The sequence below is a fragment of the Sitophilus oryzae genome, unplaced genomic scaffold, assembly GCF_002938485.1.
Source record: "Sitophilus oryzae breed Bouriz unplaced genomic scaffold, Soryzae_2.0 scaffold_1126_pilon_pilon, whole genome shotgun sequence".
NCBI lineage: Eukaryota > Metazoa > Arthropoda > Insecta > Coleoptera > Curculionidae > Sitophilus > Sitophilus oryzae.
This window is the reverse complement of record NW_022145756.1, coordinates 417,537-705,894: the sequence shown is the minus strand read 5'-3', so window position 1 is coordinate 705,894 and position 288,358 is coordinate 417,537. Positions and strand designations below refer to the sequence as shown.

Below are 288,358 nucleotides of genomic sequence, written 5' to 3'. Positions count from 1 at the left end.
TTGATTCTTTCTTTAGATTTTGGCATTTCTTTTCTCTCAGAACAGAAATGATTCACTTTGTATTTTGAATTAACAAATCTGAAAAATATATAATGCTGGTGCATTTAAATTGATTTCAAAAAATTCCGACCGCGGTGCTGTATACGGCAGAAATCAGAAATTTTCTATATGTATTTCACGCCGTTCAGGTTACAGTTCATGTCGATCGCATTAAAATAATATTGAAATAGTGACTTTGTATATTTAGGAATTTTAGTTTTTTGTTAGTGCAGTTATTGGGACTATAAAACACTCAAATACAAGGTTTGTGATGTAACGCTGTTTCGGGTAATAAAAAAATAAGTGAAAAAGAATTCGAACTAGGCGTTCTGTTGTGTTGTGACAATTTCAAATGTTAATAAAATTGCCGAAAAAATGTTCAGGAGAGCATAATTAGGGCGTTGTTGAATGCAATAACATTCAATAACTCAAGTTTCCCGGATATTTAACTGTTCCAAAACAACATTTTATAGCTTCATAGTTTCTGACACCGATTTGATAAAAAGCAAAAATGGATTCAAGCAGTTCGACTAAACAAGTGAATAAACAAAGTGCTCGTTACACAATCAAAAAATTAAATATATATGTATATAGGGTGGTGACAATTTTGATGCTCAACATTGGCATCTCAGAAACTACGAGAGATACGAAGTCGGTAAATAAAAAAAAAAAAAAAAAAGTTTTAAAATAAACAAAACAAATATTGTGCAGTTACTTGAAAATACGGAATATGTTGGGCCTTGTCAGTATTATGATGTCATGTATGACATCATAATATTGCCAAGGCCCGTGAGATGTGAGAAAGCATATCTATATTTCATATATATAAGCATTACGCTATCAAGACGTTATTATTACTGGGTGTTGATTGATAAGTGTTTATATAATCATTCTGTAGAATTGAGGTAACGGATGACTTCTGTTGTGCCCTTTGCGGTAGCATCTTCAATATTTACAAAGCTGTAGCCACCGAGAAAACGATTCCAGATCCTATACAAAGCCGGAGAGCGGCATAGTAAATGCAATATCGTTTCTTCTTCTTTTTTTTTCTAATCTTTGTAGATTCCTTAAGAATAACAACCCTTTTAGTTAGTGTGCAAAACTGCTGGTTAGTTTTAAAATTATTTACTAGTAGTAGCGTTACGTATAACATAGTTATACTATAGTATCCTAAAGATACAATTGATTGTATTAGTCAAATTAACTGCATCAATAAATTCTGCATATATCCAAGCAGGCATCACCACACACAATTGAACTAAATATAAAACTAGACACATAAGAAGTAGAGATGGTTTAACTCGACAGCCTGGCTACGATAGAGAGCATTATTAACTTTTAAAGGTAAAAATATATTTAAATTAAAATTATAAAGTTAGCGAAGCAGTACAATTTGGAAAAATAAAATAGGCTAAACTAGTTTTCTACTTTAAATTCTGTAGTGTACAGAATAAATATATTAAAAAATCCGATATACCTATCTTAAAACTAAATTATTATTCTAAATATACCTCCTTATTCTTTACTAAAAAAATCTGACGGTATTCTTTTTCGACTTCGAATTCCATTCGGTTGTTTAGTTCTTGCTTCCCCTTATTTTGTAATCCCGAGATGACTCGGCGAAAGTAAAAACATGAAAATAGGTAAGATATTTTTCTTAAAACGGATTTCATTAACATATTTTTGAATTCCATATTCCGACGATAAAACAGACCGTTTCCTTTGAGTACTATGTATATCGAATGTATAATGATGCACATTCAAATCGTCAAAAATATGAATTACAAATGCCGTTAAACGAAATACAAAAAGAAAGAAAAATATTATATAATGAATGTTTTTCAAAAGTGGCTCACCACTATAACTGTTATTTTTTCTGATCAAAAAAAAACAAGATTTGGTATGTCAGTATGTTGTGTTGTGCTGTAGTTCAAACTCTTCAGTTATATGTGTTGCGTGCAGTTCAATGAAAACAAATACTTTACTACCTCTACTTTGTAATTAAATAAAAAGCAAAATAAAACACTTGATCACCAATACACCAAAACACGTTACTTTTAACACCATAACCATATTCGGATCATATCAGATGAATAAAACCTAGTTCTTTTAACCATCTGAAAAAACTCCATCTATAAAAGCCCAATCTATAAATGGCGAAGATATTTTACTTCTCTTGATATTTTTGATAGCGATATCGATTATTATATTTATATCTTTCCATCAATTATCTGCGTTAGAGTAAAAAGGTAATAATAGTTGTATGAAGTCCTTAACCACAAACAACAGAAATATTAATTTTAGAACCTAAAATTTTGTATTTTAGAAATCGCGAATAAGTTTGAATTCTCAAAAAGGGTTAAGATAAGTTTCGAGGCACTAAACTAAATTATGCAAAACTACGACAAAAATTCTTATCCTTTTTGTGCGTCAAGGAAAGAAAAAACTTTGGTGCAACCTTAACTAAATTTTTGTTCTGAAGTTTAAAAAATACTTCTCCGTTAAATTTTAAAATATACGGCTTTTTCCACCAACTGACAAGTTAATGTAAGTTCTAAAAACTTGAAACTTTTTAAGGTGGAGTTGAAGAACTAATACATTTATCAAATATTTAATTGCATCTACAGTATGTCCCCGGATTGCCTCTACAAGAGGAAAAACTTTTTATTATTGACATTTTGAGAAAAACGCATTCCTCATAAACATTTTTGTCCTAAAATTGGCTAATCTCCTTTATACTTTTTCAAATTTCCATACCCTTTTAGAGAAAATTAAAAAAAAAACATAAAAATATAATTGAATGACTGACATTCTAAAAATCATAGGCGTTTCTATGGTGATATAATCTCGTTTTCATTCTTTGATAGATTGTTATTGATAGAATTTTAATTCACGTCATAGTTTTGCTGTTTTAAAATGTTAAATAGCACAAAAGTTATTTAGTAAAATGCTAGACAAAGGGTAATAATAGATACCGGAAAATTTGATATTTTAACAATAGCAAAAATATGACGTTAATCAAAATTAATAAAAATCTAAATAATATTACCATAGAAAAACCTTTTGATTTTTAAAACTTTCCTCTTCGACAAAGTTTCCAAGAAGCGCCGGTATTTGATTTTCTTTGTTTAACGTATGTGCAAAATGGACGCGTGGAGGCACACCTTCCTTTCTCCCGTGCAAAATAGTTGACAGGTTGTATGACACCCACCGCCCTAGAAAACATTTACAAGGTTGCAGGTTTTACAAGTTCCGACTTACGCAGAAAAGCCTATGAAGATACTGAGAAGTTAAAACATAAAACGATAAATGATGTGCGTCACTAAAATTTTGGCAAAGAGTGTCGTCCAAGTAGACTTAAATGCAAATCCCGTTTACTAGGCCAGCCACGCCCTGGATGAACATTCCCCCCACTACCCGCTTAGAGAGGACTACCTATATGGTGTTTCTAGCGACCGTAAAACCTAGAGAATGATAAACCGTATGAGAACTGTGGTGGCCCCAGTAAAATCTATTCTAATCAAATGGGGTTTGCTTGACAAAAATGGCGACAAATGCGACAGTGGCGCCTTTCAGGACATGGTTCAATGTTCTGTCTGCCCACAGATACGTACCCTCGATGACCCATGGCTGGCTAAACGGGAAGAGTTGGACGTAGTCCATTACTTGGCTAACGAACTGTAATCCGGATACGAAAAAGTAGAGTAAGACATCTTAAAAGTACATAATTTTTACCACTCGAAATTCCTTTTTATATTTCTTTTGCTTATATATATATATGTAATATAGATATGTTTTCTCACATCTCACGGACCTTGTCAGTATTATGATGTCATACATGACATCATTAACTTACATTAACTTGTCAGTTGGTGGAAAAAGCCGTATATTTTAAAATTTAACGGAGAAGTATTTTTTAAACTTCAGAACAAAAATTTAGTTAGGGTTGCACCAATGTTTTTTCTTTCCTTGACGCACAAAAAGAATAAGAATTTTTGTTGTAGTTTTGCATAATTTAGTTTAGTGCCTCGAAATTTATCTTAACCCTTTTTTAGAATTCAAACTCATTCGCGACGTCTAAAATACAAAATTTTAGGTTCTAAAAATAATATTTCCGTTGTTTGTGGTTAAGGATTTCATAAAACTATTATTACCTTTTTACTCTAACGCAGATAATTGATGGAAAGATATCAATATAATAAAAGATATCGCTGTCAGCCGCATGCAAAAATGTCAAGAGAAGTAAAATATCTTCGCCATTTATAGATTGGGCTTATATAGATGGAGTTTTTTGAGATGGTTAAAAAACTAGGTTTTATTCATCTGATAATGATCCGAATATGGTTATGGTGTTAAAAGTAACGTGTTTAAATACAAAGTTGGGGTAGTAAAGTATATTTGTTTTCATTGAACTGCACGCAACACATATAACTGAAGAGTTTGAACTACAGCACAACACAACATACTGACATACCAAATCTTGTTTTTTTTTATCAGAAAAAAATAACAGTTATAGTGGTGAGCCACTTTTGAAAAACACCCATTATATAATATTTTTCTTTCTTTTTCTATTTCGTTTAACGGCATTTGTAATTCATATTTTTGACGATTTGAATGTGCATCATTATACATTCGATATACATAGTACTCAAAGGAAACGGTCTGTTTTATCGTCGGAATATGGAATTCAAAAATATGTTAACGAAATCGGTTTTAAGAAAAATATCTTACCTATTTTCATGTTTTTACTTCCGCCGAGTCATCTCGGAATTACAAAATAAGGGGAAACAAAAACTAAACAACCGAATGGAATTCGAAGTCGAAAGAAAAAGAATACCGTCAGATTTTTTTAGTAAAGAAAATTGTATATTTTAGAAGTACAGAATAAGGAGGCATATTTAGAATAATAATTTAGTTTTAAGATAGGTATATCGGATTTTTTAATATATTTATTCTGTACACTACAGAGTTTAAAGTAGAAAACTAGTTTGGCCTATTTTATTTTCCCAAATTGTATTGCTTCCCTAACTTTATTTTTTTTTATTTAAATATATTTTTACCTTTAAAAGTTAATAATGCTACCTATCATAGCCAGGCTGTCGAGTTAAACCATCTCTACTTCTTATGTGTCTAGTTTTATATTTAGTTCAATTGTGGTGACGCCTGCTTGGATATATGCAGAATTTCTTAAAGCACAGCTAATTTGACTAATATAATCAGTGATATCTTTAGGATACTATAGTATAACTATATAAATACCGTATGATCGAGAAAAAACGGCGTCCAGTTGGCTGGGAAATGAAGATCGCTGTCATTTTATATGTAAATTTATATGGGAAATGTCATCGATCGTCATTTCCCAGCCAACTGAACGCCATTTTTTTTCGATCATACGGTATTATAAGTAACTTGTATACTTAATAAATAGTTTTAAAGCTAACCAGCAGTTTTGCAAACTAACTAAAAGGGTTGTTGTTCTTAAGGAATCCGCTCATTCTTGCAAAAAAGGTGGGTCATCATTAACTAGTTTAATCATTAGAATTATACATCAGAAGATTATACTTCCCTCACTAGTACCATAAAAAATACATTTATCTCTACTTTCTGTCTTATGTCTAATATTTAAGCACCTGCAGAATGCCAGGAAAGCTTGACCTAAATACGACCTTAGTAAATCGGGAAAGGTCATAACTAAGTCGCGTAAGGAATATCGCCAGACTAGCGGCGGTATATACTAGGCACTATACAGGGTTGTTCACCACATACGACACGGAGTATTGTAGCTAAACGATTAGATTTTTACAAATTGTAAGTTTTGGGTTCGTTGAAGGACTATTAGAGCTACAATTTAAAAATATTTTTACAAGATACAGAGTGTCCCAAATAAGTAAAAAATATTATACTTGTATTTTTTTTAAATGGAACACCCTGTATATTATTCTATTTTTGGATTCTACGATTGAAATAAAGGTAAATTTGATTAAGGTTTATCACTCTTAAACCTTACCGTTTTTGAAATATTTTCAATTTTATGAAATTGCTGAAGAAATTTTAAGGCTTCATTTCTCCAAAGGTATCAAAGATTTTAATACTAAATATTTACTGAAGATTATTTATTGGTCATATATTGTGTTGGAATAATAAAAATTTTACCACCTTATATAGAGTGTCCAAAAATTTATATTAAATAATTACTAGCTTTAAACAGCAATAACTTGTTTAATTTAAATGGAATGCCCTATATATTTTTCGTGAATCAGATGCACAATGTAACTGTCTATCAAATTGTATTATACTATTTTTTACCCATCTCTTCAAGTGTTCGTAGAAAATGCATTTTCTTTTAATTTAGACCTCATTTATCACTATACCCATGGAATATTGACATTTCAGATTTTTTTAAAGCAACATATATATGTACAAAATGTATTGCAAGCCCATTGGTATATAAAAAAAAACTATTTAAATCTTTGTGAAAGAGTACACCTATTAAATTAAATAAATTTATTAACTCATTAATTAAAAATACCTACCACCATTATTTCCGACCAAAAATTAGTCAATTACATACTTTTAAATTGTTTTAATTAACAAAGTATTCTAAATAAATGTGAATTTGGCTCAGAAATCAATATAATAATAAGTTATGAAACTGAACGTCTCTGTTTTTATAACCAAGCATTCGTAAAAAAATGAAAAAAATCATATATCTTTATAAAGTGTTACTTTTTACCACACTGTCTAATACACACACACAAAATTCAGTTTTTTACTATTTGGAGTATTTATTATTAATCAATGTAAACAGTCAATTAATGTAGTTTGAATACTGGGATCATATTAATTGGTCCTTTTTAACAAACAATATTTGAACAGTTTTTTTTTATTTTTTAATGAAATAAGCGAACTATATCGACAATAGTAGTTGTAATCTGTACTCTTTGAAAATTTGTTACATCTTTAAAAATAAACTAAAATATCAATATTTCATGGGTATAGTGATAAATAAGGTCTAAATTATAAGAAAATGCATTTTCTACGAAAACTTGAAGAAATGGGTAAAAAATGGTTTAATACAATTTGATAGACAATTATATTGTGCATCTGATTCACGTAAAATATATGGGGTGTTCCATTTAAATTAAACAAGTTATTGCCGTTTAAAGCTAGTAATTATTTAATATAAATTTTTGGACACTCTGTATAAGGTAGTAAACTTTTTATTATTGCAACACAATATCTGATCAATAAATAATCTCCAGTAAATATTTAGTATTAAAAACTCTGATACTCTTGGAGAAATGAAGCCTTAAAATTTTTACTGCAATTTCATAAAATTGAAAATATTTCAAAAACGGTAAGGTTTAGGTGTGATAAACCTTAATCAAATTTACCTTTATTTCAATCGTAGAATCTAAAAATAGAATAATATACAGGGTGTTCCATTTAAAAAACTACAACTATAATATTTTTAACTTATTTGGGACACTCTGTATCTTGTAAAAATATTTTTAAATTGTAGCTCTAATAGTCCTTCAAGGAACCCAGAACTTACAATTTGTAAAAATCTAATCGTTTTGCTACAATACTTCGTGTCGTATGTGGTGAACATGAGGCGAGATTGGGCATTCCTTTTAATGAAGTTAATGAAATACGGCGAATCTACAAGGATTAGAAAAAAGAGGAAACGATATTGTATTTACTATGCCGCTGTTCGGCTTTGTATAGGACCTGGAATCGTTTTCTCGGTGGCTACAGCTTTGTAAATCTTGAAGATGCAACCGCAAAGAGCATAATAGAAGTCGCCCGTTACCTCAATTCTACCGATTGATTATAAACACTTAGCAATCAAATTTTTCATAGCTAATAACGTCTTAGAGTAAGTTGCAACAAAACGGCATTCTGCTAATAATAAAACACAATTTGATGTTCGACAAGCGCCACTTCAAGCAATCAACCGACCAACTAATTTGAATAAGTTTGTGATTAAAACGTTAATCAAAGACATATTGAAAACAGTTACTGTCAACTTATTTATATTATTTACCTTCTTTTCAACCATTATGTTATGTTATTTACAGTACGAATTTGTGCAGTTCTCCAGTTTTTTTGAAACTACTCATACTTATACAAATTTACTTCCTCTCCCACATATAAATTCTCTCAAGTTGATGCTTCTTTTAAAATACTTTTCACTTTCTGGTTAGTATGCAAACTAACTAGCTATTTAGCTAGTTAGTTTTTGAACTAGCCAAGTATCCATTTCAGCCGTTAACGTATAAAAAGCAATAGCTCACTTGCCCACTACTCAATCATTGCTAAATCCCTAGCGAGTGAAATGCAATCAGTGGCAAACTTAAAATTCCATACAACACGTATGTTTACAAAAAAAAACAGAAAAAAAAACTTTATGAATATTTATTCTCCCGTCGGTTCCCGGTTGATCAAACCGCATCCATTTTTTCCTGTTGCCGTCACGTTTATATTTCATCGCTTCGCCAAGTCCGAACAATTTGTATTCTGATAACGGGGCGCAAACAATTATGAGCGAGACTTATCTATAATTTACATACCAATTAGTGCAGTGCGCATCGACCTTATTCCCGTGTAGCGTCGGCGGAATTTAATGCCGTTCGGGTTGTGTTTTCAAATTGAGTGTTAAATATGAATGGTCGTACGGTATAAAGTTGCTTGTAAACTAAAACGTACCCGAATTATTAGTTTAATAATGGATAGATGCTATACATAGGCTGCTTAAGGTCCTAAAACGCTTTATATCTAGATATTCATTTCTAGACGAATATTACTCAGTTTTATTGCGAAAAATTGCAGCCCATTTTATGGAAAGTTTGTATTAGTGTCGGTTTTATTTGCTTTATTCGATAATACTTTTATATTTTTTGAAATGAAGAGAAATTCGTTCTTCTGCACTGGATCCCAAAATAATTCAACAATATTATTGTAGTTGTTTCGCAGGTCTTAAGATCAATATTAAAAAAACTAAATCCATGAGAGTCTGTACGGAAAATGTCGCTAACTTTATCATTGGAAATTATGCCTATGGAAGAGGTAAATAATTTTATATACTTAGGTAATATAGTCTCAACCAACGGAGGCACAGAGCGATAAATAGAATAAACAAGGCCAGAATAACATTTGGAATGTTCAAAAATATTTAGAGGTCTAAACAGTACTCTCAACTTACCAAACATAACATTTTCATTTCGAATATCAAGTCAGTATTGCTGTATAGTGCAGACACCTGCAAAATTACATCGCCATTAATTAACAAACTCCAAGTTTTCATAAAACGCTGTCTGTGAGAAATTGTTGGAATATTCTGGCCAAATACTATCAGAAATGAGGATTTATGGAACTTGACCAACTTGAGGGAGGTGTATCGAAATCAAATTTGGAAAATGGAGGTGGATTGGTCACACGTTAAAGCCAAGCGGCAACAACACCGCTGGCAGAGCTATTGAGTGAAGTTCACAAGGCAGTAGAAGCACTGGTCGTCCAAGACATACATGGGAAAGGAGAATTTAAAAGGAGATCGAAGCAGTAAATCGATCCTGACGAGATTTCAAATCAATTGTCAACAACCGAAACCGCTGGAGAGTGTTTATTGTAGCCCTATACTTCACGTAGGAGTAAAGTAAAAATGAATGAATTGTAGTTGTTTTACAGAATTACAGATAATTTTGCTTTCCATCACGTTATTTTAATAAACTGCATTGAAAATGAGCATTCTGCAGCTTTTATAAAACACACTGTCAATTAGAGTTATAGATATTTTTAAGCAATTGTGCATTAATTTGTTAGAATGTTATTAATTCGTTAGAAATTTAAATAATGCACTTTTTTATCTTGTTTATGAAAATAAGCATAGAGTATATTATATTTTTAGAAATCTCATGACTAGACACAAAAAGCAATAATATTTTGAAATTTGCTTTGTATTTCAATAACTAAGAGGTCTAGGACAATTCTGTGTAGCATTTAGTTTCATAAAGAAGTAGCAAAGTGATATGAACACCGCAACTTTGTATCACTACCCATAAACGAGAAACCCCATAATACACATTGAAATGGAGTCCAATTTTGCTTAAAATCATCTCTGTTATTAGTAAAGCTAGGCTGTTCGCACAAACCAGTTCCACTTTTTTCTCAAATGAAAGATGCTGTACACAACATTTTCATAGCCTTTTTCGTTTCTGAGCTACAAGTACGATAGCTTCCAAGATTTAGAAATAGCGGTAGAGAATTAAGTTTCCCTAATATAAAGAGAATTTATTAGTGGCTCTCAAAATAAAACAAGAGATAGATAGTAGTAGTATACTTTTAATAATTTTTTAGTTTCTTTTATTATATCAATCATGGCCTACTAATAAATATAATCTTTTAATAAAAAAGATTCTGTATTGCAGTAAATAGAAAAAGTAAATATAGAGTAGGGTGGTGACAATTTTGATGCTCAACATTGGCATCTCAGAAACTAAAAGAGATACGAATTCGGTTAAATGGGACAAAAGTTGCGTAATTAGAAGTTTGACAAACACCTATGAAGAAAACTCCGGTCATTAGAAAAAATGAAAGTAATACATTTATTTTAAATGACAATATCTTCAGAACTATTGTATCTGTTGCAACGTACGTTGATAGTTTTATATTTTTGACTTCGGCCAATTAAATGCCGTTTTCAGAAATTTAAGCCTTCTAGATTTCGCACAACAGTCAAGTTTATGTTTTCTTATGGCCGCCATTTTGAATATTTATACTATTTGATAGAGCACAAAATAATCTATACGTTGGTATCTAACTTTTGTTCATTATCATATAAATTGAATAAACAAAAAATATATAGCTAACATATAAAATGTCAAATGGATTTCCGGGGCATACTTGACCTTAGACGAATTTTTAAAAAATCTATTTTTTAATGAATTTACACAATAATTAATAAAAATTAGATACCTCTGTATAGCCTTTTTTTCGCTCTATCTAATATTATAAAAATTCAAAATGGCGGTCATAAGAAAACAAAAACTTGACTGTTGTTGTGCGAAATCTAGAAGGCTTAGAAATTTTCTGGAAACGGCATTTAATTGGTCGAGGTCAAAAATATAAAACTACCAACTTACGTTGCAGTAGGTACAAGAGTTCTGAAGATATTGTAATTTAAAATAAACGTACCATTTTCATTTTTTTGACATAAATCCGAAACTAATCAAGATACCGGGATTTTCTTCAAAGGTGTTTGTCAAACTTCTAATTACTCAACTCTTGTCCCATTTAACCGAATTCGCATCTCTCGTAGATTCTGAGATGCCAATGTTGAGCATCAAAATTCTCACCGCCCTGTATATGTTTTTGAGAAGCTTATGGCAAGCCATAAGCAAAAAAAGGTAAAACTAAAAATCCATTTAGTTTTATCTCCCCAGTTGTTATTGATCATATTATATGTTCCCTGTAAGAAAACATAAATTTAGTTTATATCTTTAAAAATATTCTTTTCGTAGAATAACAGACTACGCCACTGTATTCTACGTAAAAAGTTCTCCAATAAACAGTTTTCACCTTCACGATACCTTTAACAACAACAGAGATACATGGGGTGTCTCAAATTGCCAAATTTTCAAAAAGAGCCTCTGTAGCTCAGAAACGAAGGGGGCTGTGAAAATTTTGTTTACGACATCTTCCATATGAGACAACAAAAAAGTGAGACAGGTTTGTGCAAACCGCATCCTCCTATCTTTACTAATAACGGAGATACCGTATGATTTCAACCAAAGTGGGACACCTTGTACAAGACGGAAAGTATGCACTATGTCTCCTTATTTCCTTTATGCTTTATATTTAAAAATTGCATGCTATCAACTGTCGTCTAAAAATGCATGTTATCGCGACCCTCACAAATGGGCATTATCAAAATAGGACCTCTAAACATATGTATAGAGCGACAATCCGCATTTTGCCCGTTCAAAGACGAAATTTCTTACATCGTTAACTTGCGTCTTTATTGTTCGTAAAGGGAACTTAGGAGCAATAAAACAAGCACGTTTCGCAGAAATGTTTTAAGAAGCACAAAAGTTTATCTCGTCGGCCATCTGCTTTGCATATTACCATAATGCCGACGTTTTATGTAGGTCTTGCTTGCTTGCCTCTGCTTCTGCGGTTATCTAGATATTATTGCATCAGAGGCAGTAACTAGATGCCCCGTTAAAAAGAGGATATAATATTTAGTATACATAAATCTATTTAATTGTGAAACTTGACTGTTAGTTTTATTTGTCTATTCAGAAATTATCTCTCCATAATTAATATTTAAAACAATTTAGTATGTAACAAGGCTTTGAATTGTAAAAAGATAATCTATCTTCTTTCTTTTCTAGTTCTATAGGTAAAACTGGAGTATTTCAATTCTAAAAATTCAAGAAAATAAATTAAACGGTTAGTTTTGAAGAAAACCTTCTCTTCTCCCTATTTACATCCTTGTCTTTTAGTTTAATTTAGTGAAGCTATTCATTTACAATCTGACAAATGGATCTGAAACAACGGAGCAGAGGAACGCAGTTTTCTACATAGCCGATTTCGTTCATAAAATATACAGAGGCTTGTGGTGTTTTTATCAGGAATTTCTATAATATTTTCCAGTAATTCTTATCATGTTATTTTACTTTAAATGTATCTACATTTTGTTTGGTGATTTTCTAAATATAGTAATATTTGTTAAAAGACATGTTCTAATTGAAGAGTGGAAATACCAAAGTAGGTAAGTGCAAAATTTTTCAATATTAAGTTATTGCATTAGAAACGTAATAAATACCATGCTGCATGTCCTAACGAAAGTTACAAGTGCCAAGCGAAACCGTCTATCTTTTATGTATATTATATGCATTTTAAAAGATATTTTAAAAAATTATTATTTTCAGTTCTACTGTGTTTTTCTCGTTTATCTTAAAAAAAAATATTTTTTGCCACTTACCCCCTTTCGTATTTCCACTCTTCAATTAGAATATGCACAAATCAAATTAAAGGTATAAAATACAATATAATAACACCCCAACTTTAATTTCATATTTATCAATATTTTTACTATTTCGGAGTACAAATGACCCGTAGGAAAACGCTTAAGCATGGCCGCCGCGTGGCAAAGAAACGTGGGAGAAACGCCACCAATAGAGTTGGTTGAATCCGGGACGCCATAATGATTTTTGAGGCACAGAAAGTAATTTTTATTACGAATAGAACATGTTTTTTTTTTTCAAACGCCACAAATTAGTTTTTAAACAATTTCAAACCTTCCAAATAATATAAAAATACTTAAAAGTAATACCTTGTAAATAATTATACTCTGGCAAAGGCTTCGAGATTTCCGTATGTAAGGAGAGTACAGTAACGTACTGAACAAAGAGAGTACAGTTAAAATGTTGCCAAATGTATGAAATAAACCAAGTAGGTGAGAGCGCCCAACAAATTGACGTAGCATCTCACGTGGCACGTAATCTGGAAAGTAACATGCATCTAGCAAGTTACGTCGAATTGAACAAACGATAATAAGTTTGTCAGCGCACACTGAAGTAGCGCTGTCAGAAACGTGTCATATATCATTGTATCATGCCATGCCACTGCTTCAAGAATAGATCTTGTTCTACTTTTCGCCACGTGCTATTAACACGTTACTCGAATTTAGTAAAAATCAAGGATGATTTGGACTTCAATATACGTTTTGTATTATTGATTGGCGCTTATCTAATCAGCACATCAAAGGTTTCTTTTTTCATTCTATAAAATGCTTGAAATCTTTCTGGATATATATTCAATTCCTTAAAAATACTAAATCCACTATTCCTTTGTGCTTTTTTCCTAAAGGGGTGTTTCCAATAGCGACGCTTTGGATAATTTTGATTCAAATTGGATTAGGTTTACAACTGCTAACAAATTTTTATCCTCTTAGAACGACATGTTTACGCCACTGCCACATCACTTATATGTGCGCTTCCTGAAAAAAATATGCAACGCTATTGCCATATCATTGCCATGTATGTGCAAAGTCATATGCTACGTCACTTTGGTGGGCGCTTTCCCTAACTGTGCACATTGGCAGATTCGTCGCGGCCGAATGCATAAATTGATAAATTTTATAAATTGAAATCCAGTACCATCCAGTACTTAGAATTCTATGTAAGGATGTACATCATGGCGTTCAGCTTTACAGTTTAATTACGTCTCGTTATACTTTATTTGTTTATTTATTAATTATTGAATCGAATCGTTTTGGTATTTCCTTATAGCTTGTAAATTTTTAAATACAAGTTAAGTAAACAACGACTCTAAAATTCTTAGACGTTTACCACTTTTGGTAAAAATAAATTAAACTGCGTTGGTGGTAGACAGTGATCGCGCTTTTAGAATTCACAAATCAATATCTCAAAATCCATTAGAAATAACTGATTGTAGTTATTTTTAAAAAACTTTCTTAACGTTTCTGCTATATGTTCTTCGCAGACAGTATGCGAAAATCTTTAAAAATAAAAAAGTTACACGATTGCTGAAAATTGCTATGCACTAAAATAAATAGACGCGTTTTTAAAATCTTTTAAATGGAAAAGAAACAAACCTGTCGAATTTTTCGCATTTAAACATCTTGTTAAAGGTACGAATTTCGAAATAAAAAAAAGAAAGTTTTAATATCCAAAGTAGTTTTTCAGTTATCGCGTGTTATATGTTAAGAAGTTCAGTTTCCAAATTACCACGATTACTGACGTTTTTTCATTATAAAAGGAATGGTCACCCTAACGATATTATATAACTCGATTTCAGATGTCCAGAATCATATCTAATGATTTTGTGTAGTTATCTTTCCGGAAAAAAGAATTAAAATAAGAGCCTTTCGTCCGTGCTTCTACTACATTAGCCAACTAGTGGCAACGCTGCAACAACACACCGTCGCATTTTTCTTACTCAGACTTAATAAGATCCTTAAACGATTCACTTCCACACATCTAAATATCGACCCAAAAGTAAAATTTGCCAGCACGGTATATCGAGAAACTATGGTTACGCTCGTTGAATTTGACACTTTATGTCAGTTTAATCAGAAGTTTAATAATATATTTTCGTATTTTTATGCTTAGGCGTAAAAGTGCTTTAATTTTATGCCTAGATGTTAAAATTACTTTTTTTGTATTGTCAATGACGTCCCAAAAACTAATACTTTTGTGACTTTTGAAAAAAAAAAATATATTATGTAAAGGCAACATTGATCCATCTTGCTTTTGTATAGTTAAACTTAGCAACATCGATTTTTTTTTGTCCGCATTTCTCTTGCTGTTTCAGATCCATTTTTCAGATAATAGTAGACAAATGTCCGGTTAGTATACCTGTTGCGGGTCAAATACTGCTTTATGGAAATCGCCAAAATGCCACTGTTGCATTCTTACTCTTCACACCTTCTTCTCATCGAAAATATTTCAAATGAAAGATTATTGACGACAAAAATAAACTAAAGATACTGAAAAAAGGTGGTAACGCGCAGATATAAATAAAGAAAAATCATTATCGCTGAATGACCTAGCTCTCTCCCTCTTGAGATATTTTTTTCCAGGTGGTCTAATGGATCTGCTTTTAGGTGAATAAATATTTAAATGGATTTAGTGTAGGGTAGTATTACATATCATTAGTCAAGTTAGTCAACCTCTCTCTGCTCAATGGCAGGGGGCGGTGAACGCTAAAAGGGAAAAGTAGATATGAGGAAAATAAATTTTGTATAAGGAAATTTTGCGAAAAGTGGGAGAAAGTGCGTGGGCTGTTGTGAACAGCGACCTATCATTACGAGTATTTGAAATTTTCAAGGGACTAGGGGAACCTTGAGAATTTTTAAGACACTTTTCGTATTCAATGATAAGTAATTTGTATTCAGCGTGTCAGACAATATATTATGTGTATCATAAAACGCTGTAGACAGAATTTTTACTCCAAGAAATAAATATGTAAAATTATAATATATCTGCTAAAACTTTTAATGTTATATCAATAAATACAAAGAATGTTAAATGTGTCAATTAATTCCCCCAAAAAACCTAGACATTTTGTCACTGAAACAGATACCTAAATAATTACAGTACGTCTATTCGGTCTGTAGCTACATCCGTAAAAGGAGAAAGAGAATTCCCTATCAGCGAGCAATTCACGGGAGTCTTATAAATATTTTAAATATCATTACTTGTTTATACAAAAATTTCAAAAAATACCAAGTTGGTTATAGTTTTTTCAACGTTTTTCCACGTAAATGAAACATTATCTTTATAAAAATTAAAAAGAAAAATAATAACAGATTAATAAAATCACGTAACTATTTTACCGACAGCGACTGCACTGTTCTCCAAGCTCGCTCTGCTACCGTTTAATCGATCTTCCTCGCAAAAAAATAGACGATGCATCCCGTTAATAAAAAATCAACAAATTTTCAAGTAGACAATGTAATGAGTGGGCGGAGTGTTTCTCGTGGAATCTCTGCCGTGTATATACCGGGTGCGTCTCAAAAGTAGCTCACTCCTATAACTTTTTTATTTTTTCAGATAAAAGAACGAGATTTGGTATGTTAATGTATGACATTAATTAGGATTGATTGACGTGCTCAATTGTTTTTGGCCACTTTCTGTTTCACCGGAAATTACAACAACTTTTGATTTTTAAATAGCACCCTCGGTTTTTTCTACTTTATTCGATAGAAAATAACATTCTGAATAGAATAGCCATAAATATTATATGTCAACTTTTGACATTCTCGCTTAATAAAAAGTTGTATTTTAAAATTCAATCTAGAGTGCTATGGCTATGTTAAAAACATTAATTCTTAATCAAGGAGCCTTGGAAAAATAGATTTGCTCGTCTAATGTTTTTAGTGTCTTGTCCTGGCCAGTTAGAAAATGCTCAAATCGTATTTTTAATCATATCTCAATTTTTTCAAATGGAACGATGGTGGCTCATTAGCATATTTAGAAAAAGATTTTTTTTACGATTTTTATGATTATACCACACATATTTGATATTTCGAGTCAAATTTTCGTTACGAACCGCAAGTTATAATTTCAATTAAACCATATGAGAAAATGTCAAAAATTGACATATGATATGGCATTCTATTCAGAGTGTTATTTTCTATCAAATAAAGTAAAAAAATAGGGTGCTATTTAAAAATCAAAGGTTGTAGTCATTTCCGGTGAAACAAGAAGTAACCGAAAACAATTGAATACGTCAATCAATCCTAATTTATGTCATATGCTAACATACCAAATCTCGTTTTTTTATCTAAAAAAATAAAAAAGTTATAGGGGTGAGCCACTTTTGAGACACACCCGGTATAGGTAGCGATCTATAAAATATATTTATATTTATTTAAATATGTTTTGTAGTATATTTTTCATAATCCAATATTGTGTCTGCAGTCTTGAAATTTCTTTCATAGACACTAATACAGCAGACGTACTTTATAAAGTATTTATTTTGAATGCTACTGGCAATTTATGCTGGAAGCACTGCCAACTGTTGTGTTATATCTTCCCCCTATTTATATCAGCACCATGTCGCTTGCAATTATATGCTCTACTTTTTCAGGATTCTTATGCAGCTCGAGCTAGTACAGGTGGAATAACTAGATTATCTCCTGTCAAGAGACCCATTGTAGTCTGCAGTTTAGTCCTGGTGGGCAGTAGTCCGTTTGGGGTTTAATGCCAATGAGGTAGGATCCAAATGGAAATCAGCTACTCAGCGACCATTCACTTTTTTTTTAGCAAATTTGAGAAATCTAAGTAGTTTGGCCATTTAAAAAATCTGAGCATATACGTTTGAGTTTTGTTTTAGTAATATTAAAAAAAAATTAACTGATTATTATATATTATATAATAATCGGAATATTTTTTTAAATATTAACCATAACACGGTAAAAGCTAAAACGTAAAACTAAAAATCCATTTAGTTTTACCTCCCCAGTTGTTATTGATCAATTCTGAATTTGTTTGATGCATTGTTTAACTTAAGCATCAGCTCATTTCGGTAGGATACAATGTACACTGACGTTGTAACCTAATTGTTGCTCATTGTCCGCGTTATTTGTTGCTATATGTCTCTTATCCGAGGAAACAAGTAATTGTTAAGCGATACTCTAGCTTTTATCTAGTCGAATTCGGTAATTGGAATAATTTCACCATTAGTTGTAGGATCTACCATACTCTCGTAATAATATAGCTTCCTACACACAGAGGCATACACGGACGTTGTGGAAGGTATTGTTATTTACTGTAACATATTCAAGTTTGATCATCAACTAAGTCAAGCCGTGTATTTAATTTAAGTAGAATTAGCAGTGTTCTAATACCCAATTTAGCATGCATCAATGAGTAATCTATTATATCAAAGGTTTTGGATACACATATTCGAGTATTCGTATCATTTAAAACATAATCATACAAAATATCATAGCTATACTATATAAGTTATAACTAATTTTATATAGTATAATTCAAAAAGTAAATCATTTTAATGTATTTTCGGAGTATTTTTACACTTATGTCTTATATTTGTTTTGTTTTAGTACTAGAAATACTACTGAGATCAATTTTATGTAAAATTAGCTGTCGCAACCTCGACATGGCAAATCGACACCGAAACAGCAATAGCTCTTGAAGTACCTAACTTAATACCTTATAATAAGACTTATCTTAGTAGAGAGTGGTTCGCATAATATACAAGATTAATTTGTTTTTTATTCATAATGTTTTGCAAATTAATAATTTTATTGGATGATTAATAATTTGTGTATATTCTAATTGTTTGGCACTTAAATAATAATTTTAATAATTTGTGTATATTTTAATTATTTGGCAGTCCTTACTAATATTATAAACGCCAAAATTTGTTTGAATATATGGATGTATAGGTCACTGTTACTCTTTCACACGAAAACTAATGAATGGATCTTAATGAAACTTTACAATAATATAACTTATACATCAGAATAACACATAAGCTATAAATTAGGGGTAGTTCGGTACTTCGGTAATTTGGTAGTTCGGTAGTTTAGTAAATTTATACTTCGGTAGTTCGTTATTTCGGTTGTTCGATAGATCGGTATATCGGTAGTTCGTAGTTTGGTGGATCGTAGTTTGATAGTTAGATTAATTCGTGTATATTCTTAATATTTGCCCAATGAATAATTTTGTTGCATGATTAATAATTTGTGTATATTCTAATTGTTTGGCAATTAATTAATGTTTTTAATAATTTGTGTGTCAATTAAATAATGTTTTTATAATTATTTGCCAATCTTCACTAATATTATAAACGCGAAAGTTTGTTTGGATATATGGATGTATAGCTGGATGTATAGATCTTTGTTACTCTTTCACGCAAAAGCTACTAAATAGATTTTAATGAAAGTTTAGAATAATATAGCTTATACATAAGGGTGGCCGGCCGTAGCGCAGGCAGTTAGTGTGTCAATCTGCGGTGGGAGAGATGGGATGCTACTGGGTTCGATCCTCAGCTAGTATGGTCGCTTTATTTATTTAAATAAAAATATTGATTAGAATAACTAAAACTGGCTCTAGTACTATAGACTATGTCGTGTCGTCGTTGTCGGAATTCGTTGACTGTAGAGTCCTTCACTCAGGTTTCTCTGATCATAAGGCAGTATTGACAACGTTTTTGCCACAATCCAAATGCAAAAATACCTCGCGCAAATTGGGCCGTATTTTTTCGGATAAAAATTTTCTAAATTTTTACCACCTATGTCTAACAACTGGTTGTCGTCTCGGCTGACGTCGACTCCGAATTTCCTAGATTTATAAATACCTTGTCTAATCTGGCGTGCAAGGCGTTTCTTCTTAGGCCTATCAAAATTAAGCAAGGTATGCCCTGGTCTACAACAGGCTTGCGTATATCTGCAAAGAACATGCTCTCATTATCGCATTTAAAAAAATTCACAGACAGCGTTTTCTTTCATAATTACGTTAAACTTTATAAAAGGGTTTATAGTAAGACTATAAAAGCTGCCAAGGACATTTATTATAATGGGAGGCTAGCCAAATCCGGTAATGTTGCTACGGAGACTTGGGCTATTCTAAATGATCTAAGGAATAAGACTTCTTCATCTGGCACAGTCTTTAATTCCACCTGAAGATTTAAACACTTACTTTGTCAATGTGGCCAAAAATTTAGTGAAACAATAAACTAACTCCTTCTCATGATTCACTTTCATATCTCCCTAACGCAAATGAGAATTTACACAGTTTCTTCTTCACGCCCGTAGGAGCTCCGTAGTACAATTAAAAGTATTAAAAAATAAATCCTCTTCTGGGACTCTCAAAATGTTCTCTGAACTTCCGGAATGCACGTTAATCTATCTTACTACTTTAATTAACGAATCATTCCAAAAAGAAGTTTTTCCAAACTGCCCGATGGTCGCATCTTCGTTATGCCCTTCCATTCTGGGGTACTTGCTGCGCGACAAAATTTGATCGTATTTTCAAACTTCAAAAGAGAGCAGTTCGATACTTATTGGAACTGAACAGTAGAACTCACTGCCAGAATTTCTTTAAAAATTTCAACATACTGACTCTTCCTTTCTTATTCGTTTTTGTGAATCCGTTTACCTAATCCGCAAGCACATATCTGCTATTCCGGAAAGGCCTTCTCACAACTATCCACTTAGGAATTCGGAGCACGATATTTATCTGCCAACCCCGAACTCAGAACTAGTTAAAGGCTCAATACTGTACAATGCCAAGAAAATGAACAATCATTTGCCTTTGAATATCAAGTCACTTTCATTCTTTCCCGCATTTCGCAAAGCTCTGAAATTATACTTACTGGAGAGAGCCCTATATGCGGTAAACGACTTTTTTGTTGATGTTTAATCATGAACAATTTTGAATTTTAAAATTTTGATCATCTCACACACTGGTTAAAGGTCTAGTATTTAATATTTAATATTTTATAACTCTTGATTTTATGATATATAACATGATATTATCCATTTTCAATTTTCCTTTCGTAAAATTTTCTACAATGTCCATGTATGTTTTATCTGTAATTTTAATGACGTAAATGTTTTTGAATTGATTTGTATTTTATGACATTTTTCTATTATTTGTATATTTGTTTTTGTGCTTTTTTGTTTTGTAAAAGCTTTGTCGATGAAGCTATTTTGGCTTTTTGTACAATAAAGCGTTGTTTATTATAATAGAATTAATGCAAATTTCTATATATAAGAGCTTTGATATAAGTAGGTACCAAAATAATCAAAAATCCCATCAAAAATAAAATTAGAAATTTGTTATTGCAGATTGCGATTATTTTTAAATTAATCCTTAGCATTCTTCATTCTCATGATATTGTAATCTTCTTCTTTCTTCTTGTCATTTATTAATGGATTCAATATTTTGTATTTTATTTGTTAATTTTCTTTCATTTTTAATTTTAGTTTTTTTTTTCATAAATATATAAATTACACATTAATTATTATATATATATATATATATATATATATATATATATATATATATATATATATATATATATATATATATATATATATATATATATATATATATATATATATATATATATATATATATATATATATATATATATATATATATATATATATATATATATATATATATATATATATATATTTATTATTACATATAATAAATTACACATTAAATTGCACATAACATAAATATTTTCTTAGGTAAATTATATCTTTATTAGATATTTTAACTATTTAACCAGTCTAAAACCATTCTTTGTGTAATGCTCACCACCAAAATTAATTAAGTAAATTGGAACGACGCACGTCATTGGTTTACTTCCTTAAACCTAATGGCATAATCGTATTGACGCAATACGTAAATATCAATTATTTCCCCTGGTAGCACCTCCGCCTTTAGAAGACCGAATAATTTCGTGCACACAATTTTCCTGTCACGTTTGACGTGGAAAACATACAATTTCTATAATGGCAAACACGAAGCTTCGTAGCTTTGTAAGTCGGGCCTGATGAACAGCGGCATATTATTCCGGTAATGCGCCTTTTATATTCAAAAAGTTTTGACTAATACATCACGGCAATAACAATATAATTTCTCTACTTTATTGTACAAAAAGTTTCAAATATAGATTTCTTAATCCCAGAGTAATACTTTTTGTAAGATGAAAAGTTATTCAACAATATTCTATCTCTAAACAAACACAATATTCCCTAAGAATTCTCCAAACAAAATTATTAAAGAATTTACCATAAGACATTCAGAAGGAATAATAACGAATTTAGAAATTAATGTCGAAATAAAACGGAAGTTTTGACAATAAAAACCATATAATATTAATAATATTTCTTTACCGATAATCGAAAATTAGAAGTAATAATAAAGTCTACTGAATAAATAATATTCTGTAAACTTAGGTAAAAAGAAGATTCAAAAAGAATCATATGATTTACCTACGTATAACTACGTATAAATAGGCCAAATTCAACCATTTAAAATAATAATTTAAATACTTTCTAGGTGGAATTTGTTATTTATATATTTTAGTCAAAAATGTATTAGTAATAGTAATGGGTATAACGATTCTTTTTAGTGAATCGAAACACACGATTCAATTTCTCATATTGAAACGACTCCTACGATTCGTTCATTTGAACGAACTACATGCACAATTTATATAAAAACACTGAATCGTAACTCGCACTACCGGCAATAATTTAGTTGGACACTGACTTAATGGACCAGAAAATGAAGTACAGTCCTTTCATTTCTTTTTTCAACACTTTTTAGGCACTGGCGTTATTGGATTGATTATTTTACCAATACTATCAAATTATCAATAAAGACTTATTAAGATCAATTTAATATTTTTAGAGCATATTTTAATTCCCATTTAATAAACATAAATATAATAAATAGTATAAAATACCCCATGATCGAAAAAAAACATCGTTGAGTTGGGATTGGAAATGAACATTGATTACATTCTCCATCTCATTTTACATATAAAATGACAGCAATCTTCATTTCACAACCATCGCTGACGCCGTTTTTATCATATTAAGCAGTAACCAACAATATTTATTTGGAGTTGCATAAAAGCATATTTTCGTCTTTTAGTCCATTTAGTAACATTTAATGGTTTATAGTCAGTAAATATTATTTTAACAAAAATATTAACGTTAAAATTAAATGCATTACAGATACTCACGTACTAAACATAGTATAAAGTTTTTTCTTGTAAATAACTTTCTTATTGTTTGCATTTTATGTCCATGATGTTTGTTTAGGGCTTTTATTCAAGCAAATATTGGTGCCCGACTCTATGCTTATATCACCGCCGCGCCGTAGAAACGAACTAAGTCTCATTGTGAACCGATTCAATTCTTACGACTCTTCTTTACGGCTCAGTGTTCAAATTTTATAGATTCGTGCTGCCCACGATTCAATTGAACGAACCGTATTGTAAGCAACGAATTAATTCTCGCGATTATTTGAACGAACGAGCCGTAGATACGAACGATCGCATTATGATCCGATTCAATTCATACGACTCTTTTTTACAGCTCATCGTTCAAATTTTACTCTCACGACTTTTTGAACGAGCGAACCGTTGAAACTAACGATCGCATTGTGATCCGATTCAATTCTCACAACTTCTTTTTACGACTAGTTAGTTCAAATTTTATGTATCCAAGGGTAGATAACCAGACAATTCGGTAGGTATGGCTGGCTGCATTATGCGTATATGTCGTGACAACGATAATAATCTGTAGTTGTAGTTTTTGTTTATAGTGTGCCTGCTTTTTGAATAAAAGTTTACTAAGTTTTGTGTTTACTCCTGGTCTATTCTCAAGCCTAGTCTCTGAAAAATAATACAACACCGTGCTGGCCACGATTCAATTGAACGAATCGTATTCTAAGCAGAGAATCAAATCACACAATTCATTTTTAATAATCGTTCAAATGAACGACTCTTTCAATCTTTGCCTGCATCTAATTAGTAATCATAAATGGTTAAATTTTACCCCACACTTGTAAGAGGCCCGTGTAAACTTGCATTTGTATTGATTTAAATAAAATTTATTCATATAAAGTTAATACTAATTTAAAAAGTTTCTTCATTATCTGTTTAGTTTTATTCAACATACGTATATCCAGTAATAGCAGATTAAGTAATGAATTGAAGTTATAAATTGAAACCTTATTATTCTTGTTCAAATTTAGCCTCTTGTCGTGTTTATTCGATGTGTGCATGTAGAACTGCCGATCACGTAAACAAGGTAATATTTGAGTTGCGTATCACGAAAGCTGTTTAAACTTACCTATGCAATCAATGGTAGACCTATAGGGAATTAAAATTTCTTATTTCTAATGTTAGAATGTTAGCATATGGAGAAATTAATATTTTTGAGGTTTTATGATAATTGTTTTCATTTTGTCATTGCATTTTATTGAGCCTACTCAGGATCTACTATACTTATTGCTTCTGGATTGTAATGCTTGTATAATTTTATTGATTATGATAACAATTCATCAAATAAACTACGCGGTTTTTATAAACACGTCGAAAAATATTATTCAGCCGGATATGTGTTTCTAAGAAAATTGATATTTAATTAAATGGTAATTGATGTGCTTACATTGTTATTTTCCAACATATAGTTTATAACAACCACACAAGCCAAACAAATATAGATGTAGGTATAGATTATGTATGATATTTATAAATAGCTATGGTAATAAATACCTAAAATGGTTCTGCATTTTAATGGCACTTATTTTTTAATAGCTTCAATATATGTAGTTATTGAAGCTATTAAAAATGTTTAATACCTTCTAAACCTTTAACACAGGGTGATCCGAATTATTATATTCCGCAAAACTTTATTATATATTCGGCAACATATTTTGCAGATAAAACTATAAAAGTACTTATAAACTAATGTTCTAAAATGCTTCATTTCGGAGATAAAGGGTGTAGAATTTTCATTGTTTACTTTGATTTATTCCATATAATTTCTAGACTAACGTATATATTTGGATAAAAATTGGTATCAACAAATTTGATTTTGATGTCAATATGACTCCTACTTTTAGGGGTAGTTTCTTATATATTTTTTACTAGTTCGAAGAGTAACAACTTTCAAACGTTTACAAACCATACAGGTACGTCAAAAAGACATACCTGTATTTAACTACTGAGTGAAAAAATATACATTTCCGCAATTTTACTAAAAAATATATCTTGGTAAAAATCATTACGAGCAACCGTTCTCATGATATTAGAAATGAAAATTATTATCAATACATGTCTTTATTGACAAAAAATAAACATGTTGACTAGACATCTACTTGACTGAAATGATAAATTTGGGAATTTTTTGTTTGTTTAAATCAATCATAAAGTTTTCTACAAAAAATTATGATAAAACAGTTTCCGTTGAACTTTAGACATAAAAACATTTCCAGATTTATTATTTCAATCTATACAAGGTGAGTCTTAAATTTAGGTATAGTATATTTTAACCCCAGGAACACGTTTATGGCGTTTTTTTCGCGATTTTTTTAAATATGGAATATTTTGAAGAAAATATTGGAAACTATTTTAATTTTTAATTAAAAAACATACCTAATATCTTTATAATATGGAAACATAGGTAATATTAATTCACAATCGCGCTCTAAAGTTTTTGAGCTGCACGTTTCTTGTTCTGTATATTCAAAGTTTTCAAGAATTTTAAACAATTTTGTGACAAATTTCAACTTACAATATGTAATTTTTACAAGTTTGATTGGGCTATACTTTGCATCTACTAACTGAAATAGAGATATCTTTAAAAATATATAAAAAAATATTCTAAAATTACTAGAAGGAAGTGTCTAAAGTTGAATTTCAGTAATTAATAATTTCTTTAAACGGAAACCCCAGCTCGTTTATTCCGAAACTATCTTCAGCCTTAATTACCATCCTAATGTACCGCAAAAAGTCTACTTGAATTTATTTAAGGCAAATTAACGGTACCCAAGCACTTAAAAAGAAAATCGCAAAATAAAAACGGGAGCGGAGCAATCTGTCCCGGCCCGAAAACCACGACACGGCATATAGCAATTACTTTAAAATTCCGCTTAAATCCGCTGTTTTTACTTATTCCTACCTAAATTAGAGAGGAGAAACATTTAAAAGGATTATCGTTGAAAATAAAACGCGGAGGCATTCGCCGATAAGAAGGTGATGAGAAGAGTGGCGAGCAATTACCCGCATTCCTTTGTTTCTTCGCTTATTTGCTTTTATTAAACATCTTGAAAAGGTAGGGTGGAATCGTGGATTAGGACGCCCTTTACTGTTTTGCTTCGGACGTGATAGTCTTTTTCTAAAGTTTGGTTTACACTATAATATTTCTATTAGATTGAATACAACCTCTGAGTATTTATCATCGACGTCGATTAAGAATGAAAATTCAAAACAAGGAGTATAATTAGCAACAAAACAGGTATGACCACGAAGGATTTTTTTAATATGGCTGGTTTAAATTCTTGTCTATCAGTGAAGTTCTATTAGTACCCAATTATATAATTATATGTATATCTATTAGGGTGTTTCAAAATTAAAATAAATATTTTTTTTCTTATGGCGTTGAAAAGTTGAAATTGTTGTTATTTTTGATCGCCGATATATTTGAGACAGTTGATTTGAGGAACTTTGACCTTCAGACATTTTTTGTAGAGCGTGAAATTTCCTATACATCTTCTCATGAGGATGTTGCGAAAACAAACCATTCCGAAGTTATTAAAATTCAAAAATAAAAATTCAAAATTTCCGTATTATTTAAAGGAAAAAAAAACAAATAAATTCAGGCTCACTTTAATATTAATGTTAAGGGTTCTACTAGGCGGCAAAATTTTTGTTTTTAAATGTACTGTCAACTTTCCAACACCATTAGAATAAAAAAAATTGTTTTTATTTTGAAACACCCTAATATGTATACAGGGTGTCCCAGAAATAAGTGCAAGTATTTTAACTAGTAGTTTAGTTCAACCCCAGAAACACGCCATGAGGTTTTTTTCGCGAAAAAAAAATTTGAAGATTCGAAATTTTTTGGATTTTTTTTTAGTTTTTTTGTTAAAAATATAATTACTTGATAATATGGCAACATAGGTATTAGATTAAATTTAAAGTAAGAAAATCCAGAAAAGATCCAGTGGTTCTCAAAATTTTGGGAAAAAATCATTTTTTTTTGGAAATTTTCAAAGTAAAACAACTCCTTTATTTTGGATTTATTTAAAAAACGATAAAGAGAAAATATGTTTCTTTTATCGAGATCTACCAGCCCTTAAAATACTTGCACTTATTTCTGGGACACCTTGTATAACACAATTATTTAATTTTTTTTATTATATTGAGACAATGCATGTTATAATATATTAAAAGTATTAAAAAGATAATTCTGATAGCAATATACCGTGTGGTGCATCGGAACACGGGAGATAGGAAATCACAACATGTAAATTTTGAAAGGATCTAATATTATCCCCCCAGATAATTTTTTGCAAAGTTCTATTAGACTTTGTTGAAGAGGCGTTAAAGTTGTACCTGTGTGTGGAATTTGGTTTCATTGGGAATAGCCATTTAAAAAATATTTGCAAAAATCTGCCTTTAAATTAGTAAAATTTTTAATTCGGCCCAGAGAAAACTACAATTAAAATACCAGCTATAGTTAGGTTGCTTCGGCATCTTGTACACCGCGCACTAAAAGTGGTTCTAAAAAGAACAATATTCGATTGCAAGGCCACCTAGTAAACAGTTTTAAGCTCAAAGTATCAGACCACAATTGACTTAAACCAAAAACTCGTAGTACATACGTAAAGAGTCAAAATGTAAGGGAATAAATAAATATATTTGGCAATTTGATATTTTTTACCGCAGAGCTATCACCTGAATCGCCAGCGGGAAATTTGTGTCAGCCCGGCGCACAGTAGAACGATCGTATGTTTGATGCTGGACATAACACTTAAAATCGTATTTAAACTTTTAATACAAATTTCTTCAAATACATATTTAGAAGGCCATAATTTAATCAACTAAAATCGAATTTTATTGAAAAATTCACCCAAAGCTATATATTATGGTATACAATATATGCGTTTCTTGTTAAAAATATTTAATATGTGAGAAGTTTATGAAACAAATTATGGATTAAATAAATGACTTAATTCATGTGCCCCATACAAAAGTTTTAGCCCATATTTTATCGAATAATTTAAAAAAAGTTTTGAAACATTTGGGTGTTTATTTAACTCTATTCCCCGTGAAAATATACATTTTTCAGCGAAATTTATTATAGTTTGCATCTTTCTTTTGTAATTATCAAAAAGTCCCACCGAGTCCCGATTAATTGTTGGTGGGTACGACTTCTCTATTTTATGCTTAACTTATAAATACAAAGTTTTATTGCAGCCGCTTGCAGCAAAGATGGCTATGGAAAATTTTGTTTAAAATTTAATTTTTTGTGATACACTATACAATAATTAAGGAATTATTGTTATTTAATAAATGTTGGTATTAAAGAACTGGACAAATCGCAAGGTCATAATTCATATAGAATAAAAATATAATAAAAAGTTCATTAAGTTTTGGAATAAATATGAAATTATGCAGTTTAATTTGTAATAGTCAATTTAATACGGAAATTCAAATAAAATATATATTCTGGAAAAACACCCCTGCACTATTCAGTAAGTTATCTATAATAAAGTTATGATTATTTTTAACAAATCTGAAGATTTTAGAACACATTTATTCAAAAAAATGTCTTAAGTTAGAAATTTTGCATAATTGCTGAATGTCCAGCAAATTGCATTGCGTCGATCCACTGTGCGGCGCCGAATAGTCCATGGCTGAAAAAAAATACCCGGCATCGATGACTTAACTAATGTTTATTTGGTATCGCTCATAAATGTGTTGCGAATTATCAATATATTATGTTTTTTGACTAAAAATTAAAAAAAACAATTTTGTTTAAATTCCAAATTTTCAAAATTTTGTTCGCTTTTTGTCTCGCAAAAAAACTCATAGTTGTGTATGTGGGGTCGAATTATAATACTCCCAAAAATATTTGCACTTATTTAGGACTCATCCTGTATAACTACTTACTTAGTTAAAAGTTAGTCTATTACTTTTCATGTTTTTCATGTTTCAGGGTAAAATCGCAACTGTATTTCTAACTTCCAAGATTCACTATAATCTCACTATATAAAAATCCTGACACAATTTCTTTTCATATATATTTTGCATCATATTAGTTATAAAATTAACTAAAAATAATGTAAAATAAATTTAGAAAAGTAAAAAAAGTCCTCAAAAATTTAAATCACATTTACATGGCGTTGCTTCCTAAGGCATCAATCTTAGGTAATATAAAAATAGTATTATGTAAACATAAATATATAATAAAAAAAACAAAGAATTATAAAAAAAATTATTGGATGCACAGGAATATATTTAACAATATTTGTATTATGTCTTCAAAACATGTTTAATGGTATTTATATTAGATTCTCTATTTCACTCTATTTACCATTTACTGCTACAGATAGTATTAAATTATTTAATACCCCAAATAAGCGCAGATCTATTTTAATCCGACCGCATTATTATAAATAGAAAATCAGTTCCTTGCCGAGGATTTATCCCTCTAAAGAACCTATCGCAAACGTAATGTAAATGAAATATGCCCCCATTAGAGGCTCCCTAAAGCTTAGGAGTAGAATCGTTAAGCTTTCTCAACTAATCGTGAGGCACGAGCCGTAATATGCCGAAAGCTTAGAGGAACGCAGGATTTGAGCGAGATTCCCTGCGGAACTTATTATTTTTTTATTGTAAATTAAGGATTTCTTTTTGTTTTCGGGGAGTTATTTAAATAGGGTCATTAAGATTTTTCGCTTTGAAGACAAAAGAATGAGTGAATATCATATACAGACTAATTATGTAAAAAAATACAAGAACTTGAAATGGCAATTCCTAATTATTATAAAATACCGTATGCTCGAAAAAAAACAGTGTTAATGGCGGCTGATCAATGACAATTGATAATAATTTTAGCGAGGTCAATCTTAAGAGGTCATATACTACAAATTGGCATAAAAGTCAAACATTAACACTAATTATAGAAAGATTAAAAAAGAATATAACGTTTCCAGACGCACAAATCCATTTCCTACAAAAAATATATTCTCAAAATAAACTACACATTTAAAAATCATTTTTACTCTATATAAAAACAAATTACAACCTTCTTGAGCTCAACTGGCAGTAAACGACATCAAGAGATAAAGAAGAGTACGGGCCAAGTAAAGAGCTTCGTCTAGAGCCAACACCTCGATAAAATGATCATCGATTATTATTCCCCAGCCGATTTTTTTTCGATCGTATGGTACAATTATTACACAAAAATAAATTGAAAATATATTTAAGATTGGTTGAATGCCTGATTTTTATTGTTTAACTATATCGTGATAACATGTTTACATAGATAGTTAGCAAACTTCATATAAACAGGAATTTTTATAAATTTTGAATTAAGTTTGGTAAATATGTTACAGTAAGTATCAAAAGAAAACATTACTTTATCACAATACACCAAATCACTTCACTTTAAAACATTTCGCTAATAATTGGTTACGATCACCAGCAGATGATTACATCTCAAATTAGCAAGTATCAACATATCACAACTTTTTTGCTACAAAGAAAAAAAGGAAATTGTAAAAACAGCAATAAATTTCAAATCAGACCCCTTTCCAATCCATCTTCCCAACAGGAATAACACATTACACTGCAGAAGATATAACTACAAAGACGAGACGTATTCAACCAATTCTATACGACTACACGACTTCGTCGCGAATCAGTCTAATCTAGATGACGATACTATTTTTTTTGTGTGGTGTTGAGGTCCATATGACATACAGAAAAAAAGAGAATTTTACCACGAAGTATCGGTTTCTTACCAATTAAAAAACCCTTTCAGCAGCTATCACTATCTACAACGGAATCCGTTCTCGCATTACTTCATTATAGTGGCGTTCTTAGACATTGTTAAGGAAACTTAATATTTTATATAAAATTATTTTCTTTTATGTAATTTCTTAGATTAAGATTAATTATTTTAATTTCTTTAAATTTTAAATGTCTCTGTGCGGTTTCTCCCATCTATTAACGTAATTTTCATTGATAAAATAAGACCAGTCAAACTAAAATTTAAAATTAATACAGTCCACAACATTTCTGCACAGACATTATGTCTCACGTTCAGAAACTTTTGTCATTTTGATATATTTCATAAGTCCCAATGCATTTTGCCACTCTTGTTCACTTCCTACTAGACATTTTACCACTGCCTAACAAAATTTTATTTCCCGTCCTATTATAGAAGTCCTCTCTTGGTTTCTGCTATCTACAACAATAATTTAAAAGGGTGTGTTTGGATTGGTCTTCAACTTGACAGTAATCGCAGTCCGGAGTGTCGATTTTTGTTCTAATGTATACACATATTTTAAATAACCGTGTCCCGATAATATGTGGTTGGTTAGGTTAGGTTATCGACCTCACCATAAGATGGCGTTATCCATTTTTGCAGATTCGGAATGAGTGTAAATGTTCACCTTCCATGCCTTCCGCCTGTCCATTTTTCCATGAGTTGTGCTCTGGCTTCGTTTTTAGTCGATGCATTGTAGACTGCATACCTCTCTTGTGTCAGAAGGTCAATCGGAGGAATTTCGACAATAACACCAGAATTATACCCTGAGACACGGCCTACTTTAACAGATTTACAAAAGACATTCCTGAGTTCAATTACCACATATTTCTCTAAGTTAAGTTTGGCAATATGCGTTATTCCAGAAATGATTACAAAGTGGTGTAAATTAGACCTAAGTACTGGAATCCTTTATGATAGCCCTTCCTTATCAGAGCAGTTTTTGAATAAGGAAGTAATGTAGTTGAGTACCTAGGTCGCCTCAACCTTAAATCGTTACATGGGATTCACACTCCTGAGGTAATAATAGGCGGTTGAAGCGTAATGCTAGCTACATTACCTTCCTTGCTCACCGACCGGCTGTAGTATGGTAAACTGTACCTCACTACTCCCAGGGGGTAAACTCTATACCGGGTGGGTCTCAAAAGTGCCTCACCCCTATAACTTTTTTATTTTTTTAGTTAAAAAACGAGATTTGGTATGTTAGTATATGACATAAATTAGGATTGATTAACGTATTCAATTGTTTTTGGTCACGTCCTGTTTCACCGGAAATGACTACAACTATTGATTTTTAAATGGTACCCTCGGTATTTTTTTACTATATTCGATAGAAAATAACTCTCTGAATAGAATGGCATATCATATGTCAACTTCTGACATTTTCGCATATGGTTTATTTGAAATTATAACTTGCGGTTCGTAACGAAAATTTGACTCGAAATACCAAGTATGTGGTATGAAATTATTCGTAAAAAATGCTTTTTCCAAATATGCTAATGAGCCACCCTCGTTCCATTTGAAAAAATGGAGATATGATTAAAAATACGATTCGAGCATTTTCCAACTGGTCATGACAACACACTAAAATCAGTAGACAATCAAATCTATTTTTCCAAGGCTTCTTAATTAAGAATTAGTATTTTTAACATAGCCATGGCACTCTAGATTGAATTTTAAAATACAATTTTTTATTAAGGGAGAATGTCAAAAGTGACATATGATATGTCATGCTATTCAGAATGTCATTTTCTATCGAATAAAGTAAAAAATACCGAGGGTGCTGTTTAAAAACCAAAAGTAGTAGTCATTTCCGGTGAAACAGGAAGTGACAATTGAATACGCCAATCAATCCTAATTTATGTCATATACTAACATACCAAATCTCGTTTTTTTTATCTGTAAAAATAAAAAAGTTATAGGGGGTGAGCCACTTTTGAGACGCACCCAGTATACGGGAGCTATTATTATTGAAATTATCTTAGATAATTATTGAATAACGTACAGTTTTTATACGTTTTTGTGGGTTCGGTGGGTACTTAACCTAAAACACGGGATCAAATACTTAAACTAATTTATTACACGTCTATAATTATAATAAACAACTCAATTATAAAACACTAATGACTACAGCTATGGTCACTATTCAATCAACAATACGAAAATTGTTCAAACTTCAAATTTTAAAACTAACTGACACCGCTCTCTTCCCGTTTCAAATACCTTATCAGATAATATTTTACAGTTAAGTCCCTTAACTTCTATTGAGAACTAGAAAATTCCTTTGATTATATTCCAATTTCACACATTGTCCAAGAGATGGTGTACCTTTCGAATTTATCTGCTAGAAGGTGGCGCTTCAGTAACTTTCTCATTTCATCAAAAAATGTCGCTACGCTCTTTGACAATATCTTCGTAATTTTATTTGGGGATTTATTTGAATTTCCATTAGAATAAAAAACTATATTAGAAAATTAAATTCACTATAAGGTTTTGAATTAACACATACCTTGTCGATTCAATTGTCTTCATTTCATCACACTCTCACAGTCTCCTCTCAATAACTGTATTCCGCTTTCCATACACCGTAAAGGTTTTAAACTAAAATTTACATATTAACCAATTTCGGAGCGTATATATTCAGATCGGTAGTCTAGTTATTGTCGACCCGGGCGGCCTATTTACAAGCCTTTTAAATATTTAAATTGTTTGGGATTGCATTTTAGTTTTAGTTTTATTTGCGACATGTACACGGCCTCGTCTCTTAACTTAATTAAGTTGTCGCTAGGGCTCGCAATTCACCACCCTAATAGCTGGTGTATATCGGTTTTAGATAAATATTGATTCTGCTCATTGATTAGTTTATGCTGCGCAAATACGTTGTTCGCTGCTATAATATTATATAGTTCTCTCCAGTTTGATTAAATATCCACGTAATACTGATACTTCACAAAATACGACAGCATAAGTAAACATAAATATTCAGATCGTAAGAACCATATTTGACTTTTCAACAATACTCAATCCTCAAGTGTTCAATTTAAACAATTTTTATTATTAATTAATGCTTTGTCAAAATTATTATATTGTGGCCATATACCGTGTGTTTCTCACTCCCTATAACTTTTTTTATTTTTTCAGATAAAAGAACCATGATTGGTATGCTAGTATATGAGATAAATTAGGATTGACGTATTCAATAATTGTTTTCGGTCATTTCCTGTTTCACCGGAAATGACTACAACTTTTTATTTTTAAATGACACCCTTGGTATTATTTTACGTCATTTGATAGAGATATATTCTGAATGGAATGACATATATGTCAGTTTTTGATATTTTCAATTAAAAAAATAGCATTTTAAATTTCAGTCTAGAGTGCCATGACCATAAATGTAACTTTTACTCAGGAATGACAATTTGACTCAAAATACCAAGTAAATGTACAGTTACCTGAGAATGCCAAAAGTTGACATATAATGTTGTTCTATTCTGAATTTCATTTTCTATTTATAAAGAAAACACACATCGGGATTGTCATTTAAAAATCAAAAGTTGTAGTCATTTCCTGTGAAACAGGAAGTGACCGGAAACAATAATTGAATACCACAATCAATCCTGATTTATGCCATATAGTAACGTACCAAATATCGTTAATTTATCTGAAAAAAATAAAAAGTTATAGGGGTGGGCCACTTTTGAGAACCACCCGGTATATGTACAGGATGACTCAAAATTTAAGATAATTATTACTATTTTTTAGACGATGAATCTCTAGGGCGTTAATCTCAATGATTGCACAAAAATACAGTAAAAGGGGTTTATTTGGCGTAAATCGAGAACAAAATACAAAACAGCTGTTTATGCCAGGCGCACGCGGAACAAGTGAATGATCGGCTGCTGACAGGCTTCAGCGAGCATTGTGCGTCGACCGTGGCGCCCTCCCACCGATCGTCGCTGGTCACTTGCCGAACTACGGCCAATACTCGCGATCCCTATTATGCGAGCGACCAGGAGCGCGAGTGTTGACTGGTGATGCTAACACTATTTATTTCAAATATTAATATTAATTTAGAATTTAAATATTTAAAAGAGCTTTTATAATTTTTTAATATCAAATTAATTATGGCAACAAAATTAAGAGTTAATAAAAAAATTGCTTTCGCTGCATATTTCACTGAATGCCTTGACGTTGATTGCTATAACTCTATATTGAAATTTGAATCAACTCTATACTTCTAATTTAAATAAAAATACCAATTTCGTCTGGTATTTTACGAATGAATGCCTTATGTAATATATACCGCAAATAACTCCGAAATCTTTAAATCTTAGGAACAATTTAAATACAAAGAATGCATATTTTATGGCCTAAAAAATACCCTATGTAATATAATGTGAAGAATTTCCGTTAACAGAATTATCCTGTAATCCTTAGTCTTTAGAAACTTATAGTTAAGTATTAACAAAGTTAAATTCACTTTTAACATTGAAAATGTTTCTGTTATCCTATATAAGGGAGCCCAAATCGAATTAAAATGCTACATTTGCCACACCATGACGTCATATATACAAGGGTATAGGAAATCTCGGCGCAGCGGCGGCAGTCGGCCAGCGCGCGCAAAAACCATTACATCGCTAATTGTTTATTGATATATCTTATTAGTTTAAAAGCAAAAAATATGGGGTTTGCTTTGATACCTTGTCAAGACATGAGCGAAACTTTTAAATTGTTTCTTTTTTTCATTTAGGCCTTCGTTTTTCGTTAAATGAAAGTTATATTAAAAAAAAATCTCTATTTTTAAACCAAATTTTCGCATGATTGAAATGATTATTCATGTTTAAAGTTTTTTTTTGGTCATAAGCGCTAATGGAAATGTTTTTTTGTAAATAATTATAAAAAATTACTCCCTACGAAGACTTTATTCTGTACTGGATCAAAAAATAAGTATTTGTTTTCTCTATACGGTGGTATTAATATATCGATTTTTGATGATAGTGCCTTTTTACCCTGTTTAATTTTGTACTACTTTCGGAATAAGGGTCCCCATATCATGTACTGTGATGTACTGTACTTCCATCCCTGAAAAATTCAGCTTGTGACACCGAAGTGAGAGGTAACGTCAAAATAAGCTTTAATCTACCTACATCATCATAGGTAGGTGTAGGTACTCTAGGTAAATTCTACCTAGACAGTAGCTGAACTAGCTGACAGTAGTAATTAATTTGTTATCCGATAAGTAGTTGTCATTATATAAGTTTAATCGTCTTATACCTCCTATAACGGTAGGTTTTGGATTTTTCCTGATTGGTTTGTTAAACAAAAATATACTGGGCATATAAATGTCTGTTACAGGTTAATTCGTTAAAGAAATATGTTACACACATATTATTTTAATAATAATAGTATAATAGTAATGGCTATATTATGTTATAACACATTATTGAATTAACAATTGAAAACAGTATTGAATGTACTTATTTTAACCAATGCATTGTTTTGTTTTTTTAATCTCACAAATAAGAAATATTTTATAGTTTTTATTATAAAAAACAGTGATTATACAATTTATTTACACCCCTTACACTGTTTTCTGTAAGGGGTGTAACCAGGAGTATATTTCGTAACCTTTTACGATATAAGAGGGCACAAAGTGTTTTATTACTTAATGCTTAAAATTTAATAATATATTTGTACATAAAATAAAATAGACTAGAAAGTCAATTAATTAATATTGACGTAATTACTAAATAAGTACAAGATTTTTTTTCTAATTATTTTAGTGTATTTTTAGTCACCGAATTATAAAGGAGAGATATCCAACCATTGCATTATTTTACTCACAAATAAATGTTTTATGGTTTTTATTATAAAACAACGATTAATTTATTATACACCCCTTAACCCAAACACTCCAAGGAGGATATTTCGTGACCCCGTATTTAAAGTGGACAAGGTTTATTAGTCAATGTTTTAATTACCCAGCGTCTTTAATAAAAATCTAATGTAATTTTTCATAGAAATGATCTGACATGAAAAGCAAATTTTATCAAAAAACTTTTTGATTATCTACAAGGAGTAAACCGCTGACAAATGTCTGTATACTAATGCCAAAGTAATGCCAAAAATACAAATTAAATACCAAAATTTCTCATATAATGCCCCACTAATGCCAAGCTGATTCCAATATAATACCACTAATACCACGAATAATATGTAACACATTTGTTTCACGAATTAACCTGTAACAATACTGGTAGGTACGTGCACAGATTTTTTCCTAGGTAACTTAAAAGTCGTTAAAAAGTCTAATTATATTTAAAGAAGATATAATTCCAACAAATTACATTATAAGGCCAATAATGCACAAGTAATACCATTAAAATTTTAGCGTTTTTAACTTGTGTAACATATTTCTTTAACGAATTAACCTGTAACAATAGTGGTAGGTACGCGCACAGATTTTTTCGCTAGGTAACTTATTAAGTCGTTAAACAGGCCTATAAAAGCTATAACAACATAGGTAACTAATATTTATAATTTAATTCGAGTTTTAATCTCAAATAATAAATGTTTTTACTGGTGTATTTCTGAAGTGTTCATTATTAAAAGTAGATATTCTTCAAGTTATGCGAAGTAATAAGTAATGTTTCCGGTGAGACCGCGTATATGTCACCGGATTCTGGTTAGTATAAAGACTTTTTCTATAGAAAGAGTTTTTTCTATATTTTCCTTTCAAAATAAGACTAATTTCTTCTTATTCTTTTAAATATTACAGTGTTTCTTTTTCCTAAAATGTTATACTTAATTTTCGCTTAAAATTAAAAAATCACAAATGGAGGAAAATATACGTTATTGAATAAAGTTTATACAAATCACTTTACCATAACAAAAAAGTAAAAACATGTCATGGCGGAAGATATTCAGGTGGCATTTCACACATTTATCTATTAAAATCGAGATTAAAATAATAAACTTGCGAACATGTTATACACGAGATAGAAAATTTCAGAATCGATTAATACGCAATACGCTACGCAGTCAACTTATTCCTATGCGCGGATGAGCGTCTTCAAGACTCTTCCTTCGGCCAGGGTCACGACGCCGTCGAAGAGGAATCGGCCTACGTTTGGCTAAACAGGCTGGACACGGAGTACGATATTGGCGAGTCTGACTATTTATAAAAATTTGCAAAGTAAAATATGTTGGAAAAATAATTAATCCATACATATATAAAAGCTCAAAGGGTTTTTTTGTTGCATCCATCCCGCCGAAACCGCTTTACCAATCTTGATGATTCTTTTTTTAAATGAAAAGTATATATGTGTAGATTTGTTATGAAGTATTTTTATAGTGCTTAATGGCTATTTCTTTGTATAAAACGACTAAATACTAAAACATACCTGAAAAACACCTACACACAATACCTCCAGAAATAAATTATTTGTCATTGTCAGTGGTGTGTCAGTTAGATTATATATAACGTTTTTAGATATTTTAGAGTGAGTTCATGCCGCCAGCTTTACATACATAAATATTAGCACAAAGGTTCGTTTAAACGACATTAGTGAATTAGCTACACAAAGCGATTTTAGGAAATTCATCCTCTTAGAGAGTAAAATTATCTCGGAACAGTTTATTGTATGAAAATTCCTTACTATTTGGTCTAGAAGAATGAAATCCTACAAAAAGAATTAGAAGAAATTTCTGAAATTCATCAACCAAATGGGTAAAGTTAGTAAAAATTTATATAAAACTTGGTGACCTCTGGATTATACACATAAAAATTGGCACAAAGGTAAAGCGAATTTATGAAATTTATACCCTTAGGGAGTAGAATAGGGAATGAAAGTTTGCTGTACGAAAATGCAATACTATAACATTATAAACCAGACAGTATAAAATTTTATACAAGGGTTTATTTAGTGACATCATAACGAAATATATCGTCCTCAATTATCCTTCAAAGAATAAAAAATAACCTATAAATAGAGTATTAGTGCTCTTAATAAATAAAAAAAAGATGAAAAATAAAAAACATCTATGCTCACTAGCTTTCTACAGGGTCCGGCAATAGTGCGTCGGTCATCTGTAGCTCCTAGAATAAAAAACTTGGGAATTTTGTTTAAGTGCAAACCTAAAGTATGTACTAGGATGTATTTCAGGAAAATATTTTAACTTCTATAGAATGGCCCAAAAAAGTGTGAGTGGATTGGGATTATTTTTTTTTAATGGAACACCCTGTATATTATTGCATTTTTGACTTCCTTTCAGACCACTTTACATAATCCTAGGATATGAGTAATAATATTTTGATAGTTTCAGAGATATTAATAAATAAATAAAAAATGTATGTTTTTCAGCCTTTCTTAAAAAACAATATTAAAAATACAAGAACTGCCCTGAAATCAAAACTTCATTAAGTATTTAGTTTAGATAGTCCGTACTTACTTTGCTATAAATATGGTACTTGTAAATCATACAGGACGTTCAAAATTCTACGCCAAACTTTCTAAAATATAAAATAATTTTTCTTCGTTATTTTAAATGGAACACCCTGTATATTATTTTTTCAATAGATTGAGAATTAAGAAATGAACATTTTTTGTATTTAGAGTACTTCAAAATTTTTAATGGTTTCGTAGATATTTGCGGTTTTATATTTCATATGGCATTTTCTACAGTAAATGTTTATCAAAGCCACCCAATAATTTTTCTCTCGTATTTTTACCATTGAGAGAGCCATATGAAATAATACTGCGTGTATCTGGGAAACCATTAAAAATTTTGAAATACTTTAAATACAAAAAATGTTCATTTTTTAATTCTCCATCTACTAAAAAAATAATATACAGGGCGTCCCATTTAAAAAAACAAAGAAAAATTATTTTATATTTTAGAAAGTTTGGCGTAGAATTTTGAACATTCTGTATGATTTAAGATTGCGATATTTATAGCAAAGTAAGTTTAGACCATCTAAAGGAAATACCTAATATAGTTTTGATTTCAGGACAGTTCTTGTATTTTTAGTAATTTTTTTAAAAAAGGTTGAAAAATATATATTTTTTATTTATTTATTAATATCTCTGAAACTATCAAAAAATATTTACTCATATCTTAGGACTATGTAAAGTGACCTGAAAGGAAGCTAAAAATGCAATAATATACAGGGTGTCCCATTTAAAAAAAATCATTCCGATCTAGTCACACTTTTTTGAGCCACCCTATAGAAGTTAAAATATTTTCCTGAAATACATCCTCGTACATACTTTAGGTTTACACTTAAACAAAATTTCCAAGTGTTTTATTATAGGAGCCACAGATGCCCGACGCACTATTGCCGGACCCTGTATAAAGAAGTAAAAAATCATTTAAATCAATGCATGAACGATTCGAGGTGTAACGCGAACGTAGTCGCGAGAAAAAGCTAGTAATTTATTAAATTATTTTATTTAACTCATTAATTTTCATTGAAAAGGAATTTTTGTAATTCGCCACTATATTAGTTAAAAACTAAGAAACTCATATCAAATTTAAGTTTTGCCATTTTGACTTATACTTTTTACAAAATCTGAACACATTTTAAAAGAAAAAAAGTTTTTGATATTTGTGTAGATTGACTACAAGTTGTATAACATAAATTTCTACGACCGGTCTACCTAGTGGTCTGCAGCATCGCCTTGTGGTGCAAACGTGGGCCTATTAATCTGTGACGTGACGCACAACAGCCAAGAAAAACAGAAGCGTGGCTAAGAATTTAGTAATTTAAAAAAAAGTCTTAGATACAGTAGTAGGTATTAAAAAGTTTTGTGTTTAAATGGGGTTTGCCTTTAACAGTTAAAAAATTATATCGTAAAGTGTAACTTTCCGTAAGAATTATTTATCTGCATTGATCATGATCTGTCATCATGTTAACCTGATGTTTTGTATGTTATTTTGTTTTTTTCGAGGTTTTTTTGCTTGCTTGTTTTACGGATAGGTGCGATCACATAATTATTATTGATAATGTTTTATTTAATGTTAACACTACTACTTTTTCAGTGAATCTTTAAATCTGTTGTTTTTTGTTAAGTTCGTTATTTAAACATACGTATTTAATTCACTCATATTAACACTAATCATATTTTTACGTTTTTATTCATCATTTTCAATGCCCGGTTGCATCTTTGTAAAAGACTGTGAATTTTTTTCAGCTATAACAACAAAGTGTCGGTAAATAAAAATAGCAGAAGGCATGTCAATCTGTAATAGCAGAATAGCATGGTTATACTGTAGCATTTTTTACAAAACATTACCACTGCGAACGGCAGCTTTTCATCGGAGAGCAGTCATGGATAAGGTATTTCACTAGAGAGAAAACTAATCAATAACAATAAAAAAAAATATAGATATTGGGCGCCAGGCATGTACAGAGAAAGAAAACACAGTTGTATATTACTTAAAACTAATGACTATATTTATTCAAGATGGACTGTGATGGTAAATAGCATTGTACAATTTTAATAATTATTATAGTGGTTATATGTCAACGAAAGTGGTATTAAGAATTGTACTAAATATCTATGAAAACAAGTATGATAAAATACAAGACATGTAAAGTTTAAGAGAATATATGAAATGTAGCATTACTTTAATTAATTTGATATGTTTTATATGATGTTAATGCAATAATAATATCTATAAAAAAGTAATACTATTACAAGGCGTAATGTAATGAAACCTAAAATATATTGTAACTACTAAATCATATTGTAACTACTAAATCGACATAAATATTCTTAATAATCTAACCACTAAATATAGTCTGTACGATATTATTTAAAATGTACGTTATTAAGTTAAGACTGAAAATCGACTGAAAACCAAAACCTAATTCTACACTTAGCTGTTCTTGAGGCAATCCTGTTTCGAAGAGTAGCAGCATGAGGTAGGCTCATATCTCTGCACTGTCTGTCGGCGATCCTGTTGGCCAAAACAACAAAAGAGGCCAGAATGAGGACACCATGAATCAATACAGCCGTAGCTACTGATTAGGCTTAGAAATGGGAGCGAAGCAGCATGGGGCTTACGCTGTATCCATACTGTGACAATATGGGGACACTACCCGTACCTTGGAACACTACTAGGACCTTGGAAAATGTCCGTAACTTGGACCATAACCTTGGACACAGTCCGTCCATAAGATAACGGTACAGGGGAACACTACCCGTACCTTGGATACTACTAGGAACTTGGATAATGCCCGTACCTTGTAAATAGTCGGTCCATAAGACAATGTACATCCATAAGATAATGTACGTCCATAAGACCCTAAAAATACGAAACTCTTGTTTAAAATCAAACAAGATCTAATAAGCAAAATAAACCTACCTCGAATCACTTCCGAGGGCTCAATAATAACCAAAAGAACTGTCCTTTCTTCCATGTAACATTCTGGAGGACAAAAGAAAAGGGACGCCAACGTGCCAGCAAAATATAAATACAGGTTAAGTTGGGACATCCAAAACTCTACCCTAAAAATATTCAATAATAATATCGAATCAAAAAAGATAATATCTCATTTTTACCTGTAGCTTTGAAATAGCAGCTGATTCAAATTATACAGCAAGATTAAAATAATTGCAATTTCTCCAAGCAGGGCTCTGAAGGTGACAGTCTGTCCCGAGGCCAGACAAAAAGTGAAGTTAAACGCGGGGAGGCGCCTTGAAACGATGTTGACAGCGCTCCACAGAACAGTGAAACGATAACAGGGTTGCTGACCAGAGAACGTAAAAATTACGCCAAGCGCGTCAAATAAATTATCAGGCCTGAACGATACGGAATCCGGTGATGATAGCCCAGACATCATATATTATATATATAAAAAAGACATGTAACGAACTAAAAACGTTACAATACTGCATAGTGTTTGCAAATAAAAATTGCTTACTATATGCAGAACATTACGCGGAATCCAGTTCTGTACAAAAAAAATGGAAATTAAAATTTAAAAAAATACTAAAAATGTTATCATTACATTTTCTAGAATACCCTGTATTCAATATTTGTTTTAAGAAATAAACCATGCGGCATTTACATGAAACTCTTTTGCATATCCTCGTCAACAACGACAACTTGGGCTAATGAGCTATTTGTACAAAGTTTTATATAAATTTCCTCATTTATGCCGAAAGTAGCATTAAATAATTCTTTCCAAATAAAAAAAGAGGTGAGTGATGAAGTAAATCTAAAACTAAAATTTCAAATTTACCCAACAAAATGCAGTGAAACAGTGGCATCTGTAATGATTTCGATATTACACATAAAAATAAATTTCTCCTTAATAATAAATAAATTGAATATATTTTCAAATTGATGGCTATAATATCAGTTATATTATCAGTATACTGGTGGTTATATAGTATTGGTGGCCTTCATTGATTATTTTATCTTTGTTAACTGATAAAATATTAGATGTTCCCTCAAACATTTTGATTAAATGTCAAATATTAAACCTTGAAGATACAAAATTATAAGTAAATATTAATAATCAGGACGTTTCTTGTTAGTCATCGCTTTGTTCCATGCAAATATTGATGTTGGAAAGTTTGAAGAATTAAATGAATAGTAACCAAATTTAGAAGCAAAAATATATTCCTTCAAATATTGGTTTTAATTTAAGTAAATTTTTGATTTTTCCTCTACTCTGGAAACTGTTTAATTGTACTGTTTTACACCAAATTACTGGCACATACCGCCCAGATAGATATATTTAAATTGCTTGATAAGATAGTGTAGTACTTAAAGCAGTGCTGATAATATAATTGAAAGTATTTATTTCTTTCCTTGAGATATTTACCGACATTTAGTTTTGATATAATATATACTAAAAAGAATAGGGGCATATTATTTTTTAAGGTAACGAAAATTATTCATCTGTTTTAGGGTTAAATTGATTGGCAGTGTTAGAGCTTTAGAAACATTAGTATACATCGATACACCTTTAAATAAAATTTGTGACAAAATTAACGTTAAAAATCAGTATCGATATTTATGTCAGGCTTCAAAATATATTAAAGAAAAAGAGGGTCTGCAGTACATTATTTAACTTCATAATGTCGTAAAATTCATTTTTAATCAGAAACCTACTCTGCATCGATTAATAATTGACAAGGTAAACAAATAAATCGAAGCGTTGACTAAACCAACTAAAAGGGTAAAGCAAAAATAAGCCACGACAGATGTTTACTTTCCATTAAAACATGTTGATACTGTATATATCAGGAATATCCCCATCCTAGGAACTTTAAACCGATACCATAAGTTTTATAGAAACTAAACGTAAGCATAGTACATATTTAAATTTGACAGATTTGATAATTCTTAAATAATTTACCCGAAAAATTACAAAATGGCGGAGAATATTAAAAACAAACAGGAACAAAATGGAAATCAATAATTTATACAGGGTGTCCCAGAAATATGTGCAAGTATTTTAACTGGTAGTATATATATAATTTCAACCCCAGAAACACGCCTAATTTAAATTTTTTCTTGACATTTTCCGGGAAATTTAAAAAAACTTTTTAGTGCCACTTGTTTATTCACCTGAGATTTCTCTACGGTGTATCTAAATCTTGCAATGTTGCAACCTTCTATGTTATTCACATTCTACATAGTTCTATATTTATTAATTGATAGACAAATTTCTACCCAAAAAATTAGGAATGTTAAATTTAATCTTTTATCAGTGCTCATTATTTATAATTATAAAAAAACAAATTAATTATTTTTAGTACTTACCCTTTCAATGAAAACTTAACAAAAACCACCGAAAATTAACAAAAACATTACGTTTATGACCTTTACGAAAATCTTTGTTATGCTGCAAAATAACTTTATTTTGGAATAAATTTAATAAAATGATTCATCATATTATTCACAATCAGGTCACAAAAGAGAAATTCCTAAAATGTTTATCGTAATTCAGAATTCAATTTATCGAAAACAGCCCAACGAATAATCGATTCATTTTTATTTTGTTTGTTTCCTTTCATGGTTCTCTGTTTTATTTTTGAAATTTAATACGAATTTGATTGCTTCGAGTGTCTTGAATTTGAAATTGTTGAAACTACGGCAAACTCGCTTAATATCGTCGCATGACGCAAGCTCGACATAGCACCTCAAAGAACAAAGGAGAAAGGAGCAGTTACCAGTTGACATGCGGCACTTTTGGTGAACTATTGACTGTCGATGGTATTGTCGAAGTACATCGAAAAGGTAGCGAAAAAACAAAATAGATATTTAATTCTTAATTGTTGAGTAATTTTTTTTTAATTGTTGAGTGAAACATGTATTTTCTTAGATTAAAAGTAATTCGTGAAGTAGCGATAAGAGACAATAATTCTCAACATTTATTTATTCAGAAAGGTATTCAAAGTAATGTGCGCTTTTGAGTGTGTTTTGTAAATCAGTGGTTCAAATTGTGATGAAGCCTATATGAAAATACTGTGTTAAAAATAAGGACTGTTATTTTAGACGTATAAAAAAATTATAAATATTATTTATAAAATTATAATAGCATGTACAAGTACAGTGAAGTGTATTTTAGTTAAGTTTGTATCGAAAAAGAGAACTGTCACAATTACATCGATCTGTTATAAGTATCTTTTTTTAATGTTGGGTAAGTTTTTTAATGCAATCTTAAAAATGTAATGCATCTCTGCATTCTCTGCCAAACTCCTCATTTGGTGTGATTTTATGACTTATTTTTAAGCATAGACTTTCTTGTTCATATGGCAACACAGGGCGGCGAATTACCTGAGATCCGGGCTTGATCCAGGTAATTGGATGTAGTTGGCGATATCTGCCGACCGGCGGTTCTCAAAATGTTGCTATTAATTTTTAAAATTTTCAAAATTAAATAACTCGGCTATTTTTAATTTATTTTAAAAATGGTAAAGAGAAAATATATTTCTTTTGGCCAGATCTCCACTCCTTAAAATACTTGCACTTTATATATAACGCACAAACAATAATTTATATATTATCAAACAAATCCTAATATTAAGACACTTAAAAAAATTGTGACCGCACGTTAGGAGGTGACCTTCCGTTAGGAGGTGACTAAAACTTGAACTATTTTACCTCACCTAATACCAGATTCTACACGTCCGCTCCCATTCTAAGTTGTAACAAGATTGGACGCCGTATTGTTATTCCGATATTATTGACAACACTAACCCTCCCAACGGTTCTAGGATATGCTAATTGCTCTCGTTAGCTCTCCCATTCCCTGGTGCTCTGGTTTGAATTGCAGAGAACTAAACCGAGACTAGCACATTATTAAAACGACCCACTCGGTGTGTACTGGGTGATTTCTGCGACTTCAACTATTATTTCCTTTAACATCCAGTAATTTTCTTTTCTACCTCTGCTTTAGTTACACTGCTCTTATGTTGTATAATAGTATATCTCCAAATTGATGTAAAACAGCTTCCATTTTTTTCTAAAAACGTAACAAAGAATTACAATTAAGCAGCTAACTAATATCAACTTTACCTACTCTTTCTATTTATGTAAGTATATTTTTATTGCTCAGTTATTCGTGGTCTATTTTTGAATCGTGTGTTTTAAATTAAATTGCGTTATATCTCACTTTATAAAATTAAATACTTAACAACTCTGTCATATGTCACTGACCGTTATCAAACGTAAACTGGTCAAAACATGATAACGATAATTTTTAAAAAAATATATATAATATCAGTCCAAAAATATTTTTATTTCAAATTCATCATTATCTAGAACTCTAAAACAAATATTTTAGCGAAAAATATTACCAAGTACTTATTATAATTTTATCTCTATAACTATTTGTTTGTGAATTATTTACGTATATTTAAGTCTGAGTATTTAATCGGAGTTAAAGTAAAATTGGCTACTATACAATACCACATATTACCTTGTAATATGATATTTAGCAATAAAGAATTATATTTTTTTATATTTAATACGGTATTATATTTGGAAATAAGTCCCTATATAACTTTACAAATGCAGTTTGTCTTTTATTAATGTATTTGACGTATTTTGCAAATATTATAAGTATTATATGCACGTTAAACTTTTATTTAAATAAAAGATATACGTAGCTAATGTACTAAATTGAAGATACTTTTTCTTTATTTTTTTCTACGATTTAGGGTGGCTGCAACGACGCCGACGCGCAACGTAACATAATCCTGCTGTTAAAACATAACAATTGGTTTTTACATATAAACACCAGCTGTTATGTTTTAACACCAGGATTACGGTATGTCGTTGCAGCCACTGCTACTGGTATATTTTAAGGTAAGAAATTAAATATATTTTTGATATTACTGAAGAAATAAAAACTTGTTTAAAAAGATCTTTAGAATTTATAGGTTATAATTTAAGAATAAAAAAATAATGTAATAATTACGCAACTCGCTAAATAATTTTTATATAAAAATATTAGTTATAAACGGTTAATCATAGATGCAAATATTGTGAAAAAATGCATCCAAAAAAACTTTTTAATAATTAATAGAACATTTAGCTATATAAAAAATTAAATTATTTGGAACATTTATTGACATTAGTTAATTATTTCGGTTCTATGTTGCTAGTTTACATATGTTGAAATTTATATAGAAGTTAAATATTAATATACGTTCAATATATATTATATAGAAAGTATACATAAATTATATAAGAAGTTTTTTATTAAAATATTTTGACACTTATGGGAAACATGTTTATTTTAATTTTCTCACTGTTTTTCTAGGAGTAAGTTTTAAAAATAATGTTAAGTTCACTTAGTAGTAAAGTCGTCAAATTCATTTTATCTTATAATTAATTAATACAAGATATTTAATATGAAACGTAGATGTCATAATTATAGTGTTAGCCACCAACTAAAAATATTTATTCAACTACTTGCTACTTATAATTTAGTAATTTTTTTCTAAATAAAGGTGGAATAAAAATTCTTATAAACGATCTTGCACAACAGTAGTTCAAAGTATTAGCCCAAAAAAAGTAAAAGTGAAAGTGAGTAATAATTTATACTTAAGTTTTCAATTTTTGTGCAAAATAACATGGAGTTTATTGATTTCCATTTCAAAATGTATTAAAACTTATAATAAATTTTACTAGTTATTATAACAAGAACGAAACCAATTTTGTTTGATTCCTAGAAACCTAACTTAAAAATCCTTAAATCATTGCCGTATTCCAGAAACACTAAATTACCACTCATTTTACTCTTGAGACCCATAACGAAACTTAACTGTATTAAGGACAATCATTTTTTGCCCCTTCTTTTCTACCTAAATTCCAACGTGGAAGTTTTAAATGTTTTATATTAAATTAGAGCTACCTTTTCTCGGAGCCTTGAGGAGGTTATGATTATGAAGTTTTAGCCCTTTATAACGTTATCTTGAGAACCATTTTATTAATAAAGCTCTCTTATATAGAAACATTATCTCTTGCAAATTTCCCCAATAAAGCCCCTCTTGTAAATATACGCACAATATCACTACTTTAATGTTAATTAGAATGATGGAGATGGAAACCGAACGATTTTATAATTTTTTTATATAATGACATTTCTAGAGTATTTACAGAGGGCACTTCTATACATAGAAAACCAACACACAGGACAGTATTTAAGTTTTCATTCAAAATATTACAAAAGAACTAAGAAAGGAATCTTTTTTTTTTCTTTTCCATCGAGTGAACATTGTATGCAGTGACCAAGCGTCACTTGTTGCTGAACTAATTAATATTAACACAGCTTTACTTCAGAACGCTTACTTTGGGAAGTCCACGGAAAAAATGTAGAAAAAGTATCTATTGATACTTGTCTCTCCACTATCCGATAGCGATTAAAATTTCTATTGAATAGTTTTGCTTTTCGTATTCTCTCATTGAGAATGAACGGTATGGCTGAAATACTAATTTGTTCATATTGACACCAATACGGTATACTTATACCGTATGATCGAATAAAAGTGGCGTCAGCGATGGCTATGAAATAGCGATCGATGACATTTCCCATATAATTTTACATATAAAATGACAGCGATCTTCATTTCATAGCCATCGCTGACGCCGTTTTTATTCTATCATACGGTATCTGACTTGTGGCGGGGCAATTACGGCTAATCATGTAATCGTGACCTGTGTGTGTTACCAGATATTATTTTTGCTGGTCGCTACTAGAGCTGGCGAAAGTTCCCAAAATGAAATAAGTCACCAAATTTTTCATCATAGTAAAATTCAGTCCAAAAAAGTAGAAAGAAAGCTTTATCTGTTAGTCTTCTCGGTTAAATCGATTTAAGATGTAAAGAAATTCAAATTTCAAATCGAAACAAATTGTAACAGACAGAAAGGGACAAACGTGTGTGCAATTCAAATGGATATCGTCAATTCAATCGATTAATGTAATTGCCGTTTTCGCCTTTTTGGGAAGAGATACTAAATAAGAAATTTTTACGCTAATATTAGCAATGCATTGATCCAATGGTGTCAGAAATTTCGTGACCCAAATTCCCAAATGGCAACTTACGATTTTTTTAAAATTGAAGTCACCTGCGCAATCTCAAAATCGCCCAATTTGTGATAAATTGTTCACTCTGGCAGCACTGTAATCTGGTGATATATACCAAGGTAATTAATTTAATAACCTTGACTCACCAGCTACATATACCGTGCTGGCAACTGTTACTTTTGGGTCGGTATTTACATGCGTGGAAGTAAATCGCATAGGGATCTTATTAAGTGGGAGTGAGAGAAATGCGACGGTGTGCTGTTGCGGCTAGTATGAAATAAAGCAAAATCACGACTGCAAACCGCTCACGACTTTTTTCGAAAAGATAACTAGATAAAATCATTAGATATGTTTCTGAGCATCTGAAATGAAATTATAAGGATATAGTTGGGGTGTTCATATTTTTTATAACGAGAAAACGTCTGTAATCGCGATAATGTAAAAATTCATCTTTTTAACACATAACACATAATAACTCAAGAACCACTTTAGATATTGAAACTTTTTTTATTTTGAATTTCGGATCTTTTACAAGATGTTTAAATAAGAAAAATTCAGTAGGTTTGTTTTTTTTTCATTTAAAAATTTAAAAAACCCGTCCATTTACTTTTAGTGCATAGCAATTTTCAGCAATCGTGTAACTTTCTTATTTGTAAAAACTTTCACATACTGTCTGCGAAGAAAATATAGCAGAAATATTAAGAAAGTTTTTGAAAAAAACTACAATCAATTATTTCTAGTGAATTTCAAGATATTGATTTTTAAATTCAGAGTTTTAATAGCGCGACCACTGTCGAACACCAACTTAATTCCACTTAATTCTACCAAAAGTGCAAGTGTTTCTAACTTAATTTTCAAGGTATAGTGAAAATTACAACGACTAGTTAATAAATAAAGTATCACGAGACGTAATTAAATCGTAAAGCTGAACGCATGATATACACCCTTCTCTACAATTTTAGTTAGTATTGACACAAATTAACTACAACAGATGCAAAAGAACACCGAATTACGCGTTCAGGTTTCTGTGACCTTCAGAAAGAGTTTATAGACAATCCGCATCATTGTATAGTTTGGGTTATTATTTGTCTGGGTGAAAATAATCTGCAAAAATATGTTATCGAGGCATACAAAAAGGTCCACAGACTTCGAGGCATACGAAAAATCAAGTCCATTTAGCGTGTATCGCAATTTTCTCACCTTAAAAAATTAGTTTTTCATAGCTATAGCAACTGCAGCGACTATGAAAAAAGCTGTGTGATTTTCATAGAAAATAAGGGCACCTGTAATTCATTTGAGAATGTTATAAATCGCTAAAAGAGGTTTCAAATCTCTTTGATTTCTATTAATATTAAATAAATTTTTTTAATTAAATTTATTAAATTTATTTTTATTATAAATAAAATTAACTAAAATTGTTAGTATCATTAAAAACAATTCAAATTAAAAAATTGTATCAGTCAAATTCCCTCATTTAAGGTGAATATTAAAGTAAATATAAATACAGCTCATTCTAAGCTCTACTTATCTTTAAGAAAAATTTAAATCATTGTTGCATTTGGGCCTTAATGCCATTTCGAATGAACAATAGTATTAATAATGTACATTATAATAATAATAAATTTTATATCATAGTGTGTATTAAAACTACTAAAACACTTTTAAATTGGTATTATATCAACAACTAGTTTTTTAATCCAAAAAAAAAGTTACCAATTTTCTCAATTAAAATATTTGTGGTCCTGAAAAGGACCTTCGTTTTCCCATGTTCGCCAAGGTAGGTAATGGGTAAACGGTAAAAAAACAGGATAATGAAATTTAAAAAATTACAAAAATTGTTCAAAAGTGCCTCCCTCTTGCATTAAACAATAACCCAAACGATCATAAAATCCCCTCCTCACATTGGATAACATATCAGGGGTGACAGTATCAAAGGCATTAAATATTTTCTGCCTTAACTGCTCCAAGTTTTGAATTTCTTCATGGCCGTAAATTTTAGATTTTATGTACCCCATAAAAAGAAATCATTCACCGAGAAGTCAGGTGAAATTAAACGTCAGTCTAAACAAAACTGTCATTTTTGAAAACTTGTCAAAATTTGGACACACGCTAAATGGACTTGATTTTCCTATGTCTCGAAGTCTGTGGACTTTTCTGTATAATCTCACAGTAATTTAATAGATTGCTCGTCACATATTATATCAGCTCGTAGGAGATTAGGAAAAAAAAGATATTTATAGTATAAAAAATTAATTTATTTAACAAAATTTAATTAAAGATGTGACAAAATAGTTACATTTCTATTGGTTCTATCGGACTTTTTTGGACTATATAAATCTTTATTTTTTGTAAACTTTAATGCATAAAATATTTTCAATCTAATAAATAATTTAATGATGTAAATAAGAGGAAATTTCTCACATGGGTGGTCAAATTCTATAGTTTTCATTATATCAAAGAGCCTCTGAATGTTTTCTTCAGTGCAAAACTCATCAAAATTTAATATAAATAATTTTCCAGCCTGTAAATAAAATGAACAAATTTTTCCACTTTCATGATCAAAGGCTTTTAAATGGGTAAATAATTTCGAGTTATCCAGAGATTCGGATTCTTTTGCAAATTTTAGACAAATATCACATTGATGTATTTGAAGACTCTTTTTAATGATGTAGTCAAACATAATTAAAGGCATTTTGAGTTGAAAACATTTCTCAGAGGCTGTTTGATATAATGAAAACTATAAAATTTGACCACCCATGTGAGAAATTTCCTCTTATTTACATCATTTAATGATTTATTAGATTGAAATATTTGATGTATTAAAGTTTACAAATAAAGATTTATATAGTCGAAAAAAGTCCGATAGAACCAATAGAAAGGTAACTATTTTGTCACATTTTTAATTAAATTTTGTTAAATAAATTAATTTTTTATACTATAAATATCTTTTTCTTCCTTATAAATAAACACATTTGCATCCCATTTTAAATAAGATATACAAATTACCAAAACTTAGAAATAACAGTTCAAAAGTTCAACAAAAATCCTACACGCGTTTTTAAAAAGAAACATATAACCACGCACTATGTCATTCCAGCAAGCGAATACGACACAGCATAGGTTTCCGGACTAAACGACTGGTGTATTTACACCACTCAATAGGCGTGTCGGGTTTACCGAGCGGTTTCCGATGCAGTCGCTTTCTTTCGCATCTGTTATAGGTAATTTGTGGTATTGAGGTATACTGATTGGGTCAACCGCGACGAATCTGCTGTATCCTCTTCAACGTATTTTAGCAATGTGCACAGATTCTCGGTTTATTTCATATGTTTGGCAACGTTTTCACTGTTCTGTCTTTGTTCAGTACATTATAAACGCATTGTACTCTTCTTACATACGGAAATCTCGACCCAAAACTATCCTTTGCCAGCCCTTAGTATTTATCATACTACGTATGCTTCCTGCTAATAGCCAATTTTGATACTTCAACAATTGAGCACTCGGTAACGAATACAAATATGGGATACTAGTATTAAAAATATTTAATAGGTACTAGTGTTGCAAAGTATCGGTATTCGACGTCACTAGTTACAACTGACCAAAAATGTTGTGGAATGTTACCTAAAATTAAATATTAAGAAAATTAAATAAAGCAATGAAAGTTTTAGTATCAATACTTTCTTTGTTGTTTCGTTTCTTAAACTTTCTTAAAGATTTATTATAAAATGACACAATAACTTGAAAAACTGGTTATATCTCTAAAGTAGCGCACTATATATATGGTTTGATACATTGTAAAGTATGATCGTAAGTATTTTTAGCACATTTATTTCTTTTCAAAACATCCAATTAAAATTCAAGGCCAAGAAGTATTGTGAGAGTTAGTCGAACGGCACGTGAAAAAAGTTACATGCAACAACTTCCATATACATCAGGTGGAACCTTTTAGAAAGTTGAGTGATTGCCTTAAGTAACGATAATGGCGGACGCGGTTTTACTTTAAAAATTACCCACCTGGCCGTAGTACGTTTTGTGTAAAGTGGTCCCGGGCCGCTGGGAATGCCGTTTATGCAATATCCATTTTGTTAAGAATCAGCTAATGGTATACAATTCCGTGAGGGTCGGTCGGCTTCACCATCATGCGATAAAGAGCTTTTTAATATTTCTTTGATCATGCGACGTGTTTTTCACTGGCGGGTGGCGTTGTTTGCCCTTTTGATGGATATTGCGGCTGAGAGTTTATTAAACTTTTCTCACGGAGCGTTTAAATATAATTTTTGGTTTAATACATATAAACCGGATATGATTCGACTTTTGTCCGCTAAAACATCGTAAAGTTTAATAACTTAAAACTTAGTCCTGTCATAATGATATGCCTGGGGGATATATACGTAATGCTGTCACTTCTGCCATGCTTCTATATATTTTTTTAATTTTTTTATTTGACGATTTGACTTTATCTTATCTCAGTCTACCAAAACATTAGCAATTAATTACGTCTTTATACAGTGTAATACTTAAATCAGTGCAAATATTTTTGGGGTATTATATTTTGACCACAGAAAACACATCTATGAGATTTTATTTCCAAAAAAATTGAAAAATTGTGAATTTTTTGAAAAAAAGTTTTGTATTTTTTTTTAGTTAAAAATCATAATACCTTGATTATATGGCAACATAGATTATAGATTAAACTTATAAGAAAGAAAACCCAGAAAAGATCCAGCGGTTCTTAAAATTTTAGCAAAAAATTGATTTTTTTAAATTCATAAAGTAAAATAACTCGGTTATTTTGGACTTTTATGAAAAACGGTAAAGAAAAAATAGTTTCTTTTATCGAGACCTGCCAATCCTGAAAATATTAGCACTTATTTCTGCCTCATCCTTTATATACGGTTAGTGTTATTTATTTTTTTATATTTTGGATTTACATATGGTTGTTTTCTGTATAACTATAAAAGAATAACTTGCTAATTGAAATTACCATCAGTTGCTCCAAATATTTTAAAATTTTAAAAAAATGTATAACCATTTTTTAAACTGTATTAGGTCATAATTTCGGAATTTTTGATTTCCAAGTTCTTGGCATTTAAATTTCATCTATGAATTACAAATAGAACAACAAATATATGATAGAAACAAACAAAAACAACAATTTTTATTTCATGAAGAAATTCTAAATAAATCGAAAAATAAAAAAGGTATTTTTTTGTAAACACTAAACTATTTTCTAAAAATAAACGCGTTACAAAAGAAAAGACACTATTTACGTTTTTATTAATGTCACATTTTAAAATAATAAGATGTAATGATATACGTAGTTTATTTATTAAAGGACAATGGCCCAGATACATCAAAACACTGGTGCATAGATTAACGAAGCTAAGCAACGTTGGACGATGCCAGTGGATGGATGGGTCACCATCGGGAAACTCTGTCATGCTGTTGTTCCATGGCAAGAGTGTAAAATCTATTGCACATACATTGTTCATTGATGCCGGTTAGAGGCCGGATGAGATCGGATATCTCGTGGGTAAGAGTCGAACTAGACTGTCGTCAACACAATGATATGTCCGAGGGGCTCGGTTCATATTCCGCGTAACCAAAATGGGCTCCGTTAGATTACTATTTGGAGCAAAAAGGAGGCACTAACTTAAAATACTTTTTGCTTCTTTATTAAACTTATTTTCTTTATCATAGCAAAACCTTTGAAGGCGGGTAAAAGGACAATAACTCACAATCTTTAAGTTGTTTAATTTAAATTTATATATAAATATATATAAATTTAAATTAAACAACATTATAATAATATAAATATATAAATGCTTAAAAAAGCAAGGGGGCGACATGTTTCGGGAATTTAAACTATTTCCATCATCAGGCCCAGAGCTAGAACAATTACAGAGGTCAAATTTATAAAATACAATCACAACCAGTTAAAAAGTCAATGCCATACCTCAATGCACAATGCAAAGAAATTTACTTAAGCATTTGTTAAATTTATTTTGAGAGATATATATTTTTAAATATTTTATTAATTGAATTTAATTAATTCTCAACTTACATTACTAATTATTATTAATTATCAAAAATAAAGAAATATATAAAAAAATATATCTCTCAAAATAAATTTAACAAATGCTTAAGTAAATTTCTTTGAATTGTGCATTGAGGTATGATTTGCTTATTGCCTTGTTTTTTCTTTCAATTTATCTAATTATAGTTGATTATACGGCTCCCCTCACCTTATGACTGTAGTCTAGTTGTTTTTAATTTTTCAAATTTAGCATACCATATTGTTATCTGTGATTGAACAATTTTTGTGATAGATATAATTTTTTGACTTTGTAAAAAAAATTGATTTTTTAACTTGTTGTGATTGTATTTTATAAATTTGACCTCTGTAATTGTTTTAGCTTTGGGCCTGATGATGGGAATAGTTTAAATTCCCGAAACATGTCACCCCCTTGTTTTTTTAAGCATTAAAATTTAAATTAAACAACTTAAAGATTGTGAGTTATTGTCCTTTTACACCGGCCTTCAAAAGTTTTGCTTTGATAATATGTACTTACACTAGGTTAGAGAACGTTTAGTTTTATTTTCTTTACTTATAAAATTTACATTAAAACAGAGTTGGGGATAATTTACTAATATTTATTAGGATGTATCATAAAAAATAAAAGTTTAATGGTTTATAGGTCTTTAAATTAAGTAGTCCTTACATATATTGCATGTCATAACATATATTAAAGTAAACTCGTTTAGTTTTAGGTCTGTCATTTCATAATATTGTCTATAATAAATAAGTAATTTTATAAGAATCTTAATTCTAAGGGATATTTGAATTTTAATTTTGTTTGGGATGCCGAGAAAATAGGAGAGATAACGAGCGAATTTAACGTATTCTACGGCCATTGCTAGGGTTAGTATTATCAATGATATTTAAATAACAATATGGCTACCAACTTTGGGGAAACACTGAATTAGAGAGGAGGTGCTGAATCTCAGATTAGACGGGCACTGGATCGCTTAAACTTTAGGGTCAGGTCTCTGGGGAGATGTCATCTAATTTCACGTATAGTTGTAGAATATATATGAACACGACTTGATGATTGGTTAAATTCGAACGGTATGGATAGATGTAAAGATAAAAAATAATAAAAAAAACTTAAAATAATATTTTATGTTATGACTAGGGCGCGAACAACAAGTGAATCTATTACCTAAGCTTATTTTTACTTTTTTGTATAAATAATAACCACAATACACCAAAACACTTGTATTTTTGCACTGAACGCGCGTTGCTCTAACCACCTGCTAATGATGCTAACTTGGTTAGCGAAACGCGCGTCCTATGCAAAAATTAAATGTGTGGTGAATTAGTGTTTTATTTTGCTGTTGTGACACCAGAGGTTAGGTTAGTCATTTTTATTTTGAAGAAGAATAGACATTTATAGACAGTAGTTTATTTAAACAAAATATAGATTTTTATATTAGTAAAAAAATCGTATGGAAATTACGGGAAATTGACTAACTGAAATACTAAATAAAATCCCTAAATTATCTTGAAGAAAAATACAATATGTGGAGTGTCTTTGCAAGAGGAAATACTTTTTTATTATTGGAATGTTGAGAAAAATGCATTCTTCATAAAAAAAAAACTGCTTCTTCTAAAATGGTTAATACCGTTTATACTTTTCCAAATTTCGATACCGTTTCAGAGAAAATTAAGAAAAACATGAAAATATTTTGGTTGAATTTCTTTTAAGGCCTAAAAATCAAAAGGCGTTTCTATGGTAATATCAATTCGATTTCATTCTTTGATAGATGGTTATTATTAATTTTGATTAAACTCATATTCTTTGCTTTGTTGTTGTTAAAGTATCATATTTTCCGATACTTATTATCACCCTTTCCGTAGCATTGAACTAAATAAACTTTGTGCTTCTTTAACATTCTAAAACAACAAAGAATATAACGTTAATTAAAATTCTATGAACAACAATCTATCAAAGAGAGAAAACGAAGTTATATTACCATAGAAACGCGTTTTGATTTTCAGGACTTCATGTTTTTCTTAATTTTCTTTAAACGATATGGATATTTGGAAAAGTATAAACGGGATTAACCATTTTAGAACAGGCAAAATTTTTTATGAAGAATGCATTTTTCTCAAAATGTAAATAATAAAAAAAATCCTCTTGTAAAGACAATCCGGGGACTCACTGTATTTTCTTTTATTAGTTACATTCACATTTGAAAATGTATTATTCATCAACAGATAAGCATTACCTGAGAAGTTAAAAAATCAAAATGACATAAAGTAAATTTATTAACGTATACACACAGCTTTAGTATAGCGTATAAGCAAGAGTTTGCTATTAGTTAGTTTTTAACAATTTTCTTGTTTAACCACACTACTGAGAGCAAATAAAAATGCTTTATTTGTAACATTTATAATTATCATATTTTGGAAAATAATTGTATAAATATAACGATTGTTGATTAATATATGTATTTCTTCGTAGTCCAGTAGTTCAAAGTAATATCCAAAAATAAAAGGAAAAAAAAAACAAATCATTAAAAGATAAAACGCCCATCCATATTAATAAATCCACAATAGCATGGCGTGTGAAAACTGTATATGTTTTCGGTACATTTTTCATCATAATTGGTCTTTTGACTGGCGGGTATATTTACTAAAATGTAATATCAGAGTGAAACCCGGTTTTGAATTTTTCCGTGTATCATTTGATAAATGGCTCAAATGAACCTTTCAAAATAAAAAGCTATCTGTATATTATAAAAGCGATTTAAAAAGCCATAGGTGAACAAACGGATGCATGCTGAATTAATTATTGTTCGCTTTTATAAATAAACTAAGTGTGATTTATTTGATGTAGCTTCATAAATTTTAATTTGAAAGGCTATTTATGGTAACTGGGAATAGTTGCCGAGAATTCGATGGGGTTCTTATAAATTTGAAGAAGAATTTCAAGCAGGAATTTTCCAATAGTGTAAGTTTATCTGGAAAGTAATCTAAAGTAATCTAGTAGAAGTCTAGTAAATTAATCCAGTAATAAAGTAATTTAGTAAAATTTAAAACTTTATGTTTAGTCCAGTAAGAATCTAGTAAATGCATATATAAGTACTAATGAAGTAAAGTAGTAAACTTATTTACAAAACTACTTTATTTTCAAATGCGGATGTATGCAACTATGTGCGCATATTTGAAGTGAAACAGTATTAGTGAAATAATATTAGCTATTAAATCGAAGTACATGTTTGAAAAACTATAGTTTGAAATGTTGAAAAAGTAATAAATTAAAAAGATTTTTTTACGCACAAAAAATAGTTTTTGACGTGTAACAAATAGGATTTCATATGTAACAAATAGTTTTTACACGGAAAAAATAGTTTCTTAAGTGGAATAGATTTTTATGCGTAACAAATAGTTTATTACGCGTAAAAATAGTTTTTTAGGTGCAACAAACAGTTTTATAAGAGTAAAAAATTGTTTTTTACGTGTAACCAAGGTTTATAATATTTTTACTATACATACGTATAATATTAAATCACATTTTCTTTTTTTTTATTTAATTGTTTGTTTCTAAAGCATAGTTGGATTTCTCTTATAATTGTTAGCACTGCTCGTATATTATTTAACGAAATTGTTTATAAATGTGCCAGAATATCAGTAATTTATTAATACTGTTCAATGATAATATAAATAGTTTGTTTTTATTTTATTTTAAACATATTCAGTGTTCATACCCATTTTTAATTTTATCAGCCTACCTCTAACCTTGTACAGGGTGAGCGGAACTCGATGTCTTACCTGTATTATGAGAAAACGAAAAATAATAAAAAAATCTGAAAAGAGGTTTTTAAAGGGGACTAAATAAAGTGTATTTTAAACCAAATTTGCATATTTCTTTATATTTGGAAATTGATATAATGACGTTATCGATTTTTATTTTCCCAGAAACATACCTATATTTTGGAATATTTAAATAGAGCTGATTTTTCTGAACAAATTTTATAAACAACAGAATTTGCTATCTCATTTCGTTAAAAAAATACAAGTAAATTTGTAAAAAAAATAAAATTTTAAAATTCGCTGTCGTCACGATTTGAAGTAGCCTTTAAAAAAATAGAAAAGTCGCATCTGTCAATAATTAAGCATTTTTAATTTGTGCTATTTAGTAATTTTACCTTACAAAACACAACTGTCATAAAACAAAATATATTATAACTATTACAACAGAAACAACGTATTGTACAGGGTGGGTCAAATTCGACGCTTTTAAATGGAAACACCCTTTTCTATAGGAGATAGACGAAAACAAATATCTGGAACTCAATTTTCATCAAACAGTGTCTGGAACTCAATTTTCATCAAAAATATGATGGTAAAAACCGCACAACAATATCTGTTACCGTTTCGGAGTTACGGGGTGTTTTTCAAAAATGTGCATTTTTAACAAATCGCTGTAACTTTTTTACTATGGAAAATTTTGTATTTCTATGAAAACATTTCCAAAGCATCTTTTTACGTAGAATTTAATGGTTTAAGTATAATTTTTTTAAAACTAATAATTTAAGAGTTATCATCATAAAAATTGATTTTTTATTTGGGACACCCTCTATATTTTTAATTAACTGAAAAGAATTTAAAATTACTTTTCCAAAAATATAGCACACTTGATACTTTGTTATAATCCCCTTCGAAATACAGAATTTTTTAAAGTTCGCCACTTTTAACTAGTAGGCTTTGGATCCCTTATTGATGATATGCCCTTAATGGAACTGGAAAACATATTTTTCCAGCAAGACGACGCACCGCCTCTGAACGCTGAAGTTATCAGAAAGTTTTTGCAGCCAATTTCAAGAAAAATTGAAATTGAATAGCTAACCAAGATCCTAGCCGTTGGCCGTCGAGGCCGCCTTGACTTAGTGCCCATGGATCTAATCCTATGGATATATTTGCGGAAAAATAAAGGTTCCTTATTCTTCCATATAATCTAGACACGAATTAGAAATACTTAGCAGTTATGAGAGGGAATCTTTCACCCCTACTGAGTTAATGAATTCCGCGAGAAATGTTCAAAAACTGCCCCGTCTGTCCATAACAGAAGACGGTCGATATGTCGAACACCTGTAGCAAAATCTCATGTCTTGATTTGCTATTTATTTTTATTGTTATTAGATATACGATAGTTTAAATGTGTTGATGTTGGTTAAATATATTTTAAATTGTTATAAAATTCTGCATCTCTCATAGCAAATATTATTTTCGTTTTAATTGATTCTCACAGCTAGAATTTTTTTTGCATTACAGCCGGTGCCGTTCAAAGCCTACTTATTTAAAGCGGGCGAATTTTTATATACTCTATATCTCCAAGAGGAATCGAGCAAAATATCAAGTGTGTTATTATTTTTGGAAAGGTAATTTTAAATTCTTTTCAATAAATTAAAAATATACAGGGTGTTCCATATAAAAAATCAAATTTTCTGTTGATAATTCTTAACTTATTAATTTAAAAATAATATACTTAAACCATTAAATTCTACGTAAAAAGGTGCTTCGGAAATGTTTTCATAAAAATACAAAATTCTCTATAGCAAAAAAGTTACAGCGCTTTGTTAAAAATGCATATTTTTGAAAAACACCCCGTAACTCCGAAACGGTGACAGATATCGATATGCGGTTTTCACAGTCATGTTTTTGACAAAAATTGAACTCCAGACACCGATATTAGTTTTTGTCTATCTCCTATAGAAAAGGGTGTTTCCATTTAAAAGCGTCGAATTTGACCCACCCTGTTTAGGCAATCACTACATCAAATTTTCAAAATGCCCACCTCCTACTTCTAAACACTTATCCAATCTACGCCTTACTTCTCTCACTAAGAAGTTACCTTCATAAGCATTTCCCTAGATAATTCGTCGCAAGCATTTCTATTTTTTTCTTTTAAATGTTCCAAATTAATAAATGGTGTTTTGTAAACTTTATTTTTTTAGAATTCCCCACAAGAAGAAGTCTAGTGGAGTTAAGTCCGGTGATTTAGGAGCCTACTGCGTCGGTCCATTTATACCTATCCAATTTTCTCCATAAGTTTCATTTAAATATTGTTGGACAATTTCTGATATATGCGGTGGCGCTCCGTCATGCTGGAAACACATGTTTGCTCGCAACCATAATGGCACATTTTCAAGAAGCACAGGAAGTTGTTATTGAAGAAATTGTAAATATCGCTCTTTGTTCAAATTTCCCTCGTAAAAATATGGACCAATCAAATGCCCATAATTAATACCACACCAAACGTTGATTCCGAAATGTCCTTGATTGAGATGACCTTGATCAATCGGGTTGACAAAATGTGGATTTTCAGTAGCCCAAAAATCTTCATTTTTTTATTGGGCTTACCATTGCTCACATAACGGCTTTCATCCATTCATAAGGCATGTTCAAGCAACCGATTGTCATTATCTAAGTTTACCATCATTTGGGCGATATAATTAATTCTTCAGTGTTAATGTTGATGACAAGTGAAGTGACGTCTGACAACTGAAGTGACAAGTTGTGAAATTTATAATCATGATAACCGTTTTTTTTTATTTTTTTTTCGCACAGAACTGTATCAAATTCAACTCACGACAGGCTTTCCGAATCGAGTTCCGTGGATGGTCTTCAAAATACTGCAGAGTGGTCGCAACGGTATTGTCAGAATTGACCCTTTTAACAATTTGTTTTCCCTTTCTAGAAGAAAATGCCTCGTTATTTGCACGTAAATTGCGTTACAATCGTGCAAACATTTTTAAGCTTGGAATAACAAGTTCCGGATATCTTCGTGCGTATAACTGAACTGCTCTTCTAGGATTCTTCTGAGATTCGCCATAAACTAATAACATGTCAACCTTTTCGTTGTGCGTGAACATTTTTACAAGGCAAATGACAATAAAAATTGTTTGACTGCTTGTTAATAATTAGTTTAATTGACAGATGCGACTTTTCTATGTTTTTTCAAAGGCTACTTGTTTAAATCGTAATGATTGCGAATTTTAAAATATTATTTTTACAAATTTGCTTGAAATTTTTTAACGGAATGAGATAGCAAATTATGTTGTTTATAAAATTTGTTCAGAAAAATCAGCTCTATTTAAATATGCCAAAATATAGGTATGTTTCTGGGAAAATAGAAATCCATAACGTCATTATATCAATTTCCAAATATGGAGAAATATGCAAATTTGACTTAAAATACATTTTATTTAGTCAGATTTAAAAACCTTTTTTCAGATTTTTTTTTATTATTTTTCGTTTTCTCAAAAAAGAGGTGAGACATCGAGTTCCGCTCACCCTCCTGTACATTTAATATTCTACAAGTTAATTTAAGATTTTTGTTCTTTGGACATTTTATTCGATTCAACCTAACTTATTACATAGTAAACTTACATAATATAAATCCAATAACGGAAATATCGCTAAAAACATTATACGCCTTCCTATGGAAAGAATTTCTCGTTTGGCATCGCTTTCTCGGGTTTGATTGAAATATTTCGCATTCCTTTATACGCAACGATCGATGTTTTATATCGTGTCGTATTTCTTTTTTTTTTCTTACTGAATAAAAATTCCATCGGCTGTAATAGGATTAATCAGAAGTTAATTTACAAAATAAATTATTAGTGAAATTATTCAGATTCTTTTCCTCAAAGAAAAATGTCGCATTTTATACTTCTGGATATTTATTAACTTCCCGGATATTTCTTATATTAAAGAAATATATCTTTACATAGAAACGCTTTCTTTAATTTTCAGAAAATTATAAGAGTTCGAAAAAAGAATGTCAAGTAAATAAGATATTTATGTCCATTTAATTTGATTTAAGGCTTTTCTTATTTAAAGTATAGAGACGTTGTTCGTTTTTTCATTATGATTTTTGCATTTTAAAAGTCTACCCTGTGTCCAGTATACCATGCATGAAGGTTGACAAATCTTACATTTGCAAAGTTTTCCTTCTTTAAATAACCTTTAAGTTCCTTAATTCGTTCATTTAAACATCTACATACATACTGCCATTACCCGCTGAGGAGTATTCGACACGTATCAAAAGATGGTCACGCAAAGCGTTTTCTTTCATGAGCTTTTCTGTGACTGAAAAGCCCGATACGTGATGTTATATGCCTACCGCACTCCGAACATTCAAAAATCTCATTGCTTTGTTGCCTCATTACTTTTTGGTTGTTGCTGTTAACTGAGTTTACAATTCTTCTCCATTGAGTTCTATTGTGAACTGCTTCTTCCCAATGATTCTGCAGTTAATACCCTTTAAGTTTTCGTGGAAAATGTACCTTTTGAGTTATCCACCCGGCCTCCTCTTACTGTCTATAAGCTCACCGTAAAGCAGAGATTTCGGAATACGGTTTTCTTGCATTCTGCATACGTGACCAGCCCATCTTAAGCGGGATTATGTAACATCTAAAACTATTACCAATATCAAATTTCTCATACTCAGATGTTTAGTGCAGGTAGATTTGTTTATTATTCAGTGTTTATTGGTTCAGTGTGGTCAATATGGATCTTATGGATCAAATTTAAACCAATTAAGTTAATTAAAAAGCTAATTCTAATCAAGGTGTCAATGGTATTAGGATGGGTTAGGAATGGGCATTAGATACAGATACAGATTAGATTAAAAGACTGAGGACAAAAACACGTACAAAATTCATCACAGAACTTCAAATACGCTAATGACTGCGCTCTAGTTGCAAAAATGTTACGGCAGTTACAAGAAATGTTGAACACATATACCCGGGCACACGAGGCTTTGGGTTTTAAGCTGAACATCGACAAAACTAAAATCATGCGCACTCCCCTGGAAAATCACAACTATGCTATAAAAATTGGAGAAGAACTATTGTAATATGTAGCGGAATTCAATTACCTTGGTAGTTTGATTTCGGAATAGGCCAATATCGACTCTGAAATTCAGCACAGGATTAGCCACGCCTCAAGAGCATTCTGGAAATTAAAAGTCAGGGTTTTCTTCAATCTTTTGACTTGAGCACTAAAACGAAACTTGCAGTATACCGAGCAATAATAATCCCGACCATGTTATACGGAAGCGAAACCTGGGTGCCGTACCGCCGACACATCAATACTTTAAACTAGTTGAAAGAGAGATACCTTAGACAACTCTTAAGAATCAAATGATTCCACCATGTCTCAAACGTATCGGTCCTAGAAAAAGGTAACTGCGAGAGCGTTGAAGTCATGATTACAAATTCCCGCTTAAGATGGGCTGGTCACGTATGCAGAATGCAAGAAAACCGCATACCAAAATCTCTGCTTTTGGTGAGCTTGTAGACGGTAAGAGGAAACCGGGTGGTCAACTCAAAAGATACAACGTTTTTTCCACGAAAACTCAAAGGGGATAAACAAGCAGAATGAGTGCGAAGAAACAGCGCACAATAGAACGCAGTGGAGAAGAATTCTAAACTCAATTAACAGCGATAACCAAAGAGTAAAGAGGCAACAAAGCAATGAGATTTTTGAATGTCCGGAGTGCCGAAGAGTGATAACATCACGTAACGGACTTTTTAGTCACGGAAAAGCTCATGAAAGAAAAAGCCTTGCGTAACCATCTTCTGATTCGTGTCTAATACTCGTCAGCGAGTAATGGCAGTAGTATGTACAGGATGGCGCCTCTCATACGCCGCGGAAAGTCCAAGGCAGGGGCGGCTCGTAGCACTGGAAGATGGTGAAGCACATTAGAAGAGAATTTTTATTAGTATGTATATAGGGTGGCCATTAGTACGAGGAAGTCCAATATCGTCGTAGTTGACAAATATATGAAAAAAAAGTTGTATATAAAAAAGTGCATATCCTAAAAAAATATTTCTTCTCCAAAAAAAATTCAGCATACATCACACTATTGATTTGTTTGAAGCACTATATATGCGGGATTTCCTTGATAATTCATATTTGAAAAATTTCATTTTTTGGAAAGTGGTAAAAACCTGGTGTGAATTTAACTTATTGATATATTATTGCTTAAGTATGTACTATATAGCGAGGTATGTAGGACAAAAGAAGAAATCCGAGAATTATTTTATACAGGGATTTTTTTATGGCGCGGTCAACATTGCAATATTATAATGCTATATCTCAATTTGTTTAAATGCAATACACACTGTATATTATTTTTAGTATTTTAGATACCTACAGACTTAAAAAGCGCACATTTTTTTATTTAAAATATTTCTAAATTTTTAGCAGTTGCGGAAATAGCCTTATGTAATATAATTCGCAGTATTATACCTATTAGATAGGGCTATTGCAACTAAATTTTTATCAAAGCGACCTCAGGATATTTTGTCTTATATGTTAATCTGTATGGTAAAATTTTGTTTTTCTACCCATCCTATAAAAATAAAACAAAATGAAATCTGTAACAGGTTGCTTTACTTTTTGACTATACACAATTTATGTAGAAATGAATCGAAAAACTTTACCTGGGGGGGTCCTCTGATGATGCATAGTCCCTCTAAATCATCATATCAATCAACAAGTCACGGCCCACTTTTTAGGTATTTACTTATTAATACGTAATACCTAATCAGTAAGACGAGTAATTAAACATGCAATTCACATTAAAAAACGTATATATTAATCAATTAAGAGACAAAACAGTGCAATAACCGGCAGAGTTAATTCAAACTCTGATTCAAACTAATCCAAATTACCAAATAATGCAATTCCGCATTTTCAGTCTGTCGCCTAAAATCTCTCGGGCTGATAGGGAACTGATCGGGAAGTGATACATATTTTTAACGAACGGCTTTAAAGGTTTAAATTTACATTTGAGGCAATGAGGCTCGCCTCAATACGGTCCTTTTACGCGCTGCTACTCCATACATATATCTCTCTTCAACTAAACGGTTTGCCTATGCTTTTTTTTTCATTTTATAGATTTAAGATTCCAGTGAACGCTGTCGCTCCGTCATGCGTCAGTGCGATATACCACAATACGTTAGACAAGGAAAGGCAAAGAAGAGGCAAACCTCTGCACATATACTTCTTAAAGAACAAATGAGATGGGTATACATCGTCGAGTACGTCGAGTTTGTCGCATATGGGAAAGGAAGCGCGTTTAAAGGAATACCATCGACGTAATTTATTGTAGAATGACGGATAAAAAATACAGTTATTATTGATGCAAATAGGGAAAAAAATATAAAATTGTGATTAAAGATGGTATCGATTAATACGTGTAATTTTTCAAATGTATTGGTGAGGCACTGCCTCATCTGCCTCATAGGACAAGCCGCCCCTGGTCCAAGGAGAACGGTAGTTTATATCGAAATGAAATCTTGGCAGCATATGTAGGTTAACTGAAAGCATTTTATAACAATATATAAATTACATTTACAGGGTGTCCCCAAAAAAAGTTACATATCAAAGTTGTGTTTTTTTCTAATAGTTCTAGTTTCCCTATATATTAATTGATTTTCGGATTCTAGGAAATAGAGGTGAGTTTTATTAAAGAAGCTTATATCCAAAATCTAAGAATTTTGACATATTTCTCGTTTTGTGAAAATGAAGATTAAATTTTGGTAACAGCTACCTAAATTTTAGTTGATCTTGTATAGACTGATGTTTAATTACAGTAACCATTGTATGTTAAACCAAATTGTATGTTTAACCAAATTTTTCTGGTGTTCAATGGGGAATTTATGTATCTTCAAAGTATTATTAAGGTTGTCTACCCCTCAGACAAAGATTTTCCTAGATATTTTAATTTTTATGATTTTGCGTCAGTAGATCTTATTATTTAAAAAAATCTAGGGGGGGTGGCTGTGTGATATACCTTTTTTTTAAATTGTTTTAACAAACTTTTTTTTTAACAAAAATTAAAGAATGTAGAGTAAAATACTCAACGGTATTAAAAAGATACACGTTTAAAACATATTTTAATTATTACAGAATTAAAACTAGATATAAAGCTATAATTATGTGACGAAAATTAGCTAAATGAAATCAAATACTCAAAATGCTTCCTTTCCTGTTAACTGCATAAAATGATTGGATCTTTTTATTTTAAAAGGCATAAGTGGAGTTCTACCTCGAAAAGCAGCTACAATAGTTTCTCTCATGTTGTCGAGAATAGTTGGTCGAGTTTTGCCTACCCCTAACTGTCTTTAACATATCCGCATAAAAAACAGACTAGTTAAAATCAGGAGCATTTAAGTATTCTATTAATTGGTAAATGCACACTGCATTCACTAACTAACAGAATCATATCAGTTCTCCCTGATGTAGGTTAAGTTTGCATTTTTGGCAAATATCTGAGAAGAGAATTTTTTGGCAAATATCTTTTTTTTTGTGTTTTAGCTGACACAAAATGATAACTAGTTGTTAAAGTTGGACTAATTAGACAGCTATGTTGAAGTAACGTCAGACATATCAGAGCCACGTAGATTTTATCAAATAATAAAGATCTACTCAAATTAAGTCCTGTAAATAAAAATATCTAGGAAAATTTTTGTTTGAGAGGTAGGCAAACTTAATAGTATTTTGAAGAGACATGAATTCTTTATTGAATATCGGAATAATACACTTGGTGTTCCATTTAAAATAAAAGAGTAACATGCTTTTAAAGGTGATGTAAAATTGTAATTTTGTCTCACCCTGTATAAATTTTTGGATCAAGTTTTAATTTGATTTAAAGTACAATACTTAATTTAACTATATATTAGGCTATACCGGGTAAATTCCAGTTTAGGTATGTAGGTTTTATTGTAATTTAAACATTGTTCTTTATTTCTATAAAATGTTAAATATGTCACCTTTATTTTTCTCCCAGAATCCGAAAATCCATTAATATATAGGGTGTTCCATTACAAAAAAAACACAACTTTGATTTGTAACTTTTTTTGCGGACACCCCGTAGAACTCTCTATATTTTTAAAAAGTGCTCTGAATTAACCTACATGTGCTCACAAAATTTCATTTTAATATAAGCTACCGTGCTCCTTGGAGCCTCCGCGGCGTATGAGAGGCGCCACCCTGTATGTGTGTAGGTATATACGATAATATTTATTATATATAGAATACAACTTTCCTATGTGCTGACTCCAGCATTTAAGCAACCAATAGCAAAAGAAAACGTTTAGAGACGTCCGCTCCGTAAATAAATCTATCCATTACAAACCGGACCCTTAAGCCGAAAGATGACTGACTCTAGATCCGGCCTGGCGACGTCCTCTAAACCGAGAAGGCCGATCCGGTCCATTACCGAATGCTGTAAGATCTTCCGCTCGAGTTCGACTTATTGTTATTTTATACAATGGCAAAAATACAAGTACGAAATGTCGAGCGCATCGTGAATTGGTGCGCGGACGAAAAACGTGGATTTGAGGGAAAATGGCGAAGAATAAATCCGGTCCCCAAATTCCATTTTGAGGTCGGAATTAGGAAATGTGAAGACCGCAAAAGAAAATACTGTAGAATTCTGATTATTCGTGCCACGGATTTTTCATTATTGAAATTGCATTTTTAAAGTTTTATTGAAATGGCAGAAGATGGGTCAGAAGATGAAAAATATCGAAGAATTTTAACACAGAACACAGACCAAAGTAACTGACTTTTAAGGCTTTTTAGGCTTCGTAACATCCAATAACAAGTTGGCCGCGAGCATACATACTTGGACGTTACAAAGCCTTCCAACTCTACTTGAATAAAATAGTGTTTATTATGTGAGACGCGTGCGGCATTATTTTAAGTGCTGACAGCATTCAAGTGTACTTGGTTGAGAAACACAAAATAGTTTTATTTCCATACCATTTGAGTGAAATTGTACTAAATATTAGTGTAATTATTTTTTTATTGATTTTCATTTCAAAATGTATTATAACTTATAATTGATTTTACTAGTTATTATAACAAGAACGAAACCAATTTTAATTGATTCCAAGAAACTTAATTTCTTAAAACCATGATGTATTCCAGAAATACTAAAGCTATTAGTTTACTCTTGAGAACTAAAACGAAACCTAACTGTAGAACACTTGTATTTGAACACTTATAAATGTCAGCGTGAAAGTTTAAATGTTTTATATTAAATTAGAGCTACCTTTACTATGAGCCTCGAGGCGGTTATGATTATGAAGTTCTTAACCCTTTATAATGTTTTCTTGAGAACCCTTTTATTAATAAAGCTTAGAGGCATTAACTCTTGCAAATTTCCTCATTAAGCTGTCTCATTAAGCCTCTCTTGTAAATATACGCAAAGTATTACTACTTTAATGTTAATTAGAATGATGGAGATGGAAACCGAACGACTTTATAATTTCCTTATTTAATAACATTTCTAAAGTATTTGCGGGGAGAATATATTGGCACATCTGTATATAGAAAACCGACAGACACAAAACAGTATTTAAGTTTTTAGTCAAACCATTTGTAAGCAACTAAGAAAGAAATAGTTTTTTTTGTCATCGAACAAACACCATAATATGCAATTATCAAGTATCACTTATTGCTGAAAGTAATATTAACACGGGGATCAGCAGAAGATGCAATATCCTTGCTCTCATAAACTATTTACAAAAGCCTGGATGAGACTCAACCTGCTCTTGTAGTTTTCTTAGACCTAGCAAAGGCTTTTGATATCGTCAACAACAAATATCTTTTAGATGCACCAGAAGCAGTTGGAAGTACAGGTACAACATTAAAATTATTTCCAAGCTACCTTAATGATAGAATACAATGTGTCGAAATAGGCGATTTTATAAGTAATAACAGAACAATTCATTATGGTATTCCGCAAGGCACAGTACTCAGACCAGTTCTTGTCTTACTTCTCATAAAAGAATTATTAATCCTCCGTTACACGCGCTATGAGGGAATCCCTCACAACATTGGTTTTTGTACGAGGAAATTGTTGTAGTTAATACAATAACCTTGAGCGTCCAGGTATGCCTTCGGCATCGTTTTTAAGTAAGGAGGAATGACGTTGCAGAATATTTAGAGCGATCAGTATGGTACCCCATCTGATCGAAGTGATAGTGTACTTGATGTGAGCGTTTTCCTCACTGCGCGTGCAATCACGTTCGTCTGTAATTTCACGTACAATTTTGGTTTTTGTTCAAATATTTTGGTAAGTTTGTGATGTTTTACTAAAATATGATTATTAATTACCTAATAATCATATTAATATATGATATATAATATGATTATATTTTGAAAAGACTGGGTATTGAAATGGCACGACGTAAATATTTAAAAAACTTAGCCTTCGAGCTCTTCGAGCTGATTAAGCCTCATCAAATGTTATGAGCATATATCAGAATACTCTCCGTATTGTTGAGAATGCAAATTAGGGACCATTTGGAGATTGAAGATAAAGCTGCGCCGCTGGAAGTGCATCGTGAGTCTAATAAATGTGCCTACTGTCCTAAGAGAAAAAAACCGAAAGACTCAGACAAAGTTCTGTAAGATGTACGTATATGTGTAAACTGTGGGCGATTTGCAAGAAGCATACAAAAACTTTGTATACTTCCTATTGAAAAATAGAGAGAAGAATCTGAGTAGATGTATTCGTTATCTATGAAACTTTTCACGCAGGTTTGTATTATCATTTAGGTATTCACTTTGTTTTGATAAATAAATATAATTAGTATGGATTATGAGACTTTCTTTTATTTGTACATATAAGATTATGTAATTTTGTGCATACTGATATTCATTCGCCCATTATACTATTTAAATTTATGTATGTGAGGGAAACGCTCACACGCGTGCAACGACGTTACAGTAAGAGACGCGTGTAACGGCGGGTTAACGACTAATCTTTCTTAACACTGCAATTGTATTTCATGCTGATACTTGGGCAGAGTTAAAAAACAAATTTTAGACAGATATTAGAGCAGTTGATCAAGCTCTTGACCATACATTTCAAAAAACACACATTTCTTCTATTCGCATAGATCACACGAGTATCTAGTATAATAAGGCGCACATGTAGACTGGTAGACCAACATTTACGATGGAATGTTTATATTTTAAACAATACAAAAACTTTCGGAATGATAATTAGTGAAATTAAATATTTAGAAAAAATATTAGATATAAAATAACTGAATATAATGTATTATTCTTTGGTGGAATCAAAGTTACGATATAGTTCTTCGTTTGGGGCATTGCTGTCGGAATCCACTTAAGACAAAGCTCGAAGATGTAAAACAGCACCTCCTAAAAAGTATGTATAATAAAAATTACAGATATTCCTCGGGCCAACTTTATGGAGAAATTTATGACCGAGACGCGCCGTGATTGCTGTTTGTTTTTTTATTGTAATCCATGTTGTCAATAATATTTCTTAATCAATCACGAAATTAACAAGCTAATTAGTATACTAATCAATAAATCTCTCGAGTAAACAAAGTGTTTATTTTATGGATTAAATTGTGTACATAGGTCTCAAATAATATTTATATATAAAACAATATTAGTTTCAGTACAATTAACGCTTATTATTTATTGAAACAAAAACCTATCCCAATTATTTTACATTTATTTATTATACATATTAATTCTTATAATAAGACCTCATTAATGTGTTTGCCAAAACCGAAAAATGATGTTTCTGAAATCAACATTATTAATACAAAAGGCCACACTTCAAACAGAATTTTCTAATACAGACACTCCAGCAATACTCCACTAAAACAACAATTATTTTCTAACTTTTTATACTAACTAACCTGCGTTTAACCGCTGTTGGTAACTGTTTCCCTAGAAAAACAGGGTATCTTTTCTAATGCCAGCTAAAAAAATTAAAAACCTGTTGGGTTAGTGAAGGGTTTCTCATACTCATTTCAGGGTTTGGAGTGTCTAGATCAAAAGTGTCTGAGTCTTTATCAACTATCGTCATTGTCATTAGGACAATGTAAAAATACTACAGGAACTAAAGCTGGAACACAAATATTTTGATATGTTTATTTGTTAGTTAGTAGTTTTACTTATTAAAATATTTATTTTTATTTCAATTACTAATTGATTAAATTTGCATTAAATTACAGTGTATAACTCTAAAACTTCTTTTACCTACTTACTTTTACTTTACCTATTAAACTTTTATCTACCTACCCTACCAAGTATCGAATATATCCGTCAATGGTGAACATTGAGATGAAATCTCATTTTTTTTGTTTCTCTCCCCCCTCCCCCACACATATAAATAGCGGTCATTTATGCTAGTTTTCAATATTTTATTTTAGATGAGTTTTTCAACTAAAAAAATTCTTCTTGCGACCAGTTCTCGTTTTTTCAAAAAAATCGAATATGGACATAGAATATCGCGGTTTTAATCTCTACATAAATAATAATTTAATCTTATATATAACAGTATCACAGCACCAGTTTGGGCGCTCATCTTTGATGGAGAAAAATTAAAAATATTGAATAAAAAAGTGATTTTAAGACTGTGTTGAAAACTATGGTCTAAGCTTTTATTAATAAATACAACGAAGAAGATTTTTTTTTTAAAAAGTAGATTAATAGCAACTACGAGTACAGTTTTGTAATGAATATCTACAATCTAACTATCTTATTTTTTCAGAGTTGGTGTGGCTTTTTGGCGTGAATTTTGTGTGAGTATATATTAATCGTAATCGCTTGATTAAAATGAAATAAATTTTTAACCTTTTTTAACTTTGTTTGTAAGTGTATTTTATAACATGACTTTTTTGTATGGCTCTCTCAAAGTGCTTGTCTATTTTGACTGTGATTTCGATTATTTTAGCTTTTTGAGCCTGACGATGGGAAGTAACTGATTCCCGAAACACGTTGCCCCATTTTTAAACAAAATTATTTTTTGAAATAAACATTTGAAAAGATTGTGCGGTTTGGAGTCCCCTACCACTCGTTAGAGGTTTTGCAATTACTACCTTTTAGTAATATTAATTCATTAATTATAAGATAAGTCATATTAATTAATTTTACAGCAATTAAATTTTACTTAATAATGAAAGTGAAATAAACTATTGCTTATAACATTTTAATATTTTTAGCTTTTAAAAGCGTGTCGGGCTCGCCCACCCAAGGATTTGTAAAATAAAAACTATATTTTTTATAACTTAATATAAAACGGTATTACTTGCCAAATTTCATAGTTCTAGATCAACGGATATAAATTTTGATTCCCTTGAGGGTGTTAAAATATGTTTTTACGGCATTTTTTGTACGTTAACTTAGAAGTTTGAATTTTTCACAGCTCCAAGGGACTGTAGACCGGAGTATATGGTTTGCAGATAAAAGGGTCTTAATAGATAGACGGACAAAGTGATCCTATAAGGGTTACGTTTTACAGAAATATTAATTTTATACAAAACCCGTTGTCGGCTCTCTATGAAAAAAATAATTTGTGGCTTGGTAGTTATGTACCATTTAGTTTTCTTTTTTAATTCGGAAAAAAACATGTCAAAATGATTCAATAGTTTCCAATTAATTATTTTGAGTTTGAAATTTTTTCTGTTTTATTTAGATATGAATAAACCTCCTTGTCTATCTTAAACTATTTAAATTTAGATATTTTACGTCTTATTACAAAAACATTGTTCTTCTGTCTCCAATATTTTGTAATGATGATATAGTAATAATATATAGAATAAAAATATGCAAACGTACTGAAGCTATATGACCGATCAAATATATTTCTTTACAAAAACCAAAATCTGCCGAAGTAAATCTACATAATTATATCAGTTACTTACCGTATATAAAAATAAAGAGCCAATACGAGTCCAGTTAATAAACTGTCACTTAGCGGCGTTAGAAATCGAGTCAGTATTTCTCAATTCTCAGCAAACTAACTTTTTCACTTAAAACTATCCAGTTCAAGATCACGAGATTACGCCACAAAATCCTGACTAGACAATTAAAACTGTCCGCAACTTCTTTCTTCCGTCAACGGAAAAACTTCTAAACTTTTCGGCGTGTTTTCTTTCTGGCCTGGACTCGACAAGACAGTCGTCGTTCGTCGGAAAACCCCGCGCGCCGAACTGCGGAACACAGGAAAGAATTTCCACGGCTTCTGGAAATGGAACGGGGTACGCGTGCGTGGAAGAATGTTTTCGCGCGTATACCCGTTAAGGTAATCTACTCGGAATTTTGTTTTGTTTTTAACATAAGGGGGGCATGTGCCTAAGAAAACGTAGACATAGATATTATGAAGCTAACCAAACCAAACCAAACCGATTTTGCTAGCCTAGACATAACTGGGGCTATTTCGGTTATAACGTTTTTTTAAGTACATAATTATAATTTTAGAAGATATTCATAAAAAACTAAATACTAGTTGATTAAAAAACAAGTATACTATTATTATTGCAAATTATAATTTATCTTCTCATGGGTATATGCCTATTTAATTTTCTGATTATGTAATGGGCTATGGGAGTTACTCACTTGTTTCGTCGAGCTGCTTGAATACCATTTTTGTTTCGATCAAATAGATGTGAAAAGTTGTAAAGCTAAAATTGTTGTTTCGGGAGAGTTGAATATCCAGGAAAATTGAATTATTGAATGTCATTGCACCCAACAACGCTCTAATTACGCTCTCCTTTAACATTTTTTTTGAAATTTTATTAACATTTGAATGTCATCCTGTTCAAAACAGTTTTCCGTCTCCAGCTCCTCTATGCCCAGGTGTATGAGAGAGTTTCTGACAATCAAATCAACAGACTCATACATTACTAGAGCGCACTGGTATTTACACAACTCCGACATCCGCACCGACTTCCGCATCGACTACATCCCTAAATATATTAGAGATCGTGCCTTGAAGTTCTACCGTTGGTTCTAGGAGAAGAAAATTGGTACCATCTCTACATCCTGTTAGAAAATCATAAACTACACCGTTCTACACCATAAAACTCTTAAATTACAATTCCAAGGACTATAAAAACTTCAAATATCCCCATGCATCTGAAAACTATTCTTCTGAACAATTAACTTTGTCTCCCCCCTCCTTCCTTTAAAATAGTCTTCCCAAAAACCCTATAAATAACCCCTTTTTTTCTCCCCAATATTAGTAGGAATAATAGCTGATCATACTTCGGCAGCTGTTTCCTCGGAGATGGAATATTTTTAGTGATTAACAATCCGAGTCGCACAACGTCTAGGGTTCGTCTTTATGATCTCCCACGAGATGGTGGTGGGAACGTTCACTATTCGCCTATAAAAGGTTCTTAAAAAAAACGTTTAAACCACCCCCTTAACAAAAAAAGTGTACAATATTTGTGTATTATTACAATGTATTGATTTAAACCATAGAAAAACTAAAACAAATATTATATAATAAATAATATTATATAAATATAATATTATTTATTTACTATAGATTTTTCTATGACTTAAATTAACTCAAAGCAAACAGCGGCAGTATTTTACCGCACCGTATATTAATTACATTTACACCATCAAAGCGGCTGTACTATTGGTTGGTGAAAACGCTCGCAAAAATATACGCTTTGTAGGAATCCGATATTTAAGTGGTTATGTAATAAATATTTTTTTTCAGCATTTTCTTTCCCCGCCGTCCGAAATCGCCATAGAAGCAATCCACTCTAGAAAGCAATCCACTAGACACATTTAAATTCCTAATAATTAAAAATGTACCTATCTAATATAATAGACTGTCTATGAAAACCAAGAACCAAATAACAAATGAATCCGTTTTTTATTCAGTCAATTATTATAAAAACTTAAATAAATCATAAACAGATAAAAAGGTACATCAATGTTAAACAATTGAAAATGTATTTCAGCTCCTCAAATTCTATTTTAGACAAAATTGAAAATATATCATAAGCAATTAAACTTAAATATAAAACATTATAAACAAAATCTATGCAGAATTTCAAAAATGATAAAATATACACTTCTCCAGCTCGCAGTTGATGGCATACCAAGAATTTACAACTTTGAGAAACACCTCACTGTAGTATTGAGTAATAAAAAGGATTGGAAGAAAGAAACTATGATGAGGAAGGAACTATGGAAGGAAGGAAGTATGAGGAACGAAAGATGCTCAGCATGTAAAATACCATACCATAACGTGGTATACTGATGTTTCCAAAACCAAAGCAGGGAATCTCTCCGAATCAGTGAGCACCAACCCTAGCATCCTTCTGGCAGAAATATACGCTATCGAAAGATGCGTACAATTTATCTTAGATAAGAACTATCGAAAATAGGAAATAGACATCTTATCCGATAGTCAAGCAACACTAAACGCGGTAAACTCAGTAAACATCAATTCGAAGTTGTTTAAAGAATGCCTAGAGAAGCTCAACAAATTAGGCAAAGAAAATAAAGTCCTCTTACTCTGGATGCCTACTAACCAAGGGATAGAAGGCAATGAAAACCCAATGATGTAGCTAGACAAGGAGCGAACACTCCACTAACTGGATCAGAACTGTTTTCCAAGCGGGATTTTTCTTTGGATTGTCACGGGGTTTCTAACAGGACACTGTCTCATCAACGAATACCTCAGTAGGCAGAAGCTGAGAAGCAACGGCGATTGCAGATTCTGTGGGAAAAATGGGGAAACACTAGAACACCTTATCACTCTCTCCTTAAGCGACCTGGAGGACACTATCCACTAAACATCACCACCTCGCTCCTGCCACGTCTACCTGGACCCGCTGGACGCATCTCCTCAAGTAGACGCCGGACTGTTCCTTTTTGTTTCATTACCCTTGCTCTTCGCTGTGTTTTGCCTCTAGTATATTTTGGGCCAGTTTTGAGATGGCTTCAAAGTTTTCTCTTCTTTCTGTTACCGATTTTAAGAAGGTATCTGCGGAGATGTTGCCACTAATCGTCATGCGTGCTTCACATCTTTCCTATTCCCATCTTGGACAAGCAAACATTGTGTGTTCTGGACTATCATTGGGTTCAGCACAGTATCGGCATTTCGCGACTTCCCTCTTTCCAATTTTACACAGGTAACTCCCAAAATTTCCGTGGCCACCTTTTTGTGATACTTCCCATTCTGCCTGCCACTGCTGCACTGTGCGGTTTCTCTCCATCTCTCTGCCTGCTCTGGTTTGTACTTCACCCTTGAGAAAGAGTCGTTCTCTTTCTCTTGAGAGAAGATGCAAGGGCACCAGATCCGATATCACCAAGGCTGTCTCAGTTGAAGTTGTCCGATACGCCGAGCAGACCCTCAAAGCCATGACTCTCTGTGCACCTTCAAGTCTTTTTTTATTTACGTGCATATTGGTTGCTTCGTTCCACACAGGTGCTCCATACATAATAATATTCTGGTACGCATATGCTAACACTCTTCTCTTTGCTGATGTTGGGCCCCGAACGTTTGGCAGTATTGCGGACAACGCTTTAGCAGTTCGTTGTGATTTCAGACACACCTCCTTGATGTGCAGGCCCATCGTGAGTGCACGTCTATGTGGAATCCAAGATAGTTGACTTGCTTTACTGGATTTATTATTATATCCTTAAAATTAAACCTTATATGGTCAACTTTTCTCTTGCGGCTCAGTAAAATCGCCTCTGTTTTTTCCACAGCTATTTCGAGTCTGTGCTCACTCATCCATCTGGCTATGATCTTTAGTGTATCATCCACAGTCTGCATTAGGTCGAGGTCGTTTATTTTTTTGTTTCTTTTAGTTTTTTTTGTTATTATCACAGCAAGATCATCGGCATAACAGATCAACTCTGTCCCACCTGGTACAGTAAGCTCCATGACACTGTCGTATAATATGTTCCACAGAGTTGGCCCCAGCACCGAGCCCTGTGGGACGCCACCGAATACCTCTCTTTCATCTTCTCTATTGAGAACTATAGATCTATTATCAAGATAGCTTCTTATTATGTTCACCAAATAGCCACTTATGCCCCATCTTCTAAGTTCTTTAATAATTATTTCCCATGACGCGCAATTAAATGCATTTTTAACGTCGACTAAAATCAAAGCATTATGCCAAGTGGCTTTTCTTTTCACGATATCCGATATTTTCTTCATTGCATGTGTGGTTGATTTCCCCTTTACAAATCCATACTGGTTTAGATGCATACCATTTCGTTTCTTCCTAATTTCTTCCAAGAGTCGCGTATTGATGAGTTTCTCATAGACTTTCCCGATTACATCAATGAGGCAAATCGGACGATATTTTGGTGGATCATTTAGGTGCTTCCGGGGTTTCTCTATTAGGGTTAATTTGGATCTCTTCCATTCTTTAGGGAATTCATTTCTCTGAAGAAAGTTATTGAAAAATGTTCTAAAATATTCTACATTGTCCAATATTAGCGTTTTTATCACATTTGGTGGCAAATTATCATAGCCCGTAGATTTGTTAATTTTTATATCTTTGGCAGCATTTATTATATCTGAATCACAAAAAATATCACATTCTCTTATCACAGTTTGTATATTATTTGGTTGAGTCCAGGTTTGTCTCTCATATACAAATAGAGCGTTAAACTGTTTGATTTTTTCTTCTGGGTCCATTTGAACTCTGGGTGGCATTTTTTTCATCTGGGATGTTATTATCTTGTATGCTTGACTGTAAACATTTTCTTGTAAGTCATCGCAAAGTTTTTCCCATGAACTTATTTTTGCAATTCTGATCTTTTGAGATAGATCCTGCTTTGCTTCTTTGTAGGTACGTTTATAGAGCTCGCGAAGATCATCGTTTCTTGTTTATCGTTGAAACCTTCTTCTCTTGTTTTTTACTTCTAAAATGTTTGTTTGGATATCTTCGTTCCACCAGTACGGCATCTGGAAGTCTTCATCACAACGGACAGTCGGAGTACTTTTATGGCATGCTGCGCGAATTATTTTTGCCATTTTGTAAGCTGACATAGTTGGTGACTTGCCCAGTATGCTATATTTGAATGCTTCACTAAGCTTAACCTTATTAATTTCTCCGTATTTATACCTGAATTTTTTTCCTTGCGAGTTATCTGATGGTATTTCGGTAAAAATAAACTTGTGCTCTGTTACATCCGGATCTTCAAGGACTTGCCATATGGGTTTCATCTGCAGTAATCCATCGCATACTATTGACAGATCAATATACGATGTGCCAGATGTTCTGACAAAGGTTGGGTAAATTCCGTCATTTAGTACGGTTAGGTTATTGATCTCGCACCATTCCAGTACTTCCCTGTCTCTTCTTTCAGTGCAATTTCGTCCCCAAACTTCATTTTTGGTGTTAAAGTCTTCAGTGATCAGTAATTTTGTACGAGGATGTTTCTGTTTCAGCTCTAAGGTGGCCTCTTGCAGTTCAAGCATTAATGCGCAGAAGCTGTCAAAAGTTATGTTTGGGCTCAGGTACGCTGATATTATACAAATCTCTAATCACTGCGAGTGTGCCAAGACGACGACCATCCGTGCCATGAACTTTGATACGGCTGATGTCGAGGATGGAGAGCTGGCCTCTGTGGCGCCGTCTCAGATATTGGCTTTTGTTAAAGCCCCGAGACTGTATGGTGAGTTGTAACTCAAGAAAGGGGAATACACAATATATCTGTAAGGTCCCGGTGATTAACTCCCCTCCTAAATATTCTACATTCCCTCCTCAAATTCCATTTTAGACAAAATTGAAAATATGTCAAAAGCAATTAAAGTTGTATATAAAATATTACACACAAAATTTATGTAGAATTTCAAAATTGATAAAATGTAGGTCAGAGTTAATTCTGCATAGTTAAACCGTTAATGACAAAATGTTAAATATATTTAAACCAAAGAAAGCAAATATTAAGACGTAAAATAAATTGTAAAAACAATTTAATGTCCATAGCTAATCCTTTACCTTATTTTTTACCTTTTTTAAAACTAAATTTTTATCTTTAAATTTACTTTTTTACAATCAAGACATTGTTCGTCATTGTAGTTTTTACGGTCTTTAAAAGGGAACTAACTTTTTATCGTCACTGGTCTCATTTCCTTTCTCAAGATATCCGCAAAGTTTTATGACAAATTTTATATCTGCGTCTAAAGCAATAAGTAGTAATATTCAAAAAAGGCTATAACAGGAAAACTAATATGTATAATGTAAACATACTGGTATGAAAATTATCTACACATTAAGTATTATTTACATTTATGAAATTTGTGTAGCTAAAATACTTCAATAAAACCAATACAAGTGCGAAATTAAACTTTTTAAACAAACTGAAGTTAATTATAAAAATATTTTTGAGTATATAGGTTTTGAGTAGGTTTTTCTTCTTTTTCTATTTCTTTCAACTAGGCGTATATATAATAACCGTAAAGTAAGGTAGTTGATAAATTGTAGAATGTTTAGGAGGGCTATTGTGCGTTCCCCTTTCTGGAGTTATAACGGGTTATAACTCATCATACAGTGCTTGTATAGATCAGTCTCAGTGCTTGCTGAAAGCCAGTATCTGAGAGGGATCCACAGAGGCCAGCTCTCCACCTTCAATATCAGCCGTACCAAAGTTTATGGCACGAACGGTTATCGTCTCGGCGCACTCAGTGATAAGGTGTTTTGGTGTTTCCCCATTTTCCCCACAGAATCTGCATTTGCGTTGTTTCTCAGCTTCAATCTACTGAGGTGTTCGTTGAGGAGACAGTGCGCTGTTAGAAACCCCGTGACAATCCAAAGACTGTTCTTACTTAAACAAGGAAAATATTCGATTTTTCTCGGTCGTAAGTTCTGAGAAACTTTTTCGAGTGTCTTAGACCGTTGGGGGATTCACATTCCCAGGTTACGGATGGAGTCCCGCAGGTTCTTCAATTCCATTTATGCTGGTTTCCGCTTGGAAAGCAGAACGGTTCTAGTCCAGTTAGTGGAGTTTTCGCTCATTTTCTAGCTAGATCGATTACTTTTTCATTGTCTTCTATCCCTTGATGAGCGGACACTCAGAGTAGGAGGACTTTATTTTCTTTCTCTAGTTTGTTTAGCTTTGCTAGGCATTATTTAACTAACTTCGAATTGATGGTTACTAAGTTGATCGCTTTTAGTGCTTCTTGACTATAGGACAATAATGGCTATTTCCTGTTTTCGATAGTTCCTATCTAAGATAAATTGTACGCATCGTTTGATAGCGTAGATTTCTGCCCGAACGATGCTGGGGTTATTGGATCTATGGTTCTGGGCCTATTGGTTCGGAGAATTTAGTTCTCGACCCCAATTACTCCTATGCTTTGGTTTTGGAAGCGTCGAATTACTAAGTCTCGTTATACTTGATAAGTTATCTACCGGATGCGTCTCAAAAGTGACACACCCCTATAACTTTTTTATCTTTTCACATAAAACAACAGGATTTGCTATGTTAGTATATGACATAAATTGGGATTGATTGACGTATTCAATTGTTTTTGGTCACTTCAGGTTTGACCGGAAATGGCTACAACTTTTGATTTTTAAATGGCACCCTCGGTGTTTTTTTACTTTATTCGATAGAAAATGACACTCTGAATCGAATGACATATCATATGTCAATTTTTTACTGAGTCACTCAAAAACAAATTGTATTTTAAATATCAATCCGAGTACCATGGCTGTGTTAAAAGCACTAATTTATAATCAAGGAGCCTTGGAAAAATATATTTGATCGTCTATCTATCTAAATGGAACGAGGGTGGCTCATTAGCATATTTAGAAAAATCATTTTTTTACGAATAATTTGATACCACACACTTGGTATTTTGAGTCAAATTGTCATTATGAACCGCATGTTACAATTTCAAATAAACCATATGCGAAAATGTCAAAAGTTGACATATGATATGTCCTTCGATTCAGAGTATCATTTTCTATCGAATAAAGTAAAAAAAAATACCGAGAGTGCCATTTAAAAATCAAAAGTTGTAGTCATTTCCGGTGAAACCGGAAGTTACCGAAAACAATTGAATACGTCAATCAATCCCAATTTATGTCATATACTAACATACCAAATATCGCTGTTTTATGTGAAAAAATAAAAGTTATAGAGGTGAGCCACTTTTGAGACGCACCCGGTATAACCTAATTTTACGTTCAATTTAACTTAATTGTGGGCAAATTAATGTACAGAGATAGACTTTATACTGAAGAAGCAATAGTGCTACAAATTACAAACATATCACAAACGTATCATATTGTGCCTTGAGAACTAACAAAAATGCTGTTTTCTTTGTTTGTTGTCAGAATTACATTTCCAGTGATTTATTTTTTTATTTTGTATTTTCGGTGATTAAGATGCCACATCTAAGCGTGTTACTTTCTGTTAAAATTGTTACTTTATCCAGTCAGTGTTGCAGATTAGAAGAGTTTGCGCGGAGACTACATATCCATCAATGAACTGTTTCTCATATAGTAAAAAGATACAATGAGACTGTAGAATACAAACGGCGATCTGGTCAAGGACATAAAAGATGTACAACACCAAAAGATGACTGATATTTAAGAATATAGTCTTGCGAAATCGGTCACTTATAGCTCCGTATTTGAGAAATGAGTTATTTGTTAACAGACAAGTCAACGTAAGTGTCAAAACAATAAAAAAAAAGACTAAAATAGGTCGATTTAAATTCTAAACGTTCTGCTAGAGTCTCTAGGCGAAAAATACAGATGAAAAAAAATACAATACAATTGTGGAAGCCAGATGGAGGTGGTCGATAGTACAGAAGATCTGGCAAACGGTTCGCAGAATGTAATCTTTACGGTTAACGGTTCGCAGAATCTAACCGTTAGTTTTGGTGACTGTTTCGTTATGCTTTGGCGAGGCATTAGTTCGGCGAGTCGTATTAAGCTTGTTGACGTTAATTTAAAAATAATACTAAAGCCCAAAATCCAGCTCCTAACTTAATTGTAGAATTAAGAATTGCTTACTCAATATCCTTGAAGATCATGTTTTACTTTATGCGGGCTTAACCTAGCAGATAATGCCCCCGCCCATGCTTCAAGAACAGTGTGCCGATAGATACCTTGAAGATGTTGGGATTGAGGCACTAGACTGCCACCAATGATTCCTGATGCTAATCCTATAGAACATCTATAGGACATCCTGAAGCGAAATATACGAGCACGAAATCCAGCGCCTAACTCAATTACAGAACTACGAATTGCTGCACATGAAAAATTGAATAGAATTCCGCCAGATTTTCTGCGCGGCATACCTAGGAACCTAGGAATACACAGGCTAGGAACATCACTCAAGCTAGAGGATAAAACACTAAATACTAAATAGTTATTGTATATATGTTGTAATATTGTCCTTATTGTTATTATTTCCAATTACATATTATAACCAAAATCAGACTGTATTATTCATTCCTCTGCGAATCTATTGTAAAGATTCTTAATTTATTTTGCTATAATATACGTAAAACGGTTCAGTACAACGGATATAACAAAAAACACAAACAGGGTTAAAAAATATAAAATAAAATATGGAATATTTTTGTCTGTGAGTGTATATTTTTTGTAACTAAATCTGTGAGTTTCCACATTATTTCTCTACCTATTAGTCGCATCGCGAGATGTAATAAATAATTAAAACAAACTAAATTTTAACGCGGCATATGTGTTGTGCTGCAACCAGTTGCTATATGAAGGCTAAAAGCCCATAAAGTAGACTCGTTGTACGGCGAATAAACTTTGGAAGGATTATAAATTCAAAGACCTGGTTAGTGGAGCTTAATAACTTTAAAATTATCCATTATATTAACCGAACACTGGCCTCGATTAAACCATTGTAGTGTGTTTGTAATAAAACACTTCTGTAGTGTCTAACAGTAAGTCTTGTTTAATATAATTGAATTAGCTACAAATAATATGCACTTTCATTTGTAAGCTAAAAACAAAAACATAGAACCAAAAAGGTTCTAACGTTCTTACTTTTATATTATTTATAAAGATATAAATACAAACAAAAGATGTTATCGTGGGGACTACTGTAATAAAAAAAAACTAAATTATCGGGCAAAATCTACAGTAAGATTGGCCGTGAAAACATGACTATAAAATATGCAAATGTTGTCTCTTGCCTCGTTTATTTTTTCACAAATTTTCACGATCACTAGTTCATCGTTGCTGATTCCTCCCGTTGATGAAGCCGGAAGGCAGAAACACGAATTAAATATAACAATATAGTAATTGTGAACAAAGAAGCTTTTTAATAATTTAAGATATACAGGGTAGCGCCTCTTGTACGAAGCAGGGCTTCTAAGGAGAACAAAAATTTGACGAATATTTTTGCAAATACAGGGTAAGTCTTAAATAAGTGCAAATATTTTCAGGCGTGTTAGATCTCGACAAAATAGCCATATGAGGTGCCAAGTTGCAAAACCCGCCTAATCCCTTTAAAAAAAATAGTCTAATGTCATATATTAATAGTGGATCATAAAATCTACATAAAAACAAAAACATGAAAAAAATAAAAAAATAATAGTCCCAAACTGCAGCAAAACTCGTCTATTCCTATATAAAATACAATACAAAAAACGTTACTATAGCAAAATTCGTCTTATCCAATTATACCGTACGATCGAAAAAAACTGCGTTCAGTTGGCTTGGAAATTACGATCGATGACATTCCCAATACAATTTTACATATAAAATGACAGCGATGTTAGCGATCTTTATTTCATAGCCATCGCTGACCCCGTTTTTTGGTCGATCATATTGTATTTGCTCACAGATTTTTTACATAAGTAGAATATTATTACTGACGTCTTATCCATTTCAAATCCTTACCTAATTTTAACAGAATAGCATACCTAATAACCCCAAGCTGGGATGCCGAATTGCTGTAGCAAAACCGGCAATATGCATCATACTGCAACAAAACTGCTTTATCCGAATTATTTCTGTGTGTTTTTCTGTTTAAAAATTAAGTATTAATTTTTATTTAAAAAAAACTGATAAAATAAAATGATTCCACTTAATTTAAATTAAAACGTTTTTTTTTGTAAATTCTGAAAAAAAATTAAAACTTAAATTTTGCATTCAGAGCCATTTCTGGATAGCTTCCAGCAAGATCGAAACAGAAATATGAATATATATACAGGGTGTCCCAGGCTGAGCGTGCATTGGAAGTTTCTAGAGAACCACAATATCTAGATCGGAGATTTTTTGCACATCATTGTTTTACAACAGGAACTATCGATAAAAATATTTTCAATATGGCGGCACTTCCGGAAATACCGGAAGTTGACAGCAACTTTCTTATTTTAAATAGGTGCCCCCATTTTTTATTACATACTTAAATTCTCTGTAAAATTCTACGAATATTGATGTTAAACACTCTATATCTAACATTAACCATTTTTTAAAATTTTTGGACGAAAAAAACTACCTGTCAAAAAAATTTGTATAGCCTAAAAATCAAATTTAATGATTACCACAGCCACTGTGACATAAAGAGAAGATTGTGGCTATCTATTTCAAAAATTAAATTGTTGAAATGTCATATAGTAATGACGGTAGCTGTCAAGGAAATGAGTGATAAAAAAATTATCATAAATCATTTTTTTCAAATGGAAATCCACTTTTTTTATTTCACTAATGAAACGGTTTTTCAATTCGTTACTTTTTAACTATACATGTTCCTATACCTAAAATAAATCCTTTCTAAGTTATTTAAGATTTAGTTTTAAAACGTATATTTTTCTTCATTTCATCTAGCTTCCTTTGATATTAAGTGTCAAACGGTCAGACAATTTATTTCCATCTGTCAAAAAATGAATTGTTTGAATTTCCTATAGTATAAATACTGCCTGCTTAAGAATTTAAAAAGTGTATTTATAAAAATATATCTCGTATTTTCGCTCTTATAGTGATATCTAATAAATACTTGGTTGATATTATTAATAATATTCCGTATGATCGAAAAAAAAAAACAGCGCAAAGTTGGCCCGAAAATGATTCTGCTTTTTGAACAAAGCGTCACAATATGACATGGCCAGATCTATTATTTTACATCACTTGACGTTTAAAGTCATAGGCTACTGGATAAAATCAAGAAAAATATACGTTTTAAAACTAAATCTTAAATATCTTAAAAACGATTTATTTTAGGTATAGGAACATGTATAGTTAAAAAGTAACGAATTGAAAAGCCTTTTCACTAGTGAAATAAAAAATAGTGGGTTTTCATTTGAAAAAAATGATTTATGATAATTTTATAATCGCCCAATTCTATGACAGCTGCGGTCATTATTATATGACATTCGAACAATTTAATTTTTGAAATAGATAGCCATATGTTTTCTCTTTATGGCACAGTGGCTGTGGTAATCCCTAAATTTGACGTTTAGGCTATACACATATCTTTGGCAGGCAGTTTTTATCGTTTAAAAATTTTAAATATTTTTTTTTTCAAAAACCGTCAATGTTAGATGTAGAGTAATTAATAGATTCTTAAAATTTTACAGAGAATTTAAGAACATAATAAAAAATGGAGGCACCCATTTAAAATAAGAAAGTTGCTGTCAACTTCCGGTATTTCCGGAAGTGGCGCCATATTGAAAATATTTTTATCGATAGATCTCGTTGTGAAACTATGATGTGCAAAAAATCTGCGAGGTAGCTGTTGTAGTTCTGTAGAAACTTCTAATGCACGCTCAGCCTAGGACACCCTGTATACTCTAAGTATGAAAAATGGTGCACCAAAAAAAAAGTACATGGAACTATGGAAACTATGGAAATGAAAAGTACTCATAACATAATTTTACAATTTATCCGCTACTTATAAACCTTCGTCTCTTTGGGCTTTCTATTCAATGATACGTACTATGATATCTATTAAAATGAATATATATGCTTCATCAGGCTTATATATATGCTTCATCAGGCTTCATCAAATTTCACTTGAAAGATTGTTCAAACTGTATCATTAACATTTATAATAAATAAGTTTTCATGTTTTTATAATTATTATCAATAGAACAGTTTATTTGTATTTAGTAGGTATTTAGTGCAAATTAACATATGTTGTGCAAATAGTACACGTGTACAGGGTGGCCCATTAATACAAAACGTCGGCTACAGCTCCTGGTCTATAAATGCCGTAATGAACGTTTAAAAATACTAAAAAACAAACAAAGTTAAAACTCATAGACAATAAACAATACATGAAGTTTTAATTAAAATTTGTTTTCATCCTAATATGATAAAACTTTCATATAAACTTACAGCTGTTACTAATGTGTCTAATAAAAAAGCGGAGCATATATATATATATATATATATATATATATATATATATTTTTTTTTTTTTACGGAACTATACCGAGAGTTTCTACACTATAATTTTTCTTTGTAATAGCTGCACCCCGGGAGCTAATGAATACAAATATTAACACAGAATATATTTTAACGAAGCGTATGTGTTCTACTGCAACCAGTTGCTTGCAGAATAATAATATGACCCGTAATGTGAAGTTGGTGTAAAACGAAATAAACTTTGGGAGGATTATAAATTCATAGGCTTGGTTAATAAAGGATAATAAAGCGAATTTAGAAGTTTATTATTAGGTAACCGCAAACGTCGATTAAGGTTGTTATTTTCATTTAAAAATTTAATTAATTATTTTAGGTGTAAATTTTATATGATTTAACTTAAGATTGATATTCTAAACGGTAGAATTTAAGTATTACAAAAAATAGCAATAAAAGAACTAATAATCATTTAACTATATTATTTATGTTGTTATATTACTCTATTTTTTTTATATAACTTGTGCATTGATAAACTAACAACCATGGTTAAAAAATGTCTATACCTCTGTAGCGGATTTAGCTCTTCGAAAAAGTCCCATGGGTATTTCGCCATTTGCACTGTGGGAAAATCTACAAAATAAAATAGTTAATAGTTAAGTTTTGGTTTGTACTATTGTATTTTGTAGATTTACAGTGCAAGTGTCGAAATACCTAAAGGACTTTTTTGAAACCATATGGTTAGTTGGAAACTAGAAGAATGTAGAATGTATGGGATGATTAACCCCCCAATCACCGCAACCTTACAGATCTCTATTGTGTGTTCCCCTTTCTTGAGTTATAACAAGTTATTACTCATAATACAGTCTCAGGGCTTTGAAAAAAGCCAGTATCCGAAAGGGTTTTACGGAGGTTCATTCTCCATCTCCGATATCAGTCGTATCAACGACTGCACCAACGCATCAAAGATTATGGCATGAATGGTTGTCGTCTCGGCGCACTCAGTGATAAGGTGTTCTAGTGTTTCCCCATTTTCCCCTCAGGATCTGAATTCGCCGTTGTTATTGAGGTGTTCATTGAGAAGACAGTATCCTGTTAAAAACCTCGTGACTAGCCGAAGATTGTTTTTATTTAAATCAAGGAAAATCTTTGATTTTTCTGGGTCGTAAGTTCTGAGAAATTTCTTCGAGTGTCTTAGACCTTCGGAGGATTCCCGTTCCAGGTTCTTGAGTTCTAAGTTTGTTTCTACTTGGAAAGCAGAACGGTTCTAGTCTAGTTAGTGGTGTGTTCGCTCCTCTTCTAGCTAGATCGTTTGCTTTTTCGTTGTCTTCTATCCCTTGGTGGGTGGGCATTCAGAGTAGGAGGACTTTATTATCTTTGCCTAATTTGTTCAGCTTCTCTATGCATTCTTTAAGCAACTTCGAATTGATGGCTACTGAGTTGGTCGTTTTTAATGCTTCTTGGCTATCGGATAAGATGGCTATTTCTTGTTTCCAATAGTTCCTAAAATAAGTTTTACGCATCTTAAAGCTCATTTGTTCGGAGTATTTAGTTTTGGGCTAGTTCAAACAAAGGATGATCAACGAATAAAATATACCTATTTGTTTTTAAAAATTTAATATAAATGTGACAAATAAGAATATTGTCAAAAATGAAAATAAAGGACGACTTGTATTTATATCAAATTGGAAAAAACATATAAAATGTTGGTTCTATTCAGCCAAGTTTGATATAAACTTGTCAGTTGACGAATGGAATTTTTATTATTTTACTATTCTATCTTATTTTTTTATATTACTCAATAATATATTTAGAAATTCTGTCTGTGTTACTGTTTTACTAGTTACTATTAGACATTTAGTTAATAACTTCGTTAATAAAATTATTTATTGTTGTTATTAGTTTCATTACTTTCTCTCTCTTTAGTGGAATTTTCACACAAATAAATGTTTAAACCATTATAATGGTAAAAATAGCTTTAGTTATTGTTTTCTACGAGATTTTATAAATATTGGGTTTTCTTGCATTTTAGAATATTCTTCATTTGTTGAATATTATATATCTAGATACTTACATGATGAACTATGTACGATTTCAAAGTAATCTCGTAATTCCGTAATTAAATAATTTATGAATATATGGCTAAGCAATATATTATATGCTAAAAGACATTATTACTTATTGAAATATCTGAAATGAGTGAACCCCAGATAGACAACTAAATATGTAAGTAGATGTTTTTATATTTATGTATCCTGGACGAGGAAGGAAAACTGTATGAACATCTTATACGTATTAAGCTGGAAGAAGAAATTGCTTGCAAAGGGGGATTCTCAGAAACGCAATATGGCTTTCGCGAAGGAAGGCAGACTGTGGATGCTATCCTTAAAGTAATGCACATAGCGGAAGAAGCTGCTGCATATACAAGTAAGCATCGTAGACTCTATGCAATGATTACAATAGATGTCAAAATGCATTTAACAACGCCTCCTGACAATTTATATTGAATAACCTAGGAAAGAGAAAAATAAATCGATGTCTAATCGATTTTATAGCATCGTACATATCAGAGAGAAAAATTATAATTGAGGCCGAAGGGTTACAAAAGACTGTGATGGTAAATAGCGGGGAACCACAGGGATTAGTCTTGGGACCTATGTTCTGGAACGTGCTGATGATGATCTACTGAGCAGAAAAATGCCAGATAAGACAACTCTAGTCGCTTTCGCAGACGACCTTGCCATTGTTGCATGTGAACACCGTCAACTTGGCAATCCAGCGAGTTGTAAATTGGATGGAGGATAAGAGACTCACCGTAGCTTCACATAAAACAGAAGCAGTATTATTGACCAAAAAAAGAAAAATATCCCCAGTGCATTTTTATATACAAGGAGCTGTAATTCATCCAAGTAATTCTTTGAAATACTTAGGAGTGTGGCTGGATACCAAACTGAATTTTTCGGACCATATTAATAAAACGATCAACAAGGCTGAGAAAACTGTCACCGATATAGCCTTACTCATGCCAAACGTGGGAGGACTAGAGCATCGAAAAGGAGTGTGCTTGCTAGTGTGGTACACTCGCAGCTGTTGTATGTTACACCGATATGGCATAAAGTCATTAACAATCGAAAACTTATGATGTATATGAGTCAAGCATTGTCAGGCCATAGGTGTTTTAAAAAATATTTGTATGATTGTTGTAGGGTTGATAGTGCATCATGCATACTGCGGTCAGGTTGATGATGTTCAGCATACATTGTTTGCGTGCGAACGATGGCAGAGCTTTAGAGAACAATTCCGTATGGAAGCCGGTAAGGACGTCGACTTACCCACATTTATGATATACTTAGTCGAAGGGGAAGAACAATGGATGCTAATATATCGGATAGTCCGAAATATCATAAACTGTAAGGAGAGCGAAGAGAGACAAAGAGCATGATAAAATAAATCGAGACACCCTTTGCACTGAAGCAATACGAGAGCGGATTCCAGTATAAAGTGGTAGTTGGAGGAGGTTTTTTTTAGCCGGTAGGAATCCGACACTACCCAACTTTGGATGCCTTATACAAGATGTTTCCTTCCTCAACAAAAAAAAAAGATATTTTTATAGCTATTTGTGATTTAATAAGAGTTATACACCATTATATTATATTATTTTTTGGAATAAATAAAACCATAACTGTATAATGGCTAATGAAAATAAAATATTTAAATATTTTTTTACTAATTGCAATTGAATAAGCCTAATTTACAAAATAATGCAGCTAGCGCCACCTGTAGTGGATATTAAAAACTGCAGGTATTAATCAATGACAGAGGTAGGTAAAATGGTTCTTGAAATATATTTAAAATGAAAATACAAAATAGATAATAGAAAAACTATTTAGAATACAAAATGAAAAATGCTTTATAAATTTGTATTTAAAATAGAAAATAGATATTTTAAATAAGCGATTTATACAAAATGAAAATGCTTTCTTTCATTTTAATAATATATATTGATACATTAAATAACATAGATTACGCCGGTTTTTTTCGATCATAGTAGAAGATTAATATTAACTAAAATAGAAAACAAATTTCTTGCAGTATAGGTCCCAAGCAGCATTTGGACGTCGGGACAACGTTGTGTCACGCGACCAAACGTCGGGGCGCAACGTCGGCACAACTTCGTGCCAACCCTAGTCTGCACTAGTTTGGAGAATAATTTTTGGGTCGAAACGACGTTGGATACCGACGTTGGCTAGAAGCCTAAATTAGTACAAACTGCAACGTTGTTTAAAATCCTAATTCACAGAAATACAAAACTAATATGGCGTCTAAGTCGCGTTTTTTCCTAAATTGGGATAATTATAGTAAAAATATTATGTTTATGATTTAGTTAGAGACATATGTCAAATGGCAGTGAAGGAAAACAAAACAAAAGTATTTAAGTGTGGAGGATGTTTGAAGATCATAATTATTGAAACACTTTAACCGACTCTGTAACTCGTTACCCAAGGCAAAAAAGTTAAAAAAGTTAAACGCAAACAAGGGTCAAATATTTCAAGTTAATGTATTCAAAAAGCAGGAATTGCTATTTTAGGAACGAAACATTTTCTTATTTAACAACATGGCGGCTTTCACTTTGTTGTTTTGGAGATTAAGATGGAGTAGTTCGAGTAGTCGCATACTGGACTAATAAAGTCGCAGTTTGGCCTTAACAGGTAGTATACTAGTCGCAAGATTGTCTAATTTAGTCATCCTAGAGTCTAGATTGTCCCGCCCTCTATAATCTAAATAAACGAAGGAGTGGATAAACTATCGGTAATATATCTCATCGATGTATATTTAAATTTAGTTTTATATGTACCTTTCTTATGTCCCATTTTAATTAAGTTTTTTTTTATAAAAACAAAAACAACACTGAACTGTCTGACTAAACAGAACAATGAAGTGAAAATTTAAGATTTAAAATTATGGTTCAATACAGTTCCAAAAAGGTAGTGACTCGACGTCCTACCAACGTAAGAATAAAGAAATCTAAACAACGTTGGAATTAGTAAAACAGACGACGTTTGCATAACTTTGGAATAGGTCCTGAAACTGACGTCGGAAAACTCTATATGTCCAACGTTGTAACTACGTTGTCCGAATCACCTAAAGATCACTTAAGCAAAAAAGGTTACAAGACAACGTTTATTCGACGTCGCAGAAGCTTCTACTTTGCTGTACTACTAGTCCAACGTCGGCACAAAGTTATAAAAACGTTGAAATTTATTTCAATACCCAAGGTAGGGAGCTAACCATTTTTTGTAACTAATCCAACGTTGTGTTTAGTAAAGATGTAGCGCAAGTGGTGAAAATGCTACTTCGGGTATATAATAAAATTATATAAGGATTCTTGTCACTTAACTGCTTATATAGAAATTTAATTCTACGCTGTGTTTGTCATAATGTGGATCAACCTGCTCTCACTACCGGTTTCGGTGACAAACGTTCCGATTTCGATGACAAATACAGCGTAGAATTAAATTTCTATACAAGGAGTTAAGTGGCAAGAATCCTTATATAATTTCATTATATACCTATACTGCAAGAAATTTGTTTTCTATTTTATAATTTGGCTCGCCTGAAAAAAAAAGCCTTTTACCATCCTTTTACTATCGATAGTTGCGCCTCGGTGGTACGAAAGTACTACCATTGCACGCAGGCCGCTATCTCCAGTTCGGGACTTAATATCTAACCGACACTTTCCGACAAGTCGGAATTAACTATCTCTGCGATGTGGTCGTCATTTTGTGGATCTGCCCAAGCTCACCTGATGATGGAGTAGGGCTCCGAAACCGCTAGTGAGAGCAGCTTGATCCACATTATGACAAACAGAGCGTAGAATTAAATTATAGAAATTTAGTTCTACGCATAAGCAGTTAAGTGGCAAGAATCCTTATATAATTTTATTAATATTAACTAAACATAAAAAGAAAAACTTAAAGAAAATATGGCTCAGTAAGATATGGTAGACCAGATAAATCTTGCCTTCGACATATTTTTGATAAAGATCATTGTATATGGATGTTATGAATTTAAAATTAATCAAACAAGTCCCAAATTATATATCCCATATGATATGAACACATCAAAATAAATAAATGTATGGATAATATGAACAAAGATGTGGGATTCCGTCCAGTTCTCTTTTCCCTATTGCTCGAGTCTCGGTAATTAACTGATACGCTCGATTCGTTTTGACTCGCTTGGTCGGTACCAACTGAGCGTCTATATAAACGCTCAATTTGTAGATATTAGTTTGTAACGTTTTTAGTTCGTTACAAGTCTTCATATATGATATATGATGTCTGGCATATCATCACCGGATTCCCTATCGTTCAAGCCGGATTATTTATTTGACGCGCTTGGCGTAATTTTTACGTTCTCTAGACCACAACCCTGTTATCGTTTGACTGCTCTGTGGAGACGCTGTCAACATCGCTTCAAGGTTTCACTCTCTGCGCTGTAGCCTCACTTTTGCTTTTGCCGCTCTGTGGCCATCATCAGTCCCAGCTTTTTGAAATGGTAATTATTTAAATCTTGCTGTATAATTTGAATCAGCTGCTATTTCAAAGCAACAGGGTAGAGTTTTGGATGTCCCTACGTAACTTGTATTTGTATTTTGCTGGCACGTTGGCGTTCCTTTGCTTTTGTCCTCCAGAATGTGTATTGGAAGAAAGGACAATTGCCTTTGTTTATTATAGAGCTCTCGGAAGTATTTCGAGGTAGGCTTATTTCGTTTATTAGACCTTGTTTGATTTAAACAAGAGTTTCGTATTTTTAGGGTCTTATGGGCGGATGTCCAAGTTACGACATTGTCCTATAGTGGGATGCCCTATGTACGGATGTCCTGTGGACGAGTGTCCCATGTAGGGATGGTTTATCTTATATATAGAGTGCCCCAGCGTGGATGTAGCTTGAGCCCCATGCTGCTTCGTTCCCATTTCTAAGCCTAGTCAGTAGTATGGCTGAATTGATTCATGGTGTCCTCATTCTGGCCTCTTTTGTTGTATTGACCAACAGGATAGCCGAGAGACAGTACAGAGATGCGAGACCACCTCACGCTGTTACTGGTTGAAGCATGATTGCATAAAGAACAGCTAAGTGTAGATTTAAGTTCTAGTTTTCAGTCGATTTTCAGTCTTAATATAATAACGTACATTTTAAATGATACCGTACAGACTATGTTTAGTGGTTAGATCGTTAAGAACATTTATGTCGATTTAGTAGTTACAATATGATTTAGATCTTAGGTTTCATTACATTACGTTTTGTAATAGTATTACTTTCTATAGATATTATTATTGCGCTATATTAACAGATGAATAACCAAACATAGATTCTAGAATCTACGGGTTGCAACATCTTTGATTTAACATCATATAAAATATATCAAATTAATTAAAGTAATGCTACCTTTTATACATTTTCTATAACTTTACATGTATGGTATTTTTTTATAGTCTTCTCATTGAATATATTTAATATTATTTCTAACATAGCTTTTACTCGACATATAACCACTATAATAATTATTAAAATTGTACAATGCTATTTACCATCAGAATACGTCATGAATGAATATAGTCACTAGTTTTAAGTAATAAACAACTGTGTTTTCTTTCTCTGTTCATGCCTGGCGCCCAATATTTGTATTTTTGTTGTATTGTATTATATATTTGTATTTATTATTGTTAGTTAGTTTCATTCCAGTGAAATACCTTATCCGCGACTACTCTACCAACGAAAAGCTGCCGTTCGCAATGGTAATGTTTTATAAAAAACGCTATAAGTTTAGTTATATATTTTTTTAATTTTATGTCGTTTATCTACGATTTTAATCATCTGGTGATGATGTCCAGTGCTGCAGACCTAAAGTGTCTTGGTGTATTGTGGTGAATTGGTGTTTTATTTTGCTGTTGTAACACTAAAGGTTCCAACTGCCAACTATAATCAATACAGTATTACCTGTGATAAGGACCTCGCTGATGAAGTGCATAAGTTCTCAATTCTCAGTAGTATCCTTGAATATGTATTAAACAAGAGAATTTAGTATCATTCAAATATTTGGATGTAGCTGAAAAATATCCAGTAAGAAGTTGTTAATCCATTTCTGATATTGTAAAACGATATCATATCAAAAAATGTTGTCTCTCGTGTAGTGTGTTCTCAAATTTAGTCTACTCTTTTGTATTAATCAACTTACTTCATATTCGTTTTTTATTTAAAATATAAAATGGTTTAATTTCTCTATTTAAAATACAAAACAGAAAATAATTTTTCAAATATATTTAAAACAGAAAATGGCATTTTGTATTTTATATAGGTATTTTAAATAATTTTATTTGAAATAGTTACCCACCACTGATCAATGATCAGTAGCAAGCATATTTGAAAAATAATTGCACGCAGGGACGGTACTACGTATAGAAAAATCAAGATAATACATTCGGACTGGACGCCTCATATAATTACGATCGAACTTCACTTCAGGTAAGTTCGTTTGATCGTATAATTAAATACCAAAGACATTTACAAATTAAACAATATCTCTTTTAAAACTTGGTTTATCTATTTATAAAAAAATAACTAGTTGTTTTTATTCAGGTAAATAAAACACAATTACTTAATATATTGAAAGCTTTATCTTCAGACGTCGAAATGTCTGATACATAGATTAAATAGTTTATATGTCACATTAATTTAAATAAATAAAATAGCAGTCCAATTTTGTCGTTTCAATGTTCGCAATAAGTCCTTTTGTAGACCATTGGAATTTAGGGAAAAACCACTAACCCATTTCAATATATTATTGAAACGACAAAACCGTATATAAATTATCTAAATATTTAATACCATAAAGCTATTACTAAATAATGTGATATAGTAATTTGCATTAGATCAGTTTATACAAATAATATCAATTAACCTTAACTTACAATAAAATCGTTTTATAAAAAATAACAGCTTTAACAAAAACACTCAAGCAATAAAAATGTAATCGTAAGTTTACTGTTTAATTACAACATCAAATTTCATTATTAAAATAAGTACTCTCTTCTATTTGATCGATTAAAATTGTACTAATACCACTTTATTACCTAAATCTCTATTATTTTATTACTTCTATATCCGCGCGTCAGTACAATTGGCACAATTTTAACCGATCATTTTAATTGCTTCTATACAAACATCATTCAAAGTAAAAAGATTGCACAACTTTAAAAAATATGTAGGTATGTCATGCCAGCAAATGGCGAAATTGTTTTATTTTCAAAAATGGAAAGGTTTGTCGGACATATTTGTATGTGGACATATTTTTTTTGTTCTTTTATATTTAACCTATCCAAAAAAGCTATATATTATAGTAACGATATACTTGTGATAATAATCTTAGTTTGGATAAGATTACGGCAAGCTTTTTGTACCTATATTGCATATAAAGCTAGAATTCTTAATTTGGTAAATATCGTTTAACAGCTTTTATATTCTCGAATGCATATGTGTCACAGTAATACCTAATACAACTCAAAAATATATTGTTTTGACAATAATGCTTTAAGAATTTTTCGTGAAATTGAGTCAAGTTTATCGTTTGTAATGATCGATATTTTATTTTTCGTCAAATTATGCCACTAATTTCAGTTTACTTCTTGCTCTCTTTTTCCATCTCTTTTAACAAGTCTTTCATTTCATCAGACAGCTGGTGTTGATCTGACGCTTTTCTGAAACAAAATTAATTAATATTAAATTAATGAATTATTTGACTATAAATAAATATGCTGGACTGTCGATAATGGTGAAGATTTCGTTATAAATAATATTATACTTCGTATAAATATGTATATAATATTATGTGGAGACAGTAGTATCGACTGACTAGTGAGAAAGAAAATCTAGAAACTAGTGGGGTTGCAGTCGGAAGTGTTTGAACTAGAATTAATACGCTTTGTCAATTGTCAAGTTTTCGGAATTTATTTATTCCATCCTCAGGACATCAACGTGGTAAAAAGACCTTAATAAAAAACTACATTAAAAAATAGGCTTAAGGGATACATTGAAAACTCCACAGTAAAAACATTGCTGACCAGTCAACCACACTAAGGGCAAAGACTACAAAGACGGGACAGTGGGACAGAGAAACGATTTTAGAAAAAGACAGACGGGGTCGCATTTTAAAGGAACAATTTCCAAGCAATTACATTCTTGCCAAGTATAAAACAGATAACTGAATTCAATAAAGTATATCTTATTATAAAACGAATTATAATACTAAATATATAAATATCAATGCACTAAAATAATTACGTCTAAGTTATATTCATTTAGATACTATTATAAATGTAATATTTTTGTGTTACTACTAAAAAAAAATTTTACTGTAGTAAATTATAGTTTCCTAAAATTCAGGTAAAATTTTTTATACATGGCAACATTGTATTTCTATGTGGCAAGTTTATTTTCGCCTAATGTTTTGAAAGGTTATATTACGAATTATTTCTTTAAAATTGCTTCGTTAAAAATGATTTTCCGTATGATTTGTGAACTTGTCAAGAATATATTGAATAGTTGGTGTTTGGATAGAAAAAATACCTTCGAGTCGTTTCTGATCTACCCCCAAAGAATACAAAAATACTATTTTAAGAAAATATCAAGTAGGCGACAACAGGCAAGTAAAAATTATCGATTTAAGTTGAATAGAAACACAGTTGAATTTAAATATTTTCGAAAGTGTAATAGCTAATTGAAGATTACATTTTATTTAAGAAAACCAAGAATCATAGCTGTTATTTATGTACTTTATATGATGAAAATTTTCAGGAAATTATTTAAAGATGATATTTAATATTCAATATTTATTGATATTTATATGGGCTTGAAACTATAGTATATTAAATCATAAACATATTTTTACTATGGCCTTAATTTTTGTTTATATTTTTTAGGTCTTGAAAGTGGAATGAACTATGTGAACATCTAGATTTATCTAAATTTTAGTGGTGTTAAAATACAAAAAAAAACTATAGAGATTATTTTCACAGGGAATGTAGAGAAAAGTCTTTAGGGGAATATTAGAGAAAATTTTCCATTATAAATAATACTCTTTTTTATTTTCTCTTCGCCAATGTCTTAACATTTTCTGTTGTTTTTATTTTCATATTTTATGAAAGTATCTATTAAAACGTTGGCGATGACACTACACAATAACTTTTTTTTTTCTTATTTAAGTAACAATTACGGTATTAAATATTTCAACTAAATATTAAAATTGTCAAACTTGTAAAAGCGTAAACAAAAATATAAGGTTAGAAAATTTCTGACCTAGTCCAACCTTGTCAATTTTTTTCAATGTTGCCATACTTTACATAATAACTTAAAATACAGGTATTATGCATCAAAAATATACACAAAAATATTCGAAATGTTCAATTAAATATTCTCAAGAATATAAATAATTTTTAAAGATTTAAAATATTCATCATATTTCATTAAGAATATATGTTCATTATACTATAGCATGCATAATTTATGATGAAATTTTGTTGAATCAAAATCAGTATGGCAATAATGGAAGTCTCCTAGAAGTCGCAGTTTAAAGGGACGAGGTCACTGAGAGCCGAAGTCAAAAACGTTTCATCTTTTGCCGGCTGTCCCGTCTTTGTAGTCTTTGCTAAAATTCAATTCCGTCTCAATCTACGTCGTGGAGACGCAAAGCAACCGACAAACGACAACTCTCAATGAAACTTTCAGAGGAGAACTTTTCATTTTTCTCCTTATGTTTAAAGAAATATTTGTGTTAGAGATAGAAGGGAAATATATCTCTGTGTTCCGTGAATTGCAAACTCACAGGGTTTAGGAAAATACATAGAAGTTATTTTTAGGGATTATAAGTTTGCAGAAATAGGTATACAAAAATAAGTTGTTTCACAGTATATGTATTTGTTTAATATTAACTAAAATTATTCTTACTTTGATTTGTTCTTGTCGGGTAATTCTGGAATTGGTTCAGGCTCTGTAAATTAAAAATAATAATATAATTAAACAATATATATTTTTTGTAAATTAAGAAACAATGAAGAAAAATGGTAAAACACTCATCTCATGCTGCACACCCAAAAATGCAGAGTAGACTGAAATAAACCGTGTTCTTATAAGTGTGTGGAAATTAATAATTGTGAATATAATACTTAATAATTTGTAGACAATAATTATTGCTAGTGGTACTGAAAAAAAATCATGCTTAATCGGTTTTGTGATACTGATGCTTTGATAAATAATTAAATATTGGGGAAGTAAAAATATACAACATATACAACATGGGGGACATTGTAATTGTATTGCTTTAAAAATATAATTTGGTATATACGATTAAAATGGTAGAATATATTTATACAGTCGGTCTTTTCCGTCTTAGTTTAGTTCATGCCAAACGGGTAAAAAAAATTTCACCTGCACAAAAGGTTTTACTTGATCCGTTTTGACTGAACAGGTAAGACTGACAGCTAAAACGTTATAGACCAAGGTCGCCAGACTACATATTTTCTCACAAATAAAATGTATGTCATAATTAGGCAATAGTATGTGATTGGACACTGAGACTTTCAGAAAAGTGAGTTCTGTTTTTATTAACTTTTAGCAAACTGTAGGTATCTGTGAATTGGCTGTCAATAACTCAACTTTCCCGGATATTCAACTCTCCCGAAATAACATTTTATAGCTTCGCAGTTTCTCACACCGATTTGATCAAAAGCAAAAATGGATTCAAGCAGTTCGACGAAACAAGTGAGTAAACAAAGTGCTCGTTACGTAATCGAAAAGTTAAATAGACATATATACAACTAGGAGAGGACAAAATATAATTTGCAATATAAATGCTATACTTTTTTTAATCAACTAGTGGTTAAATGTTTTATGAACATCTTCTAAAATTATAATTATGTACCTTTAAAAAATTTCGTTATAGCCGAAATGGCCCCAATTGTGCCCCACTAGCAGAACCGGTGATTAAAACTAAGCTCGCTACCGCAGTTGAACTTATCTAAAAAGTGTTTTTAACTGGAATAATAAATTATAATATAAGTTAGACCTTCTGAAGATATTAAACTATTTACTTTTTATTTTTTTTTTACAATTTTCACAAATTATACTTCCTAACACTTTTAGAATAATTAAATAATACATTTTTCGTATACTCGCTATATAAACCCGTGTATTTGTATATACTAGTTGTTTACGATATTCTCCGATGGTGGCAGCACCGACGGAGAATGCACCAAGCCTATTTTTTTCTATATGTTAATTTCTATAAATACTATGCGATGTGGCGCTTTTTACAAGAGAGAAAAAATATAATAAATACTAGGAGAACAATAGAGTTGGAAAATATTTTTGCTAAAATTTATTAAGGGGTGGGGGCGCTTTTCACCCTTCCCGTACTTTTTCTTACTTTTTGTGAAACTCAAATGTTAAAGTGCTTAGCAAAACATAAGCACCCCAAATCTCATTCAACACGGAATATCCGTTCTTCAAATATCTTAAAAATGCACTATTGTAGAGGTAAATTGTCCAATGAACTTATTTTTATTCCAGAAATACGTAGAAGTTCTGTGTACACAGAATACTGGGACACCCTGTACTTCTAAGAAAATAAGTAAGAATAGAACGTCAACGGTTTTTGTAGACGTAGGTGTCTGTTTAAAAAAAAACTAAAGTGTTCTCGAATAGTTGCATTTGGATATTTTAAATAGTTTTTTCTTTGTCCTTTGTATTTTTCCTTGTTTCCGATGATGCGCGACTGGAAGAAAAATGTTATTTTTTTGTCCGTTAGGCAATTTTGTTTATTAGTAAACCACTGGTGACAATTAGTCTCTGTTGGATTAATGCCAGCAGTGTTTACAAAAAATAACTATTTTATTTTGTGGATTTTCTTACAGTGGCGAAATACCTATAGGACCTCGTATAGGACATTTTTGAAGAGATGAATTCGCAACAGAGCGCTACCGATCGCTATTTAGTTACAGAGTTCCACCCCTGGGATCTTGCTCTATTATGTATTGACGAGGTTTAACAGTTATTGATATAAACTATAATTTGTTAAATTTGATATTTGATGTTCATTTTTTTATGTTTCTTCATTTCCGCAGGTGGTCTAAAAAATAATTTAGAAAAATATTTTTTTTTTCTGTGCGCTTATATTTTTAAAGCAATACTATCATTCAGAATAAATGACTTTAGGAATTGTTTGTACTGTAAAGACGAACTATCTATACCATGTCGGGACATTTTAAAACGCCAGTCGTGCTCCCTCAGATTCACTTCGGTTTGATCCTCCATGCTGATTTCGTAATGGAGCGGCTTTCTACGAGCTACAGCATTGAACAAAATGTTTACTCCACTAATAATCCCAGTAGATATTTGGCAAATGTGACATATCCATTTTTAAATATATCCAATTTTGATTCATAAATATATATCCGGAGTTGTATTCAGAAAACTTTGGCAGAATATTCTAAAATGCTTTGTTTCGGAGATACAGGGTGTAGAATGCAGATATTTTATTTTTATTTCAATTTTTTCAAAATATTTTCTCAACTAATGTCAATATTTGGATGAAAATTAGTGTCTGGATGTTTTTTGGCATGAAAAATTTGATTTCGATATTTTCAATATCCATCGGTATCCTATCTTGTAGTGGGCGCCACCTACATATTTTTAATTGGTTTGAAAGTAATAACTTTTCGTTCGTACCTATATAAAACTACTTAGTGAAAGATTATACATTTCCGCCACTTTTTACTTAAAAATGCTTGATAAAAATCGTTACGAGTAACCGTTCTAAAGATATTTGGAATAGAAATGATCAACTCATGTCATCATTGACAATCAATAAACATATTGAGACTAGATAGTTATTTGACTGAAATGAAAGATTTTGGAACATTTTATTTTTTAGCATATTTTTTTCTAGAAAAAAATATTTTCTGCTAAACCATTGGGACAAATTTGTTTTTTTTTAGTCTTAATTTTCGATTCCAAATATCGGGAGAACTCATTGCGATTTTAACCAAGAGATCTTCTTAGCATATAAAAAAGAAAATGTATATTTTTTCATTCAGTAGTATTACACAGGTACAGACAAAAAGTTATTACTCTTCAAGGTTAGGTTAGATTGCTCGGGTTTGGGATCATGTTTGATCCCTCACTCGGAGGCCTTGGGCGATACCCCTGTATTGTTGTACCAAACCTTCCTCTCATTCTTTCTTTGCGTTAAAATACTTCTAGCTCTTTGCAAAGTTCCCGATGTCGCTGATGTTAGCTTCAGCTGCTTCCTCTAGTCCCTCCAAAAAACCTTGGCCTAAAGTTTTAAAGCGTCGGTATTTCAGTGTCGGACAGTAGCACAGCAGGTGCTCTATGGTTTCTTCTACATCTCCGTATTCTCTGCAGTAGTCGTCGTTGGAAACCTTCCATCTCACGAGGTTTACCCCCGTCGGACAGTTTCCAGTATTACTCTTCAAACTAGTTAAAAAATATGCAGATAGCGCCCTGTAGGAGTCATATTGACATTCCATGAGTCATCAAATTTCCCATGTCAAAAAACTCCCACATTTTCATCCAAGTATCACTAATTTTTATCCAAATATCGACATTATTTCTGTAATTATTTGTAAAAGATCGAATTAAAAATGAAACTTCTAAACCCTGTATCTCCAAAACGAAGCATTTTAGGACATACATTTATACACAATGTTCAATTATGTTTTACTTTTTATCTGTAGAATATGCTGCCAAAGTTTCCCGAAGACAATTCGGACCACTCTGTATTTAGCTATTACCATTGTATAAAAAAACTAATAAACGAGAGAGAAATTTTTATATTCATCCATTTAAAACGGAGTCTATGCCACCGGAGTCACTTTGAAATACCTTTTTATCATTTTTGTTTTCGCGGTCTGGATAAAATTCTTCCTTAGTCTTTTTATTCATAGACTGTTGGTATAATTTAAATGACGGCCAAATTTATTCATTATTACATGAATGAATAATTGAGCGTATAAAAATAGATTGAATAATTCGTAATATAAGAATATCGTTCAACTTTGGATCTCTCTATATTACTTTTCATATTAATTAAATATTATACCATGTGATCGAAAAAAAAACGGAGTCAAAGACAGCTAGGGAATGACAATCGATGATAATTTTAGTACGGTCATTTTATAGACGTCATTTATTAAAAAAAATACAAAAAACTTTTCAAGAATGAACACTAATTATATAAAGATTAATAAGGATATAACGTTTCAGACACACAAATCTATTTCAAAGAAAAATGTATTTTTTTTTCTCGAATTTTAATCTTCAACATTTAAAAAACATTTTTACTCAATATTAACATAAATTACAACCTTCTTAATATCCCCTGGCAGTAAACCCCATTTAAAGATAAAGAACTTGAGGGAAGAACTTGGAACTCAAGAAGAAGAGCTTGACCTTGCCAAAATTATCATGAATTGTCATTCCCCAGCCGTCTTTGACGCCATATTTTTTTCGATCGTATGGTATTATATTGACGGTTTTCTGGAAACAAATTTCAATCATTTTTTAGTTCTTCTTTTTAAAAATGCCAAAGAGAAAAGGTTAATTATGGATCAACAGCGCTACTTTTTTTGACTGTTACATCAAAGTCTATATTTATTTAAATGCTAGTTGGATATATAAATATACAGGGTTGTTCACCACATACGACATGGAGTATTGTAGCTTAACCATTAAATTTTTACAAATTGTAAGTCTTGGATTCGTTGAAGGACTATTAGAGCTAGAATTTAAAAATAATTTGACAAGCTACAGAGTGTCCCAAATGAGTAAAAAATATTATAGTTGTATTTTTTTAAATGAAACACCCTCTATATTATACTATTTTTACATTCAACGATTGAAATAAAGGTAAATTTGATTAAGATATATCACAGATAAAGCTTACCGTTTTTGAAGTATTTTCAATTGAAAATATTTCAAAAATTAAGGCTGCTTTTCGCCAAGGGTATTACAGATTTTAGTACTAAATATTTACTGAAGATTGTTTATTGATCAGATATTGTGTTGCAATAATAAAAATTATACTACCTTATACAGAGTGTCCAGATTTAATATTAAATAATTTACTTTACCAAAATTTATATTAAATAATTACTAGCCTTAAACGGCAATAACTTGTTTAATTTGTATATAATATTTTTTACTAATTTGGGACACTCTGTATCTTGTAAAAATATTTTTAAATTGTAGCTCTAATAATCCTTCAACGAGCCCAAAACTTACAATTTGTAAAAATCTAACCGTTTAGCTACAATTTTCCGTGTTGTATGTGGTGAACAACCCTGTATTGATTATATCAATGATTTGATTATATTGATGAAAAACATTGGAATGACTTTTATTACTATTTTGATGTACGATATTTATAATTTAGCTGAAATAATTAGAGGAACTTGGAAAAAAACGTAAAAATACTAACCTTTAGTTTTCGTCTCTCCTTGCTGTACACTTGATGTATGAGGTTGTTCCTCACCTACAACATAGAAAATTTTACTATTGAAATAGTATAATGCTATATAAAAAATTCAGACAAGTCATCATGCATAAATATATTATAGATTTGTGTGTAACAGTGAAACAGATCTTCAAAGAATATATTATATGAAGCTTCTCTAAGTATAAGAATTTGTCACAAATCAATAATATATAAACTGTTAAGGAGTATTATGTATTAAGATAATCCATGCAACCTTAAAAGCATGCAAACTCAAAAAAAACTTACCAAATAGTGACATATGTGAAGAAAGTAATTGAACATAAATCAATTAAACTTAAAAGTAAAATGATCTACAATTTTAAAGTATAATATACAGGCAAAGACAAAGAGGGAGTTAATATAAGAAACCAACCTGTTAGTGATTGGGTTAGTGAAGAAACGTTAGACTGAGGCTCATCAAAATTCTTAATTTCGGTGGGTTGTATGTATCCTTTGTCGTCAAGTGCTGTCTTTGTTAAGGAAGATTCATTAGTAGTTCGATCCTTAACAGATTCGAGTTCATTTAGTTCTTTAAAATACTGTTCGATATCATACTTAGTTACAGGGTTATCTGTATCTCCTTCCACAATAAAACGTTTCTGTACTATTCTTTTGGTGTGAACATTTCCGTGTTCATCTACTTCTTCAGTTTCCTGAATATCTTCACCTTCATTAAATTCCTGCATGAATTTTTTAACACGTTGTTCAGCGTCTGGACCCGTGAATGTAATTTTATGTATTTCAGGTGGTAATTCTATTTTCCTATGAATAGTGTGTGAAAATTGATCTTCGCTTGATGGTTCCATAGTCTCAAAAATATGTGGCCGTGACTCTTCTATATACTCGCTAACACGTCTGCCACTTAGGTCTTCATCAAACCATACCTTTCGTACAGCTGCGCCTACATCAACAGTATCGCGTACAAAAGCCGAGTCAATAGTGTCAGTTGATGACACCATTGTATTTGATCCCCCACTTGTAAAGCTTCCGGAAAAAACTGAGTCGCTTTCAAAATGCATTGTAGCGTGGGTTGCCGTAGAACTAGTAGGTTCTAAACTTCCTACACTCTGAATATCTTTTTCTTCTTTTGTCACATCAGTTTCTAAGATTTCTTCTTTAACTGATGAACTGAAGTCTTTGCCTGTACTTGAAATACTATGGTCTGCAAGTCCAATTTTTGATACATCTTCTTCAATCGAATCGCTTTGGATGATATTAAATCCTGAACTTGTACCTGCACCAAGTTCCAATGAATCACTAGAAACCATATTATTTTTGTCCTCGTGGCATTCGATACTGTCGGTCATAATTGTGTCTCTAATTTTCTGAGCTTGAAATTCAATGGAATCAGTACTAGCAGTCATAATGTCTCCAGCAGTAACTTGAGCATCCAGGCTATCTGCACTATCACGACGATCTTCTTCTTGTTTGCATTCAAGAGAATCTGTGGACGCAATCATAACATTGTCATTCTCTTTCCATTGGACTTTAATCGTAGATTTAACAACTGGACTATCTAACTCTAGATCGGGAACCTTAGATACTTCTTCCACAGAATCACCACGTCCTAATGATTCAGTTTTCTCCATTTCACGCAGATCTACAAATCTTTCCACGTTACTTTGAGCCTGTTTAATAATTTCATCGATTTCAACCATTCTTTTTTCATAGTCATCATCCTCCTCGGTGTCAGTAATTTTTTTCTCTGTCCCAGCTGTCTCACAACTTTCTGATTCAGATGCAATGCTTTCTTGTCCCTCATCTATTTGGGCTAACATAGCTTCTTCCTCTTTTGCTTTTACTTCAATTTTGTGTGCTTGTATACAAGCATTTTCTAGTCCCTCAAACTCCTTCAGCGAACTAACAGAAATATCGTCACCTGTGTTATTTTTGCTATGATGAAATTTTGTTTTAAAACTACCACTACTAGATGAATCTGACCCCTGGCCCTGATGGAATCGTTTCATTTCAAGCGACATAGCTTGCTCGAGATTTTCAAATTCTTGTAAACTAGACATTGATATATCATCATGTTCACCAGACCTAGTAAAATATTTTCTACCTGCCAATACATCATAATCGGGTGTACTTGAGTAAGAGTCTTTTGCACTTCCTAGACTGCCCGCTGATTCTTTTTGGGAACCGTAACTTGATGCGGCAAAATCATTTATATCTTCTTCTTTAATATCTTCTAGTGGCCCTCTTTCAAACTCCATTTCATAGCCATACCCAGCAGCAATCATAGCCGCTTTATTTCCTTGGAACTGTTGTTCAATCCATCTTTTATTGGCTTCCAGTTCTCTATCATACTCATATCCGTAATCCCTAGTTGATGCAACTGCCTGTTTATCTCCATCTAGTTTTGGTGGACTATCTTCAAATTCAAAACCTAATTCATCACTTGATGATCCCTCTGGACAATACTTTATGCCTGTTAAAGGTGTTGGGGCAGATTTAACCAAATACCGTTCTACTTCTTCGTCGTGCTTTTTAATAGCAGCAGACGTCTTACCAATTCGAACACTTTTACCTTCAGAATCAAATTCTTGAGCTTCTCTAGCTACCTCTTCTATTACCACAAAATCGTCAATAATATCTGGTTTTTCTAGCATTTCAAACGAATCAGAACTTTGTGAGTCAACATCTTTTTCTACTTTGGTCGTATCTACGACGGTAGATGCAGAAGATTCTGTTGTTATATCAATCAAACTGGATTTCATCATTGATGATGTGAGAAGTTCATCTGATATATCCTTGTCTTCACATCCAACTTTACTCTGATCTTGAGTTTTATTGTTTTGTTCAGTATCGGGCATATCTACTATTTCAAAAGTTTTTTCAGATGATTCCATATCGATATCTCGATTGTCGTCTTTCTCGGATTGTTCAAAATCAGGTGTCATATGTTCAGTAACAGTTATATCAGGAATAAAACCTGGACTAATATCTTTCATTTGAGCACGTCGCTCCTCCAATTCCTTTTTTGCCTTTTCTCTCATTTCTAATTCATGTTTTTCTGCATCATCATCTTCCAATATGGGCACTATCTGTTTAACTTTATGAGCGGGAGAAATATGAGCAACCATACTAAATACAGCATCAGCTTCAGCCTCTTCGAAACTTGATTTTTCACTGGATGTTGTACTTGACTTTCCATGAGAGTCACGTTTCTCTAAACTTTCTTTTGGTATGTCTGTAATACTTGTAGTAGACCTCTTTCTTTGTAATTCCATAGCAACTTCTTTAGTTTTGGAAGAAAATTCTTGTTCAAAGTCACCTATACCAGTTAAACTTAAACTTAATTCCAAATTCTCATTTTTAGAACCATATTCGGCTTCCGGGCTAGGTGTTTTTTTAATTTGATCTGCTTTAATACTTTCTGATTTTTGATCTATTAAATCCGATTTAAACTTATCGAACTGTAGTCCATCCTTAGAATCTAACAAATCTTCATTATCAGCAAATTCTTCCTTAATTTGCTTTTGAGATTGTTCCTTTTCATCAATGTCTTTTTCTGATTCATAAACTTCTTTTTCTTTCTTTACTCTATTTACAGAATCTTTGCTCTCAGCCGTAATGTTCGACAGAGATATTCCCATCATTGTGCTCTCGGTCCGCCTATGCCCCTTTCGTTTCGGTTCTTCAGTCAAAGTTTTTGTTGTAAAATCTGATATATTCTCTTGTTCTTTTGTCTGGGAAGTAATTTGTGTACTTGCACTATGGACACTTCCTTCCTTAACGGATGTTGTTGTTATAGTAACATTGTCTGATTGCCAATCGGTATAAACTGGGGGAGTTGAAGTAGCCATATCGTAAGTTTTTTGAAGGGTCGGAGTAAGAGGCAAACTTTCTTGACTTCCGCGTATTGTGGTTTCTGTTTCGTCAATACTGTGATGTTCAGATATCCCTAACGCTCTTTCATGATTATCTAAAACTTCAATAATCGTTCGTTGGGCACCAGTGCTTGAGGTACTTGACATACTCATGCTAAGTATGCTCCCATCATCTAAGCTTTGTGCAAATTTTTCTTCATTTTCTGCAATTTCAGCTTGAGGGGACTCTGATACCAATACCTTTGGCTCGGGTTGAAACGTCATTTCACAAGAACGCTTCATTTTTGATGGAATATCTGCAGACTTTCCATCCATATCATTCAATTCTTCTTCAGATATATCAACAGAGTCACCAACCATTTCGGAATCGGTAAGATCAGATATTTGCCTTCCTCGTTTACCGTATCCTACCCAACCTGAAGATGGCTCAATATCTTCCAATAATTGTTGATCTACCGAATCTAAAATATCTCCATCTAAATCACTTGCTGAAGGCACTAACGTTTCCGAATGTTCGGAGATTTCTACGCTGGCTAAATTACCTGAGCTTTCGCTATCTAAACTTTTCATGCTCTCCTTTGAGCTGATACTACTTATTGCTGTATGGTAGTCTGTTAAAGAAACGTGTGATTTTGCTGAATATTCCTGAGTAGATGTTAAAGCTGTTTCGTATTCTGAAGAAGCAGCTGCTACTATACCTTCAACGTCAGAGGAACATGGTCTACTTTTACCACTATCCATTTCAAAACTTTGATAATGACTTTCCCCGGAACTCGAATATGCTTCAAAATCAATCGCAGATTTTCTTTCTGGTTTTAAATTTGAACTAGTACTACTGCTGTCTACTTCAGATTTAGTTTTTCTTAAAATCACAGAGAATTTTTTATCTGAAGATCTAGCTGAATCATGACTGGATTTTGAATCAGAACTTGATGTACGATGGAAAGTCTCTTCTTTCGTAATATTCTCATTAGATGCGTTTTCTGATTCTTCTAAAAATTTAGTTAGATCTTCAGTCTCGAGCGGCTTTACAGAAGTCAAACAAGATTGTTCAATAAATTTCTCTTTTGTAATGAATTCATTGGATGTTAATACAGATTTTTTGTCTACCGCTATACTTGTAGAAACTTCAGTTCCATTTCCAAACTTTTCAATTTTAAATATTTCCTTTTTAAAGTTTTCTTCACCTCGATTTACAGATTCAGAATATTCTTTTTCGGTAGATGCTTTAAGGTCTTTTAAAAAGGTATCCGTCACTTCTTTAGACTGACTATCAGAAGAAAAATATCCAGTAACTTTAGAAGCTTCTTGTTCATTGACATTATCTGTCTTTATGTCTTGCTTCATATTTTCACTCATAACTTCTACGCGATCAGTTTTATGATCAAATTGTTTACTGTGTTTCAAGTCAACAGCAGCGGACTTTAACTTTTCCAACGTTGAATCTTCAGTTTTTTTTAATACTTTTTCAGAAATTTCAGACTGAATATGAGATTTTATATCATCGTGTTCTTTCAAACTTGATTCTGATACAGCTTCGTCCTCTTCCAGAATGACATTTTTTCCCTCAGAATATATCTTTTCTGCTTTTATAGATTCAGTCGTTGATATAGAAATATCTTTTTTTATGTGGTTTAATTTAGAATTGTCATAGAATTCAGAATCTTCTGAATAATCTTCTTGAGTTTTATGTTCCTCATGGTGTTTATCGAAACCTGTACTTCTTTCTTCAAAATGTTTGTCGTGCTCATCATCATCTAAAGAAATATGAACTTTTTCAGCCTCCAATTGCCCCATTTGCTGCTGTAAGATATGCGTGTAATCAGAAAACTCTCCTCCGCTATGTCTTAAGTCTTCGTCTGTTATTTCCATACTAGAAGCCTGAGTATCTCCTCTTGCTAACTTGGCTAGCTCTCGTTGCCTTCTAGCTAAAACAGATTCAACCAACTCTACTTCTCTTTCATCTAAACCATTTGTCTCGGCCAATTGTTTAATATAATTAGATACTTCAGAGTTAAATATCACAGAATTTTGAGTATCGTCAGATGAATTAAACTCGCTTCTATTCTGTATTTCATTTTCAATATCTTCTATTAATTGAGATGCAATTCTTTTCGCCTCATCTGGATCTACTTTCATGTGATGAAAGGTGTCTAAAATAATTTTTTCAATTTCACTATGACTTTCAGACTTAATTTTTTCCGATGCGGCTGAATCTGAATGATCCATCTGAACTTCTGATCCAAAATCGGATCCCTCTTTTACATCGCAACTTAGATCATCTTCTTTATCATCTATATTGTAATTATGTAAAGTATTTTCAATAGATTTTTGTTGAATTTCGACAATTGCCTCTTGGACCATTAATTTTTTGAGCTCATCGAGTGTTTTGTCATCAACTTCCTCAGACATACCTTTTTCCATAGCAGCCCCTTCCAAATCTAAACTTTCTGTGAGTTTCTCATGAATTTCTTTTGTTAACCTAGCCGAAATATTTTCTTTAATATTTACCTTGTCACTCTCTTCATGTCCAGAATCACTTTTTTCTTCATCGCCTTCAATCATACTATGATCAAACAGTGATTCTTTTCTTATTATATGTTGAAGTTGAGATATTTCATCTTCTTCTTCGGATAACATTGTTTTAATCTCATTTGTTCCAGTTTTATACTCAGATATTACTGATTGGTGTTCTTGTTGGGCAGAATTTTGTTCAGATATTAAAAATTGCTCTGTAGTTTTTATTTGTGCCCGTGTACCCGATATTTCATCAACTTTTTCTTCAAACTGAGGTTCTATTTGCGTCTCCACTGTAGTTTCCCAAATTGTGCTATGAATATGTTCTTCGGGTTGTTGAATCGGGGATTTTTCCTGTTTTTCTAATACTTCTTCGATTGGAGACACAACAGGGGATCTCTCTTCTATTTTCTCGGAGTTTTCATCACTCTCTTCACTAATTCTTCGTTGCTTTCCTGAAAGCGTTACGGTGATTTCTGGTATTTCATCTCCTGTGGTTCTTGGAGAATGTTCAGTAAATTTTTCATCTGCGATTTGAGTTTCATATACGAGATCCGCAATTTTTTCCGAGTCTTCTATTTCACTTTTATCAACATGTATGTCAAATTTCTTTAAAGGATCTTCGATCGGTTTCGGTTTCCTTAAAGGATCTTCGATATATACTTCTTTATTTAAATCATCATTTTTAGAAGGCGTTTGTTGAATAATACTTTCAGTTTCTTTGTGCGTTTCAAATTGAGTAGGTAAAACTGATAAGTCATCTTCAACTTTGTGTTCCTTTCCGTTTTTATATTGCTCAGAAAAATTACTTTGTTCTTGTGATGGCATAATATCAGAACCTATGTGCTGTTCGTATGATTTTGTCAGTTTTTTTACTGATACTTTCTCAGGGAGTTCAGTAAATGTGGCGCATTCCTTTATATTTTCAAATGTTTTCTGTGGTTCTGATGCATCAACTTTAACACCGGAACTTATTCTAAATATTTTTTCTTCGGATTTTGTAAAGGTTTGATCGTACATGTGCGACTTTTGTTCAAAAGATTTTTTTAATTCTTTTACCGTATTAGGTTTTGATTGATTAACTACTTCCTCTTCGCATGACTCATCTGATAGTTCCTCAGCAATTTTGGCCATTCCATCATCGCCACAAGATGATTTGTAAAACGATTCCTGTTTTAGGCTGGATATACTTTTCCTTTCAGGAGAATTGTCTTCTTCATTGTCAGTTGAAAATTGTTCTTCAATCAGCTCTTGCTTAATTTGTTGTTCGTACTTTTCTTTTAGGTGTTTCAAGTTCCGGGAGACTTCATATAAATCTTCAGTGGGTAGAGATGCGGAACGTTCATATATAGTTTTCCGCTGGGTTACTGGTGGAGCAAATACACTCATCTGTCTTTCCCTAATTTGTGGCACTCTATCTTCAATTTCAGAATCAGATATCACATTTTCTACATCTTCGCTATCCGATATATATCCAGTGTTTTCAATAAATTGACTACTACCTCTTTGAGCTTTGTCAGAATCCAAGCTGTCGTCTTTATCTATATTAGATTCAGCACTTTGTTGAGATTTTTGGCTTATTTGGTATTTTTCTTTTCGCTCAGAAGGCATAGAATAAGCTGCTTGATATTCGCTCATTATTTTTTCATCTTTATCTGCACTTTCAATGTCTTCAATAATTGACGTTAATTCCTCTTGAGCGTGGATGTTTTCTGCTTCAATCGCTTTTGCTATTTTTATTTCCGCAGCCAATTTTTCTTTGTCAATTGTTTCATCTCTGATCAAATCTTCTTGATTTTTATGTTCTTTTATTTCTGACTCAACTAAACTCTTTGATGTTTGTAATGTAGACCGCGGTTTTGGAGTAGGTGGTTGTCCGATATCGTGAACAGATGTTTGTTTTTTAAGTAAAATATCCTTTTCAATAGTGGTCACTTCTTGTAAACTCATCCGTTTATGGGCGGATTCTTTAGTAACAGTTTCCCAAAATTTCTTTTTATCGGAATAAGTTGCAAAATCATCTCCGTCATCGTCAAGTAGGTCGTCACGTACTGGGGAAATTATTTTGTCAGACTTAGGTTGAGTTTTAGAAAAGTCTAGTGGTATATCTGGAACTTTAGCTGTTCTTGGTTTGGGTTGTGGAATTATTGAATCAGTAGATGTTAGTGAAGGTTCAGCTTGGGTTAATCCGCAGCTAATTTCTAAAAAGATGTAGTTAATTATTAGCGGTGTCTAGCGATACAAAAAATATTGTGATATTAATTACAAATTTAAAGCAATCCTTCAGGCAAATTACTCATTTAATAATTTCTCTAAATTCAACTAATTCAACTTACCAGAAAATGATTTAGACACAAAACAACATCAAAAATGATTAGTAAAATAAAACATACAAAGCCAAAGATTGCTTGTGCAAAATCGATAAAATTTTGTTATACTCTAATCATGCAATAGTAACAAAATAATCAAACAAAAGTCGGGCCCCGTCAATGTTTGGGTCTATGTTCTAATTAGTGCATCGTTACCTAAATCTTTAACTTGGAATTTACATGTTCTGGGCTCTACATTATTATTCTCTTCGGATATAATTATATCAGGAACAAATACTTTGGATATAGATCTATCGTCAGAAAACGATAAACCTGAATAGTCCTCGTCATCTAGCGTAGAGCTGTCTATAGTCTCCTGTATACTTGTGCTTAAACTCTGAATGTCAAAGTTTTCAGTGGAACTGAAAGGGCTAGATTTTTCAAGCCACCGCTGCACAGCGCCCATTAGATTTCCTTGGGGGAATTGATCTGCACTACCCAAACTTCTGGATAACATTCCAGAGCTTTTATTTGTACTTGTTAATGATTCGTTACTTGTATGAATATTTTTTCCTAAAAATCTTTCAGGCGTCATTTGTATAACTGTATTATACAAAGAGCACCTCGACGACGAGGATTTCAGTTCTGGTAAACTACCTCTGTCATCTTCTAATATTAATGGCTTAGTTTTGTAAAAACCTAACTCTGATTTAGCTCTTTTATTTTTCTTTTTTGGTTTCGGAGAGCTGCAAGGACTCTTCATTATAGGTATAACCTCTACTTCAACACCACCTGGATTAACTAACTTATCTTTATTAAAATTGACAGGGCCCATGTAAATAATTTCACCTACGAGGAAGGAATTTCAATAAATTGATGTATGAACGCGTATGCCGAAGATTGAAGAGAAAAATGTACGAGAAGGTATTAGTTAGGTAGTGCATGCGTCAGGTTTTTATTGAGTTAAAATCGTGATAATATTTTCTACTTATGCGTGAATAATGATTTTTGTGAAAGTAAAATCTTTAAAGCAACATCTAAAATCTACCTTTGGGAAGATCTTGTGCATCGGTCTGACTGTCCGGTGTTTTTGATTCCCAGTCATCACTCTTAGAAAATGTATTTTCATCCCATAGGTGGCTGTAGTCTCTTTGAAAGTCCGACACTTCTTCAATACTTATTTGAGAGACTAATTTTTGAAATTCTGACTCGCGTTTCTCTTCTACATCTGGTGTTGTTAGTTTTTGCAATTTGGCTTCTTCCGCTTCTTCTTCAAGAAGTTTTGAAGCCATTCTTTCAAATTTTCTTTCGACTCGCTTAAGTTTTTTATCAGATTTCAGTTCACTCTCAGTACATTCTACTTTTTCTAACGAATCTAATGCTTTGTCTAAGTCACGCAATTTCTCTTCAATAAGTTCAACGTCTGTTTTAGATTCTGAAACTTGTTTAAGTGATTCTTGGTCTTTTGTTTTCAATTCTTTTTTGATCTCATCAGCCTGAGAAATTGCATCTCCTAAATCTTTAGTTAGGGTCGATAAAAGAGTTTCAACTGCGTCCTCGGTTAATGTTTCAAGTACATTTGATTTTGCGCTGTCACTTCTAATAATAGGTTTTCTTATATAGTTTAACGAATCTTCATCTTCGGATTCAATTCTAAATAACGCTTTCTTCCGACCCGTTTTCTCCGATAAACTTTCATCTGGTTCAGTAACGGTATACTCATTTGAGTAAGTTTCTGAAGTAACAACATTCCTAATTTCAACAACATCTGGTCGATCTCCACTAGAATACTTTTCTGACACTACTCGTCTTACCATAGCAGGGGATGATACATAAACGATTGTCTCGGATGTCTCAATGTTAGTGGGCAAATTAGATAAGTCTATATTTGCTTCAGATATACTACTTCTACCTTCATTTGATTCTTTTATCTGTCCACCGTAATCGCTAACTGTTCTGGTTATTTGTCCAAACGCAGGATCGTTTATCTGACTTTCCAAAAATTCGGCTGTTCTCTGTTTTATCTCCCCGATATGTAATTTACCATAATCTAAAAATGTGTCTTGAACATCGGTCGTCATTTGTGAGATACCGGTAGGTAAATTTTCAACAGATTTAACAGTCATATCACCAATTTTTTTTCTTGGTATTTCTGATATTTTTCTCTCAACACGTTCGTCATCAGTATTAGGACTAGAAAGTATATCACCTACAGATTGAACTTCGGAATCTATTTTATCAGATAAGTTTTCAAGATGATCTTTTTCTTCTAGCTTATTTATTTTTTGTTCTTCGACTTCAAATTTTTGATCATCTTTAGACTTTCCACTTATTTTTCCGGTAAGTCTTCCTAAAAGACTACTCTTTTTCTTCACCTCTGCATCCTTTTTATCGTCATTACTAAGAACTTTATCTTCTGATTCTACAATCAAACTGCTAACAGCTTCTGTATTTTTAATAGTATCCTTAATATTTTCAGAAATGTGTTTTTGAAATTCATCCGCTTCTCTCTCTATATCACATATTGTACTTTCTCCTTTCACTTTTGATGATTCAAGAGTCTCAGATACATTTTGTTTTTCAGCGTCACAAACTTTTTCTGCTTCTTTTGCTTTGCCACTTATCTTCTCGCCAATTTTAGTAAAAAATCCAGATGATTTGGTTTTAACTTTCTGAGTTTTATCTTTTATTTTATCTTCCGCGTCACTGATAATTTGAGTACTGGTTTTATTTACTTCCTCTATCTCTTTTTGTATAAACCTAGGAACATCTATAATATCCACTACCTCCGTAGTATGTCGTTCAACATCTTCTATAATCACTTTAGACTCGGTTTTTGCATTTTCATGACCTCTCAAGATCTCACTAGTTCCTTCTGTGATTTTATCTTTTGTGTCACATTGTTCCAGCGATTGAACGTCAGTTTGTACCTTTACGTCTTCAATAAATTGTCTTAGTTCATCTTTTTTATTAGAAAAATCCTCTTCAATGACACCTGAGACTGCCTCATCAGTAGATCTTATTTTCTCTGATATTTTTTTATCGACATTTTTAGCTACTTCACGTGCTATTTCTGTGGGATCTTCAGGTGTCGCATTACGAATATTATTATGTATTTCTGTAATATCGCTTTTTACCAATTTTGTTTCGGTTTCAACGAATTCTTGCAAATCTGTACTCACGCCCTGTATAGCATTCTCAGTTTCTTCGGAGATTTTCGCACTATCTCTCTCGACTTCTGTTATAAAATCAGCAGAATCCTTAGATTTTCCAGATAATTTGCTCCCTATTTTACTAAGTAGTCCATGTGTTTTCTTCTTCGATTCTTTCACTTTTTCTTGCGCGTGTCGCTTTACTTCTGTAGGTATTTTTTCCAACGTACTATCTTTTTCTTCAGCTAAGCCCACAGAGTAACTAATGCCACTAATTTCTTTCAGATTTTCAGTGTCCTTTTGAATATTTGTTAAATCAGTTTCCACAGATGAAATTACGTCTTGGCTTTTTCCATGTAATTTGTCTCCTAGTCTTGTAAAAAATCCTGAAGTCTTCTTTTTTACATCCTTTTGTTTTAAGTTATCTCTTTTATTATCTGAATTTGAATCATCTTGTAATAATGCTTTGTTATCGTGTTCTTTACTCTTTAGCAAATTATCTGATTCATTACCGTTTTCGATTATATTCGTAGTGATTTTCTCGGTCACTTTTAATTGACCTTGATCTACCTTCAATCCAACTCTCTCTTCTTTCAGGTCTGATATTTCATGTACTGCCTCCGTAATAACGGAAGTTGAGGATTCTATAGGACTAACTAGTCCATCTTTTACTTCTGTACCAATTTCTCCTGTCTTTCTACCTATAATGTTAATTTTATCATTTACTTTTCCAATTAAGTCTTTTGATTTCTCCTGTAAGTTTGAGAAACTAACATCAACTGAATCAGGTTGCTGCACATCCTTTTCAATAGACTTTCTTTCATTTTCTAAGAAATCTTTAGAAAACTTATGCTTAGATTTTTCTGCCAATTCATGAGTTAATTCCATTGTCTCCTTGTATTTCTCGTCAACTTGTTGCAAGAAAGCCTCATTTCCTTTGTTAACATCTTGCTGCATTTCTTCTACATTATCTCTTACATGTTCTAATTTAGTCTCCAATGTATTTAGCATATCATTAACAAAACTACTCTCTTTTGAAAGCCGATACATATCTGCGGGTACTGCTTCTGATATATTATCATCCGACTGCGTATACTCGGTTGGAGGGACAGATATTTCTGTCACTTTTATGATAGTTGGTTTTGAATCTTCCAGATTTTTATCATCATTTGAAATAATTTTTTCAATTGTCGTTTCACTAAATGCAACTTTCTTCTGCTTAACTTCTCCTAATTGCTTTTCATTGATGTTACCTTCTGTAATAATTTTGTCGTCATCTAGATCATCTAACTTTTGGTATGTTTTTCCTTCTATTGCAGCTGTATTTACATCCTTTTTAGGTCTCTTAAATATTTTTTTGGATATTTTCGGACTATCTTTTTTCTTACTAAAAATACTAAACAAACCTGATTTGGTGTGTTCTAAATCTAAATCTTCGTCCAAGTCAGTAATTATAATGGGTTTAGCATCTTCATAATTAACAACCTCTGCACTTAGAAACTGTGTTGTATCCTGAAAAGTTTTCTTAGCTTCGTCACTGTAGGTGATAGGTTTGGTTGATTTTTCTATATTTCCATCAGAAGACTTGGAAAATATTGAAAATATATTTTTACGTTTTTCCGCTTTAGTATCTTTCAGTTCATTTTCTTTTTCGGAATGTTCATCTGGTGGTTTTGATTCTGGTTCTAACGATGTTTCCTTCCGTTTTCGCTCAAATAATTTAAACGGACTTGAACTCTTTTTAAAATCCTTCTCTTTAAAAACTTCATCGGGCTGATTCAAAGATTCAGATAAAATTATAGGTTTAACATCGTGATACCGGCTAACCTCTTCAGCTATGAAATTATTCGTCTGTCTTATATCATCTGTATCTGTGGACGCAAAGTTATCTTCTACATTGGTCAGTACAGTTGAAGATGACACAGGAAGATTTTCATAAATTATTTCAGTTTCTGTACATACTTCTTTTTCGCTAACTATTGGGATAATTCTATCAATTATTTTTGTTTCAACTGAAAATGTTTCTCGGACAAAAGGTTTTGAGCTGTCCCGATCTAGACTATCAGCTTCGATTTTGGCTTTTTTAATTTTTTGTTTTATGTCTTCATCTAAATCTGTTAGGTCTTTCATTACTTTAGGGTCAACCACGTATATTTGCTTTGTAACTGAAATAGTTTTATTTCCTCGGTCAGAAGATTCTTGTGTAATTGTAGAAATTTTCTTTGCTTTAATATCATCATCTAGAATAGTTTCACGTGTTTCTACAACATCAATTATATTAGCACCAGATGACAGGTGTTCAGTTTCAGAACTAGCTGTTAGTGGTCTACCATTTTCCTGGTCTTTTGGTTTAGTCGTCTTTGATGTTCCTTCAAAGAGACCACCAGGTTTACTTTCTTTACTTTTTGTATCTGCATATGATACTCGAACATCGTGATAACGGTCAATTTCTCCTTGTAAGAAATCTTTGCTATCATTTGTACCACTAACAAAATATTCTGGAACTGACTCTTTTATTTCAGTTTTTACAGCTGTATCTGGAATATTTTCCTTTTTTTGAATTAACTTCTTATCCTTCTTCTTCGTTTTCTTCTCCTTTTTGTGTTTTTCCTCATCGTGATCTATAGACGTTTCCCTTTCTTGTGACTTTCTTTTATTATAGAGGCCAAAGAATTTTCCTCCTTTAGAATGTTTTTCTTTTGTGTTTTCTTTGGCAGAATCAACAATTTCACTAAACGGCTTAATATGCTGTCTTACATCATGGTAATTTTCAACTTCTCCTTTTATAAAGTTTTTGCTGTTAGACATATTTAGGACACATGTTTTTGATATTGGCTCAAGTGTACCTTGTTTTGTTTTATCCGAGTCTTGATATTTTTCAAGTTCGTTATTTAAAAAATTAGTGGTCTCTGGGATTTTATCTGATTTATGAAAAATTTCTGAAGATAATATTGCAGCTTTCGACACGGAGTCAATACTCTCTGGATCTTCTTTAATAACTGGTCGGACATCATGAAATCTTTCTACTTCGCCTTTCAGAAAATCATTTGACCCTTGCATCGATTTTATAACTTCTTCAGAATTCTTAATTTCTTTTGTATGTTTATGTGGTTTCTTTTTCTTAAAAATGTCAAAGAAACTTCCGCCCTCTTTTTGCTCTACAGAAGTAGTAGTATCTGCAGTTGCAGTTTCCAGAGGTATCGTTGTTTGTTCTTTTATATGAACCTTTTCATAAATATCTGATTTTTGACTATGTTTACTTTCCCTATCAAATTCTTTATTATCGTAATAATTTTCAACTTCTGTTTTCAAGAAATTGCCAGAATTTAGCATATCAGCGATAGCTTCTTCGGATATTTTAGGCTTGAGGTCTTTTTCAACACTGGGAGATCTTCTCTCTGAAGCTTTTTTAAATATAGAAAATATGCCTTTTGATTCCTTCTTAGCAGGAATTTGATCTGTAACTACTGATGGTGGGCTAACAAGAGGTCGTACATCATGATATTTTTCAATTTCTTCCTTGACAAATTTATCACTGTCCTCTATTTTGACCTTCTCTTCGGGAAGCTGAATTGATAATTTTTCTTGTTCTTTATCTATGCTTTTTTCCTTGATTTTTCTATCTTGATCATGTGATTTAAACAGCTTAAAAATTCCTTTACTTTCTTTATCTTTATTTGTCTTGTCAGTTTCTATTGGACGTTCATCGTAATAGTTATGCACTTCCTGTTTTAGAAAATCATTGCTATTTGTCATATCTTTAATTACCTCTTCAGATAGAACTACTTTAATATCTTTAGATTGATCCTTGTCCAGACTTCTTTCACGTTTTTTCTTATCCGGTGATTTAAATAGACACAATATACCTTTAGATTCCTTTTTTAATAAATCATCTTTCTTAGTTGTTTCCAGTTGTGGTGTACTTTCTTTATCTTTATTTGTTTTGTCAGTTTCTATTGGACGTTCATCGTAATAGTCATGCACCTCCTGTTTTAGAAAATCATTACTATTTTTCATGTCTTTAACTACTTCTTCAGATAGAACAACTTTAATATCTTTAGATTGATCCTTGTCCAGACTTTTTTCACGTTTTTTCTTATCCGGTGATTTAAAGAGACCTAATATACCTTTTGATTCCTTTTTCAGTAAATCATCTTTCTTAGTTGTTTCCAGTTGTGGTGTACTTTCTTTATCTTTATTTGTTTTGTCAATTACTATTGGACGTTCATCGTAATAGTTATGCACCTCCTGTTTTAGAAAATCATTACTATTTTTCATGTCTTTAACTACTTCTTCAGATAGAACAACTTTAATATCTTTAGATTGATCCTTGTCCAGACTTTTTTCACGTTTTTTCTTATCTGGTGATTTAAAGAGACCTAATATACCTTTTGATTCCTTTTTCAGTAAATCATCTTTCTTAGTTGTTTCCAGTTGTGGTGTACTTTCTTTATCTTTATTTGTTTTGTCAGTTTCTATTGGACGTTCATCGTAATAGTTATGCACCTCCTGTTTTAGAAAATCTTTACTATTTTTCATGTCTTTAATTACCTCTTCAGATAGAACTACTTTAATATCTTTAGATTGGTCCTTGTCCAAACTTTTTTCCTGTTTTTTCTTATCTGGTGATTTAAAGAGACCCAATATACCTTTTGATTCCTTTTTCAATAAATCATCTTTCTTAGTTGTTTCCAGTTGTGGTGTACTTTCTTTATCTTTATTTGTTTTGTCAGTTTCTATTGAACGTTCATCGTAATAGTTATGCACCTCCTGTTTTAGAAAATCGTTACTATTTTTCATGTCTTTAATTACCTCTTCAGATAGAACTACTTTAATATCTTTAGATTGGTCCTTGTCCAGACTTTTTTCACGTTTTTTCTTATCCGGTGATTTAAAGAAGCCCAATATACCTTTTGATTCTTTTTTCAATAAATCATCTTTCTTAGTTTCCAGTTGTGGTTCCAGTGCATCGTGTAAACGATATTCGACTTTTGGATATACATCATGGTAATTAACAATTTCTTGTTTAAGAAAATCGTCAGAGAGTTTCATGTCTTCAACTACATCCTGAGAGAGCACCAAAACTCTACCTTGATATTTTTCTTTTAAAGAGTGTTTCTTTACTTCTTTTTCTGGCGACCTAAATCGCCCAAATATACCTTTATGAGTTTTCTTCTCTACTGGTATATCCTGTTTTATTTGTTCTGTTCTATTACGATAGCACACAGCATCATGGTAGTTTTTCACTTCTTCTTGTAGAAAATTAGAACTGTGTTTCATATCAAGAATCACCTCTTCAGAAAGTACGATTTTGTTATCTTTAGACTGATCTTTCTCGATACTTTTTTCTCGTTTCTTTCTATCTGGTGATTTAAATAAACTCAATATTCCTTTTGATTCCTTTTTCGGCAAATCTTCTTTATGATGCATGGTATCTTCTTTCGTATGTTCATCTTGCATATGATGTGTCACTATGGGATATACATCGTGATACCTATCAGTTTCTTGCTTAAGGAAGTCTTTACTGTTTTTCATATTCTCAATTACCTCTTGGGAGAAAATCATAACGTTCTCTTGAGCCTTTTCTTTTTCAGTGCTCTTCTTTGTTTCTTTTTCTGGTGACTTAAATCTGGAAAATATACCTTTGCGTTCTTTTTTCTCTACTAATTTGTCTTCCTTTTGGACACTTCCTCCTGGTTCCTTATGGGTCCGTACATCATAATATTTTTTTACTTCTTCTTGTAGAAAATTATTTGTCTGTTGCATGTTAAGAATTACTTCTTCAGAAAGAACCACTGGAATACCTTTTGATTTACTCTTCTCAAGATCTTTCTCCTTGTTTTTATTTACTGGTGAAGAAGATACGTCTGTATACAAAATTTTAGTATCCTGATCAGTAACTGCCCGGTCTGACACCGGTCGAACATCATCAAAATTTTCTAACTCATTTTTTAAGAAGCCATCGGTCTCTTTAATTTGCTCTTCTACACTTTTATCATGACGGTTTTCTTTACTTATTTCAGTGTTTTTGTCTAGTTGTTTGTCGGGAGATTTAAAAAATCCAAAGAAACTTTTTGATTCAACTTTAGGTACCTCTTCGGATTCTATTACAGAAGCTGGAACAACAGGGCGAGCATCAGCAAATTTTTCAACTTCTGTTTGAAGGAAATGTTCTGTATTTTCTATGTGATGCTTTGAAAGGTCATCGGGTTGAAGTAGAGCATCTTGATATTTATCTACTTCAGTTCTCAAAAGTTCGTTTGTTTCTCCTATATTTATATTAATATCTTCCATATGAGTAGGTTGTGAATCTTTTTCAGGACTTTTTCTTGTTTTCTTTTTATCTTTAGACGGAGACTTAAATATTTTGAATATTTTTTTAGTCGGTTTAGGTTCCTTTTCAGCTAATATTTCAGAATCCACTGGCTGGCTTATAATCACAGATTGTTCTTCTATTTTAGATGCCTCCTTCTTTAATGGATAATCACTTGGTTGATTTTCGATTTTCTTTCTTATTTCGTGCACATCATGATATTTTTTTACTTCAGTTTCGATAAAATTAGATGTGTCATTCATATTTATTAGCACTTCTTCAGAAAGAACGTTTTCGATGTCTAACTCTTGTTTGTCACTTTTACTTTTATCTGAAGATTTAAAAAATCCGAAGAATCCTTTGCTTTCTGTATGCGGTTTCTCTTTTACTTCAGTGCTATATTCCGAATTATCGGCTTTGCTAATGTTTTGATGTTCAAGTTTATTCGACAAATCCGGTTTGATACTTGCGTCTATCATTGGTCGGACATCATGAAATACGTCAATTTCTTTTTTTAAAAATATATTTGTCTTCTCTTTGTCTATACTTTCTTCTGGTTTTTGTAACAAGCATTCATTTTCTACGCTTTTCTCAATTACTTTTTCAATTTTTTCTTCTTGCGTTTTAAGAAGGGCCAACGATTTTTTTGGCTTTTCAATAAGTTTATCCACAACCGTACATTCGGCAGCATCTTTTTTCGCAACAAGTTCTCTAACATCATGGTATCTGTCAACTTCATCTGTAAGAAAATCTCGACTATTTTTTATATTCGCGATTACTTCTTGAGACAAAATTGGTTTGGAACTTAAAATAACGTCCTTTTCTGCATTTTCTACTTGTTTTTTCTTTTCTGGAGATTTAAACAATTTTAAGAAACCTTTCGACTCTTTTTTTGGTTTCTTTTCCTTCTTGACAATTTCACTTTCTTTCTCCGATGACTGAGATCTAGTTCGTGAAACTATTGGACGGACATCATGATACTGACCAATTTCACTTTTAAGAAAATCTTCACTCTTTACAATTTTTGTGCTAATTTCGTCAGATATATTGGTAATAGCTGGAGACACTTGCTCTGGCAAACCATTTATAATTTTCTTTTCAGGAGAAGTTGAAGTCTTTACTATAACATCGACTTTGATTTCTTCTTCAATAAGTTTGTCAATGGTTGGTCGCACATCATGGTATTGTTCGATTTCATCCTTTAAGAAATATTCAGTGCTGTTAATTCGCTCGACCTCGTCAACAGATTGCTGTGCTTCCTTTTCAATATTTGCCGTGACGATCTTTTTCTCCGGAGATTTCTTAAATAGACGAGCAATTCCCTTAGACTCTTTTGTTTTTTCTCTTAATTCATCTTTAGTGTCTAGTTTGGGAACTTCGATATGGGAGGTTGATTGTGTTGGTCTAGCATCATAATAATGTATCACCTCATCTTTCAAAAATATATTTGTATTATTAATTGTTTTTAAAAAGTGAGAAGGATCTTCTTTCATATCAATAATAGGTTGGATTTCTGGTGGTTTGGGTGCTGGCTTTTTATCAATTTTCTTTCTATGTTTTACTTCTGGTTTAACTGTTACTACCGGTTCCATATCTTTCGATTCGTCTGTATTTTCTTTAACAATATTTCTAATTGTATAGTCGCCATCTTCTTCTAGAGACTTATCCTTATTCAAATTTGTAAGAGATTTATCTTCTAAAGAATCATGCTTCTTATTCTTTTTAAAGAAGCTAAATATACCATCTCTTTCTTTACTTTTTGATCTTTCTCTGCTCTTGGATCTTTCTCTGCTTTTGGATCTTTCTCTACTTTTAGACCTTTCTCTGGATTTTGACCTTTCCCTACTTTTCGACCTCTCTTTGCTTTTAGAAATTTTAAATATTCTTTCTTTTTTATCTGTTGGTTGAGAAACTTCCTGGAGAGCGGGTGTAACGTCTTCGTAATTCTCTACTTCAGATTTTAAGAAATCTGAAGAATTTTTCATGTTCAAAATAGTCTCTTCTGATAAAACTATAGGGATGTTACTACTATCTTCTTCTTTTTTCTGTTTCTTAGTAAACAAACCCATGAAACTTTTCTTCTGTTCGTCGGCGTTTTCTGCGGTTTCTTTTGATTCTTCTTTATCTTGTTTTTCGATTACTTCTTTTCGAGAATCATCATCTGATTCTTCAGCATCCCTTGAAGATTTTGAAAAAACAGCAAATATTTTTCGTTTATGTTTTCTTTTTGTTTTTTCACTCCCAGGAGTCTTTGGTACATCTTGTAATTGACGATCGCCCACATTTTGCTGATCTTCTGCCCACGCGGCAAAGCTCTGTTCATTTGAAATCAAATCTACTGTAGCTTTTTTAAGTGTATCATCGCCAACATTAGCAGTATTTTTAGAATAATCAGCTACATCTATAGGTTCATAATAATGATCTTTGGATCGTGGCGGTCTTACTGGAATTTGTTCAATTTGTGCCAAAGGTTTAATAATGTTCTCGTCGGGTAGAATAGGAGATTTTCCAGTTAAATCTTTTGGCTCAGTATCATCTTCAATGCTCAACGTAAACGTTTCTTTAGATTTTTTAGGAGAGCTCTTTTTAGTTGGGTCAATAACAATAGTAAAGTCGTCTTCTTCCACTGTAGCAGGACTTATAATATTTGTAATTTGTTCGTCAACAATAACTGTCTTAATTTTCTTTAATTTAGGTGTTTTGGGCTTTTCCTGCTTATATTTATCTGTTGTAACAGGTTTAATATTTTCCTCCTTTTGAGACAAATGATGTTGCTCTATAGCAGTTTTATCAGATTTAGATAATGTTGCAGGTTTTTGAATCTTAGGTTCATCATCTATTAATTGCTGAAGTACAGTTGAAGTTTTAACGGGAACTGCTGGAGGTTCATATGAAGGAGGTTCATCTCCTGCTTCCATAAACGGTATATCATCATACTGTCTGCGTAATTCAGTTGGTGTAGGTAATTTTGGTTTTCTAGGGGGACGAGTTGGAACTTGTGATAGTGAACCACTTTCATCTAAAGATTTGGCTTTCTTTTTCTCTTTTTTCTTTTTCTCTTTTTTCGGTGACCTTTCAGAATCAGAATCTGATACATCAGAAGACTTACTGACAAATCCTTTCAGCGTTCCGAAAAACCCTCGTTTTGGCTTTTTCTGGTCTTTTACTGTTTCGTTAGATGAATGTACTGATTTCACAATATAATGTTTTTGTGTTTCATGGTGATAAGGTTCTGCGCGTGACTCAGACTTTATAAAAGCGTTACTTTGATCGAGTGTGCGTTTTAAATTTTGATTATATGAAAAGCCGTTTATTCCCTGGCCTACTTCAATTAGCGACATATCTTCGTTACTAGCTAAATACTGTGCTCTCGAAGTTGGTTTTCCTGTAAGAACATGCAATTTCGAACAAGCCATTCTAACTACCAAACGTAAACCTTAAAAATAACCTTAAAAATCAAAAATATTCTTACTGCAGGAATACCCGGTTAATGCATCATTAGTTAGTTAATGAAAATACTAACTACAAATTGCAATAAAACCCATGCAACTGTATTAAACACGACAACTTTACCTTCAAACTCTTCTAGCCGTGGTAACCAATCGCAATATGCAGGAAAAGGATTAACTGAATTTACTAAGGAAGATGGGTGGTTTAAAGGAATCTTTTTATTCGGAGGCGACTCATATTCATTATAGACAGGAAAAAATGGAGGATTAGCATAAAGATCTATTTTTCCTGATTGTGTACCTTCATTGTGGTCAAAGTCTAGTGGAAATCTTTCATTTGTAACAGCAACTAACTCTGATTTACTACTTGACTTCTCTTTTAAAATATTTGAATTGGACTCGTTAAGTTTTGTCTTGTTTCCATCTTCAGAATTTCTAACAAACAATCTTGGAAGCGTAAAGCTAGGCTTATTCGTCGGCTTATTTGAAGCTGCTTCTTTTGATAAAGCTCCGACTAAAAGTGTATCTAGTGATGTAGATTTTTTGGTTGTAGAGTCTATAATACTCGAAATTTTATTTCCTAGATTAGTAAACTTCTCACTTAATCGCGACGGTAAAGTAAAACTCTTATTTTTTAATCTTTTCTGTTTTACACCTTCTGCGGTATCCTTATCTTTTTCCATAAATTCTTTAACCGATCTTATTTCAATGGCTTCTTTCCCTTTATCAACTGTTTTAACAAGAAGTTTTACCTCGGCTTTGATAACCTTATTATTTATTAAATCATATGTTCCTTCTTCAATACTTGAAGTACTGGTACTGCTATCAAAAGATGATTTTCCAGACCCCATAAGAGGTTCGTTTTCCTCTTGTTCATACCCTACTTCTAATGCGGTATATTTCCCAGTAGCAGTCTTATTAGTATTTGAGTAAATACTACTTAAAATACTAACATTCTCTTCATCTTCTTCGGGAACAACACTAAGGTTTCTGTATGTACCTTCCCACCATACGTTACTAGCATCAGTGTTATTATTATGTAACTGATAGTCAAAGTCGTTAACATTTTGTGTTTCAATTGGTTCATAATCAAGTTCTACTGGATCGACAATATTTTCTTTTGCATCACTTAAACTGTAGCTACAGTTATCTTCTCTTTCTAATGATTCTGTCGATGCCTTAGTGGCGTTGCTGAACTGCATTATATAATGACTTGTATATGGTTTTTCAAAGTAACTTTCATCCAAATACTCTAACAATAAACATGCCTCATCACCTTCCACTGGAATAGATAATACTTCGTTAGCAACTGTTGATATTTTTTTGCCTTCATTGATAGAATGTTCAAACGAAATTAAATCATATTCATGTTCTTCTGGATGCATTTCTTCTTTAGTAGTACCAAAAGTAATAATCTCATAGGGATTTTCATTTTGAGAAATTGCTATGTTCTGCGTGGTTTCATAAATTTTGTCTTTCTTTTTAGGCACTCGAATTGATTTTTTTATTGGAACCTCAATTAAAGCATCCGAAGTTGGTATAAGTTCTAGAGTATTGACACATTGTTCCCGGGGTTCCAAAATATCTAGATCTAATGCAAACAACTTTTCTTCTTGCTCGTCAACATCTTTTAACATTTTATCTAAAATTGCATCTATCTGAGTGTAGGACGTTGTTCTATATATAGGTTTTTGGGAAAAGGAATCAGGCAAAGAGCGATTGGCATCAAACAACATACTTTCGTATGAAATAGAGTTGAAATCAGTTGACGCAGGATCTAATAAAATAATTTTACGTAAGTTATATTTTTCATATGCATTAACCATGCTGTAGTAAGAATATTTATTTATAGTTGAAGTAATTTTTGTATTGATAAAAATGTAAAATCAATGATTAATGAATGATGATATTCGAATTACTTGATTCTTTGAATTCTACTGCTTAGCAGTGCAAATATTTGGACTGCATATTATAACACAATAATTATAAACAACTAGCATTTCTAGCTAAAGTAATAATTTAACATAATATAAAAATATAAATCAAAATAAAATACTTTGAGTGCAATTAATTTTGACCCATGCTCATGCTCTTTTATTTTAGCATAGTGTAAAAACGCAAAATATTAAAACATAAATAAAATAAGAATGTTGATATTTCAAGCACAAGCATATATGTGAAAATATAAAAAATATATATTATTGCCAGACATAACTAAAAATTGACATGAGCAGTGTTTATGCACCCATAGCATTCTCTGGCTTTATCCTTTTATTTTGCAGTAGTACGAAAAAATAAATAACTTAATAATGAATGATGAAGATGCCCCTATCATTTACTTATGTTAATTGTATTTAATATTACACAAATCACTTTTTAAATGTGATTTAACATCAATGAATTTCCTGACTTTGAAAATCACAGAGTAATATTATCTTACCCAATAGTATATACGATGCAATCAATAAGTTTTATGATCAAGCTTATACGTATGATAACCATTAAACAGTTCATATAGAAAATATAATTGGAAGTTTCTCGTTTATCAAGATCAACGCATGCTTGGTCATTAAACTTCTTGATCGTACTGTACTTATATTAATGTATAAAAGTCTTAGAATTATAACTCAATATTAAACTAGTTGAATTATGTCCTACCTTGCTGTGCTGCGTCTTTTACATTCATTAATGTGTGTTTGGTTGCTGATGATTCTTTTGCTTCCCAATCTATGAAAATAAAAAATCATTATTGTAATAAATACCAAAAATATTTTATAATTTACTTTACGACATAATCATATATTTTCAAATCAACAGGCACAAAAGCAGACTAAATAATATTTTTTACTTACGTTAATCTAATAGGCTTGAGCGGTTGTACTTCTAGTCTATTTATACGATAGTCTAAATGGTTGGTTTAATGGTTTGTAAGAAGCGTGTAGTCAATATTGTTATGGAAAAAGAGAACGTGTTCAGTTGTCCCAAATACTACGGGATGTAAATAAATATCTCTATAGGTATATAATGTCTCTAGCTTCGTGGTGGTGGTATATTTATTAAATAAAGCTCAAATATTTGGCCAATGAAAAATAAAATAGTTATTTTTTTTAATACCACTGCCTAGAATCCAAACGGAAACTAACTTGTCAGTGGCTTTTACAGGTAAAACAAGTTCGTTAAGCAGTTTTTATTGGTTACGCAAATTTGTTAATAAAAGCCGTTGGCACGCAGTGATATTTTTCAAAAAAATATATTAAATTTTTTAGATTTTTCTTTCAATGACCGAATATGCAGGTTTTTTCGAGAAATAAAGAATGCAATTTTAAAGCTAAAATTTAATCTAATTTTTCCCTACAGAACCTCAACACATTAAAAAACTACAGGGTAGATCAATATTACCTTGAATATAGAATGCTGAGAAATGTATATAATTTGAAATCAGATTATCTATCTTTAATCCATCTGGGTAAACATAATATTTTTCAAAAAAATAAATATCTGTCTGGTAGTCAGCATTTGTTTCACCCTCGACAATATATCCTCCTCCTTTCAAATACATAACTTCCCTTTCTGGCTTTGCATCAGATTTTGTATAAACTTTAGAAAGGGATAACTGATCTATATCACTACATATTTGTGTTGGGGTAATACATTCGCTATTGGATCATAAATCAAAATTGTCTTCACCGCCGGACACACTCTCGCTGTCACTAATATTCGAAATAACAACTTCATCTTTTATTTCTTTTATATTTTGAGATAGTATATCTTGATCGTCCGACAAATCAATATGTTCTGTATCAGTTAACGTTCCGTCATTGGACTGTGCAACGTGTAATCTATTTACATTAGTGAATTTTTGTTTTATTTTGTTGCCATCACTTAAATATACTTCTTCCGTGTCTGTAAGAGGGGGCTCACTATATGGTGCTACTGTAAGTAGCTTCTTACTGTTCATGCATTTCTCATGAAGATATTTAAATTTAGGAGCTCGTTTGCGCCTTTGTCTTCGTTCTAAAATTAACTCTTCAGTGTCTGTACAAGATTCTTTTATAGATAGTTTGGTAGTTGCACTGTTGATACTTTCCAGCACATTTACCGAACCTCCTTCTAAAATAGGTAGTTCAGGAGTCGGAGCTCTATTCCACTCATCGATTATATTTAGATTTGTTGAATTTTCAAAATCTGATAAATTTTCTTCATCAGTAATTGCTTCAATATTTTCTAGTTTTTCTTCATGTATATAATCTGATTCTAATGGTAATATTTTGATGGTAGGAACTAAAGAGTCATTTTCTTGCACCAGAACCAGATTTCTTACAGGTGGAGGTAGTTCTACCTCTGATGGATAATAGTCAGTGATAGAATTATCATCAGAAAAATCTTCTTCGTCTGTCATATCTTTTTGTACTAAAGCATAAGGTATGTGTCTAATTCCCCCATCCGAAGAACTGTCAATATTTTCATAATCTGTCGGTGGATATTCTTCTTTAGCTCTTATTGATTCCAATCCTAAGTTAGAGTTTAACACGCTAAACTTAATTTTAAAGCTCATTTCGTCTCGTGTATATTTTTCTTCACATTCATCGGAACTTTCTACCTGGAATTTATCTTCATCGGTGTCTCCACTATCTGATTTATTTGCCACGGAATCTTTGATTGGCGGCCGAAATTTAGATTTCATTTTTAACTTATTAGCAGCCTCTTTGACATGACTATAACAAGTAGCTAGTTCTCTGAGTCTTTCATCCAAAGCTTTTTCATCAACGACCTTAGCTTCGCTTTCATCAAACTCAACATCGCTTTGAAAGTTTTCTTCATCAGTGAGATCCATAACGTCATTTGAAGGAAGCTTTAAAGCAAGTTTATTTTTTCTCGTGACGCGCTTACAAATTGGAAAAGGTATGAAATCAGTATCTTCGTTGTCTGATTCTAAGAGTTGATAGCCAGTTTGATTTTTTGCTCTCTTATACTTACGGTTGACCCTTTGAATTTTCTTTTTTGGTGATCTACTATCATCTGAAAAATATATATTTTCCACATCAGTTAATCCCATATCTGGTGTGGGTCTATGACGATGTCTGCTTTTTTTATATTTTTTAACTTGCTTATTGCTATCAAACTCCGAGCCAATGTCTTCTGTGTCTGTGAATAGTTCCTGATCAGTTAAAGTTAAATTTATAAGGGGTAAACTAATTGAATTTGAAATACGATTATCATCGAAATAACTAAGTGATTCGTTACAATTATCTATATTATCATGTGTAAAATCTCTACACTGATATAGACCTAAGTTCAGTTCCGAATCAGGTACTTTATCAATTACTTCATGTTCAGTTTCGTAAGTTTCGCTGTCTGTATCTTCTCCACATTTATTTTGTGAAACAAATTGATAGAAATTTCTTTGTTTTGTAGAAAACTGAGTTTTTAGTTTTTTCTTCCCTTTAACATTTTTTATAGGCTTTTGATAACACTCTTCAGTTAAAGGGATTTCAAAATCAACATATTGAAGAGAGAGCGGTTCATTATGTATAATAGGTTCTGTATCATTCTCGTCAGAAGATGTTTCAAAATTTTCTGTATCGGTTGCAGGGCCGTAATTAGGTAATCGAATTTTTAAATTGCTCTTTCTCTTAATTGGGCTTATTACTGTACTTTCATCCTCTTTATCTTCATATAAATCTTCCAAGTCGGTAAGCTGCTCCGCTAAATGTAAAGACGAATGCTCCTCATTATCTTCATTTTCAGATGTTATGTTTATTTCGGGAATATCAACCGACAGTGACATACTTTTCAGATATTATGTTCTTTCTATAAAAAGTAATCTTTAATATTTGTAATTCGATTACTACAAATCATGTACCCCAATTATGCTTATAAATTATATGTTTACTAATACTACTTATTGAAATTATTTAAGAAATAAACATTTTGCCTCCTCCGGACTAATTAAATTGATCAATTAAGAAGATTAGAAAGATAATTTACCTACCTTGAATAAATGAGACGAATAATAATGACAAAATCATGCAACTAGAAATGGGCATAGCTGTTTTAGTCCTAAAGCAATAGGCTATTTACTAGAGAATTATACCTCTTCATATATGTCTATTCGAGAAGCCATGCTGTGGGATGTCATCGGTATATCAGGTAGCACCAAAGAAGGGTTACCTTGAGTTGTATCTCCTTCCAATTTTACTGCTTTGCGAGAAGACTTGAATACTTTTCTGGGAGGAGATACGGCTTCAACACTTAATATCGGAGATAATCTTTCTTCTGTCTTTTGAGCGGGTTCAACATGCTTCTGATCATCTAAAACTTTTTTCTCATATTGTGCTAATACCATTTGTCTCGCCAAAGTTAAACTAGAGTCTTCATACGGTTGAAGGGACTCTCCAATCGGCATTGCACAAGTAATTAAATCTGAGACTCTATGTGCATTCTCTAAAGACTTACGATGCCACGGTGAGGTAGGTGAAACAGACTTAATTTTTCCATTTGCATCTGAACTAATTTCATGATCAGATGGACTGCTTGGTAGTGCCACAGATTCAGACAAGCTTGAATCTGTTGTGTCAATAAGCGACATTTCAGTTTCATTTTTTAGTAAGGAAGCGACACGCCTGATATTCTCGTAAGGTTGCCTGTAAACTACTTCAATTGAACCTGAATGATTTTGAATTCTAGTAAAAACTTCAGAAGTGATTTTTGTACCACCATTGGCTGATCTTGTTCGAACCGGGCTACCAGGCAGCGATGTTGGGCATGTACTTGTAGCATTTTCCTCCTGCAGCTCATGATAAGTCGTCGAAATGACAGACTGACTTCGGACACGGTCAGCAAATTGAACAGTTTTGTCGATATCGAATTTATGGGACGGTTGTTTTCCATTTGAAGGAAGCTTTTTGATATGTTCACTTAAAATTGTGCGTTTCAATTTAGTTGGTGATGGACTTGCTTTGCGCATTTCTGTCAATGTACTATAATCGGTTTTATATATTTTAATCTCAACATCGTTCATCTCAAGGTTAGGAGTAATTTCAGTATAAATTATTTCTTTATGACTTTTATCCTTAACAGTTTTCTTCTGGTCTGGAAATATGTTTTCAATTTTAGCGACCGAAGAATGATGAATTTTTTGAGTTAAAGATTTATCATCTACAAGTTTTTTTTCGCATTTTTTAATATTTTTTATCGGAGTCCCTTCTTTAGACGATCCTTTTTTATGTTCCGTTGGTACGCTATGTTTTTCATAAGATTGCTTAGGTTTGCATTCTTCTACTAGACTAGTTTTTCTCGGTTTAGCGATACTTTGAGAAGCTTGTTGTTTTTCATTTGCGATTTTGTGAGATTTTCTAAGTTTTTCATTAATATTATCTACCTCCTTTTTTTCCCTGACGATATCTTTATCAATTTTCATGTTTCGAGAAACAGTAGATAACATATAACCATGTACGCGATTGTCATACTTTTTCGGTGTAGATGGTATTTTAGAGGTATCGGGGTCTTCACATGTCTTCTTCAACGGTATATGTTTTCTAATTCTCTTGGGACTTTTAGACATACCTTCTATGAATTGATTGCTTTCTAACGGTTTGTCAACTGATGCATCTAAACCTTTCAAAGACCTGGGTTTTAAAGTTTTTTTCAAGTAATTTCCTTTCTTAACCGTTGCTCTATTTTCATCGTCTGAACTAATATTGTCATCGCTAACAGTTTTTGGTAATTTGTAGGTACTGGATCTTTTGGAGGCGTATGATTTTGAAATTTTATTCAATCCTTTGTCTTTCGATTTTGTTTGTAATGTAAGGTCTTCCGGTTGTAATGTAATTTCCAAAATGTCGTCAGACATATTAATATTAGTGGGATAATATTTAGACGACGCTACTCCGTAATCTGATTCGAAGGATTTGGTATTGGCAACTAGTGTACGTTTTGATGTTTTATTAATGGCCTTAGTAGTTCTTCTAGACATTTCTTTGTTTTGTCCAACTCCACATGACTTTAATAGGGACATATTATCTGCAGGCTGTTCTACAATATTTCCGCTCTTGCTGGTAGATTTTTTCGACGAAATTATATTTCCTGTCATAGTTGTTTTGCCTTTAACCTCTTTTGTACGTTTCAGATAAATATCTTCCTTTTTTTCGTCAATTAGCTCAGTGCAGCGTCGATCAAATTTGACAAACTTTTTGCTAGTTTCATTGTATTTAATATCTGTAAGATTTTTTGGGGAAAACTTCTCAAAATCTGTTTTCGATAAAGTTGATTTAGGACATTCCTTATTGATATCAGATAAAGATGATTTATTGGACTGTTGCGGAAATTGATTTGTCTTTGATAAATTATTGGTGATGTCGGTAGACTTTTCAGTTATCTTCGAGGATTTAGAAATTGTTATTTCTGATAATGGTTTTATTTTTCTTCCGTAATCCGTGGTTTGATGTGATATCGACTTAGAAGCGGATTGATGTGATTTAGTAGCAAAACGTTTAGATAAATTATCGATATTACCAGATTTGAACTGTATATCCTGTCCGAGTATTTTAGTAGAGCTTGAAACATTTTCAGATAAATTGGAAGCCGGACACTTTGTAAATTGCTTTTCAAATTCTACAGTGATGGATTTTATAAACGGTTCTGATGGTTTAGGACTTATGTCCACAACAGTTTCTAAAAGGTCCAAATTATTAGGTAAAAGTGTTTCCTCGTCAGATCTTCGAGATAACAGTTTTACCGGCGTCAAATATTCGACTTTGTTCAAAGTCTTTGTCGATGTTTTTCCTGACTGTTCATTTGTCTCAGAAGATATTGCTATTTCATCATTAGAAATGGTTCTAGATGTCAGTATTTCTTTTTCAAGGCCTTTTTCCGGACATAGTGGTTTTACTGGAGACTCAGATGATATACAAATTGGAGATTCTATTTTGTCATGTAAAATTTTAGGACTCAATATTACTTTATCTTGTTCTAGAGATGGTTTTACCGGAGTTACCGGAGACTGAGGTGACTTAGATATTACAGATTCTTTTTTCATTAAGGATTCTTTTTCGTCATGGATAATTTTAGAACTCAGTATTTCTTTATAAATCTCCGGATGTGGTAGTTTTACTAGGATCTCAGGTGATTTAGCAATAGGAGATAAGGATCCTTTTCCTTGCTGAATAATTTGAGATCTCAATATTACGTTATCATGTTCCGTAAATAATGATTCTACTAGGGATTCAGGCGACTTTGAAATAGGGGACAGTGATTCTTCTTTATCCTGAATAATTTTAGATTCCCATATTTCTTTATTGCGTTCCGGAGATAGTGATTTCACTAGGGGCTCAGGTGGCTTAGAAATAGGATATAAGAATTCTTTATCATCCTTAGTAGATTTAGATGTCAATATTTCTTTATCGTATTCCGGGGATGGTGATTTTACTGAGAGTTCAGGTGACTTAGAAATAGGAGATAGGGACTCTTTTTCGTCATTAAAAATTTTAGAAATCAGTACGTCTTTTTGTTCCGGAGAAGGTGCCTTTACTAGAGGCTCAGTTGACTTAGGAAAATGAGAATATTTTCTTTCGTCATGTATAATTTTAGATGTCAATATTTCTTTATCGTATTCTGGAGATGGTGATTTTACAAGGGGCTCAGGTGACTTAGTAATAGGAGATGATGATTCTTTTCCATCTTTGGTAATTTTAGATGATATTATTTCTTTATCGTGTTCCGGGGATGGTGATTTTACCGGGAGTTCAGATGACTTAGATATAGGAGATAAGGATTCCTTTTCGTCGTGTAAAGTTTTAGAAGTCAATACGTCTTTTTGTTCCGGAGAAGGTGTCTTTACTAGAAGCTCCGTTGACTTAGGAATATGAGAGGATTGTCTTTCGTCATGGCTAATATTAGATTTCAATATTTCTTTATCGTATTTTGAAGATGGTGATTTAACTGGGAGCTTGAGTGACTTAGAAATAGGAGATAAAGTTAAAGGTTCTTTTTCATCTTTGGTAGGAGATAAGGAGTCTCTTTCGTCATGTAAAGCTTTAGAAGTCATTACTACTTTTTGTTCCTTTTGTTCCGGAGAATGTGGTTTTATTAGAGGCTCCGTTAACTTAGGAATATGAAAAGATTGTTTTTCGTCATGGATAATTTTAGATGTTAATATTTCTTTATCGTGTTCTGGAGATGATGATTTTACTAGGGGCTCAGGTGACTTAGAAATAGAAGATAAGAATTCTTTTTCATCTTTGGTAATTTTAGATGACAATATTTCTTTATCGTGTTCCGGGGATGGTGATCTTACTGGGATTTCAGATGACTTAGATATAGAAGATAAGGATTCTCTTTTGTCTTGTAAAGTTTTAGAAGTCATTACGTCTTTTTGTTTCGGAGAATGTGGCTTTACTTGAGGCTCTGTTGTTAGAGACTTAGGAATATGGGAGGATTGTCTTTCGTCATGGATAATTTCAGATGTCAATATTTCTTTATCGTATTCTGGAGATGGTGATTTTACAAGGGGTTCAGGTGACTTAGAAATAGGAATTAAGGATTCTTGTTCATCCTGAATAATTCTAGAGTTCAGTATTTTTTTATCGTGTTCAGAAGATGGTGATTTTAATGGGAGCTCGGGTGACTTAGAAATAGGAGATTCTTTTTCTTCATATAAAATTTTAGAAGTCAATACGTCTTTTTGTTCCGGAGAAGGTGGCTTTACTAGAGGCTCAGTTGACTTAGGAATATTAGAGGATTGTCTGTCGTCATGGACAATTTTAGGTGTCAATATTTCTTTACCGTGTTCTGGAGATGGTGATTTTACTAGGGGCTCAGGTGATTTAGAAATAGGAGAAAATATTTCATTTTCATCCTTAGAAGTTTTAGCTGTCGATATTTCTTTACCGTGTTCTGGGGATGATGATTTTACTAGGGGTTCAGGTGATTTAGGAATAGAAGACAAGGGTGCTTTTTCATCCTTAGGAGTTTTAGAAGTCAATATTTCTCTATCGTGTTCTGGAGATGATGATTTTTCGAGGGGCTCAGTTGACATAGAAATAAGAAATAAGGATTCTTTTTCATCTATAGTAGTTTTAGAAGTCAACATTTCTTTATCTTGTTCTGGAGATGGTAGTTTTATTGGTACCTCAGGTGATTTAGAAATAGGAGACAAGGTTTCTTTTTCATCCTTAGGAGATTTAGCTGTCAATATTTCTTTATCGTCTTTTGAAGATTTTAGTTTTATCGGTAATTCAGGTGATTTGGAAATAGGAGACAAGGTTTCTTTTTCATCCTTTGGAGATTTAGCTGTCAATATTTCTTTATCGTATTCTGGAGATGGTGATTTTACTACGGGCTCAGGTGACTTAGGAATATCAGAGGATTGTCTGTCGTCATGGACAATTTTAGATGTCAATATTTCTTTACCGTAATCTGGAGATGGTGATTTTACTAGGGTCTCAGGCGATTTAGAAATTGGACACAAGGTTTCTTTTTCATTCTTATGAGCTATAGCTGTCAATATTTCTTTATCGTGTTGTGGAGATTTTCGTTTTATCGGTACCTCAGGTGATTTGGAAATATGAGACAAGGTTTCTTTTTCATCCTTTAGAGATTTAGCTGTCAATATTTCTTTACCGTGTTCTGGAGATGGTGATTTTACTAGGGCCTCAGGTGACTTAGTAATATCAGAGGACTGTCTGTCGTCATGGACAATTTTACGTGTCAGTATTTCTTTACCGTGTTCTGGAGATGGTGATTTTACTAGGGGCTCAGGTGATTTAGAAATAGGAGACAATGTTTCTTTTTCAACCTTAGGAGTTTTAGCTGTCAATATTTCTTTATCCTGTTTTGGAGATTTTAGTTTTATCGGTATTTCAGGTGATTTGGAAAGAGTAGACAAGGTTTCTTTTTCATCCTTTAGAGATTTGGCTGTCAATATTTCTTTATCGTATTCTGGAGATGGTGATTTTACTCGGGGCTCGGGTGACTTAGGAATATCAGAGGATTGTCTGTCGTCATGAACAATTTTAGATGTCAATATTTCTTTACCGTGATCTGGAGATGGTGATTTTACTAGAGGTTCAGGTGATTTAGAAAGAGGACAAAATACTTTTTCATCCTTAGGAGTTTTATACGTCAATAATTCTTTATCGTGTGCGGTAGATGGTGATTTTTCTGTGGGCTCAGGTGACTTAGGAATATCAGAGGATTGTCTGTCGTCATGGACAATTTTAGGTGTCAATATTTCTTTACCATGTTCTGGAGATGGTGAATTTACTAGGGGCTCAGGTGATTTAGAAATAGTAGACAAGATTTCTTTTTCATCCTTAGGAGTTTTAGCTGTCAATATTTTTTTATCGTGTTTTGGAGATTTTAGTTTTATCGGTACTTCAGGTGATTTGGAAATATGAGACAAGGTTTCTTTTTCATCCTTTAGATATTTAGCTGTCAATATTTCTTTACCGTGTTCTGGAGATGGTGATTTTACTAGGGGCTCAGGTGATTTAGAAATAGGAGACAAGGTTTCTTTTTCATCCTTAGGAGTTTTAGCTGTCAATATTTCTTGATCATGTTTTGGAGATTTTAGTTTTATCGGTACTTCAGGTGATTTGGAAATAGGAGACAAGGTTTCTTTTTCATCCTTTGGAGATTTAGCTATCAATATTTCTTTATCGTATTCTGGAGATGGTGATTTTACTACAGGCTCAGGTGACTTAGGAATATCAGAGGATTGTCTGTCGTAATGGACAATCTTAGATGTCAATATTTCTTTACCGTGATCTAGAGATGGTGATTTTACTAGGGTCTCAGGCGATTTAGAAATAGGAGACAAGGTTTCTTTTTCATCCTTAGGAGTTTTAGCTGTCAATACTTCTTTATCGTATTCTGGAGATGGTGATTTTACTACGGGCTCAGGTGACTTAGGAATATCAGAGGATTGTCTGTCGTCATGGACAATTTTAGATGTTAATATTACTTTACCGTGATCTGGAGATGATGATTTTACTAGGGTCTCAGGCGATTTAGAAATAGGAGACAAGGTTTCTTTTTCATCCTTTAGAGATTTAGCTATCAATATTTCTTTATCGTATTCTGGAGATGGGGATTTTACTACAGGCTCAGGTAACTTAGGAATATCAGAGGATTGTCTGTCGTCATGGACAATCTTAGATGTCAATATTTCTTTACCGTGATCTGGAGATGGTGATTTTACTAGGGGCTCAGGTGATATAGAAATAGGAGACAAGGTTTCTTTTTCAACCTTAGGAGTTTTAGCTGTCAATACTTCTTTATCGTATTCTGGAGATGGTAATTTTACTACGGGCTCAGGTGACTTAGGAATATCAGAGGATTGTCTGTCGTCATGGACAATTTTAGATGTCAATATTTCTTTACCGTGATCTGGAGGTGGTGATTTTACTAGGGTCTCAGGCGATTTAGAAATAGGAGACAAGGTTTCTTTTTCATCCTTATGAGTTATAGCTGTCAATATTTCTTTATCGTGTTCTGGAGATTTTAGTTTTATCGGTACTTCAGGTGATTTGGAAATAGGAGACAAGGTTTCTTTTTCATCCTTTGGAGATTTAGCTGTCAATATTTCTTTATCGTATTCTGGAGATGGTGATTTTACTAGGGGTTCAGGTGACTTAGGAATATCAGAGGATTGTCCGTCGTCATGGACAATTTTAGGTGTCAATATTTCTTTACTGTGATCTGGAGATGGCGATTTTACTAGGGGCTCAGGTGATTTAGAAATAGTAGACAAGGTTTCTTTTTCATCCTTTAGAGATTTAGCTATCAATATTTCTTTATCGTATTCTGGAGATGGGGATTTTACTACAGGCTCAGGTGACTTAGGAATATCAGAGGATTGTCCGTCGTCATGGACAATTTTAGATGTCAATATTTCTTTACCGTGATCTGGTGATGGTGATTTTACTAGGTTCTCAGGCGATTTAGAAATAGGAGGCAAGGTTTCTTTTTCATCCTTTGGAGATTTAGCTGTCAATATTTCTTTATCGTATTCTGGAGATGGTGATTTTACTAGGGGTTCAGGTGACTTAGGAATATCAGAGGATTGTCCGTCGTCATGGACAATTTTAGATGTCAATATTTCTTTACCGTGATCTGGTGATGGTGATTTTACTAGGTTCTCAGGCGATTTAGAAATAGGAGACAAGGTTTCTTTTTCATCCTTATGAGTTAAAGCTGTCAATATTTCTTTATCGTGTTCTGGAGATCTTAGTTTTATCGGTACTTCAGGTGATTTGGAAATATGAGACAAGGTTTCTTTTTCATCCTTTAGAGATTTAGCTGTCAGTATTTCTTTACCGTGTCCTGGAGATGGTGATTTTTCTAGGGGCTCAGGTGGTTTAGAAATAGGAGGCAAGGTTTCTTTTTCATCCTTAGGAGTTTTAGCTGTCAATATTTCTTGATAATGTTTTGGAGATTTTAGTTTTATCGGTACTTCAGGTGATTTGGAAATATGAGACAAGGTTTCTTTTTCATCCTTTAGATATTTAGCTGTCAATATTTCTTTACCGTGTTCTGGAGATGGTGATTTTACTAGGGGCTCAGGTGACTTAGGAATATCAGAGGATTGTCTGTCGTCATGGACAATTTTAAGTGTCAGTATTTCTTTACCGTGTTCTGGAGATGGTGATTTTACTAGGGGCTCAGGTGATTTAGAAATAGGAGACAAGGTTTCTTTTTCATCCTTAGGAGTTTTAGCTGTCAATATTTCTTGATCATGTTTTGGAGATTTTAGTTTTATCGGTACTTCAGGTGATTTGGAAATAGGAGACAAGGTTTCTTTTTCATCCTTTGGAGATTTAGCTATCAATATTTCTTTATCGTATTCTGGAGATGGTGATTTTACTACAGGCTCAGGTGACTTAGGAATATCAGAGGATTGTCTGTCGTCATGGACAATCTTAGATGTCAATATTTCTTTACCGTGATCTGGAGATGGTGATTTTACTAGGGTCTCAGGCGATTTAGAAATAGGAGACAAGGTTTCTTTTTCATCCTTAGGAGTTTTAGCTGTCAATACTTCTTTATCGTATTCTGGAGATGGTGATTTTACTACGGGCTCAGGTGACTTAGGAATATCAGAGGATTGTCTGTCGTCATGGACAATTTTAGATGTCAATATTACTTTACCGTGATCTGGAGATGCTGATTTTACTAGGGTCTCAGGCGATTTAGAAATAGGAGACAAGGTTTCTTTTTCATCCTTTAGAGATTTAGCTATCAATATTTCTTTATCGTATTCTGGAGATGGGGATTTTACTACAGGCTCAGGTGACTTAGGAATATCAGAGGATTGTCTGTCGTCATGGACAATCTTAGATGTAAATATTTCTTTACCGTGATCTGGAGATGGTGATTTTACTAGGGGCTCAGGTGATATAGAAATAGGAGACAAGGTTTCTTTTTCAACCTTAGGAGTTTTAGCTGTCAATACTTCTTTATCGTATTCTGGAGATGGTAATTTTACTACGGGCTCAGGTGACGTAGGAATATCAGAGGATTGTCTGTCGTCATGGACTATTTTAGATGTCAATATTTCTTTACCGTGATCTGGAGGTGGTGATTTTACTAGGGTCTCAGGCGACTTAGAAATAGGAGACAAGGTTTCTTTTTCATCCTTATGAGTTATAGCTGTCAATATTTCTTTATCGTGTTCTGGAGATTTTAGTTTTATCGGTACTTCAGGTGATTTGGAAATAGGAGACAAGGTTTCTTTTTCATCCTTTGGAGATTTAGCTGTCAATATTTCTTTATCGTATTCTGGAGATGGTGATTTTACTAGGGGTTCAGGTGACTTAGGAATATCAGAGGATTGTCCGTCGTCATGGACAATTTTAGGTGTCAATATTTCTTTACTGTGATCTGGAGTTGGGGATTTTACTAGGGGCTCAGGTGATTTAGAAATAGTAGACAAGGTTTCTTTTTCATCCTTTAGAGATTTAGCTATCAATATTTCTTTATCGTATTCTGGAGATGGGGATTTTACTACAGGCTCAGGTGACTTAGGAATATCAGAGGATTGTCTGTCGTCATGGACAATTTTAGATGTCAATATTTCTTTACCGTGATCTGGAGATGGTGATTTTACTAGGGGCTCAGGTGATTTAGAAAGAGGAGACAAGACTTTTTCATCCTTAGGAGTTTTAGGCGTCAATAATTCTTTATCGTGTGCGGTAGATGGTGATTTTTCTGGGGGCTCAGGTGACTTAGGAATATCAGAGGATTGTCTGTCGTCATGGACAATTTTAGGTGTCAATATTTCTTTACCGTGTTCTGGAGATGGTGATTTTACTAGGGTCTCAGGTGATTTAGAAATAGGAGACAAGTTTTCTTTTTCATCCTTAGGAGTTTTAGCTGTCAATATTTCTTTATCGTGTTTTGGAGATTTTAGTTTTATCGGTACTTCAGGTGATTTCGAAATAGGAGACAAGGTTTCTTTTTCATCCTTTGAAGATTTAGCTGTCAATATTTCTTTATCGTATTCTGGAGATGGTGATTTTACTAGGGGCTCAGGTGACTTAGAAATATCAGAGGATTGTCCGTCGTCATGGACAATTTTAGGTGTCAATATTTCTTTACCGTGATCTGGAGATGGCGATTTTACTAGGGGCTCAGGTGATTTAGAAATAGTAGGCAAGGTTTCTTTTTCATCCTTAGGAGTTTTAGACGTTAATATTTCTTTATCGTGTTCGGTAGATGGTGATTTTTCTGGGGGCTTAGTTGACTTAGGAATATGAGAGGATTGTCTTTCGTCATGGATAAATTTAGACGTCAATATTTCTTTGCCGTGTTCTGGAGATGGTGATTTTACTAGGAGCTCAGATGACTTAGAAATAGGAAGTAAGTATTCTTTCTCATCCTTAGTAGTTTTAGAAGTCAATATTTCTTTATCTTGTTCTGGGGATGGTGGTTTTATTGGTACCTCAAGTGATTTAGAAATAGAAAACAATATTTTGTTTTCATCCTTAGGATTTTTAGCTGTCGATATTTCTTTAGCGTGTTCTGGAAATATTGGTTTTATTGCTACCTCAGGTGATTTAGAAATAGGAGACAATATTTCTTTTTCATCCTTAGTAGTTTTAGCTTTCAATATTTCTTTATCGTGTTCTGGATATGGTGATTTTACTGGGGACTCAGGTGACTTAGGAATGGGAGATAGGGATACTTGTTCACCATGAATAATTTTAGATTGCAGTATTTCTTTTTTGTGTTCAGAAGACGGTGATTTAATTGGGAGCTCAAGTGATTTAGAAATAGGAGACAAGGTTTCTTTTTCATCCTTAGTAGTTTTAGCTGTCAATATTTCTTTATCGTGTTCTGGAGATGGTGATTTTACTGGGGTCTCAGGTGACTTAGAAATAGGAGATAAGAAATTTTGTTCATCATGAATAATTTTTGATTTCAATATTTCTTTATTGTATTCAGAAGGCGGTGATTTAATTGGAAGCTCAGGTGATTTAGAAATAGGAGACAAGGTTTCTTTTTCATCCTTAGTAGTTTTAGCTGTCAATATTTCTTTATCGTGTTCTGGAGATGGTGATTTTACTGGAGGCTCAGGTGACTTAGGAATAGGAGATAAGGATTCTTGTTCATCCTGAATAATTTTAGATTTCATTATTTCTCGGTCGTGTTCAGAAGATGGTAATTTAACTGGGAGATCGTGTAACTTAGGTATAAGAGACAAGGATTCTCTTTCTTCATGTGAAATTTTAGAAGTCAATACGTCTTTATGTTCCGGAGAATGTTGCTTTACTGGAGGCTCAGTTGATTTAGGAATATGAAAAGATTTCCTTTCGTCATGGGTAATTTTAGATGTTAGTATTCCTTTACCGTGTTCTGGGGATTTTACTAAGGGCTCAGGTGACATAGAAATAGGAGATAATGATTCTTTTTCATCCTTGGTAGTTTTAGATGTCAATATTTTTTTATCGTGCTCAGAAGACGGTGATTTAATTGGGAGCTCGGATGACTTAAAGATAGGAGATAAGGAATCTTCTTCGTCGTGTAAAGTTTTAGAAGTGAATAAGTCTTTTTGTTCCGGAGAAGGTGGCTTTACTTGTGGCTCAGTTGACTTGGGAATATGAGAGGATTGCCCTTCATCTTGGATAAACTTAGAAGTCAATATTACTTTATCGTGCTCTGGAGATGCAGATTTTACTGGGGGCTCAGGTGACTTAGAAATAGGAGCTAAGGATTCTTGTTCATACTGAATAATTTTAGGTTTCAGTATTTCTCGATCGTTTTGAGAAGACGGCGATTTAATTGGGAACTCAGGTGACATAGAAATAGGAGGTAATGATCCTATTTCATCCTTAGTAATTTTAGAATTCAGTATTTCTTGATCGTATTCAGGTGATTTAACTGAGAGATCGTGTAACTTAGGTATAAGACACATGGATTCACTTTCGTCCTGTAAAATTTTAGAAGTCAATACTTTATATTCCAGAGAATGTGGTTTTCCTAGAGGCTCAGATGACTTGGCTATATGAGGGGATTTTCTTTCGTCATTGATAATTTTAGATGTCAATATTTCTTTACAGTGTTCTAGGGATTTTACTAGGGGCTCAGGTGACATACAAATAGGAGATAAGTATCCATTTTCATCCCGAGTAGTCTTAGAAGTCAATATTTCTTTATCTTCTTCTGGAGATGGTGGTTTTATTGGTACCTCAGGTGATTTAGAAATAGGAGACAAGGTTTCTTTTTCATCATTAGGAGATTCAGATGTTAATATTTCTTTATCGTGTTCCGAGAATGGTGATCTTACTGAGAGTTCAGGGGACTTGGATATAGGAGATAGGGATTCCTTTTCGTCCTGTAAAATTTTAGATGTCAATACGTATTTTTCTTCCGGGTAATGTGGCTTTGCTAGAGTCTCAGTTGACTTAGGAATATGAGGGGATAGTCTATCGTCATGGATAATTTTAGATGTCAATATTTCGTTATCGTGTTCCGAGGATGGTAATTTTACTTGGAGTTCAGGTGACTTAGAGATAGGTAATAAAGATTCTCTTTCGTCTTGTAACATTTTAGATGTCAATACGTCCTTTTGTTCCGGAGAAAGTGGCTTTACTAGAGGGTCAGTTGACTTAGGAATACGAGAGAATAGTTTTTCATCATGGACAATTGTAGATGTCAATACTTCTTTATAGTGTTCCTGAGATGGTGGACTTATTGGTACCTCAGGTGATTTAGAAATAGGAGACAAGGTTTCTTTTTCATCCTTAGAAGTTTTAGATTTCAATATTTCTTTATCATATTCCGAGGATGGTGATTTTACTAGGATTTCAGGAGACTTAGTTATAGGAGATAGTGACTCTGCTTCATCCAGTAAAACTATAGATGCGAATACGTCTTTTTTTTCTGGAGAAAGTGGCTTTACTAGAGGCTCAGTTGACTTAGGATTATGAGAGTATTGTCTCTCATCATGGATAAATTTAGACAATATTTCTTTATCGTGTTTTGGAGACACGAAGTATTCTTGTTCATCCTGAATAATTTTAGATTTCAGCATCTCTTGATTCTGTTCAGAAGACTGTGATTTAACTGGGAGCTCGGGTGACATAGAAATAGGAGATAAGGATTCTTTTTCATCCTTAGTAATTCTAGATTTCAGTATTTCTTGGTCGTGTTCAGAAGATGGTGATTTAGCTGGGAAATCGTGTAACTTGGGTATAAGAGACAAGGATTCTCTTTCGTCATGTAAAATTTTAGAAGTCAATACATCTTTATGTTCCGGAGAATGTGGTTTTACTAGAGGCTCAGTTGACTTAACAATATGAGAGGATTGTCTTTCGTCATAGAAAATTTTAGATGTCAATATTTCTTTACCGTGTTCTGGGTATTTTACTAAGGGCTCAGGTGACATAGAAATAGGAGATAAGGATACTTTTTCATCCTTAGTAGTTTTAGAAGTAATTATTTCTTTATCTTGTTCTGGAGATGGTGGTGTTATTGGTACCTCAGGTGATATAGAAACAGAAGACAATGTTCCTTTTTCATCCTTAGGAGTTTTAGCTGTCGATATTTCTTTATCCTCTTCTGGAGATGGTAGTTTTATTGGTACCTCAGGTGATTTAGAAATATTAGACAAGGTTTCTTTTTCATCCTTAGGAGTTTTAGCTGTCAATATTTCTTTACCCTGTTCTGGAGATGATGATTTTACTAGGGGCACAGGTGACTTAGAAGTAGGAGATAAGGATTCTTTTTCATCTTTAGTATATTTAGATGTAAATATTTCTTTATCGTGTTCTGGAGATGGTGGTTTTATTGGTGCCTCAGGTAATTTAGAAAGAGGAAACAAGGTTCCTTTTTCATCCTTAGGAGTTTTAGCTTTCAATATTTCTTTATCTTGTTCTGGAGAGGGTTGTTTTATTGGTACTTCAGGTGATTTCGAAATAGGAGAAAATGTTTCTTTTTCATCCTTAGGAGTTTTAGCTGTCGATATTTCATTATCGTCTTCTGGAGATATTGGTTTTATTGGTACCTCAGGTGATTTAGAAATAGGAGACAAGGTTTCTCTTTCATACTTAGGAGTTCTAGAAGTCAATATTTCTTTACCGTGTTCTGCAGATGGTGGTTTTATTAGGGGCTCAGGTGACTTAGAAATAGAAGACAAGGGTTCTTTTTCATCCTTAGTAGTTCTAGAAGTCAATATTTCTTTGTCTTGTTCCGGAGATGGTGGTTTTATTGGTACCTGAGGTGATTTAGAAATAGGAGACAAGATTTCTTTTTCACCCTTAGGAGTTCTAGCTGTCAATATTTCTTTACCGTGTTCTGTAGATGGTGGTTTTACTAGGGTCCCAGGTGACTTAGAAATAGGAGATAAAGATTCTTTTTCATCCCTAGTAGATTTAGATGTAAATATTTCTTTATCGTGTTCTGGAGATGGTGATTTTACTGGGGGCTCAGGTGACTTAGAAATAGGAGATAAGGATTCCTTTTCGTCATGTAAAATTTTAGATGTCAATACGTCTTTTTCTTCCGGGGAAAGTAGCTTTGCTAAAGGCTCAGCTGAACTAGCGATATCAGAAGATTGTTTTTCGTCATGGATAATTTTGGATGTCAATATATCTTTATCGTCTTCTGGAGATAATGATGTTACTAGGGGCTCAGGTAACTTAGAAATAGGAGATAAGGATTCTTTTTCGTCATGTAAAATTTTAGATGTCATTACGTCTTTTTGTTCCGGAGAAATTGGCTTTACTAGAGGCTCAGTTAGCTTAGAAATATGAGAATATTGTATTTCGTCATGGATAATTTTGTAAGTCAATATTTCTTTATCGTTTTCTGGAGATTTTACTAGGGGTTCAGGTGACTTAGAAATATGAGTTACGGATTCTTTTACATCCTTAGTAGTTTTAGATATCAATATTTCTTTATCTTCTTCCGAGAATGGTGATTTTACTGGTAATTCAGGTGACTTAGAAATAGGAGATAAGGATTCTTGTTCATCCTGGATAATTTTAGATTTCGGTATTTCTTGATTGTGTTCAGAAGATGGTGATTTAAATGGAAGGTCGTGTAACTTAGGTATATGAGACAAGGATTCTCTTGCGTCATGTAAGATTTTAGAAGTCAATACGTCTTTATGTTCTGGAGAATGTGGTATTACAAGAGGCTCAGTTGACTTAGCAATATGAGAGGTTTGTCTTTCGTCATGGATAATTTTAGATGTCAATATTTCTTTACCGTTTTCTGAGGATTTTACTAGGGGCTCAGGTGACATAGAAATTGGAGATAAGGATCCTTTTTCATCCTTAGTAGTTTTAGAAGTCAATATTTCTTTATCTTGTTCTGGAGATGGTGGTTTTATTGGTACCTCAGGTGATTTAGGAGTAGGAGACAACATTTCTTTTTCATCCTTAGGAGTTTCAGCTCTCGATATTTCTTTATCGTGTTCTGGAGATATTGGTTTTATTGGTATCTCTGGTGATTTAGAAATAGTAAACAAGGTTTCTTTTTCATCCTTAGGAATTCTAGCTGTCAACATTTCTTTACTGTGTTCTGGAGTTGGTGGTTTTACTAGGGGCTCAGGTAACTTAGAAATAAGAGATAAGGATACTTTTCCATCCTTAGTGGTTTTAGAAGTCAATATTTCTTTATCTTGTTCTGGAGATGATATTTTTATTGGTACCTCAGGTGATTTAGAAATAGGAGTCAAGGTTTCTTTTTCATCCTTAGGAGTTTTAGAAGACAATATTTCTTTATCTTTTTCTGGAGTTGTTGGTTTTATTGGTACCTCAGGTGATTTAGAAATAAAAGACAATGTTTCTTTTTCATCCCTAGGAGTTTTAGCTGTCAATATTTCTTTACTGTGTTCTGGAGATAGTGGTTTTACTAGGGTCCCAGGTGACTTAGAAATAGGAGAAAAATATTCTTTTTCATCCCTAGTAGATTTAGATGTAAATATTTCTTTATCGTGTTCTGGAGATCGTGATTTTACTGGGGGCTCAGGTGACTTAGAAATAGGAGATAAGGACTCTTGTTCATCCTGGATAATATTAGATTTCGCTATTTCTTGATCGTGTTGAGAAGATGGTGATTTAACTGGAAGATCGTGTAACTTAGGTATGTGAGACAAGGATTCTCTTTCGTCATGTAAAATATTAGAAGTCAATACTTCTTTATGTTCTGGAGAATGTGGTTTAACTAGAAGCTCAGTTGACTTAGCAATATGAGAGGGTTGTCTTTCATCATGGATAATTTTAGATGTCAATATTTCTTTACCGTGTTCTGGGGACTTTACTAGGGGCTCAATAGAAATAGGAGATAAGTATACTTTTTCATCCTCAGTAGTTTTAGAAGTCAATATTTCTTTACCTTGTTCTGGAGATGGTGGTTTTATTGGTACCTCAGGTGATTTAGAAATAGGAGACAAGGTTTCTTTCTCATCCTTAGGAGTTCTAAATGTTAATATTTCTTTCCCGTGTTTTGGTGATGGTGATTTTACTAGGGACTCAGGTGACTTTGAAATAGAAGACAAGGGTTCTTTCTCATACTTAATAGTTTTAGAAGTCAATATTTCTTTATAGTGTTCTGGAGATGGTGGTTTTACCGTGGGCTCAGTTGACATAGCAATATCAGAAAATTGTTTTTCGTCATAGATAATTTTGGATGTCAATATTTCTTTATCGTGTTCTGGAGATGGTGATTTTACTGGGGGCTTAGATGACTTAGAAATAGGTGATAAGGATTCTTTTTCGTCATGTAAAATTTTAGATGCCAATACGTCTTTTTCTTCCGGGGAAAGTGGCTTTGCTAAAGGCCCAGCTGACGTAGCAGTACCGGAAGATTGTTTTTCGTCATAAATAATTTTGGATGTCACTATATCTTTATCGTGTTCTGGAGATGGTGATTTTACTGGGGGCTCAGGTGACTTAGAAATAAGAGATAAGGATTCTTTTTCGTCATGTAAAATTTTAGATGTCAATACGTCTTTTTCTTCCGGGGAAAGTGGCTTTGCTAAAGGTTCAGCTGACGTAGCAATATCAGAAGATTGTATTTTGTCATGGATAATTTTGGATGTAAATATATCTTTATCGTGTTCTGGAGATAGTGGCTCTGGGGGCTCAGATGACTTAGAAATAATAGATAAGGATCCTTTTTCGTCATGTAAAATTTTAGATGTCAATGCGTCTTTTTCTTCCGGGGAAAGTGGCTTTGCTAAAGGTTCAGCTGACGTAGCAATATCAGAAGATTGTTTTTCGGCATGGATAATTTTGGATGTCAATATATCTTTATCGTGTTCTGGAGACGGTGATTTTACTTGGGGCTCAGATGACTTAGAAATAGGAGATACCGATTCCTTTTCGTCATGTAAAATTTTAGATGTCAATATGTCTGTTTCTTCCGGGGAAATTGGCTTTGCTAAAGGCTCAGTTGACCTAGCAATATCAGAAGATTGTTTTTGGTGATGGATAATTTTGGATGTCAATATATCTTTATCGTGTTCTGGAGATGGTGATTTTACTGAGGGCTCAGATGACTTAGAAATAGGAGATAAGGATTCTTTTTCGTCATGTAAAAATTTAGATGTCAATACGTCTTTTTCTTCCGGGGAAAGTAGCTTTGATAAAGGCTCAGCTGACGTAGCAATATCAGAAGATTGTTTTTCGGCATGGATAATTTTGGATGTCAAAATATCTTTATCGTGTTCTGGAGATGATGATTTTACTGGGGGCTCAGATGACTTAGAAATAGGAGATAAGGATTCTTTTTCGTCATGTAAAATTTTAGATGTTAATACGTCTTTTTCTTCCGGGGAAAATGGCTTTTCTAAAGGCACAGTTGACCTAGCAATATCAGAAGATTGTTTTTCGTCATGGATAATTTTTGAAGGCTTATTATATCTATCTTTATCGTGTTCTGGAGATGTTAATTTTACTGAGGACTCAGATGACTTAGAAATAGGAGATAAGGATTCTTTTTCGTCATGTAAAATTTTAGATGTCAATACATCTTTTTCTTCCTGGGAAAGTGGCTTTGCTAAAGGCTCAGTTGACCTAGCAATATCAGAAGATTGTTTTTCGTCATGGATAATTTTGGATGTCAATATTTCTTTATCGTGTTCTGGAGATGGTGATTTTACTGGATGCTCAGGTGACTTAAAAATATGAGATAAGGATTCTTTTTCGTCATGTAAAATTTTAGATGTCAATACGTCTTTTTCTTCCGGGGAAATTGGCTTTGCTAAAGGCTTAGTTGACCTAGCAAAGTCAGAAAATTGTTTTTCGTCATGGATAAATTTGGATGTCAATATTTCTTTATGGTATTCTGGAGATGGTGATTTTACTGTGGGCTCAGTTAACTTAGAAATAGGGGATAACGATTCTTTCTCGTCATGTAAAATTTTAGATATCAATATGTCTTTTTCTGCCGGGAAAATTGGCTTTGCTAAAGGTTCAGTTGACCTAGCGATATGAGAAGATTGTTTTTCGGCATGGATAATTTTGGATGTCAATATTTCTTTATCGTGTTCTGGAGATGGTGATTTTACTGGGGGCTCAGGTGACTTAGAAATAGGAATTACGGATTCTTTTACATCCTTAGTAGTTTTAGATATCAATATTCCTTTATCGTGTTCCGAGGATGGTGATTTTACTGGGAGTTCAGGTGTCTTAGATATCGGAGATAAGGATTCTCTTTCCTCCTGTAAAATTTTAAAAGTTAATTCACCTTTTTGTTCTGGAGAAGGTGGCTTTGCTAAAGGCTCAGCTGATGTAGCAATATCGGAAGATTGTTTTTCGTCATGAATAATTTTGGATGTCAATATAACTTTATCGTGTTCTGGAGATGGTGATTTTACTGGGGGCTCAGGTGACTTAGAAATAGGAGATAAGGATATTTTTTCGTCATGTAAAATTTTAGATGTCAATACGTCTTTTCCTTCCGGAGAAAGTGGCTTTGCTAAAGGCTCAGTTGACTTAGCGATATCAGAAAATTGTTTTTCGTCATGGAAAATTTTTGATGTCAATATTTCTTTATCGTGTTCTGGAGATGGTGATTTTACTGGGGGCTCAGGTGACTCAGAAATAGGAGATAAGGATTCTTTTTCGTCATGTAAAATTTTAGATGTCAATACGTCTTTTTCTTCCGGAGAAATTGGCTTAACTAAAGGCTCAGTTGACTTAGCGATATCAGAAAATTGTTTTTCGTCATGGATAATTTTGGATGTCAATATTTCTTTATCGTGTTCTGGAGATGGTGATTTTACTGGGGGCTCAGGTGACTTAGAAATATGAGATAAGGATTCTTTTTTGTCATGTAAAATTTTAGATGTCAATACGTCTTTTTCTTCCGGAGAAAGTGGCTTTGCTAAAGGCTCAGTTGACCTAGCAATATCAGAAGATTGTTTTTCGGCATGGATGATTTTGGATGTCAATATTTCATTATCGTGTTCTGGAAATGGTGATTTTACTGGAGGCTCAGGTGACTTAGAAATAGGAGATAAGGATTCTTTTTCATCATGTAAAATTTTAGATGTCAATACGTCTTTTTCTTCCAGGGAAAGTGGCTTTGATAAAGTATCAGCTGACGTAGCAATATCAGAAGATTGTTTTTCGTCATGGATAATTTTGGATGTCAATATATCTTTATCGTGTTCTGGAGATGGTGATTTAACTGGGGGCTCAGGTGACTTAGAAATAGGAGATAAGGATACTTTTTCGTCATGTAAAATTTTAGATGTCAATACGTCTTTTTCTTCCGGAGAAAGTGGCTTTGCTAAAGTCTCAGTTGACGTAGCAATATCAGAAAATTGTTTTTCGTCATGGATAATTTTGGATGTCAATATTTCTTTATCGTGTTCTGGAGATGGCGATTTTACTGGAGGCTTAGGTGACTTAGAAATACGAGATAAGGATTCTTTTTCGTCATGGATAATTTTATAAGTCAATATTTCTTTATCGTATTCTGGAGATGGTGGTTTAACTGGGGGCTCAGGTGACTTAGAATAAGGAGATAAGGATACTTTTTCGACATGTAAAATTTTAGATGTCAATACGTCTTTTTTTTCCAGGGAAAGTGGTTTTGATAAAGTCTCAGCTGACCTAGCAATATCAGAAGATTGTTTTTGGTGATGGATCATTTTGGATGTCAATATATCTTTATCGTGTTCTGGAGATGGTGATTTTACTGAGGGCTCAGATGACTTAGAAATAGGAGATAAGGATTCTTTTTCGTCATGTAAAATTTTAGATGTCAATACATCTTTTTCTTCCGGGGAAATTGGCTTTGCTAAAGGCACAGTTGACCTAGCAATATCAGAAAATTGTTTTTCGTCATGGATAATTTTGGATGTCAATATATCTTTATCGTGTTCTGGAGATTGTGATTTTACTGGGGGCTTAGGTGACTTAGTAATACGAGATAATGATTCTTTTTCGTCATGTAAAATTTTAGATGTTAATATGTCTTTTTCTTCCGGGGAAAATGGCTTTTCTAAAGACACAGTTGACCTAGCAATATCAGAAGATTGTTTTTCGGCATGGATAATTTTGGATGTCAATATTTCTTTATCGTGTTCTGGAGATGGTGATTTTACTGGGGGCTCAGGTGACTTAGAAATAGGAGTTACGGATTCTTTTACATCCTTAGTAGTTTTAGATATCAATATTCCTTTATCGTGTTCCGAGGATGGTGATTTTACTGGGAGTTCATGTGTCTTAGATATCGAAGATAAGGATTCTCTTTCCTCCTGTAAAATTTTAAAAGTTAATACGCCTTTTTGTTCTGGAGAAGGTGGCTTTGCTAAAGGCTCAGCTGATGTAGCAACATCGGAAGATTGTTTTCCGGCATGGATAATTTTGGATGTCAATATTTCTTTATCGTGTTCTGGAGATGGTGATTTTACTGGGGGCTCAGGTGACTTAGAAATTGGAATTACAGATTCTTTTACATCCTTAGTAGTTTTAGATATCAATATTCCTTTATCGTGTTCCAAGGATGGTGATTTTACTGGGAGTTCAGGTGTCTTAGATATCGGAGATAAGGATTCTCTTTCCTCCTGTAAAATTTTAAAAGTTAATACGCCTTTTTGTTCTGGAGAAGGTGGCTTTGCTAAAGGCTCAGCTGATGTAGCAATATCGGAAGATTGTTTTTTGTCATGAATAATTTTGGATGTCAATATAACTTTATCGTGTTCTGGAGATGGTGATTTTACTGGGGGCTCAGGTGACTTAGAAATAGGAGATAAGGATAATTTTTCGTCATGTAAAATTTTAGATGTCAACACGTCTTTTTCTTCCGGAGAAAATGGTTTTGCTAAAGGATCAGTTGACTTAGCGATATCAGAAAATTGTTTTTCGTCATGGATAAATTTGGATGTCAATATTTCTTTATCGTGTTCTGGAGTTGGTGATTTTACTGGGGGCTCATGTGACTTAGAAATAGGAGATAAGGATTCTTTTTCGTCATGTAAAATTTTAGATGTCAATACGTCTTTTTCTTCCGGAGAAAGTGGCTTTGCTAAAGGCTCAGTTGACCTAGCAATATCAGAAGATTGTTTTTCGGCATGGATGATTTTGGATGTCAATATTTCTTTATCGTGTTCTGGAAATGGTGATTTTACTGGAGGCTCAGGTGACTTAGAAATAGGAGATAAGGATTCTTTTTCATCATGTAAAATTTTAGATGTCAATACGTCTTTTTCTTCCAGGGAAAGTGGCTTTGATAAAGTATCAGCTGACGTAGCAATATCAGAAGATTGTTTTTCGTCATGGATAATTTTGGATGTCAATATATCTTTATCGTGTTCTGGAGATGGTGATTTAACTGGGGGCTCAGGTGACTTAGAAATAGGAGATAAGGATACTTTTTCGTCATGTAAAATTTTAGATGTCAATACGTCTTTTTCTTCCGGAGAAAGTGGCTTTGCTAAAGTCTCAGTTGACGTAGCAATATCAGAAAATTGTTTTTCGTCATGGATAATTTTGGATGTCAATATTTCTTTATCGTGTTCTGGAGATGGTGATTTTACTGGAGGCTTAGGTGACTTAGAAATACGAGATAAGGATGCTTTTTCGTCATGGATAATTTTATAAGTCAATATTTCTTTATCGTATTCTGGAGATGGTGGTTTAACTGGGGGCTCAGGTGACTTAGAAAAAGGAGATAAGGATACTTTTTCGTCATGTAAAATTTTAGATGTCAATACGTCTTTTTTTTGCAGGGAAAGTGGCTTTGAAAAAGTCTCAGCTGACCTAGCAATATCAGAAGATTGTTTTTGGTGATGGATAATTTTGGATGTCAATATATCTTTATCGTGTTCTGGAGATGGTGATTTTACTGAGGGCTCAGATGACTTAGAAATAGGAGATAAGGTTTCTTTTTCGTCATGTACAATTTTAGATGTCAATACATCTTTTTCTTCCGGGGAAATTGGCTTTGCTAAAGGCACAGTTGACCTAGCAATATCAGAAAATTGTTTTTCGTCATGGATAATTTTGGATGTCAATATATCTTTATCGTGTTCTGGAGATTGTGATTTTACTGGGGGCTTAGGTGACTTAGTAATACGAGATAAGGATTCTTTTTCGTCATGTAAAATTTTAGATGTTAATACGTCTTTTTCTTCCGGGGAAAATGGCTTTTCTAAAGACACAGTTGACCTAGCAATATCAGAAGATTGTTTTTCGTCATGGATAATTTTGGGTGTCAATATATCTTTATCCTCTTCTGGAGATGGTGATTTTACTGAGGGCTCAGATGACTTAGAAATAGGAGATAAGGATTCTTTTTCGTCATGTAAAATTTTACATATCAATATGTCTTTTTCTTCCGGGGAAATTGGCTTTGCTAAGGGCTCAGTTGACCTAGCGATATCAGAAGATTGTTTTTCGGCATGGATAATTTTGGATGTCAATATTTCTTTATCGTGTTCTGGAGATGGTGATTTTACTGGGGGCTCAGGTGACTTAGAAATAGGAGTTACGGATTCTTTTACATCCTTAGTAGTTTTAGATATCAATATTCCTTTATCGTGTTCCGAGGATGGTGATTTTACTGGGAGTTCATGTGTCTTAGATATCGAAGATAAGGATTCTCTTTCCTCCTGTAAAATTTTAAAAGTTAATACGCCTTTTTGTTCTGGAGAAGGTGGCTTTGCTAAAGGCTCAGCTGATGTAGCAACATCGGAAGATTGTTTTTCGGCATGGATAATTTTGGATGTCAATATTTCTTTATCGTGTTCTGGAGATGGTGATTTTACTGGGGGCTCAGGTGACTTAGAAATAGGAATTTCGGATACTTTTACATCCTTAGTAGTTTTAGATATCAATATTCCTTTATCGTGTTCTGAGGATGGTGATTTTACTGGGAGTTCAGGTGTCTTAGATATCGGAGATAAGGATTCTCTTTCCTTCTGTAAAATTTTAAAAGTTAATACGCCTTTTTGTTCTGGAGAAGGTGGCTTTGCTAAAGGCTCAGCTGATGTAGCAATATCGGAAGATTGTTTTTCGTCATGAATAATTTTGGATGTCAATAGAACTTTATCGTGTTCTGGAGATGGTGATTTTACTGGGGGCTCAGGTGACTTAGAAATAGGAGATAAGGATAATTTTTCGTCATGTAAAATTTTAGATGTCAATACGTCTTTTTCTTCCGGAGAAAATGGCTTTGCTAAAGGCTCAGTTGACTTAGCGATATCAGAAAATTGTTTTTCGTCATGGATAATTATGGATGTCAATATTTCTTTATCGTGTTCTGGAGATGGTGATTTTACTGGGGGCTCAGGTGACTTAGAAATAGGCGATAAGGATTCTTTTTCGTCATGTAAAATTTTAGATGTCAATACGTCTTTTTCTTCCGGAGAAATTGGCATAGCTAAAGGCTCAGTTGACTTAGCGATATCAGAAAATTGTTTTTCGTCATGAATAATTATGGATGTCAATATTTCTTTATCGTGTTCTGGAGATGGTGATTTTACTGGGGGCTCAGGTGACTTAGAAATAGGAGATAAGGATTCTTTTTCATCATGTAAAATTTTAGATGTCAATACGTCTTTTTCGTTCCGGGGAAATTGGCTTTGCTAAGGGCTCAGTTGACCTAGCAATATCAGAAGATTGTTTTTCTCATGGATAATTTTGGGATGTCAAATAATGTTTTATCTTGTTCTGGAGATGGTGATTTAACTGGGGGCTCAGGTGACTTAGAAATAGGAGATAAGGATACTTTTTCGTCATGTAAAATTTTAGATGTCAATACGTCTTTTTCTTGTTGAGAAAGTGGCTTTGCTATAGGCTCAGTTGACCTAGCAATATCAGAAGATTGTTTTTCGACATGGATGATTTTGGATGTCAATATTTCTTTATCGTGTTCTGGAGATGGTGATTTTACTGGAGGCTCAGGTGATTTAGAAATAGGAGATAAGGATTCTTTTTCATCATGTAAAATTTTATATGTCAATACGTCTTTTTCTTCCGGAGAAAGTGGCTTTGCTAAAGGCTCAGTTGACCTAGCCATATCAGAAGATGTTTTTTCGTCATGGATAATTTTGGATTTCAATATTTCTTTATCGTGTTCTGGAGATGGTGATTTTACTGGAGGCTCAGGTGACTTAGAAATAGGAGATAAGGATTCTTTTTCATCATGTAAAATTTTAGATGTCAATACGTCTTTTTCTTCCGGAGAAAGTGGCTTTGCTAAAGGCTCAGTTGACCTAGCAATATCAGAAGATTGTTTTTCGTCATGGATAATTTTGGATGTCAATATATCTTTATCGTGTTCTGGAGATGGTGATTTAACTGGGGGCTCAGGTGACTTAGAAATAGGAGATAAGGATACTTTTTCGTCATGTAAAATTTTTGATGTCAATACTTCTTTTTCTTCCGGAGAAAGTGGCTTTGCTAAAGTCTCAGTTGACTTAGCAATATCAGAAGATTGTTTTTCGTCATGGATAATTTTGGATGTCAATATTTCTTTATCGTGTTCTGGAGATGGTGATTTTACTGGAGGCTCAGGTGACTTAGAAATAGGAGATAAGGATTCTTTTTCATCATGTAAAATTTTAGATGCCAATACGTCTTTTTCTTCCGGAGAAAGTGGCTTTGCTAAAGGCTCAGTTGACCTAGCAATATCAGAAGATTGTTTTTCGTCATGGATAATTTTGGATGTCAATATTTCTTTATCGTGTTCTGGAGATGGTGATTTTACTGGGGGCTCAGGTGACTTAGAAATGGGAGGCCAGGATTCTTTTTCATCATGTAAAATTTTTAGATGTCAATACGTCTTTTCTTCCGGAGAAAGTGGCTTTGCTAAAGTCTCAGCTGACCTAGCAATATCAGAAGATTGTTTTTCGTCATGGATAATTTTGTATGTCAATATATCTTTATCGTGTTCTGGAGATGGTGATTTAACTGGGGGCTCAGGTGACTTAGAAATAGGAGATAAGGATACTTTTTCGTCATGTAAAATTTTAGATGTCAATACGTCTTTTTCTTCCGGAGAAAGTGGCTTTGCTATAGGTTCAGTTGACCTAGCAATATCAGAAGATTGTTTTTCGACATGGATGATTTTGGATGTCAATATTTCTTTATCGTGTTCTGGAGATGGTGATTTTACTGGAGGCTCAGGTGACTTAGAAATAGGAGATAAGGATTCTTTTTCATCATGTAAAATTTTAGATGTCAATACGTCCTTTTCTTCCGGAGAAAGTGGCTTTGCTAAAGTCTCAGTTGTAGCGATATCAGAAGATTGTTTTTCGTCATGGATAATTTTGGATGTCAATATTTCTTTATCGTGTTCTGGAGATGGTGATTTTACTGGACGCTTAGGTGACTTAGAAATAAGAGATAAGGATTCTTTTTCGTCATGTAAAATTTTAGATGTCAATACGTCTTTTTCTTCCAGGGAAAGTGGCTTTGCTAAAGTCTCAGCTGACCTAGCAATATCAGAAGATTGTTTTTCGTCATGGATAATTTTGGATGTCAATATATCTTTATCGTGTTCTGGAGATGGTGATTTAACTGGGGGCTCAGGTGACTTAGAAATAGGAGATAAGGATTCTTTTTCATCATGTAAAATTTTAGATGTCAATACGTCTTTTTCTTCCAGGGAAAGTGGCTTTGATAAAGTCTCAGCTGACGTAGCAATATCAGAAGATTGTTTTTCGTCATGGATAATTTTGGATGTCAATATATCTTTATCGTGTTCTGGAGATGGTGATTTAACTGGGGGCTCAGGTGACTTAGAAATAGGAGTTAAGGATACTTTTTCGTCATGTAAAATTTTTGATGTCAATACTTCTTTTTCTTCCGGAGAAAGTGGCTTTGCTAAAGTCTCAGTTAACTTAGCGATATCAGAAGATTGTTTTTCGTCATGGATAATTTTGGATGTCAATATTTCTTTATCGTGTTCTGGAGATGGTGATTTTACTGGACGCTTAGGTGACTTAGAAATAAGAGATAAGGATTCTTTTTCGTCATGTAAAATTTTAGATGTCAATACTTCTTTTTGTTCCGGGCAAAGTGGCTTTGCTAAAGGCTCAGTTGACCTAGCAATATCAGATGGTTGTTCGTCATGGATAATTTTATAAGTCAATATTTCTTTATCGTATTCTGGAGATGGTGGTTTAACTGGGGGCTCAGGTGACTTAGAAATAGGGGATAAGGATACTTTTTCGTCATGTAAAATTTTAGATGTCAATATGTCTTTTCCTTCCGGGGAAATTGGCTTTGCTAAAGGCTCAGTTGACCTAGCAATATCAGAAGATTGTTTTTCGGCATGGATGATTTTGGATGTCAATATTTCTTTGTCGTGTTCTGGAGATGGTGATTTTACTGGAGGCTCAGGTGACTTAGAAATAGGAGATAAGGATTCTTTTTCATCATGTAAAATTTTAGATGTCAATACGTCTTTTTCTTCAAGGGAAAGTGGCTTTGATAAAGTCTCAGCTGAAGTAGCAATATCAGAAAATTGTTTTTCGTCATGGATAATTTTGGATGTTAATATATCTTTATCGAGTTCTGGAGATGGTGATTTTACTGGGGGCTCAGGTAGCTTAGAAATAAGAGATAAGGATTCTTTTTCGTCATGTAAAATTTTAGATGTCAATACTTCTTTTTGTTCCGGGGAAAGTGGATTTGCTAAAGGCTCAGTTGACCTAGCAATATCAGATTGTTTTTCGTCATGGATAATTTTATAATTCAATATTTCTTTATCGTATTCTGGAGATGGTGGTTTAACTGGGGGCTCAGGTGACTTAGAAATAGGGGATAAGGATACTTTTTCGTCATGTAAAATTTTAGATGTCAATATGTCTTTTCCTACAGGGGATATTGGCTTTGCTATAGGTTCAGTTGACCTAGCAATATCAGAAGATTGTTTTTCGTCATGGATAATTTTGGATGTCAATATTTCTTTATCGTGTTCTGGAGATGGTGATTTTACTGGAGGCTCAGGTGACTTAGAAATAGGAGATAAGGATTCTTTTTCATCATGTAAAATTTTAGATGTCAATACGTCCTTTTCTTCCGGAGAAAGTGGCTTTGCTAAAGTCTCAGTTGACTTAGCAATATCAGAAGATTGTTTTTCGTCATGGATAATTTTGGATGTCAATATTTCTTTATCGTGTTCTGGAGATGGTGATTTTACTGGAGGCTCAGGTGACTTAGAAATAGGAGATAAGGATTCTTTTTCATCATGTAAAATTTTAGATGCCAATACGTCTTTTTCTTCCGGAGAAAGTGGCTTTGCTAAAGGCTCAGTTGACCTAGCAATATCAGAAGATTGTTTTTCGTCATGGATAATTTTGGATGTCAATATTTCTTTATCGTGTTCTGGAGATGGTGATTTAACTGGGGGCTCAGGTGACTTAGAAATAGGGGATAAGGATACTTTTTCGTCATGTAAAATTTTAGATGTCAATACGTCTTTTTCTTCCGGAGAAAGTGGTTTTGCAAAAGGCTCAGTTGACTTAGCGATATCAGAAAATTGTTTTTCGTCATGGATAATTTTGGATGTCAATATATCTTTATCGTGTTCTGTAGATGGTGATTTTACTGGGGGCTCAGGTGACTTAGAAATAGGAGATAAGGATTCTTTTTCGTCATGTAAAATTTTAGATGTCAATACATCTTTTTCTTCCGGGGAAATTGGCTTTGCTAAAGGCACAGTTGACCTAGCAATATCAGAAGATTGTTTTTCGTCATGGATAATTTTGGATGTCAATATATATTTATCGTGTTCTGGAGATGGTGATTTTATTGGGGGCTCACGTGACTTAGAAATAGGAGATAAGGATTCTTTTTCATCATGTAAAATTTTAGATGTCAATACGTCTTTTTCTTCCAGGGAAAGTGGCTTTGATAAAGTCTCAGCTGACGTAGCAATATCAGAAGATTGTTTTTCGTCATGGATAATTTTGGATGTCAATATATCTTTATGGTGTTCTGGAGATGGTGATTTAACTGGGGGCTCAGGTGACTTAGAAATAGGGGATGAGGATACTTTTTCGTCATGTAAAATTTTAGATGTCAATGCGTCTTTTTCTTCCGGAGAAAGTGGCTTTGCTAAAGTCTCAGTTGACTTAGCGATATCAGAAAATTGTTTTTCGTCATGGATAATTTTGGATGTCAATATTTCTTTATCGTGTTCTGGAGATGGTGATTTTACTGGAGGCTTAGGTGACTTAGAAATACGAGATAAGGATTCTTTTTCATCATGTAAATTTTTAGATGTCAATACGTCTTTTTCTTCCAGGGAAAGTGGCTTTGATAAAGTCTCAGCTGACGTAGCAATATCAGAAGATTGTTTTTCGTCATGGATAATTTTGGATGTCAATATTTCTTTATCGTGTTCTGGAGATGGTGATATTACTGGAGGCTTAGGTGACTTAGAAATACGAGATAAGGATTCCTTTTCGTCATGTAAAATTTTATATGTCAATACGTCTTTTTCTTCCGGGGAAAGTGGCTTTGCTAAAGGCTCAGTTGACCTAGCAATATCAGATGGTTTTTCGTCATGGATAATTTTATAAGTCAATATTTCTTTATCGTATTCTGGAGATGGTGGTTTAACTGGGGGCTCAGGTGACTTAGAAATAGGGGATAATGATACTTTTTCGTCATGTAAAATTTTAGATGTCAATACGTCTTTTTCTTCCGGAGAAAGTGGTTTTGCAAAAGGCTCAGTTGACTTAGCGATATCAGAAAATTGTTTTTCGTCATGGATAATTTTGGATGTCAATATATCTTTATCGTGTTCTGGAGATGGTGATTTAACTGGAGGCTCAGGTGACTTAGAAATAGGAGATAAGGATACTTTTTCGTCATGTAAAATTTTAGATGTCAATACGTCTTTTTCTTCCGGAGAAAGTGGCTTTGCTAAAGTCTCAGTTGACTTAGCGATATCAGAAAATTGTTTTTCGTCATGGATAATTTTGGATATCAATATTTCTTTATCGTGTTCTGGAGATGGTGATTTTACTGGAGGCTCAGGTGACTTAGAAATAGGAGATAAGGATTCTTTTTCATCATGTAAAATTTTAGATGTCAATGCGTCTTTTTCTTCCAGGGAAAGTGGCTTTGATAAAGTCTCAGCTGACGTAGCAATATCAGAAGATTGTTTTTCATCATGGATAATTTTGGATGTCAATATATCTCTATCGTGTTCTGGAGATGGTGATTTAACTGGGGGCTCAGGTGACTTAGAAATAGGAGATACGGATTCCTTTTCGTCATGTAAAATTTTAGATGGCAATATGTCTTTTCCTTCCGGGGAAATTGACTTTGCTATAGGCTCAGTTGACCTAGCAATATAAGAAGATTGTTTTTCGGCATGGATGATTTTGGATGTCAATATTTCTTTATCATGTTCTGGAGATGGTGATTTTACTGGAGGCTCAGGTGACTTAGAAATAGGAGATAAGGATTCTTTTTCATCATGTAAAATTTTAGATGTCAATACGTCTTTTTCTTCCAGGGAAAGTGGCTTTGATAAAGTCTCAGCTGACGTAGCAATATCAGAAGATTGTTTTTCATCATGGATAATTTTGGATGTCAATATATCTTTATCGTGTTCTGGAAATGGTGATTTTACTGGAGGCTTAGGTGACTTAGAAATAGGAGATAAGGATACTTTTCCATCATGTAAAATTTTAGATGTCAATACGTCTTTTTCTTCCGGAGAAAGTGGCTTTGCTAATGTCTCAGTTGACTTAACGATATCAGAAAATTGTTTTTCGTCATGGATAAATTTGGATATCAATATTTCTTTATCGTGTTCTGGAGATGGTGATTTTACTGAAGGCTCAGGTGACTTAGAAATAGGAGATAAGGATTCTTTTTCATCATGTAAAATTTTAGATGTCAATACGTCTTTTTCTTCCAGGGAAAGTGGCTTTGATAAAGTCTCAGCTGACGTAGCAATATCAGAAGATTGTTTTTCGTCACGGATAATTTTGTATGTCAATATATCTTTATCGTGTTCTGGAGATGGTGATTTAACTGGGGGCTCAGGTGACTTAGAAATAGGAGATAAGGATACTTTATCGTCATGTAAAATTTTAGATGTCAATACGTCTTTTTCTTCCGGAGAAAGTGGCTTTGCTAAAGTCTCAGTTGAATTAGCGATATCAGAAAATTGTTTTTCGTCATGGATAATTTTGGATGTCAATATTTCTTTATCGTGTTCTGGAGATGGTGATTTTACTGGAGGCTTAAGTGACTTAGAAATACGAGATAAGGATTCTTTTTCGTCATGTAAAATTTTAGATGTCAATACGTCTTTTTCTTCCGGAGAAAGTGGCTTTGCTAAAGGCTCAGTTGACCTAACAATATCAGAAGATTGTTTTTCGTCATGGATAATTTTGGATGTCAATATATCTTTATCGCATTCTGGAGATGGTGGTTTAACTGGGGGCTCAAGTGACTTAGAAATAGGGGATAAGGATACTTTTTCGTCATGTAAAATTTTAGATGTCAATACGTCTTTTTCTTCCGGAGAAAGTGGCTTTGCTAAAGGCTCAGTTGACTTTGCGATATCAGAAAATTGTTTTTCGTCATGGATAATTTTGGATATCAATATTTCTTTATCGTGTTCTGGAGATGGTGATTTTACTGGAGGCTCAGGTGACTTAGAAATAGGAGATAAGGATTCTTTTTCATCATGTAAAATTTTAGATGTCAATACGTCTTTTTCTTCCAGGGAAAGTGGCTTTGCTAAAGTCTCAGTTGACTTTGCGATATCAGAAGATTGTTTTTCGGCATGGATAATTTTGGATGTCAATATTTCTTTATCGTGTTCTGGAGATGGTGATTTTACTGGAGGCTCAGGTGACTTAGAAATAGGAGATAAGGATACTTTTTCATCATGTAAAATTTTAGGTGTCAATACGTCTTTTCTTCCGGAGAAAGTGGCTTTGCTAAAGTCTCAGTTGACTTTGCGATATCAGAAAATTGTTTTTCGTCGTGGATAATTTTGGATATCAAAATTTCTTTATCGTGTTCTGGAGATGGTGATTTTACTGGAGGCTCAGGTGACTTAGAAATAGGAGATAAGGATTCTTTTTCATCATGTAAAATTTTAGATGTCAATACGTCTTTTTCTTCCAGGGAAAGTGGCTTCGATAAAGTCTCAGCTGACGTAGCAATATCAGAAGATTGTTTTTCGTCATGGATAATTTTGGATGTCAATATATCTTTATGGTGTTCTGGAGATGGTGATTTAACTGGGGGCTCAGGTGACTTAGAAATAGGGGATGAGGATACTTTTTCGTCATGTAAAATTTTAGATGTCAATACTTCTTTTTTTTCCGGAGAAAGTGGCTTTGCTAAAGTCTCAGTTAACTTAGCGATATCAGAAGATTGTTTTTCGTCATGGATAATTTTGGATGTCAATATTTCTTTATCGTGTTCTGGAGATGGTGATTTTACTGGACGCTTAGGTGACTTAGAAATAAGAGATAAGGATTCTTTTTCGTCATGTAAAATTTTAGATGTCAATACTTCTTTTTGTTCCGGGGAAAGTGGCTTTGCTAAAGGCTCAGTTGACCTAGCAATATCAGATTGTTTTTCGTCATGGATAATTTTATAAGTCAATATTTCTTTATCGCATTCTGGAGATGGTGGTTTAACTGGGGGCTCAAGTGACTTAGAAATAGGGGATAAGGATACTTTTTCGTCATGTAAAATTTTAGATGTCAATATGTCTTTTCCTTCCGGGGAAATTGGCTTTGCTAAAGGCTCAGTTGACCTAGCAATATCAGAAGATTGTTTTTCGGCATGGATGATTTTGGATGTCAATATTTCTTTGTCGTGTTCTGGAGATGGTGATTTTACTGGAGGCTCAGGTGACTTAGAAATAGGAGATAGGATTCTTTTTCATCATGTAAAATTTTAGATGTCAATACGTCTTTTTCTTCAAGGGAAAGTGGCTTTGATAAAGTCTCAGCTGAAGTAGCAATATCAGAAAATTGTTTTTCGTCATGGATAATTTTGGATGTTAATATATCTTTATCGAGTTCTGGAGATGGTGATTTTACTGGGGGCTCAGGTAGCTTAGAAATAAGAGATAAGGATTCTTTTTCGTCATGTAAAATTTTAGATGTCAATACTTCTTTTGTTCAGGGGAAAGTGGATTTGCTAAAGGCTCAGTTGACCTAGCAATATCAGATTGTTTTTCGTCATGGATAATTTTATAATTCAATATTTCTTTATCGTATTCTGGAGATGGTGGTTTAACTGGGGGCTCAGGTGACTTAGAAATAGGGGATAAGGATACTTTTTCGTCATGTAAAATTTTAGATGTCAATATGTCTTTTCCTACAGGGGATATTGGCTTTGCTAAAGGCTCAGTTGACCTAGGAATATCAGAAGATTGTTTTTCGGCATGGATGATTTTGGATGTCAATATTTCTTTATCGTGTTCTGGAGATGGTGATTTTACTGGAGGCTTAGGTGACTTAGAAATAGGAGATAAGGATACTTTTTCATCATGTAAAATTTTAGATGTCAATACGTCTTTTTCTTCCGGGGAAAGTGGCTTTGCTAAAGTCTCAGTTGACTTTGCGATATCAGAAGATTGTTTTTCGGCATGGATAATTTTGGATGTCAATATTTCTTTATCGTGTTCTGGAGATGGTGATTTTACTGGAGGCTCAGGTGACTTAGAAATAGGAGATAAGGATACTTTTTCATCATGTAAAATTTTAGGTGTCAATACGTCTTTTTCTTCCGGAGAAAGTGGCTTTGCTAAAGTCTCAGTTGACTTTGCGATATCAGAAAATTGTTTTTCGTCGTGGATAATTTTGGATATCAAAATTTCTTTATCGTGTTCTGGAGATGGTGATTTTACTGGAGGCTCAGGTGACTTAGAAATAGGAGATAAGGATTCTTTTTCATCATGTAAAATTTTAGATGTCAATACGTCTTTTTCTTCCAGGGAAAGTGGCTTTGCTAAAGTCTCAGTTGACTTAGCGATATCAGAAAATTGTTTTTCGTCATGGATAATTTTGGATGTCAATATTTCTTTATCGTGTTCTGGAGATGGTGATTTTACTGGAGGCTTAGGTGACTTAGAAATACGAGATAAGGATTCTTTTTCGTCATGTAAAATTTTAGATGTCAATACTTCTTTTTGTTCCGGGCAAAGTGGCTTTGCTAAAGGCTCAGTTGACCTAGCAATATCAGATGGTTGTTCGTCATGGATAATTTTATAAGTCAATATTTCTTTATCGTATTCTGGAGATGGTGGTTTAACTGGGGGCTCAGGTGACTTAGAAATAGGGATAAGGATACTTTTTCGTCATGTAAAATTTTAGATGTCAATATGTCTTTTCCTTCCGGGGAAATTGGCTTTGCTAAAGGCTCAGTTGACCTAGCAATATCAGAAGATTGTTTTTCGGCATGGATGATTTTGGATGTCAATATTTCTTTGTCGTGTTCTGGAGATGGTGATTTTACTGGAGGCTCAGGTGACTTAGAAATAGGAGATAAGGATTCTTTTTCATCATGTAAAATTTTTAGATGTCAATACGTCTTTTCTTCTTCAAGGGAAAGTGGCTTTGATAAAGTCTCAGCTGAAGTAGCAATATCAGAAAATTGTTTTTCGTCATGGATAATTTTGGATGTTAATATATCTTTATCGAGTTCTGGAGATGGTGATTTTACTGGGGGCTCAGGTAGCTTAGAAATAAGAGATAAGGATTCTTTTTCGTCATGTAAAATTTTAGATGTCAATACTTCTTTTTTTGTTCCGGGAAAGTGGATTTGCTAAAGGCTCAGTTGACCTAGCAATATCAGATTGTTTTTCGTCATGGATAATTTTATAATTCAATATTTCTTTATCGTATTCTGGAGATGGTGGTTTAACTGGGGGCTCAGGTGACTTAGAAATAGGAGATAAGGATACTTTTTCGTCATGTAAAATTTTAGATGTCAATACGTCTTTTTCTTCCGGAGAAAGTGGCTTTGCAAAAGGCTCAGTTGACTTAGCGATATCAGAAAATTGTTTTTCGTCATGGATAATTTTGGATGTCAATATATCTTTATCGTGTTCTGTAGATGGTGATTTTACTGGGGGCTCAGGTGACTTAGAAATAGGAGATAAGGATTCTTTTTCGTCATGTAAAATTTTAGATGTCAATACATCTTTTTCTTCCGGGGAAATTGGCTTTGCTAAAGGCTCAGTTGACCTAGCAATATCAGAAGATTGTTTTTCGTCATGGATAATTTTGGATGTCAATATTTCTTTATCGTGTTCTGGAGATGGTGATTTTACTGGGGGCTCAGGTGACTTAGAAATAGGAGATAAGGATTCTTTTTCATCATGTAAAATTTTAGATGTCAATACGTCTTTTTCTTCCAGGGAAAGTGGCTTTGATAAAGTCTCAGCTGACGTAGCAATATCAGAAGATTGTTTTTCGTCATGGATAATTTTGGATGTCAATATATCTTTATCGTGTTCTGGAGATGGTGATTTAACTGAGGGCTCAGGTGATTTAGAAATAGGAGATAAGGATTCTTTTTCGTCATGTAAATTTCTAGATGTCAATACGTCTTTTTCTTCCGGGGAGATTGGCTTTGCTAAAGGCTCAGTTGGCCTAGCAATATCAGAAAATTGTTTTTCGTCATGGATAATTTTAGATGTCAATATATCTTTATCGTGTTCTGGAGATGGTGATTTTACTGGGGGCTCAGGTGACTTAGAAATAGGAGATAAGGGTTCTTTTTCGTCGTGTAAAATTTTAGATGTCAATGCGTGTGTTTCTTCCGGAGAATGTGGTATTGCTAATGGCGCAGTTGACCTAGCAATATCAGAAGATTGTTTTTCGGCATGGATAATTTTGGATGTCAATATTTCTTTATCGTGTTCTGGAGATGGTGATTTTACTGGAGGCTCAGGTGACTTAGAAATAGGAGATACGGATTCCTTTTCGCCATGTAAAATTTTAGATGTCAATGCGTCTTTTTCTTCCGGAGAAAGTGGTATTGCTAAAGGCTCAGTTGACCTAGCAACATCAGAAGATTGTTTTTCGTCATGGATAATTTTGTATGTCAATATTTCTTTATCGTGTTCTGGAGATGGTGATTTTTCTGGGGGCTCAAATGATTTAGAAATAGGAGATAAGGATTCTTTTTCGTCATGTAAAATTTTAGATGTCAATACGTCTTTTTCTTCCGAGGATGGTGATTTGACTGGGAGCTCAGGGGACTTAAAAATAGGAGATAGAGTTTCTTTTCCATTTTTAATATTTTTAGATGTAAATATTTCTTTATCGTGTTCTAGAGATGGTTGCTTTAGTGAGGGCTCGTGTGACTTAATATTAGTAGGCAAGGATTCTTTTTTATCTTTATTATATTTCGATATCAATACTTGTTTATCTTGTTCCGGAGATGTTAATTTTACTGAGAGCTCAGTTGATATAGAAATAAGAGATAAGGATTGTTTTTCGTCTTTAATTTTAGTAGTCGACATTTCTATGTCTAGTTCCGGAGACAGTGTTTTTAGTGGTAATGCGGGTAATTCAACAGCAGCAGTCTTTAAATCAATTTTATTATCACGGATAGTTTTGGAAACCGGCATTTCTTTATCAATTTCCGAACATGGTGTTTTTATAGTAGGTTCGTGTATTTTTTTACTAGGAGATTTTAATGTTGGTTTATCATCATCAAATATTTCAGATCTTATTTTTTGTATTTCATTATCCATCACATGAGCCTCGGGTGGGGAAGAAGCAATGGATTTTAATAAAATTTCCTTGTCTTTACTTGAAATATTTTTTTGGCCTAAGTTCAATATTTTAATTTCTTTATCCTTTGTTCGCTTATTTAATTCCTGTGATATATCCTGGTCTTTTATACTTTCTAAAGAGGCAGATGGTATCATTTGTATTAACTGTCCCTCCGGTGTGGGTGTTAAATCTGGCTTTAGTTCCTTAACGTCTGCTCGAATTTGCTTAGAAGCTTCTAATACTTCAAATATTATTTTTTGTACTTCATTTTCTGTAATAGTAACATTCTTTTCGATACTTTGAAAATCGAGTGACTGTGGAGAAGGTCTTTTTGAACGACTATCTTTATTAATGCTGTTATCGAGATGTTGTAGATCGTCGGGACAAATTTCTTCTACAGGTAAATCAGTCGCTTTGGTTTGCTTTAGATGTGTAGTATCATATTCTTCGAAATCCTCTTTACCATTTGTAGTAATGCTATGATCAACATGCTTTTTTACACACACTGGCTCTACGCAAGGCATATCGGTGGCTGGCTGATCTATGATTATTTGTTTACATTTTTCGCTTTGTTTTATTTCATCCTGGCGTTTCTGCTCATCAATAATATCATTTTCAAGAGAAGTCAAACAAGCTCTCAATTCTTCTTCAGTATATTTTTTTTCCTCGGGAGCATTTTTCAGACATTTAAATTTTGAATGTTTTGTAGGAGTACCCTCTTGGGATTTTGATATTAATTCTTCAAACATGTTTCGTTTATCTTTTACAGATCTATACGTTTCAACCAAATCGTCCTCAAACTCTGGTGGAATATAATCTGATTTTTCAGGTTTAGACTCTTCTGTATAATTTTCATCTTCGATATTTTCTGCAGCAAATATTTTTTGCAGCTCAGCGATTTTTTTACCAATGTGTTTTGTAGGGGTTGATGTTGCAGTTTTACTAATGCTTGAAGACTTTTCACTAAAATCTTCAATTTGCTCTTTGACAATATTTTCACTTATGGATTCCATTTTATAATCATCGTCGTCCACTTGTGCTAACGTTTCTGTTGATGCTCTCATAACTTCTTCTTCCTTCATGCTGGATAATTCATCTTCAGAATCAATTATATCTCTTCTTTTTCGCTTCAGTTCGCTTTTGTAAGTTTGTTTTACGGCTTGCTCCTCTATCATTCGCACTTTTGCACGTACATCTCCAGACCCCCTTCTTCTTAGTAGTATATCTTCTTCTTTTAGCATATCTGTACCTGATAAAGAAATACTTTCTTCTATTTTAATGGGACTGTTAGAGGCATCTTTTGTATCTATATGATCGGTAATAGTTCCTGCTTCAGAAGTATCTATTTGTGAAATTAGTGCTGAAGTAGTTTCGGGAAAGTCAATAGGACTTGTTCCGGTGTCTATTAGATGGGTTGTATCTTCACTTTCTTGATGAATCGTATCATCTGCTTGAATTGGGCTTAATCCGGCATCAGTGCATTCGCCTTCTTCGATTTCATTTGTATCCGAAATAAAACCGGTTGTTTGGGCACCCGCATGGCATTCTTGAATATGTTTTCCTAAACTCAAAGTTTCTGTGGCGGTACCTCTAGTCAGTGAAATACCAGTGTCAGTGATATGATGAGAAACACTATCTTCACTTACAGAAGTAGTTAAATCAGCCAAGTTAGCTACAGTTTCGTAAGTATAAATCTGCTTAGTCCCGCTAAAATTGACGCATTCTTCGCGTTTTTTAATATCTATTGGCTCAGTAGTAGAGGGCAATAACTTTTCGGTTATAACAGATTTTTTAGAAACATTAAATTTTTCAGTATCCGTAGTAGATGATAAACCAATATCAAATTTCTGCGAAGTTTCAACTCCATCGTTATCACGTTTAACAGTTGTCACCGATATATGAGATTGGGATTTAATAGAAATTTCAATATCTTTACGACCATATAACGTTAATCTACTTTCTGCCGTAGCCGACGCATCTTTAGTTCTAACTTCCTTACGTCCAATTATTAGTTCTAGGCTGGGTTTATTAGAATTAATCACAGGAGAATCAGGGCTTGAATATAAGTCATTCTTAGAAAGAGGTGATGTACTTTTATTAACTTGTTTAATGTTTTCTTTAGAGATATGTTCAGTCGGCGATGCTGTTTCCTTTTCTTCACTGACTTCGTTCGTTACTGTTTTAGAATGAGACGCTTCCTTATTAGAAATCTCAGTAGTAATATTTGTAGTGTTTTCTTTATAAGAAATGGAAATATTATTAGGTGTCGATTTTAGACACACCTTTTCTTCAGACGGGAGCCCAGTTTTACCAGCCCCACCGTGCAATCTTTCAACAGTCTTTCTCTCTTTTCTCTCCCAGTCTTCAGGTCTCTTCGAATCTTTAGCACCCTTTTCTTCGGGAGACGAATAACTTTTTATATCTAAATCATCAGGGCGAACCGATTCTTTTTCATTCGACTTAAAATTACTTAAATCTACTTTCGCAATTCCAATTAAGTTACTATTTTTAGTGGAAGGCAATTTATCTGAGGTAGTCTCAATACTATCTATCACATCTGTGTTGTCTAAGTCTTCAGTAGAGGCCAATCGTTTCCGTTGGCCGACGAAAAGTTTAGATTGGTGTTGGTAATATCTAGCAACGTCGTCGTATGGTGTAACCTCTTGTATATCTATATCGTAACTTTCTTCGCGCCGAGAGTCAAAATCTTCCAGAAGGTCGGAGTTGGTGTGAAGGGAAATTTCACCCGGAGTCGGTGTTTCTAATAGGCACTGACCTTCGCGAAACCCGTCAGTATCCAAAGAGTCATCGTCATCTTGCGGTGACGCACTTGACGCTGTCGTGGGGTACAAAAACAAGGTTGTTATTGAAACCACAATTATTATAGATATGTAAATTGTTTTTCGCGTCGGTTTAGATTAATTATGTGCAACTGACATAAAATGTACGCTGATCAGAAAATAAATCATAGACTCATCTCTCGCACATACATGATACATGAAACAAGGATAGTGTACAAGTTTGAAATGGACAGAAAAAAATGGAGTGGATACGACAGCGAATCGGATAAATATAAAGCCGCTATGACATTCCGCAATAATCTGAAAAGCCTCTACGATAAATAGCATTTGTTTTCGAAAGCAATCGCAGAGAAAATTTCTGTTTTAAAAAATTTGCTATGCCCAGTACTAGCTGCAAGGTAAAAGCGAAAGGAGACATTTGGTAGACCTAGTTGTCTGTTCAGAATATGTTTGGTTTCCTTGCCTCCAAATTTAGTTACTGACCTTTATGTAGCCTTTGCTACTAGAAGTCCAAGACCGGAGACAGACTAGTATTGCATATTTTGCTCTTTTAATCTGTTACTACTATGTACCAAAAAGTTTATAAATATATAGACACGTAATTATTTTTAATGAGATATAAAAGAGCAAAATGCACAATCATGCAGACACAAAAACACGAAAAAAATCTTAATTTACCAGTTAACCAATATTCCTGGAGTTTGCAAAAACGGTGTCAATTCGATAATCGTCGTAATAGACCAGAGTTTGATATATTTTTTTTACTTTACAATTAAATAATTTGTGTTTACATTTAAAGGTTTCGGTGTTAATGGAATGGAAACTGTGCAGATAAACATAGAAGGTGGATCATCTTTAAGTAATTTAAGAAATACTTATTTTTAACAAAAGTTAAAAATAAGTCATTAAACTACTTCCAGTTTTTTTTTGTAAAGGCAGGTGTTTTACGCATTTATTCACAAATCACACAGCGATATATAATAATAATCAATCGCAAATACTCAAATTATCTACTAGGCATGCTAAAATCAAAGATTATGGATAACATATTAAAAATTATCTATATTAAAAAGGTTTAGCTACATATTCGAAATTATCGAAAAATTAAAGTAAATAAATCATTATTAAACTAGAAACGTTACATATTACATATCATTACAAATCAGATATGTAAATATTTTTAAATCGTCAATTGCATAACATAAAATGATCATATCATTGAGTGAGAATACTACCAATACTATAATTTTTCAATAATTGTTTTGTAGTATAAAAGGAGAAAAATATGAAATGGTTTTTATTATTTAATTTATCAGAATGTGATGCCTAATAACCAGCTAATTTGTTAATTATTATATTATTAATTATTTTCTTATTACTTTTTGCTGTACAGACAAGGCAATCTGTTTAATTCCATTTACAGATAATATAAATTATAAAAAAATATCAGTTGACAATAATGAAAATAGTATTCTGGATGATTATATGATTTTATAATCGAGTGGGCAATGAATGCTTAGAGATAAATGAAAATTATTCAATGAAACTTTATAAACGTGATTTGTTTTACATGAATTTGATATAAATGCAATATATTTTATAATATGTAGCATGTTACTCTGCCTCTAAAATATTCCATTACTCATTACATATTATATTGAGAAATTTATACAGTTAAAATACAGTGTAACAAAAAGACGGCGTCTAGTTGGCTTGTAAAAATTAAATGAGAGCATTATTCATTTGCAAGCCAACTCAGACGACAATTGTAATTCGATTATACACAGAGTTTTTATATTGTATTAAAAAAAATACAAATCTAACAATTTAATATCGAACTACTGCTATTTTATATTGTAATTAAAGAAAATACGATCAAAAGCTAGATAAGTAAAATAATAGTTTAAAAAGCAAACTTAAGAAAGAAAAAGCAAAAGCAAAACCTCATTCTACTCTTCAGGCATGATTTATTTTCTGTTAGTATGGTTAGTTCCTTAATCAAAATTTTTGTTAGTTAATAAAGTTGAACTTTGCACAAGCTGTTAAAGCTGTTAAAGCACTCAAGTTGCACATTTAGTGTCAGGTGGAATTGATATTATCGATTATCGTGTTTTATAATACTCCATCCAAAACGATCGATTCTCACAAAACGTGTTAAGATTTATCGAATACAATAAACAAAAAAAAAATACAAAAGCGTGTTAATTCGTTTTGAATGAATTTAACCAGTGTTGTTAAACAAGGGTAACAAGGGTTTTTAGACAAAGCAATATAATTCTACAGCTTGACTTTATCTAAAAATATTTTCAGAATAAATTTATTTGAAAAAGTTCGGATTAAAATAACTAAACAAAAACTGTTTAACCGCCTGCAAACTCCATGGAATGTGGCATATCAATAAATGGGATACATGATAGTTTCAAAAAGTTATAATACATTCTTAAATCTAATAATACTTACCAATCCAGCTGGCTAAATATCTAAAAATGTTAACTATTTGCTTGTATAAACTTAGTGTCCTCAGTAAAGTATAAGAATCAACTAAATAGAAAAATAATTTGAACTTGTCTAATCCAATTGAGAACTTAAGGAAGCCGTATATCGCGTCAGTACACAATTTAATAATAAAAAAATCAATGATACACTCTTAACATTGACATTTAATTTTAATCCGTTTTAGAAAAATAGTTACAAACAAAACTTATCTGCGAAATATTATAGAAAGTTTATATTGATATGCCACATTTATATTTAAAATACTCAATTTATATACATTTTAACATAATAATACCTACATATTCTGTTAATCAGGTTTAAAGAAAACTGTTGAAACAAAAATCTTCTGTAGGCCATAAAATTGGAGGTAAAAATATTTTTGTAGATGCATAAAATACTTGTATGAGTATTTTAAATATACATCTCTACTAAGCTCTTTGCCGTATTTGTGTAAACTAGAGTAAAATTGAATAAAAAAAACCTACCTTGGATCGAAGCTGGCTGTTTTTGTAAAAAGTCAGCTGGGCTAGGCGGTGGTGTTTTGGAAAATTTCGGTGATTTTATATCTATAATTTAAAAATACAATGTATAAAGTACACTAATATTTTTCAAGTTATATCGTACCTTCACGTGTTAGTGGTTTATCAGCAGATTCTGCGAATCTTGAAGTAACTCCCTTTGCTAACTGAGATTCATCTCCTGGGATGTGCGTTTGAACATTAGAAATTGTAGAATCTGATGGTAGCGTGGTTTTTACTTCTACAGTTTCCAACACATGTATTTTCGTTTCAGGTCTAAACGTAACGTCCGGCGTGTCTAAGTCGACCTATAAAAAACAATAAGAGTGAAAAGTATGTAAGAAAAAGAAATTAGTAAAATAACAGCTTCGCGAAGAGATAAAGACATTATTAGGGATTGTATTACCGCTTTATTGATTTACCGGTTAAAATGTACTAAAAACGCGGTAAAATATTACCGGCACATCATCTTCAAAGACCGGTAACTTCAGTAATCATTAAAAAAAGTAATATTACACACCAGGCTAGAAGCCAGAAGCCAAATTTTCCAGCACTCAGGAAATATTAGAGGCCGAAGCCTTTATTTGGAACTTTTATTACGATTGCACTAGATTTATTACAATATTCATCCAATATAATACTACAAAATAAAACACTAAATCACCACAATACACCAAAACACTTTTACACCTTTTTTAAGTAAAAGTGTTTTGGTGTATTGTGGTGATTTAGTGTTTTATTTTGCTGTTGTAACACCGAAGGTTCCAACCCCCCAACTGTAATCTACGTTATTATCTATACAGGGTGGTCCGAATTGTATTCCGGAAGCTTCGGCAGCATATTCTGCAGATAAAAATAAGTAAAAAAGTTCGTGTATGTCCTAAAATGCTTAGTTTCGGAGATACAGGGTGTAGAAGTTTCATTTTTATTTCAATTTTTTCCAAATAATCTCTAAAGTAACGTCAATATTTAGATGAAAATTAGTGGATGGGTGTTTTTTGACATGAGAAATTTGATTTTGATGTCAATATGACTCCCATTTGTAGGTGGCGCCACCTACATGTGTTTTAACTGTTTTGAAGAGTAATAACTTTTCGTCGGTACCTGTATAAAACTACTGAGTAAAAAAATATACATTTGCATTACATAAAAAAGGTCTCTTGGTAAAAATCGCTACGAGTAATGGTTCTCGAGATATTTGGAATCGAAATTATCAATACCTGTCATCATTGACATAAATTAAAAATGTTGAGTAAATAGTAAGTAGACTGAAATCATAAATTTGAAATCTTTTTGTGTCAAAAGTTCAAAAGAAATTGTTTAATCATCATTTTTTCGCAGAAAAACTTATGATTAATTTAAAAAAATAAAAATTTATTATTTCAGTCAAATAACTATACTCAACGTGTGCTTATTTTTTGTCAATAATGACATGTATTGACTATTTCCATTCTAAATATCTTGAGAACGGTTGCTCGTAGCTATTTTTACCAAGAGACATTTTTTACATAAAAGGTCATGAAAATGTATATTTTTTTAGTCAGTAGTTTTATACAGGTACGGTCGAAAAGTTATTACTCTTCAAAACAGTTAAAACACATGTAAGTGGCACCCCCTACAAATAGGAGTAATGTTGACATCAAAATCAAATTTCTCGTGTCACAATACTCCCAGATACCAATCTTCATCCAAATATTGAGGTTACTTCAGAAATTATTTGGAAAAAATCGAAATAAAAATGAAACTTCTACACCCTGTATCTCCGAAACTAAGCATTTTAGGACATACATTTATACGAACTTTTTTACTTATTTTTATCTGCAGAATATGCTGTCAAAGTTTCCGGAATACAATTCGGACCACCCTGTATTTATATTATAATTTATATTATTACCGTTTTCAAGAAATCTCCATTAAATATATTATTTAGAATTAGTTATATTGTTTAGAAAATAATATGGTTTTTAATTTCAGCATTGCAACCAATAAAAGTTGCTGTGGAACAGTTTATAATAGATTTTTCTTTAAAATATAGGATAGCTAACTGATCAAATCAGAACACAACCCTTTAAGTATCGAGTGTCAATGTCCTGCAATACTTATGAATATAAATAGAGTCAAATCCGCGATAACAGTTTAGAGATAATAGTGTAGAGTATTTTCGATGACAATTGGAAATACTAGGACTTTTAATTCGTCCACAAAGACAGTACTAAAATTAAGTATTATATCCTATTCCAAAAGACTTTTGAAAAGCTGTAACTAGTTCAATCGCCATCTCAAAGTTCAAAATAAAAAAAAATCGAACACGAACGCTAATGGTATTGATAAATTCGTTAATTCTCAGTTATAACTCAGTTTTGAATAAGGTCAAAATTGAATTGCGCTAATTCCAGTTCCTTCAACATTGATACATTGTCGATTAATGAAAATCTGTACTTGCAATATAAAAAATTTAACCAGCTGTAAAACATATAACATCTATGCTTATTGCACAAACATTGAAATCAATTGCAATATTTTTAGCCAGAAGGATTTAGAGGAAGTATTTGAAAATGCTGTTTTAATTTTACAAAGATTGGCCGCTAGTTCTGAGGAAAGAAACGGTAAATTGAAAAGTTGGTAAATTAGTAATCCCTTGATATTATCACTAGTATTTATCCCCCGTAAAGTAAATTTAAGAAATAGGAAATGGAGCAAAAGTATTTTTTTACTAGATACCGGTATCACAGTAATGTTAGTAATATAGCTACCTTTTGTTGTACTTCGGCTATTTTGTCTTCGACCAGACTCTGTCGCTTGATGGTGCTGATTTCCTGAACGATTTCACGGCGCTGTGAAGACGCTGGAATGGCCCTTTCAGCAGACAGGCGTTTTTCAATTTGTTCACGCCTCTCCGTTACGGTTTTGTCAAAATTATCCTCTTCTTCCGATTCTGACTTCTCGACGAACTTTTCTTCGGCCGAATACTTGTCGTAATGTTCTATAATCTTCTTTTTATCTAAGTAAGTAATAATACAGTATAAGAAATTAGATAGGGCACACTTACATCAATTTTACTTGCAAACCCTTTATAAGAGTAGCTCTCATTTGATAATTTTTTTTATTTTTATTTTTCAATAATATTTAGAAAAATGCATATAAAAGAATATTTTTTGTAAATTACTATTGCGTAGAATCCAAACAGAAACCAGCTTGTCAGTGAATAGAAATTTGCCTAACCAACAAAATGCTGTATATTTCGGGAGTATATCTTCCACCATCCTCCATAAAAAAACAAAAAGAACAAATAGAAATAAATAATAACAAAATATATAAAAGACAATTTACAATGTCTGGCCTAAATACAACTCAGAAGTGAAAAAAACGGTTTAATTTTTTAGCAGACACCTCTATTATAACCGTTGCCATTCTGATAAAGTCATATTAATTACTTAAAATCAAACTTCAAATTAAATATTATTACCTGTTAACAGTTACCTAAAGAGGTAAAACCAAAATCTTAAATTATTTGTATATGAAATATTTTCTATTTTTATTGTGAAGATTTATGTGGGGTTGCTTAAAAAAATATCTAAGAAGCAGTAGCCACAAATTACTAACAACTACAGATGCCTGAGTAATATCCTTGTAATATATTGATTTTGATTGAACTAAATAAGCCTCTTTTATTTTTTTGAAGGCTATCGGTTTTTTCATTATTTTGTATTCGAGAAAAGATAAACAAAGGGCGCCAACATATTTGTAGATTGTTTGGTGCAAGCAAGAAAATTATAAAAAGAGTATTTGTAAAACGTAAAATGTTTGATGGTAAACGAAAAATGTTTGTTGATTGTTTTGTAAATGTTTGTTGGTCAAGTAAATTTGTTTTATTGGCTAAAAAGCTAGTTGCGATTTGGTTTCTACGTAGAGGTTTTTTACATAAAATATTTTTGTTTATTTTCTAGAATACGTTTTTTGAGTGGCAAGTAATTGCTATACTTTATGGCGGTGTGTATATATTTCACCATAAAGTATAGCAATTATTTGATATTCACATTCGCTAACTCAAAATTTGCTATAATAGTAACTAAAGTTGGTAAATATAATTGTTTACTAGAACGTACCGGAAACTTCCTTGTCCATCTTTTTCAGCCTATATCCTATTTCTTCTTCCTTAATTCTAGTAATCACATGACTAGGTGGTTCAACATTGAGGCACTGCGGTATAATATCTTCCCTTCCAATCCTTCTCAAGGCATTTTCTAAAGTATTAGTCTGGGCTTTGTTGCTAGATTGGGAGAGCCACATACGTAGCATCGACTGGGCTTGTTTCGCGATACTTTCCGGGTATTCAGATTTTATCACGTTGATCTCAGATGAGGTAAGTCCTTTAAGATATGATAAAAATAAATAATTTTTTATTTTAAGATCTTGTATTCCTCATTTTTAAACTTGATTAATTTCTCAATGATCTTTAGATTGAATAAAATGTATTGTATGTTTCTCTGAATTTGAATGTATTGTATGTCTGCCTGTTTTTAATTTATTGTTAATAAGTAAAAAATAACAAAATGTAGCTTGTTAAAAGTGAGACAAACTAAAGTGCTCCTATAACAGGATAGCATGACAATAAATAAGAGTCACATTGTTTTGTTTATTGAGATTACTAATACTTACCAAGTTGATGGGCGAGTTCAACCCAGTCTTCTCCCAATAAATTACTCATGTCCGCTAATCTAGGATCAGGTCGATAGTAATCTTGGAACTCTGACAGGTACATGTGTCGTTTACCAGTCTCTGAATCAGTCAAAGATATGGTATCGGTAACTATGTCGTCGGGAAGGACAATATTTAGAATGCAGATGGGTTGTTGTGGAGGTTCACCTTTGGGTACCTGAAATAAAAAGACAATTTTTTCATACAATCTATAATCGTAACAAATTGCCGTTGATCAAGCTTTTGAATTTTTATTAATTAAATAAAATATGTACTATTTTATATAAACGATAGAAACTTTCTTTAGATATAAAAGCAGTAAATAAAATTTGAATTTATGATTCAAAAATTATAATACAAGTCTCCATCACAAAGCAAAAAAAATATTAAAAAACAAATTCATTATTTCGGATTAGCCAAAAGTATGGACCCAGCTAAATATCTGAAAAAACGGTAATGCGATATTTTTTAGATATTTAGCATGGTCAGACTTTTGATTAACCCGGTGTATTAATACTGTAATTTTTACTGGCCAGATTTTATGTAATTTACAATATTAGTTACTTTAACCTATTACAGCTCTAAGTTTAAACTTTTGTGGTTTCGCTTTTAGCTTTTGTGGCGTAGTTATGTAGATATTCTCTATTTCTTATTAGTTATAGAGTTCGGAACATAGGTTCGGAATATTCATACTTGCTTATTTAGCCAATCGAAATTCAGGAATTAATTTAACTTAATTAAATATATACTACAAATAATTTCACCCAATGTTTTTGTTTCTGAAACGAAACAAATATAAATATTTGCTATAATACTATACTATAATAAGTAATCCAATTGTTTAAAATTTCACCTTACTTTCTTTTTTTTAGTTATAATTAAAAAATCAACTAGCTCAGTTCGAATGAAAAGTCTTTACAAAGAATTTGGAAGTAAAAATGTGAAGAAGTATGAAAATTATGATGTATTATCATAACACAGGATGAAGTAATTACTACTTAACGGTATGTACCTATATATTTCTGTTATTGAATAATGAAAAATTATTCATGGCCTAGACTTTGACTTAACTTTAGTAATCCAGACAAGAGTTTCTAGGGTTTCACTCAGCAGAAGTAACACGACTTATTACACATGAATGAATACAATTATTGATTACTTTGTTTTCATACAAAATTTTGCCGTAATATCAATTCAACTGACCCATATGAATTATGTCGAAGTTAGTCATCAAAATGAGTTTTATGTCTTACAAAACGATTCTATTTAATTATTTTCCGTAATTATTAATAACACAGTTATTCCAAATATTCTAAACAAGTTTTACTTTTTATATGTTATGCTTCATTTCCAAAACGGCGTGGCATGTAAAAGTTTAAAAAATGTTATTGCTAACATTTCTTTTAAAACACTCAACACTTTAAAATTTTTTATGAAAAATAAAATTTGAGTAGAAAATCTCGGAATTAAAAAATACATCAAATCAACTACATTACATCGAATTAGATATACATGTCCAAAATTATTGCATATCGATAACTTGGAACTATATAACTAACTTATAATATAATATAAAATAATATATCCTGGAACGTCTTTTCATTTTACCAAACACACACACATTCATATGCAATAATTTGGACATATTGGAAACCCTTTCTAATCATATTAGTTTCATCAGCAGAAGATTAGAAATGTTTTAATCCCCTGTTGACAATGCCAACCTAACCAAATTTTTACCTTGGCTTCTCTCATGAACAAACATCTTCCCACTGCTTCTGCGTGTTGGTCTTTGACCCTAACAGAAAATGGTAATCTGTTTTCCCTAAAAGCTCTGAACGCGAACTGCAACTGCTCCCCACTCTTCGTAATAGGTACCAGATTTCCAGCAAACTCGACGTACTGAGACTTTCCCTCCAACACTTCCACGTCTCGACTTTTAGCCACCTCTGTAAAGTGTTCTTGATGTTCCAGGGTCTTATCCTCCTTGTCGTCTGTCATACAGAATACTCTCAGTCTCGCTTCCAGAGGATCGACCCGTTTCGCGAATACCACGAATTTGGCCATGAATGGTACGTGAATGGCTTCCCTAAAAATATCACAATACCTCATAAATTTATTATTTATTTTATCGTTACAAAAGTGATCAAATTCCCTCATTTGTACACTAAATTTAGAAGGCTTGTTCTTATTTACATAAATAAAAAATAAATATAAAAATACACTGATCAGCACAAAAACGGGCATTTTTTCACAGAATCTTAGTGCATTTCAAAGTTCAATTTGGTTCTAGTAGTTCAACCAAATTATTTGAATTTTTTGCCCCTTTTTAATTTAAAATTCAGTTCCCACTTTCTATTATACGAGGAAAAAAATATTGTTATTTTGACGAATGTGTGAAACACCCTGCGCAACGGTTTAACATCGTCACGAATCTAAAAACCACATTATCATTAAGGTGCATGCTTTCTCCATGGTTTTTTCTTATTCATCTCAATAGCTTTTTTGTTGGAGATATTTCCTTTTCAAGAAGACAGTGCCGATCAACAGTAATTTTACCATTAAAATAATGCATTTGTTTATGGTCATAATCAGCGCACCAATGAAATAGTGTTAATTGTTTTTGTAATATCACTTTCATTAAAGAGTCATACCATTATTGTTTGTCGGCAATGACTCTAGCAGAGTTTTTTCGGGTCTAGAAGTTTTATCGGGTACTGTTGCTTTAATTGGACACGGTGATGATCAACTTGGACTTGCAAAAACAGTTGATTTTGAGCAGAGATAATGGAAAACTATCTCTACTAGAGTAACTACCAACAAACAAAAACAAAACGTTGATAATAGTTTTACAATATCATTCAAAAGCAAAATCTTCAACAAAAAGAACTATTAAGATGAATCAAAAAACATACTAGCATGAGTATACATCTTTATACTAAAGAGATTTTAAATTCCTTACTTCGCTAAATCATTCCACAGGGTGTTTCAAACATTTACCAAAATAAGAGCATTTTGCTATTACTTTGTAGAATGGACAGATAAGATTTTAATTTTTAATTGAAAAACATTATTTGAAAAAGAGGTCAAATAGTTAAATAATTGCAAAAAAAATAAACAAATTACTTAAAAAATCACCATAATAGGCCCTCTAGAATAAAACATATTGATCTTTAACCAACATGAAATCTTTAAAGTGTCCATTTTCCATTTCGGTCAGTGTAGTCATGTAGTCATCTGTTTCATGAAGAGGTAATATTATTGAGAAAGAAACTAAATTATAAGTCATTAAAAAGCTGTGGTCATTGAAAAACTCTGTTTATAAAATTAATAATTTTTGTAAATTTTTGGATAAACGAATTAACTTTATTTAAGAAAACTTGTGATTAAAGCATCACATAAAAATTATTAAGCACCAACAGATAACAAAATTAGAAGTGGCCAAAATAAATGTTTTTCTTAATATAGTACGTATAAGAAACAGTCTTAATCGACTATACTTCAATACATCAACGTTTGCAGAATTTGAAAATGTTTATCACGCCATTTTCTGCAACTATTATCAAACCAATCCATAAGTAATATAAAAAATGCTTACTTATACAGTTCAGTAGCCATTTTCGTCGCATCTCCAATGTTTCTACAGTCGATGAGCCAAAATCGAGCAGATACAGTTGTCGTGAAGGACACCACGTCGTTGACGAATGTCAAAGGTGTGGATCCGGTAACGTCTTCCCATTGCGCTCTAGTTGTTCCACCTTTTTAATAATAAAATAATGTTAAGCAAGATTTTCTATAGCATTTTTGTCTCAACATTTATATAAGTAGGTATATAAAAATTGTAAATTGGGCATTATGTTTCGAAATACAATGAATATTTGTTTCATGCACTAACTTTAACATACATGTAATTCAATACGAAATATTTTATATTGTTTTAAAGGTGGATTTTCATAGCAATTCACTGCTATAGTAGCGAGTGATTTAGGCGATAAACAGGTCCTATAGTTCTCCATGTTATTATTACAACATGGAAAACATACTAAACATATTTATCTTTTGGGATGCACAATTTTTATTTACTATAAATTATAGCAAGGAATAAATTTATGAGGAATATTTATCATTTTGACGTAACTGGGCGGTTTTTTTGGTTAGCGAAATTGTTTTTTTTAAGAGCCATCGAGTAGTTTATTGGATCCCAAATCCAGTATCATTTTTCAAAACAAAAACATAAACTTTTAACATTTGTGCTTTATTATTTGATGATTCCCTATTTCCAGTAATGAAACCGCTATTAAAGTGTGCAGTATTTAGCTTTACAAATAAAATAGTTTAGCAAAACATCTAAACTCAATTAGAGTCACTAATTTGATGAAGAAATTGTCATTTAAATAAAAAAATAATGATCTCTATTTTATTTTTCTGAGGACGATCCCAAGTAGAGTAATTTTTTCTTTAGTTGGTACACTATAATGGATATCTTTTTTGTATCCTTATTATTCTGCGGTAATTCAATTTGTTTTTTGAAGAATGGAGTTTCAGAACGTGGAAAAAAATAAAAATATAATATTAAATTTAATAATAAAAATATTACAATAATTTAAATGACAGACACTTGTGGAAGCCAAATATCTAATTCAATTACAGTAATCATAATTTTCACTATTTTTTTAATTTTTATTTCCATATTCTTTACTAACCTTTTAAAGCTCTTTTCAAAAGACACAAATTTTATCCATTATATTGATGGCAATAAAATTTCAACAAAAATATCAGATTGGGATTGTTGAATTAAATTATGATTGTCCAAATATCTTAGAACAACTCTCAGTTAAAAGTTATGAATTATTTTAGAAAAGTATAGGTATGTGTTATAAATAAACACCATCATAGAGCATCTAAGAATTGAAATGTGATATCCTACAAAACTTGTCCCGTGTAATCCTACAAAACTTCATGAACTCATAAAAATATACTATAAATTATTTAACTATTGACTTTTTTTTATTAATGTCAATAACGGTTGACACTATCTTTTTCCAAATGATTGTGCCAAAGCCAATGTTTTTCCTCAAACAGGATATTGCTTTAACAGTGAACTGCTATAAGAAATTGTCTTTACCAAACATGCCTCCTTATATTCTTAATTTCGTAAGTTTAAATGAAATAATATTATGCAGAAATTTACAGTATCTATTACAATACTTCATAATTTTTTTATTAACAATCGTATCAAATACCTTCATATATATTTTTTAAGAATATTTCTTTCTTGATTTACGGTAAAAATCGTATCGAAAAATACTAAATCTGTAAATATTTTCCTTAATCTTCCACATTCCACAACTAAATATTACAAAATATGAAATAAAATTACCATTAGTTACTGTGATATAAGCTAAATCATCTAATGAATTAAAATGAAGCGATGCAGGTGTAAAGCATTAACAAGAAGCCAAGCAATTCATTCGATCGGTTTCAGAAAAGACCAGTCGCGTGGCAACTAACTTCCGACAAACTTTTTTTCAACAATACGTTGGTAATTTTGATGGCAAAAGTACGACTGATCTGACGGACACAAAGGGACCAAGAAATGTATAAAAAACAAAAATAAAATAGTATTGTTAACATAAGAAATAACGTATGCAGCAAATCTATCTTAAGGTGAGAAATTGCAATATAATTTGTGTTTCGTGATCTCTTAAAAAATAAATATATAAAATTTAAGTAGAACGAAAAAAATATTACGACTAAAAGGCAAAAAAATTAAATAGTAGACGAGTAACTCAAGTAATATACACAGCTAGTTGCTTCCATACACTATTATTTAAATATTGTATCATGTACAACAAATTTTCGAAAATAAAAACGAAAAAAATAATTGCTAAATTTTAAATGAAAATCGAAGCCAAATCGTTTCGAATATTAAAAGAAAAAACAAAAATAAATAAAAAACAAAACTGCGTACGTCCATCTCTCGCATTCCTAATAATAAATATCCATTTAGATGGAAAAATATAACATAAAAATATAAATAAATCAGATAAAGATGTACATTCTAAAGGGGGCAGCCCAAAATAGTTTTAGTTAGTTACCTTTGAGAGATCTTTTCCGAAACACCCCTGATGGGACCCCGCGTGGAAATTTTAAATAATAGCGCATTAGTTTAGTCTGGTATAGTGATGGAATTTGTTAAAGGGTCTTTTGTAAACACTAAACGCATAATACAATATTACTAATTGATATATGAGAATATTTATCAAAATCATAAACACTTGTTTATACAGTGTCTCTATTATCCCAATTGCTATTGTAAAATAGACATTCTGAAGAAAATTTGAGATCGCAATTAATACCAAAGTAATTTTGTATTGACTGGAACTTGATTCATTCGAAGTTATTTAAATGAACAGGATGAACCAAAATCACGATATGTTCGTCGCAATGTCTCTTATATGTCTCGATGTGAATATTATCACGATAATAGGGCAATTAATGTCACTAATTTCATTAATGCCATTAACTAGGCCAATTGTAGTTAAAAATGTTAACAGGTTAGCAATTTAGTAGGTACTATGGAGTTCTAATAAGATTACCAATTAATTAAATTTTTTACTTGGTAAGTGATCTTGTAGTCAAAGAAATTATACAGACCAATTTATTTTCTAAATTGCCTGATTTCCTGCAGATCACTAGAATTTACTAAAATATCGCAAGCGGATTCATGAATGGAGATCTTTAATCGACGAAATGTGAAAATATAAATAACAAAATTTTATTTGATGTTTGAACATACATAACATCAATTTGTCTAAAAACGAAACCAGATTTATACATTCACACAACCAGCATTTTGGTGTGAATCATATATAAAAACATTCTATAATATGGTGATTGTAATTCAGCCTGTAGTAGCAAATAACTTAGTAGACAAAAAAAATAATTTTTAAATCTAAAATACGAAACCCCTATTAATTTAAAAAAATAAACCTTCGTGGCTCCTAATTTTTTGCACTTACGGATTTACACCCTGTAAGAGAAGTTTTCATTACCTTGACTTGGCAATAATACGTTGACATCTAGTTCTGGTATAACTGAAAATTATGGAAGACCAAAAATATTTTAAACGATTGGTCCTCAGGAGCATTATTGCAATCTCAAAATACATGTTCTGTTCTACTTAAACTTTATAATGACTAGAATGGATTCGTATAATTTTCACCTAAGGTTATTTTAATAAAATGCTGCGATATAATATGACTTCAACTTGTATATTAACCCATAGTTCAGGGTGGCATATTTATCTTCATACGATTTTTGAGCAAAAAAATATTTTGTTTGTATGGATAAAATAACTGATAACTGATAATGCTACGATATTTAATGCATAATTTCGATAAATATAGCGTTAAGTAAGAAAATATTAACTGACTATTAAGTGATTTAAAATAACTAATGACAGGTACCCTAAACTAACCTACTTTCTTCTAAGTAACTATTACTTAGAAAGTTTACAGTCTAAGAGGGCAAAAGTTTTACAAAAGACCCCGATCAACGTCACTATAGAAAAAGAAAAACCTTACGAGTAGTGAGGATTAGCACAGTAACTTTCCTTACATAAAGCGCGAGGCTGGCAAACTTCCTATCTAGAATTACGAATTGGCAAAAAACAATGTAACAGATGGTACTATTAATGTTTAGAACGACTCATATTATTACTCTGTAGCATATATACATGCTCTAGCCTAAATTCGATAAGTACCACTGATCTAACTAGAATATTCCTTAGCTACTCATCTATATCTACTATCTAGGGCCTTCTAACTTAAAAAGGGGCCGGATGTTGAACAAGAAAATGTAAGAAATTAGTAAAAAATATCGTCTACTTAGAAAACAAAAACGTTGTCAAAGCTTGCCAACCCCTTAACAACAAAAAAAAACGAATTTACAAAAAAATACAAGGACACAACACAACACCAAGACAAATGGTTTAGTAGAAAAATTTTGAAATAAAAATATTTTTGAATATCTAAAAAAAGATTATGTAATTATGGTTTTGACCTAGCTTAGTAATAAATATAAAAATCTATAACTTAATCTAATAGATAATTTTATATTTGTTACATATAAAAAATATCAGTGATATTAAAAACAACATATACATCAAGAAGGTACTTTACCTGTTAAAATTGGCCCCACGTTGGGCTTCAAAAATACAATATGGAAGTGGAATAAAAGAAATTGGAGTATTATTTTACTCATTTTTGTATTAAAGTATTAAAATTGAACGGGTTTTACATGTTATAGAAAATTTCAAAATCTAAGACCTGCGTCAAGACGTCGCGCGTCGTTGATGAATGCTCTACGTTTTCTGCTATACTTGCAAGCAAGCGTGGAATATTTTTATATGTTACAAGGATAATTAAATAGTATAATGTCAGATAAATAATATTGACAGAAATATCGAGTAATCTTTAAACAAGGAGGAAGCTTGTATCTAATTCTGAAACACAGATTTATACATATTCTTTGACCAAAACATTTTAATATCACTGTCATCTTGATTCTAAATTAAGTAAATTAAATTTAGAAAAATGAGTGGGGTTTTATTTACCTGTTATCGAACAGAGCAATCTTAATGTGGGCGCGGATCCACTGTATTGATTGATCATGCCTTGTGAATGGGCTGTTGGTACTGGCATATTCAGTCGTATGGCTTTGTGGAATTTTCTTCTGCGTGGCTCGACAGTGACCACAGGTGATACGGCAACGCCATGGCCTAACAGTTTGGCCGTTAGTTCTGGATCAATAGGTTGAGCCTAGTGACACAATACCATATATCGGTAATGAGCATTACAATTTAAAATTATTATTAATTTACTTTAGGCAGATTAAACTAAATATGTTCATAATTTCAAAGCGAATATAATATGATAAATAAATATACATTTTAAGGTCACATCGCCTGAATTATCTCGATAAATTTCGTTAGAGTAGAGTAAATTTAGAAACTACAAGAACAACTTTATAAAACAGAATTTGCCAATCCTTCAATGTTAATAAATCAATAACACTAAAAGGTAATTGTAGGTATTAAAATAAAAGGCAATTTATTAAATATAATTATACAAACATTTTCACTAGTGAATAATCATAATAAGTCAAATTCAAAATATGAATTTGACTATATGTATACTATGCTGAAAATATGCGGCCATACATTTTTCAGAAGCTCATACAAAGTTGTTCAAGATATTGAATAATAGTTAATATTTCTAGAAGTATATAAGTATCTCCTAAATAGAGGGGAAAATTTAAAATATTAACTAGGTATTTTGAGAATATGTATTACTTTATTAAAATACTTTAAAGTTTTAAGTTTTTTGACTTTTTGGGATAAACTCGTTAAAAAGTTAGGTTTTTTGTTGGTTAGAAAACCTAACCTTACATTATAGACTTAAACTTATTTTATAGAGTTAGTCTTATAAGTTAAAATTTCACAGAAATTCTGTAATGTAAAATTAAATTATTCAATGTTGTAAAATTTATTCATTATACAAAGTGAAACAAAAAATATTTTGTTCCAGAGTTGTTCGGCAAATTCACAATTATCGTAATATTAGTAAGCTAGTAACTAAATAGGGCGATAACGATGATCCTTGATTTTTGCAATTTTTTGGTGCTTTGATTTTAAGAAAAATTGAGAATGTAGTAGTTTCTTTAATAAAAAAAAAACAGTGCATTTCTATATAAAATTTACATTATCAAATTTTGCTCATTTCAACTTTATCCACTAGTTCTACAAACTTAAACTTAACAAAATTTAACTATAAGTTTTCAATATATGGCTAATTTTTTATATATGGTTTGCTTTATCACTACTTATTTAATATCTAGAATATTAGAGAATTTGAACATTACACGAAATTAATACAAGGTTATTGATTTTCTAGGAGAGTTAAATCTACTTAAAATATATTTATAAGATCGCACCATATCCGAATGTGTAAGAAACCATATAAGCGACTAATGCTTCTATATTTATCTAGGACCTCATACTTTTACAGTTATTGCCAATGTATCTTAGTAGCAACCATATTAGACCTTAAATATAGAAACTATATTAATTATGTCTCCTTTTTATAAGTCATTCGTAACCTTTTGACCTAAATGAAAGCGTATTTTTACAAAAATTAATTTCAATACAAGTGACGATAATGTAGATACGTAGATATGACGATGATAATGTAGATATCTTTATCACATTGGTAATAATTATCAGATACTCATAGTTACATTTTTGTTATATTTTTTCATTTAATCAGTTTTTAGCGTTTTTTTAACACTTTCTATTTTGTAAAGAAGACTACCATTAAAACCTACTACAGTTATCCAATATTCATTTCATACTAGTAATCAGCATAATGCATACCATCCTGTTGTATTACAGCAGCGGGGTAACAATATTTACGACAATACAGAAAAATTCTCTATTTCGAATAATCAAAACATTTGCAGTAAATATTAATGTGGAAATCTCAATAAAGTGGTGAATGTCAGTGCAGAATGTTGTTATCCTAGCTGGACAGTGAGTCATTCTTGATTGCAAAAAATTATTCTAATCATGGGTCTCTATAGCCAGTATGTACCATTTGATCGAAAAAGAAATGTTGTCGCAGTTGCCTCGTAAATTACAATCGAAGATAATATCTGTCGCTATATGCTATGATTACTTTTGATAATATAATTATTCCATTTAAAAATAAGGAACTTCCAGCTCTATTTTGATAAAATAATTTTTACTCAATCAAGAAGAAGCAAATCTATTGAGTAAAAATAAAATGTAGTAAATTAATGGCTTATCTGAAACTTTTTAGTATTTCCATTTAAAATCTAGTTTTCAAGTATACAAATTTCGTAAATTTTCTGGGAAAAACTATCGTAGATTTTAAACTGTTCGTAAATGACAATATATGGATGCATAAATCCAAATATATACTACAAATTACTTGATTAATTTTAAACAGCTAGCTACATTAGATATTATGAGATTAAAACCTCCGAAATTCGAATAATCTTTAAAACTTTTTTGAATTTCTTGTAGCCATATTGTTCTGGCGAGACCGTTTGAAATTCGCATGTATGAAAACTGTGCTCAAATACTAATTTTTGACAAATTTTATGTAAGTTTTATTATCAATTGACATTCCTACTGTGATTCTTTTTGTTGTTTTACTCCATTATTTTAGTATTTAGGTTATTTTTATTTTATTTTATAAAAGACTTGATAACAAATACCTTTGTTTGAATAATAAAAGTAAAAATATGCCACCTCAAATTAAATTTAGTGTTATTAATACAAAAGATTTTACAATTTGCAACTCAAAGCACAGGAGGCGATAAATTGTCGTCAGAGCGAAAGTTCTGTAAACTTTGTCAGAACCAAATCAGAGCCACCCAACCACAGAGGGGGAAACCACAGATCCTTCGACTTCCGTACTAAAATTCCTAAATTTTCTGGAAACATGTACGAATGATCTGTTAAAATTTGATGTGGGCTTCTGAATCCTTATCACAACCACTACAGCTACTGTCTCAATGTCTATACAGGGTGAGTCTTAAATAAGGGCAAAATTTTTAGGAGTAGTGTATTTCGACCCCCGAAACATGATTATGATTTTTTTTGTTTGACTGAAAACTGATTTTTTGTTTAACTGACTGTTTTTAGTTTGGTCAGAGCAACTAAAAATTTTTTGTATTTTTTTTTTAGTTTTTAGTTAAAAAACATAATTTCTTGATAATATGACAACATAGATAGTAGATTAAATTTACAAGAAAGAAAACGCAGAAAAGATCCACTGGTACCAACTCAAAATTTAAGCAAAATATATTTTTGTGGAAAGTAAATTAACTCGGTTATTTTGGACTTCTTTGAAAAACGATAAACAGAAAATATGTTTCTTGTATCGAATCTACCAGCCCTGAAAATATTTGTATTTATTTAAGACTCGCCCCGTATATTTCGAATTCGATTTAGTAGCGAAGTCGTAAATAGGGTTTTAAAGATCGGCGTATGCTGAATACACATGCCAAATCTGAATAATCTTGGACAAGCCAATTTTAACTGTTTTTCTTAAATTAGTTAAAATTGGCGTGTCCGAAATTGTTCAAATTTGACCTATTTCTCAAATTCAGCATAGGCAGACTTTTAAAAATCTAAAATCAACAGGGCAACTACATAATAGGTGGCAGCAATAACATTGTTACTGACATTACCAACTAGAAAGATTTTTTTCTCTAGAGCAATGAATTAATAGAATGACATACTTACCGTAAAAGAAGCACAGAGGATTAAGACAAGGATAAATTAGGAAATGCAGGAATTAAGCAAAACAAAGCAAGGTTCAGCAGCAGAAAATAAAATAAATGAGAGCTTCAGAGTGCGACCAATAAGCATTATCCAGGGACATAGCTTGAAAGAAAAAAGGAGTTGCTTGAGCTTTTGAGGGCCCAATAAAACCTATTCTATAACGCGAACTATGTATAATGATCTGAACTATATGAACCGTGCTTTGTTTGTGTTTAACTACAATAAACATTTTATGGTCACAATTTTAGACTGAATCTAGTTAGTTCAATCCTAATAAATTTAAAATCAGAAAAATTGTGCCCAAGCTATTTACTGTAGTTAAATAGTTTATTATATGTGGAACAATAAAATGTTAGTTTCGTTAGTATACGATGTTTTATTGGGCACTCATTAAAGTTACATGAAAATTAGTGCAGAAAAACCAGTGTAGCAAGAACGGACATTTTACATCGACAAGATGGTTGATTGGTGACTACATTACGATTACTCTTAAAAATTAAAAGGAGGAAAGACAAAGATTCCAATTGAACACATAAAACGTTTCTATACAAGTTGAGAGTGTTGATAGAACAGTAACTTTACAAGGACACTACGATAAAATACATAAAAGGTACTAATAAAAATATTCTCCTTACTGGGCTCTACAACTTTGTAATTCTTTAAACAGGGTATATTCTTTTCGAACGATTTTTTTATTTACTACCACATATTACTCACATTAATCACGATTAAAATTTTTAAACTACCATATTATCTACCTTAGTTCTGTTCTTCGTTTCCCTCGATCTTCTTCTCTCATTTCTTTTGCTTCTCCGATTTTTGCAACTTCTTTAACTTCTCATGGAGTACAAATTTAAAATAGACTTCATTATATCACTTTCTGCAAACATTTTGGCTTTATTTCGAAGGGGAGCAGGCGAATTGACATACTTAGTTACTTACTTTTTATATTTTACCATATTTTTTTCATTCTTAAATCATTGTACCTACTTTGTGATTAATAATGTGGTTGTAAATAAAATTCCCGGATTCAGTTGTAGATAAAACTCCGGAGGAAATATCAAGAAAAGTAACAATTCATATGATTACCAAAAGAAATCATGTCTAACATAATAAACCAATTATATAATCACAATTCTTATAATTATTTTTAACAATAATATTCTAAATTTTAAACCACTCTTTTGTAGAGTTTAATGGTCATATTCAGAACATTTAGTCATCAAAATATGATTTACAAGATCCTTATAAAGTATACTGCTATACACACTTTTTACAACTTGTCTATACGTTTAACTTCGTTGTATAAATAAATAAATTAGATCATAACTTTCTAAAATACTAAACTAACCTCCTTTTTTCTATAACACGCACAACAAATGTGATTTAAACAGTACAATGTTTCTGAACAAACGTTGCTTTAACATCCATGATAGAAAAAATATTGTCTACTATAAAGTTTAAAATTTACCAAAAATAGCCTTTAAGGTTACACGATATAAAACATGATATTTCTATAATTTCGTAATATGTACATAAATATTTTTTATATTTTTTAAATCTAGCATTATGAGTTTTACATTCATTCAAATTAATGGCTACTCACATTCTCATAGTTCGTCACCTTTTATGCTTATTATATAAAAGTCTAATCTTAAAAAATATTGACAAAAATTGATGTGTTTATATACCTACACTTGAAGTACTCAATTCTAAATTAAGTTACTTTCAATATTATAATAAGTTATGTCTATAAATAAATATAATAAATATTTAAATACAATGATATACACATATTTATAAATAAGTCATATTAAATACATTAATCTAACATTTTGTACTTGTTGAATACTAGAAAACGAACATTCGAACTTATAGTAGTACTTCTTAATTTTGACACTTTTTTTTAATTTGGCAGTCAGCTTGAGTAAAGTTCAGTGACGACTCTTGAAGTAATAACTGAGTGAAGTAAAAAAGTGGTGCAGAATACAAAAAAAAATGTGATGGGATATGAAATCATCGATATCGATTACGCGCATTCCATGTCAATAACTCAGTGAATTTAGTACGTGTTTGTGAGGTTTTAAAATCTGGTTGAACCCAAGAGCCATTGTTCTGAATTTTACTGTTTTATAAAATCCATCTTAAAATAAATGACATTTATTCTCTAAAGGTTTGACAAGATGGTCACAAACAATGAAAATCCACTGTGAGATTCAAAATGATTTTAATAATTTTGTCCATGAGGACCTCAATAACAGAACTGTAATAAAAATAAATTCAAAGTCATGAAGAAGTAGTAAATGATTACATTTTTCAAGGTTGCTTACACTAGAATTTTCAAGCTAGTTCTAGAGGTCAATTAATTTACTATTCTTTACATCGCATTCTTTAAAAGTAAATTAGTAATAATTACTATAAAAATAAAGTAAGTTTAAAATTGTTACTTTAAAATTATAATAACTTTTAAGGTACCTATTTGATAAATTTTGAGATTAATCAGGAAAAAATATCACAAGGCTTTCCATATGATTTTTCTTGTAAAAAATTACAATTATTAAAAAAAGTTACGACTTTACTATATTTGAAATATTATATTATAATGTACTAGTTATAAAATTATAAATTAAATATTGTAAATCTCGTAAAATATTTAAAACAAAAATCAAAGATATTCTATGATTTCTCTGAATTCTTCTTAATTCTTAGAATTTACAGTTTATAGTTAGTTTAGAATGATCAGATATTTTCAGAATATTTTAATTTTGATGTATTTTTACACGGTATTCTCAGAAAAAATAGAACAATTATAATAAATATACAATAATATTAACCATGGAAGTTTAAATTAGAAAAAATAATAGTTTGCTTGAAACTCGTTTTTTTCTTTCGAAATCAATATACGTTTGTTATTATTGAGCTGTTTAATGCTTTTTCTGTTAGCACAAATAGTAATTGAGTATCAAAGCTATTGCAAATTTTTCTTTTAATATCTTGCAATGGTAATAAAATATTTCTCATTTATAAGTTATGAACAATATAGAGATGACTAATAATATAATAGCTTATGTTTTTAGTGATGCGGTTTCTGTATAACTTAACTATGAACAAAAGCATATTGTAGAAAATCTGTACGTGACAGTTGTAAGGTAGTACTCATTAGAAATATCATCTTTAAACATTTGGTTGTCGTATATACTATCTCTGATTCACAATAAGTCGTATAAAAGAATATTTTGTGTTCCTTTTAGCGTAGGTGTCAATTACAAGTTTAATGTTTTATAAGGAAAAACCTACACAGTTTTACAATACTAGATACCACATCAGCGAACATCTATATCATCATTTACATCAATTAATATTTAATAATCAATTTTGAGATAATACTAAATGCTCAACAAAATGTTCATTTATAATATAACCAGCGGCGGCTGGTAGAATTTTGGTTACAGTGTGTTCCATATTACGCCATCTGCGTTATTAGTGAAGATAGAAGGGTGCGATTTTCACAAACCTGTCCCACTTTTTTGTCAAATGGAAGATGCCGTAAACAAAATTTTCACAGCCCTCCTCGTTTCTGAGTAACACGGTCTTTTTGAAAATTTTGCAATTTGGAACACCTGTATCTCTGTTATTGCTAAAGGTATCGAAAAGGTGAAAACTGTATATTGTAGAACTTTTTACGGTAGAACACAGTGGCCTAGTCTGTTATTCTACAAAAAGAATATATTTTAAAAATATAAAGTAGAGTTATATTTTCTTAAATGAAATACCCTGTACATTCATAAATTATATGATCTGGCTTGCCATAAGCTTCTCAAAAATTTATATCACTTTATATTTATTTTCACTATTCACTGCAATATGTAAAAGTTTTTATTAAAAGGTCATATTTATTAGCAGGCCATTATTGATAATAAAAGAAACTAAAAGATTATTAAAAATATACTGCTCTCAGTCTCTTGTTTTATTTTGGGAACACCTAATAAATTCTTTATATATTAGGGAAACTTAACACTCTACCGCTGTTTGTAAATCTCCTCACAACTTTGAAACTATTAAAACTTTATTAAATTATTATTTAAGCCTCCCTGATTCCCGGATTTGTCCGTTCTCGATTTCTGATTTTGGGGATTTCTAAAATATGAAATATATCGTGGCAGCTACAACACTGTCGAACTGGAAAGTGCTTTAATAATGCAAGGTTTCTGGATATTTGCAAACCCATCCCGTTATAAAAAAAGAAAAATATATTTACAGATTCAGTGGTAACACTTCAAAAGTAAAATATATCAATGCCATATAAAATGTTAATATGTGTATGACTATTTAAGTAAATACCATTTTGATTTTTTTGTTATTTATCAGGGCCTACTTATTAAAAGATGATATATTTTAAATATTGCAGTAAATAGTGAAAATAAATATAGAGTGATATATATATATATATATATATTTTTGAGAAGGTCATAGCAAGATGGGTAATATGATTTATAAATACAGGGTGTTCTATATGAAAAAAAAAACATAACTTTAGTTCATATTTTCAAAAATATTTTGTTCGTAGAAAAACAGACTACGCCACTGTATTTTACAAAAAAAAGTTCTATAAGAATCAGTTTTCGCATTCTCGATATCATCCACAATATCGAAGATCGGGGCCTGCCCCAAATTGCAATATTTTCGAAAAGACCCTGTAGCTCAGAAACGAAGAGGGCTATACATTTTTTTACAGCATCTTTTGTTTGACAAAAAAGTGGGAGGTTTGTGCAAACCGCATCCTCCTATCTTTACTAATACCGGAGATGCCGTATGATTTCAACCAAAATGGGACACCCTGTACTATGTACTAAATAGTTCTGAACATGGAATCCACACATAACTGCCGCCAGAGACAATTTTGTATTATTAAAAACAATTTTAAAAGTTGCTACTTTTTCATTATTGTGCCTGCACCCCCAACGCAACTAATTTAAAGTCAAAAATTAATTTTGTTTTAATTTTTTTTATAATTCTTGTAATATTTTATCGAAAAATGAAAATAATCCCAAATTTTAAAATTGTTGTTAATACAAGAATGTTTCTGGTAGGCCTTATTTAAGGTTAGCTCACTAATGTTAACTCACTAAAATTTGATGTTGGTCCCATATCTAGAACATATACCTAGTTCATTGAAATTATAGCAACCACCTATGAATGTAGTTATTGTTTCTATTGTAAAATTGTATAATTTCCGATTTACCAATAACACCTGGTCCTAATATATGGAAAATATTTTTGACGATTTAATATGGGGGCTAGGATCGTTAAGTTACTATTTTTTGTAAATGCTTCAGCCAAAAATTACTAGTTATAATCTTGTCATAAAAAATAATGAAGCTGGATATTTAGCTTCAATTAAAAAAATTACATAGTCTAATGGAAGATCAATTTATTTACCAAATCAAAGACCATCGTTTTTTCTTCGGAATGTGATTGACAGTTATCTTACGCAGTTTGTCAAACGGTACTCCTTTTCTCGGTTTAAACAAATTTACCTGTAGGCCGACTTTGATTTTCTTGGTCAAAGCACCTTCGGGGAATATGGCCTGGACCTGTGGAACTACCGTACTAGACACCATACCACCCTCTGGACCAATGGCGTGGACTTCTTGCCGTATCCTGGATACAACGGCGAAATATTGTGGAAAATCCTGCGTTACTATTCGAGATATCCTGCCTGATGAGATATCTTCCATTTGATTTAGATCTTAAGAATGAAAAGAGTTTAATAACGATCGCATTTTCTATAATAATAATGTTTTTACCTTCTGCATCGAAGCTGTCGTGAAGGACTTCGTTTAAAACCTCTTCTGTGGCGTCTACGGTGTGTTCTTTCCAGGATTCTCCATTGTCTGATCTTAGGATTACTATTTCACGTTCTTTGCCTCTTAAAGCAGCAAAATGTGGCACTTCAATTATTACTGGCCTAAAATAGAAATAATATGGGTTATATAAAATTTCTTTCTCTTAATCTCTTTCTTTTAATTGAAGGTACATAAATGAAGATATTCTAATTTCACTATTTAGTTAATTTTTTTTATTTTTATTTCTCTTTCGAATTTACTTCCACTATACAAATGCCAGTTTTTACATCAAATTAAAAATGTATCTTAGGGATATAATAGTCAACACAATATTACTGTAAAAGGAAATTTATGATTACATTACATTTTATTTATTACATGAATATAGAATACAAAACGCGTAAAATATATACCTACGATACGTTCTGACATTTCCGATTATACAGGAAGTGTCTGGAAATGGGGAATTTTAAAAAGAATATACACCATAATATATTCTTACAGTTGATTGAAGAAATAAGAAGATGCGCAACCTTAGGGACAATTTCGTGGAACAAAACCTGTCCGAGATGTAGCTGGCGCTACCGTCGCCGCTAGTCAACCTGTCGGAGATTTAGTTTAGCTCTGCGCCTCTGCGCGCTGATAGTCGTTTACAGTGCAGATGATAAAGAATACTGTACCATAGTTCGGCTTTCAGTTAACAGGATATACGTTAGTAGTACGTTAATATTGCGGATTTTCTATCATTAAACAATTAATAATATAATATTATATGATTAAACAAAGAACGGTGTCAGAGTTGGCTTGGAACTGAAGATCTCTGTTATTTCATATGTAAAATATTATGATAAATGTCAATAGTCGTCATTCCCAAGCCAACCAAACGACTTTTTTTCGATCATACGAAATATTCAGTACTTATAAAAGAATTTTTACTTTTGTTATTTATTCTATGTTTAACACGAATAAATTTTCAATACATAAACGCGGATCCAAAGATATTTTCGTCAAATGTATAACAGATATTACACATTTTAATATGGCAACACTGTCGCTTTCAGTTCCACACCGTCTTCGATACTTCTTCGCTGGCCGAATTACAGAAAATGAGTGTTTTATACGTTGGCCGCAAAACGTGTAGAGGCTCCACCGTACGTTAAGACGTAATGGGAAATCAAATCAGTCTTTACGAATTTGATCATAAGGTTGCGTATCTTACTAATTCTTTCAATCAACGTCCTTACCCTAAAACATTCAGATTTGTATCTATATTATACAGGGTTGTTCACCACATACGACACGGAGTATTGTAGCTAAATGATTAGATTTTTAGAAATTGTAAGTATTGGGTTCGTTGAAGGACTATTAGAGCTACAATTTAAAAATGATTTTACAAGATACAGAGTGTCCCAAATAAATAAAAAATATCAAAGTTCTATTTTTTAAATGGAACACCCTGTATATTATTATATTTTTAGTTTCTACGATTAAAATAAAGGTAAATTTGATTAAGGCTTATTATACTTAAACGTTACCGTTTTTGAAATATTTTCAATTTTGTGAAATTGCAGTAAAAATTTTAAGGCTTCATTTCTCCAAGGGTATTAAAGTGTTTAATACTAAATATTTACTGAAGTCTATTTATTGATCAGTTATTGTGTTGCAATAATAAAAATAATACTACCTCATACAGAGTGTCTAAAATTTATTTTAAATTATTTCTAGCTTTAAATGGCAATAACTTGTTTAATTTAAATAGAACGCCCTGTATATTTTAGGAGAATGAGATGCACACTTTAATTGTCTATCAAACTGTATTATACCACTTTTTACCTATCCCTTCAAGTTTTCGTAGAAAATGCATTTTCTTATAATTTAGACCTCATTTATCAATAATTTTATCATCTGGGTGTATATTTTCTCGATAGATTGTTTTTTGATTCATCTCAATAACTTGTTTTTAGAGATATTCGCTTTTGAAGAAGACTCTAACATTTTTTCGTATTTTTCTACATTAAAACTATGTCTTTGCTTTTGGTCCTAATCAAAATACCTATAAAATAGTGTCTATGATGCATGTAATGTCAGTGTCTTTGAAAAATCATATTATTATTGTCTGTTGCGCAGTTGCTCTAACAGATATGGTTTGAAGTCCAAAAGTTAACGTCTACTATGATCAATTAAAGCAGCTATAGCCGATACATTAACAGTTAAAACCATCTTTACTAGAGTAAACGTCAATAGACAATAATAATATGACTTTCCAATAACAGTGATATTACAAAAACAATAAACACTATTTTATAAGCGGTCATGAGGACCCAAAAGCAATGCTAAAATTGCTGTAAATCGTTAGTCTTATTCAAAAGCGATAAAAATAAAGCTATTGAATGAATCAAAAAACAAACTATCAAGAAAAGACGTACCTAGATAATAAAATGATTTTTAAATTCTTTGCTTTGTTAACATATTCCACAAGGTGTGTCAAACTTTCACCAAAATATCAACATTTTGTTTTACCTCGTATAATTGACAGATGGAAACTTTCATTTTTAATTTAGAAAGAGATATTAAAAAGTAAAATATTTTAGCTACAAATTGCTTAAACAATCATAAAAATCGGCCCACTGGAACAAAATATATTAAACTTTAAAATATATTAAAATTTTAAGGTGCCCATTTTTCGTGCCTCATTTCGGCCCTAGTAATATTATCGTTTTTAGCAAAATGATAATATTACCAGCCCATTTGTATGTAAAAAGAAAACTATTTAAATCTTTATAAAATAGTATATCATTAATTACCACCATTATTTCCGCCCAAATACTAATTAATTACATACTTAATTATGTTCGTTAATAAATTATTCTAAATAAATGTGGATTTGAATCAGAAATCAATATAATAATTAATTTTTTAATGTTTCTGTTGTTATAAATAAGCATTTGTCAAAAAATTTAATATAATTTTTAAGGTGTTACTTTTTACCACACTGTCTAATACACATACAAAATTCAGTTTTTTAGTATTTGGAGCAATTATTATTAATCAACGCAAACGGTCAATTAATGTAGTTTGAATACTGGAATCATATTAATTGGTCCTCTTTAACAAATATTTAAACAGTTTTTTTGTTTCTTAATGAAATAAACAAACTATATCGACAATATTAGTATCTGTACTCTTTAAAAATTTGGTATATCTTTAAAAATAATCTAAAATGTCAGTATTCCATGGGTATATTGATAAATGAGTTTTAAATTATAAGAAAATGTATTTTCTATGGAAACTTGAAGAGATAGGTAAAAATGGTATAATACAATTTGATAGACTATTAAATTGTGTATCTAATTCTCATAAAATATACAGGGTATGCCATTTAAATTAAACAAGTTATTGCCGTTTAAAGCTAGTAATTATTTAAAATAAAATTTTAGACACTCTGTATGAGGTAGCATAATTTTTATTATTGCAACACAATAACTGATCAATAAGTAAACTTCAGTAAATATTTAGTATTAAAAACTTTGATACCCTTGGAGAAATGAAGCCTTAAAATTTTGACTGCAATTTCACAAAATTGAAAATATTTCAAAAACGGTAAGATCAAAGTGCGGTAAACCTTAATCAAATTTACCTTTATTTTAATCGTAGAAACTAAAAATGTAATAATATACAGGGCGTTTCATTTAAAAATATATAACTTTGATATTTTTTATTTATTTGGGACACTCTGTATTTTGTAAAAATATTTTTAAATTGTAGCTAATAGTCATTCAACGAACACAAAACTTACAATTTGTAAAAATCTAATCGTTTAGCTACAATACTCCGTGTCGTATGTGGTGAACAACCCTGTATACTAAAAACATTGTATGAAAGGTGTAACCCTCTATATTTATAGTGTTTATAGGCGTTGTGACTAGCTGCACCTTTGCTATCGGCATGGGTCGGATCAACAATGATTGAAATAATTCTGTAAATTGTTCTGATTTTACTTCGGCAACCAATTTAAGAAATTCGAATATTTACGGGCTCTTATCACTAGCATGAAAACAAACCGAAAATTAAATAATATGATTTTTTTGACAATATTTAAACCCGCTTTCCATAATATAGTAAAACTATTCAAAACAAGATGAGAAATAATAGATATATTATGAAGGTTTTCTAATTTGATTAATGAATATTAATTAATAAATTTAGGTTACGTTACATGCTCGTAATAAATTTCAATAATTTTTTTAATAAGGTACCATTTTCAGTTTTATTCCAAAAAAGAAATATGTTAGACGGTATACATATATAATAAAATACATTTAAAAATTAGTAGTAAAAAGTTCTACATATCTTTATAAATTTAATAGCCAAAATTTACCTTTATATCGGTTTATTAGATTTTTTCCATATTCATTGTTACCTCCTGGTTAACACTATTTTAAAATCGTCCCACTGTACTATTTTAATGGATAACTAAACGGTGCTCAAAATTGCGATTTTGTATTGAATAAAAGTTACTTCGCCGATTACGTTCAATTTGCAACCAAGCCGTGTTTATGTAAGTGTTCCTTTTTCATGTTAAACACTATAGTTGTATTGAAAAACCGCATTTTTTTTTGAAAAATATGTTTTACAAATAGCAAACTCAATTTTTGTACATTTTCAGGACCATAAGGAAAAGCCAAAAAATTGATTTTAATGAATTAACATGATTTGCTAAAATTTTTCAGTCGATATTTGTTTTAGCCTCAGTACCAATCGCAAATCCAAAAATACTCTATCACAGTGTTGGCAAATATTTCACTCATTGTCAAGATAAGTTATACTTGCTATGCTTTCTATAAATACCTACCCTAAAAATTTAGCACCAACAGGTCCCAATTCTAATACTCTACTAGCCAAGGCTTCTCCTTCCATCAAAGGTGGCGGATGAGGAGTTCTCTGTGGCCTGACATATCGACACGTAATTCTAGTTGGACTAGCGGCACACCTTGGCGGTACTATAACTCGTACGCCGGAATGTCTGCACCCTCGCATAGCACCACCTCTAGCATCAACCAGGAACGACACCAGAAAACTAAAAAATCGAAAAAAAACATGTATTTAAAAAAATACCATTTTTGCAACTTTTTTTACGAAAAGCTTGCCAATATTATAGTAGGCGCAGAAAAAAAATCGGTTTCAGCTGTAATAGCGCATTCTCACAACTCGTGTACTTGGTAAGTAGTTTTACAGTGTCTGGCCGGAGTGCAGCGTAGTTCCTATAATAAATAACTTAGAAAATCTGTATAGATGCCCGACCCACCGGGTGTATACCCTGTATACCAATTACAAATATTTGTCAAGTACACAAGTCGTGTGAATGCGCCTTAATATGAATTGCTTAGCTTTAAGAGTCCATTTCACTAGTCCGAAAAAGTAGCAAATAAGCGTTCGGCATAACGTTATATTATATTAAGTTATATTATTAACGTTTTATGTAAAACTGGCTAAGTATTTTTACATAAATGAAGAAGAAAATTAAAGATAAAGGATGATGCTATATCCGTATTGTAGCACATTTTTTACAACTCTATTTTTAAGATTTTTATGGTCAAACGTCAACAAAATGTTCCTTATGTTTGGACTAGATTTTCTAGAAAATATCGACGGAAATAGATTGAAGTTTTGTGATTACAGTGATATATAATTTATATGGTTTTGTATCAAATTACTCGCTATTTTATGGCAAATGCTAAAGCTCTGCAAACCTTAATCGAGCCTTAATGAAAGCTCGTGTGTTTGGAATTTTGGATGTGGCTTAACACGACAGGATCGGGCTAAGCCTTAGGTAAATTTCTGAAATATAATATAATTTCCTTCAGGCACATACCCGCTTTACCTGGACCTCTGAGAGCCACCCGAACAGTACAGCGTAATAGACTCTTAATGCATCCAACTGATGTTTAATTGTAAAGATATAAGAAAAAAAAAAGAAAAAAACATTCTCTCTTAAAAATTAAATTAATTCAAGGTTGAAAGTATTAACTTGTGTATCCGCATATAAGCCCAAATTAAGCTTTTAGATATGGCATTCTAAGTATAAAGAAAGTCTACCTATGTAATTTGAAAGGTCAGTTGTTGATGTGAGCAAGGAGATTTAAGTGTAGCTAAGAATAACCAAATTAAAAAAATGAATTAATTTTTTGACAGAGAAAAGATAGATATAAATTAAATTTGAGTTAAGTGGCTGTGGCGTATGGAAAGAAAAATTTATATTTGACACGTGTTCTTAATAGCTCTGTATAATATTTTTAGAAAAAAAATCTATCTAAACTAATCTATTAAAATAGAAAACAATGAACACAATAATGCTCCAAACGTTAGAATTGCTGTTTGAAAAAGAGAAAAAATATATAATGTATGCAATAACTAACGAAATTCAAATGCCTATATTGTCTAATCTACTATTATTGCTAATCTACTTATTATTTTTATAGTACCGGGTTTAACTAAAAATCGACGCCGGCTGTATCTCAGAAACTACTCATCGTATCATGGAAAAAAATTGGCGCCGGGAGGCACGTATAGCCGCCCATACTTGATATTTTTTTTATCTCAAAAACTGCGACTTTGACTGATTTTGATGTTATTACAAATTTTGTTGCAAATATTATTCCTAATCTTAAATTGAAAACTGCGTTTCGCTAGCTACTGTAATTTTGGAGTTACGATTTTTTAAAATTTTTAGCTCCTTCCCATACCCCCTTACCAACCACCCACCCCCACCAAAAACTAATAGCCAGATTCTCGGGTGCCACAGTATTTTTGTGCCAAATTTGGTTAAAATCGGTTTAGCGGTTTTTGAATTATCGTGTTACAGACGGACAGACAGACAGACAGACAGACAGACACCATGAAAATATTTTGTATTTAGGTCATTTATGACCCAAGTAACTCATTTTGAGTGAAATTAAAAAAAAATGTTTTTTTGCCGACCTTAATAGCCTACCATACCAGTTGGTATGGTCGGCTAAAAATAATAATATGTAAATCGGCTAAGAGAAATAACAGGAAATTTTTTTCAAAAAATGTCTGCTTGGTGAGGTATTTTAAATATTGCTATTGCAATCAAGGAAAATTGGTATTTTTTATATAGTGTATTAAATATATATATATATATATATATATATATATATATATATATATATATATATATATATATATAATATATATATATATATATATATATATATATATATATATATATATATATATATATATATATATATATATATATATATATATATATATAATCTATATAGCGTATTCTTAGATCTTAGATCTATTTTATAGGTATAGTGTATTAGATCTATCTCATAAAATAAAGCGATGGGGTAAGGTTAAACTTGCTTTTATTAACGCAAGGATAACTTTGGTTTGGGATATAGCATTTAAACAAATTGAGGCACATTTAAATGCGCTTTCTTTAATAATCCTAATACATAGGTACATATAAGCTTTGACTTAACATATTGTATTCTGGTAGTTAGAGGGCGCTATTTGACACCATAACATATTGCGCGTTTACATAAAAAATATATGTAAATGCCAAGCTATAACTCTTTTCCCTTTTTGCAGAGTTAAATAAAAAACTAAGTTTCCAAAAAATCAGTGCCTACTGCATCTTTTTATCACTGACATATATCCTTATGGTTTAAATACATACCATAAAACATTATGGTTTACGATTTTGCACATATATATTATAGTTTACGATGTTTTATGGTTTTACCATAAAACATTATGGTTTAAATGCAATTCAATACTACATTTCGCTTCTTACCATATAGAAAAACAAATTAAATAGTCATTTTAAATATAAATAAATAACTTACTTTTTCCAATGCAATTTCCTTTAGAAGAGCACGAAAAAATGAAGAAAATAAATGAATTTTATAAAATAATTCTGAAGTAAATACTAAAAAGTAATACAAAAGAAGTAATAAGTAGTATAAGATATTCACTTCAGCTGAATCTTCATAGCAAATCTATTTACAATTTTACTGCCTACTATACTATATTTCGATAGGTTAATAATTAGTAAATTATATATAACAATACAAGAATATATTACACTACTAATAGTGTAATACATCCTCATATTGAAATATGAAATTTACTTTACTAATAAATACATCCAAATTCAACATCTAATTTAATTAATAATACCAACAAGAATTTAAGTAATTTAAAATATTGTAATATTAAGAAAATTAAAATATTTCTAGAAGAATGCCAGACAGAATTGATCAGTAGAGATCCAAGTTATACCAATTGATAAAAAAAAAGTTTTAACTAAATCAAATGTGTTGTAGTGGTAGTATTTCCAAAAGATTCAACTGAAATGAACACGCTAAATCAGTAGGTACCACTACTAGATCTAACTTGTAAGGTACAATAAAAGAGGCTTATGATCACGCGGGCTCTAACTCTTGACTCATCATACAAAGCACGCTTAATCATAAAACATTATTATCACATTGTATACGAACTTATTTCGTTATTAATATGTACGCATAAGATTTCTTACCCAATATTGATCGGATGTCGATTGATATCGATGTTATCAGGCGAGTATTTCTTGATGTATTCAACATAATTCCTGGAAACATGTTCAGGACTAATGGAGTCTTCGATATGCTGTGGAGGAAACATGTTGCTGTCCATACTGCTAGCCATTCTATTGGAATCGATTCTTTCGTCTCTTGTTACGTCGATGGGTAGCGAATCGTCTCCTAAAGATTTCATTTCATCCGCCGTCAGGTATCTATAAGTTTGATCTCCGATAACTGCATCTTCACCTGCAAAAGAAAATATTTTATTAATAACACGTTTATCCCTCAGTTAATCCAATTTGTTTCTGTAAATTTGATTGACTATTCATATGGTTTTTTTTTCTATTCTAGTTTTAACGTTAAACATTAACATCACATAACTCGTTAGTTGTTGCGTAGTGGAGAACATTTCATTCAAACATCTATTTTAAAAATATAGTTTTCCTATGAACCAAAATAATTTATTCATGCCTTTTTCAACAAACAATACTATATACAGGTTGATCCATAATACTGCAATAAAATCTAGACAATTTTTTTTCTAGATAGATTTCCAAAAAATAGTAAATTATTTTGTATGTTTTTACTTGGTATAAATTTTTATAGTTACTTTGATCAATTTTGTATCTATTTTTCAATGGTATTTTTAATAGCAAATTAGGGTTGATTATTAAATAGTTTCAAGGTTTAAAAATAGGCTTAAAAATAAAAGTATATAGAACATTCTATTAGTATAAAACTTTACATAAAAATTTAATGCATGTTTTTAATAAAATTTATCTTATATTTATATAATATTGTTTAGCATCAAAAATGTCTAAATTATTTTCAAAAAATATTTTTAGTAGGGTATGATTATTATAGAAGTTATGAAAACAAATAATATAACGACATAAATATTTTGGATAAAATTATATATATGTATTAAAATCCTATTAAAAACGGTAAGCTATAGGATATGAAACTGTTGTTATCCTTAGAATATTCTTCAAACATTTACAGGGTAAAGATGTGAAAAATATATTTAAGCATATTAATAAAGCAAAACAGATTTGCGATACTAAGGGCTGGCAAAGTTTAGTCTTGGGTCGAGATTTCCGTATGTAAGAAGAGTACAATGCGTTTATAACGTACTGAACAAAGAGAGAACAGTAAACACGTTGCCAAACGCACGAAATAAACCGAGAAACTGCACACATTGCTAAGAGACGAGCAAGGGGATATAGCAGATTTGTCGCAGTCCACCGGTCGACCCAATCAGTACCACATCAGAACCTAAAGTTCTAGGGAAAGGTGTACATCATGCGTTCAGCTTCACGATTTAATTACGGCTCGCGATACTTTATTTGTTTTATTTATTAACGAGTCGTTGTAATTTTCCCCAGAGCTTGAAAATGTTTGAGTGCAAGTTAGAAACACTTGCATTTTTGGTAAAAATAAGTGGAATTGAGTTGGTATTCAACAGTGGTCGCACTATTATAACTCTGAATTCAAAATGAGTCGATATCTCAAAATCTATTAAAAATAATTGATAACCTAACGATATCCTTATAATTCTATTTCAGATGCTCAGAAACATATCTAATGATTTTATCTAGTTATATTTTCGAAAAAAACGTCGTATAAAAATAAGTGATTGGCGATCGTGATTTTACTCTACCTGACAGGGAAAGGCGTACCGGCAACGCCGCAACAGCACATCGTCGCATTTCTTTCACTCCGACTTAAGAAGATTCCTATGCGATTTACCTCCACACATGTAAGTTCCGACCCAAAAATAACAGTTGCCAGCACGGTATTACAAAATGAGAATACTCATTCTTGCAATTATATTTTTAATTATTTACATATTGCATATGGTAGGTATATACATATTTGCAAAGAAATATGTGATGTAGAGAGTTCCTTAATAGGAATTGAACATTATAAATATTGATGACGAAAGTAGAATTCTTTAGTGTGCCAGTCAAATTAATAATAAGTGGTATTTTAATTTGTAATAATTTTTAATTGGTATTTTTCATCAAAATTAAACCAAAAAAACTATATTTAAAATATTTGTGTCTTTTGATAGCTATAAAATGAAAATGTCTACATTGAGTGAAATTTTAATCCTAAGATCATAGCGTTATATTATGATGTAACGAAACATTACATCATATGCAATGATCCTTTGGTGATCATATGTTACCATTCCATGAAATTTATATAGATTCTACTTTATTCCACATAAAATTAGAAAAAATATAATAATCACAGTATGTTTTGAGCTCTAAAACCTAATACAATATACAGTCATCGATTGTGATCGTTTGATGAATCATCCTGTATACAAAACTTATGACTAGAAGTTGTAGAAGATGGTAATTGAAAGTAATTTTCACTCCATTAAAGATTATATACCTTAATAAAATTTTACGAGATGAACAGATAATATGTTTTCTTATTAAGCATGACAAATCTACTTAGTAGTAGATTATGTGTGACCCGAATTATTAAATAATAATTTACTCACAGCTGGTTACTTTAATGATGTTAGATCTGGTACTTAAATACATATCTATTTTAGTGTCATTTTTTTTCGTAAGTAAATCGGAATAAATTATTAAAAATTATTTAATCGACAATGCAAGGCCATCGTTCTCCTACAACTATAATTGTCAATGGCAAGGTCAATCGCGTAGTTTAATGCTAGTACGTCATAATATTAAATGTCTAGATTTCCATTATCTTATGTCATCTTCTGTCTATGTTTTTGACCGTGTTATTTAATTTCCTGTATAGACTTTAAAAATAAGCAATTTTTTGATAACAAATTATTTATATCCAGATTATGTTCCAGAAGCTTTATGTTATGGGTGAATTAAGATATGTAAATTTTCAAGCAAACATAAACAATGACTATTATTTTAAAAGTTTATGATTCAACAAATAAAAATAGCATACAAAAAACCAAACCAAAATAGAGATGATGAGAGAGTGGTTGGTGCATTTAATGACATTTGACGGTGGAAAAAATGACAATACAGATAAAATTAATTTCCGTCAAGCCAGTCCCACACGATGCGGCAAACACTTTCCAACATAGACACATGAATATTTGCCGCATTGTGTAGGAGACACACTTGTCAATTGCAATATTGTAGAAACCTGTGTTACAACATTAGACAACGGTGGACGCATCGTATACTTAACGATGTTATTTTACTTTATTTTATTTACTAGTTTTATTTTAATTACAAATATCAAAATTCATTTAATGTGGAGTTCTGTACCTTCGATTTCTTTTAGAAATTCAATTCACATATATTTTTATACAAACATTATCGTTAGTTAGGTTTTATACATATTATTTAATATAACTGTATCTGGTGATTATTTTTTAAAACCTTTAAAGAAATTATTGTTGCAATAATTTTTTATGTATATATTAATTATGATGTAGGTTTATCATAATTATTATAATTAATATATTATTATTAAATTAATATATATTATATAATAATTATTCGATGATTCAGAGGTGTAGAAACAACAATATATTAATTCAACATATTATTTTATTTTTTCTTTCTAGTCTGCTGCACAGCTGTTTCAGCAGTTCATGAAACTAGTCGCTATTTGTTAATAAACATAATAAATACTTTTAAAGAAATTAATTTAAGAAATGTTCATACTTAATAAAACCAAGATGTTCTTTATTATTAATTTTCTTGTAAAAATTAATTTATTAACAAATTACTATAGCTACTTTAGTTTGAGTTTTGTTTGCAACATTATTTGTGTATATGTTACTTTAAATGTCCGAAATGCGGTAAAACCTAGGATTTACAAAAAGCAAGTGGTAGTAAAAACCAAGCAACCCCACCAAATAACCACCTAACTAATGCATTAATACCCGCCAAATAACCAGGCTAACCAATGCATTAACACCCTCCAAATAACCAGGCTAACCAATGCATTCCCAACTAACATTTTTTGTTTTATAATGGTAATGGTTACGTTTCGATAACCTACTTAATAAAACCTAAGAGCCTATCAATTGTTCCCGAAACGTTTTCGTTACCCTTATAACACCCCTATAGCACTTAAATGGAGAATCTTATAAAGGTAACGATGACCAAATTTTAGTACCTTATAAAACCTTTAACGTGACTTTTACTCTCCATTTATTGGTAACTAAGAGGTTGTCTTTACCTTTATAAACCATAAATAAGTTTTATAGCGGCAAGGAATACATTTTCGTTACCTTTTTAAAACCTTTATATTCCTTTTTTTATAGTGTTTATAAACACCAAAATAAAAAACGCCCCTTTTAAGTTCATCTCTTTCTACAACGTTTGTTTGCAATATATTCTATTTCAAGTCCTTGTCATTATTCTGCTTGTAGTTTAAAGTTGACAGCAATGGATTTTCACTTTGATGAAAATGGCGTGTTATAATAATTATCATAACAACTTAAATACTCTGTAAGAATTCTATGAGGACTAAATTTTATTGGCACGGAAAATTTATCGAGTAATATTAACATTTTACCCTTCTTAAAACTAAAGCGCCCCCGTTTAGAACTCAAATATAATTTATTTTGTAAAAACCAAATAATTAAATTTAAGTCTCATGATTTGTTTTTTTTGCAAATAAACTGCGCAACATTTCTTAACCCCATGCTTTTGAAAAAATATGTCTTAGAGCTTCGGTAATATTGCTTAAAATGCAATGTTCTTCTTTTTTGTGTAAGTACAACAACACAAACATAAAATGGCCGCCTTATAAAAGGACGTCATGTTCGCCATTTCGCCTTTTAAAAACCTCTAGTTTTATATGGGCCTTTAAGTAATCATCAACACTTTAAAAACTCTTATGACACTTCCCTAGGTGTCATGGGAATTTTGCTCTTCCAATAAAACCTGAGGTGCTTTTGTGATACTCAATAGTTTTATAAGTTACCATAAATATTTTTATAGAAATTTGACCATTTACTATAACCCCACTTTTTGTTTCGGGCGCTTTGGCTTTTGCAAAACAATTTTTTAATCAAAATAATTGAAACAAAGCCCTTCAATACACTTCAAAATTGTTCAAACCACAGAAGATGGAAAATCAACACCGTCTTTGACCAAATTTCCCTGATATCTATAGATTCTTCCAAAGATCCTTTGCCCCTTCCTTCATCGGTGGCAGTCGATTCAGTCGAAGTATTTGGCAATATATCTTCTTGAGAAATGTCTAAGTTTTGGTAATTTTTAGTAGTTGTGGGTGGTGTGCTTCCCAAAATATTTTCGCGGGTTTTAACGCACTTTCTATAAAAACTGCTAATGTATTTAATTTTTTCCAATTTTTTCTTTCTACTTCCATCTTTGATTTACAAATGCAAAACAGGAACATAAAACATAACCTAACCCTGAAAATATAGCGCCCCCTATTCTAGACATGAAAGGAGTTGCTACTGAGCCTATAAGTTTTATAAAATTCTTTAGGTTTTGTAGTAGCTGTAGAATTTATTAGGTATCTTAAGATTTATAAGGGTTTTAGGAAGTAAGCTATAAAACCCCAAGAATAAAAGTTTTATAATAAGGTTTTTAAGAACGCTATAAAACCCTTTTAAAAAACCTTAAGTAACCAATACCAAAGGTTTTATAAATCAGGTAACGAAAACATTTTGGATGCAATATTATAAAACTTCAAGTATTTTGGTATTTTTTCGAGGTGTTACAAAACTTTTAACACCAATAGTGTTCTTATAAGACTTTAAATACTCTTATAAATGTTAAGGTTCCTTATAGACCTCTTATAAATATCCGTTACCTTTTAATAAAACTTTAGGCTCCGAAAAATGTTACTTGGGTTAACACCCTCCAAATAACCAGGCTAACCTAATTAGTTAATGCTTTTGGTAAATCCTAGGTTTAGCGCGCTTATCCTAGGTTTTACCGCATTTCAGACATTTACAGCAGCATATATAAATCTAAAAGTCTTGTGGTAATTTTACACAGAATTTATGTTTTTAATTATACTTTTCTTATAATCACAATATAGACTAATAAATATATAAATAAATGATAAACCAGGGGCTAACAAATGTATGGCACTTGCTTCTATTGATCGCTTCTATTTAACTAACGTAACATCTAAAAGCCTTATAAATTATTTTATTAAATTGACTATAGCACTAAAGCGTACTAGAGGTATATACGGTGTCACAATTTCCTTTTTAAAACGATTATACTAAGGTAAACTAATAATATAAAATTGAGAAATTATGAAATCACTCTGACTAAAATGTAACTAAGAGTTATATCAATTTAATTTGTAAGTAAGTAGATTTAAATTTTTATTATTGAAAGTAGTGGGATACTTATAAAAACTTACGCATTTGCATTGAAGTACCACTGAAAAATGGAAGGTAAACATGGCGCTCGTGAAGGGCGGTGCCGAATCCGTCCAAAACATCGTCCCCTGTTTTAGGACATTAGTGTTAGAGTATTAGTACTTATAGTAATAACTTAAAATCAAACAGCAATTAGTAAAAATGACATAAAACAGATCGTACAATAACGTTGTCATAAATTGAAAATATAGTAAAATATATAAAAATGTGTCTTCCCAAAGACATTCTCAACATAAGATTTAAAACATGCACTAATTGATTTCAACTGAGAACTTGAAGTTTGAATTTCTTCCAAGGGTATAAGTAAAGTATTTTAAGTTCACGTCTCCTTTTTGCTGCTAAGACTAATCTGGACGGGCTACTTTGTTTACGCGGAATCCGAACCGCGGTCATTGGTCATATCATTGTCAATTGTCTAACGACTTAACGAGTATCTAAACTAAGTCTTACTCATGAGATATTCGATCTCATCCGGTGTAAATGGACAGTGTGTGTCAATACATATTACACTCTTGTCATGGAACAACAGCACGCACGATAGAGTTTCCAGACGGTTACTATCTACTAGCGTCGCTTAACTTCGGTGATCTATCGGGAACCGGTGTTTCGACATAACTGGACCGTTGCCCGTTAAGTAACAATTTTTGAAGTGAAACTTCTTTACGCCCAACAGGAGTAAAAATTCAAAGCCGTGACACATTAGCTACCGAGATGACACGCGAGACGAAAAGTGGTAACGATCGAAAGAGTGGTAAGCCAATGAGGAAGTTGAAATGGGTCTTTGAAGCGTCGCAACTCGGGCCCTATGTGAGTGACGGTGCACACGGTCCCACCCTGCAAAGTTGGACATGACGTTTCGTTTACATCATCATCAGAGTGGGACTAACGATTTGATATTGAAGAAAAACGTTGGTCGATTTCAGCTTAATTGGGGACGGGTTACAGGATCACGCTCTCGACGTTTCGAAGCGATGCCTCTAAATGGACGAAATCATCAGGATTTTTCTTAATTATGGTCGATTGGAACCAAACTGGGCACGTGGATAGAGGTACCCGAATGGAGCCCTCTGACGGACAGACGGTCATTTTAATACAAATTTTGTGAAAGTGATTCAAATTATTTATTAATATTTAATTTATTACTTTTTTAACATTTGAAACCACTATTTCAAACAAGTCCTTAAAATTCTTCAATTTGGTTAGAATTAGAATTTAGAATGAGTGGGAGGAGGGGGGGGGTAATCACTGCGACCTTACAGATCTATTGTGTCCCCCTTTCTTGTGTTATAACTCATCATACAGTCCCAGGGCTTTGACAAAAGCTAGTATTTGGTACGGTTTTACAGAGGGTAGTTCTCCAACTCCAATATCAGTCGTACCAAAGTTCGTGGCACGAATGGTTGTCGTTGGCGCACTCAGTAATGAGGTGTTCTGGTATTTCCCCATTTTCACCACAGAATCTGCATTCGCCGTTTCTTCTTAGTTTCAATCTACTGAGGTGTTCATTGAGGGGACAGTGTCCTGTTAAAAACCCCGTGACAATCCGAAGATTGTTCTTACTTAAATCCAGAAAAATCTTTGATTTTTCTTGGTCGTAAGACCTCAGAAACTTTTTCGAGTGTCTTAGACCGTTGCAAGATTTCATTCCAGGTGGGGGATGGAGTCTTCCAAGTACTTGAGTTCCGCCTTTAGTTGGTTACCACTTGGAAGCAGAACGGTTCTGATCCAGTTAGTAGAGTGTTCGCTCCCTTTCTAGCTAGATTATTTGCTTTTTCTATTGCCTTCTATCCCTTGGTGAGCAGGCACCCAGAGTAAGAGGACTTTGATTTCTTTGCTTAATTTATTCAGCTTCTCTATGTATTCTTTGACCAATTTCGAATTGATTGATACTGAGTTGATCGCTTTTAACGCTACTTGACTATCAGATAAGACGGGTATTTCTTGTTTCCGATAGTTCCTATCTGCGATAAGTTGTTGTACGCATCTTTCGATAGCGTTTCTGCCTGTAGAATGCTAGGGTAGGTGCCCATTGGTTCGGAGTATTTAGTTCTCGGCTCAAACACTCCGATCCCTGTTCCCGCATTGGTTTTGGAAGCATCAGTATACCAAGTTATGGTATGGTCTTTTAACTACTGAGCAGACGTTTCTCTTTTCCAATCCTTTTTATTGCTCCTTCAATTTGATAGCTGGTAGTAAGAAGTTTCACTTAAGGTATGCGCACATACTGCACAGACAATTTTTTTCTGGACTGCCAGCCAATTAGGACTGTGGTTATTGTAACACAACAAACTTATGGTTAAACATAATATAGTTTTTACTATAGTAATATTTAGAAGAGCAACAATTTTTAGCAAAAATTACATTTATTTGATATTATGTACCTATTTCATTCTCTTTCTATCTCAAATTTTCAATCTGTAAAATGGTTTGGTGTTGTTTGGTTTTAATTTTACACAAGTGCACACAATTCTGGCAAACATCTAATTTTCTTATAACAAATGCCTATTCTTGTGTGATTAATAATGAAATCATTTTGACATTCGACATATTTTAATTATATGAGTAATTTTCTAATTCAAAGAAAAGTTAAAACATGCACAGTGTGGATTATTCATTACAAAATTATTAGAACCTAGATTTGTAATAATATTCATGAATATTTACTGAAAATATTTTCTTCGGCAATTATAAACATCCTACAAGAGAATTTAAATATCTTCAATATCATAAACAAAAATCTGATTTATCGAAGCTACCAAAGGTCAGTACATTTTACACGATGTCTCATTTTTTATGTAAACTAAACTAACTAAACTATGTCAATACAACTAAGTAAAATAAAATCGCAAAAATTTAGTGTAAAAATATTTTAAAAGCACAGTGCATTTCCTAATTTATCCAATTCCTTTGATAACAAATAGAATTTTGAATCGTACGTACAATATTCTTAAATTACAGTAATATAATTTAAAAAATATGATATATAATTTAAAAAAAATATGATTGAATGATATAATATATATTTTTAGAAATTATTTATTCTATTTTCTTTATCTACCTGCATCCATGTTAGGTTATTCGGATGACCTCGCGGTGAAAAATAGTTTAATAAAAGTCGTGTTTGAGGCGTGTTTATTATAAACCATTTAAATAATAATACAGTCATTTGTTAAAGAACAGTATGTAAAAAATAATAAAATATTCTTTTGTAGCCGAATGATAAAACGCGTTGGTGTTTATAAAGATTTAACATTCATCTTAGGCAATTTATTCTAAGAATAGAATGTTTCTTAGAGAATTATGTGTGAAATACGAGTTTTTAAATGTATTTTTCAAAAAAATCATATAGTAATCAATTATTTAAGGTGTAATGAGTAGTTGTGTATGGAATACCCTGTATATGATATATCCATATATTAATTCGATACGACGCAATTTGATCAATGGCAATTATTACTACTACACCAAAATCAACACGTTAATATTGAAAAAAATAAACTAATTTGAAAATAAAAGTTCATATTGTAATTTTGATTCACTCTATAATATAACCAAATATTAACAATGTAAGAAATCGCAAATTTAGAAACAAATATACTGAAAACTGATTTGCAATTTTGAAAAAAAGCAATCACGTGAACTCTTTTTGCAATATTTTCCGATTTATTTTATTAAAATGCTACTGGAACTAAAATTCAGATAAGCAGATTTCTCGGTGAAAAAATGAAAAATAAAATTTTAAAACATATATACAGGGCGAGTCTTAAATAAGTGCAAATATGTTTATGGAAGTGGTATATTTTGAGCCCAGGAACACGTTTATAAGGGATTTTTCGTGAAAAAAAATTGAAATTAGTATTTTTCCTATTTTTTTTAGAATTTATTAAATTTTCAGTTATAAAACATAATATCTTGATAATATGGTAACAAGGCGGTAGATTAAATTTAGAAGAAGAACTAAAGTACAGGAAAAATCCATTGGTACCTATAACTGAGGCAAAAAATATTTTTTTAAAGATTCTAAGTAAAATTGACCTTTCCAAAGGAGATCAATGTTGGGGCTATCTCTGAGAGACAAACTATCGAATAAGGATGCCATAGAGAAAATAAGTACTTTGAAATGGAATTGGGCAGGGCACGATGCACGAAGAAAATAATAGAATGGAGACCAAGACATGATGCATTCGGGAGCAGAGGCCATCCTCCAACCAGATGGCATGACGATTTAAGGCGTATCCACAGTAACTGGATGCAAATAGCTCAAGATAGGGAGTTATGGAAACAAACGAGGGAAACCTACGTTCAGCAGTTGACTTTAGTGGCTGGTTGATGAAAGTAAAATATCTCAGCAATTTTACTTACTTTTGTATACTTAAATGTATACTTACTTGAAAAACGGCAAATAGAAAAAATATATTTCTTTTATCGAGATCTACCAGCCCTGAAAATATTTGCACTTATTTCAAATTAAAATTCAAATTCAAATTTCTTTATTAGACCCCATTAAGTTTTACAGAATAATATTAGTATTAATAAATGTGTGTCTAAAGGGATCGCACCGCGATTAAAAAACCGATACAATGGCACAAAGTGCCAGAGTGGTGCGACCCCAAATACTTATTTGAGACTCGCCCTATATAAACTACAACAAATACTTCTATATTTATTCTCTTTTTTTTTATTAAAAAATTTAAAATGCATTGAAATTAAAGATAGGGTTTTAATTCTAATAATAAAAGACAAACAATACCACCTAATAATTTATATTAAGTAAGTATTATACATATTAAATTAAAGAATAATGGTAAATTTTATCATTTAATAAGTACCGGGTGCGTCTCAAAAGTGGCCAACACTTATAACTTTTATTTTTTCAGACAAAAACACGAGATTTGGTATGTTAGTATATGACATAAATTAGGATTGATTGATGTATTCCACTGTTTTTGGTCACTTCCTGTTTCACCGGAAATGACTACAACTTTTGATTTTTAAATAGCACCCTCGGAATTTTTCTACTTTATTCGATAGAAAATAACATTCTGAATAGAATGACATATCATATGTCAACTTTTGACATTCTCGCTTATTAAAAAATCGTATTTTAAAATTCAATCTAGAGTGCCATGGCTATGTTAAAAACATAAATTCTTAATCAAGGAGCCTTGAAAAAATAGATTTGATCGTCTAATGTTTTTAGTATCTTGTCCTGGCCAGTTAGAAAATGCTCAAATCGTATTTTTTTTTAATCATATCTCAATTTTTTCAAACGAAACGAGGGTGACTCATTAGCATATTTGGAAAAAGCATTTTTTACGAATAATTTGATAGTACACACTTGGTATTTCGAGTCAAATTTTCGTTACGAACCGCAAGTTATAAATTCAAATAAACCATATGCGAAAATGTCAAAAGTTGATATATGATATATCATTCTATTGAGAGCGTTATTTTCTATCGAATAAAGTAAAAAATACCGAGGCTGCCATTTAAAAATCAAAAGTGGCAGTTATTTCCGACGAAACAGGAAGTGACCGAAAGCAATAATTGAATACGTCAATCAATCCTAATTTATATCATATACTAACATACCAAAACTCGTTTTTTTAACTGAAAAAATAAAAAAGTTAGATGAGTGAGCCACTTTTAAGACGCACCCGGTATATCGTAAATTATGAACCTGAGTGTTCTCTCAGTTAAAATTGGTATATTAATCAACTGAATTAGAAGTAAATTAAAAACTTGTTTTAATAGATACACCTTTTTTAATAATTAAAACAATATATAAAAAAAATTGGCGCCGGGAGGCACGTATAGCCGCCCATACTAAAATATGTTAATATCTCGAAAACTGCGACTTTGACTGATTTTGATGTTATTACAAATTTTGTTGCAAATATTATTCCTAATCTTAATTTGAAAACCGCGTTTCGCTAGCTACTGTAATTTTGGAGTTACAATTTTTTTTAATTTTTAACCCTCCCCTATACCTTCTTACCAACCGCCCACCCCCACCAAAAACAAATGGCCAGATTCTCGGGTGCCACAGTATGTTTGTGCCAAATATGGTTAAAATCGGTTCAGCGGTTTTTGAGTTATCGTGTTACAGACGGACAGACGGACAGACAGACAGACACAACGAAAATATTTTGTATTTAGGTCATTTATGACCCAAATATCTCATTTTGAGTGAAATTAAAAAAACTTTTTTTTGCCGATCCTAAGATAAAAGCAATAAATCAGAAATAAACTTAACTTTTACATGTCCTGTAATAAATACATTTATTTATGGTTTATACTTTTAGTTTGATAAATGTCATATATAAGAACTAAATAAATAGAATCGCTGAAAATGTGTATCCTTGGATTCTAAATGCAGTGTCTACACATAAAATATATATTTACCGCTTGATTTATCTTGCTTTAGTTAATAATATCTTCCCACAAATCTACCATCAAAGTCTAGGTAACTAACTTTTTTTTCATAACTTACTCTGTCGTAGCTTCATGATTACGAATATTTTACGACTTCCAATAAACGCGAATCACGACTTATAAATAAAGCTATTTTTTAGCGGTTATAAATATAGATTTGCACTTGTAAAACTGTCGAACTTCACTCTAGAACTGAAAGAAAACAGACCAGGGGAGCTAGTATCGACTGTGAAACTTGAGAGGTCAGTCTCTGGAAAACCTACATGTACGCTACTTTATTAAATTTCCTCTTTTTATACGCACATAAAGCCAACAACCCCTTCTGTGCTTCCTAGACTGTAAAAAAGGACTAGTACTATGCAATCAAAATAAAACGGCGTCGGAGATGACTTAGAAATAATAATTGGCGACATTCACTATATTATTCATTTAACATATCGATATGTTTTCTTTGATTTATAAATTTTGATTATTGGTTGTGAATATCTATAACAAAGTAAGCAGGTTTATCTCATCGTTGCTTTTTTAAATGTAGTATCAGATGTCTTAGAGAGGAAGATTGAAATAATTGATTTAATATTATATTGGATTGATATCTCCATTTCAACTTATAAAACTATCACCACTGAAACAAATCAATCTGAAATAAAAACATCCCTTGTTAAATAAAACATATACATTAATTCTCAACTGTTTTGTTTCTGTAACGATATTCCTAAAACATTATTAGAACTATATTATTTATATGGTTTACAATTATATCGTGTCCGGCCGTGGTTCTAAACTAAGACATATTTAATAATATCTTAGGATTATGTAACGTGATCAAAAAGGAAACCAAAAATGCAATAATATATAGGGTGTTCCATTTAAAAAAAATCATCCTTATCCACTCACACTTTTTTGAGCCACCCTGTAGAGGTTGAAATATTTTTCTGAAATACATCCTAATACATACTTTAAGTTTAAGCAAAATTCCTAACTTTTTTTGTTATAGGAGCTACAGATGCCCGACGCACTATTGCTGGACCCTGTGTGAAAAATAACTCCTATAGATCATAATTTTCCATAGATATCTCCATAAAATATCCAAACTACCCAAAAAGATTTAAATCCTCAAAATTTCTTCATCAATATAGAAATTACAAAATCAGGCCACATCTAGGTGCCAGTTTTTAGAAACACTACCCTTTCTTCAAATATTGAAGTAGTTCTTCAAAAAAATCTCCAGTCAAGTCTCAATATTTTTATCATGAAAGATACAATATGGGACTTCTAGTTTGTAGTAATGAAAAAGCAAAATCTGACTACGTGAGAATTTCAGTACATTTGCCTTGAGGCACACTTTGTTAGAATACTAAATTTAATTAGTGACTATGTTCTGAAGTTAAAAAATGCAGATGTATTGTTAAAATTTTTGTTAGTTAGTTAATAGTTAATATTTTTTCTATGAGGTTAGTTGAAAATATTAAAATAAAATATTAATGAGAAATTTTCGCCAAAAATTAAGTATGTATTACAGATTGTAATTTTAATATATTATAAGTTAATTTATTCCCTTTTTTGATCTTTATCTAGATTCTATTTATTAGTTTAAGATATAAATACAGATTGACGAATTAACCTCATTTATGTGGTAATGGTTAATTTCAATGTAATATTGCAGATATTGGCAATTTTTTGATTTTTTACTAAACAAGTATTTTTTATTATGTCGTTTTTGCAGATCATTTTACTCTACTCTATACTTTTTGCACATGCAGAAATATTCTTAAATATGGTTTACTTGAGCCCAATCTCGGTTCTTCCTATTGAACCAGAGAAAAACGAAAAAGAAAATCGTATTTACGTTTCGTCACATTTCGTTAAATGGCAAGAGCAACACATTGTAAGTTGGCAGGAAAATTATCGTAGGTCGGCAGGCTGGTTATTTTGGCTAGTTTGCTATTGAATACATGGCGTATGAAGGGTTACTTGGTCGTTAGACTTTGGTTCAATTCCCACTGATAAATTTGGCTCTGTAGAGTCTTATATGTTTTAAATATAAACAAGGTATTTTATACCTCATTTATATTTAAAAAATAGTATACAGGGTGGTCCGAACTGTATTCAGGAAACTTCGGCAGCATATTCTGCAGATAAAAGTAAGTAAAACAGTTCGCATAAATATATATCCTAAAATGCTTAGTTTCGGAGATACAGGGTTTAGAAGTTTCAATTTTATTTCGATTTTTTTCAAATAATTTCTGAAATAACGCCAATTGTCCAGGACGATGGAAGATCTTATCAAAACGAAGACAAAAGGAAAACCGGCAACCGCGCCATGCCGGCGTACGTGACGAGGAGAAGAGACATCGGACACTTTGCCCACAGCAGCGAACGGCACTGCGTCGATATCTCAAAGACCTTTGTAAATACAGTTAAATATTATTTGTAATTTGGAAATAAAGTTCTTAAAAAGCAACACGGTGTACGTAATACAAGTTCAACAAAGATAGTCAAATCTACGACATTGATGGTCCTTCGAGCCCGATAGTGTAACTGGAGAAGAATCGGTGCTGTTCGCTCGGCCATATTGGGTAAGTCATTCCTTTTTTCCATAAAATCCTTTCTTGTGCCGCTTAGATTTGCGATAAATACAGTGTAAGCAATACGATTTATGTAATTTAATACGAATAACAGTCGGTTTTATCAGATCTATCATACGTTTTATTAATAATCATACGGGTTCTTATTTTCTTATTAGTAACCACACGTGACTTTGGACCTTACGTCCATACGTTAAAGCTCCGCCCACTTCATTCGTACGTTCCAGCTCCCTCGCGCGCGGCTTTGGGCCTCGGCGAAGTAAAGGCGACGTTGCCAGACTTAGAACATTTTATCACTTTTACAGAAATATTACGAAAAATATTTAATCTGTTTTTCTATATACTTATTAAGCGGATTCTCTTATAAATATTTAATTTCGACATTAATTACTTCGTTTTCATAAAAAAATAACATAAATACGTATTTATAATTCCAAATAAGAAATTCATACGCGACAAACTATAAATAAAATGTCAGACGAGGCGATTAAAAAACTTAAGCGACAAAGAGGTTCAGTAAAGGCCAAACTCACAATATTTTCAAAATATATCAATGAATTATGCGTAAATATAAACACAGAAAACGTAATAAATGCGGATGATTTTCATCAATTAGAAACTCGACTTACATTATGCGGAAAACTAATAGACGAATTTAGTGAAATTCAAGCGGAAATAGAAGAAGTAGTATCAGACGCGGATTTAGAAGCAGAATATAAAGAACGCGAAGCATTTTCGAATGAATATTTTCACGAAATTAGTAAAGCAAAAAATTGATTTTTGAATACAACAAAAACAGTAATAGCAATTTAGATACCGAAAGCGTAGCGGCCAGAGACAGTGTCTTTCACACAAATGTAAAACTTCCCCCCATACAAGTGCCTAAGTTCAGTGGCGACTATGAGACGTGGTTAGAGTTTCGTGAAACCTTTGAATCATTAATTCACACAAATGAATCGCTTACTGGCATTCAGAAGTTTCACTACTTAAAGGTATCCTTAGCGGGTAATGCGGCTGAGGTGGTTTCATCTCTGGAATTTTCTGCGAACAATTACGCTGTAGCTTGGGATCTCTTGTGTGATAGATATAATAACTCGAGACTTCTGGTTCAAAATCATATAAAAGTGATATTTAACATTCAAGCGTTTTCAAAGGAATCATCTAAAACATTACGTAATATAATAGACACATTATCAAAACATCTTAAAGCTCTCAAACAGTTAAACCAACCTGCTGAGCATTGGGATACTCTTATCATATACATAGTAACATCCAAATTAGACACCGGAACGATTAGGGATTGGGAAGAATATATTTCAAAGTTAGATGTCCCAAAACTTAGTGATCTAAAATCTTTTCTAAAATCAAAGGCTGACCTACTTGAAACAATTGAGTTAAAAGGTAGCGATACGCGTTATAAATCAAACAAAATAAATTCATCAAAGGTGCTCTTAAATAACGATACGGATGAAAACATCAATAGTCAAGTTTTAGTTTCTAATACACATGCTAACGCGCATGATAGTAACGACAATAAAATAATTTGTGTCTTTTGCAAACGTGAAAATCATTTTATTAGAAATTGTGCTGATTTCTTAAAACTATCTCCGACAGATAGGGTAGAACAAGTAAAAAGGCTTAGATTGTGTTTAAATTGCCTACGGTTCGGTCACAAAAACACAGAATGCAGATTGTCCAACTGTAGAAAGTGTAATGGTCGGCACAACACACTTATTCATATATCTATCCGAAATAACACACAAAATAATACTGGCACCTCAACTACCTTGTCGAGTTATAACTTAGGTAGTGTGCTATTATCGACCGCTTTGATTCAAGTTGAAGATCAAAATAACAAAACATATATAGTACGGGCCATTTTAGATTCCGGTTCGCAATCAAACTTTATCAGCATGGACCTTTGCAAGCGATTAAAGTTGAAAACGTCAGAAACCGTCATGTCAGTAGCAGGTATTAATAACGCGATCTCTGAAGTCAATAAAAAATGCGAGTTAAAAATTAATTCTCAACATAGTCCATTCAACGCGATTATTACTTGTTTTGTGATAAAACATATCTCTGGATTGATGCCAAGTACCCCAGTAGACATTAAATCACTAAAATTACCAGATAATATACTATTAGCTGATGCGTCATTCGATAAGCCAGGTCCTGTTGACATCTTGATCGGGGCTAGTTTATTCTGGGAACTCTTGCAAATTGGGCCGTTCAAGTTAGGATCCAATCTCCCTGTCTTACAAAAAACCGTATTTGGGTGGATTGTATCTGGTACTATCGGTCTTCAAAATCAAAATAACAAAATTTATTGCAATCTTGCCAAGAACATTGATGTACAAACACAGCTCACTAAATTTTGGGAGTTAGAAGAATTTGGGGTACAAAAGCATTGGTCTAGAGAAGAAGAATTATGTGAACAACACTTTAAAGCAACTACTACGCGTGATCCTACCGGTCGTTTTATTGTTTCTATTCCTCTTAAAGATTCTTTAGAGAAGTTAGGAGAATCTAAAACACAAGCAGAAAAACGTTTTTTAGCATTAGAAAGAAAGATGGCACGTAATCCCGATTTCAAAAATGAATACGTAAAATTTATGCGCGAATACGAGGCATTGGGTCATATGCGAAAAATCTCCGGAGTAAACGAACCTCTCATTAGTTACTTCATGCCTCATCATGGGGTATTTAAACAAGATAGCTTAACGACAAGACTTAGAGTCGTATTTGACTGTAGTGCACCTACGACTACAGGAGTTTCTATGAACAATTTACAAATGGTGGGGCCTACGATACAGAGCGACCTGCTTTCAATATTATTGCGATTTCGCACATACACCTTTGTAATAGCAGCCGATATAGCAAAGATGTATCGCCAGATTCTTGTGAAACCTGATCAACGCTCATTACAAAGAATAATTTGGAGGGAAAACTCTTCTGATCCATTAAATACATACGAACTTTTAACAGTGACATACGGTACTAGCAGCGCAGCCTTTCTTGCAGTGCGTTGTCTAGCTCAATTAGCCATTGAATGCGAAAATGATTATCCACTTTGTTCAGATATAATAAAGAATGACTTCTATGTAGACGATGCGCTTTTCGGGGCGGATTCTGTAGAACAATTATCCGAAATTAGTATACAAATATCAAAAATATTACGTTCAGGGGGATTTGACCTTAGAAAGTGGCATTCAAATTCCCAAGAAGTGGTTCAAAACGTTACGTCAGATACGAAGTCGAATATTAGTGTCATTAAAATAGGTACCGACGAAACGACAAAAACTTTGGGACTTGCATGGTCTAACGCGAACGATGTACTTACATACGATATAGGTCTAATTTCCAAAACGGGTAGAGTTACTAAGCGAGTAATCTTGTCCTGCATCGGTCAAATATTCGACCCGCTTGGTCTTTTAAGTCCATGTGTAATAACAGTTAAAATCTTATTACAAAAACTTTGGTTGGAAAAATTAGCTTGGGATGAAGCCGTGTCGTGCTCAATACATTCCACGTGGCTTAAATTCAGAGACGAAATTAATAGTTTGAATGACATAAGGATTATTCGACACGCAATATGTAACAATCCAAAATTCATAGAAATGCATTGTTTCTCCGATGCAAGTCAGGACGCCTACGGTTCATGCATTTACGTACGCTCTAGGGACCAAGATGGGAACATCCAAGTACATTTATTTTGTGCAAAAACGAAGGTAGCCCCACTCAAGGTTATCACCATTCCCAGGCTGGAACTGTGCGGTGCACTACTCTCCGCACGATTAGCAAAAAAGATTATGTCCTCCCTCAAGAGAACCGTGGACAACATAATATTTTGGACAGATTCGTCCATAGTTTTGGGATGGCTAAAGACATCACCAAGTCACTTAAAAACATTTGTAGCTAATCGAATATCGGAAATACAGGAGACAACTGGAAATTGGACTTGGCGACATGTTTCTACCAAGCACAACCCAGCCGACATTTTGTCTCGGGGAGTTTCCCCAAGTGAATTACTTGATCATTCATTATGGTGGCACGGGCCCGAATGGCTTGCACAACACGAACATCGATGGCCAATTTCAAATATAGATTTAGTCGACTTGCCAGAATTAAAATCTCAAGCCTTAAAGACATACAAACTAACACTCCTAATCGATGCAAATCGATTTTCTTCACTCATTCGCTTAAAACGCTCATGTGCATATGTTTTTAGGTTTATACAGAATTGTAAAAGGGTAGATAGAATGACCGGAATGTTGACAGTAGTCGAACTTCACAATTCTTATTCCTTCTTATTGAAATTATCGCAACTAGAGACATTTTCTGACGAGATTAATCTACTCTCCGAGGGCCATAATATTAATCACAACAGCAAACTTTTCAATTTAAATCCCTTTATTGATGCGAATGGTTTACTTAGAGTGGGTGGTCGCTTAGAGAACTCAGCCTTTCATCAAGACAAGAAGCATCCTATCATTATATCTGCTAAAACTCAATTATGCAAGTTAATTTTCAAACATGAGCATGTCAAAATGCTGCATGCCGGGCCACAACATTTACTTAGTAATATACGAGAGCATCTTTGGCCAATAGGAGGTAGGAATTTAGCAAAGCATACAGTGCGATCATGCGTTACATGTTTTAGGTTTAAACCCACGTATATTACTCCTCTGATGGGAAATTTACCGCAGAAACGTTTAGAGATGAACTACCCATTTCAGGTGTGCGGAGTAGATTACGCGGGCCCATTTTCGATAAAGGATCGAAAGGGGAGAGGCGCTAAAACGTCTAAATGCTACTTAGCTTTATTTGTGTGTTTTTCAACAAAGGCGGTTCATCTCGAATTGGTTTCCGACTTAACTACTAATTCCTTTATTTGCTCATTAAAACGCTTTATCAGTCGCAGAGGGAAACCAGTTCGGATATACTCCGACAACGGTACTAATTTGGTGGGCGCATATGCTGAACTTAGGCAATTGCAAGACTTTTTTAATAACAACAAAACTGCTATTTCTGATAATTGCTCTAACGACGGTATAGAATGGCGTTTTATTCCCGTTAATTCACCTCATTTCGGCGGTCTTTGGGAGGCCGGTGTAAAATCTAGCAAATCCCATCTTAAGCGCGTGATAGGAAATACAATTCTTACATTTGAAGAGCTATGCACTGTGTTTGCGCAAATCGAGGCTGTACTAAATTCCCGACCTATTTCTCCCCTAACATGTGACCCTAACGACCTAAATCCTTTGACACCCGCCCATTTTTTAATTGGCCGCACTCTACTATCTCCACCTGAAGCGGACCTGATGGCTGTACCAGTTGGAAGACTCAACAGATACCAACTCCTTGAACAAATGAGACAGAATTTCTGGAGCCGTTGGTCAAAAGAGTACGTGTCAGAATTGCAACAAAGAATGAAGTGGAGAGAAACTTGTTCCGAAGCTTCCATTGGGTCAATTGTACTGATCAAAGAAGATAACCAACCGCCTCTTCGTTGGAAAATGGGGAGAATCACTGCTCTTCATCCCGGAAAGGACGGCATATCCAGAGTAGTCACCATACAAACAGCCAACGGTACCATCAAGCGAGCTTGTCGTAAAATATGCCCGCTTCCATTGTTGTCTGAAGAAACCTGTTGAAAGCCAATCCTTTCAAGGCGGGGGGCATGTCCAGGACGATGGAAGATTTTATCAAAACGAAGACAAAAAGAAAACCGGCAACCGCGCCATGCCGGCGTACGTGACGAGGAGAAGAGACATCGGACACTTTGCCCACAGCAGCGAACGGCACTGCGTCGACATCTCAAAGACCTTTGTAAATACAGTTAAATATTATTTGTAATTTGGAAATAAAGTTCTTAAAAAAGCAACACGGTGTACGTACATACAAGTTCAACAAAGATAGTCAAATCTACGACAAATATATTATTAAATTTTAAGCATTAAGTAATAAAACACTTTGTGGGGGGCGCCCTCTTATATCGTAAGAGGTTACGAAATATACTGAAAGAAAAACAGTGTAAGGAGTGTAAATAAATTGTATAATCACTGTTTTTTATAATAAAAAGTATAAAACATTTCTTATTTGTGAGATTAAAAAAACAAAACAATGCATTGGTTAAAATAAGTACATTCAATACATATGTATGTGTTATAACATAATATAGCCATTACTATTATACTATTATTATTAAAATAATATGTGTGTAACATATTTCTTTAACGAATTAACCTGTAACAGACATTTATATGCCCAGTATATTTTTGTTTAACAAACCAATCAGGAAAAATCCCAAACCTACCGTTATAGGAGGTATAAGATGATTAAACTTATATAATGACAACTACTTATCGGATAACAAATTAATTACTACTGTCAGCTAGTTCAGCTACTGTCTAGGTAGAATATACCTAGAGTACCTACACCTACCTATGATGTAAGTAGATTAAAGCTTATTTTGACGTTACCTCTCACTTCGGTGTCACAAGCTGAATTTTTCAGGGATGGAAGTACAGTACATGATATGGGGACCCTTATTCCGAAAGTAGTACAAAATTAGACCGGGTAAAAGGGCACTATCATCAAAAATCGATATATTAATACCACCGTATAGAGAAAACAAATACTTATTTTTTGATCCAGTACACAATAAAGTCTTCGTAGGGAGTAATTTTTTATAATTATTTACGAAAAAACATTTTCATTAGCGCTTATGACCAAAAAAAACTTTAAACATGAATAATCATTTCAATCATGCGAAAATTTGGTTTAAAAATAGATTTTTTTTTATTATAACTTTTATTTGACGAAAAACGAAGGCCTAAATGAAAAAAAGAAACAATTTAAAAGTTTCGCTTATGTTTTGACAAGGTATCAAGGCAAACCCCATATTTTTTGCTTTTAAACTAATAAAGATATATCAATAAACAATTAGCGATGTAATGGTTTTTGCGCGCGCTGGCCGACTGCCGCCGCTGCCCCGAGATTTCCTATACCCTTGTATATATGACGTCATAGTGTGGCAAATGTAGCATTTTAATTCGATTTGGGCTCCCTTATATAGGATAACAGAAACATTTTCAATGTTAATAGATGCTTTCAAAATGTGGGTCTACAGAAGAATGCTGCAAATTTCTTATTCAGAACATCGGGTCAACGTCTCAATTCTGAGGTTGTTTAAAGTTACTACAAGACTTTCTACCAAAATAAACCAGTCATACTTAGTTACTTTTCGAGAAGAACAGATGGACTGGAAAAATCTTTATCGAAGGAAAGATTAATGGCAAACGACCACCAGAATAGGCATCGTCGTGCTGGGTGGATCGAACTAATGAGATTGTTGGTCACGGTCTGCAAGAGGCTTCTCTGGCCGCTCAATGGCCAGGGATGGAGAATCCGCGCAATTGTGACATGATGTCACCATGCTCATTCGAAAGTTAACGGACGAGAAGAAGATTATGATAAACGGAAATTGTTTTTTTTTTGCATAGCGTAGTTTGTATATCTCTATCTCATAAATAAAGTGGTGGGGAGGTTAAATTTTCTTTTATTAAAATCATAATAACTCTGGTTTGAGTTAACCCAATTAAACAAATTATGGCTCAATTAAATGAACTTTTCTTTCTTTAGCTGGATAAACTTTGTTTTTGTATATTTTGCCGTGATATCTAAGGGACTCTGTTTGGCATCTTAACGGATATTGCACGTTTTATTAAAAAAATTAAATGGCAGTCTATATTTCCTTTTGCACAGTTAAATAGACCGTACAATTTGCATAAAGTCGGCGCCCAATCCGCAACTTTCTATCTTTTTTCTAACGAGAGATATTAAGAGAAAAAATCATGTTAGGCTGCTGCCTAGTTCTATAATGACCTAAAAGGTAATTAAAAAAGGTGAGTAGATTACGCTAAAATATTAAAAAATTTGAATATTTCACGCATCCAAAATTCAAACGCTTTCTGAGAACAAATGATGATATAAATTTTAAAACAATTTTATTTATGCATCCACATATTTGTCATGAATTTGGTTAATTTTATGTAGGTAGTTAAGAGATAAAACATCCGAAATTCGGGTAATTAACAAATTGTCTTTAACTTTTTACGAATTTCCTGCCTCCATGTTGCTTTTCACAAAAATCGCCCAAAGTTCGTCCTAGATTACGTTTGTTTCCGTATTTTACCAGTTATTTGAATTTTTTTTATATTAGGTTTATATTGTACGGGTCACTTTTCATATAGCAGCAAAGATGTAAATTTTAGCATAATGCACTTAAAAAATAAAATGCAAATAAATCCTTACTAGATGCAAATCGTCCAGTACCAAGGTCGTTGGTCGGTAAATGTTTTGGGGGGCAATTCTAGGAAGGAAAAATATCGGACTTTTCTTTTTTAAACAACTGAATGGAATGAACTATTCGCAGTTTCTAAGAGAGGAATTGTCAGTTTTGCTAGAGAAACCATAATGCTGAAATAGCATTTGTTGCCATTTTAGCATTATGGTTCTACTCCAAATGTATCGTACGTACTCCAAATGTATCGGATTTCGCCTACTTTGAGTACGCCGCATCCGAATATATTTATTAATTTAAAGATTTTTTTAAGCAATATCAACCTATGCTATATCAATAAGCACCCTAAAGGGGTGGCCGTCACGGTCTTGCTGCCGAGGAGCAAGGGGAAAGACACCACCTACCTGCTGAGCCATATCCAGGGATAGAATTTCAATGTAAGGACGTCGAGTTGGCGAGTAATAAACTCGAGGGAGAAGGGTCATGGTCAGGTCCTCAAAATAGGAATTGACCTCAAATCCAAGGAGGCAATAGAGAAAGAGGGACATATCCTCTATTATAGATACGGGACAACACCGGTATCAGGTCTAAGGAGAGACCAAGTGAAAGAGGTTGAGAAAATGGAGACAGATCCTCCAGCCTCCACATCACGGGTTCCTCAGCCGGACGCAAGCTCCTCGACTGTGAAGGGCGGCACGGAGGGCTAAACTCCAACCGTGGAAAGGTGTGTAGCCTCGGAGGAAGAACTGTTGCCAGAGGAGGATGGGAAATACCCTGTCCCCTCTATAACAGAGGTATGATGGGTTATGGACTGTATGATGACTCAAGGAAGGGGGGCACAATAGATATTTAAGGTCGCAGTGATTAATCCCCCCTCTTACTCATTCTACATTCTACATTCTACAAATAATTGACTATAACCATAACTCTGAAGCCATTACTACTGTAACCAACTGTAAGTCAACTCTCTGACTTTTGATACTCTTCAGTCTCAGCACGTATCTACAATCTGTATACTCTTTTATATCAGTACTAGCACACCCGGCCACGCTTTGCTGTGGCTAAAAAATAAAAAAATTGGGGTGGGCCACCCTTATCACTTAGGGGTATAAGAAATAGATAACAACCTATTCTATTCTCAGACCTACTGAATATACATATAGCATTTCATCAAAATCGGTTAAGCCGTTTCGGAGGATTACGGTAACAAAAATTGTGACACGAGAATTTTATATATTAGATTTACGTAGTTGTTCGTTACGTAGTTAAAAAGTTTACTGTGTAGATTCACCATACTAGCGATAAAATTAACGTTTTGTAATAAATGACCTATCCATAAGAACAAATTATTTATTTTTTTTTGTATTAAGATTTTTAAGTCTGTTGTTATCGAGACTGATAAATATTTTTTTTTAAACGAAAATAATTTTAAGGCAAATTTTATTACGGATCCGATAAACATATTTTGACTACCCTAACAGAAATTTATCTTAGGTGCTTGTCCCGAAATTGCCTACACAGTCTTCAATCATTAGGAAAAAGAAGATTACCGAAAAAAGTAGAGAAAAAAGTAGAATACTATCCGATTTAACATTATTTTCGGTCTTCCATCTAAATTTAAAAGGGTCCCGATCTCTTTGATGCTCTACCCGTATAATACTGAAGTAAGGTTTTCTTCGATTCAATTGCATTCGCAATTTTTAGAACGAGAACTAAATTTAGAGATGAAGCATTACGTTTGAGGCTTAATTTGATCGAAAAATCCATTACTTCCCTTTAAACGAACCTTCGAGGATAATGGGAATATCGATAATTTACAGTTTCCTACTTTCAGCTACCGGCGTGATTTTTAATTAAGAAGTTGGTTTGAGTTATTAAACAGTTTTAGTTTGCACTCTAATCTCTTAGTAATAAATTTAAATTATTTCTTAATTATTTTTATCTTATTTGCTTTCTATTGCGCGTGTTTTTGACTCAATTCCCCGCTTTTTTCTTTATCTTTTTGTCTTATCACAATTTTTAGTGCTTTTTGGCCCTTAAATACTGACACTACTTTCGGTAACATTAATGCCGCCGTATAAACTACGGTAACCCGACGGCGCAGCAGAGGCGCGGCGGCTCAACGTGACGGTACGTTCTAGTGAGAATCCCGCCTAAGGCAGACGCAGCGTTTCACAAACTCCGTTATATAAAATGTTTTTTTTTAAAGCAAAACAAGTTTTCCCTAATTAGTCTATAGATGACAAATTTTATGGAAACTCCCCAATACAAGGGAAGTAAGAAAAACAATTTTTGATAGCAAACAAACTCAATTCAGATGATTTAGTTATCTTAGCAAGAGATCGGAAAGATCTGATATCATCGGTGACCAAAAGACTAGAAGATCAAGCGCAAAAAGTAGGCTCCGTGAGTGTTTAACGAGAAAAAAACGAAATTTATGGAGTGGTCAGATAGGGATTTTGACAAGGGAAGATGTCAATACAAATAGATTCTGATAGAGGGAAACGATACAAGTTTGAGGAAGTAGATACATTCACATATCAAGGAGCAGTATTTCTAAGGAAACCAAATGTAACTCAAGAAATTATGGCAAGAATAATGGCAGGAAATAGATGTGTCAGCGCATTACAGAAAATTATTCAGAATAAGAACATCTCTAGAAGTTTAAAAATCAGAATGTACCAAACAATGTTACGACCAATAATACTGTATGCATGGGAAACGTGAACGTTCAGTACAAAGGAAATTTCGAGGCTAGAGATTTGGGAGAGAGAAATACTAAGAAAAATTTTTGGAGGAAAGAAGATAGACAACATAATAATAATAATAATAATAATAGCTCCCGTATATAGCGTTTGACACCTTGGGAGTAGCAAGATACAGCTTGCCATACTAGAGCCGTTTGGTATACATGGAAGATAATGTGGCTATCACTACGCTTCAACCGCCTATTATTACCTCAGGATTGTGAATCCCAAGTACTCATTTAAGGCTGAGTCGACCTAGGTACCAAAAACTATTTTTATTTTAATAAAAATAATCGGCTGATGAAATGCCGGGTGTGGGATTCGAACCCACTACCTTGAAATTGGTAGACGAGAGCCTGTACCTCTACGCCACCGGGAACCATAGACAACATATGGACCAAATATGGACCATATGGACAAATGAAGAATTAAAGCAACTATATCGGGCACCGAGTATAACGGGTGTAGCAATGTTGAAGAGATCTTAAGAAGGATAAGAGTGAATGGGTGGAGAATAAAAGCAATAACCAGCCTGGAGAAAAAACTAATTTGGATGGTTGAAGTAACAAGCTACTGAACCCATAGTACCGCAGAGAAGCCAGAAAACCAAGAAATATTAACAATTAAATTTTGTTTGGCTCGAATGAAAACAGTACACTAATGAAGAAAAGAAAAAATAATTGTTCAGTATTCCGCTGATCCCAGCAATTTCAAAAGGCCGTCGCCCGTTTGACATTGGAACCAAGCGCGCGGACGGAGAGAAGTATACGATGGATAAGAAGGCAACCAGACAAACAAAGGCGAAGGCAGTGTTGGCGTGTGCATTACTTAACTGATATGAGCTACGGTTAAAATCTATGGTTGAAATGGACGCAACAGAAGGCAACGTACAAGGACGACGCACTTCTTCAATACGGGTGGTATCGAGTAGGACCCTTATTATTGTACAGGACTAAAGAGTGAACGATAAAAATATTTTTTCTTTTTTTTATATATTTTATTCTCATGACTTTCATTTCTATTTAAATCTTTACAGAATATTTTTTTATCGCTGGGGACCAGCTCTCCAAGCCCGGGGGATATGTCAAGACTTAAATAGATGTCAACTTGGGTTTAGATCAAATTGGGGAAAAAACACAAATAATATAATCCTAGTAAATAAAATATAATTCGAGTAAACCAATTTGATATAGGCCCAAGAGATCGGTTTCCTGCATGACATCGACCCAGATATGTTTTTAAATAACATTGATAATTAAACAATTAAAATACAACAATCTCGGGTCGATAATCAAACGCAGGCTACCAAAGTTCGATTTCCTCATGGTCATAGCCGGGTGAATGTAATTAGATGAAAACAGATTGAACGACGTAACAGGCGATGACCACGAGGGATAGGAAATATAAAAATGTATGCTAAAGAGAGGCGAGCTGGTCAGTCGGTCGATGTGAGTCGCATTATTACGGTCAGTAATTCGCGTTATCAGTCGGTTAGTTGAAGACAGCGCAGACTGAAGATGTTCCTGTAAGTACTTAGTTAAGTAAACCGTTAAGTCTTGGCATTCCCCAAAATTGTATTATACTGTGAACTTTATATTAAATAAATGCACATTTTGTTCAATGGTTGTTTTGATTGAGAGAGAGAACCTGGTATAGCGACCCTAGCAAACAACCCCCAGCTAGGTCGCGACAATATTTTGATACTGAAATAAATATCTAACCATCTAAAGAACAAAAAAGTATTTTTATAAAATATCACTGCATTAGAATCTGAACAGAAATTAGCTTGTCAGTGGATTTTTACTTTAAAACACATTTGTATAATGAACAAAAAATACCTAATGTTTTACTTTGGCAAACTGGTGCAAAATGAAATGACGTAAACTGGATCTTCAAGTTACCAATTACTACCTGATTTGTGTTATATACCTAATAAAATAAAACCAGAAACTAAAACGTATATAATTTTTTTTTCTCAGATTTAGGTTTTGTATTTGTTGTTTGAACAACAGATGAAAAAATCAAATCACAGAAGAAATAATTATACATAAACAACATAATGACATAAACAAATCACGAACAATATATCTATTTATATTTGATAGGATTAGCAATATAAGTTTATCGTTTTTTAAATTCTTCTTTCAGTGGCAAAACCATTTCAATACCTAAAAATATCCGGTTTTTAATATAATCTACTACAATAAATACATAAATAGTGGCAAGCACCAAAAAATAATACACAAAAACATACAAGCACGACAAGAATTTTTCTTAATCAATTAAATTAATATTGAAATAATTTCCAGTTACAGACGTTGCTTCTTCGATAAGAGCAAAGGTAAACCAACTGACAAGCGTCAATTTCAAAGGGACAACTTCAACAACTCAGCCCTAAGTCTAAATGATGGTTATTCGCAAAAGTTAGATCTGTTTTAGTTTACATTTTAATTAACGTCTTAACGCTGCAAATACCGTTATGCAATTAATAACGTGTGCAAACATCATATCATACATTTAATTAATCCCCCTGTAGCATAAATTTGCTTTTACGACTTTAAAGTGACAGTTTTACTGCTTGTTGCGGACCAACCTAGGAAACTGTATTTTAGGGATCGCCGATATCGTCAGAAATTATTTTGATTGAAATTTTATGAGAATCAGATCCAGTTAAATTTCTACATTATTAAAATATCAATATAAATTGCTGCAAGTTTCTTCTTACTCAGTCAGCGTTTAATTTTTGAAGTGAAACTTCTTTACGCGCGATGGGAGTAATAATTGAAGGCCGTGACACACGAGCTAGCGTTACGACACACATCACGAAAAGTGGTAACGATCGAAAAAGAGGCAAGCCAATGAAGAAGTTGAGATGTGTCTTTGAAGCGTCGTAACTCGGGCCCTATGTGAGCTAGGAAGCTGAAGCTTGAAGAGCCCCATTTTATCACAATACTTACTTAAATTAATTATTACTTAAATTTTGTGAAAATCAATCAATTTTTTTATTAATTTTTAATTTATAATTTTTTCAATATTTCAAACTACGCTTTTTCAAACATGTCCTTCAAATCCTTCATTTTAATAGCTGTTAGTAAGAAGTTTCACTTTAAATATGCGCACATCGTGAACACACAATTTTTTTTAATTTGGTGAAGTTCACAGTATTGTTATATATACTATCCACCTTTCTTAGAGATATATTTCGGCAATCTCTATAAAATATAGCCGCATAACAAAAGAACTAAAAATTACAGAATTTGTATTTATGTAAAAAGCAATTGGAATCAGAACCGACTAAGATAAATTTATTGATTGTGACTCTGACTTGTGTAGACGAATTTGCCTAACCTAGACAAAAATTAAATAGTCAGTAACTCTCGCAATTCTGAAAAATTTGCACAAATTAATTAAATATTGGTAATAATATTAGTAATAAATAATGGTATGTTATAATTTAATTCACAGTTTCAGTGGCTGTACTAATATGAAATTCCGTTTTTTCCTATGTTAACTGCTTAAAAGATATAGAAAAAAATAGTAAAATAAAAAAAAACTAAAAGTTTCTAAAATTACCATATACCTAGAATTTTTCTATTATCTCAGACTGAGACGCATCCGTAATGCAACTATCATTACAATCATAGTTTTCTAAAATAAATTGAACTTACGTGCATTTATTTCCTTCTAAAACAAAATGAATATTTAGAATTGAAAATCTGGTTCTGTAATTCAAATGTTCAATATATTTTCTGTTCGATATAACAGAAACAAACAATGCAAATCTTACAGATAAATGTATATCATTTCCGAAATTCGTTCTAACTAAACATATTACAATACAATACAACTTAAATTGAATATCCGCCTTTCCGGTTTCTTCTTGTTTTCCTCGTGTTTCGATATTGGAAATTTCAACATTAAATCACTTGAATTTTTCAGGCATAGGTAAAAGTTCAATCGAGTCCTAAAACTTATATTCTCCTTACACCACCGTCTGTCACAAACGAAAAATCCAGCAGAAAATACGATCGTGCGTTTTTGTTTCAGCCAACGATAAATTATTCAGAAGTTGGCCAAAATATTCACCTAAAAACTAAGTTTTAGCTCCTAAAAGAGAACATTTCATTCAATTATTCACAGTAAGTCTCTAACTCGAATTAAATAGTTTAGATTAAAAAATAGACAAAGTGTCGGTCTCGTATATGTATATTAAAAACTTAACCTGATCTATAAAAATCAGACCTAACAGGAAGAAAAGAATCTAAAGAAATAATGAAAAGGTCGTCGTAAATTACAAAAATAAATTAAAATCGTATCACGATTACATTATAAATGAAGTGTCTATGCGAAAACAGGATAAGCGCCAATTTCTTAATTTTAGGGTTTTACAATATTATAGTAGGTCTAACTGGTCCCTAGAAAATGTATAAACTTGGCAGGACAATAAGCTGTTAATTCCTATGACAATGCCTGGTAAAAATACATATACAGAGAAAAACTTGATAATAACCAGCCGTTTAGGGAAATAACTTGAGAAATCCATTTAATAGCTCCATTTTTATTCAAGTTGTGTCCTGTGTCTGGTCTGAAGTATTTTAATTAATGCGTTACCGCGTGGCCCTAAACCGTGGTGAGTTGCTGTGGGCGTGCCTTGTGTAGCTATTATGCACCTTTTACATAGAGTGGACCATCCGCTCCCATGTGAAAATATTCATATAAAGTCATGGTACTTGTTCAACCAACGGAGGGTCCGCTCCATGTGAAACAGCACTTCGAGTTTTGAATTTTATCGTTGTGTCAAAGAGTGAACTTTTTGCAGACTCTGAGCAAGTTAATATATTTGTGTGTTAATATAACTGTAAGTTCCCGACAGTACCATTGAAGATCTATAGTGCCTCATATCTGAATGTATTTTGAAAAATATTTTTCTAGCTTGTTGGCTGCTCACATTTTCATTAAAATTTTCAAAGTTTAGTGTTTATTTCATTTTCTGATACTGTAATTAGTATGTAGGTTTACCAACAAATTTCAAGACATAATTATTACAGGTATAGTTCACATTATTACGTTCTGAAGCTTTTCTGGCTCTCCTGTAAAATTAGTAAAATAGCGCTTATTATTTTTTCCCTGAACCCTTCAAATGTTAAAACACTGAAATGAGGTTGAAATTACCAGAAAATATTTGTAAATAAAACATAGAGAACCAAGAAATAAAAAAAACAAAACACAAAAATAAAATAAGCATAGTGGAATTTAAATCAGGGCTTCTAGAACTATCTAAGTAGATACTGTGACCCCTCATCCATCACGCTGTTGAAATAATTATTTCGCAGTGAATAATCCTGGCAAAATTAATCTTTCAGATTATTAAAAATTAATGTTTGTTCACAATTATAAATGTCATTTACACATATAAGAACTGGACTTTTTTAGATTTAGTAATTTCCATTTTCTCCAACAGATCAAGTTTCCTTGACATCCGTGTAAGTAACGTCTTTAATTTTGAACCAACAATAATTTTTAATAATCTGAAAGATTAGTTTTTCCAGGTATCGTTCACTTCAAAATTATTATTTTAACAGCGTGATGGCTGAGTGGTCATAGTATCTACTAATTATTTAGGGGCCTTGGGTTCCAAATCTACTATGTATATTTTATACTTGTGATTTGTTTTTTATTTTTTGTTCCTCTTTGTTTTCATTGTCCAATATTTGACGGTTATTTTAACCTTATCTCAGTGTTAGTTTAATATTGTCGCGACCTAGCTTGGGGGTTGTTCGTTAGGATCGCTAGGTTCTCTCTAAACAACCATTAGAAAAATTTACATTTATTAAATAAAAATGCACAGTGTGAAAAATATCAGGAGAAAAATTTCAGGATATGCCAAGACTTGCTAAGAGTATGCTGAAAGGAGTACTTACAGGAACATCTTCAACGTATTTACTGCCTTCTGACTAACCATTATCAGGAGAACAATTTCAGGATATGCCAAGGCTTGCTAAGGGTATGCTGAAAGGAGTACTTATAGGACTTCACTGTCTTCTGACTAACAATTTGACTATCAACTCACTATGAACTAACTATGAACTTACTAACAACTGATTATGAACTAACAACTCATAATGCAACTCTTTGACTGACTATGAACTAACACCGCTCTTCTCAGCATATTCTTTTTATATCTTCCTATTCCTCTTAGTCGTCGCTGGTTAAGTCGTTGAGTAGTTTACAATCTTTACAATCTATATTATATTTTTACACACCTTTCCGTACAAAGGTAAAAAACCGGCAACACTGTATGCCGCTTTTGATTTTGTCTCTCTGTCTGTCAACCACTTTATATTATTCTCTGTCACGCTCATTAAAATCCAGACCACATAAATTGGATGACCAGCAGGATATACATTACTTACGGTACTATTATTCAGACAACACAAAAATAAAAAATATAAAGCCGGTAACATTTTTCTATATTTAAAATATTCTACTTCCAACATTTCGTGTCTCAAAGGAACACCCGGTTGTATAAACCGCATTCCCGACGCGTCACAGTGGTCAGCGGGAGGCCTTTTGATGCGACCGCAGAAATCGCTGTCGCTAACAAGCCTGGAGCCGTGCGGAAGGGTCCCGCAGCGCTCCAGATTTCAGGTGGACGACGCCTAACAGATAACGGGTGTGACAAGATCTGAGTGGGGCGACCGGTCTAGAATTTAATGGGTTTGGGTTAAAACTGTTGCTTGGGATAAGGCGAATACTCCAAGAGTAATGTCTATTTTTTTGAAAATATATTGAGACGGACCGCCTATTTAAAAATAAACATATTTCTTTAAATTCAAAGCATTCATTTTTAAGACACTCTGGATACATAAATAAAATGATTGATTTTTAAAATATTATTCGTAACTAGGGAGAGGAAAATCAGGCAACGAATGAAATGATAGATGTTAAATAATAGCTTTTAAACTACCATTTGAGACGCATTGATGTTTTTTTTTTTTGATTTGTAAATTTTGGTTATTTTAACAAAGGTTATTAAAGGTAAAGTAAATGTTTCCTTATTGTTTAACTAAAGCATATATTTGGTTTTGAGGTGCCCGGTGGCGTAGAGGTACAGGCTCTCGTCTACAAATCTTAAGGTTGTGAGTTCGAATCCTACACCCGGCATTTCATCAGCCGACTATTTTTATTAAAATAAAAATTGTTTGGGTACCTAGGTCGACTCAGCCTTAAATGAGTACTTGGGATTCACAATCCTGAGGTAATAATAGGCGGTTGAAGCGTAGTGTTAGCCACATTACCTTCCTTGTATACCGAACGGCTCCAGCATGGCAAACTATAATAGGGAGCTATTATTATTATATATTTGGTTTTCTGTTGTAATATTCTGTGCTCAAACTTTTCCTTATTTATGATCTGACAAAGGTATTATATAGCTGTGTATGTAATATAAAATATTTATGCTGTGAATAATTTCTTTAAAATTGAATCGAAATGCAATCGTTTACTGTATATTCATGCCGATGTTTTTGGTTCAGTATTACTTTTTGAGACACAACTTATGACAACAATATGACTTTTTGACAGTATAATAGTGTGATAAGGGCCTTGGTGAGTGTACTATTTTCCAACCGCGCCTGGGCGAATATCTTAGCACACCAATGAGCAGTCAAAACGAAAGAATGGTATAACTAATAGTATAAAGATATTGGCACCAACCATATCAATACTAGCTGAGTTGCCTCCCGAATCCAGCGAGCTCAGTACCTGCAGGTGGAGACCTGCTAACTAACAAATTCTCTTCAGTTATGAATGTAGTAAACCTCAAACCTTGGTATGAAGACATTATTTGTATTATTTTTTTTTTCTTTAATTAAAGTTCAAAACAGCATAGTTGGATTCTCTGGAAAAGTGATCAGGGTTTTCTCTGCTGTGCTATGGTTCTTTTACTTGTGAATTCCAGGCAGAGTACGGCACAAATTTAATGCTTAATTTACATAACCTATCTTCCTCAAATTTACCAAAATATTGCTTCTGTCGAGTGCATCCGAGGTAAATCACAATAAAAATATTTTTAACACAACGTAGGTTCCTTTATTTCATTTAAATTGTTTTGTTATACAGTTGGCCAAAATATTACTTTTTAACTTTGTTGAACAAACATGGGTTGTTATACTACAATATGTTTATAAATAATATGTTAATTACTATTAATATATTATTAGTTAACAACAATTAACTTATTAATTAACAATTAATTATATTAAGAAATATATATTAAAAACTATTAGCATCTCAAATAAATCTGTATTAATTTAAAAATATATATAATATTTCAATTAACAAGAAAACAGAGATATGTAAATTGACACAAATAAAACGCTGTTAGAATTTTAACCAAGCAGATAATTTGTTCGCAATTTCTTATTTTTCCAATTTTGACATCTTACTAGTTACAGTTTATGGTAATTATTGGTAAAGAATTAAAATATCATCAGTGAGAAAGTAAGTAAACCTGAGTACGTAGTAAGTACTGTAATTATTTTTAATTATACTTTAAAGAAAATATGATGTGTACGGGAAAAAATAAGATATGGTTGTTATTTCTCATAATTGATAAGGATAGGATTTACCGTTTACTGTGTTTTTACAATTTTGTAGCTTAAGTTTCTTTTATTCTTAATATGTTAATACTTACAAACTGAAATTACAATATCTTTAATTATTTTCTTAATTAAAAAAAATAACAGTTGGTCTAAGATACATAATCCTTTAGAACCACAATTCGTAGATATGTTTTTCTCCATTAATTAAAAATTTTGCAAAATATATTTTAACTGTGGGATATACAGCTAAAATACAATTTTTCAGATAGTGAAACTTTCAGCTTTATTAAACTATATTATATAATCTTAAAGAGCCAACTGTAAAATTAGTAATATGGCGCTTATCCTGTTTTCCATTGAACCTTTCAATAATTGTTAATATTACGCAAAAATTACATTTATTTACTTTAATTTTTATTAAAATTTATTTTAATTTTCATTAAAATACTACTATTTTATAATAAATTTATTTTACAATTTATTATAAACGTTTTCGTTATACTTATTATTATCTTTTGCTCTGCAAATTCGTTGGCAATTTTAAATTATTTAAAAGGTTTTAATTTTGAGGTTAGGTTTTGAGGTTAAGTTTTAATTAATAGTCCTATTGGATAAACTTTTATAAAATATTAGCCTTTTTCTAATTATACACATATATATTTGATATCAATTAAACTTTTAATTACATAGTCAAGGGCGCGATTTTTAAATTCATTTTGCCAACCATGGACATATTCGGCGCCAGGCTAACTAACTGGAATTTAAATCTGGGGATTCTGGTGGTAGCTCTGCTGTAAAATTGTCAAGTTGCCACGTTTATTTATTTATTTTCTAACATTGTCATTCGTTTTGACACTTTAGTTTTGTATTACGAGTTTTTGGTTTAAATAGTGTTGTGATACTTTAAGCTTAAAAAATATACACTAGCAGACCTTGCCCTCAAACATTGTTCTTTTTAGAACCTCTTTTAGTGCGCAGTGTACAAGATAGCGTAAAAAACTCATTGCAACTTTATTAGAATATTTTGAAAGAGAAAGCGGGTATTTTGAAAGAGAAAGAGGTATAGTAATGGCCCTTTATGTTCCTTCAGTGCTGTAGAGAAGGTGAGTTTTGTTGATGTAAATAATATCTCTTTATATATTTATAATTAATGTATTTTTGTTTCCTAAAATATTTTGATTAAACGAAAACATGTAAAAGTGGGCAACGCTGTGCCGATCAAGCTTAATTACGTTACTAAAAGTTTATTTGATATGAACTATAGCTTATTATTTAAGATATTTATCGGAGAAACACTCTAAAGCAATTGTCATTGTCATATATTAAAATAATATATTATACAAAGTGGTCCGAACTCTATTCCGGAAACTTCGGCAGCATATTCTACAGATCAGAATAATTAAAAAAGTTCGTATAAATGTATGTCCTAAAATGCTTAGTTTTGGAGATACAGGGTGTAGAAGTTTCATTTCTATTTCGATTTTTTCCCAATAATTTCTGAAGTAACGTCTATAATTGGATGAAAATTGGTATCTGGGAGTTTTGTGACACAAGAAATTTGATTTTGATGTCAAAATTACTCCTATTTGTAGGGGGCGCCACCTACTTGTATTTTAACTGTTTTGAAGAGTAATAACTTTTCGACCGTACCTGTATAAACCTACTGACTAAAAAAATATACATTTCTATGACATTTTAAGTAAAAAATGTCTCTTTGAAATCGCTACGAGCAACCGTTCTTAAGATATTTAGAATGGAAATAGTGAATAATATCATTATTGGCAAAAAATAAGCACACGTTGAGTATAGTTATTTGACTGAAATAATAAATTTTTATTTTTTTAAATTAATCATAAGTTTTTCTGCAAAGAAATGATGATTAAACAGTTTCTTTTGAACTTTTGACACAAAAAGGCTTCAAATTTATGATTTCAGTCTAATTACTATTTAGTCAACATGTTTAATTTATGTCAATGATGACAGGTATTGATAATTTCGGTTCCAAATATCTCGAGAACCATTACTGGTAGCGATTTTTATCAAGAGACCTTTTTTATGTAAAAAAGTCGTAAATGTATATTTTTTTACTCAGTAGTTTTATACAGATACCGACGAAAAGCTATTACTCTTCAAAACAGTTAAAACACATGTAGGTGGCGCCACCTACAAATGGGAGTCATATTGATATCAAAATCAAATTTCTCATGTCAAAAAACACCCATCCACCAATTTCATACAAATATTAACGTTACTTCAGAAATTATTTGGAAAAAATCGAAATAAAAATGAAACTTCTACACCCTGTATCTCCGAAACTAAGCATTTTAGGACATACATTTATACGAACTTTTTTACTTATTTTTATCTGCAGAATATGCTGCCGAAGTTTCCGGAATAAAATTCGGACCACCCTGTATAAAATATGTAATAAATAACTTGAATTTCATTTATCAATTATTGTATAACTACTTTGTATTTTGATACAATATTTTGAAACAAAACCTCCATACCTTCCAGAAAAAAATGAGGGTAAGGACAGACCCTCAGAAACGGACCACTAAGCGATCCATCGTATTATTTACTCTGCATAAAGATGTTCCATTATTCCCGTCTTAAATTTCATAAGGAAAAGAAATTACGTTTTCACCAAACATGACGCTAAGGAAATTTTCTATCTGCAAAGTAAACCAACACTTCCACAACTTTTATCCGAAAGGACAATATTTACGAAAAGTCAACATCCGACACCCCCGACATTTGCTTTTAGCTTTCAGATGTATTTTGTAAACGAAAAATCGATATCTTAAATACTTAAGCTGTGAAATTTAACTTATATTGTGTTTATCTGTGGTATTGAATATAACTAATAAAAAAACAGTGTCTCATTTTGTTTGTTTATTAGTAAACAATGAAAATTAGCACTTAAGAAACAAGTGGTATGTTCCGTCTAGCAGATTTACTTAATAAGAAATTATTATAAAAAAACTAAATTGTTAGCTCTGCATAGGTAAAGGCTCATTTACATTTGTCACTTTGGATGTACAACTCGGATAAATCATCCAAAGTGATAAGTATAAATTGCCTTTCATCACTTGCAATGTTTCATCCAAAGTGTACGCTAAAATTGAACGATGAAACAAGTTGACGGTCTTCCTACTTTTGTTGAAAGAAGCGTTCAACGAACCGTTGATTCATCCAGATTGAACAGCAAGTGAAAAATGTAAACAGCCGACGCCGACCCGTGCGGCCAACTTTGATATAGAAAACACTGGGAGAGGTGACAGCCTGCGGAAGATGAAACAGTGAACTGCTGCGAACTGGATGAAAATATGTAAACAAGGATGTTCAATTTAGATAAATTCAATCTGAGTGATTAATTTGGGTTGTACATCCAAAGTGACACAGTGTAAACTCGGCTTAAGCGACTCACAATGGGTTGTGCAAGCCCGTTGAATAGATTTAGGTATTTTTAAAAAATAAATTGATACTAGTAAAGTTTTTGTAATAAGATGTTTTAATTAAAGCAGTCGAAGCTTTATTGAAATCATTTGCTAAGCTAATATTTGATGTCATGTATTAGGTAAATATGAATTTGTTGAATATGAAAATATAAACTTTTTTATTTTTTTTTCATATAAAAAAACGAGATTTGGTATGTTAGTATATGACATAAATTAGGATTGATTGACGTATTCAATTCTTTTTGGCCACTTCCTGTTTCACCGGAAATGACTACAACTTTTCATTTTTAAATGGCACCCTCGGTATTTTTTTACTTTGTTCGATAGAAAATGACGCTCTGAATAGATTGACATATCATATATCAACTTTTGACATTTTCGCTAAAAACAAAATTGTATTTTAAATTTCAATCTAGAGTGCCCTGGTTATGTAAAAACACTAATTTTTTTAGTGAAGGAGCCTTGGAAAAATAGATTTGAGCGTCTAATTTTTTTATTTAGTGTCTTGTCCTGGCGGGTTCAAAGATACTTAAATCGTATTTTTAATAATATCTGATTTTTTTCAAACCGAACGAAGGTGGATCATTTACATATTTGAAAAAAGTATTTTTTGACGAATAATTTGATACCACACACTTGGTATTTCGAGTCAAATTGTTGTTATGAATCGCATGTTGCAATTTCAAATAAACCATATTCGAAAATGTCAAAAGTTGACATGTCATGCGTAATTCTATTCAGAGTGTCATTTTCTAGCGAATAAAGTAACAAAATATCGAAGGTGTTATTTAAAAATCAAAAGTTGTAGTCATTTCGGGTGAAACAGTGCCACGCCCTTTCTAATTTGAAGTTCAATAAAACACAAAGTTTACTTAATCTGAATGAGTTACATAGAAGCCACTAGCTTTTTAATTTTAACAGCCGGGTGGTCGGGGTTCAAAGATATTAATAAAAGGGCGCCACGAGATTATACTCTATGAACTCGGCATAAAAGATGTTACTATTAAGTAGACTTCAACACTAACCTCGAACTGTTGAGTGCAACTACCATGAATTTGAAATATTACTGTAATTCGTTAAACTTAAGTGACTCTAACTTAACTATGAGACTAGACTGCAAATAATACTACTAAAAATGTTTAAGTAGTTTATTAAAATATTAAAAGTTAATATTTAAAGAAATGGAAATGAATAAAAGTAAATGATTGAAATATATTAAGTCAGAATTTAAATCAATAAAAACTAAATCTATGACGTCATCCCCCTTAACTTAAACTAAGTATGCTCTAAGGGCGGAATACAAATATCAAACTAAATCTAACTAATATCTAAACGATCTTACTCTACTGTGTAATGTCTTGACAAGAACTTGAAAACTACTCGGAAGTTCCTCCGGCTGAGCTTCGGTGTATAGCAATGTGGTAGCTACAGCAGGCTACTGGAGCCCGTCAGCAAACGTAGAGATACCAGGCAGGTAGGACTTCAACAGGTGACATAAAAAAACCCTAAATAACATTGGTTGTCTTAGAAAAGAGCCTCAATTATAGAACAAGGACTAGCACAACGTGTAGGAGTTAATGAAGGTAATAAAGAAGGACTAATTAAATCTGAACTTTACCTCAACGAGGGTTTATGATGTCCAACGGGTAACTCTACACACGGGCAACAGGAACGGATGGAATTCTGGACTGTTCTGTGCTACGGTCTGGATCGGTCTTCTTGCTCTACAATTACGAACAACCAAATAAGATTTAAGAAAGATAACACTCAACTAATCTTTCTACACCACATGGGCGTGGAAAAGTCGAAAACCAGACAACAATATGAACAAAAATCAGTTGAGCATTGACTTAGAATAGGCAGAAGAATTATAGCATACCTTGGAAATGTTCGGGGACTTCTTGGACACGTGCAATCGGAATATCGGTCGGAAATAGGCTATTTTAATCCATTACGGAAATTGGTCGGCGGTCCATGTAAATCCCACAAAATACAACCACGTCTCTGACCAAATGTGTTCCGGAAGACTTAATCCTTCACTAGGAAAAAACTAGGACAAAAATTCTAATGCTGGGCGGTATCCAGTGACAATATTCTGTGGCTATATAATATCGTGGTGTATAACGGGTTGCATAATCGTAAAATTTAAATAAAATAATTTTTAACAATAAAATTATAGTAAACATGATGCAAAAATAATAGCTATTTGCGATATTTCATGAGCTAGCACACAGAGGTCGTTGCGAGGAAATTTGACTGTTACAACAGGAAGTGACCAAAAACAATTGAATACGTCAATCAATCCCAATTTATGTTATATACAAAATGTCAATTTTTTATCTGAAAACATAAGAAAGTTATAGGGGTGAACACTCGGTATAACGTTATCTAATTGAATTTATTCTCCAATTATCAATTTTTAAAACCACAAAATTTGAATATTTTAGAATATATTTTTTATTTTTTTCCATTTTTGTCGTAATTCATACAGTTTTACATTAGCTTTGTACCGTATGATTGAATAAAAACGGCGTCAGCGATGAAGGTGAAATGAAAATCTCTGTCATTTTTTATGTAAAATTATACGGGAAATGTAATCGATCGTCATTTCATAGCCATCGCTGACGCCGTTTTTATTCGGTTATACGGTATTTGACCCTTATAAATCATACTAAACACATATATTATTGGGAACGGAATAAAACATTTAGCTTCAATGACACTCAATAATTCCGATATAGCGTATTAATTTGCGCCAGCCGATACATAATACAGTCAGTTCTATTTTTATTGAATTGTATGCCGTGGGAAATTAGCCGTAATCGATATACCTATTCACAATATTCCGAATTAATGCAAAATTTTGCCCAAAATTAATATTATACTAAACAAATTTAACGTTGCTTTTAGCCGATCGCAAGCTCGAATACGTAATGCCAATTTGCGAAAAAAAGTATTTTTACTATTGTATATTTAAACACAAACTGAAGTATTTTTGAATAAAATTTTATTATTGGTTTTTATTTAACATATTATATACTTTTTTATATTTTATTTGTTATATACTTTCGTACTAATTTGAGTTTTAGTTCATAAAACAGTCCCCTTTAAAACTTTGACTTACACGTCATGAATAGAAGGTAAAAGAAGACTCCTCTGGAGTTTGTCCGGACAACAAAATTAGTAAAAAATATCTGCCTATATAATTTTTTTTGAATATTAAACATTTTAAAATAGATATATTTAAGTTTAAAGGCCAACAAAATATGTTAAATTACAAATATACGAAATTATTCTTTAAATATTTCCGGAGATTTGGAAATTGAAAAAGAAAATTATATTAATTTTACTTACTTACTTACTGCCATTATTCGACTGACGAGTATTTGACACGCGTCAGAAGATGGTTACGCAAAGCGTTTACTTTCATGAGCATTTCTGTGACTCAAAAGCCCGACGTGATGTTATCTCTCTTTGGCACTCCAGACAATCAAAAATCTCATTACTTTGTTGACTCTTTACGTATTGGTTTTCGAGACTACAATTCTTCTCCATTGCGTTCTATCGTGTGCTGTTTCCTCCCACTTATTCTACATGCTTATCTCCTTTAAATTTTCATGGAAAATATCCTTGTAGCTTTTCAGTTGTCCATCTAGTTTCTTCTTACCGTTTATTAGATCACCGTAAAGAAAATATTTTGGTAGGCGGTTTTCTTGCGTCCTGCATACGTGACCAGCCAATCTTAAGCAGGATTTAGTAATCATGACTTTAGCGCTTTCGCAGCTCGCTTTTAATTTGGCTAGCTACTTATTTTGGCTTTATTTAGGAACTTCTGGAAGGAACATGTGTGCAGGTTCGAGTTCTTGATCAAAATAAACCATTGTTATTTAAATAGGAATTATAATAAGAATAGCTCCCGTATATAGCGTTTAATGCCTTAGCAAGGTACAGTTTTCCATGCTAGAGCCGTTCGGTATACGGAAACTAATGTGGTTAGCCCTATGCTTCAACCGCCTATTATTAGGATTGTGAATCCCAAGTACTCATTTAAGGCTAAGTCGACCTCGGTACTCAAACTATTTTAATTTTATTAAAAATAGTCGGCTGATGAAATGCCTGCTGTAGGTTTCGAACCCACAACCTACAGATTGGTAGACGAGAGCTGTACCTCTACGCCACCGGGCACTTTTAAATAGGAAAAAAATAGGAGCAAAATAAAACACTAAATCACCATAATACTCCAAAACACTTATCAGCAGATGGTTAGAACTAAACTAATATCTACAAATTGATCGCTTATATATTCGCGAGTAGGCGTAGCAAAAAATAGCCAAGGGATTGGGCCATTGTCTCTGGCCCAATTCCTTCCAGTTCTCTGTTCCTACTGCTCTAGTTTCATAATTAATTGTTAATCGTTTGGTTAGTTTTTGTCGCGCTTACTTGGAGCCTAACTAAAAATAGTCGGCTGATGAAATGCCTGCTGTAGGTTTCGAACCCACAACCTACAGATTGGTAGACGAGAGCTGTACCTCTACGCCACCAGGCACTTTTAAATAGGAAAAAAATAGGAGCAAAATAAAACACTAAATCACCATAATACTCCAAAACACATATCAGCAGATGGTTAGAACTAAACTAATATCTACAAATTGGTCGCTTATATATTCGCGAGTAGGCGTAGCAAAAAAATAGCCAAGGGATTGGGCCATTGTCTCTGGCCCAATTCCTTCCAGTTCTCTCTTCCTACTGCTCTAGTTTCATAATTAATTGTTAATCGTTTGGTTAGTTTTTGTCGCGCTTACTTGGAGCCTAACTAAAAATAGTCGGCTGATGAAATGCCTGCTGTAGGTTTCGAACCCACAACCTACAGATTGGTAGACGAGAGCTGTACCTCTACGCCACCGGGCACTTTTAAATAGGAAAAAAATAGGATCAAAATAAAACACTAAATCACCATAATACTCCAAAACACTTATCAGCAGATGGTTAGAACTAAACTAATATCTACAAATTTATCGCTTATATATTTGCGAGTAGGCGTAGCAAAAATAGCCAAGGGATTGGGCCATTGTCTCTGGCCCAATTCCTTCAGTTCTCTTCCTACTGCTCTAGTTTCATAATTAATTGTTAATCGTTTGGTTAGTTTTTGTCGCGCTTACTTGGAGCCTAACTAAAAATAGTCGGCTGATGAAATGCCTGCTGTAGGTTTCGAACCCACAACCTACAGATTGGTAGACGAGAGCTGTACCTCTACGCCACCGGGCACTTTTAAATAGGAAAAAAATAGGATCAAAATAAAACACTAAATCACCATAATACTCCAAAACACTTATCAGCAGATGGTTAGAACTAAACTAATATCTACAAATTTATCGCTTATATATTTGCGAGTAGGCGTAGCAAAAAATAGCCAAGGGATTGGGCCATTGTCTCTGGCCCAATTCCTTCCAGTTCTCTCTTCTTACTGCTCTAGTTTCATAATTAATTGTTAATCGTTTGGTTAGTTTTTGTCGCGCTTACTTGGAGCCAACTGAGCTAGTATATAAACGCTCAATTTGTAGATATTAGTTTAACTTATTAATTTTAACCATCTGCTTATGATGCTCGAAACGCGCGTCCAGTGTAAAAGTAAAAGTGTTTTAGTGTATTGTTGTAATTTAGTGTTTTATTTCGCTGCTCTAATAAAAAAAAGTAATAAGGAATTTAAAATACAAATTTAACAACTACTCCTTTTTTGTTTTTTACATTTTTTATAAGAAAAACTAGCCAAAATCACACACCGAATGAATATACACAAAATCAAACAAAAATGTTGCAAAATTTTAAAAACAAATGTATATTTGCCAACTAAAATGCAAATAAGGAACAAGTACAACGCAATTCCTCAATAATCAATACGCTAATTACTGGTAAGCTCTTTAGTGATTGTCTGCAAAGTTTAGGGACTGTTAATATTTTTAGCAATAGAATCTCAGAGGTAGGAGTAAAGTAGAAAAATTACTTTATTGTTTAGAAACTACTGATAATTCCGACTTCACACAAAATTTAAAAAAGGTAGCAGACTCACAAAAATAAGAAAAACTAAAAACCTGCAAAAAAACATTCAACATCCAACATTTCTCTATAATCCAAGTATTTCAGTTTTGTAGTACTACTAACATTTCGCCAGCTCAAATGGGATTATTAGTTAGATCTTTAAAAATCTTAAGTATTTCAGCAAAATTTGTATTCTCATGGTCTTCTCTTTTCTCTATTATAAGCTTCGAGAAAATCTTCGAGGAGATCAGCCATAAAAAAGAATTGGTTTTGCACTGAAACTGAGCAAGTGGTTTTACCTGAGAAGTGACAGACCTCCCACCAGTCCAAAACAAAATTTAAAAGTTTGCTTACCCAGTACCAAAAATATTGTCGAACTATCATTTTGGCAATTAAATATAAAGTAAGCTAAGCTATAAAATCTGTATAGATATCTACACAGTTTTTAAACTGTATAAGAAATGTATTGTGTAATGTAACTTAATCAGCCAAGCTAGATTACGAGGACTTACTATAACTGGCTATATTGCCAATGATATCAAATAACTACATCTTATAGTTTATAAATTATAGCTAGTGAAAGTTCGTTAATTCTGACAGGGCACTAATTGCCAAGTCGTTATAATTATTAAGCGAATAAAAATGTCTGATAATTATACGATCCCTGTAAATGTTGATAGGTAATTGATTATATAGATAACAATTAGATAACAAAGTTGTTGAATCGACTGACTCGACACTAGAAAAGATTAGATTCTTCGAGCTTGCTATTAGACTCTACGATAAGGCTATCAGCCTGATCCACTGCCACCTCTAGAGATCTATTGTGGTTCTTCTGACCTTTAGGTTACATTCTCAAGTCCTATCCTTTTCCAAAAGTCTAGCAACTTGGAGACTTGGCTCTCCATATAGCTATCTGTCAATGGCCTATTATTGCCGAGAACCGCACATTTGCCAGGCTGTCGCGTTTCTTCTTCAGATTGACAGAACCTGCACATAGCTTCGTCCGTCAATTTTATTAGTTTTAGATGCCTATTCAACTTGCAAAATGCTCTGTTGGTAGTTTCATTATATAATATAGCTTTGATTGTCTTTTTGTCTTTGCTTATGAAGTCTGCCGTGAATTTTGGTAATATTGTACTATGAACTTCTGTCTCTGCCTTGGTATGCTTCTCCGCCATGCATCCATGGACACAAACTAAAATATCTTATAAACTATAGAGTCTGTTCGTTTGTTTTTACAAAGTGGTGGCTCATGTTAAACTTTAATGTGATATACAAAAACCAATATGAAACCACTATCTATCAAATTTGATAGTGGTTAAACATCACACATCAGTGGTTTGTTTATCACATTCAGTTTTAAAATATCTGACTTGGTTTTACATGGGGATCGCTCAACTTTTGCCACATTTTGTTACATTTTATGTTTTAACGAGATTCTCCATTCTTACTACTTTACGATCAGAATAGCATTTTTTTTAATTGTATTTTATTTCGATCACCATCTTTCACGTTATAAATTATCTCCGGTACTTAGAGCGAGCAAATTTTAAACGTCCTCTCATATTCTTGGTTGTTTTGTTTTTGCCAGTTTAAAAATTCATGAGCGCGTGCAAGAGAGCGTACTAAATTTGGATGCATAGTCTCCCCCCCCCGCCCTTTCCTTCTGCACTCCATAAATCAGGAGGCGCATGTGGCCCCGACCGTTTTTCCGTATATAGCTTAACCATGGTGACGTTTCGCGGGAGGTGGTGAGGGGATAGTAGCATCGTTGCGACTTGTAGTGCGTCAATGCATTTGCCAGCCGTCAAATGCAACCTGTACGATCCAGTGATTAATTTTCGGTGGCGATCGCACTTGATTAGGAGCGCTCTAAGCTTATTGCGTCGATTGTTTAACACTTTAATGAAACAAATAGAGTAGAAAGTCTTATACACTCGTTAGTTTTACCTAATTTTTACACGTCAAAACTATGAAAATATACTACTTCTGCTACTGAAATTAAAATCTAAAAAGCTACTTCTATTTCTGAAAATAAAAAAAACTGCTGGGAGGAAAAAACAATGGGAGAAAAAGATTGACAGCGGTATGTTAAATAAAAAGTGCAATGCTTACATATCCTGCCAGCCATGTTTTGTAACATGTCTTTGGCAAGTCTTATAAAATATAATAATATAAAACGTCGCCAACTCCTGGAGGATTATTTTAGAAGGGCACAATTTGCTTCTTTTGTTTCTTGTTGTAAATCAAATTTTAAACACATTCGTCTCTTAATGTCCTGTATACCGGGTGTACAAAAGTGGCCGACCCAATTTTTTTTTATTTTTTTAGATAAAAAACACAATTTTCCATGTTAATATATGACATAAATTATGATTGATTGGCATATTCAATTGAAAGGTCAGGGGAAATAACAGGTAAGTCAATTCCTCTCCAAACTGAGAAAAGCACGATTTAATTTTCACAAAGGAAATTGGCAGCAGGCCTGAAAATAGTTATAGATGTTATAGAGTTTGTTCATTTTCACAAAGTGGTGGCCCATGATAAAAAACTTTATGTTAATATCAAGAACAAAGTCCAAACCACTGTCAAAAAATTCTATATTAGTGACCGGTTACGGCAAATCCTGCCATCATCAGTCTTTTGTTAAATACAGTTGTTCGTTTGACTTTATATATAAATTTCTCTTTAAAAAAATCTTCAAAAAATAGTAATAGGGATTTATTACAACTAGGTAAGGTATTTTTAAATGTATTGTTTATTAGACAAACCATTGTAACATACACAACATACGAACTCAACAATGACTTGCTTGGCTTTCCTCTTTTTGCTTGCCTGCATTTTTTCCTTTATAGTATAACTTTGACGGTATATGTATATATTGGCATATCACAGCTAACTTTTGACATTTTCGCTTAAACAATCGTATTTTATAATTCAGTCTAGTGTGCCGAGGCTGTCTTAAAAACGATCATTTTTAATCAAGGAACCTTGGAAAAATATATTTGACCGTCTAATGTTTTTCGTGTCTCGTCGTGGCCTGTTAAAAATGCCCAAATCGTGATTTTAATCATATTTCAATATTTTCAAAAAAAACCGGGGATATTAGCATATTTCAAAAAAGTACCTATTTCTATGAATAATTTGGTACCACCGTGAGTACCATACACTTGGTATTTCGAGTCAAGTTGTTATTATGAACCGCATGTTATAATTTCTAATAAACTATATGCGAAAATGTCAAAAGTTAAAAAAGATATTTCATTATTCAGAGTGTCATTTTCTTTCGAATAAAGTAAAAGAATACCAAGGGTGTGATTTAAAAATCAAAAGTCATTCCCGGTGAAACAAGAAGTGACTAAAAACAATTGAATACGTCAACAAATCCTTATTTATGACATAAACTAACGTACAAAATGTCGTTTTTTATCTGAAAAAAAAGGCATAGGGGTCAAAAGTTTTGAGAAACTCCCGGTTAGGTTAGGTTGTATAGACCTAAGCAATTTTAAAATACTTGGAAATTAATTGGCATATAGGAAATTATTGGCACATACCTGACAAAATCTAAAATTTCGTATCTTTAATTTCGACTATTTCAAACCAAATATATTCTCAATTTGTACCTCATTTCATAAATACATTTATTGGAAATGTATTATAGTAAAATTATAGCCTGAATTAATCTAAATATTTAGGTGCCATACACTAAATAATTATATTATATTAATTATACAAAATTACCTTTGTTAAAAGCACAACTTTTAACATAATCATATTTTTGTTAATTTAAATAACATATGACTCTACATATATAAACTACGATTACATTATGCGCTATTAGCCAACATCTATTTTGTATATAATTCGATCATTAATAATTCATCGATTGAAATTTTAAATGTATTTAAATGTTGATATATGTATTTCGCTACATAAAAGTTAAATTAGATTATAGAGCAATGTGTTTACTAAATAATAGAGATCAGTGATAAAATTTAATTAGAATATATTACGTTACTCTGAAGTGTAAATATGAAAATATTAGTTATTTTCTGGTATTATAGCCACCGAAACAAACGACATAATTAAAAATTAATTTGGTTTATGTAAAAAAAATAAATTTGGTAGCGCAAAAATGCAGTTTTCAGATTTAATTTAATATTTTATTCTTTACAATATAAACTAATGTATTACCTTAACAACTTACACAATAAACAAGACAAATATTCTTCATGTATACACTACCAAAAAGTGAAATAAAATAATATACCTTTAATTTTTGTTATAATTATTTTAGAGTTCATATTATTTTTACTGTCTAATATTTGAAATATAGCCGTTGATTGAAAGAATTGAGAAGATACGCAACGTTAACAACAACGCTGATTTGATTTACCCTTACGTCTGAAGTGCTGTACGGTGGAGCCTCTATTCGTTTTGCGGCCAACGCATAAAACGATATTTTTTTCGTCTAGCGAAGGCATATCGAAAACGGTGTGGAACTGAGACGGACAGTGTTGCCATACCAAAATATGTAATATCGGTAATACGTTTGACTAAAATATTTTTGGATGTAATCCGCGTTATATATTGAGAATTTATTTGTGTCAAACATAGAATAAACAACAAAAATAAAAATTCTTTTATAGGTCCTGAATATTTCGTTTGATCGAAAAAAGTCGTTTAGTTAGCTTGGAAATGACGACTACTGACATTTACTACTGACATTTACCATATTATTTTACATGTTAAATAACAGAGATTTTAATTTCTAAGCTAACTCTGACGCCGTGCTTTCTTTAAACATATAATATTATATTAAATTGTTTAATGATAGAAAATCCGTACTATTAATGTACTGTACCTATAATCCGTAAATCAACGGATTAATGCATAGTTCTGACAACACTGTCTCCGGCAACCATCCACTCTGTCAACTTAAAGGAGAACTATGGTACAGTATTCTTTATGTGCTGTGCTGTAAACAACTCAAACTAAATCTCGGACATGTTGACTGGCAGCGAAGGTATGTCTATCTTGGAGAGTTTTTTGCCACGAAAAAGTCGAGATGGTTGCGCATCTTCTTATTCTTTCTTATTTCCTCAATCGACGGTAACGCGTAGACCCCCTCGTAAAAGAAATTTATTTAACACAGGCGTGTAAGGCGGGTTCCCTAAGAGTTTTATATACGTATATGTCGTAAAGACGAAAATAGGCGAAACTATACTTACAAGCCCATAAACATAGCTTCTTTATTTTGACCCTACTATAAATTAATGCTGTAAACGTATTTATTTTATCCAACAAAGAATAAATGAAAAATAATACCTACATCAAATATTAACTAAAGTTTATCTTAATAGAAATGGCTACGATTCACATTTTTTTAAATATTATTTAATCTGTCTGTCTTTAACAACTCTTCAATTAACTTATCAAATTTGTGTTTAAGACACTTATATTTACCAGTGTCTTAAATATGTCGCTAAATTTTAAAATTTTCACGCCTATATTAATTAAAAATTGCCCAGGTACAATTTCTCAAAAACTAAGAATCTAGATAATTGAAAAATGTAGGATTTTACAAGAAAATACTAACAAATGCTAAGCATAGGTATGCATATATTTTTTGAGTCACATAAATATCGTAATAATAGTAGAATGTAGAATGAGTGGGAGGGGGTTAATCACTGCGACCTATAGATCTATTGTGTCCCCTTGTCTTGAGTTATAACTCATCATACAGTCTCCGGGTTTTGACAAAAGCCAGTATCGGGGACGGTTTTATGGACGGTAATTCTCCATCTCCAATATCAGTTTTACTAAAATTTATGACACAAATGGTTGTCGTCTCGGTGCACTCAATGATGAGATGTTCTGGTTTTTCGCCATTTTCCCCCCAAAGTCATTTGCCGATTACCGTCAGCATTTGCCGATTTTACTTAGCTTCAATCTATTGAGGTGTTCATGGAGAAGACAGTGTCCTGTTAAAAGCCCCGTGACAATCTGAAGATTGTTTTGTACTTCTTCGAGGGTCTCAGACCGTTGAGTGATTTCCATTCCATATTACGAATGGAGTCTTTTCCAAGTTCTTCAGTTCCGCTTTTAGTTGGTTTCCACTTGGAAAGCAGAACGGTTCTGGTCCAGTTAGTGGAGTGTTTGCTCCTTTTCTAGCTAGATCATTTCCTCTCTGATTACCTTCTATCCCTTGATCAGCTTGTACCCAGAGTAGGAGGACTTTCGAATTAATTGATACTGAGTTGATCGCCTCTAATAATGCTTGACTATCATATAATATGGCTCTAATAATAGTAATTATCTATATAAATAAAATCTTTAGTTATCAAGAACAGTATAGATATGAAAAAAACAAAAACAAATAAAAAGTAATGTATAATAATATATTCATTTCCACTCATTTTACTATTCTTATTGGTATTATGCCCATCGAATACAGAAATTAAATTTAGCAAACAATAATAAATAGAACTATTTCGTTTCAAAATACCAATTAATATCAATGCAACAGTATTGAAATAATATTTATTGATTGTAAATTAATATTAGTGATATGTTTTCATTACTCATGAATTTGTACCGTTTAATAAAATATAGGTATTTATAAGAAGTATATAGAAAATACTTGAATCGCAACTTTTGCAAAAATAATCTTTGAGTAAAATCGATTAGTGTCGGTCATTCCAGATATTCCATCGATCAGTCATTTGTGTGATAAAAAAATTTCACTTCGCTTCGCTGATAGCAGGTACAAAGTTGGCCGGATCAGGTTATAGTATTTACATATAATATATTTTACCTCCAACTATACAGGCATTCATTTTTTCTAACGATTTTACTGTTTTCATGTTTATTATAGCAATCTAATATCAGAAATAATATGGCCGCATGAAGATACGCTCGTAAAACGCTCGTCGACTTATCTAGAACAGTGGCGTAACGATGACCTCAAAGAGTTTTATAGGTCGTAAAAAACATCGAATAAAAAGGTTCTAACAAGCCTCTAACAAGACTTCGTAATTTCATTTGCAATAAATATGGGCTAAAAATGTGTTTACTGTTATAAAAACAACCACAAAAGATTCTGTGACGAAATAAAAATTTAATCTACTTATTAAGCGGTCGACCAATTAACGATAATAATTTATTAGTCTTATTTAAAATATTTATATTTTTTATTCATTCAACCTCACCCTAGCTTGGTTTTATTTATTGGATCTCAGTGATTTCACAAAATGTTTAATTTGATCTTGGTAATAATAGATCTGTTTTTAAGAACCTACTCATGAAGTGTCATAGTTTTGAAAGTATTATATTTTGTTTTATTTAGTTAATGAACTGAAAGAAGAAAAATAAAAGACTTAAAGAAAGAAGACAACTGAAAAAAAAACATATTTATATGTAAAAAATTATATCAGAAAATAAAATTAATTAAAAACACTTAATCTTGTTTGATTATATTTCAGTGAATATATTAACATACTTTATTAAAACATAATATTTTCTTCAAATTTTTAATCTCCTGCACTGGATACACCTCTGACTTTCATCCTAGGAGTTCAATTTGAGCATATAAAGATTATGTAAAATCTTCAGCTATTGACTTTATATCGAGACAAGATATTAATAATCCCTTTTATTAGAAACCAACTTCATATGTTCATTTAAAAGTTAATTGAATTTCATAAAAAAGTTGTGTCTTTGACATTTATTCCTTGTATGCGTCTTTGATATTTATTATACGTTCAAACCAGTAATTACTTCTTAGTACATGCTTGTAACTGAGACTTAAGTAGATAAAAGGCAACCAGGAATCTTTGGTCGGTATTGACATATCTAGCAGTGAATTCATATGGCGGTCTTGTACGTGCAAGATATTTATTATACAGGGTGAGTCTTAAATAAGTGCAAATATTTTCAGGGGTGGTACATTTCAACCCCAGGAACCCGTCTATGAGTTTTTTGTTGCAAAAAAAGATATTAAAAATCTTCTTTTCTTTTAAATTTTTCTGTATATTTTTCGAAAACATTTTAGAACTGCCTGTTCACCGCAAATTTTCCCACGGTATAATTTCTTAACCTCTGATATTACCATAGTTACAGCGTGTTACAGCTTTACTCTATGGTTACGGCACTAAAAGGGATGCAAATACAGAAAAAATCCGGTGGCTCTCAAAATTTTCCCAAAAAAAAATATTTTTTTTAAATGTTCAAACTTAAATAACTCGGTTATTTTGGTCTTATTTGTAAAATATTGAGCCCTGAAAATATTTGCACTTATTTAAGACTCACCCCGTATAACAAGTCCATTTAATTCGAAGTAAAATACTTGCTCTTCTCTCTTTATGTAATACATCGTATGAATATATTGACTATCTACTCTTCGTACACATGAAAATCGCCACCCAAAACTATGCGATGCCGACCGTATTTTGGAACAGATTTTTTTACAGAAATTAAAAAAATACGTTGCCCTTATACCCCTTTAAATTATGAATTAAAAAAAAATGGAGTGCCAATTAGTGTTTTAACACTAATTGGCACTCCAGATTAATTCCACTCCAGGTTAATCAAGGAACCTTGGAAAAATAGATTTGATCGTCTAATGTTTTTAGTGTCTTGTCCTGGCCGGTTAAAAGATGCCTAAATCGTATTTCTAACCATATCTTAATTTTTTTAAATGGAACGATGGTGGCTCTTTAGCATATTTTTAGGTATTTGAAGTCAAACTGTCGTATGAACCGCATGTTACAATTTCAAATAAACCATGTGTGAAAATGTCAAAAGTTGACATATAATATGTTATTCTATTCAGAGTGTCATTTTCTATCGAACAGAGTAAAAAATGCCGTGGGTGCCATTTAAAAATCGAAAGTTGTAGTTATTTCCTGTGAAACAGAAAGTGGCCGAAAAAAATTGAATACGTCGATCAATCCTAATTTATGTCATATACTAACTGAAAAAATAAAAAATATAGGGGTAAGCCACTTTTGAGACGCACCCGGTATAATACCTCTTATAAAATCCCACAGAAATTAAATTGATATTTTATAAATTTGACGCGACAAAACGATTTCTTAATATTTTACTTTTCTCCCAGTAAGTTAGATGTACTATTAACCACAAATTGCTCTTTGATATTTCTGGGTTAAAGAGATCAAACAAGTGGTCAATATCTGATTCCATCTGTGCAAGCTCATACATACTATTTTCAAAGTCGAATTGGCCGCCGACCAAATTCCATTCAGTTATGAAATATAAAATTCTCTCCGAATTAGATGGAAAAAGAAATATCTCCGTTTTTGCCAAACGGCATTAGATCGACAGGAGACGAATGGCTCCGGAGCTGTGTTTTGATCAAGAAATCAATATAGAATGTAATATAATATTTTTGGAAGATTTTTATATAACATCTAGCTGACCCGGCAAACGTTGTTTTCCCATAAAAATAATTCATAGGATTATTTTAGTCAAATAAAATTATTAAATTATTATCAGTGTGTAAATTTATTTGAAAATAACACTGAAATAGTAAAATTATAATTTAAGGTCCAGGGGAAAAACTTGATAAGCGCCAATTTCTTAATTTTAGGATTTTACAATATTATAGTGGGTCTAACAGGCCCCTATAACATGTATAAAAAAATGCAGGGTAATCAGTTTTTAAATCCTATGATATATGGGTAGTAAAAATATAGACTACAGATGCCAGAACCTGATAACAACCAGCCGTCCAGTGCTCTGCAAAATTAGTAAAATAGCCATTATCATGTTTTTTCCGCTGGACCCAAGTCCGTCAATTGTTAACGTCACTATTAGGATTGATGCACAAACAATAATAGTAATGGCCGAAAACTGTAGGGTTTGAGAAACGGCTTCTTGGATGAGAGAGATCTCATCTCTACTCTGTGCTATTGAGTGGGACAGAAGTGACACCGGTAGACGCCTCATGGGGTAACTGATCAAGTCATAATTGATTATCATCTCATCAGTTATCCACCTGGTTTGAACATTATTGAAATACTAATATCGCTATTAAAAAATAGGGGTTATTGATAGAGTAGTAAAAATTTAGAGTTGTATGTATTTTCAATGCCACATCATTTCAAAAAAATTATAAAAAAAAATTTTGTCAAAAAAAATTGGTGTGGACCACTCTTATCACTTAGAGCAGTGGTTTCCTTCCTTTTTGTACCTGCGCCCCCCTTTAAAGAAAAAACATGGTTGCAACCCCTTAATTTTCTAACAATCTAATTTCAAAAATACTCGACTGATATTATAATTTATTTAGTGGGCTACAAAATAATATACAATATTATGTAAAAATATACATAAAAAATTATTTATTATAATAAATAATAATTTTAAATGTAATAAAAGCAAATCTTACATAAATACAAAAAAAGAATATTTAATTAATACAACATTATAAAAATTAGTTTCTAAGACAGCTACTGTAAAAAAAAACAGTTTCGGCGAGAATTGTGGACTATGTATACCTATTTTGCTGATTCATTTTTTTGACACTTATTTTACTTTTCTGGTTTGTATTTGAAACTGATATTTTGGAAACAGTTGTATACCCCCCTTGCAACAGTCCCGGGTCTCCCTAGGGGGGTCACGCCCCACAGGTTGGAAACAACTGACTTAGAGGTAAAAAAAATAGATAACAACCTATTCCAAGACTACTGAATATACATATAAAATTTCATCAAAATCGATCAATCCGTTTCGGAGGAGTATATTACCTGAAATGCGTTTTGGTCCTAACCCGGTTTCGAACTCTGACTCCTCGCTTGATAGGCTGAACCTCTACGCGCTGTGCTATGGTGACTAGGTCGGTTTATATTCAATACTTGAATTTAAAGGACTAATAAAAGTATAGGGTCTTCTTTCAATGCGCAGTAGGGAACGCAACGTATACCGGTAGTCAGATGGGCCGCATGCTGTTCTAGAGAGCATAGTAGAAGATATATCAAAGAGCCAGACGTCTTAAAATACTTGTTTTTCCGACGTTGCTAGCTCTCGTACTATAATAAGTAAGCCTGCAGGTATGGCCCAAAACATATAGGTATTTGAAAAAAAAATTAAATTACTAAAATTCACAATTTTAATTTTTTACAACTTTTTTAACAAGAAATTACTAAGTAGGTGAAACCTGTAATATTTTTTTTCAAATATAAAGTATGGATCTAACTATATTATCTAATATTAAAATATGATCGGGTACGGATTTTCAATACCTCCTTTATTCATTTACTTTTATAATAATAATCAAAAATACATAAAATTGTTGTTTTACTTTATTTTCCGGGAAATGTCTGAAAAATGGTCGGAACATCTCGCCGAATAAGATTCGTACCATTAAATTCTGACAGATACAAGTTAGCACCCGACAAACAACGTATTTTTATTCAATTACCTGGAGATTTCCGGCAATAATCTCTGTTTTCCCACATTCCCTTATCTGCTCCACTAATAAGCGTCCATATTTTCCAGTCACGCGTTGCTAAAGCTGGGCCGTGACTAGAGATTTCAGAAAATACGTTAATATCATCAGTTCCGAGACCTTTTCGCTCTTGCGTTGGGAATTGACGGATTAGGTGGCGTTAGATCCTTCTCGCCGACATTGATTTCGAATTTCTACAGGACTTTACTTCTATTTAAACGTTCATCAGTTATCTTTAATATATGTATTTTATATTGTATCGTAAAACTCACCTTAACTTCAGTCCGGTGAATAAGGTTTTACCGAGAGATGACTCCCACTTGGGTAAAAAATGTACAGGGTGTCCCATTTTAGTTGAAATCATACGGTATCTCCGTTATTAGTAAAGATAGGATTGCGGTTTTCACAAATTTGCTTCCTAACCTAACCGAACCTAACCTAACCTGTCGTTACAGCTACTATTTTTGAAAATTTTGCAATTCGGGGCAGTCTCCGTATCTTCGTTATTATGAAAGGTATCGAGAAGGTGAAAACTGATTCTTGTAGACCTTTTTTTCATGGAATACTGTTTCTCTACGAAAAAAATATAATATTTGAAAATATGAACTAAAGTTTTGTTTTTTCAAATGGAACACCCTGTATATTTATAAATTATATGATCCATCTTGCTATGAGCTTCTCAAAAATATATTACGCTCTATATTTATTTTCACTATTTAATGGCAGTATTTAAAAGATATCATTTTCTTATTAGTAGGCCGGGATATATAACAAAAACATTTTAATGGATTTACTAAAATAGTCATACACTTATTAAAATTTAATTTGAGACTGAAATATTTTACTTTTAAACTGTTACCACTGAATCTCTGAATATGTCTTCTTCTTTCTTTTAAAACGGGATTTATTATAACCGAAGGTGTTTCCAAATATATAAAAGCTTGTCTGATAGCATTTTTCAGGTCTTCGACATTGTTGTAGTTGCCACGATATATTTCATATTTCAAAAATCACTAAGTGTGACAGATTGGTGCCAGTTTCACTCTTCTATCTTCACTAATAACGGAGATACCGTATGATTTCAACCAAAATGGGATACTCTGTACATGTACTGCCAAAATATTATTTTACTGCCAAGCGACTGTCAATGACAGCCAAGTGCCTATGACTTCCATGTAATTATTAAAGGCGACTGCCGTAATATTGCCAATGACTGCCAGCGACTGCTAAGCAACTTTAATTAAATTCAAATACGTAAGAAATATTATTATGCTAAAATAAAATAGGAACTTTAATTAAATCCTCATCTGTAAAGAAATTTTATACCATAAAAATAAAATAGAAACTCTATTGTGCTGAAACTAAAATTTGTGATTACTTGAACTCTGATGGGGTATCTGGCGGTTAAAAAAAAAGAAAGAATGCGATTACCTTTTTTTTAAGAAAATTGGCGTCGGAACAAAACGAATCGGTCTGGTTGTCTGAAGAAAATCGGCGTCGGATCAAAACGAATCGGTCTGGTTGCGTAATCGCCTACAGCAGCCCGGAATTCGGTCACACTAATTATTCACGGTCAGGTACAAAAAAAAGAAACTTAAACGCTCGGTTTTTAACTATTTATACTCAGAAATACGGTTTATACTTATTTAAAATCAAATCTCTAGGACCACGATTTATACTTATTTAAAATCAAAAACGGAGATACAGTACTTTTACTTATTTAAACTCAAGAATTCGGTTTTTACAGCATCGCTGATAAAAAAAAATAACGGATCAGAATCGGCTTAAACTCACGAGGTTTACTTACTAAAGGTCACCGGCACTCAGTCTCAACAGGAAGTCCCCTGTTTTTGCGCTCGGGAACCACGAACCACGTTCGGTTCATTACACTTTATTTATTTACATTTCATCTTCGATATCGCCACTACAAAACATAAAGTAATATAATTTTTTTGCCGTTTTTCGACAAAACAAAATTCTCCTTTTGCTTATTCCTGATATTTCGAACAAATGATAAGTAGGTACTTGTTCTTTATTTTCCGACTCCTGGTGTTCATTATTTATTTCATGTTCTTCCAGAATCAGTGAAATAAGCTGTGAAAGTTAATTTCATAAACAATTTCAATAGTTTTCAATTATTAGTGTTGTTTCTTAAAACTGTTTACACTATTGCTGAATGCGTAGAAATGATTTTCAATTACGGAGCTGAAAATCGCTGCTTTGTAAGAACGGCGGCCGCATTCAACGTAAGACATCGTGAAAGAAATGTTGGACACAAGTACATTCGTGAATTAATAGCTAAATTTGAAAAAACAGGATCTGTTTGCCATAAGAAAAGGAATGAGCCAATATTGCTCAATGAAGCCGCTCAGATTGAGGTTCTTGGTGAAGTTGCTATGGCTCCCACTACGTCCCTTCGTAAAGTTGCAGATCAAACTGCACTGTCGCGTGAGTCAATCAGGAAAATATTAAAGCTTTACAAATTTCATCCATACAAACTCCTAATTACTCAAGAATTAGGGACGATGACCCAGACAGACGTATTGAGTTTTGCGAAATTATGACGGACAAGATTATTACTCAACCCAGGTTAATAAAGAATATCTGTTTCAGTGACAAATGAACTTCTTACTTAAATGGCAAGGTCAACTAACAAAACTGTCGTTATTGGAACGACATCAATCCACACATATTATTAGAGAGGGGCCTACGCACTATCCGCAAAAAATAAATGTCTGGCCGGGTATATTAGGCAATAGTATCATCGGTCCTCTCTTCATTAATGAAAATCTAAATGGTGAAATTTATGCAGAAATGTTAGATACAGCTATAGAACCTCTTGTAATTCGTGAGGTGGAAAATCAAAGGGGGACACCAATGGAAATTTTTTCTAGATGAGCATTTGCTGCACTTCCAACAGGACGGAGCGCCTCCGCATTATGTTCGCCCAGTAAGAGAGTGGTTGGATAATCATTACCCAGCGCAGTGGATTAGTAGAAGGGGCCCATAGAATGGCCACATAGGTCACCAGATCTGACACCGCTGGATTTTTTCTTATGAGGCCACTTGAAACCCGTTGTATTTAAAACTCAACCAGACAATAACAACAAAGAATTGTACAGGAGTGTAGAGCTATTTCACCTGAAACTTTTCAAAACGTCAGAGAATAGTTTGAATACCGGTTGTACTTGTGCTTGGAGAAGAATGGAACCCATTTTGAAAAATTCATAAAATAGTAAAGGTAAGCCAGTATTTCATTATCATTATCATAATTTTTCAAGGAGATGCATTATTTTAATGTACATAAAATACATTTCATTCATTTGTGAGGTTAAGTATCACAATTTTGACAAAAAAAACAATGCAGTTTATCTAGAATTCTATAAGTAACACAAAAATGGTAAAAGAACTAGAGGTTGCTATTTAAAATTTTAGGGGTAGGTGCCCTGGGGGTCAAGGGGTTGAAAGTAACACGACAACAAATGCCTCAAAAATTGTCCCCTAGATATGTAAATTGACGTGTTTGGCCAAATGTTCATACTATCATCGGTAGAGGCAATATTAAATACTGTTCGTTTTCAAATTGTCACCCAGTATAGTACATAGGTTTGTATCAGTAAATTTTAAATGATATATAGCCACATTAATAGTTACACGTTAGTTAGTTATTAGTTACAGTTGGCAAAACTATTTTAATACAAAAGTCAAAGGTCTCTTCGGGTTCAATGGACGCTTTTTTTAACCTATTTTAGATGTGTTCGGAGATGTTTTGATTTTGGAGTCATTAGCTTGATCTCTTATTAACTTTTTTTCGCAAAATATTGAAAAATGCATTTATTCTGTGTATTTTACAATATGTCGTAGTCCTAAATACATATTTTAGAATTCTGTTTCATTTTTGAGTTTTACACCTTTAGTTTCGAACGTCTTCGTGATGTTAAAAAACGGAAAATTTATTTTTTTCTGTTTTTTTTTTTATACAAACCAGTCAAGTATTCCGTAGGAGGACCGTGCAACAGTGTGTCGCAAAATTTCACGCAAAATTAACTATCAGCAAGAATACTTTAGTTACAATTTGATACACGTCGATTTTTAACAATATTTGCTTAGTTGCCCATTATGATATTATTTTGAAAAATGTTGAAGACTTAATTTTGATTATGTTAAAAATGTATATAATTCGTATATTCCAAAATTGTTTTGTTTTTGCGATATACTAATTTAGGTCTTGATATACTTAATTATTGTTAAAAAATGCTAGAACTAGTTAAAAAAAAGTCTAGATAAATAATCTATGAAATTAGTTCAAATTAGTTCTGGTGAGATTAAAATTCTTCTCTTGGCTCACTCCCATTTATTTTTCTTTTCTTCAACACAGATTCAATTTACTCGTATTAAGCTAAATAAATTATTCATGTGGGTTTGATGCAGTCAGGTAATAGGCAATCTAAACATTAAGCCATACTAATCCTCTGACAATATTTGCCTACGTATAATTCGTAGGATGCTACCTACCGAAACCAAATACTGCATATATTGGTAGACTAAGAAATAGAGTATTAGTTTCTCTTCGTATAGCTCTGATGTACGTCAACTTTGACACGTTAAGCTTCAAGAGTTTATTATTTTTCGATTAGTTTTTCATATAATTAAACAATCTGAATTAAAAAATTCATATAAAGTATGACCTATAGTTCAGATTTTCACAAGAATCTTTTTACAAAGTTTGCTGATAATTTAGTACAAATTAAACATTTATCCTTGTATATGACTAAATGTGTGTATAGGTGTAAAATATATTTTTACACACAGACTTAGGATTTTCTTTCTTGTAAATTTAATCTAATACCTATGTTGCCATCATGGGGCGGGCATTCCTGCGATTTGACAGGTATTTATTTTTAGTACCTGAACGCACCATGGATTGTGCTGTGGTCGCTTCCAGATATCGGCCAGTCAGCCCCACTCCCCAAACTGTCGATCGGACACAATTTTCGCGTCGCACGTGGCTGCACGCGGTCAGTTATTTGTGTCTTGCTTTCCGTGCTGTTCGTTTCGTTACTGTAGTGGTGTGATTCGGTATTTTCTTAGCATAAATTCGCAATATATTTGTTCAAAATGGTATTTTGTTGTGGTGTTCCTGGCTGTAGAAATACTAGCAAAGATGTGAAAACACATTGCCTACCAAAAGACTCTGAAGTAAGAATCTACCTTTAATTTTTATGTTATTATATCTTAATTCAGTCCATTTCAATTAAAAGTTTGTTTTAGAATCTCATTTAAAAATATTAGTTTCTACTAAAGTGTAGTTTTTCCATTATTTTTTTTTTAGTAAATATTCTATTCTCTGTTATTTTATACTAGGTACTTAAAAAAAAAATTTATTGTTTTTATAGATGAGAAGAGTGTGGTGCCAAGCAGTAAATCGACTTGATTTGGTAGATATTTTTTTAATTCTAATAAAATAATATAAAAGTAATTTGTTTTTTATTAACATATATTTTGTCTTATCTTGAATAATTCAAAACAATAAAGTAAGTTGCAAACTATTTATATTTGATGAAATAGTAATCAAAACAATAGTTGCAACTTGTTTTATAGTTTTAAATTATTCAAGATATGTAATTGAAAATAAATTGTAAAATTATTCCGATTTCAATATAGCGGAAAATGAAGCTTAGTACCCGCACGCTCCACAAGCATCGCTGCAAAACATGTTTTGGCAGGAGGACGAGAGTCTCCAATCTCAATTAGTTCTGTTTTCTGTGGTTGCCATATTATCAATAAATTATAATTTTAACTAAAAACTAAAAAAAAATCCAAAAAATGTCGAATTAAAAAAAAAAAATTACGATAAAAACCTCATAGGCGTGTTTCTGGAGTTGAGCGATACTACTAGTTAAAATACTTGCACTTATTTCTGGGACACCCTGTATAGAGTGGTTTCTAAAATATGGCTAGACATTTCTGTAACATAATTTCTACATAATTAAGGCTTATTCACAATAATAAAATTACAATTTATTGCTGCTTTTTAACTGTAAGTATTTTATAATAATATCGTCTGCAAAAGTAATCATAATAATGTCACAGATAACTTACCAGATGTGGCACTTATTTCATCTTGCTGGTAAACGCCGCCGAGATCTCGGATCTTTAACAGGATTATTGTATTGCCAGACCTCATTTTCTTTTCTCGAATGCATTGTTGCCTTTTGTAAGAAATGCATTTTTTTTAGATTTGTGCCATATTTTAATTCTTACACGGGAATACAAATTTGTAGGGCAATATTTCTTTATACAGTCACTTGATAAAAGCGTAAATATCAAGGGATAAAACAGTAAGATCTTAAAGCTTTGAGCAATGAATATTTTTTATAAATACTAAAAAAACAACAAAATCTTTTCATTGGTAAAAGCTATAGTTTTTATGCCTTATAGGAGTAGGGTAAATAGAGTATATTAAGTTTTATTATAAAATGTTTAGTATGTTAAAATTTTCTCTCTTGTAGAATTTAAAATGAGTGAGAGGGGGGGGGGGTTTAATCACTGCGACCTTAAATATCTATTGTGCCCCCCTTTCTTGAGCCATTACACAATCTGTTTCATTGTCATAACCCATCGTACCCCTGTTGTAGAGGGGACAGGGTATTTCCCATCTTCCTCCGACAACAGATTTTTTTTTATAGACGTAGGAAAATACATTTGCGTCTCAGAGCCAGATGATAGACCTGGTATGTCGGACTCAGGTTTCAATACCGACTAAAAACCTCCTTTTTCTCCGGCCTCTGCAGTCCCCGCGGAAACCGCCGTTAAGCATTTTGCTCCGCATCTTCAGGAACTCCTGGAGAGGACGGGCACTCCGGGGAATCATCGAGCTTAAAACCATGAAGATATACTCGAAAGCAACCATGTCCTGAGATCATCTGTGTCAGATAGTAGTTGACCGCACCATATTTTCGATTCAGCCAAACATTCAACTGAGGTAGAAGACTGTACGTCCACCTACCCTTTGTTGTGGCTTCCCACTGTAACTGCCATCGGCGTATGCTATGCTGCATCAGGGCTCATTGCTGATGATCCTCTTTGTCGATAAAATACTTGCCTTTCTTCGGCTAGAATTCCAATAGGAAGCATTCCAGCGATAACGCACACCGCATCCTCAGACACCGTGCGGAAGGCACTAGCTACTCTTAGGGCACTCAGCCTATATACTGATGCGACTCTTCTCCGTGTCCTTTGTATTCTGAGGGCATTAGCCCAAACAGAAATTCCATAAGTCAGTATCGATGTGACTATTGACGACAGCAGTGACCTCCTAATTTGTTTCGGGCCTCCAACATTCGGCATCAGCCGTGATAGGCTAACTCTAACTGCTGATGCTTTGGTACATATATGTTCCACTTGCTGCTTAAAATTTAGCCTGGCATCAAGCATCACTACCAAATATCGGATGAACGGCTGTGATGTGATCTCTTGCTCTCTGACTTCCAGTCTGATGGTTTCACACCTTCTTTCTGTTAGTGATGAGCACTGCCTCTGTCTTATGTTTGGCCAGCTGCAGCTTCATTGCACTCATCCATTGATTAATCCTCCGGAAGGTGATGTCAAAGTCCAGGTTAACATCTTCTAGATGCTTCACAACAATCACCACGGCCACGTGGTCATCTGCATACACCACTAATTTGAGATTCCTCGGAAGTACAAGGTTTAGTAGTCCATCGTACATAATATTCCACAAAAGCGGTCTCAAGACCGAACCCTGAGGCACTCCTCCAGTTATTTTATAATCCTTTGGACCGCTCTTCGTGTCGTATTTCAGGAGCCTAGATGAAAAGTAGCTTGCAATCATCCTACGCAAGTATCCTGGTACCTTTTTCTTTTCAAAGGCCCAACAACAGATGTTCTTAAACGCCCTTTCACGGTTGGAGTTTGGCCCTCCGTGCCCTTCACAGTCGAAGAGCTTGCCTCCGACTGAGGTACCCGTGAGGCGTAGGCTGGAGGATCTGTCTCCATTTTCTCCACCTCTTTAACTTGTTGATATATTTTTCACCTCTTTAACTTGATACCGGTGTTGTCCCGCATCTATAATACAGGATATATGTCCCTCTTTCTCTATTGTTTCCTTGGATCAATTCCTATTGGGAGGACCGCAATATGATTTACATTTTTATTTTTCAATTTAAATCACTATAAAAGTTTTATGACACAAATACAGGAGGTAAAAAAATGTAAATATATCTGTAGTAAAATTTTCTGATACAGGAGCAAAATAAATGGAAGTTGGTTAGGTTTAGTTAGAAGTTAGTTTAGTTTGGTTAGTTATTAACTACAAATAAAAACACATTTCCAACTTCTTTCATGTTTTTTTTAGATTTTTTGCCTTTCATAGTAGCCAGCAGGCAGAAAATTTGTAGAAAATTAATAAATTAAGGGCTACCAATCATAAAAAAAAGTAGTCACTGCCTCGACATTGGGGAAAGTATTCTTACAGTTTTTATGAAAAACTTCAACAGTATTTTTGTAACTCTCCATATTAATTAATTTTTTTTTGCTCCCGACGACGCAAAAAGACAAACTTTCCGAAACATTCAGTATTTTTTGCCCATTAGGCAAATTTGTTTATTAGTAAGCCACTGCTGACAATTAGTTTAACGCAGGAAAAAAAAATAACTATTTTATATTTTGGATTTTCTTACAATGGCGAGATACCCATAGGAATCTTCATTCCCATAGGAATCTTCAGTCAGCATGCATATAGAACGGGCAGATCCACAGAAACTGCTCTGTACCAAGATGAACTGTATGCAGATGACATAGTCATGATCGCTCGGGGGAAACATGAAGGCACCTTGTGTGATATTATCCAAAGAGGACTCCGTATCACTGAGAGATGGTGTAGGACTGTCGGGCTGAGTATCAACTCAGACAAAACCGCGATAGTGCCATTCACCAGAAGGCGAAGTCTGAAAAACTTGAAAAGAATCCAACTAGATGGAAAGGAAATACTGCCAACCCAGGAAGTTAAATACCTGGGAATAACCCTGGACAGTAAACTCCTGTGGAACAGGCATATTAAGAACACTACCAGCAAAGCCATAAAGGCTCTCATGATATGCAGAAGACTGGCCGGAAATAGATGGGGCTGCTCCCCTAACATTTTGCGCTGGATGTATACCATGATAGTAAGACCCATGATTACTTATGGAGCAGTTGCCTGGTACACAAAACTAGAGCAACGGACGGCAAGGCTAAGCCTATGCAAAGTCCAGAGACTAGCATGTGTTTGCATCACAGGAGCCATGAGAACCTGTCCAACAGCAGCAATGGAGGTCATTCTAGATCTAACACCACTGCACATTGTCATTGGTAGATATGCCAATGCGACAATGATTAGAATGGTCACTAACGGAATTAGTACTGGGAGAATTGTCAGATCAGGGGCTTGGAACACCCTCAAAAAGGAAATACCACTTCTGCAACTCCCAATGGACGATATGCCAAGAACGTACAACTTTGACAAACATGTCAATGTAGTATTGAGCAATAAGAAGGATTGGAAGAGCGAAACGCTTGCCCAGCAGTTAAAAGACCATACCATAACATGGTATACTGATGCTTCCAAAACCAATACGGGAACAGGGATCGGAGTGTTTGGGCCGAGAGCTAATTACTCCGAACCAATGGGCACTTACCCTAGTATCCTACAGGCAGAAATCTACGCTATCGAGAGATGCGTACAACTTATCTTAGATAGGAACTATCGGAAACAAGAAATAGCCATCTTATCTGATAGTCAAGCAGCGTTAAAGGCGATCAACTCAGTCTCAATCAATTCGAAATTGGTCAAAGAATACATAGAGAAGCTGAATAAATTAGGCAAAGAAAACAAAGTCCTCCTACACTGGGTGCCTGCTCACCAAGGGATAAAAGGCAATGAAAAAGCAAATAATCTAGGTAGAAAAGGAGCGAACACTCCACTAACTGGACCAGAACCGTTCTGCTTTCCAAGTGGTAACCAACTCAAGGAGGAACTCAAGAACTTGGAAGATTCCATCCGCAACCTGGAATGGAAATCTTGCAATGGTCTAGGACACTCGAAGAAGTTTCTGAGGGCTTATGATCAATAAAAATCACAGATCTTCCTAGGTCTGAGTAAGAACAATCTTCGGATTGTCACGGGGTTTTAACAGGACACTGTCTCATCAATGAACACCTCAGTAGATTGAAACTAAGAAGAAACGGCGAATGCAGATTCTGTGGGGAAGATGGTGAAACACCAGTACACCTCATCACTGAGTGCGCCGAGACGACAACCATTCGTGCCATGAATTTTGGTACGACTGATATTGGAGATGGAGAACTACCCTCTATAAAACCGTCCCAGATACTGGCTTTTGTCAAAGCCCTGGGACTGTATGATGAGTTATGATTCAAGAAAGGGGGACACAATGGATCTGTAAGGTCGAAGTGATTAACCCCCCTCCCACTCATTCTAAATTCTAAATTCTAAATTCTACCCATAGGAATTATTTGGAGAGATAATTCCGCCACAGAGGTAGAGACATTTTTTAATTAATTATGTTATTTACATACTCTAATCCACTAATACATGCGATAAAAAATAAACACAAAAAGCTGCAGTCCAGAAAGATAATAAAAATACACAACAATGATATTGTTACACGTGAATAAAGTTTTTTTGTCGTAAAGCCGGAATATGTCTCTCTTCTAAAAAATTGAAGTGTTACTGACCGGGCTGTCAAAAGAATGTTTTTATTAAAATATATAGAAAAAATGTTATATAATATCTCCCAGTTTAGCTTTGCCGCCGTCTATGCAAAAACAAAAATTCTTAAGATCAAACGAACTTACCTTAAGTGATGTTCGATCTTGATTATATGTAGGATTGTATTAACATTATACCACCTTAGGTATAATGATTTTTTAAATATATTTTTATATATAAGAATTGTTAATATTTTGCAACCTTAAGCAAAACATATTATTCTGTCAAGTTATGAAGGTGATATTTATCACCCTAGATAAATATTGTGACAGGATACTGTATAGATATAAATATTATTAAATATATATTGTATTAACATTATACCACCCTAGGTATAATGATTTTTTATATATATTTTTATACATAAGAACAGCTAATATTTTGCTACCCTAAGCAAAACATCTTAGTCTGTCAAGTTGTGATATTTATCACCCTAGATAAATATTGTTACAGGATACTGTATAGATGTATATTGTATTAACATTAGACCACACTAGGTATAATGTCTATTCTTTTAAAGAAAATTGAAAGAATACCCGTACAATCGTCTACTCTAGGCGAAACATAGTATTCTGTCAAGTTGTGATAATTATCACCCTAGATAATTATTGTGAGGAATACTGTGTAGATAAATATTTTATTAACATTATACCACCCCAGGTATACTGATTTTTTGTTACCGATTTCTATCTTTATTTTTATTTAGTTATTTTTGTGAACAAGATTCTCTCTCATTATATATTAATTGTTATATCGTTATGAGTCGCAGACTTACTACGACTCCTCTCTCTGTGTCTTTTTCTTGAAGGATTCGGCATTTCCACTGTTTTCCGCACTCCGAAAAACATCAAAACGTAACGTGGACCGATACGTACGCACTAAAAAGAAGACTGAATATGGAGCAGTACGGCGCGGCAGGACGAACGGCGGGGGTTTTTGCTTTTTCAGCTTTAAAATAGTGATCGGTTCGGACTAATCCGAAGGTACTACAGACTATTATTTATGAGACGAGGCCGGAATATAATCAATATTTACATAGGCCAGATAGATAAGGAAAAACTAATGACTAAAACCGACAAAGGTCCAACAAAAGCGAAGCTGTACCGCTAAAAAAGTAAGCAATATTTTTTAATAATTTTACTTTTCGTATTTATTTTTTTTTTCGATTTGGATTTCTCAAAAAAGATATTTTGTAGTATTCTAAAATTTCCCTAAAAAAAAGAACATTCTCAAATTTCTGTACCCTTTTCTCTATTTTCCGATTTTTCAGCATATTTAAAGGGACCGAATTCATCCTTGTTTTATTTAGTTTCCCCGCCTTACTGATAAATCTGTGTTAATCTGTGATAATGTTATGATAGCTTGTTCTTTACTGACTGTTTGTACACGATCAGGAAAAACGAGAGACGAAACGCTATTTTGAACAGAACACATTTATTTTGAAGTACAAATTGATTTTTCTATTTTCCTCATTTTTAACATGTAATCTAATTAATATGTTAAGATAGATGTAATAATGAACACAGAAAAAGCATATTATTCGCAGTCAAATTTATTAACCAAACCCTCACCAATGTGGCGTTGCCCAGGAGGAACGTCGACGGAAACCAAATATAGTGACATTTACAAGTCTAAACGGTAATAACTGCGTTATAAAATCTGACTTATAATGAATTCCCATTAGAACGCTCTCGGCAGATGCTAATGCGGCCTAATTAGAACGGGAGAAGACGTACCGTTATCCTATCGGATAATTTTCCACGTTTTACCGACTGTTTACTTCTATCTTGTCTTAGAACTGTAATTGAAGACTGAATAAATTACGAAATTCGGATTCTTCAAAGAACTTTACTTGAAAATGTATTAAAGGAATAAGGGTATCTACTAAGTTCAGTTGATAATTTCGATATTTATTGTTCTAAACTAACACAAATAATTGTTTCGTTCAGTTGTGGTTGACGATTGTTAAAATATATATTTTTTTTTATATTTCAATCATAATATAAAATATACAGGGTGGTCCGAACTGTATTCCGGAAACTGCGGGAGTATATTCTGCGGATAAAAATAGCAAGAGATGACTTGGATATTGAGCGAGCTCTGAGGCAAAGAATAGATGCTCCTGATATCGTTCGCTCGACGTTAAGTAATAAGGAGCTCAAGTACAATGAAGAAACTATTGATAATATTTTGAGTACTCCACCAAACAAAATTTTAATACCTGAACGTTACATTTCTGAGCAGCTACCACAACCCAGCGCGGAAGAACAAGAAAAACGAAAGAAAAAAGTGGAAAGCATTAAGAAGATGCTGTCTGATACAGCCATCATAAGCGCTCCTCCATCAACTAGTCATACAGGTAAATACATATTTTTTTAATGATGATTGTATCACAGTTTAAAGAATATAAAATATATCAGTTGTACTATATCCCCGCCTGTCTTGTAGACTTGGGTCAGTCTACATCCGTTGCTCGACGTGTACACAGCGTTCCAAGTTTATTTTAGTTTTGTTTTCGGCCCGACGCATAACCAAAAATAGTGTTTTAGTTGTTTTGTTCGAATTGTGAATAAAATGTCTACTAGCTATAAGGGTCATATAAATGTATGTCCTAAAATGCTTAGTTTCAGAGATACGGTGTAGAAGTTTCATTTTTATTTCGAATTTTTCTAAATAATTTCTGAAATAATGTCAATATTTGGATGAAAATTGGAGTATGGCAGTTTTTTGACATGAGAAATTTGATTTTGATGTCAATATGACTCCTACTTGTAGAGAGCGCCACATACGTGTGTTTTAACCAAGGACTATACACACAGAGGATAGATTACTCCCGTAACAACAACGTTGGCATGTCGAGCACTCAAGGTCGAACGGTCGTGACGTAGTCATCAGTGCAGAATTAGCAGCGTTTAGCGTGTTTACGTGTAATTTTATGACTTTTCTCTTCAGTCTTCAGTGTTTAGTGACAATTTTTTTTTATTTTTATAGCGTTTTAACATGGTTTTAACGTTTTGGATGTGATAATAAACTTCGAAAGACCTTATACAAACAATATTTATGTTTCTCAAACTATATTTTGTCTGTGTTTATCGTCTATTAACCGACTCTCTCTAGACTCAGCGTGTGTGATGTTTATATTGTACATATTATATGTATTGCTGTTGCTTTATGCAAAAGCAATAGGTTAACACTCTAGAAAGAAAGTGTTAGCTTGATATTTCATTCATTTCCTAAGGCAAAGGATTTAGTTTCGTCCACAATTAGAAAGAAATGGATAAATCGGTGTAAACGAGAAGACAAACTTAACCCGAATACTTCTACAATTTGCTCGTACATTTTACATCAAATGATTATGAAAGAGACCTACAAAATGAACTGTTAGGTAGATAATAACAAATTTACTTCTATGAAAAACAAATTCTAAAAATAAACTTCATATATTATTTTAGGTTTACCCTTGCGCAGAAAGAAAACTGCAGTTCCTACTTTGAATCAAATGTTGGCAATACGACATCCTTGAAAACAGCAAATGAGAATACGTCCCGTGCTAAAAGAGCGGAGAAATTATTATGACCGACAGTAACCGAAATAAAATTCGCAAGTTAAAAAAAATAGTTAATTAATAAAACTTATATATAATCGATTTCTTGTGATATATAAATAAAAAATGTTTGCATGTTTTAATCGTTACCCAAAACCCACTAATAAAAGGGAATTTGTTATTCAGCGAATGACAGTCAGGGCTCAGGAAAAGATAAATAATAATTATATTATTATTATTTATATAATGTACATGACATTTATAATGTATGTACCTATTATTTATTTTTATAAACTACTTAGCACACCAAAATTCTCAGATACAGATCTAATTTTTTACATAAATATGTAATATTGAGATAAAATAAATATAAATAATTATAACCAAATTGGAATCTCTTATCATTACAGCTACACTCTACCAAACTCTACTATTAAGCAGACTTTTATGTATTGTTAACCATTAATTTTAAACATCCAAACACTTTTGGTTTATAGTTTAAAGGAGGTATTAGTGTCTTTCTATCTATTCTAATGTCTTGCACCGTTGGAATTTAAAAAAGGCCATATATTTGCTTAGATTAAAAAATCCTTCATATTGCCCTATATTTCCAATGGGCGGCGTTTGAAAGCGCACTGATGGTGACGTCAACGCTTCGGCAAAAATTTCGTGGGAACTCGGCTATCCTCTGTGTGTATAGTCCTTGTGTTTTAACTGCCTTGAAGCGTAATAACTTTTTGTCCGTACCTGTATAAAACTACCGAGTGAAAAAATATACATCTCTGTGATTTTTTACGTTAAAAATATTTCTTTGTAAAAATCGCTACGAGCAACCATTCTTAAGATATTTAGAATGGGAATAGTAAACACATGTCATTATTGACGAAAAATAAACACCTTGAGTAGAGTAGATAGTTATTTCACTGAAATAATAAATTTAGGAAATTTTTATTTTTTTAAATTAATCATAAATTTTTTCTACAAAAAATGATGATAAAACAGTTTCTGTTGAACATTTGGCACAAAAACATTTAAAATTTATGATTTGAGTGTAATAACTATTTAGTCAACATGTTTAATTTATGGCAATGATGACAGGTATTGATAATTTCTAATCCAAATATCTCGAAAGCCATTACTCGTAGCGGTTCTTACCAAGAGACCTTTTTCACGTAAAAAAAGTCGTAAATGTATATTTTCTTACTCAGTAGTTTATACACATACAGACGAAAAGTTATTACTCTTCAAAACAGTTAAAAATATGTAGGTGGCGCCGTCTACTAGTATGAGTCATATTGACATCAAACTCAAATTTTTCATGTTAAAAAACTTTCATACACCAATTTTCATCCAAATATTGACGTTACTTCAGAAATTATTTGGAAAAAATCGAAATAAAAATGAAACTTCTACATCCTGTATCTCCGAAACTAAGCATTTTAGGACATACATTTATACGAACTTTTTTACTTATTTTTATCTGCAGAATATATTGCCGAAGTTTCCGGAATACAGTTCGGATCACCCTGTATATCGGTTATTTCTGTGTGAAACTCCGGAATTGTAGGTCAAATAATCATCAATATAGTTTAAAGGCTATAAATAGTACGATACATATGTTAGAATCGATTTTAGTTTTTTTTTCCTCTAAGTATCGATAACCAGGATGAATCATTAACCACGGACGGTGCATTTTACTGGCAGTAATCAAGCAACTACAGGGATCTCACTACAGTGCCTTTAACAACTAGGCCCCGGACATTAACAGTCACAAGGACAATTCAAAATATAAATTGGCAATAGTAGATTTAAGCATATGTACACATATAAGATTGAGACTTAACCGTACGATGTTTAATCCAAGCAAATTTGCCGCAGGCAGTGGCAGCAGGAGATGGGGTCAAATATCTATACACTCTTCCAACATACATCGTAGACCAAAACACATAAACTGTGGTTGGAAAGGACATCCAGATACAATCATGCTTATACTATAGACTAATCTTTAAACTAAACAGGACATCGGGGAACACGGGAGGCTTTAAATTTCTACGGGAAGAATATGGAGTTTCCGGTCTGTCCTCTATCAAACATTCTGGAGTGAACTCAAAAATAATGTATTAGCTATCGAGCCAAATATCTTAGATTAAATTGGGCTCAGCAAATTCTAAAAATGTACAGTATTACTGTACTATTCTAAAAATGTACAGTAGAAATAACGCACACATTTATAAGACATAATATTACATATACCGGGTGCGTCTAAATAGCGGCTTACCCCTATAACTTTTTTATTTTTTCAGATAAAAAAAAGATTTGGTATGTTGATTGACGTATTCAATTCTTTTCGGCCACTTCCTGTTTCACCGGAAATGACTACAAATTTTGATTTTTAAATGACATCCTCGGTGTTTTTTTACTTTATTCGATAGAAAATGACACTTGGAATAGAATGACATATCATATGTCAACTTTTGACATTTTCGAATATGGTTTATTTGAAATTGTAACATGCGATTCATAACTACAATTTGATTCAAATTACAAAGTTTGTGGTAAAATTATTCGTAAAAAAATGCTTTTTACAAATATGCTAATGAGCCACCCTCGTTCCATTTGAAAAAAAAATGAGACATGGTTAAACATACGATTTGGTCATCTTTTAACCGGCCAGAACAAGACACTGTAAACATTAGATGATCAAATCTATTTTTCCAAGGCTCCTTGATTAAAAATTAATGTTTTTAACACAGCCATGGCACTTTAGATTCAAATTTAAAATACAATTTTCTTTAAAGCGGAAATGTCAAAAGTTGACATATGATATGTCATTCTATCCAGAGTGTCATTTTCTATCGAATAAAATGAAAAAATATTGATGGTGTTATTTAAAAATCAAAAGTTGTAGTCATTTCCGCTGAAACAAGAAGTGACCGAAAATAATTGAATACTAAAATACCAAATCTGGTTTTTTTTATCTGAAAAAATAAAAAAGTTATTAGTTCTGAGATGCACCTCGTTGAAATTCACCCGGATTAAGATTTTCAGAAAAGAATTTAGCAAATCGAAATTCTAACCCAGACTTGTGATGCTTAAGGTGTCAGAAAACAAAATGGCTCTGCTAAAATGGCAATCGGTGTGGCCAAGTAAAGAAAGTTCAAAACTAGACCAGGTTGGATCAGGAATAGATAACATTGGCAAATAATATATTTAATATTAGTTCATATTAAATATTAAATTGAAAAAAAAATCTATAGTATAGTAAAAAAAGTATAGGTATATAATAAATTATATAAGATTCTTGCCTTGAACTTCTGATATAGAAATTTAATTCTACACTGTTTTCATCATAATGTGGGTCGGCGCAAATACAGATAAGCCTACCTATCTTGGCGTCGTGCTGGACAGAACAGTGACTTACACATATCACTCACACAATTACAACCTAACCAATAGTAAATGGGGAGTCAAACCTATCGTGGTCAGAACTTCTGCTCAAGCTCTATGTTTTTTAACTGAAGAATATGCCTGCCCAGTGTGGTGTAGATCTGCCCATGCAAAAAAGGTGAACATCAGTCTGAATGAAACGTGCAGAATAGTGACAGGTTGTATGAAACCCACCCCTTAGAAAACCTTTACAAGGCCGCATGTTTTACAAGCCCCGATTTTCGCAGAAAAGCTCATGAACATACTGAGAAGTTAAAAAAAAACCTTTGATGCTCGTCACCCAATTTTTGTTTCCTAAGCCACCCGCTGGATGAACCTCCCTCCCACTACCCACTTAAAGAGGACCCACTAAATGGTGATTCTAGCGACTGGAAAACCTGGAGACTGCTCAACCGAATTAGAACTGGGTTGGCCCAGTAAAATCCAATTTGATCCAATGGAGTTTGCTGGACAGAAATGACGACAAACGTGACTGCGGCGCCTTTCAAGACATGGAACATCTTCTTCAATGTCCTGCGTGCCCCCACAGATGTACCCTCGATGACGTATGGCTGGGTAAACGGGAAGCATTGGACGTAGCCCATTACTGGGTTAATAAACTATAATATAATCCGGATACGAAAAAGTAAAACAAGTACATAGTTCTACTTAAATATTTGGGTATACGAGGTATTGATTATTGAGTCAATAGTCCACGGCATTCAGTTTTATAGTTAATACGGCACTGAATCGACACGTACAAAAAAAACATATAAAAACTACAGACCCGAATTCCGAGCTTCTGAAAAGCCGCTTTTCCACATTACATTCGAAGCCAACTTTCACGGCTATGCCGCCGAGGTTAGAGTTGGGGTGGGGAATGGAAGGAGGCTTAGAGGACGCTGGCGACCAACCAATGAATTATTCCTGACACATTGCTGCAGTCCTGCCCCTATTAGTTCGCCGAATATGTCCGGGTTTTCCCCAGGTCAGAAACGGATTGTTTTTAACGGGAAGTCGCGTATTTTGGACCCCTCTCAGTTTCTTCTTTTTATCGTTGTCTTAACGTGTTGGGCTTGACGTTCAAAATAGGTTATTTCCTTTAAAAAGGAGATTTATGATCGATTATGGAAATTACTTAAAAAAATAAACATTTTAAAACTTGTAAAGATCTGAAAATCCGTTTCTTAATATTTAGTAATAAATTATATAAGATTCTTGCCTTGAACTGCTGATATAGAAATTTAATTCCACACTGTATTCGTCATAATGTGGATCAACCTGCTCTCAAACTCACGGTTTCGCTTGCCAGGATGGTATAAAGAAAGGCAAATTTTAGATTAAGTAAAAATGTTTGCACCAATTTATACTTTTAGGTATCTACCGTAATACCATAATCTTTTATATGAATGGATTAGGATTAGAATAGATTCTTTGATGTAGCTATCGGCTTGATCCACTGCAACTTGTTCAGATCATTGCCTATTACCAAGAACCGCACATTTACCAAGATGTCGCAGCGCCATAAAATGTCGTTTCTACTTCAGATTGACAGAACTTGCACATGGCTTCGTCCCTCAATCCCATTAGATTTAGATACCTATTCAGCTTACAATGCCCCGTTAGTAAACCCACTATAGTTTTGACTGACTTCTTCTCTTTGCCTATCAGGTGCCTATTTGCCGTGAATTTTGGGGATTTAGATACAAGTGTGTTTTAATCATCCGTTCATGACGCTACGAATGAAACGCGCGTTTTGCTAACCATGTTAGCAAACGGTAGTTCCAAAACTTCTTCCTAAATTCCAAAACATTTCTTAAAAAATTGCAAATTTTCAATAATATAGGTCAATAATAGGTATAAGTATTCAATAATAGTTTTTATTGTTGTCGATCCAATAATATATAATGTGTTTTTTTTTTAATTGGATTAGGATCAATGTATTAAAACACTTTCTTTTCAATTGCCGTTTTATAAACGTTATGTGAATGATATTATAACTTCAATTCCTATTAATCAAGAACAAAGTATATTAGGCATATTTAATTGTTATCACCCTAAGCTACAATTTACATTAGAGAAAGAAATAAACAACAGCATAGCATTCCTTGACGTGAGACTAATTAGACACAATCAATCCACTACAGATTGGTATCATAAACCAACATTCTCTAAAAGATTTCTCAAATATTCCTCCGAACATTCTCTTAAACAAAAGACTAATGTTATTAATAACCTGAAAATCAGAGCTACATCACTATCATCAATTAATTTTCATAATAAAAGTTTAAAATATATCGAAAGCATGTTGATTAAAAATAATTATCCGATATGTATGATTAAAAAAATTCTTAACAAGAAAACGTCTGTAAAATCTGCTGACCAAAATGATAGAGAAGTTTATTGTAAAATACCTTACATCGACTGTCTGTCAGAACAAATTACAAACACATTTAAGGGTCATATTACAAAAAAAAACAGGAAAAAATAAAAATTGCAACAAGGAGTCATAACACCATAAAGAGACGGTTCTTTTCAAAAACAAAATCACAGAATAAAAAAGAACTGAAATTCGACATAATATATAACATTCCTTGTACTCAATGATCTAAAAGCAATGCTGGGCAGACCGGTAGATATTTAAAACAAAGATTAAACGAACATAAAAATGACCAAAAAAATTTTATTTTGAAATCTAATCCTACCGCATTAGTAGAACACAAATTAGAGACAGGCCATAACTTCGATTTTGACAATACCACTATTTTACAAACACAATCTAATTATAAGAAAAGATTATTTGCAGAGATGATAGAAATCCAAAAAAACAAAAATTGCGTTAATAAAATAACAGACGCAGAAAACCTGAGTACAGCATATTTTAATATTCTTTCATAAATTAAATAATATAACTTCAAAATAATGGTTTAAATCCAAATAATATTTTTAGGTTTATGTTTCATTTTTCAACTATTCTTTATCTCCAGGTAAAAATTATATTAATTATATCAACTAGAATTAGTTGCTCTCTGTATACGGTCAACGTAGGTATATCTGCACTGCTTGTCTGTGAAAAGAAAAAAAAAAATCGTGATATTTCTCTATACCTAATATCGATGTTATGTTTTTTTAAATGTAAGTGTGTTAAGCCGGGACCACATATGTAGCACTCTATTGTATCAGGATCATGTATCGCGTATCAAGAGTTTGTATCGTAAGTATGGATGTTTATTTGGGTTGTGTCGACTGAATATGCATATCGTGCCAAAGTAAGCGTCCATACTTATAAAATTCATACGTATCAGCGTACAAGCGTGCGTATCAGTGTATGTGGACGGTACAACAAATCGCCTTGTATCGTCGTATCATGTTCATTAATTCTCATTTATAATATCAGGACGGAACCCTCGATGCCCCTTTGATGATAGGAAAAAACCGCCTCAAGACGGGTCACGGCATATCAAGTCAATTGTATCGTTATACTGTATCAAAATACCTCCAAATGACAGATCGTGATACGCGTATCCGATACGCAGTGTTAAGTTAGGCCGGGTACACATATGTAGCATCTTGGTGTATCATATCTCCGTCGCGTTGTACCAACATGTATCATGATCGCTAGTTTGGATGCTGAATTAACGCGATCATATGGTACACCTTTGTGATACTGTATCTGATACATGCCGAATTTTGGCGCGTATCTTAACACTGTGCATCGGATACACGTATCACGATCTGTCATTTGGACGTGTTTGGATACAGTATAACGATACAATTGACTTGATACGCCGTGACCCGTCTTGAGGCGGTTTTTCTCCGATCATCAAAGGGGCATCGAGGGTTCGCTGACAAGAAATGATGAACATGATACGACGATACAAGGTGATTTGTTGTACCGTCCACATACACTGATACGCACGCTTGTACGCTGATACGTATGAATTTTATAAGTATGGACGCTTACTTTTGCACGATATGCATATTCAGTCGACACAGCCCAAATAAACGTCCATATTTACGATATAAATTCTTGATACGTGATACATGATCCTGATACAATAGAGTGCTACATATGTGGACACGGCTTTACGCGCCAAAATTCGGATTGGCATGTATCAGATACAGTATCACAAAGGTGTACCATATGATCGCGTTAATTCGGCGTCCAAACTAGCGATCATGATACATGTTGGTGTAAAGCGACGGAGATATGTAGCACTCTATTGTATCAGGATCATGTGTCACGTATCAAGAGCTTGTATCGTAAGTATGGACGTTTATTTGGGCTGTGTCGACTGAATATGCATATCGTGCTAAAGTGACTGAATATGCATATCGTCTATACTTATAAAATTCATACGTATCAGCGTACAAGCGTGCGTATCAGTGTATGTGGACGGTACAACAAATCACCTTGTATCGCCGTATCATGTTCATTAATTCTCATTTATATTATCAGGGCGGAACCCTCGATGCCTCTTTGATGATCGGAAAAAACCGCCTCAAGACGGATCACGGCATATCAAGTGAATTGTATCGTTATACTGTATCAAAATACGTCCAAATGACAGATCGTGATACGTGTATCCGATACGCAGTGTTAAGTTACGCGCCAAAATTCGGATTGGCATGTATCAGATACAGTATCACAAAGGTGTACCATATGATCGCGTTAATTCGGCGTCCAAACTAGCGATCATGATACATGTTGGTATAACGCGACGGAGATATGTAGCACTCTATTTTATCAGGATTATGTATCACGTATCAAGAGCTTGTATCGTAAGTATGGACGTTTATTTGGACTGTATCGACTGAATATGCATATCGTGCCAAAGTGACTGCATATGCATATCGTCCATACTTATAAAATTCATACGTATCAGCGTACAAGCGTTTCAGTGTATGTGGACGGTACAACAAATCACCTTGTATCGTCGTATCATGTTCATCAATTTTATCATTTATATTATCAGGACGGAACCCTCGATGCCCCTTTGATGATTTGAGAAAAACCGCCTCAAGACGGATCACAACATATCAAGTCAATTGTATCGTTATACTATATCAAAACACGTCCAAATGACAGATCGTGATACGTGTATCCGATACGCACTGTATCCTCCACATACGCGCCAAAACACAATATTCAATAATAGGTTTCACGTAATTCAAATACACTCATAATCGTGTTTCTGGCATCGTAACTGCACCTAAAAATATTTGCACTTATTTAATACTCACCCTGTATCAGCCCCATGGTGCCAACCCCCAACTGTAATAAAATAAGTATCCAATGATGATGATAATTGAAGCAGAGAGAAAAAAATAACTTGAAACTTGAACAAGGACATCGTAAAAATTACAGAAATAACAATCTACTTTTGAATAAAAATAACAGCCAACTATCATTTACATAGTTTCTTCCCTCCAAAGTTATACAGGGTGCTACAAATTCGAGGTCCGAGCATTGGTATATCGGAAACCGTAGATAGAAACTAGTAGATAGTAGATAGAACTTCGTAGATACGAAGATAGTTAAATTGAGGCAAAGTTGCTCCTTGGGATTTCACCAAGATGCCATCACCAATAAAGTTTTAAAAATTTCATGGATTACTGAGGTTTTCGAAAAAAACGGATTTTTTGGAAAATCAATTTTATTTTTTCCTGTCGTTAGGTTTTAGAAAATCAAAAAACTAATTGCAGATTTTTAGATTTACAAATTAGCTAATAATTTGTGAGATACAGAGGCCAACTTATTTTTTTAAGTACGGACCTGCATTTTTTATTTGAAGTTTCGAAAGGTACTTGGTACTTATTTTTTATTTTGGGTACCTTAACAATAACAAAACTAATTAATTATTATTTAAAATAACTTCAAGTTTGACTCTGGTTTTTAAATTATTTAGTCTTATTATATTCATCCCTACAATATTGATCAGTGCTAATTAACCTTGAATAAGAAAAATCGAGCTAGTTGAAAGATTCAAATAAATAATATCCGGGGACGACGATTTCTTGTATTACCTAATGAATTGAACAAAAAAGAATGATCTATCAGAAAACAGATTTGCGACAATTAAACCGAAATCAGGCAAATGAGAATATAAGCGATCCAATTTGTGCGAAAGCCACACTGGGCTAATAGAGATCGTGTTTTTGCTAAACTTCCTCTAGAAGACGTCATTCACGGTAGATGTAGGCGGAATTAGGAAATATATTTCACAGGTTTCCGGGCACAGGACGCTATTAATACCTGATTAGTTTAATTAATCGAGACGTAATAGAAAGTCATTATAGCGTCACTTGCATTGTACGGTTCCATAAGCCACTCCGTCGGATCGATTTGTCGGCGCCAACCAAGTTATTCACTTAAATCGGACGCATCTGGTTATTAATGCATACCGATTTTGCTATATCTAGCGCCATAGAGACCGCTTTCATGTGCTACGCGTCCATTATGTAGGGATGTGGAATGTCAAGAGAGGAATAGAAATATATCACATAATACTGTATGATCCCTGTGTTGCATCGCCTACTGAACATACGGAAAATACATTTTTCAGATGACGAATAATCAGTTTCCAATTTTATCTTGGAGGAAATTCTGTATGGAATTTTTTAAAGACCTCATTGAAATGGAGCAAATTGTTCGTTTTGTATAGTTTCTACCAATTTCTTTTTTATTTATGAAAAATCACTATTCACAATTTTTCGTTAAATGTTTATTTTTTAATAATGACAGCAAGTTGATTTTTGTAACTTATTATACTGAATATTGTTTAGGATGTATTTGATTGACCTGTAGCAGAAGAAGGGAATGATATTATACTTTATGTGACATTAGTGTTTGACCGAACTACCTTACTATCTAACATTTACTGAAGTAGCAACAAAGAACACTGTTTAAGTTCATATGTATCTTTGATCAACTGTTATTTATATGATGCAGATTAGAATCCAAAATATACCCGAAAACCAACGGCATTATATGTACGTTATTTTCTATAATGTTCTTATATTTTTGCTATGAATTCTAAAATATATGCGTCATATACGTTCCATCGCATACAATTTTTATCTTAAGGTGAGTGTAAGGAAGGTGAGTGTCTTAAAAAAAGTAGTAACCTATGAGTAAGCTGTGGTAGTAACTTTGTCATACATGAGTCGTCATTTATTTATTTATTGCATTGCTCACGTATATGCCAGAAAACCAGACTCTTATACATAAACATACAATAAAATACAATGCGAATAAAACAATACAATGTAAATATAAAAAAAATAAGTATATGATAAAAAGACCAGAACATAAAGAACGTACCTATTTGCGAATACTATACAGGGTCCGGCAATAGTGCGTCGGGCATCTGTAGCTCTGGTAAAAAGTTGGGAATTTTGTTTAAGTGCAAACCTAAATTATGTACTAGGATGTAGTTTATGAAAATATTTTAACTTCTATAGGGTGGCTTAAAAGAGTG

At 32.4% G+C, this 288,358-nt stretch overlaps 5 protein-coding genes across 6 annotated transcripts in view; 1 reads left to right on the top strand and 4 right to left on the bottom strand.

Annotated features, from left to right (window-relative positions):
* Positions 1 to 74,742, bottom strand: part of LOC115886213 — a 315,760-nt gene extending 241,018 nt beyond the window's left edge. For both annotated transcript variants that reach the window (XM_030905300.1, XM_030905309.1), the window contains exon 1: positions 74,469 to 74,742. The gene's annotated coding sequence lies outside the window, so the exon portion shown is untranslated. The remainder of the gene's footprint in view (positions 1 to 74,468) is intronic.
* Positions 74,743 to 96,548: 21,806 nt separating this feature from the next.
* LOC115886167 lies at positions 96,549 to 220,016 on the bottom strand. The gene is made up of 30 exons (XM_030905245.1): positions 219,967 to 220,016; positions 207,061 to 207,331; positions 206,366 to 206,383; positions 203,341 to 203,565; positions 198,450 to 198,610; positions 198,180 to 198,391; positions 188,887 to 189,091; positions 183,868 to 184,027; positions 182,010 to 182,358; positions 180,231 to 180,447; positions 179,678 to 179,941; positions 178,325 to 178,572; positions 175,678 to 175,879; positions 175,539 to 175,619; positions 169,887 to 172,592; positions 167,797 to 169,811; positions 167,560 to 167,708; positions 166,139 to 167,320; positions 165,067 to 165,900; positions 158,813 to 164,947; positions 157,759 to 158,653; positions 157,178 to 157,528; positions 133,243 to 157,120; positions 129,730 to 129,798; positions 115,206 to 127,007; positions 114,374 to 115,006; positions 105,442 to 105,495; positions 102,194 to 102,289; positions 99,894 to 99,936; positions 96,549 to 97,648 (listed from the first exon to the last, which is right to left on the bottom strand). The coding sequence occupies exons 1-30, from the start codon at positions 219,980 to 219,982 to the stop codon at positions 97,570 to 97,572; spliced, it is 53,550 nt and encodes a 17,849-aa protein (XP_030761105.1). The 5' UTR covers positions 219,983 to 220,016; the 3' UTR covers positions 96,549 to 97,569.
* LOC115886201 lies at positions 130,603 to 175,086 on the bottom strand. The gene is made up of 2 exons (XM_030905291.1): positions 175,018 to 175,086; positions 130,603 to 132,882 (listed from the first exon to the last, which is right to left on the bottom strand). The coding sequence occupies exon 2, from the start codon at positions 132,857 to 132,859 to the stop codon at positions 130,736 to 130,738; it is 2,124 nt and encodes a 707-aa protein (XP_030761151.1). The 5' UTR covers positions 132,860 to 132,882; positions 175,018 to 175,086; the 3' UTR covers positions 130,603 to 130,735.
* Positions 220,017 to 222,967: 2,951 nt separating the features above from the next.
* On the top strand, positions 222,968 to 228,150 carry LOC115886162. The gene is made up of 2 exons (XM_030905235.1): positions 222,968 to 223,256; positions 223,310 to 228,150. The coding sequence occupies exons 1-2, from the start codon at positions 222,968 to 222,970 to the stop codon at positions 228,148 to 228,150; spliced, it is 5,130 nt and encodes a 1,709-aa protein (XP_030761095.1).
* A 42,018-nt stretch (positions 228,151 to 270,168) lies between these two features.
* On the bottom strand, positions 270,169 to 270,555 carry LOC115886154. The gene has a single exon (XM_030905228.1). The coding sequence runs from the start codon at positions 270,553 to 270,555 to the stop codon at positions 270,169 to 270,171; it is 387 nt and encodes a 128-aa protein (XP_030761088.1).
* Between the last annotated feature and the right edge of the window lie 17,803 nt (positions 270,556 to 288,358).

Coding starts and splice junctions, on each gene's coding strand:
- LOC115886201 (XM_030905291.1), bottom strand. CDS start 132,859: ATGTCACTGTCGGTTGATATTCCCGAAATAAACATAACATCTGAAAAT.
- LOC115886167 (XM_030905245.1), bottom strand. Junction 182,359..183,867: donor ATGGCTACTGAACTGTATAA/GTAAGCATTTTT, acceptor TGATATTTTTAG/GGAAGCCATTCACGTACCAT. Junction 172,593..175,538: donor ACAGCCAGCTTCGATCCAAG/GTAGGTTTTTTT, acceptor ACCCCACGACAG/CGTCAAGTGCGTCACCGCAA.
- LOC115886162 (XM_030905235.1), top strand. CDS start 222,968: ATGTCAGACGAGGCGATTAAAAAACTTAAGCGACAAAGAGGTTCAGTA. Junction 223,257..223,309: donor TGAATATTTTCACGAAATTA/GTAAAGCAAAAA, acceptor ATAGCAATTTAG/ATACCGAAAGCGTAGCGGCC.
- LOC115886154 (XM_030905228.1), bottom strand. CDS start 270,555: ATGCTTGATGCCAGGCTAAATTTTAAGCAGCAAGTGGAACATATATGT.